General features: G+C 38.4%; 1 protein-coding gene and 1 pseudogene across 4 annotated transcripts; one reads left to right on the top strand and one right to left on the bottom strand.

Annotated features, from left to right (window-relative positions):
* The first annotated feature begins 15,985 nt into the window (after positions 1 to 15,985).
* LOC149262451 (elongation factor Tu, chloroplastic-like) lies at positions 15,986 to 16,756 on the top strand (annotated as a pseudogene).
* A 106,573-nt stretch (positions 16,757 to 123,329) lies between these two features.
* LOC149262450 (uncharacterized) lies at positions 123,330 to 265,381 on the bottom strand. 4 transcript variants are annotated; one of them, XM_089424648.1, is made up of 9 exons: positions 264,933 to 265,381; positions 261,531 to 261,592; positions 259,059 to 261,349; positions 258,557 to 258,795; positions 199,476 to 201,526; positions 198,207 to 199,273; positions 197,957 to 198,030; positions 126,165 to 126,292; positions 123,330 to 125,932 (listed from the first exon to the last, which is right to left on the bottom strand). In XM_089424648.1, exons 3-9 carry the CDS (start codon positions 261,325 to 261,327, stop codon positions 123,385 to 123,387), a joined length of 8,376 nt encoding a protein of 2,791 aa, XP_089280774.1. In that variant the 5' UTR covers positions 261,328 to 261,349; positions 261,531 to 261,592; positions 264,933 to 265,381; the 3' UTR covers positions 123,330 to 123,384. The 4 variants fall into 4 exon arrangements, with proteins under 4 accessions (XP_089280774.1, XP_089280764.1, XP_089280768.1 ...); XM_089424638.1 differs by having other exon boundaries at positions 197,957 to 198,087; positions 264,933 to 265,380; XM_089424642.1 differs by having other exon boundaries at positions 197,957 to 198,087; positions 258,557 to 258,792; positions 264,933 to 265,380.
* Between the last annotated feature and the right edge of the window lie 22,977 nt (positions 265,382 to 288,358).

Raw genomic sequence — 288,358 nt, 5'->3', positions numbered from 1 at the left:
CTCTATAATATTAATGAGTATCAAATATATTTTTAGTAACAATAACAATTTCTTCAAATTTAAAATTGCAATTTTGCTTAAAAGTTCCCTAAACCAGCGGAGGTCCATTTGAACTTTGAATTTACAAAGGACTATGAGGGATCAAACCTCTCTTTTGAAATGCAAACCTCTTTTAGAGTAAAAAGAGATTTGATACCTCAAAGGAGTTGGTAAATTTAAAATTAAGATGAATTTAATCTAATTTAATTATTAACCTTTAAATAGGTTATATTAAAGAAAAAACCATAAAAACAATGCACTTAAATTTTTTGTTTTTTATTATTTTACTATTTTTTTAATTTAATTTTATTTTAATTGAGCCGCTGTGTTAAACATTATATCAGCTCTAGCCCGAAGAACAAAAAATAATGAAATATATAAAAATATTTGTTGTTTATTAAAATTGCAGAAGCCATTACAACTTCGCGGACCCGGACTGCGAAAGGACGATGCAATCCCTCACCGCCCGTTGGGATTCCGTAAACCGTTGGAATAACTAACAAAGCAGTTATGAATTGAGAAGAATCCTACTTAACAACATTTCTGTCCACTTCTTCCCCGCTCGATCTCATCTAGTCGAGTCTGTTCGCGTCTCTGTCAGCCTTTTCCTTTTTCAACTTTCATCAAATTTTCCACAGCAGCCTTCAATATCCAACAGCAAAAATGTATGAATACAAAGTCCATCAACGACGTGAAGAAGAATCAGAGATTTGGCCAAACAGGGAAAGGAGCAGATTGGGCGGGGCGGGCAAGAGGGTCATCGGGAGCCGCTTTTCTGAGAAATACCCGCTTGCTGAGAGTCGCGTGATAAGGGAATTCGCCGCCATGAAGAAATGCCTTCCTTCCTTCGTGAACATCCTATTCCCGAGCGAGTTTCTGGACCCGAGGAGATTCGATGTGGTGATCAGCCTGGTGGGGGAGATAATAAGTAACGACTATTACGGCGGCAGGAATTACAGATTTGAGTTCAGAATTCCAGAGGATTATCCCTCGAGGCCGCCGCTGGTGGAGTGCGTGACGCCGATTTTTCATCCCAACATTGGTGAAGAGGGGAGCGTGGGGTTGAGGGTTCTGCGGCCTGAAGAGGGCATCTACTCTGCATCTTGGGGTTGGGTGCCCACAGATACAATTGAGGGCGTTATTTTCAAGCTTTACCGTCTTTTCTTCCATCCTTGTAATGAAGATACCTGCGTTCTCAATAAGTATGCTGCGTACCTTTACAAGCGCGAACCCGTGGAATTTAAATCCGCTGTGCGCAGGTTTGCCACCGCCGCAATATTCAATGCCAATCGGCAGCTGAAATTTCCTGCGCGGAATACTTATTATTCGGATTCGGAATCTCTTTCTTCGTCAGCTTCTTCCTCACACTCTGCAGATTAAAATCGTTAATTGACTCGCAAAAGTCTATGGGCTCGGGTTGCTTCCTTTCCTCGTTCTTGGGGATCTGCAAATGGTGTCACCCAAGATTGCCGGCGTGGGTAACCAGTTGCCGGTTTTAATAATTTTGGCTCCTGTTGTTGAGTTTATAGATTGTCCTTTATATATATTGTGTAAAACGTCTAACAGGTGAAACGCTTATGTAAGGACAATGGTTAATTGTTTTGATAGGATGTTGGGTCACGTAAGGACAATCCCTCGTTCCATTTCCATTCCCACTGCGATTTTGTTGGACGTTGTCGAAGATGTTGTTGAATGAGTCATCCTGTGTATTAATTTTGGATCATTTTCGTGAAGGGGCCATCTTACATGGTTTAAAATGGTCGTTTATTTGAACCGTGTTTTAAAGAACCTAGGGTTAACACTTTTTATTTTTATAATTTTAAATATTTTATTATTTTGATTATTTAAAAATACTTTAAATAGGTTTTTTTTGTTTTTTGTTGGTGAAAATCATAAATATTTTAGTAAGATTTTGATAAAATTTGGTAATTAAACTTCATCGTAAGATTTTCATAAAATTTGGTAATTAAACTTCAAGAGTTATCTATTTCCACTATGGTGTTCTACCATTAAATCCACTATTGAAAATATGTTCCACCATTGAAAATATGATTCAAACCACGATTGAAAATATGTTCCACTATTGAAAATATGATTCAAACATGGGCTACCCAAGATTTGGGTGTTCCACCATTGAAAACATTCAAACCATTGAAACATGATGCAAGATTTTTTGGATTTTTTTTTTTTGGACCATCATGGCAATTCTTCTTTTGTCTCAATATCATTTTTTATTAAAAAAAATTGCTTCTCAATATCATTCTTTATTAAAAAAATTTGCTTCTCAATAGCATCATTAAAAATAAATAACATTGTGAAGTATTGCAATAACAAAAAAATTTGCTTCTCAATCCTTTTTAGCATCATTGAGAATGAGTAATATTGTGTAGTGCAATATCCTTTTTAGGATCATTGAGAATGAGTTTGTGAAGTATTGCAATAACTTGGATGATAGATAAATTTTTAGGATCATTAAGAATGAGTTTGTGAAGTATTGCAATAATTTCGATGATAAAATTTAGATATAAACTGATTCTATTTTGGAAATTATATATATATATATATTTTTTTTTTCTTTAATTTTTTTTCTTTTAATAAATTTTTTATTTTTTTATTTTTTATGTTTATGAAATAAATCTATCGAAATCACTTTTTATCACTTTTTATTAGGATCATTGAAAATGAGTTTGCGAAGTATTGCAATAACTTCGATGATAGAATTAGATATAAATTGATTCTATCTTGGAAATTTATATATATATATATATATATATATATGTATCTATATCTATATATATATATATATATATATATATATATTTCTTTAATTTTTTTTCATTTAATAATTTTTATTTTTTTTATTTTTTATTTTTTATGTTTATGAAATAAATCTACCAAAATAACTTTTTATTAGGATCATTGAGAATGAGCTTGTGAAGTATTGCAATAACTTCGATGATAAAATTAAATATGAACTGATTCTATCTTGGAAACTTATTATATATATATATATATATATATATATATATATATATATATATATATATATATCTAAAAGAAATAAATCTACCGCTATCACTTTTAATTGGTTTTTAAGATTTAGTTTTATTCTTAATTTTTTAATCTAATAATGTTACTTCTCATTTTATAGCTTTCTTTACTTTGTTTAACCTATTTATTTTCTTCTCTCTTTCCTTTTTCTCTTAACCTTTCTCTTTTCCTTACCTTAACTTTCTTCCCTTAAAATCATTCTTCCTTGCCATGGTCACTTTCTTCCTTAAAATAATTCTTCCTTTGCCAATTTTTGGGTGCTCCACCATTGAAAACATGATTCAAACATGGCGGGTGTATCACTTTCTTACCATTGAAAACATGATTCAAACATGGCCATTGAATCCACCATTGAAGACATGATTCAAACACGGATTACTTTCTTCCTTAAAATAACTCTTCCTTTGCCAACATTTGGGTGTTCCACCATGAAAACATGATTCAAACAAGGTGGGTGTTCCGCCATTGAAAACATGCAAATTTTTTTATTCTTTTGTCTCTATCATTCTTTATTAAAAAAATTTGCATCTCAATCCTTTTTAGCATCATTGAAAATGAATAACATTGTGAAGTATTGCAATAATATTGCAATAACTTTGATCCTTTTTAGCATCATCCTTCTTCATTAAAAAAATTTGCTTCTCAATCCTTTCTAGCATCATTGAAAATGAGTAATATTGCAAAGTATTGCAATAACTTTGATGATAAAATTAGATATAAACTAATTCTATCTTGGAAACTTATATATATATATATATATATATATATATATATATGTTTGTTTTGTTATTTTTTTTTATATATATATATATATATATATATATTTAAATGAAATAAATCTACCAAAATCACTTTTTATTGGCTTTTAAGATTCAGTTTTATTCTTTTTCTTGACTTAATAATGTTACTTCTAATTTCGTAGCTTTATTTACTTTGTTTAACCTATTTCTTTTCTTCTCCCTTTCCTTTTTCTCTTAACCTTTCTCTTTACTTACTTCTCTTAAAATCATTCTTCCTTGCCATAGTCACTTTCTTCCTTAAAAAAAATTCTTCCTTTGCCATAGTTTAACGAGTCTGCAAATGTATCCTTTTTATGGCTTTTAGATCCCTCATGATAGGCATGGCATGTTCATGTATCTTTTTTTATGGCCTTTAGATCCCTCATGATGGGTATGGCACTTGTATCCTTTTTTATGGCCTTTACATCCCTCATGATGGGCATGGCATTTGTATCTTTTTTTTATGGTCTTTAGATCCCTTATGATGGGCATGGGATTTTCAAATTCAACCAACTTTTCAAACATTATAAATATACTCTTAAATTTGAATGAATTGATATTTAAATTATTTAAAATAAATTATGTAAATTTTATTATTATTTTTTAATAAATTATTTCATAAAAATAATATTTAAAAATAACCCCGGATGCGGGTGTAATTACTGCCTGTTAATCACATTGCATGCAAACGCGGCAGCTGTCCAAACACTTGGACGGATCCGATAGTCCACACATTTCGTTATGAGTCGACATGAAAGGAGAAGATTGTGGAATTAAGGCTCTGGTTATAGCATTTAATGTTCATCCGGTTCGAGATCCTCAGCCAAGCGATTATGGCGTGCTCTCTGGTGTTTGCAGCTGACATTTGCAATCCTGTCCTCCTCTGCTCGTTATGCTTTCCGCACCCATGCTCTGTTCAGGGGGTATGGAAGCCCCTCTGGTTTCTTAACTTGGTTTATTTCGCCTGTGTCTGGTTTCTTAACCTGGTTTATTCTGCCTGTGTCTGGTCTTAACGTGATTTATTCTGCTTGTGTCTGGTCGCCTTCCCTCTAGTTCCGGTCATCCTATTTACCTAAGCTGCCTGCGCACCCTGCAATGGCTTGACGTCGCGGCGTCCCCCGTCGTGGAAGCAATTCTGGTACTCGTGGCATTTCTCGGCGTCGTGGTGGCTCTGCCCCTCAGAGCATCACTCCTTTAGCCTCTGCCTCTCCATCCTCTCTGCCTTCTGATCATTCCCAGCCCTGTCTGAATAGTTCCTTTCAAACTACCCGGTTCAGGTTCAGAAGTAGGCTCAATAAGCCTTTAATCTCAGCCACTATCACTGTAATTTTCTCGGAGGAGGAAGATGAGCTTACGAGCTCGGATGACATCTCCAGGGTTCAGTCTCAGTCTCAGGATACGAGCGAATTTCAGGGTGACATGGCTGGAGTAGTCCTCAATGACAATTCCAAGCAGAATGAGGATGGACTTCAGGAAGCCCCTCAACCCCAGTGAGCTTCTCCACAAGAGCAAATTCTTGCTTGTGAACCAGTGCGCTTTTCTGGAAGCGTTCTGAATCTTGTTATTCCCCCAAAAGGCAGTATGATGGGAGCTGAAGATAATGAAATGGTGACCTGGATTGGCTCCCCCAACCAGGCAAACGTGGACGCGACAGGCTCTCCTCCGCAGGATTAAAGACTTCTGGCTTAAAATGCCATGACAACAGTCCCTCTTCTGATTTTTGGTACTCAAGTTATGTTTCCATGGTTCTTTTTTTGTCCTTTATGCATGTCTCAGGCTTCTTTTTGATATCAGCATGAATTGTTACAGTCTTCAGGTCAAGTCTGGTTTTGGATCTTTTTGTAATAGCAGCTTTAAAGGATAGTCTTTCTATAAGTGATCAACTACCTCTGATGCATAGATCAACTATAGGACAGTCTAGTTTTTTGTCTCTCAAGCTCACTTCAATTCTTGCTTCAAAAACTCTCAATTATGTAAAAGGACTGAAGTTTGCTATTTGCATAAGTCTCTTTGGTGAAGTTTGCTATTTGCATAAGTCTCTTTGGTGATGGGCAGGCTACGGCCCCCCCTCAGAGGTTTAATCCTCTCCCTCATAGGTTTAATCCTCTCTGTAAATATTTTTATCTTTTTTAATAGAATAGTCTTTATCCAAAAAAAAGAAAAAAACAACTATAATGATTACAATATATGAAATAATAATTTCAAGTTTTCTTTACTTTGTTTATCATATTTCTTTTCTTCTGGCTTTCTTTTCTCGCTTCTTTTCCTCACCTCAACTTTCTTCCTTAAAATCATTCTTCCTTAGTAATTTAGATGTATCTTTTTATGGCCTTTAGATCCCTCATGATGAGCATGGCATTTTCAAATTACCCTACAATGTATCTTTTTATGGCCTATCCTTACAACATATCTTTTTATGGCCTTATGGCCTTTAGATCCCTCATATTGAGCATGGCATCTTCAAATTACCCTACAATGTATCTTTTTATGGCCTTTAGATCCCTCATGAAGGTTTTCCTTTAGATCCCTCAGGTTGAGCATGTCATTTTCAAATTACCCTACAATGTATCTTTTTATGGCCTTTAGATCCCTCAGGATGGGCATGGTATTTTCAAATTACCCTACAATGTATCTTTTTATGGCCTTTAGATCCCTCATGATGGGCATGGCATTTTCAAATTATTTGGCACATTCTTTCTCAACCAACTTTTCAAACATTATAAATATACTCTTAAATTTGAAAGGAATTGATATTTAAAATAAATTATGTAAATTTTATTATTATTTTTCAATAAATTATTTCATTAAAATAATATTTAAAAACAAATATCTATTTAAAATAAAAATAACTATTATGATTACAATATATGAATAACAATTTCAATATATTTGCGTGATTATTTTATTTGAGTGGAAATTATGTTTTTATAAAATTGCAAATTGATATATGAAATGGAAAAATTAACTCCCAACTAATGGGCAAGGAGTTAAATAGATTTGCATAAATTTTAATACATTTGCATAAATTTTAGTAGGTAGAACCACTAGTATGCCTGCACTATAGTCACTTAGTTATATTTATTTACATTTGATTTCTTTCCATATTTTATGGAAATACCTTCTTAAATTATGGTAAATGTTATTTACATGAGTGTGCAAGATTACAATAAAACCTTAAAATTATGATAAATCAATTTTCTTTAATGAGAATTATATTTATTTACATTTGGTTTCTTTCCATATTTTATGGAAATACCTTCTTAAATTATGGTAATGCATGGTTACAATAAAACCTTCAAATTATCGTAAATCACTTAGTCACTCGTGGAAATTATATTTATTTACATTTGATTTCTTTCAATATTTTATGGAAATACCTTTTTAAATTATGGTAAATGTTATTTACATGAGTGTGCAAGGTTACAATAAAACCTTCAGATTATGATAAATCAATTTGCTTATATTTGATTTCTTTCAATATTTTATGGAAATACCTTCTTAAATTATGGTAAATGTTATTTACATGAGTGTGCAAGGTTACAATAAAACCTTCAAATTATGATAAATCAATTTGCCATAGTGAGAATTATATTATTTACATTTGGTTTCTTTCCATATTTTATGGAAATATCTTCTTAAATTGTGGTAAATGTTATTTACATGAGTGTGCATGGTTACGATAAAACCTTCAAATTGTGGTAAATCAATTTGCTAGTCTAAGATTTATATTTATTTGCATTTTATTTTTTTCCATATTTTATGGAAATACCTTCTTAAATTATGGTAAATGTTAAGTGTGCATGGTTACAATAAAACCTTCATATTATGGTAAATCAATTTGCTAGAGTCTTGTCTCTTAATTAGAAATCTAAGAAACTAGGAATTCTCTTACTTAGAAATCTAAGAAACTAGGAATTTGATGACTTTAGTTACATTGCTCATACATGATATTAACATATGGTTCATATGATTTTTAAGATTATTCTTAGTATGATTTCTAAGATTATATTAAATATTGGGAAACTAATAGATGAAATGGCTTATCAAAAATACCATGTCAACATGCTTATTAAAAATGTCCTTATAAGGTGAGTAAATTTATAAAATTGTTTTATTTTATTTTATTATTAGTAAAATGCAATGATGAAAATTATATATTTTATGTTTTTTTGAATTAAAGCTCTCAAAATTCATATAAACTTTGCTTAATATAAAAATTATACAAACACCATCTATATATAAGATTATGGTAAATCAGAAATATTATTTGAAAAAACATCTACTTAGTGTACATATATATTATTTTATTTTCTTCCTTTCTAAACATGAAAAATATTTTATTAATTATGAAGTAATATGTAAAGCATGAGATTCAAAGTTCAAAGTTCCATGGGTCAAGCCAACAAAAAAAAATTATTATTTCATTAGTTAAAGAATTCATGATTGAATCATTTCAATAAAAAATTTACATACACCAAGATGAATCTATATAGGCTTTTAAAATCTCACTCCTTGAACCAATTCCTTTAGCAATATATATTTGTATTCCATATTCCTTTAGCAATCTTTGTATTCCCTATTCCTTTAGCAATCTTTGTATTCCCTATATATCTTTGTATTCCCTATTCCTTTAGCAATCTTTGTATTCCCTATATATCTTTGTATTCCCTATTCCTTTAGCAATCTTTGTATTCCCTATTCCTCTAGCAATATATCTTTGTATTCCCTATAAAGAATCATAACCTCCAATAAATAACCAAGATTCTTGTCATGCCCTCTCTAGTGAATGGACAGTGTACCAATAAATGACATGATGGTTTCATCATCTTTCTCACATAAAACACATCTTAATTCTTGGTATGCTTCTTGGTATGCTCTCCTCTTGTATAGTTCTCAAATATTCTTGGGATGCCCACTCTAGTGAATGGATAATGTATCAATAAATGGTATGATGGTTTCATCATATTTCTTACATAAAACACATCTATTTATTTCTTGGTATGTTAAACCATCTATTTAGTTCTTGGTATGTTAAACCTTTATTGAGAGAGCTAACCATGAGAAAAAAATTACCCTAAATGGGATTCGACCAATCATAACCTCCAATAAATAACCAAGATTCTTGCCATGCCCTCTTAGTGAATGGACAGTGTACCAATAAATGACATGATGGTTTCATCATCTTAAGATCTTAAGTAAATTACTGATAAATGACATGATGGTTTCATCATCTTGCTTAAGTAAAACACATCTTAATTCTTTGTATGCTCTCCTCTTGCATAGTTCTCAAAGATTCTTGGGATGCCCTCTCGGACAATGTGTCAATAAATGGTATGATGGTTTCATCATATTTCTAACATCAAACACATCTATTTAGTTCTTGGTATGTTAAACCATCTATTTAGTTCATATTCTTGGTATGTTAAACCTTGATTGAGAGAGCTGACCATGAGAAAAAATTTACCCTAAATGGGATTCGACCAACCACCATGCTTTCATTCCATATTTATGCCATGAATATTCCCACAGATTTATTTTTGGACCAAGTTTACTCATCCACTAATTTTGGACCAAGTTGACCATCTTCCCCATTTTTTAGTCATTCCATATTTATGCCATGAATATTCCCAAGGAGTTGTTTTTGGACTAAGTTTACTCATTCACTATTTTTGGACCAAGCTGATCATCTTCCCCATTTTTTAGCCTTACTATACTACAATGAATATTCCCCAAAAGCTATTTTTGGACCAATTTTACTCAACACACTATTTTTTTTTTTTGGGACCAAATTGACTCATCTTCCCCATTTCTTAGCCTTATTATACATTGTTGGAGTTTTTGGATAATTATTTAAATTAACAACTTCCTCTCCACTCATCCCCTACATATTTATATTGACTCAGACTACCCAATCTATCCATACGTAATTCCCATCTATCCATACTTTATTCCCATTTCCTACTCTATTCCTACTATCCATACTTTATTCCCATTTCCTACTCTATTCCTACTCCTACTGGAAGGAATGGTTTTACTAAATCCTTCCAAAAATAAAAGGCATGATTATTTAAGAGTTTCCATAAACTCTTTGGTAAATAAAACCATTTTTAGACTCTTCTTAATACTTTACTACTTTCTCACACAACCACATCCAATCATATTGTATTCATTTTATCTCAACCTAAACCCTAAGTACTTTATACCATTCTCAAAACAAGATACATGAAAAGGTAAGACATAGATCAACACCTCCTTCGTTGATTTATGTAGGATATCCCTTTAAACAATATTGAAGATTCATTGGAATTCACTTCCATTACAATAGCTTTACCATAAAGATCCATAATTTCATTAGCCTTTCCATTTTTCCTTAATGTTGATACTTAAAAAATGGCATTATTCAAAAACAATTTATGAGACAATGTGATAGTCATCCCTATTTTGATCCTTTTCAAGTTGCTTCTCTTTTTTACTCTTGGTCCTACTTAAACTCTCTACTATTATAAAAACATGAATTGGAACATAAGACATCCTTGTATAAGATGAAGTAATGACATGGAAGTTGATACAATAACCAAAACTACAAATGAGATTGAAGATGAGAATTTTATGATCTAATTTAGTATTTAGAAATTCATACCAATGTGTATAATCATTCACCACAAATACAACCAACTCATCCTACCATATGTTTGGAGGGATCTAACTTTAGTAGCATTATTTCTATAGATTTAATCAAATGTAGGCCTTCCTAAGCACTCCACAATATCTAAAATATATTTTGCCATGTTAGAAGCCAAAGTATTCATGAGAAATAGATTCACAAAATACTCATCTTAATCTATTTTCTTTTGTTACTATTTTGTAAATGAAATTACATAAAGAGATTGACCTAAAATTTGCATGTCTCAAGATTATCAAGATTATCCTTAGACTTTAGAATGAGTTCATAAAGATAGATTTGATGGTGCCTAAAACCTTCCATGAATATCTATAATCCTTTACCACCCTTTTTAAACCTTCTATCATGTCACAAATTCCCAAGTGGAACCCCAATATCCACCCATATGCACCTGGACTTCTGGGTTTTTGAACAAATTCTAACATTATCTTAAGCTCTTCTGTGAATTTTTCAGTAACTCTTCATTTTCCTCTTGCTTAGTAAACACTAAGAGGTAATATGTTAACTTGATTATCATCTCTAAAAGTTTTTTTTATAAATCTTTTGAAAATAGATAACCTTATCTCTATTATTTATTTAAACTTTGTTACTTTAACTCCATTCCCCTTCCCGTTTCCAGATATATATATATATATATATATATATATATATATATATATATATTTTTTTTTTCACATAATTTTGTAAGAACTTAGTGTTTACACCATTAGCTTCATTCTCCACTTGGATTTCATATTTACTCTGAAAGTTTTTTTTATAAATCTTTTGAAAATAAGATAACCATATCTCCATTATTTACTTAAACTTTCTTACTTTCACTCCATCCCCCTTTCCCGTTTCCAATTTTTTTTTTTTTTTTTTCACATAATTTTGTAAGAACTTAGTGTTTACACCATTAGCCAACCAAATAACTATTTCATTCTCCAATTGGATTCCTCCCACACTTTTTCAAGATTGCGAATTTTGTCTTCTCTTTTGAAAATATCCCTTCCAAATTATGATAAACAACTCTTTGAAATTTTTTCTTTCACTCTATTAAATATTTATAAGAATTCCAAAAAAAATCCTCACCCATTTTATAATGAGATTCTTTACTCGTTTTTATATGCTCAATAGATTACAACACAGTTGAGATTCCATTTATAGACTTAAAATTCTTCCAATATATTTCAATTAGTTTATGAAATCCTCATCTTCAATTTGTTTTGGGTTGAATTTATAAGGACTTGGTAATTTGGTTTCATCTCTATCAATTTAAGTAAACATTCCCAGTCAAAACACGAATGGTTAACCACTCCTTAGTCAAAACATGAAAGGTTAGCATATAACCTAAAAAATCCTCCTTTTCCCATTAGTTTAGTGCCACCATGATGTTTTATGAAATGCATTTTCCATAAAACATCCCTATTAAATCTTTCCACTTAAAGGGTAGTACCTTCTCTATCAATATTTCCTCACTTAAGACTAATTTCACCTTCTCTTTCTAGAACTAAACACACTATCATTTTTCCTTTATTGATCTCTTATATTTACTTCAACCCCTCAAAATTGCATCACTACAACGTGTTTTTATGAAACCTCACAAAAAAATTATCACTTTTTTATTTATAGTAGAGGTGGGTAATGTAGAAATTTATAGGGTAAGTTCCTTAGATAGAACGCCAAAGGACACCACTCACAAATAGATCACAGATAAGTACACCAATATTCTTGACGTGGTTAAAACCCTAAAAGAGGGAAACAGTCCATGGCCTGAGCCAACGCGACCACTTCAGGAAATTTATTAATGTAAAAGAAAGAAAATTTACATAAGCTTCTAACAATCACTTAACAAATGACCCTCCATTCTCTTTAAATAGAGATCATGGACCAATTGGGTCTTAAGCCACGGTCAAGTGTCGGTAATACCGAGGAGAGAATGAACTGTCGAATCACTTCATGTCTAGAACATATCATGACCGTCAGATTGTAAGTTACAAAAAGTGCATACTAAAGAAACACACTTTACTTAACTATACACTAAACAAAGTTGTACTTAATTATTTCTTATGTGTCAAAATATCCTAACATCCCCCCTTAAGAACAACTTGGGATAGGATTGAAGGATGTACAAATATGACTCAATAGGAGAAGGAAGGAGGCAATAGAGCATATCCCCCCTTAGTGACAACTTCCTGAACTCCAACCATAAATCAAATTTTAGTAAAATTTGCCTCTATGAGAGCCTTTGTAAAGATGTCTGCAACTTGATCATCTGTTGAACAATATTGCACTTCAAGAACATGGTCATGAATGAGCTTTCTGATGAAGTGCATGTGTAGTTCAATGTCTTTGATGCGTTGGTGTTGGAATGGATTTTTGCATAGTTGAATGGCACTTTGATTATCACACCAAAGTATAGTCGGATGTTGTTGTTGAAAACCAAACTCTAACAGGATCTAGCGAAGCCACAGGGCTTCCTTAATAGCTTCAACAACGCCACGATACTCTACTTCCGAAGAATGAGAAATGGCACTTTGTTTCTTGCAAGCCCATGTAATATGTCCAAAAACAAGAGTGAAGACATAACCGACAGTAGATTTTCGATCATCAAGGTCACCAGCCCAATCAGAATCAGTGAAACCAACCAATAGAGGAGATGCTTCTGCATTGTAATTAATCCTAAATGAACTATACCTTGAACATAATGAACTATTCTTTTAGCTACTTTCCAATGAATTTCATGTGGGTTTTGCATAAATTGAGCAATAAGGCCAACAAAAAAGGAAAGGTCGGGATGGGTATGGGTCAAACGCAAAAGTTTTCCAACAAGCTCACGGTATAAGGTTGCATCAACTTCAGGGGAAGTACAAGTGACTGAAAGTTTGATTCCAGACTAAAAGGGAGAAGGGGTTGGCTTACAGTCTTCCATGTGAAAGTGGCATAGAAGATCACAGGCATACTTGGACTGGGAAAGGGAAATACCTTCTTTGGATTGCAAGACTTGAAGACCAAGAAAATAATGCAAGTGTTCTAAGTTTTTCATTTCAAACTACTTTTTAAGATTGGACTTCACATGGTTTATAAGGTTGGGATCACTACTAGTAATAATAAGATCATTAACATAAAGAATCAAGATTTCCGTTAGACCAAAACCCGCAGGTGTTAGTCAATGATTGCATCGCTAGAGATAAGGATCCATGAGAGGCGGTTAGCCCATGTCGCAAAACATACAGGGAGTGTTGGTTTATCCAATGTCCAACAATCTCCCCCCTAACACAAGCTGGGTGTGTATTGAACTCGTGACCTATGCTCTGATACCATGTAGGAATTGACAAGGTAAGTTCCTTAGATAGAACACAAAAGGACATCGCTCACAAACAGATCACATCAATACACCAATATTCTTGACATGGTTAAAACCCTCAAAGAGGGAAATAATCAACGACCTGAGCAAACACAGCCACTTCGGGAAATTTATTAATGTAAAAGAAATAAAATTTACATAAGCTTTTCTCATGAACGGTCACCTAACAAATGACCTTCCATGCTATTCAAATAGAGTTCATGGACCAATTGGGTGTTAAGCCACAGATGAAGTATCGATAATACCAAGGAGAGAATGAACCATCGTATCACTTCATTTCTAGAACATATCGTGACTGTCGGATTGTAACTTACAAAAAAAACATACTAAAGAAACACACTTTACCTAACTATACACTAGACAAAATTGTACTTAATTATTTCCAATGTGTCGGAATATCCTAGCAGGTAATATAATGCATTGGTGCTAATATACTAAAGAACCCTTATAATCATTCTTATTATAAAATATTAAATATCATTTTTTATTTAAAAATAAATAAAATGCATGTTGATGATCAACACTAAATTAAGGGCATTGATGTGCATATGAATGATTCACCGGATAAGTTAAAATATTTATATTTAGTTATTCATAGAAAAAAAAAGTTTTAAAAACTATAAATTATTCATATGAATGATGCACCAGATGAAGTTAAAATATTTAGCTATTCATAAAAAAAAGTTTTAAAAAACTAGATAAGTTAAAATATTTATATTTAGTTATTCATAGAAAAACAGGTTTTAAAAACTATAAATTATTTATATGAATGATGCACCAGATCAAGTTAAAATATTTGGTTATTCATTAAAAAAAAGTTTTAAAAGCTATATAATTTCACTGGTTCAATTAAAAACACTAAAGTGTATGCAAAATTCTCGAAAAGTAAAATGGTTGAGATATGAATATTACTAGGATATACATTATTGCACCACTTGCAAAAGGTTTTCAGGTGTAAAATAAAATTTTCATTAAAAAATAAATAAAATAGCATATAAAAATTTCATTAAAAATTAAATAAAATAGCATATCTATGAGTCTTGATGCCCAAGTGCATCTTAGTTTCTACAAAAAGGTTAAATTAAAATAAAATAAAATAAATTATCAAATCAAATTTTACTATTACATTTCCTTGTGTGCTTGCAACCACTCACACAAATCAAATTTTACTTTCACATTTCCTTGTGTGTTTGCAACCACTCACACGAGCACTGGTGCTCACCCTATTTTGATATCCATCTTTCAATAGCCACCTCATTTGCAATTACGATGTCGTTTTCTCAATTTGTTAACTTCACTGGTCAATTAAGTTCATTTTCAAATTTTGGAAAAGAATGCACATTTTTATTTTTTCTCTATTAAAGTAGCCCCTTGGGTGGGAAAAGAATAGGTAAATTGTTTGTTGCCTCATTTACAATTTACCAAATTAAAATTAAAAATGGACTTAAATTTTGTTTAAATTTTTTGTGGCACGCTTTAGAAGTTTGACTCCCACCAGAGTTAACGGTGTCTCTTGTGAATTTACAAATAACACCGCTCATGTTGCATCCATTGGTATGCCTCATTACCAGTGCATTATAAAATATAACATGCCAAAATGTCTAATAAGAATTAATTGTGTGTCACTTATTAGAAGACGCACTAGTGTGCATATCATGCATTTCATGACACTTTTAGCATCAAAGAGAAAAGTGAGACGCCTCAACATTGGTGTTCTTAAAAACTACATATGCACTGGTGTGGATACAATATTGGTGTGCTAAAAAATTATAGCCTCACATTTTTTAACATATTGTCAAATATCCAACCGATGAGTTATGGATATTACCATACCCTAGTGCATTATTATGTCGATAGGAATTTTATTGTGAGGTTCTTGTTGGTGACACTATTGAGATTCATCATCCTCAACAGGTGGCATGAATCTCAACAGTTCCCCCGTACAAGAGCTCTCTTTCACTAGGGATTATCATTTAATTTTTCTCGGACTACATCTGTTGGAATAAGGGATAATGGTTCTCCTTATATTCATATTTTTGTGGCAGCATATCAAGAAGGAACATAGAGAGCTCTTGAGAAATTTAGATGATGGAAATTGCGACAGGGTTATTCATGGGAACAATGATAGTTCCTTCATCTTCGTCATCACTGGTGAAACCCAAAGGGGAGCTTTCACAAGGTACATTCTTGGTCTCTCTAAAACCAAATTTCGTATACAAACACTTTCAGAGACCATTTCCCTTCCTCTTCCTTTGTGAATACCATTAAGTTGCTCCACTTCATAATTTGGGCAACTTGGGGAAAATTTGAGAGAAAAAAACCCCATGTGAATATTGGCACCATTGGCATGTTGATCATGGGAAAACTGCATTAACTATTTCCCTCACCATGGCCTTGGCCTCCATGGGCACTAGTGGCACTAAAAAATATGATGAAATCAATGCGACACTCGAAGAGAGGGCCAAAGGTATTACAATAAATATTGCTATTGTTGAATATGATACCGAGAATAGACATTATGCCCATGTGGATTTCCTTGATCATGTTGATTATGTGAAGAATATGATTACTGGGGCTACTCAAATGGATGGTGCAATCCTAGCTGTGTCAAGAGTGGACGACCCTATGCCACAAAAGAAGGAGAAAATCCTACTGGACAAGCAAGTGGGTGTGCCCAACGTGGTGGTGTTCTTAAACAAATAGGATCAGGTTGAGCTTGAGTTCAAGGAGCTCTTGAGTTCTTATGACTTTCTAGGGGATGATGTGTCGATTGTTTCGAGGACTACGCTCCTTGCTCTAGAGGCTCTGATGGAAAATCCAAACATCAAGCGACATGATAATAGGTGTCATCCAGGTTGATATTGGTGGCCACCCACCTATTCCACCTAGACCTCTAGTTGGTTTCCTATGTTTCCTTGTCTATTGCAACATTTACTATTTTTAGCAACTTTTTGGGTCATGAACTTCTGGAGCAGTTTTTACCCCCTAAATGGTGTTTTTTTGAGGTTCGCAGCAGACCGGTAACCATAGGCATGGGCTTGTTGCAAATCCTATAGTACTCGGAGAGATATTTCCAACAAGGTATCATACACGCCAAACGGAGATAGCATGACCAAGTTACGACCCCAGGAAGTTGGCTGCCCAAGTAACCCAAATGGGGCCCACAAACTCTTGGTGTTCCATCTCCTGGGGTTAGGGTTTTGGTTATTTATGGTTTTCACTTCTTGTTAAATAATAAATAGGCCCTTTAGCCTCATTATAACACAGTTCAAAGGCATGTAGTCACCACATCTCTTCTCAGAGATAAGCTACCATCGCCTGAGCTAGTTTATTTTTATTTATGTATGTAAGCATATTTCAGTTCTTTGATATTAATGAAATGAAGTTGTATTTTTGTTGCATCTTTGTGTATATGGGTATTTATGTATTTTGTCGCGTTCCTGCATAAGTCTAGATCAGTGGTATTAGAGGGGTCTTCTCTTTCTCTATATTTCTTTGCATGTCCCCAACGAGGTTAGGGTATAAGGAGTTAGGGCTCGAAGCTACAGTAAGGAAGGTACCAAGATGTGCCAGAGCTTACAAATCTTTTCCATACCCTTCGCACGAAGCTAGGTATCAAGGATTCTGAGTGGTTTGGTACTCAAGTATCGCGGTTGTCTACACTAGTACATCCAGGACGAGATGGAGTTCCTATACATCTCCTCACTCAACACGATGTACCGATACGCTGTCAATATTGAGCAGAAGTTTAAATAGAAGAATCAAGACTTTGGATCTGCGAATCTGAAGCAAGGAAAAGGTGCCCCCACACCACAGAGCAAAGGACAAAGACAAAGCGGGGCGACCCAGGAAAACCCGTCGAAGTCGTAAGCAAAGAACAACACCACGAAAACAAACAAGGACACGAGAAAATGGTTTGAGTTCCATAAGAGCTCCACTCACAACAAAAGTGGGTGTTGGGCCAAGCAGTCACTAGTGGTTGAGCTGAAGGCTTCCGAATCAGATGCATGTTTCGACTCTAATTCAGAAACTGACAAGGGGAATGACAAAGGGAAGAAGATCATTGACGCAGAGCCCAGTGCAACCATGACCACCACTAAGATATAGAAGAATGAGCCTAAAGATGCAAAGGAGGGGGAACGCCTCTTCCACTCACAGATGTGGGTGAAGGGTTCTCCACTACAGTTCATTATCAATAGCAGAAGCCAAAATAACATCATTTCAACAGAGGTCATGAAGTGACTATGCCTACTGACTAAAACACATCCACAGTCATACACCATTAGGTGGCTTCACCAAGGACGAGATCTCCACGTCGGCCAATAGTATTGTCTTCCCTATAACATCAATTCCTTCATGGATTAGGTACTGTGTGATGTTGCTCCTCTTAAATTTTGTGATGTATTATTAGGAAAACCATACTTGTGGAAGCGACATGTTTCATATGAGTCTAGACCTCGCTTTATGATTATTACTTTGGGCAATAAGTTGCAGTGTTGTTGGGTGATGGATGTTCTCATGGTGTGTCACAGGTTCACCTCCACATGGAAAAGTACATGGAGTATTCGATGGTCGTTGGCTTGCTTGATGTTGCATTCACACATTCCTCCTTGGTTGTATGTTTGTAAGCTTGACAGGTCCGTCCATTTGCGAAAGGTGCATGTTTGTCCATTTGTTCGTTCATGAACACATCTTGCTATTTGCTTGTCTGTTCATCCGTGAACACATCTTTTCATGATCATTCATTTGCGATCACATCTCTTTGAATGCATTGTTTGTTCGTCCATTGGTGAACATGTCTTTCAGCATGTGCTCCCTTTGTTCATCCCATCCATCGTTGCACCATGTTTGTTTGTATACCTGTGTCTGTAGTCACTCATGACAAGACGAGATCAAATCCATAAACCTCCTAGTCTGCCATGATGCATGATCATTTTAGATGCAGGTGACCAAGAGAGGTGAAAAGGTTGCGAGGCGGGATGGAGGCTCCGGGAACTGTTGTTGAAAACTGCGCAAGAGGCACTGGGTGATGAAGATGGGCAATTTGGATCGATAGTGACTATCCGCGAGGTTTGGCTCGGCTGGAGGACAAAATTGTGCAGTTTTTTGAGAGGAACAGTCTGGGATATAGAAAGGTTGGGCAAGAAAAATCTGTGCAATTTCTAGAACGAGCGGGTAGTGGGAGGTTGGTAGAAAAAACTACACAATTCCTTAGGGGAACTGGAAGTCAGATGTTGGGTCACTGGCAGCAAAAACTATGCAATTCCTCAGGGGAATTGGCAGTTAGCTGCTGGGTCACTGGCAGCAAAAATTGCATAATTCCTGAGGGGAACTGGTAGTTAGCTGCCAAGTCACTAGCAGCAAAAATTGTGCAATTCCTAGGGGGAACTGGTAGTCAGATGCCGAGAGCTTGGTAGAAAAAACTGAGCAATTCCCGGAGGGAACTAGTAGTCGGTTGCTAGAGCTTGGCAGCAAAAACTGTGCAATTCCTAGAGGGAATAGTCAGTCGGTTGTCGGGAGCTGTTGGTGAGAAAAATTACGCTGATGTTGGGAGGCTGGTCTATTGGTAACCTCTACACAATTTTTGAGTTGAGCAGACTGCTAAGCAGCAAAGGACCTGCTCATGAAAACTGCACAATTTTCTGGGTGAGAAACCGGTCCACTGTTGGGAGGGCTGGCTGGAAAAACTGCATAATTTTTTGAGGGAGACAAGGACGGGCACTGGGAGTTTTTTTGGCCTTTCTGCGCAAATTTTCTCAAGCAGCAGAGCGGGCAATATCTACAGCCTTTGTGCAACTTTTGAGGGGAGTCAGTCACAGGGTGGTTTTTGGGTCAAACTCTCTATTTGACCAGCATGAAGGTTGATTGATTTGCTTGCAGACAATGCAACTTGAAATGGATTGCTTGGTGCTTCTGCATTGTTCTGGGTGACAGTCAATCGAGTCGATGGCAAGGCGATGGTCCAACTACCAAAGGGGAATCTGGTCATCAGAACTAACATGGTACATGCTAAACAGGTGCTTCCTATTTTCATTTATGCATTCCACTAAAAGATCATCCACCTGCACCCAAACAAATTTATCCACATGCATCCAACAAGGTTAGCAACATTAGTGTAACATCACAACAATAAAAATAGGTCTTGTTTTTGCACCCTTAACCACTGGTTATGCCAAGTAATATGGATTCCATCAAATGTTTCTACCACGAAATTTAGAGATGTGAAATTGCTAATTTCCTTTAAGGTCATTTATGCTACGACAATGAAAGTTAAAAAAAACTCAGTTACTTTGCTACTCCTTATTTGTCGCAACCAATCACCTATCATATCAGGTAACATGCTATGTTGTTCTATCATAATTTTAAATATGCATTCATCATGCATAACTAGAGTGTAGGGAAACCTCTTATCTTTACCATTATTCACGGTCGTTATATTATTGTCAATTCTACGCCTAAAGTGGGCTTAGTCATGTCCCTCCTGTATGATTTTCCACTTGTTTCATACATGTTCACAATCACAAAAACTAACCACACAAAATTGTAAAATTCATAACACCAACACAGGTTATTCAAGTGTCTTAGTTAAAACAATTAAATGTAGCTTCACAAATCTGCAACATGCCTTTTTGCACTTCATCCACTATTTTCCATTAACTAACATTTTTTATTTTTTACTTTTGGGTTATAAAGCCTCTAGTTTGACTTGCATTGCAGGTTAATTATGAATATTGTGTGCATCTTACTTTGGGTATAACCATGGTGTCTTTTTCCTTTTCATTTCTATGTGCATCGCTTGTCTTCAGACACAACACATTAGTATAATTGTTTTCATCAATTCACATCTTCATACACACACATGTGTAAATATATATTAGAGCAATACATTAACTAGAAAAAGTTAAGTTTAGGGGTTTTCCTTCACAGTTATGGCTGCATCATCCAACCATATATATATATATATATATATATATATATATCACACTTTGTGCTCCCAGTATTTAGGGTATTCAAATAACTAAACTTAAAATTTCTAGTCCACAAGGGATTCAATTCCCATGATTTCTCAATTGAGGAGATCATTAATTTTTTTATCTATTTCCTTGGTACATATTATCAGTTCCTCCATAAATATTATTAGTAATACTAAACAAGCATGTCCAAGACATCCATGGTGATTTGATTCTTAGCCATAAGGGTATAACCGTTAGTGTCCTTGAGCTTTAGTTATGTTGTTAGAATATCTATTTTCTTGATATAAATGTTTATGTTGTGCCTAGTTTAATACTAAATAAGCTCAAGAAGACTCCTTTTTGAGCTATTGTATGGTGCTATGTTGAAAATGCAACAACAAAATCCTGATTTAATTTTCCCTTGAATTAAATTAGGATAAAAATTGTAATTCCACATCACAAGGCAACTTGTACTAGTTAACTAAGTTAATTTTACTTAGTTGGTTCAGTTAATTCGAGTTAAGGGTCTAACTTGAGTCATGTAGAGTGTATCCTACTTTATAGGAGCCCCGGTAGAGTTTATTTTGAGTTTTAATTAATTAATTGAGTTTAACTTAGTTAAATTGAGTTGAACTAGTTCCAACTAATGGAGGAACTAGTAGGAGGTCAGATAGTGGGGTGTTGCTTCATGTGTTCAACCAGTTAACTAATTATTCACTCATAAATAACTCATGAATGTCAGATCATAGAGTTACCCATTTGATATTGGAGTTCAAGGATAGTGTACTATTAGTTGTATAATCATCCAAATTGTACAAGTGGTGTATGCAGTCAGAGGAAGTCCTGTGATGGATTGCACAATTCCAATTGAGGAATTTCCCTAACTAATAGGGGTTAATTCCCAAGGAAACAATGCAAGGAAATAGGGACATGGGCAAGAAGAAAATTGGTTAAGTATTAGCCTAAACTTGTCTAGGAAGCAGTGAGACAGATAAAGATAGTGCATAGGTTGCTAGGGCTTGAGAAAAGCATTATAATCTTCGCATATTTTTTTACTAATGAAATATACAGATAGCAAGGGTTTTTAGTTGTGGCTTTCCCCAAGAAATCATTGTGTAATGTGTTTATTGAATTCTTTCTCTTGTATGCTTCATGATTTCTCTATCGATTAATTGTTTCCGTTGATGAGTAGAATAGATTCAAGATTTTTGTTTTAGCATATTACATAAGCAGTTCGAATCTACAAGGAATTTCTACATGGTATCAAAGATGAAATCACACTAGAAGAGATGAATATGAGTTTGTCCTTGCAGGTGAAATCAAATTTGTTGGATCATTCTTCAGAGCCAATAGGATGTCATTCTACAGATTGAGACTCAAATATTCCCTTGAGGATGGTTCGAATTATATTACTTGGAAGGACAAGATGGAGGCAGTGTTGGAAGAAAACGGGCTAAAGGAATTCATAGACAATGATATTCCTAAGCCTCCAACAACCAATGCTCAATATCTAGCAGAGTGGAATAAATGTGTGGAAAAGGTGAGAAGGATCATACTAGAAGGAGTTCGAGACTATATTGTCTCGGACCTCCATGGGAAGGATACACCATATGCTATGTGGTAAGCCTTGATAAACTTGTTTCAGAACAACAATGACCACAAGAAGTTAGCACTGAAGGACAAGCTTCGAAAGATTAAGATGGAGAAGGGTGACACAATACCTTAGTACTTGAGCAGGTTCACCCAATGTCGAGATGAGCTTGGGAGCGTTGGTATTACAATTGTTGAAGATGATCTGGTCAGCCTAGCACTTCTAGGCCTTCCCAAGAGCTGGTAAAGCTACCAAGATTTGGTAAATGGGAGGAAGCAACTACCAAAGTGGGAGCATTTGTGGTCTAACTTGGCGCAAGAAGAGATAACCAAGATGGGACCTCATCCAAAGAAATGTAAGAGGACTTTGCATTAGTCAACAAAGGAAATAAATCCAAGGGAAATAAGTCCCAAGGCGAGGAGGGAAAGAATAAATACTTGTCCAACATCAAGTGCTTTCACTGTCATGAATTTGGGCACTATGCCACAAAATGTCCATAGAAGAAGGCAAGCAAGAAGGAGCCTGCAGTAGCAGCAATAGGTGAAGCTCTAGCTTCACAATTCAAGCTTGATTTTACTCTCATTGCATGCATGGAAAGCACAGTAATGGGAAGCATGTGGTATCTTGACAATGGTGCCTCGTTCCATATGACAGGGAATAGAGATCTCTTCAGTGACTTGGAGGAGAAAGACCTCAAGCATAACATTGAGTTTGGAGAGGATAGAAGGTATAGCGCGACCGAAATTGGTACCATTAATTTTCAAGAGTTTTGCCCTCCTATTAGTCTCAAGGATGTGATGTATGTATCGAGTCTAAAGAAGAATCATTTTTCCGTTGAGGTACTGGAAAATTGTGGCTACGATGTGATATTTAGCAAAGGGAAGGTTTTCCTTAGACACATCTCCACGGGACAAGTGAATCAGATTGGTGTGCAAGTCAAGAACCTATATGCACTTGAGGTAGAATATGCATGAAAAGCCTTGAGGAGAAAGGAATAGGTTAGATATTTGATGGTTGAGAGAGATCATAATTTACCTCTCAAAATGGAACCTTGGCCTTAGCAAGTTGTGTAGCAACCACAATTGGAGAAGCAGAGAGGAGTCAGAGTGGATCCATCCACTCAAGCAGAGACTTCTAGTAGGGGGAATTTTTAGCTAAGTGGGAATAGAGAACACATGTAGCCAAACCTTCAGGTGTGAGGTGGGGCAATGTGAAGTAATAGTCCCAAGAGTTGCATAAATTTGGCCAGGGTCCATTGAGGTGTTTTTGTCTCATGGATCATTACCTTACTACGGGGGCCATAGTATTCAGTAGCAGGAGGATCAATGTCAGTTAGATACTGAGGAGTACATAGGAGTGTTGACAATAGAGTAGGAGGCTTAGTGGCAAAGTCAGCAGCATCACATTTTCCCAGTAGACAGTTGCAAACACAGTTGATTCAGTTTGATTTTTGGATTCTTTTTAGTTGCAGATGTTGCAGTAACAATAACAACAGTGATAAGTGTTTCATGAAATACACTACAAAGGTGTTGGTGTTGGAAATAATACTGAGAGGGGTGGGTGAATTAGTATTATCAAATCAATTTCTTTTCATTTCCATACTCAGATTCATATACGCTACTTCAGTGAAGGGAACCTATGTGTACACGGAACTGTGTCTAATGCAACTAGCGTATATCTAGTAAACTTATGATTCATTTAATCCATTAAATGTTGATCTTTAGTTAGTGCATTAGAACTTTTATTAACCATATGAACAGTAAACAGGTGCAGTAAAATAGAACGGATCATCACACACAAGAAGCACACATGAACACCATGATGTAAGGTGGAAACCCGATGTGGTTGAAAACCACCTGCTGCAAGTCGTCTCTATCTTATTTTAATAAGAAACTTCTTTTTACAATATTTTTGTGCTGGTGCAGTCTTATACCAGTACACAGGCTTCTACCTGCAGAAGGCTACAACCTTCTCTCGTTCTCCAGCTTCTCCTGGAAGGGAGCTGCAACCCCCTTAGCTCTTGTACTAGCCGATCCTTTTACTAGTACGTAGGTGCCGGCCTACTAAATGCTCCAACCTTCACTCGTTTTCCAGCTACTACTGGAAGGGAGCTACCACCCCCTTAGCTCATGTACTAGCTGGTGTACTAGTACGTAGGTGCTGACCTACAGAAGGCTACAACCTTCTCTTTCTTCCTCCAGGTACCACATTTCATAAATTTTCATACTGGATACTCATGGAACACATCATCATAATCTGAAGGCCACGTTTCATCCAATTTTCATACTGGACCCATCAATATCATTGAAGCACAAAATCAATCACCACTTGCATCATCAATCTCTGAATCACCCAATACTAAATCACTGAAACCCTGTCAACAAACTGCAATCACCAGAACACAGAGCAGAACACAGAACTCTGCAACAATTTTCAGATCTAACTGTATCATCAAAAATCATGCATCAGAGTGCATACGCTACTTGGAAGAGCCGAACCAACATGTATACGCAACTTCACCAAAGCGAACCAGCGTATATGTCATTAATTACTTACTTATGTCTTCGCTGCACTTCCTGACTTCAGACATAACCAGATCATTACATATACAAGGATAATATGTATGTTAGCAACCAGATCTAGTCCATCAGATCACATAAAGATAAGTCATTATGATCATGTTCCATTATAGATCTCATCCATCAACACTGAAGCTAAAAATAATCAACCAATCTGAATATGCAGAATACTGACACCAGTAAACAATCACCAGAAATCAGACTTTGCATCAACTACCAAAACCATCTGTAACTTCAAATATCATAGTGTATATGGTATACACTACTTAGATGTATATAACCTGCGTATGTACGCACTTTTATCAAATTCAACCAGCGTATACATCTGTAAATATTCATTCATGAGTTGCAGCTATTTCAAACTTAAGTTATACCCAGATCATAACATTACATGCGTCAGTATACAGATCTAGAATAAGCATAATCAAACCATATAGAGATGACTCATTCCAAACCATTTGATCCGATCTATCCTTAGATCTTGTTCTCCATCAACCGGTGAGATTCCTCCTTAGCTCAGATCAAGCAAAGCATCATGAACCCATAACCTGCATACTGGATCTCATACTTCATCAGATATTCAAGACTTTTGGAATGCCTTTGCCTAATGATCTTCTTCTCCTTTTATAGTCTTAAGCCTTACTCAATACCATCGTCCAAAACCATAGAGAATCAATACCATGGACCCAATTCCTGGGTTCAACACTTCGGACGAGATACCATGGTCCAAAACCATAGGTCCAAATACCAAGGACTAAATACAACGGACCCAAAACATAGTTTTCTGACATGTACGCGCCTTTCCTTGCGTGAAAGTGCGTGTGTACAATATACGCGCCTTTGTATATAGTGATCCTGCGTGTATACACTATTTGCTATATAGCGAACCTGCGTATATACGTGACTTGGTATATAGTGAACCTGTGTGTGTACACGACTTGGTATATAGTGAACCTGCGTATATATTTTTCTTTCTTGATTCTTTGTAGTCTGATCATCAATTCTTTGCTACTGACCTGGTGCACTATGATCTGTCATCTGTGCGAGTTGTCATCAAGGACAACACTTGTATCATAATACCAATGGTTGGATCGGGGTAGATGTGAATCCATTTCTTCTTGAGAGGGAGTGTTGAAAATGCAACAAGAAAATCATGATTTAATTTTCCCTTGTATTAAATTAGGAGAAAAATTGTAATTCCACAGCACAAGACAACTTGTATGAATTAACTAAGTTAATTTGGCTTAGTTTGTTCAGTTAATTTTAGTTGAGAGTCTAACTTGAGTCATGTAGAGTGTCTCCTACTTTATAGGAGCCCTAGTTGAGTTTATTTTGAGTTGTAATTAATTAATTCAGTTTAACTGAGTTAAAGTCAGTTAAAATAGTTCCAATTGATGGAGGAACTAGTCGGAGGTCAGACAATGGGGTGATCCTTCATGTGTTCAAGCATTTAACTGATGATTCACTCATAAATAACACATGCATTTCTGATATGAGAGTTACTCAGTTGAGATTGGAGTTCTAGGGCAGTGTATTATTAGTTGTATAATCATCCAAATTATATAGGTGGTGCATGCAATCAGAGTAAGGCCTATGATGTATTGCGGAATTCCAATTGAGGAATTTACCTAATTAATAAGGGTTAATTCCCAAGGAAACAATGCAAGGAAATAGGGACTTGGGAAAGAATAAGAATGGCCTAGGCTTGTCTAGGAAGTTGTGAGATAGATAGAGATAGTGCAAATGTTGATCGGGCTTGAGAAAAGCATTGTCATCTTCTCATACTTTTTTACTAATACAATATACATATAGCAAGGGTTTTTAGCTATGGATTTCACTAGAAAATCATTGTGTAATTTGTTGATTCAATTCTTTCTCTTGTATGCTTCGTGATTTCTATATCAATTAATTGTTTCCACTGATGAGTACAGTAGATTCAAGTCTTTTATTTTATCATATTACATAAGAATTTTGAATCTACAAGGAATTTCTACACGCTACACCATATTTGTAGGATATTGGTTCTTAATCCTTCTTATAATCCATTTTTTTTTGGTATTTATATACCTTACAACATATTGTCTTTCTATGTATGCACTACATGCTCATCATCCCTAGGGTCAAATCCTTTCATATCTTATCTCCATACTCACACCTATATATATTTATATATCCCTACTCATGGATATGTTCTTTTCACAATGTCTCAATTTGTACTAGAAGACTTTTCCTATTGTATACAGGATTTCTTTTGAACAATCTTTTTTTTATGGAACATTTTATTATAAGGTTCTTGTACCCCTTGCTCTGGATTATTAATCTATAAGACTTACCCAAGCCTTTTACAATGAGATGGTCTACATTTCCCTTCCATTGCATGTCTTTCTAAAATAGAATAGTAGTCCACTCCATGATCACATGCAGTTTTGCATCTTACTTTTCATACAATTTTAAATACATGGTTAGTTCTTCAGCTTATTTTTGGCATTCCTTCATCTTTATGTGCTTAATTCCATCCTTACGCAATTAAACACAATTTAAATTTAATGCTTGAATATTAATTACTTCATGTATTTTGTAACAACTAATTCTTCAATAATTATTTGATTCTTACTCTTCTAATATTACATTTTCCTACCTATATTCCATAATTCAAGGTTCATCACCAAGTAAATAATGAAAAAATCAATCTTTACATGTGCCTTATTTTATTTAATAAGTACTCGTTATCTCCAAGTGTTGCCTCATGTATAACATTCATAGTTAACAATTTGATGCATGTTTTTTGTTCACGGAAATTCATACCTCCCATCATTTTCTATGTAATATTCATAGCCAATTATTCTTGTGTTTCTTCCCATACCTCTCTCTATTCCAAACAATTTGTCCATGAGTTCTTTGTGTACAATAATAACTTATCGAATCGCATAAACTATTTTGTATAGAAAATTAGTCAAAAGATAAATTCTCACACTATACATATCTCCCTTTTCATAAGATGGAACAACCTCCTACAATAACAATTTGTATATAATAGTATGACTTAAAGCATGTCCAGCTTATACTCTAATAGATACTTTAGTTTGTAACAACTAATTTTATACCTTTATAATATTTCATTTATGATAGTTTCTTCTACCCTCTTGTTTGGAGTTTAGGTTTATTTGGTTCAGTAATCTATTATCATCCAACTTATATTACCTTCCTTGACTTATTGTAACAACCTTTATTTGATTGTCTTTGCAATATCTTTACATTTAAAACCAAGAATGGAATCACTTCTTCTTTTATTATACTTTATTCACTTCAGCTATAAACTCAAACTGGATGAAAGGAGGTTTTCTATCTTCTCTATCAAGTTGGTGTATGGAATAACATTATTGAATTTGTAGTACTTGACACTAACAACAAAACAACTATGCATAATTTTGGGACAATCTCAGTACACTCATTGCATCTCCCATCTATGTTATTTCATTATTTTAAGATATGAGTAGGTACATCTACATCAATAACTTGTTTTTATCTTTTCTTGGTATAACTGCTTTTTTTTCTTTCATAGCTATCACCAACACATGCCTTTTCCAATAGCCTCATCCCATTTCTTTAATCTATTTAATTGAGCAGTGTTTATTATTGTGCATTTTTTTCAATTTACTTTTCTTACTACATATCACCGTACTAAGGGTATTTTTGAATATACACTTGAAATATGAATGTGATTTTGTTTTAGCAATTAGACCATAACACAACTCTCACCTCTTAGCTATAGTGCTAGCAGTTATCAGATTATTGATATCTCTCTTCCTCAACCTTTACATGAATTGGTTTACTACTAGTTAGTTCAAGTTTTATAGTCTTTTACTCCTTCCAACAATTATATTATTGAAGGTGACACTTCATATTTTATTCACACCTAAGTTTGATTTAGCTGGTGTGCATTCTTATCTTCTCATTATGTGTTGACCCGTAGGCCTCAACATTGAACTTATAGCTCTAATACCATATGTAACATACCTCGTTTTACACCTAATAAATAAAAAATTCTTTGTAATTACTATAATTGTGCACACTTCAAAGTATTGTTCTCTTTATGGCTTCTTGATTACTCTATAGTATGTTATACAACGAGTACAGTTAAGAATATGAATATTATTCTTTAACATGCCAGATGACTTAATGTTCTTCTTATTGTCTTTCGAAATGTTTTGGGCATCATATTGCCATTTAATTATTTGTTTGGTATTCCTATACTGTATAGCTAACTTTACTTCCCCATCCTTTTCTTATTCATTCTTAGAATGATTAATGTCCTTCTGAACATTTCGATCGTTTAGAATACCTTACATTCAATTAACTTTTCTGAAAATTTTTCTTTTCCAGTTCTATTTATAACTAAATACTCATTGTTTCATCTACCATAACTATTGGAGAAATGTGTCATTCCCTAATATTATATTTTATACATTTTAGCAATGTTATACATTTCATATTATATATATATAAATATAGCTATAAATATAAATATTAATTATGAAGTCAACTACCATATGATTCTCATATATCGCATAGGATTTTTCCTTGTAACTCTTAAACTCCACCATATTAGTGATAATACATTTGTTTAAGACATGCTTTTCCTTAATTTGTATATTCACTATTTCATTTAGAATTGTTAATAGTTTAGTGGAATACGCTTTACTTATCTCCACTATATATCACGTATTGTGCACCATATATTATATCCACTTGAATAGGTGCAAAACCAAATGTAACACATACTATATAATTGTCATGGGTGTTCATTTATATTGGGGTTTTCTTATTAATGGTTCTAAACGTGGAATGGTTCTTACCATACATTTTGTTGATTTTACACATGACTTGTTAGCCATTTTCCACATCATATTTAACATGTGAATTTCACTTGAAGGTTTATCATACACACCTTCGATGGTCTTGCATCACTCTTGAAATCTGATGGTGAAAACGAATTAGGGTTGTTCAAATGACCCACCTTACTTCTCAAACTTACCAGACTTTGTTTCCATTTTGGGTCTCAACTAGTGGCCAGTGCGCTGCTCTGTCTACATGTGGTGACATCATGCATGCTCTCCTCAGTTCACCCTTGTTACACCAAGAGATTTCGACTTTCATTTGTGAACACCCTACACTAGAGGCTAAAGGTATTCTTTCCTATTTGGAATTTTGCAAGGTGGCTTTATTTAAATGCAATATTTCAGGAATTTCCTTGAGAAATTCTTACAGCTTATATGTTTATTTCCTACAAATAATTCCACTTGTGTGGGATTCTTATCAGAAAGGATTTACAGATCTGTGGTTCGCACGTGGTTCTCTTAAAATCTTAAGTCTGCGCGGAGGTAATTTGCGCTTTTTGTATGTGGTTCCATGTATTTAATTGATTTCCAATTTCTACTAGTCGATTTTTCATCTTTAAATCCTCCTTTCTTTCCCTTATCAAGGTACCCAAAGCGTATTTGGTGTGATAAATATGTTATAGAGTTTAACCATCTTGGTTGGGCATCTCTTTTTTGTTTATTATTATCGAGGTAATTTTTCCTTCTGATGAATTCATTTTTTTATTTTTATTGTTGTATTTCTTGGCTCGATACATACACTGGAGCTCTCTTTTTTTCCAGTTTAAAGGACGCCCCTTTTTTTCCAGTTTAAAGGACAGGTGTTGTGATCGGAACCTCTTATGCATTGTAACATTGTCTCCATCTCAATTGAGTTCTTTGTGGTAATTTCATTCTTATTCGCTACGACATTGTTTACTTATCTTTAACTATAACGCCATCATTAATTTGACTTGGATGAGCATAAGGTTTTTAGTTTCCTCTTCCCTATTTTACTTCATTCTCATATTAAATTTTCTATTGTTGTTATGCAGGTCTAGTAGTCATATCAATGCTTCGGTGTGTATATATATTCATTCTCATATTAAATTTTCTATTGTTGTTATGCAGGTCTAGTAGTCATATCAATGCTTCGGTGTGTATATATATATATATATATATACAACGCGTCATTCTAACATTTATTTCGGCTTGGTTGATTTGAGGTATGGTAATCATGCATAGCCGACATTGAGTGTTTGTGCATTGGGTTTCTTACAACGTTGGCGTAATTATTGTCTCGAATCCGTTACTCTACAAGTTGGCATCTTGCAACATGTTTACTTTTGTACGTTGGTGTGGCATCCAGCTATGGATTAAATGTGACAATTAACATTTTGTTAGAGCTCTTTTGTTTGTTTAATTATAACCATGAATAGATTTAATTGTAATTTGTTCTTGGCCTTTGCCATTACAATGCTTCCACTCGCCTAATTTTGGTTAGGCTATCATTTTGTGTGCACTCCTATTTTTATAGTTCATAATTTTTTATTTGTCTCAATATGAGACATGTATACTGTAAAATTTATTCATGTTTTGGTTTTATTAAAATTTGTATTTGGTAGAAAATTATATATTAGAGAGCAATGGTACACATAAAATATTGCAGAAACACAAACACAGGAAATGCATAAAACAAAAGAGACACAGATATACGTGGTTCATCCAATTTGGGCTACATCTACAAAGAAACAACTAGTCCTTTATTTATATTATCCAGCGAAACAAAGAGATACAACCTATAGCAAATATATTGTAATTTCCTCTTCGCTCTCACACAGTGTCCTCTCTCTTTCTCGCTCGGAGTAAACATATACACAACCGCAATACAATTCCCTCATATATAGTTATGGGTTTCCTTCTAAGGTAACAAACCATAAATTAAACATAACTTCTACCATCATATCATAAAATCGTCGTCGTCCCCCCTGAACCCCCATGATGATGATTAATGGGCGATGTTGCCACCCCATTAGAAACTGGGGTCCAATGCGGTGATACCTCTAAATAAAGAAGATAATCAGAGTCCACACCCAACAATATCCCACTTGGAAACTGATTATTGCAACTCCATGGCTGCTTAATTTGCTGGAAAATGCTTCCACTTTGGACCTGGTTGTTTCTCATATTCATCATCATACTTGAAGACCAATTGAAACTGAGCAGAATCTCATTTTCTCCTTGGTTACAACTTTTGCTAACATATCTGCAGGATTCTGGCTAGTGTGTATCTTTTTCAACTTCAACTGTCCATATTCCAACATTAACTATATGAAATGGTACTTGAGTTGTATATGTTTAGCCTTCGAATGAAATGTTAAGTTCTTTGCAAGATGAATGGTACTCTGGTTGTCACTGTATAACCTTCCCATCTCCTACTTCTTACCTAATTCATCCATAAACCTTTGCAACCAAATCATTTCTTTACTAGCCTTTGTAGCAGCAACATACTTTACTTCTATTATTGAAAGTGCAACAACACTCTACACTTTTGAAACCCAACTGACAGTTATTTCACCTACATGAAACACAGATATTGCGGTTCTCCTCCTTTTATCTCTATCATCTGCCATATTTGCATCAAAATATCATGTAGAGTAATGTTTGAACCACCAATGCATAATTTTTTATTTGTGGTACCTCTCAAATACCTAAGAATCCACTTCATTTCCATCCAATGTTGTTTTCCTAGATTGTTCATGTATCTTCGTACAACTCCCACTGCATGTGAAATATCAGGGCTTGTGTAGACCATTACATATATTAAGCTTCCAATTGTTGATGCATATGGAACTTTACACATATAATCCATCTCTTCCTAAGTCTTGGGACACATCTTCTTACTTAAAGTGAAATGGCTAGCTATAGGCGTACTAACTCGTTTTGCATTCTACATATTAAATATTTCCAACACTTTTTCTATGTACTCACTCTAAGACAATGTTAATTTGTGATTTTTCCTATCTCTAGTTATTCTCATACCAAGGATTTGTTTTGCAACAGCGAAACCCTTCATTGCAAATTAATTTGTCAATTTTTCCTTGAGAACATTTATTTCTTGCATGTTAGACCCTGTAACAAGTATGTCATCTACATACAATAACAATATAATATAATTGCCATCATTTTTCCTTTTGAGATAAACATAATGATCAGAGTGACATCTAGTATAACCTTGTTCAGACATAAACCTGTTAAATTTTAGATACCACTACCTTGGAGCCCGTTTTAGGCCATACAAGCTCTTTATCAACCCGCACACTAGTTTCTCCTTCCCTTTGACCTCATACCCTTGTGGTTGCTACATATAGATCTCTTCCTCCAAATCCCCATGGAGAAAGTTTGTCTTTACATCTAACTACTCAAGATGCAAATCTTCTTCTACTACTAGACTTAAAATGGTTTTGATTGAAGTCATTTTAACAACAAGAGAAAATATGTCATCAAAGTCTATACATTTCTCCTATGCAAACCCCTTCACCACAAGTCTAGCTTTATACCTTTTTATACCTTCATCTTCTTCCTTCAACATGTAAACCCATTTATTTTGCAATGTTGTTTTACCTGCAGGCAACTTGACTAAGTCCCAAGTCTAGTTATGTACCAAGGATTACATCTCTTCTTTCATGGCCAGCTCCCACTTCTTCCTATTTTCTACCTGCATTTCTTCTTCATAAAATTTTCGTTCACCAGATTCAATGAACAATACATAACATAATGGAGAGTAGTGTTTAGTGGGTTTACTTATCCTGTAAATCTTCCAACACCACTTTCAAGTGTTTGAGGTGCTTCTTGTTGTTGTGGTTGTTCTTGTTGTTGTGAATGTTGATCATTGTGATTTTTAGACACTTTTATTTTTTCTGTGATCTCATCAAGCACTGTGTATTCTCTATTTTCTTTTTTTTATTTATTTTCTTGCATTTGATCCTTATACAAGACCCTTTCATTGAATATTACATCTCTACTTCTAATGATTTTGTGATTTTCATAATCATATAAGCAATAACCAAAATCATTAACACCATATCCAATAAAGGTACATTTCTTTGATTTTGCCTCAAGCTTTGTTCAATTTTTTTTTTATTAATGTGGACAAAGGCTTCACAACCGAAATTCTTTAAAAATGAGTAGTTTACCTTTTTACTTATCCATGCCTCCTCTGGAATACCACCATCCAAGGAACTTGAAGGCCATTTGTTTATTAAATAAATAGCATTATCTACAATATCTATCTAAAATTGTAAAGGCAATCCTACATGGAATCTCATGCACCTTGCATGCTCCATGATTGTCATTTTCATCCTTTCTAACACACCATTTTCTTGTGGTGTTCCCATAACTTTCTTCTCTCTATGAATTCCATGCTCTAAATAGTACTTATCTAACTCTTTGCTGCAATATTCACCTCCATTGTTTGACACTTCAACTTTTTTCTTATCTCATTCTCAACCAAAGTTTTCCATTTCTTGAAAGTATCAAATACATCAGATTTATTTTGAATACAATAAATCCAGGTTTCCTTGGTTGCATTATCAATAAAAGTAACATAATAGCAAGAGCCACCGACAGATGATACCTAAGCAAGTCCCCATACATCTATATGCACAAGCTCTATTCTTTCTCTCTTCTTTTCTTTACCAACTTTGAAAAATCTGATTCTCTTATGTTTTCCATAAACACAATTCTCACGGAAAATTATCCAAATCAACATCCTTCAAACCTAACAACAAATTTCTTGAGTGAAGAATCTGCATCCCCTTCTCACTCACGTTCTCGAGCCTATGATGCCACAATGTTGTATCTGATCCAATGGAGATTAAAGCATTAACATAATTAGATATTCCTTTGCATAAATACAATGTACCAACCTTTTCTCATTTTGCATTACTAGGGATCCTTTAGTGACCTTCCAGGTTTTATCTGTAATAGTAATTACACATCCTTCACCTCCTAACTACCCTGTTGAAATTAGATTTTTCTTTAGATCTAGAACATGCCTTACCTCATTCAATAGCAATTGGTTTCCATTCTACTATTTTATGAAAACTTTACCCATTCCAATGATTTTACATGGTTTATCATGACCCAGACGAACTTGTCAAAAATCTCCTTGAACATAATCATGAAAATGTTTCCTATCAGGTGTATCATGGAATAAGGCCCCTGAATCTACCACCCAGGCATCGATAATATTTTCTAAAAAAAGAATCAAAGCATCTTGAAACACATCACATGTCACATTTGCTTCATGATTATTTTCCTGTTGTTCATCTTTTTCTTTTCCCTTCCGAGACTTATAGTATTTCTTCAGGTGTCTTTTCTTCCCACATTTCCAGCACAATATCCCTGATCTAGACTTGGATATACCTTTCCTTGACTTACTACGATATCCTAGGTTCTTTCCTCTTTCCATTGTTATTCCCCTAGTCTCCGCAATCAAATCATTACCTGATGTCTCACTAGAGCTTTTCCATCGCATTTCCTCGCTAAGGATAGCACCAACTACATCATCAAAATTCAAAGTACTAGATCTAGAGATAGAGTTACTAATGGCCATAACTAAGTCATTCCAACTTTCTGGCAATGACCATAGAAATAACAGATCCCTAACTTCATCGTCAAATTTACCCCTACAGAACTTCACTGACTGGTAATGATATTAAATTCATTTAAATTATCAGCAATAGATCCACCTTCTAACATATTCATATTAAATAAATGCTTCATAATAAATACTTTGTTTTAGGCCGAGGGTTTTTCATATAGTTTGGCCAATGTCATCATTAAATCCTTTGTTGTCATTTCCTTTGAAATATTAAAGACCACCGACGCTGCTAGGCACAACCATAATGTTCCAAGTGCCTTTTTGTTGAGAATCTCCCATTCTTCGTCTGTCATACTCGTCGGCTTCTTTGTTTTTCCGCTCAATGGTAAGTACAATTTTTTTTTATACAAATAATCTTCCATTTGCATCTTCCATAACTGGTAGTTTTGGCCATTAAATTTCTCGACACTAAACCTACCATCTTCCACCATTACTCCCACTTTAACCAGAAACCCTTCTCTCCTGCGAGTTTATTTCAGCTCTGATACCAATTGTTAGAAAATTATATATTACAGATCAATGGTACACATAAAATATTGCAGAAACACAAACACTAAAACAAGAGAGACATAGATATATGTGGTTCACCCAATTTGGGTTATGTCCACGGAGAAACATCCAGTCATTCCTTTATATTATCCAGCAAAATGAAGAGATACAACCTACAGTGGTTCCATTGCAATTTAATTTGGGCTCTCACACAATCTCCTCTCTCTTTCATGCTCTGAATACACATATACATAGCCGCAATGCAATTCCCTCATATATAGTGAGGGGTTTTCTTCTAGGGCAAAGAACCATAAATTAAACATAACTTCTACCGTCATATCATAAAATCGTCTTCTCCCCCCTTGGAACCCCCTAACGACGATTAAATGGGCAGCATTGTCACCCTGTTAAGAACTGGGGTCCAACACGGAAATACCTATGAATAAAGAAGATAATCAGGCTCCACACCCAATAGTGTTTATTGATAACATTGACTTAACTCAATCAATAGCTTAGTTCAAACATACATACTCAACCAAAATGAATTTATTTTACATTTAATGGATAATGGCTGATGATACATATTGTGAACATGTCATCTCATGTTATGAACTTTTGCCTTACTAACATAGATATTTAAGGACACTACACTCATAGATTCTCACTTTCTAACAATCCCGAAAATCATTGAAATATTTAGTCCTTAAAGACTTTATATTGTGGTTCTTTCTTATAATTTGGATATACTAGGTTATTGTTTAGGAATACTTCCATTCCTGGAATAGTGAACTACTCGAATATTTCTATGGGTGTATACACCTGAAGAGTTGCTTCCTCTGTATAATTTTACAAGTTCTTTTAGGTCCTAGTTGCTTGTAATTTATCTATGTATCAGACTACACCTTACATCTAGATTACTCGGCTAGACTCAACCCATATCTATATATATATATATATATATATATATATATATATATATATTTCATAGGAAGAATTTCTATTTCATGTTTCTTCATGTGTTTTTATTGGGGTTCTAATCAGTTTATATATATATATATATATATATATATATATATATATATATATATATATATATATATATATATATATATATGTCTTTTTCTCCCAATTCCTTCTATTCAATGTTATATCTCTCATGCAATTATTATTTTAAGTACAACTATAAATCTATTATATAGAGGGTGTAAGATTAATGATGGAATGAAAACAAAATCTTCTGTTATTTTGATATATAGTTTCCTTACAACTTCTCTACAATTACCTACTTCCCTCTCCTTCTATAACTATGGTAAAATCTTCTATGCTCTTGTCTTTATAATTACAATCTTAGTAACTAAAATACATTATTTCTTCTTCTTGACACATAATTACATGTAATAAATTGTAATTGAAGAATATACATATGGATGTGTCATATACTCTTTTATAATTCCCCTTCATGCGTGCAAAATATAATTTTCTTTTTAGTCTAATCTATGCAAACAGGCCTTGTCTTACACACCAACAATTCCCTTTATCCTATTCATGTACTCATTTCAGAACATCATTGAAATTGTAGATTTTCTTTAATGCAAGTTCATAAACAAAAGTTAGCATATGCATGCAACAAACTAATTATTAAAATTTATATACTTCCCACACTCATTTCTAAAATATCACTGTAATAAACACCACAAATTTTCAATATCAGCACATAAGATATAACCAGAATTGTATCTCGTTGTAATAATTCCTTGAAAATATTTAGGAACGGAGCATGTTCCGCCCATCCATGAACTGTCACCCGCAATTCCCCCTGAGCTAAGACCTTATTGCCTTCCCCAGAATTAACAACAACTTTGATTCCTAGGTGGTATGTTTTATAGGTTTTCTTCCCAGCATATTTTAGCAATGTATTGCTTTAAGGTTTGTCAACCTTTTGCCTATGCCTTCTTGTTTTATTTTTTTCTAAATATTCTGTTATTTTTTCTTAAAGCGTTTTTTTCTCTACCGAAGTACTTTATTCCACCCCACTTAGTATTTTTCTCCAACTAAGTGATTAACATAATCTTTCTCTCCCATTATGTTCATTTAATTTCTTTTTTTTTCTCCTAGGGATTTTTAAGAGACTTTTAAGAAAGGTGTGTCATGTTCACTTGACCACCAACAACTTTTTCTAATATGGAAAGAAGTATTCTAAACTCTTTTTCTCTTTCCTGAATATTTCCAAGTAATTTATTTATTAAATCAAATAATAATAAAATAATCACATCATCACATTAGTCTCATCATTGCTTCCATCGCCATTAAATCCAATAATAGTTCAATTTATAAAAGTAGTAAATGTTTAGAAAGCATAGCCATAGGGGTTTTACATGCAGCTACCACATCCCTCCCTTCCTTTTTGGCACCGCAAGGTTCAAGAGGAAATTAGAAACACTCTAGGTTCATTCAAAAAGATGGACCTCACAAGAACAAAGAAAGACCTATTTACCTTCATCAGAATCTATGTAGAAAGAGACCTTAGTAAAGGTCTATCTGGCCACATTTAATTGAAAAAAAAAAAATCATTCAGTGAACCCAATTTTTGGATTACAAAAATACGGCATTCAGATGTTGAATATGTTACTATTGAGACCCAGTTTTTCCTAATTTTGACAGCTTTCCTAGACTTTACCTCTCCCATTTTGAACTCTCCTTGACCCCTAATTATGCTTATTTTGATTATATCATCTAGGTTTTGGCCAAAAGGGTGTTATATGATTGAGGTATGCAAATTAACATAAAAAGTGTCATTTTACCTTAATCTTAAGCATTCCTTAAGCTAGTTGTTTCCTTATTGAATTATCATGCCAACTAATCTAGAAATCTTATGCAGATTTGCTTTGGTTCGAAACAGTCCCGTAATTTCCTATAGACAGCTCGTGCAGTCACATTTCCTACAAACACTCTGAAATTCCTGCAGACGCAGATTTCCTGCAACCGCCCAAATTTCCTGCAACAAAATCGGTAGTTAGCTATGTTCCACTCACTTCCAAATCAAATGAGAACATGGGTTTTGTGGTGAATTCATCATACATGGATGCTATCATATTAGTTGTTTCAAATCCACCATCAAAACTACCCAGATTTGCAGACCTCTTCTCATTGGCTGCATGAGGAGAAACTCCAACTATACGAATTTTTTCTAATCCATGCTTGTCAGTAGAGCTGATTTTGACAAGTCTGTACCAGTATTAATAGCTAATAGCTCACTTTAGTAGTTTTCCTCATTCGAGCCAAATATGGGCTTTCAAACTTGTATAAATTCGATTATGTTTCATATTGTAAGGGGTTGGGTTGGGTTTTGCTGATAGCACATATAAGATTTTACTCAGATGTAATATCTTCAAATTAATATAATACTTTATGTTATGTCCATTCTAATGAGCAAGCCCTTTTAATCTTGAAGGGGTTTGTGAGTGAGGGAGAGCCTCCTTTTCTCACAACTCCCTTAGTTGTAGTGTGTGTGCGTTTTAAATTCTTTTATGCAGTAATAATTTGTTTACACGGCTGATGTACTCTTTCTGACATTTCAACAGCAATTTTCCATTGATTGAATGATTAAATTTCCGTGTTAATGTGTTGATTTCATTTAATTAAAGATTTTATTTACATTGTTAAATTGATTTATTTATTGTTGTAAGTTTGATTTCTTATCTTTTCTAATCAACATCAGCAATACTAAGAGTTGTAGATGGATGTTTAAATCCACTCCATAGCCTTTTTCTGCCAAATATTGATGTAGAAAAGAGGCATTAGTTATATGTATGGTTGACTGGTTTGATTAGTAAGCACTCGAGGTCTTAAGCCTGCTGATCTGAAAATCACCCTATGAGTGATCTCAGTTAAAGATTTATTAAATGAAGGTATTACAGACTCATGTGTTGGTGTGTGTCTATGTTATTTAGGCAATGGATCGATCAGATTGCAAATACACAGACACTTGAAATGGAAAACAACAGAGAAATACAGTAAGCAAATATAAGAACACAAGAATTTAATAAGGAGTTCACCCTATCCTCCAGGGCTACATCTCCGGTCCAGCTCTCAGTGGTGGCCTTCTTTTATTGTGTCTTAAAGCAAAGAATTACAATGAAGGAGCTTAATATGAGTCTCCTGAAATAGAATTTGCTGGGCAAGGTGGTTCTTGGATTCCCCAAGCCACTAGAGTGCACAGACTCTTTTCCTCACCACCTCTTTAACCTCTCTAGTCTTTAATGGAAGGAGCCTAGTGTGGTGCTCAGTCCTGACAGATCCTCTCAGGGATGGCTTGAATCTCTCAAGCTCTCTGGTGCTCGACGCTGCCTTTGGTCAGCTCGGCCCTCTGTCTTCTTTCTGCTTCTTTTGCTTCACTGTCTTTCTTCATTTTCTCTGTCTTCTGTCTTCCCCATCTTCGGTGTCTTCTGCTTTGTCTGTTCATGGCTTTAAAGCCATTCAAGCTCATGGTTGTTTGATTCCCCTTCCAATTCCGTCGGATCGCCTGTTGTAGCTTCGCTTGGAGCTCCCTGCTTCGGCATCATCATCAGGCTCACAGGGAGTGGCCACTTGTCCTCCTGCGAACTGTGCCAGCGTTTTCCCTCGTTGGTTCAATTCTTCGATTACGTTGTGGAATGAGTCTTTTGCCACCTTGGCGGTCAAATCGGACCTCAAATTCTTATAAATTGTGGCTTATTCCCCTGTCAATTTTGATTTTCCCATCGGGCGTGATCTCATCCGTTAGATCTGGGGCCTCCAGATTCGACGTCATTCGCACATTTAGCGCGGTTGACTTGCTCGATTGTTAGCGCGCAATGAGTGGCAGTTTTCTCTCTCCTCCGCTTGCCAAGCGTCAGGCACTGAGTGGAATCACTCCGTTTTCGCCAAATCTGCTTACCGCCCAAGGGTGCCCCCGATAAATACTGTCGATTTTTGGAGCGTGGGTCTCGCCTTAGCCTTTAGCCTTTTCCCCATGGTTTCCCCGACTCCCGTGTGACTGAGCGCTCGGGGGCTCTCCTTCTCGAGGGGTTTTGCCCAGCGATGCGCAATTAGCGCTAAGGCGCATCAAAAACTGCCTCATTTTCCTGATCCAGGCTTCCCAGGGGCTAGTTTCGCCTCTTGCACAGTCTCCATGGGCCTCGGTCAGTGCGCTTTGACCGAAATCCTTGTCGTTCCACGTTGGCTGCTAACTACCACTATTTAGAGGTGTTTCTGATCGTTATTTTTAACTCTTTGAAGCCTGTCCTAACCTGATACAGTCATGATTCTCTGATAACTCTTCTTGGATCCAATTCAGATCACGGCCTTCCCACTGAAAAGATTTTGGACCACCAAAATTTGGTTTTCAAGCATTGACTAAGTGAGGGTATTGTTTTCTCACTTGTCCAATCTCAATCCACTTTGCACTGCTCGGCTTTGAACCTTCAAGCCCTACTCTGAGGTACTCGACATCTCCTCTGCACGTCGTCCTCGCCTTCCTATCCAGCACTGTATCTTCCTGCAATTCATTAAGATATTTAGGTAGCAGGTCATCAATAGAAGGCAACTGACTTTGCTCTTCAGGATCCTCAATCAGTGAGGGTTCAAACAATCTCAAGAAATCTGCATTTACGACTGAGTTGATGTGCATGTAAGTTGGTAGATCAAGGAGAAAAGCATTCTCACCAATCTTCTCAAGTATTTTGAAAGGTCCATACCTGATAGGTTTTAACTTCTTACCTTCACTTTGCATCCTGTCCTTGCTGATATATAGCTAGACCTGGTCACCAACTTGAAAGCTATGCTCCATCCGATGCTTGTCATGCCTAGCCTTATATTTTTCTTGGCTCTTTTCCAGCTGTTCCTGTACTGCCTGGTGGATCTCCAGGATTTGTTCAATGAACGTATTTGCCTTGTCTACATCACTGTGTCCATCAACTGTTGTATCTTTACCAAAGACAAAATCCAAAGGAGACCTTGGTGTGAAACCAAAACAGGTCTCAAAAGGAGATCTCTGTGTAGAATAATGTTTGGCTCTGTTGCAAGCATGCTACACATAACAAAAATGTTCATCCCAAAGCTTAGGATGTTTGCTGCAATATCCTCTAAGTAACTGGATCACCGTCCTGTTGACTACTTCTGTCTGGCCAACAGTTTGTGGATGAAAAGTTGTTCTTTTCTTTAGTTTGGTGTCCATCAATTCCCACAGACTTAACCAAAACTTCCCCACAAATCGGGTATCTCGATCAGATACAATAGAAGTGGGTAGTCCAAAATGAACCCATACATGTTCAAAGAACAGTTTTGCAGCTTGTTCAACTGTAATCTGTTTATTACGAGGTATCAAAATACACATTTTGTTGAACCTATCCACAACAACATATAGATAATCATGACCTTTTCTAGATTTAGGCAATCCTCCAACAAAATCCATGGAAACACTTTCCCAAGGGTGAGACGGTACTGGTAATGGGGTGTACAAGCCTAGTTTTCTGTTGCTGGGCTTGCTTTTAGCACATATAGTACACCCTCTTACATATCTATAAATTGTCTCATTCATTTTTGGCCAATAACAAAATATTTGCAGCTGTGCAAATGTTTTACTTACCCCAAAGTGACCTGATATCAAAGAAGTGTGTGCTTCCCTAATTATCTTTATTCTCTCAGTTTGTGGAATGCAGAGTTTTCCACAATGGTATAAGAGTCGGTCCCTCACATGGTAATCCAATTCTTCTACCCATTTGCCTTGACTCAAAGTTGCATATACATCTTTAAAGTCTATATCTTGAGCATATTGTTCAATGTAGCTTTCATGTAGCACAGAATTATGCTTAAGTATAGTAGATGCATTTATAATGGGTCTAGATAACATGTTTGCAACTTTGTTATGTATGCCCTTTTTATATCTGATGACTAAATGAAACTGTTGTAGAAAACCCATCCATCTGTAATGTCTTGATTGATGCAACTTAGTTTGGGAGTGGAGATATTGAAGTGGTTGATGATCAGTATGTATCACTGTCTCTTTGCCCATGAAGTAACGTTTCCACTTTTTCACACTCTGAACTAATGCATACAATTCTTTATCATATGTAGGATAGTTAGCTATTGTAGGATTAAAAGTCTTAGAATGATAACATATGGGTTTACCATGTTGTGTCAACACTGCTCCCATGGCATAGTCACTGGCATTAGTTTGGATCTCAAATGGTCTTTGTAGATCAGGCAGTGCTAGTACGGGTGTTGTACTAATCTTTTCTTTCAAGGTGTTGAAGGCTTTCTGATGTTTGCCTCCCCACTGAAACACCTTGTTCAATCCTGTTAAAGCATGTAAGGGAGCTTTAATTGAGGAAAAGTTAGAAATGAACTTCCTCCAATATTGTGCTACTCCTAAGAAGCTTCTCACTTCTATAGCAGACTTGGGTTTAGGCTAGTTTACAATGACTGCCACTTTAGAGGGATCTATCTTCAATTCACCACCCCCTACTATATGACCCAAATAATTTAGAGATGTTTTGCCAAATTCAAATTTTGAGAGTTTAACATAAAGTTTCTCTCTTTTCAAAACATCTAGTATCTGCGTAACATGCTTTAAGTGTTCTTCCCACGTTTTACTAAAAATCAGAATGTCATCCAGATACACAATGACAAAATCATCAAGAAAAGGTTTCAGTACATACATTCATTAATCTCATGAAAGTAGCAAGAGCATTAGTTAAGCCAAAAGGCATAACTAGCCACTCATACAATCCCTGCTTTGTTTTGAAAGCAGTCTTCCATGCATCTTGTTCTGCAACTCTGACCTGATGGTATCCACTGTGCAAGTCTAGCTTGGTGAAATAAACAACTTCCTTCAATTGATCTAAAAGATCATCTATGCGAGGAAGGGGATAACGATTTTTTATTGTTATCTTATTCAGTGCTCGGTAGTCAATGCACATTCTCCACGAGCCATCTTTCTTTCTCACCAAAACAATTGGTGACCCACATGGTGATGTGCTAGGCCTGATGAACCCCTTCTCGAGCAACTCCTGCACCTGCTTCTTGATTTCAGCATTCTCTAAAGCAGACAACCTGTACATTCCAATGTTAGGCAATGGAACATCTTGCTGCAAAATAATATCATGTACTATTCTCTTTTTGGGTGGTAGACCTTTAGGTTCTTGGAACAAGATATCATACTCTGAAACAACCTTTTCTATATCAACTTGTTGTTTAGCATTACAGCCCTCAAATACATTGGTTTTATCAAGTTTCTTTTCCTTTACAACCATCTGTAAGAATTGTTTGCATGAATTTATCATTCTTTTCATCTGCCCTGAGTTTATGAGAGTATAATTATTCTTGAGCTTATGAGCTCTCACAAAGTATTTGATTCCATCTTTAACAAGTAGATACTTGTTCTTAGCTCTATAGAAAATAGCCTTTCTATCATACAAGTAAGGACTTCCTAAAACAATTCCACATATATCCAAAGGAATTGTGTCTAACTCAACCTCATCTACAAATGCTGACCCAAAAGAAAACTTGAGTTTGCACTGTCTAGTCACTTGTAGTTGTGCTTTATCATTCAACCATCCTAATGGGTATGGTTTCTTGTGAGGTGTAGTTGTTAATCCCAATTTCTTTACAATTGCTTCAAAAATTAAATTTACTTGTGAGCCACTATCAAACAAGGTATCAATCTTTTGATATTTGATAAAAACTCGAATATGGAAAAGCTCATGCCTTTTTCTCTCATTCTCTTCATCAATAATAGATTGAGCAGAATTACTAGTAGATGCTTCAAAATTCTTACCTTTTATACCTATGGCTGCAATGTTTGTTTCATCTCCCGAGTCTGACCCCAAATATTTTTGAATAGTTGCAGTAGTCTTCTTCTTCTTGCCCTTGAACTTCTTAGGCCTTAGCTCTGGATGCAGAATCCAACAATGCTCATCATCATGCCCATCCTTTTTACAGTGAGTGCATGAAGCTTTGCTTTTCTATGCAGTGTTAGCCTTCCTTGCTTTCCACTTTTGCTTTCTTTTCTCCTTGCTCTTGCTTGCAGTGGGTTGGGATGGTCCCCCAACTTCTGGATTTCCATTATTTCCTCTAGTTTATATATGAGTAGCTTGTACAGATAACTCATCTATACTAGTGGGATTAAACATGAGGATGGTATACCTCATGTAGTTGTGTAGACCACCAATGTACTTCAACAGATTTTCTAGTGAGTCTACTGAGATTCCTAGAATCAATGCTCTCTTTCTAAATTCTTGAGTGTACCCTTGCACACTTTTCCCTTTCAACTACCGAAGAGTTTGCCAACTCATCATGGCTTGTTGCATGTAGGCAAATGGATAGAACTGCTTTTTGATTGCAGAAACAAATTCCTTCCAGATAGAGATAGTCTTACCATGTCTTTTCATACCAGCTTGGGTCCTGCCTTCACACCAAACCAAGGCAGTGCCCCCTAGGCGTAGGCTTGCCAGCTGAATCTTGCACTTGTCTGAGTCGATGTTTTGTACTCTGCAATAAACATCAATTTGTCTAATCCAATTGTCCAACTTTTCTGCATTTAACTCTCCATCATATATAGGCAAATCAAATTTAACATCTAGCTTGATTAAAGATACTTTCTTGTTATGCACAGGGCTATTAGGAGGTGTGAGGAAGCTTTCCTCTTTCCCTTTTCCTTTAGAGTGGTCATGGAAGTGAGATTCATCTTCTTCTTTGTCTTGTTTAGAGCTGGATGAGTCTTCATCCTTATGTTTTCTAAAGTCCCTATACATTTCTTCTACCATGGACTTTATAGCTAGGAAATTTTCTATGAATTGAGGGTCTGGCCCCACAAAACCTTCCTCTGACATTGTCTTCCAAGGATAGACTCTCCCAATTTCAGGATTAGTTTCGACCAACTCTCCTTCTCCTAATTTGAGCTTTGATCTAGTGAGCATTCAACAGCTAAACCAACACAAGCTTGTCTAACCTTTACAGCCTAAAGCTCTGATACCACTTGATCTAAAAATCACCCTATGAGTGATCTCAGTTAAAAATTTATTAAATGAAGGTATTACAGACTCATGTGCTAGTGTGTGTCTATGTTATTTAGGCAACGGATCGATCAGATTGCAAATACACAGACACTTGAAATGGAAAACAGCAGAGAAATACAGTAAGCAAATATAAGAACACAAGAATTTAATAAGGAGTTCACCCTATCCTCCAGGGCTACATCTCCGGTCCAGCTCTCAGTGGTGGCCTTCTTTTATTGTGTCTTAAAGCAGAGAATTACAATGAAGAAGCTCAATATGAGTCTCCTGAAACAGAATTTGCTGGGCAGGGTGGTTCTTAGATTCCCCAAGCCACTAGAGTGCAGAGACTCTTTTCCTCACCAGCTCTTGGACCTCTTTGGTCTTTAGTGGAAGGAGCCCAGTGTGGTGCTCAGTCCTGACAGATCCTCTCAGGGATGGCTTGAATCTCTCAAGCTCTCTGGTGCTCGACGCTACCTTTGGTCAGCTCGGTCCTTTGTCTTCTTTCTACTTCTTTTGCTTCACTATCTTTCTTCGTTTTCTCTATCTTCTGTCTTCCCCGTCTTCGGTGTCTTCTGCTTTGTATGTTCATGGCTTTATAGCCATTCGAGCTCATGGCTATTCGATTCTCCTTCCACTTTCGTCGGATCGCCTGCTACAGCTTCGCTTGGAGCTCCCTGCTTCGGCGTCATCATCAGGCTTGCAAGGAGTGGCCACTTTTCCTCTTGCAAACAGTGCCAGCTTTTTCCCTCGTCGGTTCAATTCTTCGGTTACGTAGTGGAATGAGTCTTCTGCCACCTTGGCGGTCAAATTGGACCTCAAATTCTTATAGATTGCGGCTTATTCCCCTGTCAATTCTGGTTTTCCCATCAGGCGTGATCTCAGTCGTTAGATCTGGGGCCTCCAAATCCAACGTCATTCACACATTTCGCGCAGTTGACTTGCTCGATTGTTAGCGCGCAATGAGCGGCGGTTTTCTCTCTCCTCCGCTTGCCACGCGTCGAGTGCTGAGTGGAATCGCTCTGTTTTTGCCAAATCTGCTTACTGCCCAAGGGTGCCCCTGATGAATACCGCTGGTTTTTGGAGCGTGGGTCCCACCTTAGCCTTTAGCCTTTTCCCCACAGTTTCCTTGGCTCCCATGTGATCGAGCACTCAGGGCCTTTCCTTCTCGAGGGGTTTTGCCCAACGATGCGTGTTTCCTTTTCCCAATCCGGGCTTCCCAGGGGCTAGTTTCGCCTCCTGCGCAGTCTCCATGGGCCTCGTTCAGCTTCTTGACCGAGGTCCTCGTCATTCCACGCTGGCTGCTAACTACCACTATTTAGAGGTATTTCTGATCGCTATTCTTAATTCTTTGAACCCTGTCCCGACCTGATATAGTCATGGTTCTCTGATAACTCTTCTTGAATCCAATTCGAATCATCTGCATATATTTTGCATAGCATCTCACAAGCTTACCTACCCTGGGTTGATGATTTATGTTGACAAATAATAAGTCTATAATTTGATTCAACATTTTGGTGCCATTCCCAGGGAGGTGTTAAGGGATAATACTGAAAGTGTTTTAGTATTATTTGTGATGTTTGAAATTTTCAGGATTGGGTAAGTCAAAGTGGTAAGACGAAGGGCAAATCTTACGCACCTGTAAAGGTCAGAAATTCGCTAAAGTTGTGTCCTGATTGCTTGGTAAGTAGTATTTCATTGAATTTGTTTGCATAGTAGATGATAGGGTCCAATATTTACAAATTTCTTTTGTGGTGGTGTGAGCACCACTTCATTTACTAATAAACTGGCAAGAGAAAAGTTATTCTGCAAGAAATAAGGCAACAAGGGAAGAAGAGTCTGAACATGAGGTCTATGGTCCTAAAAAGAGCTCAGAGCATATTCCTACTTCCACAGTAGAATCTTCTGCAGGAAAATCTTTTGTTGCTGCCCATTTAGAACCTCCCCTTGTTGGGTTGTGTTATTCTTTCCACGACTAACCCACGTAGTGAATCGGGGGGTTAGAGGGGGGGCAAAGCCCCCCCCTTCATTGCGCCGATTGCGTAGCGCGGGGGTCACGGGGGGGGGTGTGCGGCAGCCCCCCCCCCGGTCCGAGGGGTTTGAGGGGGGCGAGTATCCCCCCTCTACGGGGTCCGAGGCAGCGCCCTGGGGAAAAAAAGAAATTGGACCCTATATTAGGTTGGGCAGACCTACCTATGGTTTTGTGCATGATTTTCGCACATGGTTTTAGAAACGATGGTTTCGGTCCATGGTTTTGGACGCGATGGTTTTCGGTCCATGGTATTGGATGCTTTGGCATGTATAAATATGTCTTGTAACATTGAAAGGAACATAATGAAAAATCAAGCTGGTAGTCCAGGTTTTGGGATCCAGGGGAAATTCTCTGTCTATATGTGTTTTATGTGTTATGCTCTCACATTGTTTATTTTCTGTGTTTTAGAATTCATACACAGGTAATTTCTGTACGGGGTTAAAACCTACACCCCTTACAAGGAAGACAATATTTATGCTTAGTGGTTAGCCTAAAAAGGAATTCCTTATTAATCCTATTCAAGAACCAGAATTTCAAACCATTGATTTCAAAGAATTTGTAGTTTACAAAGGTCCTACTCCTTTTTGGTCCAATATGGCTCATGAAGAAGGAACTGGTAATACAGATGGAGGCTATGGTGAGAAGGAGGAGGAAATGGTCACATTTGAATTTCCTATCAGGGAGACTAGTGAAGCAACTCAGATGAAGAATATTCCTCCCTTAGCCTTGCCTAACTTTTGTGGAGTCTCTAGTGAAGATCCTGATGCCTTTTTGTTTGAGTTCGATGTATTATGCAAGAGTTATGACTATTATTCCAATGCTCAGAAGCTGAAATTGTTTGCCGCAACATTGAAGGATACAGCTCTCAGGTGGTTTATGGGGTTGGCTTCAAACTCCATTACAACCTGGGATGACATGAAAAATATATTCTTGAAGAAATATCAAAATTATTGCAAAACTAGGGACCTCAGGGAAGAAATATTTAACATGACTCAGAAGGAAGGGGAGAGTCTTGAGGATTTGGTGGAAAGATTTCAGTACAATCTGCAGAGATCCAAGATGAATCAACTAAGCAAGGACACCAAGAGAACAATTTTGCTTAGGGAAATCAGACTAGAATCTCTGGAGATTTTGAACTTAATGGGAGGAGGTGACATATCAAAGTCAAGTTATGATGATGTGTGTGAGTTGTGTCGACAATATTCAAGAGGAAATTCTGAAGTTGGAGGATGAAAAAGAGATACTTCTTCCAGGCTTTTCAAGTCAGTTGCTGGAGTTGGAGTAACCAGAGCTGAAATGGGTAATATATTTGAAAATTTTAAAACTAATATTCTTAGCACTTTATCTTCACAATTAGATATTTTGCAGGCTAAGAAGAAACAGGAGAAACATGAGGAACTGGAGAAAGCCTTGGCCGTGTTTTGCTCGAAATGAAGGAAGAAGCATGCCTTGAGGGAATGTCCTACAGATAGTATAGAGGTATGTTGAATCTATGAAGTTGAGCATTCCACTGATCAATGTCCTTCACTTCTTGGGATTAAAGCAGCATATCTAGCACCTCAAAGACCATGGCAACCACGTCCTCCAAGTATGTCTCAATCGCATTTTCAAGTTCCTTATACTCAGAATCATATGTGGAATATTCCAATTCCCTAGCAGCCTTGGCCTCCACAACAACCTTGGCAGGGGAAATTTTCTTACCCTACCGCACAGAATTTTCCCTCTCAGAACTTTTATCTACCGCAACAAATGATTCAACCTCAACAGCAGCAAATTTAGTTGCCTGCCCCACCAAATCAACCTCGTCCCACACAACTTCCTACTCAGCCAGTGTCTAACCCCAACAATAAAACCATCCAATATGCTCACAACATTGGATTGGTCACTTATCCCACTTTTCCTACCTACTATATTACACCACAGTCGCTGCAAGAAATTAAGCTTAGATCCGAAAAAGTGGTGACTTAGCTTAGAAAGATTGAAGAGATTGTAGAGGAAGATACTCTGGAAATTCCTGAAGTTGAAACCACACCTAAACCAGTAGAACAACCTACTTCAAGGCCACAAGAACCTTCCTCATCCCATATGGTCCATCTTCCTTTTCTAGAGAGGTTGGAAATGAAATTGAAACAGCTCGAGTTTGATCTTGTGTCTGAACTAAGAAATGTGTGCATTAAGATCCTATTACTACAAGAAATTAAGGATATCGTAATTTATGCCAAAAAAGTGAGGGAGCCATGTACCCAAAAACCAGGAAGACAAAAGAGAGAACTCTCTACAATTCAAGTAGGTGGAAAGCTTGCAAGTTTAATGTCCATCGGATTTTTTACTGAAAAATATGTAAACCTCAGAATCCTTGTGGTTACCACCTTTATCAATGAACATCCCATAAAGAACACTTTAATTGATTTAGGTGCAGCCACTAATGTGATGACTATGGAGACTTTATCTCATATAGGATCCTTTGGCTTATTACCTACTCCCACCATGTTAGAACTAGTAGACAGGTCTAAGGTAAAGCTAGAGGGGGTATTAGAAGACATTGTCATCTCATTAGATTCTTGGGAGTACCCTGCAGACTTTTATGTTCTTCAACCCAAAACCAAATTGGGAGGGCATCCTTTGATCTTGGGGAGGCCGTGGTTAGCCACGACAGATGCCTACATAGGGTGTAGGTCTAGAAACATGACCATCACTCATGGAGCTGAAACAAAGCACATTAATTTGTATCCCCTTGCTCAACCCCTCTTGAGATCAGAAAATACACATTGGGTTGAAGAAGAGGAGCATGATTCAGAATGTACCTGACCAGTTTTGACAATAGCCCAAGCCATGAGCCTTAAAGAAAATTCAGAAGAAAAATTGATAAATTGTTGTATTTCTAATCCCGATTTTCCGCAGCAATTAGAAGGGAAGTCTAGTCATAATTTGGATATCATTACTGATCTGTAAGATTTTCAAGAACATAGTATAGAAACCGAACTACATTCAGCCCTCTTATCTACATTTCCTGCATATTCCTTGACTAAATGGGGGAGTAAGGTAGTTGAATATTTTCCTGAAAAATCTTTAAACATTAATTTTGCCTTAACCCTTGAAAAAGAAAAACAGTTAATTCAAGCATTGAAAAAAATTTCAGACACATTTGTTTGGGAATATGTAGATATGAGAGGCATTCACCTAGACACATGCAGTCATCGTATCTATATAGAAGAAAATGTTAGGCCTGTGAGATAGCCACAAAGGAGGATGAACCCCGCTTTAAGGGAAATTGTGAAAGATGAATTACAGAAATTGTTAAATGTAGGGTTCATTTATCCTATCTCAGATAGCCAGTGGGTATCTCCACTGGTTATTGTCCCCAAAAAGAATGGTAAATGGCGAGTGTGTGTAGATTATAGGGAACTAAACAAAGCTACCTTAAAAGATCACTTTCCCTTGCCTTTTATAGATCAAGTGTTGGACACTTTAGCAGGGAAAAAGTATTTTTCCTTCCTAGATGGGTTCAGTGGATACAATCAGATTAGGATAGCTCCAGAGGACTAGGAGAAGACAACATTCACATGTCCCTGGGGTACCTATGCATATAGGGTATTACCATTTGGTCTATGCAATGCACCAGCCACATTCTAGTGGGCGGTCCTTGGTATTTTCTTTGACCTTTTGCATGATTGCGTAGAGGTCTATATGGATGATTTTATATTAATGGGTGATACTTTTGAAGAGGCTTTACATAATAATGAGAAATTTTGAAGAGATGTAGAGAAACTAATCTTTCATTAAGTAATGAAAAAAAAATTATGATTATGTCTGAAGGTATGGTTCTGGGTCATCATGTTTCTGCTGCATGAATTAAAGTTGATCCAACAAAGATTGAAGTTATTGTAAAGTTGCCCCCACCAACCAGTCAAACAAGAGTTCGAAGTTTCCTTAGACATTCAAGCTACTATAGAAGGTTTGTTCAAAATTTTACAAAGGTATCCTCTCCATTGTTCAAATTATTGACTAAAGAATTTGAATTTCATCGGAATGATGAGTGTCAAGCTACATTTGATACACTCAAGGAAAGCTTTCTTCAGTACCTGTCTTGAGAGGCCCAGATTGGAAATTTCCCTTTCATATTTCCACTGATGCCTCTGATTCAGCCATAGGAGCAGTATTGGGTCAAAAGGAGGATCCTGTAACCCATGTTATTTAATATGTTAGTAAAAATTTAACTCTTGCAGAACTAAATTACACGATAACTGAAAAAGAATTCCTCATTGTAATTTATGCTATTAATAAGTTTAGACATTACATCATGGGCTATGAAGTTTTTTTACACACTGATCATTCTTCCATTTGATATCTCATGAACAAACTAGTCACTAATGGCAGGATTACTAGGTGGCTTTTGTTCCTGTAGGAATTTGACATCATAGTATTGGATAGACCAGGAAAAGAAAATTAGGTAGTTGATTTCTTATCTAGGCTCAACCATGCAGGTGAGGACGTTCCTGTTAATGATAGCTTTCCTGATGAAAATTTGTTTGTTATTTCTGTCAAAACACCTTGGTTTGCAGACATGGCCAACTACCTTGCTATAGGAAATTTGCCACCTTACTTTTCATCTAATCAGAAAAAGAGAATTATTAGGAAAAGTGTTGATTACTCTTGGATTAGGGGAGATCTCTTTTTCACTGGACCTGATTTGATTATTCGCAGGTGTGTCAGGGAAGATGAGATCTATGACATCTTGAGAGCCTGTTAGGATAAACCTTATGGAGGACACTTTGCAGACAAGCGAACAGCCTATAATATCCTCCACTAAGGTTACTATTGGCCAATTCTTTTTAAAGATGCAAAAGAGTGTGTTCGGAAGTGTGATAGCTGCCAGAGAATGGGGTGGCCTGTACAATGAGACGAGATGCCTTTGCAACCACAAGTTCTCATAGAACCTTTCGAGAGGTGGGCTCTTGATTTTGCAGGTCCTATCAATCCAATGTCCAAAGGTAAGAAGTATAGTTTAGTTTGTACTAATTATGTTACGAAATGGGTGGAGGCAAGAGCACTACCTAGAGCAACAGAGAAAGCAGTGGTAGATTTTATTTTCTCTGATATTTTTGTAATATTTGGGGTACCTAGGGAGATAGTTATTGATCAAGGTACTCAGTTTGTATCAAATATTATGCAAGGAATTGTGCAGAAACATCAGATTACTCATCGGAAGGCCACCCCTTACCATCCACAGGCCAATGGGTAGGTGGAATAAAAAAATAAGATGTTTGAGACAATCCTTACCAAGAGGATGCAATTACATAAGAAGGATTGGTCTGGCCAACTTCCTGAAGCATTGTGGGCTTATAGGATCACATGGAGAAATACCATTGGCTTATCTCCATATGAATCGGTGTATGGAAAGCAAGTTTTATTTCCCATTGAATTTCATATCAGAACATTCAAGATGGCAGTAGATTTGGGTATAGACCTTGATGAAGCTCAACAGAAGAGAATCTTGAAGCTCAATGAGTTGGATGAGATTAGGTAGGATGCTTTTTAGCATACTGACTTGATCCAACAACAATGGATTAGGCATGACACATACATTAAAAAGAAGCAGTTCAAAGAGGGAGACTGGGCTTTGTTGTATGATTCAAAATTTAAGAACTTTAAAGGGAAATTCAACACACATTGGCTAGGCCCCTATGAAATTGAGAAAGTTTTTGATAATGGATATGTTTGGGTTAAAACCATTGATGATGGGAATGTTACCTTCTTGGTGAATGGGCACAGACTCAAGCTATATCAAAAACCCCAATCTAAGGAGGAATTTGTGGAAGAAATTGTGAAGAAAAAAGAGCTGGAAATGGTGGGAGAAGGAGTCATTCCTTCCACTATCTCTTCCTGATTTCCTGCTGATACAATGAGCTCACTTTGTTCCTCCTCATTCTCAATAAACCATGAGAGGAATGTATATTGGGTACAGGTTTATTCCCTTTTTCGGGCCTAATGGACTAGTTACGGAAAAGGAGCCCCCTTAGAGTCTTCTTTTCCAAGTATTTCAGACTCTAAAACTAAAATTTGGCGAGCATGGACTACCCTGGGCTCGTTAAAACTACAGGTCAGTAGATCCTCTGGGATCCTCTCAATAAATTTTGTTTTTCAGTTAATTTTTGGATTGTTGGTGTTGGACTGATGTGGGATTTCTTAAGGCCCTCCTTCCAACAATCTTGACCCATCGACATCAGCGAATTATCTGGGTGTGAGATCAGAGTCTTATGATGCCTTGAAGCTTATATGCCCTAATGACAAGCTATCTTGCCAACAACAATGGGGAATCAGTATGGATCCTTGACTGTTGGATCCTATAGGGGGGTCGACAACAGCTCATAAATTCACACCCAATAGGATGCATCAGGGTACCTTGGTCCTCACTCTCATTAATGGTGATGGGCCTCACATTGGTTAACAATTGACCTTAATGGCTGGTAATCCAATGAGATCATGACACATTCGACATCAGCACCTTCACTCATGTGCAAACAACTATATATAAACGAGGAGAAATGGTTTTTCCTGTAGAAGAAATTCCTGCAAAATGTTCAGCAGTCATGGTTCCATTTCCTGCAGCAATGCCCAGGGTTTCCTAAAGAACAAAAGTCATAGACAAAACATTAGTTTAAATTATTTGATAAAGTACTGACAGAAAGTGGGTTATCATTTCAAGAATCAAGCAAACGTCATCCAAGGACTGGATCGTTGGTACAGCCAGTGACAATACACTTAAGGTAAGAGGTAATTGATGTTTAATTTTAAAAATTTGTATGATTTAAGCTATGGTAACTCTTGCGGAAAAACACGCCTGTAAACATTGCATCATAAATTAAGCTCCATGCTCGATTATCATGACTCTAACATGACTGGTGGTTGTACTCTCGATATCATTCCGTAGGTTGGATCATGATGATAATCATGATCACAACCTGTTTCTCAAATATTCGTATTCTCCGATATTTCCAATTTAACCCTCCCTTGTCAAGTGATCCACTGCAAATCTTAGCACAGCACGTTTTTGAGTTGCATTCATCTTGTCTCTCCCTTCCATCATTATGTCAAAATTGTGTGCCCCTGTTCGATTCAAGTTTCAAGGCCCTACATTGTTGGAAGTTGATCCTCACAGTAAAACGAGACTGGAGAAAGTAGGGTGGTTACCATTGTTTCAAAAATTCAGTGGCCACAATTCAGAGGTTACAAAGTCCTTCGCCCTGAATTTGAATGGTGACAAAGCACAAGTTGGGAACGTACAGTTCAGATTAACAGAGGATTTGGTGGCTCGGGCATGCGAAATTCCACAGGAGGGGGAATGTTGGTTTAAGAATCAACGTTTCAATAAGGGAATGTGCGCGTCCTTTCTCTGGAAGGAGCATTCAAACCCTGACTAGAGCAAAGGGATTCCGCAAGAATTCCTATGAAGTATCGGCACCTATTATTTTTCATGCAGAAGTATATAACATGCGAAGGTCACTTTGGGCTCGCGTTTTTATTTCACTTTCGGCTTCGCACATTTTCAAGATAAGCCTTTGAATTTGTCATATTATTTGAATATGTCCTTGATGAAAATGTGTACGGTCGCTAAGGAAAGCCATTGGAGGAAAACCTCTACCACCATGGGCTGTTAAAAATCATCCTAATGGAGGTTCTAAAGGATAAGAAGAAGACGTGGGAGGATTTTATGGCAGAGAATTATTTCGTGGAGGATGAAGACTCTGACCCTTTAGAGCCCAAAGAGGAAACACCAACAGAAAATCCAAGGAAGAAGCCATGGACCCGTGGGTCACAGACAAAGGAGGACAAAAAAGATGAAGAAGTGGTGGTGACTGGGGATATTGCAGATAAAAATCCTAATTTCAAGGGCACTTCCACCACCGCTAAGAGATTCACAAGTACCCATGCTGTCAAGCTGGCTATAAAGGACACTATAGAAGGGGGGGTACTGCCCAAGAAATCTTATAAAAAGAATAAAAGCTTCATGGTCCGCCTAAAGGAAAAGAGAAGGTAGAGATAGTTGAGTTCATTTCCTTCCAGGATCCCCTGCTGCATGAAAGTGGAAATGAAACAGCAGAAGAATAGAGAAGACAAGAGGACCTTAGTATGTCCTAATCTTTCCAAGGACATAATGAAGGGGAAGTAACTCCCCAGAAAAAACGGTCTCTACAAGAATTAGAGGAGCTTATCACTGAGCTCGTTGTTTCAAAACGGGATTTGAGGAAGGAGAATGAGACTCTAAAAGAAAACAGCCTATGCATGCAGAAAGAACATGAGGAATGGCATCAAAAGGTGGCCTGAATCATGAAGAAGAAGTAGGATCAGATTGATCATCTAAAGAAGAAAAATGAGTTATATAGGGGTTAGATTTAGGAAAAATATAGTGGGAACCAATTGGATCAGTTGGTTGGTGTAGCTACAGCCCAGGGCAAGGACTAATTTCCTTTTTTTTTTGGAGGGTGCAACATTTTTGCTTGTATAAGGGACATGCAAGAAGCTAGGTGTGGGGGAGATGTTGAGACCCAGTTTTTCCTAATTTTGATAGCTTTCCTAGACTTTACCTCTCCCATTTTGAACTATCCTCAATCCCTAATTGTGCTTATTTCAGTTATATCATCTAAGTTTTGGCCAAAAGGGTGTTGTATGCTTGAGGTATGCAAATTAACATAAAAAGTGTCATTTTACCTTAATCTTAAGAATTCCTTAAGATATTTGCTTCCTTATTGAATTATCATGCCAACTAATCTAGAAATCTTATGCAGATTTGCTTTAGTTCCAAATAGTCCCACAATTTCATGTAGATAGCTCGTGCAGTCACATTTCCTACAGATGCGGATTCTTACAACTGCCCAAATTTTCTACAACAAAATCGGTGGTTAGCTATGTTCCACTCACTTCCAAATCAAATGCGAACATGGGTTTTGTGGGGAATTTGTCATACATGGATCCTGTCCTATTGATTGTTTCAAATCCACCTTCGAAACTACCCAGATTTTTAGACCTCTTCTCGTTGGCCGCATGAGGAGAAACTCCAGCTATCTAACAAATTTTGTCTAATCCATGCTTTCAATCATGGATTAGACTTAGCAGAGTTAATTTTGACAAGTTTATACCAATATTGATAGCTAATAGCTAAGATTAGTAGTTTTCCTCATTCGAGCCAAATATGGGCTTTCGAACTTGTATAAATTCGATTATGTTTCATATTGTAAGGGGTTGGGTTGGGTTTTGTTGATAACACATATCAGATTGTACTCGGTTGTAATATCTTCAGATTAATATAATACTTTATGTTTTGTCCATTCTACTGAGAAAGCCCTTTTAATCTTGAAGGCGTTATGAGTGAGGGAGGGCCCCCTTTTCTCATAACTCCCTTAGTTGTAATATGTGTGTGTTTTAAATTCCTTTATGTAGTAATAGTTTGTTTACACTACTAGTGTACTCTTTCTGACATTTCAGAAGCAATTTTCCATTGATTGAATGATTAATTTTCTGTGTTAATGTGTTGATTTCATTTAATCAAAGATTTGATTTACATTGTTAAATTGATTTATTTATTGTTGTAAGTTTGATTTCTTATCTTTTCTAATCAACATTAGAAATACTAAGAGCTGTAGAGGGATGTTTAAATCCACTCCATAGCCTTTTGCTACCAAATATTGATGCAGAAAAGAGGCATTAGTTATGTGTATGATTGACTGGTTTGATTAGTAAGCACTCGAGGTATTAAGCCTACATATATTTTGCACAGCATCCCACAAGCTTACCTGCCCTGGGTTGATGATTTATGTTGACAAATTATAAGTCTATAATTCAACTCAACAGTTACCAAACAAAACATTTTTAAAACACATACCTGCAGGCAAAAAGGATCACAAAAAAAAAAGGGACAGGCCCACAAAACAAAAGAATGGTGTCCTTATTATCCCTATTTCTTAGCAGAAGAAGAAGAAGAAGAAACCATGGAGAACCCTCCAAACCAATCAAAAGGGATTCCTTGGTCCATAATGTCACCCCTTTTGAAATTTTTATGCAATTACAAATAACTAATAGAAAGTCAAAATTGTTGGACCAAAAAGTAATTACAATATACATTTCCTTTCGACATGTATAATATATCAGGGTGTAACTCCAAACATTGTTGGTTTTCATTAGCTCGAATCATTCTTTCATACATTAGGAAGGTGGCTCTTTGCCTTCATATTCCATATGACAATTTAGATTCCTAATTACAATGTAATTACATTACAATTACATAAATCCCAAAGAATTATGTGTCCAACATTCCCCCTCTTAAGTGAAGGGGTGCTTAGAGAGTGAAGGGGTGCTTGTGAGTCTAAGCGCCATTCTAAATTTTTCAAACTTTTCTCTTCCAAGTGCTTTAGTAAATATGTCAATAATTTTCTCATTTGTACAAAAAAGTCTTAAATGAATAGTCTTTTCCTTTACATGATATTGAATTAGATGGTAATTCGTGTTGGTGTGCTTTCGATCATGAAATTTGAGATTCTTGACCGATTTGATTGTAGACATAATGTTAATCAAAAGAGGGTATATTTCACTTGTTGATCCGAACATAAATAGAAATGCAACAAATTACAGATATAACCATAAATATAGAGATGCAGCAGAAACAACACTTCATTTCATTAATATCAAAATATTGAAATATGCTTACAAACAAAATGGAAATAAACTAGCTCGGGCGATGGTAGCTTATCTCTGAGAAGAGATGTGGCGGCTACATGCCTCTAAAATATGTTACAGTGAGGCTCAAGGGCATATTTATTATTGAACAACAATGGAAAATCCCTAAACAACCAAAACCCTAACCCCAGGAGATGGAACGCCAAGAGTTTGTGGGCCCCGTTGGGGTTATTTGGGCAGCCAACTTCCCGGGGTCATAACTTGGTCATATTATCTTTGTTTGGCATGTACGATACCTTGTTGGAAAGGTCTATCTGAGAACTATAAGATTTGTAGTATGTCGGTGGTTGTGGACCTCGAAAAATGTCGTTTAGGGGGTCAAAACTTCTCAAGAAGTTTAGGACATAAAAAATTGCTAAAAATAGTAAATGTTGTAATAAATAGGAAACATATGAAACCCACTAGAGGTCTAGGTGGAATAGGCAGGTGGCCACCAATATCCACCTGGATTAGTCCTCCCTCCTTAGGAAGCAATGGTCTCCATTGCTTGCAAAGCATCCATGAGGTGAGGAAATTTTTGTTGAACCTAGTCCCTGGTGAACCACTTGCCCTAGTGAAGGAGTTGGTCTGCTTTGACAACTCAATATAGCTAGATCCTCCATTGGAAAGTGTTCTTCATCTACGTTTCCATGAGCTGATCAGTTGTGGCTTGTTCCATGCAGTCCGAGTTTAGCTCTATTAGTGTGAGTTGTTATGTAATGTCGGATGTGTCCAACAATGGTGGAAAGTATGGCCAAAGGCATTCTACATTGAACACTAGGTGAAGACCAAGGAATGGTGGGATGCTGAGCTCGAAGGCATTGTCCCCTACATCCTTGGTGATGGTGTATGGCCCATATCGGAGCAGGTGAAGGTTGTGGTGGGGTCCAATTTGGCGCTGCAAATGTCGCCAAACTTTGTCACCCACCTAGAACTGGTGTGGAACTCGATGTTTATCATGGCACTACTTGTACTTAGCATGTCCAATATATCATGGACCTGCTAGTAGATGTGTTGAATGTGCTCATTGAAGTTGTTATCCCTATCGGCTTCGGATTGGACGTGAGTTGAATTTGCTTGAGTAGCTGCAAATGGTATGGCCACATCAATGGGACATAATGGTTGAAATCGCAACCCTACCTGAAAGGGGCTATGACTCATTAATCTATGGAGAGCTCTATTACAATTGTGTTGGACATAGGGGAGGCTTTCATCCCATGTGTGTGGATGCTTCGAGTTATACATGCGTAGAATGTGTACGATCATATTCTTGTTGACATCTGTTTGGCCATTAGTTTGGGGGTGGAACGTCATGGACTTAGTATGTTTGGTATCCAACATCGACCAGAGACTTAACCAAAATGCACTTAGGAATTTGTTGTCCCAATCTAATATAATGGATTGTGGGATCCCAAAATGTACCCACACTCGCTCAAATAAGAGCTTAATAGTGGCCTCTGCTATTCTACTCTTCTTGTAGGCCACCATGATGGCCATCTTGGAGAATCTGTCAATGACCACGAAAACACAGTTGTTGTCTTGCTTCATAGAAGGAAGGCATGACATGTAATCCATGGATATGGATTCCCAAGGTCGAATAGGAGTAGGTAGAGGATTATATATGATTTTCTTCTTGATGGTTGGTTTTGCAATAGCACAGATGATGCAAGATCTAATGTACTTCCCAACATCATGAAAAAGTTTCGGCCAATAAAAATACTTTTGCAGTACTACTATTGTTTTCTTTTCTCTGAAATGTCCAGCGACCCGACTATAGTATGCCTCTCAAATCATCTTGCCACGCTCGCTTGAAGGAACACAAATGTTTCCCAGGTGGCATAACAGTGCATCTTGGAGGTGAAAATTTAGAACTTGTTTCCCTTCCAGGAGTGTCTGGTATGTACTGTCAAATTCTGGATTGCTCTTGTAAAGATGTGTTCACCCTGAAGTATCGTGCCCACAGGAGTCGAGCACAGTGATCAGCACCATGACTGGTGATCAGCTGAGGCAGTCTGCAACATTATTGGTGTTTTCCTTCTTTTACTTCATGTTCAAATGGCACTATTACAGGTATGTGGACCATTTTGTATGGCGATCGTTCTGCAACTTCCCTTGTGTCTGTATGAACTGCAGGGGTTGGTGGTATGTGTTGATGATTGTTTCCTTCCTCATAATGTAGTGCTTCCATTGATGGTAGGCCTACAATTGAAAACATTTCTTTGTCATAAGTGGTATACTTTCGGACTTTGTCTGTAACCGTCTCACTATAGTAGGCCACTGGATGCCCCTGTTGAGTGATAATTTCACCAATATCATAGTCGAAGGCATATGTCTTAATCTTGAATGGTTGTCACCGGTCTGGTAATGTGAGCACTAGTATAGAACAGAGGTGATGCTTCAACTCAGAAAATGTCTTTTGTTGGGTTTTAGACCAAAAACACTTTTCTTTCGCTCCACCCTTGGTGACTTGACTTAAAGGCCAAGTGATATAAGGGAACCCCAACACGAACCTGCAGTATAAATTGGTAAGATCCAGAAAAATGCGAAGCTGTGTTAGAGTGGTTGGGGTTGGCCAATCCCCAATGACTTGTATCCTGGTTGGGTCCACATGTACACGATGCTCATCAATGATGCACCCAGATATTGAACTTAGGTCATGCCAAAAGTGCATTTCTCCAAATTGGCACATGGATTGTGTTTTCGCAAGTTTTGAAGGACCTGTCGAATATGGTGGAGGTGCTCTTCCAAACTTTGGTTGAAGATCAAATTTCATCTAAGTGGAAAACCACGAATGCTTTGGTGAAGGGTCGCAAGATTTCATCCATCAATCTCATGAAGGTTTCAAGGGCATTCGTCAACCTGAAAGGCATTACCAACCATTCAAAAAGGCCCTCCTTGGATTTGAAAGCATTCTTCCACACATCAAAGGGTTCTATAGGCACTTGGTGATAATTGGACTTCAACTCAATCTTGTTGAAATATTTCCCCCCATTGAGCTGGTCCAGAAATTCATCAATCCATTGGATTGGGTACCTATTCCGAACAATGATCTTGTTCAGTGCCCGATAGTTAATACAGAGTCTCCAGGTCCCATCCTTCTTTTGTACCAATACAATCAGGCTCTCACAGTGTGATGAGCTTGGCCTGATGTGCTCTTTCTATGAAAACTCTTGAATCTGCCTCTTGATCTCATCGTTCTCCAAAACTTAGCATCGGTATATCGATCCATTGGGTAGCGGCATGCCTGGGATCAGATCGATGGAGTGCTTGACCTAATAGTATAGAGGTATCTCTGTAGGTGAGGCGAAAATTTCCATGTACTCCTCCACAACCTTGTCCATCTGTTGATGTTGTGCGAAGGATCCCTGTCTGGAATTCGTGGCCACAAACTTCTTCTTGCCCTGAGGGCGAATCATAAGGAAAAAAAATTTACTGGTCAGGGAAATTATCTTACTACATTTCTTTGCAGTGATCAAAGAGATAGTGGTAGGCGGGGCTACCCTGGTATCCTTTACAACTTATTGCCCAAAGTAATAGTCACAGAGAAAGGTCTAGACTCATATACAACATGTCACTTCCATAAGTATGGTTCTCCTAATAATACATCACAAAATTCAAGAGGAGAAACATCACACAATACCATATATGTCAAGGGTTTCATGTTGTAGGGAAAGCAACATTGTTGGCTGATGCAGAGATCTTGTCCTTGGTGAAGCCACCTGATGGTATGCAGTTCTGAATGTATTGTCATCGGTAGGCATGGCTGCTTCATGACCTTTGCTGAAATGAGGTTCTTTTGGCTCCACTGTCAACAATGAACTACAGCAGAGAACCCCTCACCCACATATGTGAGTGGAAGAGGTGTTGCCTCTCCTCTAGATCTTCAGGCTCATGCTTCTAGATCTTGGTGGTGGCCATGGTGGCTTTGGGCTTTCCATCAATGATATGCTTCCCTTTTCCGTTCCCCTTGTCAGGTTCTAACTAAGAGTCGGAATATGTATCTGATTCAAAAGCCTTCAGCTCAGCCACCAGTGACTTCTTGGCCTGACACTCATTTATGTTGTGAGTGGAGCTCTTATGGAACTCACACCATTTTCCCATGTCCTTGTTTTTCTTCGTGTTGTTTTTCTTCACTTGCAGCTTTGGTGTGTTGTCCTGGGTCACCCCACCTTGGATTTGGCCTTTGCTCTATGGTTTGGGGGCATCTTTTCCTTGCTTCAGATTCACAGATCCAAAGTCTCGCTTCTTCTGTTTAAACGTATGCTCAATGTTGATAGTGTATCGATATGATGTTCCGAGTGTGGATATGTCTAGGAACTCCATCTCCTCCTGGATGTACTTATGTAAACAGTTGCAGTACTTGAGTACCAAATTCCGCTCATAATCCTTGATACCCAACTTCGTGTGGAGGGTATGGAAAACATTTCGGCACATCTTGGTCCCTTCCCTACCATAGTGTGGTCCACTTTATGTATTTATCTTCATATCTCCCGAAAGGGTAATATTGTTCCTTAATGGTATCTCAAAAATAATCCCATGTGGGTGTAACTGAAAACAGTGAGGGTTCACTCTCGTCCTTTTGTTCATAGTAGGTTTCCCACCAGTCCTTGACGTGTGGGGTGGATTTGAGAAGTGAAAAAGTAATCTTTTCCGAATTTGAAAATTCATGAAATGAAAAATATCCTTCCAACAAATTCAACCATTTATCTATGGTGTCTGCATCTAGCTAACCCTAAAATATGGGAATATGGAAGTTAACTTGTACCTTAAAAGGTGTGGCGCCTCTAGAGTGGTTGTTAGATGAAGATGTGTCACCTGTGGGTAGCCTTCGAAGGACCTGCGAAAATTTATGTATCATCATGTTCCTCTGTTGCTTGAGGGCTTCCTCAATCAATCTTTTGAAAGGATCTCCTGCCCCCTCTTATTTCTTTTCTTCCTCCATGGGAGGTCTGTTGAGTCCCAAACCTGCACTTCCCTATATACCCTTTCATCCTTCTTTTTCCATTTACTTCATCCACAAAGCTGTCAAATCATTGCATATTAGTCTAAAAAGAGTTTATGAAATGGTTTCCTAACTATGTTTATGACTGTTGTTTGATTTAGATTTTTGTTCAAACAACTGCGGAAACTTGTCACTTTCCGCAGCCAGCTCAAGTTTCCACGGCCATTTTGTTAAAGGCTATGTTACAGGTGTCCAATGGAGAAACCAGCCACATGGGCAAGCTGCAAGTGACGTGTACATGGAGTGTGTCCCCTCAGTTCAGCCAAATCACTCATAAACAGTCATGGTCAACGAAGGTCAAAGGAAGGGCCAAACAAGGAGTTTTGCGGTGGCATGGCTCTGTTTTGCCCACATGAAGGTTTGCGTGGCACGATCCTTAGTTTCTGGAGGTACTGGCACACCTGTAGATCAGCCCGTGAACTGAATCGAGCAGCCACCACTCCATGGATTCAACTGTCATGATGACCATAACACTAGATCTCAGGCCGTATAGATTTACGTGTCTCTTGGCAGCATAAAATCTAGGAATTAGTTGCAGCATTTTCACTTATAAATAACGCGTTGATAAACGCTGGATAGTTAGCTTTGGAGATGTAATTTTGACTGTTGTTATCAGCCCACTGTACTGTGCTTTACTTTGTCTTATTACTGCACTTTAATATATGAGAAGACAGCATTCCTGAATTCAATTTGTGACTAAGTAATTGACTGGCTGAGGTTGCAAAGGGCCCCTGTACACCAAAGCTTTGTATAGTTTCTTACTTGCTTTCATTTACTGTTTTTATAATCATTGCTTGTATATATATTGCGTTGTTCTGATGTTCATTGTTGTCCATATTTCCTTTATGTTTTTTTTTATAACTGTTAGCTGATCAGTGCTTCTTTTACAGGTTTTTGTAGGCAGCCCGGGAAAATTTACATATTTTTGATAACTACTGACATGAGATCATCTTGTCCTTTCTGCTGATTTTCATTTACTGAGTTTAATTCCAGCATTGTCATTTCTTTCAAGTTTTGTTTTGCTTATTTACTTTTCTGCCACTTAGACATCATATTACTCATCTGTTTATGATTTCCTTTCTATAGCCAAGCGACTCAATTAGTAAGGAATCAGAATATTACTTGTTGTAGTATGATTTAGTTTGTTTTCCTGCAAGTTAGAGATTGAATTACTTATGTCATTTTCAAGAGTTGAAATATGAATGAGTAGTTAAATCTTAGTTTCCTTTTATGCAATTTAATTTCCTGCAATTTAGATATCATATTACTCAGCTTGTTTATGATTACTTCCTATAGCCGGAGCGAGTCGAAAGGTGAAGGGTCAGAATGTGGGTTGAAGTAGTGTGATTTAGTTTGCTTTGCTTTCAATCTTTGAGTTGCTTTAAGTTCAGTTTTTATTTTCTTTTTCATACAGCAGTAAGGATACTAGGCCATTGTCACTTGTTCACTGTTTTGGTACATTTACTTCCTTTTGAGAATTGATTTCATTACAGTCAATTTGAAACCTTCTTTTTGAGAACTTTTAAGTTTGGAAAATCATTGTAGAAATCACCATTACCATCCATACTTGACTTTCAATTTCGCCATCTCACACTAGGGAATCCACAGAAGATAAACCCAAAAACAAACTAAAAAACTCAAAAACGACAAAAGACTAAGAAAACGGTTATCTTGCACATACAGTGCACTTCACTTCATCAGTTTACGAATCCCGGATTGACATTTTAAATAGAAATTTAGGACATACTAAATTGACCAAACATTTTGGCACCGTTGCCGAGGAAGTGAAACTAGGTAGCCAATTTCTTAAAAAAAATAATAAAAAAAAATTCAAGGAAGGAAAATTGATAACTTCTCAGAGTATGCTCTCCTCTTGCACTTAGTGTGACCTGGAGGATCAAAAAAGAGAAAGTTATTGGTTTAATAATTTCTTGAGTATGCTCTCTTCTTGCACCTAGAGTGACCTGGAAGATCAGAAAGAGAATTATTAGCCCGACTTGAAGAAAAATAAAAAAAATGACATGCATAGAGCAAGAGATTCTACGGGAAGGTTTTTAGCTAGAGCCAAGAGTTCAATTTTCACAACTCCATCTACTTCAAGGAATAGACAAGAGACACCTCCATCATCTCCAACTCACACTCCTAGCCTTAGGATTCCTGGAATTCAAGAGGCAATAGTTGAATTAGGAGACTCTCCCACACCATCCATCGAATCTGAATTAGGAAAAGATCCTTTCTTTCCTTCTACAGGGAGACACATTGTAATTGAAGAAGTAGAATCACCTGAGGAAGAAGAGGGAGAAATTCCTCCTCATTCGCCATTAGTAGAGGAACCAGAAGACTCTGAAGTCTCTGAGGAAGCTATCATGACAGAGGAGGTAGTTAACGGATTTGGTAGAGGTAGAGGTAGAGGAGGGGGAGGAGGAAACAATGGAGGAGGTAGAGGTAACAATGGGGGAAATAGGGATGGAGATAACTCATTCGGATTTCCTATAGTCGATGAGGATTCTCGAGCAAAAATGAAAAATATTTCACCATCTGTCCTCCCAAACTTTCATGGGTTAAGAAATGAGGATCCTGAAACATTTCTATTTGAGTTTGAGGTCGTGTGTCGAACTTATGATTATCTGGAAGACTCTCAAAAACTCAAACTATTTCCTTCAACATTGAAAGGAGCTGCTTTGAAATGGTTCATGGGATTACTCACCCAATCCATTAGGACTTGGAATGATATGAAACAAACATTTTTTGATAGATACCTGGACTGTTGTATGCCCACCAATCACAAGGATGAAGTATTCAAAATGGTGCAAAGAGAGGATGAAAACTTGGAGGATTTACTTGAAATATTCGAATACAACCTGAAAAGAGCAAAAATGAGTAACTTAGATGAGGAAACCTTGAAATCCCTTCTATTAAAAGCCATTAGAGATGAATGGATAGATATTTTGAACATGATGGGAAAAGGAGATATATCTCAACTTCCACTTCATGATATAGCAGAGCTATGTGTCCATCTCTAAAGGGGAAAATCTAAAACTGGAAAAGGGCCTAGAGATCCTTCTCTCATCAGAGCAAACAAATCTGCAACTGGATCAGTAAGTAGGGCTGAGATTGACAATATGCTTGATGAATTCAAAACTGATATCTTAGGGAGTCTTAGTGAGCAACTAGACACCCTTAAGATACACAATAAGCAGAAAGCAGAAGCCGAAGCTTTGGCCATCTTTTTCCCAAAATGTAAAAAGAAACATGCTCTAAGGGAATGTCCCTTGGATGCCAAAGTTGTAGAAACATGTGTGATTTGTTCAGAGAATCATGAAACCAAGGATTGTCCTTCAATTCCTGGGCTCAAAGCTGTCTTTCAAGAAGATCCAAATACAATTGAGTCTCTCTGTTTTGTTGCAAGGAGACCTTGGCAGGGGCAACAAAACCAAGGGTTTAACAACTCTATGAACTTTCAAACCCCACCAAATTGGAATCCTTGGCAACAACCTTGGTCCCAACCTCAAAATCCTTTTCAATCATGGGTACAAGGCATGCAAAATCCTTATGGGAGATTTGCTCAATTTTATCAATATCCTCCATCTTTTCAAAACCAACAAGCTCCACAACTTCCAAATCAAAATCCACAACTATCATTTCCATTTCCACAGCAACAACAACCTTCTCAACAGAATCCAAATTCTCAACTATTGCTTCCATTCCAACCGAAGCCAAATCAACTTCCTTCCCAGCCATTGCCAAATCCCAACAATAAAAACTCTCAAAATGCTTACATGGTAGAAGGTCAACAATTTCCTACCTACATGATTGTTCCTCTCAATGATGTACAACTCAGATCTGGTAGAGTTTTAGATAAACCTTCTATAGATGCCCAAAAGCAAAGCATTTCTGAGGAAGATTCTCTTGAAGCCAATAAAGGTTCTGAAGCATCTCTTCAAAACCCAAGCACTCAAAAAGAAAAAGAAAAAGAGTTAACCCCCACAACTCCTATAGTTGAGCAACTTGCATCTTCATCCACACCTCCTTTTCCTGAAAGATTACAAATTGACAAAGGGGTGGAAAAACAAATCTTGTTGTCTGACTATGATTTTCTAGATGAATTGAAGAATGTCTGTATCAAGATTCCCTTGTTACAAGCCATTAGAGAGATTCCTATTCTAGCAAAAACAATAAAGGAGTTGAGTCTTAAAAGACCAGGAAGGAAACCAAGAGATACAAGAAGAATCCACCTGGTAGGAAAAATTGCAGATATCATGATGGGAAAAATTACTATGCAGAAGTATGTAGATCCTGGTAGTTCAATTGTCAAAACACATATCAATGGGGTAGAAATTCCAAATACTTTGATTGATTTAGGGGCTGCTATCAACATTATGAGTAGACAGACTATGGAACAGCTGAAACTTCCTAATCTTCTTTTTACACCTACTTTACTGCAACTTGCAGATCGATCAATTATCAAACCAGATGGTGTATTAGAAGACATTTCGGTCTCCTTAGACTCTTGGGAATATCCAGTAGATTTCATGATTTTAACTCCCAAGAGTAATTTAGGAGGACACCCTCTCATCTTAGGAAGACCTTGGCTAGCCACGGCTGATGCTTTTATCAGTTGTAGGTCTGGGGATATGTATATTTCTGATGGTAATTTGAAAAAGAAATTCAATCTGTATCCTCCAGCAAAAGCAATTACAGAAATATGAGATAATGAGTGGGTTGATGATGAGGATACTATACAACCTGTCTTTACCATTTCTGAAGTCAGTGAAGATAGTCAAATTCTGAACACATTAGAAAACTTTGAAACATCTTCAGAATATGACCACACACAATTTCAGTTAGATTCTGACATTGAGTATCTATCATCTAGACAAATGTCTCTTTTCTCTATGGAAGAGTTTGGTAGTTCCGCCATTGAGATCTTTCCAGGTAAAACATTGAATATCAACAAAAACTTGGAAAGATCACAATAGGGAGAGCTAACCAAAATCTTGCAAAAACATTCTACTGCATTTGCATGGGAGTATACTGATATGAAAGGTATTGACCCTAAGACTTGCATTCATCACATCTACATCGAGGAAAACAGTAGACCAATCAGACAACCTCAGAGAAGGATGAATCCAAACCTTAGGGAGATAGTGAAAGAAGAGCTCCAAAAACTACTCAATGTAAACTTCATTTATTAAATTTCAGATAGCCGATGGGTTTCTCCTTTGGTTATAGTACCTAAAAAGAATGGTAAATGGAGGGTATGCATTGATTACAAGGAATTGAACAAAGCAACTTTGAAGGATCACTTTCCTTTACCCTTTATCGATCAGGTATTAGATACTTTAGCAGGCAAAAAGTATTTTTCATTTTTGGATGGTTTCAGTGGCTATAATCAGATTCAGGTAGCACCTGAAGATCAGGATAAGACCACATTTACCTGTCCATGGGGAACTTTTTCTTACTGAGTACTTCCTTTTGGATTATGTAATGCACCCGCAACATTTCAAAGGGCAGTACTAGGAATCTTTTCTGATCTAATCCATGATTGTGTAGAGGTTTATATGGATGATTTTACAGTTTATGGTAATCCGTTTGAAGAGGCATTAGAGAATTTGGAAAAAGTCCTTATAAGGTGTAAAGAAATAAACCTATCGTTGAGTCATGAAAAATGCTTTATGATGTTTACTGAAGGGATTGTTTTAGGACATCATATTTCAGGGGATGGGATTAAAGTTGATAGATCAAAAGTTGAAGTCATCTCCAAGTTGCCTATTCCAAATTGTCAAAAAGATGTTAGAATTTTTCTTGGATTTACTGGATACTATAGAAGATTTATTGAAAACTTCACCAAAATAGCATCTCCACTCTTCAAATTACTTACAAAAGACTATGAATTCAAATGGAATCATGATTGTCAATCTGCATTTGAAACTTTGAAAACAAGAATATCTGAAGCACCCATTTTGAGAGGGCCAAATTGGAAACTTCCTTTCCATATTTTCACAGATGCTTCAGATACAACTGTAGGAGCTGTGTTGGGTCAAAAAGATTTAGTTCCTTATGCCATTTACTACACCAGTAAAAATTTGACTCCCACCGAGTTAAACTATACTGTGACTGAAAAAGAGTTCTTAGCTGTTGTTCATGCAATCAATAAGTTTAGACATTATATAACAGGCTATGAAACTTTTGTCCATACTGATCATTCTGCAATTAGATATCTAATGAACAAACCTGTTACTAATGGCAGAGTTACAAGATGGCTCTTACTTTTACAAGAATTCAATATTACTGTGTTGGATAGACCAGGGAAACAAAATACAGTAGCTGATTTCTTGTCTAGAATCCAAAATACTAATGAAGATTCTCTAGTAGAGGATAAGTTTCCAGATGAGTATTTATTTGCAGTAACTACTAAGACTCCTTGGTATGCAGATATTGTTGACTATTTGGTTATAGGAAAGCTACCTCCACATTTATTTTCTAGTGAAAAAAGAAGAATTATTCAGGAGAGTTTGAATTATTCATGGATTTCTAATGAATTGTTTAAAACAGGGCTAGATTGTGTGATCAGAAGATGTGTTCAGGAAGATGAAATGCCTGACATCCTCAAGGCATGTCATGATGAACCATGCGGTGGACACTTTGCTGACAAAAGGACGGCCTATAAAATCCTTTCTTTAGGATATTATTGGCCTTCCCTTTTCAAAGATGCAAAACAATATGTCAGAAGGTGTGACAGCTGCCAAAGAGTTTGGAGACCGACTCTTTCAAATGAAATGCCATTACAACCACAGGTACTCATCGAACCCTTTGAAAAATGGGCTTTAGATTTCATTGGACCAATTAATCCACCATCTAAATAGAAAAAGTATATATTGGTATGCACTGATTATGTCACTAAATGGGTAGAAACCAAAGCATTGCCTTCTGCCACTGAAAATTCAGTTGTTCAATTTCTTTTTGAGGATTTTTTACTCGTTTTGGTGTCCCAAGAGAAATTGTGACAGATCAGGGAAGTCAATTTACATCTAACTTGATGGAGAATCTGATGGAAGAATACAAAATCAAGCACAGAAAATCTACTCCTTACCATCCGCAAGCAAATGGCCAAGTGGAGTCTACAAACAAAGTTCTTGAGAGCATCATCACCAAAATTGTTCATCTACACAGAAGAGATTGGGCAGAAAGGCTTCCTGAAGCCTTATGGGCCTACAGAACTACATGGAGGAATACAACAGGACATTCTCCCTATGAACTTGTTTATGGGAAAGAAGTCCTGCTCCCCATTGAGTTTCAAGTCAAGACTTTCAAGATGGCAGTCCAGTTGGGGATGAATCTATCAGAAGCGCAAAAGCACAGAATGGAGAAGCTGAATGAGCTAGATGAGATCAGACAAGAAGCAATTTTAAGGACTGATCTAGTTCAACATCAAAGAGCTAAGTGGCATGACAGATACATCAAAGAGAAAAAGTTGCAAGAGGGAGATTGGGCGCTACTGTTTGATTCCAAGTTCAAAGACTTCAAAGGTAAATTTCAGACCCATTGGCTTGGGCCATATGAAATTGACAAAGTCTTTAACAATGGAGCGGTAAGAATCAAGACCATTGATGAATTTCAGACTCCTCTTACTGTGAATGGCCACCGATTGAAAATTTATCATAAGCCACTCTCAAAAGAGGAATTTGTCAAGATGTTCCAGGAGAATTCTGCAATAAGGCTGGTGGAGAAGAATCCTTCTTCCCCACCAGCCTAGCCTTTGTTTCTTTCAGTTGAAAAAAAAAAAAAAAAAAAAAAAAAATTGTATAAGCCTGAAAACCAATCATAGATTGGCAGTCTTATACAGAAAATATAGAGTGAAAATCAGGGACACCTGACACTATATTTTCCAAAAAAATCTATCCTCTCCTTCTTTTTCCATCTTCACTCCACCTCATTTGCCATTTCACTCCATCTCCATCTCATTCACATTTTCGCTTCACTTCACTCCACTTCACTTTCACTCCATTCCACTCATTTCATTTTCATTTCATCAATAAAAGTTCCTTTCAGGACTATTTTTCACTCAGTTAGTTCTTTTCTAACTATCTTTGTTCAGCTAAGTGGGTGCTATCCCAGTTTCCGCAACTGGAAGTAGTTTCCGCAGCCAGAAATAGTTTCCACAGCCATAAACGATTTCCGCAGCTACCACCACTCTGTTTTTCAAATTCACAGTCAAAATGTTAGTGCAATAATCATGAAAATGCAGGTGTAATTGTGCAAATGCCATGAAGACATGAAGCAACTCCAAGACATCAAGAAAGAACAGTTGGTTAAAAGCTATGAGCAAGAAATGACAAAGTTTCCAAAGGTATGAGCAAAATTTTTTATCAAATAACAATTAAAGTCATGATTATGCATAGTTATCAAACCATAAAAAGTTCTACTATGTGCAATGATTCGATATGATAGCTCCATTACCCACTCCTATTCCACGATATTACTCCACACACCATGCATTCATTTCTTAACGGTCTCATGATTGATTTTCGGGTTTAAACTCAAGTTGACTGCACTTTCATTTGCCACCTGCACTCATGAGATGTGACCAATCCCTTTACGGCTCCTCTCCACCACATTTCCCGCAGCCATCCATCAAAACATGTGATCTCCCGTACACAGTCGTTAATTCAAAAAAAAAAATATCTCGACTCCACTCCATTCACTTACCATTTCATTAAAGATCTTCCTTTTCATATACACGCATTTCAATTTGTGAACTTATTTGCGGCTGCTTATCCTCTGTTCCACCTATAATCTGAAGCATTCCCGTTACCTGCTACTGATTGCAGCCACTGCATTTTACCATAAACCTTGCAACCGAGCTACCTTCCCTCTGCTAAATCCTCATAGGCAATTTCATCCTCAGTTGAAATTCAAAATAGAGAAAGGAATGGGAAAACTACTAAGGGCAGAGCCAGAAGGACCAAAATATCTAGAAGGGTACCCTCAAGCAAAAGATTTGCTGAAGAAAGCCAAATGGTTACGCTTCATCCAAAAGTTTAAAGGCTATAACAAAGAGGTAACCAAGGCTTGTGCATGGTCTTTCGATGGTCAAATGGTGGAGATTGGAGATTTGAAGCTCACGGTGACCGAAACAACAGTAGCATCTGCCACAGGCTTACCCCAGGAAGGTGAGCGATGGTTCAAAAACAAAAGCGTGGATGAACAGGCATGGAGAATTATGCTAAGAAACTCAGATATGGACACCACTATGTTTACTAAAGGAATTCCTGTTCATGCATTGAAGGAAGAATGGGCCAGTCTGTTGTTCGTTATCCAAAAATTTGTCACTTGTGAAGGACGCTTTGGTTCAATGTACATGTACCATGCTAGACTGTTGATGAATTTCTTAGAAAATCAGACTCTTAATTTGCCTTATTTCTTGCTGTTGAGTTTGAAGAAGATGAGTATTACAATCCAAAAACACATAGGCAATATAGAACCTCATCTATATCATCATGGACTTATAAAAATTCTCATTGAGGACCAACTAAAGAAAAACAAAGATACCTAGGAACAATTCTTGATAAGAAACTACTTCCAAGAGCCATCTGAGGCCTCTGAAAGTAGTACACCAAAGACACCAAGAAAAGGTAGGAAAAGAGAAAAGAGTACCATAGTCCAAGACTCCCCTACTACAGAAACTCAAGAAGTTTGTCAAAAAGAAGAAGAAAACAAACCTAAAGACAAGAAACAGAGAAAAGAGAAAGGCAAAAGGACCATCCAAGAAGTCTACTAATCACCTGAGCCATCCATAGAGGAGGATTATCAACCACTGTCAGAAAGATTAGTACATCTTCAGGCTACTATAGCAAAGAAAAAAGAAAAAGCGAAACAGAGTATACAAGAAAAGAGTACTAGTCCACCATACTTAAGGAGAAGCACCAAGCTAAGAGGAAAGGGGAGTAAAACACAAATAAAACGGCCCCACTTCATCGACTTGGGTGGATAGATACCTGAGAAAACTCTAGCTGGCCGTATTCCACCTCGTCCTCAGCCAAGCATTGAAACTAGTCCTCCACATGATGAAAGCCCTTCTCGGCCAGAGCTAGAGAGCAATCCTCCTCCTCCACAAGATTTTGAACTCAGTCCAAGAAAGACACCTGAAGTAGATCCCAATCAACAGGAGGTATATGACTACTTGGAATCTTTAGAAAAATCAGCTGCAGGTCCGAGTACCACTCTGCCACTAGATGCACAAGTTCAATCCTTAAAGCAGGAGGTATTTGAATTAGAGGTCCTAAACAGGCATATCAAGCAAGAAAATGAAGCACTCAAGGAGCAGAGCAAAGTAGATAAAATTATTCATGATAACACTATGCTTCATTTGGGACTATGGCAAAATAAAAACAAGAAACTAAAGAAAAAGTGCAAAAAGTTGAGCAGAGCATTGATCAATCTCAAATTCAGATGTCTAATAAGGAAACCAAGGATGGTGGTAGCACCAAAGAAGAAGAAAAGAGGGCTAGATGTCCTAGCAGAAGCTTCAGAACATATGGATTAGAGGGGAATGACTAAATTTTGGTTGCATGAGGACATGCAACACCTTCACAGTGGGGGTATGTTGAGTCCCAAACCTGCACTTCCCTATATACCCTTTCAGCCTTCTTTTTCCATTTACTTCATCCACCAAGCTATCAAATCATTGCATATTAGTCTAAAAAGAGCTTATGAAATGGTTTCCTAACTATGTTTATGACTGTTGTTTGATTTAGATTTTTGTTCAAACAGCTGCGGAAACTTGTCACTTTCCGCAACCAGCTCAAGTTTCCGCAACCATTTTGTTAAAGGCTATGTTACAGGTGTCCAATGGAGAAACCGGCCACATGGGCAAGCTGCAAGTGACATGTACATGGAGTGTGTCCCCTCAGTTCAGCCAAATCACTCATAAACAGTCATGGTCAACGACGGTCAAAGGAAGGGCCAAACAAGGAGTTTTGCAGTGGCACGGCTCTATTTTGCCCACGTGAAGGTTTGCGTGGCATGATCCTTAGTTTCCGGAGGTACTGGCACACCTGTAGATCAGCCCGTGAACTGAATCGAGCAGCCACCACTCCATGGATTCAACTGTCATGATGACCATAACGCTAGATCTCAGGCCGTGGAGATTTACGTGTCTCTTGGCAGCATAAAATCTAGGAATTAGTTGCAGCATTTTCACTTATAAATAATGCGTTGATATACGCTGGATAGTTAGCTTTGGAGATGTAATTTTGATTGTTGTTATCAGCCCACTATACTGTGCTTTACTTTGTCTTATTACTGCACTTTAATATATGAGAAGACAGCATTCCTAAATTCGATTTGTGACTAAGTAATTGACTGGCTGAGGTTGCAGAGGGCCCCTGTACACCAAAGCTTTGTATAGTTTCTTACTTGCTTTCATTTACTGTTTTTATAATCATTGCTTGTATATATATTGCGTTTTTCTGATGTTCATTGCTGTCCATATTTCCTTTATGTTTTTTTTATAACTGTTAGCTGATCAGTGCTTCTTTTACAGGTTTTTGTAGGCAGCCCGGGCAAATTTACATATTTTTGATAACTACTGACATGAGATCATCTTGTCCTTTCTGCTGATTTTCATTTACTGAGTTTAATTCCAACATTGTCATTTCTTTCAAGTTTTTTTTTGCTTATTTACTTTTCTGCCACTTAGACATCATATTACTCATCTGTTTATGATTTCCTTTCTATAGCCAAGCGACTCAATTAGTAAGGAATAAGAATATTACTTGTTGTGGTATGATTTAGTTTGCTTTCCTGCAAGTTAGAGATTGAATTACTTATGTCATTTTCAAGAGTTGAAATATGAATGAGTAGTTAAATCTTAGTTTCCTTTTATGCAATTTAATTTCCTGCAATTTAGATATCATATTACTCAGCTTGTTTATGATTACTTCCTATAGCCGGAGCGAGTCGAAAGGTGAAGGGTCAGAATGTGGGTTGAAGTAGTGTGATTTAGTTTGCTTTGCTTTTAGTCTTTGAGTTGCTTTAAGTTCAGTTTTTATTTTCTTTTTCATACAGCAATAAGGATACTGGGCCATTGTCACTAGTTCACTGTTTTGGTACATTTACTTCCTTTTGAGAATTGATTTCATTACAGTCAGTTTGAAACCTTCTTTTTGAGAACTTTTAAGTTTGGAAAATCATTGTAAAAATCACCATTACCATCCATACTTAACTTTCAATTTCGCCATCTCACACTAGGGAATCCACAGAAGATAAACCCAAAAACAAACTAAAAACTCAAAAACGACAAAAGACTAAGAAAACGGTTATCTTGCACATACAGTGCACTTCACTTCATTAGTTTACGAATCCCGGATTGACATTTTAAATAGCAATTTAGGACATACTAAATTGACCAAACAAGGTCGGCAGTGTTTACGAGGCTGGTCTTGCAAAGGTTAAACTAGTTCGTTCCCTAACTCCTTATAGCCTGACCTCGTTGGGGACATGCAAAGAAAAACAGAGAAATAGTAGATCGCTTTAATACCACTAACCCAAACTTAAATAGGAAAGCAAAAAATTATAGATATAACCATAAATACATAGATGCAGTAGAAATAACACTTCATTTCATTAATATCAAAATATTGAAATATGCTTACAAACATAATGGAAATAAACTAGCTCGGGTGATGGTAGCTTATCTCTGAGAGGAGATGTGGTGACTACATGCCTCTAAAATATGTTACAATGAGGCTCAAGGGCCTATTTATTATTCAACAATAAGGGGAAAAACCTAAACAACCAAAACCCTAACCCTAGGAGATGGAACGCCAAAGAATTTGTGGGCCCCGTTGGGGTTAATTGGGCATCCAAATTCCCGGGGTCATAACTTGGTCATATTATATATGTTTGGTGCATACAATACCTTTTTGGAAAGGTCTCTCTGAGTACCACAGGATTTTCTGCAGTCCCATAGTTGCGGACGTCAAAAAAATGTCGTTTAGTGGTCAAAACTGCTCCAGACGTTCAAGACCCGAAAAACTAATAAAAATACTAAATGTTGAAATAAACAAGGAAACAAATGAAACTAACTGAAGGTCTAGGTGGAAAAGGTGGGTTGGCACCAATATCCACCTGGATCACTTATTTCTAAAAACGTTTGGGATCTAGAGAAATGAATTCATTCTCCACCTAATGTCCTCTCAACTCATCTTGCTTTCCAAGCAATCCAACCAATTTGTTCCAAACCCCATGAGGAGTTTTTTAACCCTCTACATGAAATAGCAAATCAAGGGTGATGGAAAAAGAGAGAATCACATAGGCTTCATCCATTCTATTGAAGTGCTTCAATTTCTCAATGGTTGATATAGGTTCAATTTCAATCCCCATTGTGATCCTATAGACTACCTTTCTCCATAGTAGTAGTTCGTTGTTTGGCTTCCAGTCAAAGTAATTAAAAGGAGTGAATATCATAGTAAGTTGGTCATTTTTGGGTTGTTCTAATCTTGTCAAATTTTCAACTAAATATCAGTGTTCTTCACAAAATCAATTATGATCTCATACCATGCTGTATTTTAATCACAAACACAAGATCTAAGTGTGAAAAGATATTGGACACTCATTGCAAATCATGAGAGAAGAGAGAGAAAAATTGCTAAGGAAATTGACTAAGTAACCAAAAAGACAATTTGCATTACTAATACAATATTATTTCTAAACATGAAAAAAGTAACTAGCCTCTCCAAAATATAAAATTAAATTGAACTAGGTTGGGCTTCCCTTGTGCATGCACTCGATTAACTAATTAGCATTCCTGTCCCAACTTCCATGTCCCATTCTTGATGATAGCACCATACCCCTGTTGCATTACTTCTTTCCACTTATCATGAGAAGAAGCTTCTTCAAAGGAATTTGGTTAAAAATTAGTAGATAAATTCAATTCACAATCATATAAAACATCCATATCATATGCATCACCTAAATTAGACTTATCTCAATCATGTCCATCTTGTTTGATGAAACCTATAGTTCTTGTTTTTCTGAGCTCATTAGAATGGACACTTTCAAGTGTTTTGATGAACCATTTTTGTGGACCTTTCTAAGATGGTATAGGTTGCTCTACTAATTGAGATGGTGATGCATAAATATTTAGCATTTAAATCCTCTCAATGATCATTAAAAATATCTTCTTGATCTGATTTCATGAAGGGGAGATGGTGCTTCAAAAAGAGACCCTAGAGATTGATCCAAGATAGGGATACCCCCTTCAAGATGTGGAATTTATTGTAGCTACTACAACTCCCTCCAAAATTTTACCCATATTAAAATTTTGGTTCATCCTAATGGTCTTGTGAATTGTCGTATTGATTTTTTAAAGTCATCCTTGGCCTTTTTTGCTAAGTGTCAAGTCTTATTCCAGTAATCTCAAGTGTCGCAACTTCTTGTTCTCCCATGCCTAGCTTATGTTGCCCTCAATTGTGCAATTTTCTCAAGAAGTTGTTGTGCACTTCATGATGACAGACACTCCTTGTCACCCACAATTGTGCAATTCCTAATGACAATGATTGTGCATGCGTTGACAATAGGGATTGTGCAATCCTCTGTGGCAGTTAACTACGCAACTCCTTCTAACAGAGAATTGTGCAATCTCTTGTGGCAGTTAACTGTGTAGTCACTTGTAAAAGTCAACTACATATTTCCTAGAGGTGGTTAACTGTGCACTTCTTAGTGACATATAGTGAACATCACTTGTTGATAGTGTGGGCACACTTTCCAAAGTTAGCGCTATCACAAGTAGCGGTTAGATAACCCTAGCTCCTAGATTTTCAACATGCATGCACAAACCCTAACCCTAGTTTTATGAGTGTTCACCTATATAAGAATCTAGCCCGAAGCTCATTCTCACACTTGTCTTTAGAGCTCTATGCATTCCTTTAGCACAAAGAGATTTTGGTTGCAAGTGCGCCACTATTCTGAGTAAGTTTTACAATTGTTGTTTTTATTCGCTTTTACTATTGCTTTTGTCATGTTTGCTTTCATAAGTCATTTTTTCCCACTTTTTACATTACAAATGTCTTTTTTTCTATATTTAGGTTTTGCACGTGTCATTTTTCTCTTGAATTCTTCGTTTCTAGTGTCATTTCATATTCCAAGTCCTTCGCATTCTAGTAATCATTGCAAGTAAATATATTTATGCATTTTAGTATTCTCATTCTCACAATTATCCTTGCTTGTTGTTGTTCAATAATTAGTTGAATTTTTAGCTGATCTACATCCCCGTCACTTCAATTATGCATTTCTCTCTTCCATGCAACAGATCTCAATTCTGGCTCTCTACTGATGTGGTATGCGTACCTCCCAAGACTTGCCTCTCTTCAACTACGCATTGTGCAATTCTAGTCAGCAGTAGTGCCATCATTTCCCACTGTTATTATCCACTATGTAGTACCTAGCCTCAATTTCACTCAGCTCACTTCCAACTAGCATTATGCATCCTCTTGTCCACTACTGACATGAACTACGTATTATGAGACCCTCTCTTTCTCACCAATTGCGCATTACGTAATCCTAAGGCTCAAATATTCAACGTTGCCTCTTGTTGACCCATCATGTGTAATCTCTCCTCATTTTAATTCGTAGTACGCACTTACAGTGATCAGTTAAGTCACCTTGCCTCAAGTTTACCCTCATGTGCTCTAAGCTTGCGTAATTTTTCCCTCACTGTGACTGCCTTTTAATTTGATAGCTTGATAAGATAGGTGATTTTTTGTGGAACTGACTTTGCATTTCCATGAGTCCATCTCCACTTCCAAGTGCTTCCACTCAAGAGCCTATTAGTCTTTCATTCTCCACTGACATGATGCCTTCAGTCAAAATACAAGCACCAACAAAGGAGGCCACAGAAAACAGTGTTGAAGGTGCTATGGAAAGTTCTAAATCAAGAGTACCTATTTTGGCGAATACCAGGTTTTTCACGGATAAGTATACAACTATAACATGGCATATTATAAGAGATTATTTCAATAAGAAAGAGTTCCCGAAGGATTTAGAAGACAGAGATATTTACATTAATGTCAACAGATCCAGGTTCCATAGGGTTTCATGCAAGTATCTGGTGCTACTATGTGCAGAAGCAATAGGATGGATATTGTAGGGTCTATAATCCAAGAACAGGATTCTCAGTAGTGTGAGCGGGCAAGAGCTCGCGACATATCAGCCACATGATCCCCATTCATACTACAAATTGTTGAAGCCTGAAGAATATCTAAACTCTAAGTATTATGTAGTTTGGTCTCATTTGAATACAAAGGATGTGATCAGATCATGGTGGCAGGAACCAGCTAAATTTCACCAAAAGTGTGAGGGAATTTACAAGACAAAATCATTGAAGAAATTCTACCAGTGCCTCATGGCTATGTACGGAAGACTGTATGGATGGGAAAGCACTGATTTTAGTAAAGAAGGATGGATTTACATGCTTTACCCGATGGTTACAGAAGGTAAAATATTCAACTGGTCAGATATCTTAGCCCGATTGTTGTAGATTAATGCGTCAAAGGTGAATAAGGATGCAAAAAGTGGGTAACCTTGGTTCATTATGTTTTCATTCCTGCCTGATGGAATTTACACTAGAAATTGGTTTCTGGGTCTAGAGTGGAAGTGGACTCGACAACAGTTCTCTATCAATATCTATTGCAAGCTACTTTCATAAATAAGTTACAAGATAATTTATGACAAAGTATCCAAGAACTTCTTTTTTATGCTTTACCAGATGATCTTTGAAGTTGAGGCTCCTTCCATGACAGAACAATCTAAAGAACCAATTGTCGAAGTAGAAGATAGGTTCATTTCTTCATAGGGCGCATACATCAAAGCTTTTGGTTCCCAAATACCTCCACATATCATGCCAAAGTATGTGAATGACAAGGTGGTCATGCAAGTGATTGGATATCATTTTTCTGAGGAATGTCGTAGGTCTTGCAGAAGAAGAACAAGTCACCATGGCCTCTTCTTCCTTTGCAAGTGGTGTCTTATGAGCTAAAGAGTTTAAAGGTAACAAAAGTAGCAGTTTTGGAACTTAGCCACCTCAGATTTGGTCAAATGAGTTTCCATCAATATGACCCTAGGGGAGTATGAAAACAACACTTTTCTAAGTTGCATTTCACCTGGACCTATATTTCTATATCTTAGGAAGATGGGGAAAAAATTAAGAACTGGTACAACACTTCCAAAACATCTAGGCCAAGTGATGGGGCAAACCCTTCTGACACGGACCATATACCATATATTGTTCAAGAAGGGAACAAACAGGAAGTAATTACTCCAATTAGTGTTTTCAAGCCAAAGAGGAATATCATGCATGATCCTGAAGAGGAGAGAAGCAAAAATTCAAAGCAAATCCAAACACCAAAGGCGCAATTGAAGCGGAGAGGAAAATAAAGGAATTAGAAGAAGCATGGAGGAAGCGGTAGGAAGAAGAGGAGAAACAAGAAGACGAAAACAAGTAGGAGGAAGAACATAAACTAAAGGAAGAATGAGACAGAAAGAAAAGAGAAGATATCTAGAAAATAAAGGAAGAGTTGTGAAAGAGAAAAGAAGACGAATCTAGGAAGAAAAGGAAACAAGAAGTTTTGCAGAAGCAAAGGGAAGAAGAAGAATGGAAAAAGAAGATAGAAGAAGAAAGCAGCGGGAAACAAGAGGAATATTTTTAAGCCTAGCATGTAGATGATTAACAAGAGGAGGATGACCAAGAATCATATATTATGTCAATTACATAACAATAAATTTATCGGCCCCCTCCTCCTCTTACTAGTGGCCATATCCCATTCAGTGAAATGGGAATAGTCCCTCCATCAGACGAAAGGGTCATGGATATTTAAAAATTCACCTTCAATGAGATAAATAGAAGAATAGTACAAGAAAGGAGAGGGTATTTTTCTAATAATCTTGTTCACCCTATTTCCATCAACACAAAAAGGGTGATTGTGTCGAATACCAGGAAGAATCCAAGAGAAGGTGTCGCAGGGAATACATCCTTTATAGAAGCCACGAAGGAGACTATTGACTTCTTGATGAAAGTAAATGAACAATTAGCAAAATAATTGGCTACTTCAAGGCAACAGATTGATCATCTCATGGCCGAGAATCAAAGATTGTATTCCACAAGTGCTAGTAGAAAGGAATTGAAGGCGGCAATACGCAAAGAAATGAAGTCGTTGGAAGACACCATGAAGTAGTTATATGATGATATGATCACTCTCCATGAAGTAGTGGTGCTCTTGCATGAAGTACAGAAAGGATCACAAAAGATGGTGAAGGTCCTGAAAATAGCTTACACAACCATAGATGTGATCCAAGACTGGGGCACCAAATATTTGAATATACATGTGGTGTTTGTTAGGAAAAGAAGGAAGGATGCTGAAAAACACATGGTGGAAATTAAGATTTTTATACATATTTATGAGCAACTCCATACTTTTGTAACCAGCACCATATTATCATATTCGTGACTATATCATGGATTGGATGCCTTGGTGAGGATGCACAGGATACCTTCTATTGGTATATTTACAGAATTAAAGGGAAAGAAAATTATCAGGCATGAGATAGAATATTTCTTGAACAGTATCAAACAAGTGACCGTTTGGGATGAGTTAGAGGCAACCAAATAATCTATTTTGCAATATGTGACCAAGCCAACTAAGATACACATGAAGTTAATCATGTTGTTGAGAAACATTCAAACAGATTCCAAGACCATATATCTTAATGTACTAGAGGGTAAAATTAGATATAATATAGATCTACCATTGAAGGTTGAGCACATAGCAGTAGAGTACAAAGCTTGGCACCAATATCTTACAACAAAGTTACATGTCACCATCATCGAGTTGCAATTTCCATAAGTTTAAGCATGATGTATTATTTTTTCTTATGGCTATAGCCACATTTTTGTCATATGTAATTTTTTATTTTGAAAATAATGAGAAAATGTAAAATGTGTAAGTGGAAGTCCAAGAGTCACATAGGGAATGTGAAGAGTCATTAGGAAGTTGAAAGGTTTAAGAGGAGCTCAAAAGTCATATGGAAGCTCAAGAGTCATAAGGGACCTCAAGAGTCACAAGGGGAGGTGAAAGATCACCTCACTTGTTATAAATGAACCCTCATAACTCAAAGAAAGGGCTTGGAATTTTGGAGAGTTAGCCTTGGCTTCTCTAGTTTAGCAGAGGAGAGAATATCATTCTTTGGAGAATCAAGTGTTAGATTCACGTTCCACTATTGGGGCTAGTGTTTCACCATTGTAATCGTGTACTTGGAACTTTCACTTAAATATCAGAATCTCTCAGAGCCAATGCACTTTTGTGCATGTATCGTGAATGCCATAAGACTATTCTTTTAATAGTTGCGGTATATGTTAATGTTCATGCATACTAAACAAAATGAACTATTTCATTGCCTTTGGTATATATCTTCTTGAATATGCGTTTTAATTTTCTTTCATGATCGTTGTTATCTTGTGAACTATTTTAGAGGTTAACTAACAAGCCTCTCCTTTCTCTTATGTGTCTCTTTTAGGATAGTACTCTTAATTTTCTTCTAGAGGCTCACTCTTTCATTACCTTTTGTGGAAGTGTCTTTTATGCTTAACAATTGGTGTCTCACAAAGCTTACTCACTTGCTAACCTCAAAGCTATATGCATGATCTCTTATGTTTTTTGCTGCAGCCAAGGCATATGCTTAAGATCATTGTAATGGAAGTTGGGCCCATATTCCAGATGGGGCTCCTATCCCAAATGGTGTGAGATATAATTGGAACTTGTTCACGGTGTTGGACCCACCAATATTCAAGGGGTATCCCCAATATTGTTAGAAAATTATATATTACAGAGCAATGGAACACATAAAATATTGCAGAAATATAAACACAGAAAACGCATAAAACAAGAGAGACACAGATATACGTGGTTCACCCAGTTTGGGCTACGTCTACCTCGAATAGCCAGTCCTTCCTTTCTATTATCTAGCAAAATGAAGAGACACAACCTACAGTAGATCCGCTGTAATATCCTCTGTTTTCTCTCACATTCTCACCTCTCTGTTTCTCGCTCACAGAATACACATCTATTACACAGCCTCAAATACAATGCCCTCATACAAAGAAAGGGGTTGCCTTCTAGGGAAAAAAACCCTAAACTAAACATAAGTTCTACCATCAGATCATCCACCTAATGAACGACCCATATTGACTAGAAATTACTATACTTTTACAAGGCAATTTTACATCTGTTTTTAGCTTCAAGGGCGCTACCCCCGAGCCCCCGCCGAGGGACCGCTGGCCCCCGGACCCCCTAGCTAGGGGGGGATCGGCCCCCCCGGACCCCCGCGAGGGGGACAAGTGCCCCCCGCACACCCCCGCGTGGAGGGGTGTACAAACTTCCTAGGGTATACATCCGACTGAAACAAAGACCTCTGAAAAATCATGCTCCACACACAACAATCTCCCACTTGGAGAATGATTGTAGCAACTCCACCGCTGCTTCATTTGCTGGACAATGACTCCTCTTTGGACCTGGTTGTTTCTCATCTTCATCGTCATCCTTGAAGACTATTTGAAACTGAGCATGTTCTCAGTTTCTCCCTAGTTTCAACTTTTGTTAGCATATCTGCAGGATTCTGGCTAGTGTGTATCTTTTCCAGCTTCAACTCTCCATCTTCCAACACTGATCGTATGAAATGGTACTTGAGCTATATGTGTTTAGTCCTGGAATGAAATGCTGAGTTCTTTGCAAGATGAATGGCACTTTGGCTATCACTGTATAACGTGCCCATATCATGCTCCTTACCCAGTTCACCCATAAACCTTTGTAACCAAATCATTTCTTTACTAGCCTCTGTAGCAGCAACATACTTTTCTTCTGTTGTTGAAAGTGCAACAACACTTTGGATTTTTGAAACCGAACTGACAGCTGTTCCACCAACGGTAAATACATATCCTGTAGTGCTCCTCCTGTTATCTCTGTCACCTGCCATATCTGCATCAACATATCCCTGTAGGGAAATGTTTTAACCACCAAAGCATAATGCTTGATTTGTGGTACCTTTCAAATATCTGAGAATCCATTTCACTTCCATCCAATGTTCCTTTCCTGGATTGTTCATGTACCTACTTACAACTCCCATTGCATGTGCAATATCAAGCCTTGTGCAAACCATTGCATACATTAAGCTTCCAACTGCTAATGCATATGGAACTTTAGACATATAATCCATGTCTTCTTGGGTCTTTGGGCACATTTCCTTACTAAGTTTGAAATGACTAGCAAAAGGTGTACTAACTAGTTTTGCATTGTGCATGTTAAATCTTTTCAACACCTTTTGTATGTACTCATTCTGAGACAATGTTAATTTGAGCTTTTTCTTGTCTCTAGTTATTCTCATACCAAGGATTTGTTTTGCAGCTCCCAAATCCTTCATTGCAAATGAATTTGCCAATTTTCTTTTGAGCACATTTATTTCCTGCATGTTAGATCCTGCAACAAGCATGTCATCTACATACAATAACAATATAATATAGCTTCCATCATTTTGCTTTTTTAGATAAACACAATGATCAGAGTGACATCTAGTATAACCTTGTTCAGACATAAACTTGTCAAATTTTAGATACCACTGCCTTGGAGCCTGTTTTAAGCCATACAAGCTCTTCTTCAACCTGCACACTAGTTTCTCCTTCCCTTTCACTTCATATCCTTGTGGCTGCTGCATATATATCTCTTCCTCCAAATCCCCATGGAGAAAGGCTGTCTTTACATCTAACTGCTCAAGATGCAAATCTTCAACTACCACTAGACTTAAAATAGTTCTGATTGAAGTCATTTTAACAACAGAAGAAAATATTTCATCAAAATCAATACCTTTCTTCTGTGCAAACCCCTTCACCACAAGTCTAGCTTTGTACCTATGTTTTCCTCCATCTTCTTCCTTCAGCCTGTAAACCCATTTATTCTGAAATGTAGTTTTACCTGCAGGCAACCTGAATAAGACCCAAGTCTACTTATGCATTAAGGAGTCCATCTCTTCTTCCATGGCTACCTCCCACTTCTTCCTACTTTCAACCTGCATTGCTTCTTCATAACATTCAGGTTCACCGGAATCAGTCAACAATAAATAATATAATGAAGGAGAGTATCGTTCAGGGGATCTACTTATCCTGGTAGATCTTCTAACACCACTTTCAGGTGTTTGGGCTGCCTGTTGTTGTTGTGGTGGTTGCTGCTGTTGTGGTTGTTGATTATTATTATTTTCAGGCACCTTTACTTTTTCAGTGATTTCATCAAGAAATGCGTATTCCTTGTTTTCTTTTTCCTGTTTCTTTTCCTACAACTGATTCTTATACTGGACCTTTTCATTGAATATTACATCTCTGCTCCTAATGATTTTGTGATTTTCATAATCATATAAGCGATAACCAAAATCATTAGCACCATATCCAATAAAGGTACATTTCTTTGACTTTGCCTCAAGCTTTGTTCTATTTTCTTTATCAGTATGGACAAAGGCCTCACAACCAAAAGGCTTTAAAAAAGAGTAGTTTACCTTTTTACCTGTCCATGCTTCCTCCGGAACACCACCATCCAAGGAACTTGAAGGCCCTCTGTTTATTAGATAAACAGCAGTATCTACAGCATTTGCCCAAAACTGTAAAGGCAATCCTGCATGCAATTTCATGCACCTTGCACACTCCATGATTGTTCTGTTCATCCTTTCTGACACACCATTTTCTTGTGGTTTTATTGGAACTATATTCTCTCTGCAAATTCCATGCTCTGAACATTACCTATCAAACTCTTTTCTGCAATATTCACCTCCATTGTCTGATCTAAGACACTTCAATTTCTTTCCTGTCTCAATCTCAACCAAAGCTTTCCATTTCTTGAAAGTATCAAATACATCAGATTTATTCTTAATACAATAAATCCAAGTTTTTCTAGTTGCATCATCAATAAAAGTAACATAATAACGAGAGCCACTGAGAGATGATACCTGAGTAGGTCCCCATACATCTGTATCCACAAGCTCTAAGTTTTCATTCTTATTTTCTTTCCCAACTCTGAGAAATCTGACTCTCTTTTGTTTTCCATAAATGCAATTCTCACAGAAATCCAAATCAACATTCTTCAAACCCGGCAACAAATTCCTTGAGTGAAGAACCTTCATCCCCTTTTCACTCATGTGTCCAAGCCTATGATGCCATAACGCTGCATCTGCTCCTTTGAAAGTTAAAGCATTAACAGAGTTAGAAATACCATTGCATAAATAAAATGTACCAACCTTTTCGCCTTTTGCTATTACTAAGGCTCCTTTGGTGACCTTCCAAGCTTTATCTGTGAAAGTTGTCACACAACCTTCACCGCCTAACTGCCCTGTTGAAATCAGATTTTTCTTTAAATCTGGAACATGCCTTACCTCCTTTAGTAGCCATTGGTTTCCATTCTGCCGTTTTACAAGAACCTTACCCATTCTAACAATTTTACAGGGTTTATCATCACCGAAACGAACTTGTCCAAAATCTCCTTGAACATAGTCATGAAAGTATTTCTTATCAGGTGTGGCATGGAATGAGGCCCCTGAATCTACCACCCACGAATCAGTAATATTTTCGAAAGAAAGAATCAAAGCATCTTGTAACACCTCACCTGTCACATTTGCTTCATGATTGTTTTCTTGTTGTGAATCTCCTTCTTTTCCCTTCCAATATCTACAGACTTTCTTTAGGTGTCCTTTCTTTCCGCATTTCCAGCACACTATCCCCGATCTGGACTTGGATCTGCCTTTCCTTGATTTACTGCAATATCCTGAGCTCTTTCCTCTTTCCATTTTTCTTCCCCTAGACTCTGCACTCAAAGCATTTCCCGATGTCTCACCAGACCTTTTCCGTTGCATTTCCTCGCTAAGGATAGCACCGACAACATCATCAAACTTTAAAGTACTAGATCCAGACACAGAGTTACTAATGGCCATTACTAAACCATTCCAACTTTCTGGCAATGAGCACAAGAATAACAGAGCTCTAACTTCATCATCAAAGTTTACCCCTACAGAACATAACTGACTTGTAACAGTATTAAAATCATTTAAATGATCTGCAACAGATCCACCTTCTGACATCTTCATATTAAATAACCGTTTCATAAGAAATACCTTGTTTGCAGCCGAGGGTTTTTCATATAGTTTCTCCAACGTCTTAATCAAACCCTTTATCGTTGTTTCCTTCGAAATGTTGAAGGCAACCAACGCTGCAAGCCACAACCGTATTGTTCTAAGTGCCTTTCTATCTAGAAGGTTCCATTCTTCATCTTTCATACCCGTCGGCATCTTTGATTTTCCGCCCAATGGTAGGTATAGGTCTTTCTGATACAGATAATCTTCCATCTGCATCTTCCACAGTGAGAAGTTTTGGCCGTTAAATTTCTCGACCCTAAACTTACCATCTTCCGCCATTGCTCCCACTCGAACAAGGAACTCTTCTTTCCTGCGAGTTTATCAGCCAAATAGACCTTCGGATCTGATACCAGTTGTTAGAAAATTATATATTACGGAGCAATGGAACACATAAAATATTGCAGAAATATAAACACAGAAAACGCATAAAACAAGAGAGACACAAATATACGTGGTTCACCCAGTTTGGGCTACGTCCACCCCGAACAGCCAATCCTTCCTTTCTATTATCCAGCAAAATGAAGAGACACAACCTACAGCAGATCCGCTGTAATATCCTTTGTTTTCTCTCACAGTCTCACCTCTCTATTTCTCGCTCACAGAATACACATCTATTACACAGCCTCAAATACAATGCCCTCATACAAAGAGAGGGGTTTCCTTCTAGGGCAAAAAAACCTAAACTAAACATAAGTTCTACCGTCAGATCATCTGCCTAATGAACGGCCCATATTGACTAGAAATTACTATACTTTTACAAGGCAATTTTACATCTGTTTTTAGCTTCGGGGGCGCTGCCCCCAAGCCCCCGCCGGGGGACCGCTGGCCCCCGGACCCCCCAGCCGGGGGGGATCGACCCCCCCATACCCCCACGGGGGGGACAAGTCCCCCCTGCGTGGAGGGGTGTACAAACTTCCTGGGGTATAGATCCGGCTGAAACAAAGACCTCTGAACAATCATGCTCCACACACAACAGATATGTGCTCCCAATTATACCCCACACCATTTGGGATAGGAGCCCCATCCGGAATATGGCCTGGTTGTCGGTTCCCTTAAATATATCCCTTGGCTCTAACTGGCAACAAGAGAGGAGTGAAAATGTCCCTTTGAAAAGCAAGGGGTGTGCCTGGTGAATGTCTAGTCGTATGTGTGTCAAAGTTATTTTACTTCGGAGGGGGAGGAGAAGTGAGCCTCTAAGAGAGAGATAATAGTACCACCCTAGTAGAGATACACATAAACAAGAAGAATTTGTACAACATCAAGCGGAATAGTCCACAGATATGTGACGCTAATTTCGACGAATGTAACAAGGAAGATATTTCTAATATCCAGTGGAATAGTCCATGAGGATGGGACAATGATAATAACAATTACATCACACTCTCAATATGATAAGTACCAAAATAACTAAAATATTTCAACTACTTTAGCACAGACGAAAGCAAACATGAATTACAAACATTCACATAATAGTCTTACGAATATCCATAATCCATGCATGAAGAACGTATTGGCCATAAGGCTTCTTATATTAAGTAAAAGTTCCAAGACACATGTATATAATGAACACCACTAGCTCCAATAGTGGAGTGTTGGAGCCAACCCTTGCTCCTCAAAAGAACTAACTTTCTTTAATTCTTTGTGGGAGGAACCAAGGTGAAAAGTAATTTTCTCATATAATGAGGGTGTATATATAACCAATGAGGTGATGCTTCACCTTCCTTGTGACTCTTTGACTACCCTCATCACCCTTTGACTTCCTATGAATTTTCGAATTTAAATGAATCTGCATATTTCAGTGTGTCCTTTGGACTTACACTTTATAATACATTTCAAATAGATAATTTACATCATCCACAATGTGGTGTGGCATGTGAAAACTCATGACATGACACTGCTGACATTGACTGCTTGACGATGAGGCAATGGCAAGCCACTCTTTTGGTTGTGTTGAGTGTCTACTTGAGAAATATCTTCTTTCCACCTCCACATGGATTAGTGATAAGAAATCTTCAATGATATCGAGTCTTGAGTTGTGATCACAAACTGGTGTCCCTTTGTTTTCTCTCGGTTGATCAGCTTGCATACTCAGCTACAAATATGTCCTTTAGCATGTTCCCTTATTCATCTCATTATTCATCATCTCACCATGGCATCATAAGGTACCTGTACTACAATTCTCTCATGGTGAGACGACATCATTCTAAAAAACTCTTAGTCTATGATAGTGCATATTGATCCATTGGTTGAGTCGAAACTAGGAGACAAGATAGTGTAGAAATTTTGAATAATTTAACACATATTCACAGAGATTATCTTGATCATACAATTATAAGCGGAACATGTATAATACATAATCTCCTCTACGTTGATCATCAATTTACAGAAGCAGAAACATTCACAGGCACACATAGAAGCATCAATCAAACTCATTAACACAGTATGTATCCCGGGGAAAGCATCTCGCTAAAAAACCCACACTATCTGTATATTATATTGATTGAATCATGTAACATTACAAAGTACAATGCTTATCACAAGCAATCCAGTACCAGCTCCACCTGTTACACACAATACAGCTCAGATCTGATCTCCAAATCTATTCCGCTGCTTGCCTGCCTCCACTTCTCAATACCTGCTCAAGAACTGATGAGAATGGCTTCCCAAACTCATATTTCACCTGCAAAATAGTCACTCACACTTTGTTGGACGTGAGCACAAGCTATAATGTGGGAAAATACGTGAGCAAACTCATTGGCATACTCAATCCCTTTATTGTGCAAGATCTGGTGCACAACTATAGTCACAACTAATAGCAATCTGATTCTCTACCACCTGTCCCTGTTGAACTGAACATGCACTGACGTGCAACTGAGTTAACTGATGTATTCATTAGTTGTATTATGAGTTAATAACTTGTGAATTAATTAATAACTAATTCACCCAACTCATCTCTAGTCTATTTGCCAGTTAGACTAAATACAACAAGTTTAACAAAGCTAAACTGAACACAACTCCATCAACTCCACCAAACTCAACTGATTGAGTTCTAACTGAAGTCATGCATGCAAATATTAGTCATCCCATAGGTAACCACATATTTCCCTCTGGGATCTACATGTACCACATCCGTAGCTCATCCTGAAGTGCTCCAAGAGAATAAGATTAAGTTTATAGTCCAAATATTATTGTGAGATAATAATATTTGACTTTTCTATTTTTGACTTTGATCACTCACACTTTCATCAAAAATAGAAGTCCATCTATTTTTTTCCCAACTTGATCAATCATCCATAAACAACAACCTGCAATCCATAGACATGATCCATATGTCTAAAAATAGACTTGCGCCAAAAATAGCCTGCGGGCCCACTTAGTGAAGGCGACTCTTTTCACTAAGCTCCATCATCTTGTTGCACTCTCAACAAGCATTTCTTGTTGCACACTTTTCAATAGATAGGAGAGGGGCTTAGTGATTGCACAGTTCAAGAAGTTAGGGGCGAACCTTGAGCCTTGAGACTAGGAAATGCACAGTCTAAGTTCGACTGAGGAAGAAAACTGTTAAATTATAGAGGTCAATGTGACAGGCTAAGGGGATGGCCAATGGATCAGCACATTGCAAAGTTCTAAGAGAGAAAGGAGGTTGGGCAATTGCGCAATTGCACAGATCAGGGGTTCAAGGGATGAGCTTGAGGCTAGAGATTGCACAATGCACAATTAAGGCTAGGATGGGAAGATGGATTGCGCAATTCTAGAAGGCAAGGTCAGGGCTTGAGCACTAGAACTGTGCAGTGTAGTAGTCCTAGAAGGCAGGAACTGTGCATTGCATAGTGTCAAGAGGAAAGGTCACAAATAGAGGGTTGATATTGTTTAATGCATATTTCAGGTGATCTGGGTGGATATTGATGGCCACCTGCCTATTCCACCTAGATCTCCAGTTGGTTTCATCTGCTTCCTTGTTTATTGCATCATTTACTATTTTTAGAAATTTTCCAGCTCTTGAACTTCCAGAGCAATTTTGACTGCCTAAACATTGTTTTTTGAGGTTTGCAGCGTTCCCAAAGCCACCGCAAATCTTTTAGTACTCAAAGATATATTTCCAACAAGGTATCGTATGCACCAAACAGAGATAATATGACCAAGTTACAACCACGGGAAGCTGGATGCCCAACTAACCCTAATGGGACCCACAAACTCTTGGCGTTCCATCTCCTGGGGTTAGGGTTTTTGTTGTTCATGGTTGTCCCTTGTTGTTCAATAATAAAAAATCCCTTGAGCCTCATTGTAATACAGTTCATAGTCATGTAGCCGCCACATCTCTTCTCAGAGATAAGCTACCATCGTCTGAGCTAGTTTATTTTTATTTTTGTATGTAAGCATATTTAAGTTATTTGATATTAATGAAACAAAGTTTTATTTCTACTGCATCTCTGTGTATATGGATATTTTTGTGTTGTGTTGTGTTCCTGCATAAGTCTGAATCAATGGTATTAGAGTTGTCTACTCTTTCTCTATTTTTCTTTGCATATCCCCAACGAGGTCAAGATATAAGGAGTTAGGGCTCTAACTGGTTGAAGCTTTGCAAGACCAGAAAAGAAAATAAAGATGATGGTGGAGGAGATCCTTTCAAAATATTGCTCGAGGAATCCCTCAAGCGACAAAGGAACGTGATGATGGTGATAACTTTGTCAATATCCTTCGACGGCTACCCACAGGCGACGCATCTTCATCCAGTAGCCACTATGGAAGCGCCACTCCTTTTAAGGTATAAGTTAACTTTGATATTCCCACATTTGAGGGCCATATAGATGCAGACATCATAGATAAATGGTTAAATCTGTTGGAAGGATATTTTTCAATTCATGAATTTCAGATCGGGAAAAGATTACTTTTTCACTTTTCAAAGTCGCCCCACACATAAAGGACTGGTGGAAAACCTACTGTGAACACAAGGATGAGAGGGATTCCTCATTGTTTTCATCCACACTCACTTGGAATTCTTTCCGAGCAGCCATCAAGGAGCAATATTACCCTGTTAGGAGCTATAAAGATAAATACATAAAATGGACCACCCTACGGATGGGAAGGAACTAAGATGTGTCAAAGTTTACAAATATTTTCCATTTCCTTTGCACGAAGTTGGGTATCAAGGATTCTAAAGCAGCATTTCGTTCTCAAGTACTGCAGTTATCTACAAAAGTACATCCAAGACGAGATGGAGTTCCTAGACATCTCCTTGCTCGACACGACATACTGATATGTTGTCAAGATTGAGCAGAAGTTTAAATAGAAGAAGCAAGACTTTGGATCTACAAATCCGAAGCAAGGAAAAGGTGCTCCCAAACCATAGAGCAAAGGAAAAAGCCAAGGCGGGGTGACCCAGGAGAACCCGTCGAAGCCACAAGCAAAGAACAACACCACGAAGACAAAGAAGGACATGGGAAAATGGTGTGAGTTCCATAAGAGCTCCACTCACAACACAAGTGAGTGTCAGGCCAAGAAGTCAATGATGCTCGATCTAAACGCTTCTAAATCATACACATGTTCTGACTCTGAGTCAGAACCCAAAAAGGGGAATGAAAAAGGGAAGCAAATCATTGACGTGGAGCCCAGTGCCACCATGGCCACCACCAAGATCCAGAAGAATGAGCCTGAAGATCCAGAGGAGGGGGAACACCTCTTCCACTCACAGATGTGGGTGAATGGTTCTCCGTTGCAGTTCATTGTTGACAGCGGGAGCCAAAAGAACTATTGAAAAATGTGTAACTAGGTTCAGTCTTCATAAGTCTGAAATGTATTCTTGTAAATATAAAATGAAAAAGAAATTATTATTATTATTGGAGCATGGGTTTCATGCTCAAGTTTTTTTATTTTATAGGTAAAGAACCCATTGAGTGCTTCTAGGATTTTTCCCAGGTATAAGAGTCATTATCATATATGGAAGACCCTATGGGCACATTGTAAATTGTAAATAAAATCTAATTTTGTCTTGAAAGTTTCAAAATACCTCCAAGATCAAGTCGGCCTAAGGAGTTGTCAAGCCGACCTACATGAAAAGCCAAGTCCACCCTTGAAGAAGCCTATATATAAGAGGAACTCGTCCTCCATTTGGATCACTCACTCTCTCATCTCTTATGTGAAGAAATAGAATAAGGAGAAGTCAAAGAAAGAAGTGTGAAGAAGATAAAATCGAAGAATTCAAAGTGTTTGGGTCTTATCTATTCTTTTGGGAAGATCGAAGTTAGGGTTTTTGCATTGGATCTTTTGGGGTTCTATTTTGGAAGCAGAAGAGAAGGGAAGACAAGAGAAGGTCTCTTAGGGAATCTTACTAGTCCTAGGACTTGATTCAAGGCAAGAGAATTCAAGAGGGAGAACGAAGTCTCCTAGAGAATCAGTAGCAGTTGCAGCAGTTACTAGGGAGCAGAATTTCGGATCTACTGGGAGGTCGAAGATATTGCAGTAGAAGGTCGTGGTAAACTTGATCTTGGAGGGAATATGTCTAAATCTAGGTCGTGGTATTTGTCAATTGAAATATCTAAAAGATAAGAAGATATTTACAATTTTTCCCCTCAAGAGGAAGGGTTTTGACCCTGGCTTGCAGCCTATATATTGTGTCACTTTTCTTATTATTTTGGTAGCTATTTAATGTATTGAACATTAGAATAATAGTGAACAAAGCTAATAAGTAAAAGGTAACACAAACAGTTATCAAGTTAAGAGAATTAACATATTCATTGCCCTATTTAATTCTCAACATGGTTTTAGAGCTTTGTTTCTCTAAGGGAATCATGAAGATCTCCTCTACAATAAAGAAGGTCATCAAGAAAATTGAAAGCCAGCTCAAGAAAAGTATCAAGGAAGCATGGAGTTTCTTAGTCTCTTCAAAGAAGGCATCAATCAATGAAATGGATGAAGGTCTCTTCTCGGCTCTCTCTGGCACATTCCAAGACAAAGACATCTAGGCAATTGATAGTGGTGCATCAACGCACGCACATGATTGGCCACTCCAACTGATTGAAGACATTATCAAAAGGAAAATCCGCTTACTCTGTAGAACTTGAAGACAACAAAAGCTATCATGTGGAGGGAATTGGATCAACTTCCATAAAACTCGAAGATGGAAGCAACATCCACCTCAACAACATTTTATTTGTTCAAGGTTTGCACAAAAATCTACTTTCTATTTCAATTTTAGAAGACAAAGAAGATAGAGTAGCCTTCATTGATGGAAAAGTAGTTGTTTGGGGAAAAGACTCAAGCATAGATCAAGATAAAAACAATGTAAACTTTGAAAAGGACACTGATACGATTACTTGTTTCGTAGAGGTAGGAAAAAAGTGACTCGATTTTGAAAAGTGGTGATGCAAAATACACTTTCTTTTTTTCGGAGCATATATTTGACACTTTAAATTTTCTTATCTATCAAATATAAATATTTGTTTTTAAATGTTAGTGATTTTCATGCTGAATTTTAAACGTTTTGATGCAGCGTCAACCCTTTTTTTTTACAGGGCTCATTTTTGACACTTTAAATTTTCTAATGTATTAAGTGTGGATATTTTTTTTAAATGTTACATTTTTTGACACTTTAAATTTTATTATGTCCAATTGTTTTTTAGATAGTGATTACTTAATAGAATTTCTATTTTTTTATTTCTCTTTTTTTAAATGTTGATATAAAAATATATATATACATAAAAAAAGGACAAAAAAAAAAATCAATAAAATTAAATAAATTAAAATTTAAAAACCATTGACAAAAACCTAAAAAAAAAAACAAAAAAAAATTAATAAACTAGATTTAAAAAAAAAAAAAAAAAAAAAAAAAAACCAAAAAATCAACAACAACAAAATATTAAATACTTAAAAAAAAGTAAACAAACAAACAAACAAAACTACTAAAATAAATAAAACATTTTAGAAAACACAAATATATATATATATATATATATATATATAAAACGAGGAAAAAAAAAACAAAAAACAATTTAAATTTAAAAAAAATCATAATAATAAATAAATGCGCCCCCATGGGCCCCTAGCGACTAAGGGTCGACTTTGAGAATCGGCCCTCAGCCGCCCGGGACCCATGGGGGTGTGGCCGTGGAGCTGCTGCGGCAGTAGCTCCATCGCCCATGGCTGCACGCCCATGGGTCCTGGGCAGCTGAGGGTCAACCGCCCGAGGCCTATGGGGGCACATTCTTTTTAATTCTGAATTTTTATTTTTTATTTTTTTAATTAAATTTTTTTCGTGTTTTTTTAAATATTTTTAATTTCCCCCAATCGAGGTGGCTGCCCAAGGAAATAGGCCAGATATGGTTGTCAGGCAAATACCAGGACGGGTACAGCCCACCGCAACCCACACGCTCATGGCGATGGGTGCGGTGGCGTCCCGCATGAGGAAGTACAGGATGGAAGGGAGAAGTGGTAGCCAATGCCAAGGTAGTGACAGAGGTGGGAAGGATAGGACAAGAGGATGGATGGGACAGAGGAGGAAGGAGGGGGAGTATGAAGGAATGAAGGGTGATGGGAAGAGTATTGTTGCGAAGGAGAGACAGAGGACTGACGAGGAAGATCAGCTCAACAACCTGCAACGACACCTTCAAAGCGGCACTGGGTATGTAATCTGGCCATATTCGTTAATTGAAATGTTGCCTGTGTGTTTACATGGAAGGGGAATGAGAGGTTCGAACAGAGAGGAGGGAAGGGATAAAGGAGGGAGAGATTTGGACATGCAGGGAGGGAAGGGGAGTGAGGTCGAACCTATAAATGGTATCGCAAGGGATCACTAGGGACCGGAATATGAGGGAGGCCAGGCCATTAATTTAGCCAACCAAACTCGTAAGGTGGAAGGAGAGAAGGGAGATAAGCAAGTGAGACGCGGGACAATTGCAAGGGACATAGAAGAGCGAAAGGCGCACAGGCTAGAGGGGAGGGAGAAGGGAAAGGAATTGAGGGTAATAATTGTATGGTTCAAAGAACGGGAGGGTGAGGCTATAAGCATCATGCGAATTGAGCACTAGAACTCTAACCCCGGGAACAAAGCAAAGAGAGGCAATTTCCAACAAGGCAAAGGGTATATTGCATGGCAGGGGAGTGGCGTTGTTAGCTTTGGCAGAGAGGCTATTGCATGGCAGGGGAGAGGTGATGTTACTTTGGACAAAAATGAGGCAAAAAAGCACTGGGCAGAGGGGCATCGGGGCAGAGACAGGGGTGGTAGGAGATGCAAGGAGAGGGGCAACGATAGAATGGTGGAAAGGCTGGAAAATGTAATACGTAAGCTAACTGGAATGTTTTGTGAACAGGTGAGCACAACAGGTGACATGGCTAGACCAACCCGTGGCAGAGGACGTGACAGAAGGGGAAGGGAGGAGCCTTGGGGTGCTGACCTAGGTACCTTGGAACCCAAACGTGGAAGAAAGCCAGTAGAAAGACTAATCCATGAAGCAGCGACAGCGTATAGAGTAGGGATGGATGTAGGCATCAGGAAGATCTTAGAAGACTAGGAGGAACAGATAAAAGAGGAGGCAGACTCAGAAGAGGAAATGGAGGCCTGGCGAGAGGTAATCCCAGACCCAAGAAATACGAGGGGAAGACTAACTCAATTTAAGTAGACTCTATACCTATATTGGCTCATGAAGAGCTTGATGGGGAAGGCCATGGAGCAACTATCAATGGGGATGGCAATGACCCTCCAGGACATGCCAAACTACAAGAAGGACCTGCAGACCATACAGTTTCAGTTGTGCAAGTAGGACATCCGCCTAGACCGAATCCAAAGGCATATCCCTTGTATCATCGAGCTGGCAGATGCACCAGGAGACTCAGCTGATGACCCAACCCCGGTCGACTCAACCTCAGAGGACCAAAAGGAATAGTCAGGTTCCTGACTGTTTTTTAGTTTTTAGCGGATAACATTTACTTTTATTATGTATGCTTATGATAGATAGAAACTCAAACTTGTATTATGATATAGATGTATATATAGCTTGGGTAGATCGCCTTAAACTATATGATTTTTGGATGGCATATAACGCGGATAGGTGGCCAACAGACTTGGTTTCCCACTAGGCAAGTTGAGGCCACCTATCTCATCTATGTGGTGTAAACTTGTTTTTCATAAATAGAAAATAGAAGGTCCTACCAAGCATTACAATATATATATATATATATATATATATAGTTTTTTATATTTTAATTTTTTTATTTTGTTTATAAATTATATAAGAAGTTTAAATCTTTTTTGATAATTTTTTAGTTTTTTCTTTTTTTTATTGTAGTTTATTTTTAATTTTTTTTTTATATTTCTAGTTTTTTGTTGATGGTTTATAACTTTTTTGTATTTTTATTTACTTAACTTTATAGGTTTTAAAAAAATAATAATAATAATAAAATCCAATTTTTTTATAGTTTACTAGATAATTTTATTTTTTGTTTACATTTTTTATGTTTTTTTTTAAATATGTTTTTGTTATTATTTATTTTTTTATATTTTTTTATTTGTTTTTAGTTTTTTAATTCTTATCTTTTATAGGTTAATGTTGTTTTTCTTTTTTAACATTTTTATGATTGATTTTTATTTTATTTTATTTTTTTGTTTGTTTTTTTTTGTCTTTTTATATGTTTGATTTTTTTCTCTCTTTTTTTAATTTTATGATTTGTTTTTAATACACATTTTTATTTACATTTTGTTCTTTGTTTTTAAATTTTTTTTTTGTTTTTTTCATTGTTTTAATTTTTGCTTTTATTTTTAAATTTATATTTTCATTATTCTTTTGAAATTTTAATGTTTTTCAGAGTCACGATAAAATCTCTTATGCCATTATTTCAAAATGCTGAAAATTTACCTTGAAGAAAAAAAAACAAAACAAAACAAAAACAAAAAAAAAAACAGACCTTATTTCCTCAACACAGGTTGAAAATTTACCCTAGAAAAAAATGTGTTATTCCAGCATCAACACTTTTCGTTTTCAGGGTACACATGTTGAAAATTTACCCTAGGAAAAAAAAGTGTTATTCTAGCATCAACACTTTTTGTTTTCAGGGCGTTTTTTGCACAATTTTTGCACAAAAAATTAGTTTTCACTGCCATTTTTAAAACATGTTGAAAATTTACCCTAGAAAAAAAAAAAAAAGTGTTATTCCAGCATCAACACTTTTCATTTTTAGCACTTTTTTTCATGGTTTTTTTGGGGTTTTTGGCTAGAGTTCCCGTTTTGAGTTTATAGTTCTTGTTCCAAAGTTTACATTGTTTAAAGTTATTGGTATCCAAGAAGGAAGGCTTTACAAATTAATATCTCATGTAAACCAAGCCCTAGTTCACACTGAGATTATTCCATGTGAACTTTGACATCAAAGGTTTGGTCATCTACATTTCAAAATACTTCCACTTTAAGTTCCATAGTAGATGGAATCTTGAATCTAAAGGAAGATCATGAAGGTGTATGCAAGGGATGTGCATTGGGCAAGAATACCAAGAGATCATTTGGAAGCAATGCTTCACAGTTGAAATAAATCTTGGATCTCATTCACTCTAATGTGTGTGGCCCTATGACTCCAAAATCACTTGGAGGCCATCTATATTATGTCACATTCATAGATGATCATTAAAGAAAGACTTGGGTTTACTTAATGAAAACCAAGGATGAAGTATTTACAAAATTTCAAGAATTCAAGGTTGAAGTGGAGAGCCTTACAGAAAGAAGAATCAAGATACTAAGATCTGATATTGGAGGAAAATATAAATCCAAAGAGATTATAGCATTCTGTAAGGAGCCTGGGATGAAGAGGGAGATGATAGTCCCATACAATCCTGAACAACATGGAGTCACAAATAGAAAGAATATATCTATTGAAGAAAGTGTAAAAGCAATGTTACACAATCAAGATCTACTAAGTTTTTGTGGGGAGAGGCAACAAAGACATCGGTCTACATTCAAAATCGATCTCCTCACAGATCTCTATATAACAAGACTCCAGAAGAAGTGTTCACCGGAAAAAAGTTGTCTGTAGATCATCTCTGGATCTTTGGGTGTCTTGTGTATATTCATATACCAAAGGACAAAAGAAAGAAGTTGGATCCTTCTGGTATGAAAGATATATTTATTGGGTGTAGTAACTCATCAAAAGGTTATAGAATATATATGAAAGATGGACAATACATTGAAGTTAGTCATGATTTCATATTTGATGAGAGTATAGCATTCAAGAAGTCAAAAGAACTTTCTATAGACTTTGATGATGAATAACTTCTGATATTTGAGGAGGAAGTTGACAAGGAAGGAAAAGAATCACACCATGAAGAAGAAGGGCCTAGTGAACCTATTCAACCCATGGTCATTCCACAAATAAGGAAAAGACCTAATTGGTTGAAATCCACACTACTTGAAGCAGAAGGTCATGGGGCATCACAAGGATCATTTAGAGAAAGTAAGAGACCCAAGAAATATTCTGGGTATGCTACATACGTGACAAAATTAATAGAAGCATAACCATCCACCTTTGAAGAGGTTGTAGAACATTGAGAATGGAAGGATGCCATGAATGAAGAGTATCAATCTATAATGAAGAATGGAGTCTTTGAAATCGTACCTAGACCGGAAGACAAATTTGTGGTTACTTCCAAGTGGATCTATAATATCAAGCATGCAGCTGATGGAAGTATAGTTAAGTATAAAGAAAGATTTGTGGCTAGAGGGTTCTCTCACCTTGAAGGCATCAACTATCAAGAGACATTTGCTCCAACGGCAATATATAGAACAATTTGATCATTAGTCTCTTTGTCAGCATTGATGGGATGGAACATCCACCAAATGGATGTCAAAACTGTGTTTCTGAATGGCACTATAGATGAAGAAGTCTATATAGAACAACCCTTGGGATTTTAAGTCAAAGATAGGAAGGCATATGTTTGCATATTGAAGAAAGCATTATATGGCCTCAATAAATCACCAAGGGCATGGTATGCTAGAATGGATGCATACTTACATAGAATAGGCTTCACAAAAAGTTCTACTAACTCAAACCTTTATATTAAGGTTGTAACAATGAACCTGTAATTATTCTTTTTTATGTAGATGATCTTCTCTTGACGGGTGCAGAAGGTTGAATTGAAGAATGTAAGAAGAAACTGGCAGCAGAATTTGACATGAAGGATCTTAAGCTAATGCATTACTATTTGGGACTAGAAGTCTGGCAAGGACCGAATGAAGTCTATTTATGTCAAGGAAAGTATGTGATTGAGATACTAAAGAAGTTCGACATGATGGATTGTAAACCTGTGACCACTCTAATGATTACAAACCTGAAGACACTAAGGAGTTCTGAATGAAGCCCTGTGGATCCTCCCAGGTATAAAAAACTCATTGGCTCATTGATGTACTTAGTGAATACTCAACAAGACATATGTTTTGTAGTAAATGTACTCAGTGAATTCCAAGTGGAGCCAAAGCATGATCATTGGATAGCAGCAAACCATATTCTAAGATATCTGCGAGGAACCATCAACTATTGTCTGAAATATGATAGAAGGAATGATGTCCAATTGATTGGATATATAGATTTTGACTGGGAAGGCAGTGAACCAGATGGAAGAAGCACTACGGGAGGATGTTTCACTTTAGGATCCTCTATGGTCTCATGGATGAGCAGAAAGCAAGACATTGTTTCTTTGAGTAGTGTTGAGGCTGAATATGTTGCAACGTGTGAAGTAAGCAGAGAAGAAGTATGGCTAAGGAAGATGCTATCCCACTTGTTTGAAGGACCGATGAAACCTACAATGATAATTTGTGATAACACTAGTTGTATTTGTTTGTCTGATAATCTAGTGTTTCATGGAAAGACAAAGCACATCAACAAGAAGTATCAATATATTCGATAAATAGTACAAAATGTTGTGTTGCAACTATGATATAACTCTACTGATGAACAGGTAGCTAACATATTGAAAAGATCACTTCCAAACAAGAAGCTTATATACTTAAGGGACAAGCTTGGTTTGGTGGATTTGTCCTCCCTAATTGAGAGGGAGAGATAGACACTACATTCTTGTCTTCACTTGGGAAGAAATAATGGAGGATTGGGTAACCATCTGGCATTTGATACTCTTTGAGAATGTGGTAGGGAATTCAAGGCAAGAGTAGTCGTGGACCGATATTCTTTGAGGATTAGCTACCCAAGATAAGAATAGTCCAATGGGAAGTCATACTCTATGAACACCTAAGTGGAGTATGTACCTTGGGAGACAATGATGATGGTGCCTATACATCATTAGTCTCGCAAACATTGTGCTCTAATCTTGTGGAGAGATAGAGTTGTTAGTCAATGCTTTTCTATGTGACAATGTTGGTTAATATGATGCTAGAAAGATGGGTTACCAATCTGACTCTTCTTATGAGATCTCTTCATATTGAGAATGACCATGTACCTCTTATGAATACCTCCCTAGTTAAGAGGGAGTATTGAAAAATGTGTAACTAGGTTCGATCTTCATAAGTATGAAATGTATTCTTGTAAATATAAAATGAAAAAGAAATTGTTATTATTATTGGAGCATGGGTTTCATGCTCAAGTTATTTTATTTTATAGGTCAAGCACCCATTGAGTGCTTCTTGGGTTTGTCCTAGGTATAAGAGTCATTATCATATATGGAAGACCCTATGGTCACATCGTAAACTGTATAGAAAATTTTATTGTCTTGAAAGTGTCAAAATATCTCCAATATCAAGTCAGCCTACATGAATAGCCACGTCCACCCTTGAAGAAGACTATATATAAGAGGAACTCTTCTTCCATTTGGATCACTCACTCTCTCATCTCTTATGCGAAGAAGTAGAAGAAGGAGAAGTCAAAGAAAGAAGTGCGAAGAAAATAAAATCAAAGAAGTCAAAGTGTTTGGGTCTTTTCTATTCTTCCCTTCTCTTCTGCTTCGAAAATCTAACCCCAGAAGATCCAGTGCAGAAACCCTAACTTTGATCTCTTAGGGCATCTTACTAGTCCTAACAAAATCAAGAGGAAGGCTATTAGAGGGAGATCGAAGTCTCCTAGAGAAGCAGTAGCAGTTGTAGTTGTTACAAGGGAGCAGAATTTTGGATCTACTGGGAGGTCAAAAATATCGCAGCAAAAGGTCGTGGTAAACTTGATCTTGGAGGGTATTTATCTAAGTCTAGGTCATGGTATTTGTTAATTGAAATATCTGAAAGATAAAAATATATTTATGGGTTTTCCCCTTAAGAGGAGGGGTTTTGGCCTTAGCTTGCAGCCTATATACTGTGTCATTGTTCTTATTGTTTTGGTAGTTGTTTGATGTATTGTACATTGGAATAATAACAATCAAAGTTAATAAGTAAAAGGTAACACAAACAATTTTCAAGTTAAAATAATTAACATATTCATTTCCCTCTTGAATTCTCAACAAGAACCTCATTTCAACAGAGGTCTTGAAGCGATTGCTCCTACCGACTATAGCACATCTGTAGTCGTACACCATCGAGCGGCTTCACCAAGGATGGGATCTCTGCATCATCTAGCAGTGTCTCCTTCCCTATAGCATCAAGCCCTTCACAGATGAGTTACAGTGTGATTTTTCTCCTCTTTAAGTTTGTGATGTATTATTAGGACAACCATACTTGTGGAAGCGGCATGTTATATATGAGTCTAGACCTCGCTCTGTGATTATTAATTCAGGCAATAAGTTGTAGAGGATACTGGAGGTAGCCCCATTGACTGCTATCTCGTTGATCATTGGAAAATAATGCAGTAAGATCATTTCCCAGACCAGGAGATTTTTTTTCCTTATGATTCGCCTTCAGGGCAAGAGAAAGGTTGTGGCCACGATTTCCATATAGGGCTCCTTTATGCAGCGGTAACAGATGGACAAGGTTGTGGAGGAGTACAGGGACATTTTTGCATCACATACAGGGGTACCTATGCACTTTCAAGTCAAGCACTCCATCGATCTAACCTCAAGCGCATCACTACCCAATGGACCGATCTATCGAGCTCTGTTCTGGAGAACAACGAGATCAAGAGGTGGATTCAAGAGTTGGTGCAGAAAATGCACATCAAGCCAATCTCATCACCCTGTGGGAGCCGGATTATATTGGTACAGAAGAAGAACGGGACCTGGAGACTCTATATTGACTATCAGGATTTGAACAAGATCACTGTTTGGAATAGGTACCCAATCCCACAGATTGATGACCTTCTAAACCAGCTCAAGGGGGCCTAATATTTCAGAAAGATTGACTTGAATTCCTGTCATCACCAGGTGCCTATAGAACCCTCCGATGTGTGGAATACTTCCTTCAAATCCAAGGATGGTCTTTTCAAATGGTTATTCATGCCTTTCGAGTTGACGAATGCCCTCGCAACCTTCATGAGATTGATGGAAAACATCTTGCGTCCCTTCACCAATTCATTTGTGGTGGTATATTTAGATGACATCTTGATCTTCATCCAGTTGGGAAGAGAACCTCTAGCATATTCGATAGGTCCTTCAAACCCTACGACAACACAAGTTGTGTGCCAATTTGGAGAAATGCACTTTTGGCATGACCCAAGTTCAATATCTGGAGTACATCATTGATGAGAAGGGTGTGGATGTGGACCCATCCAAGATACAAGTCATTCGGGATTGGTCAGCCCCAACCACTCTAACACATCTTCGCGGCTTTCTGGGTCTTGCCAATTTCTATCACAGGTTTGTGTTAGGGTTCTCTCATATCACTTGGCCTTTAAGTCAAGTCACCAAGGGTAGAGAGAAAGCAAAGTTTTTTGGTCTGAAACCCAACAGAAGGCATTTTCTGAGTTGAATCATCACCTCTACTCTACACTATTGCTCACATTACTAAACCTACAACAACCATTTGAGATTTAGACAAACGCCTCTGACTATGCTATTGGTACAATTCTTACTCAGCAGGGGAATCTAGTGGCTTACCATAGTGAGACACTTTCAGACACAGTCTGAAAGTATCCCACTTATGACAAATAAATGTATTCCATTTTGCAGGCCTACCTTCAATGGAAGCATTACATTCTAGGGAAGGAAATGGTTATCCACATAGACCACCGACCCCTGTAGTTCATATAGACACAAGGGAAGTTGCAGAATGATTTCCACCATAAATGGTCCACATACCTGGAATAGTTCCATTTGAACATTAAGTACAAGAAGGGAGGAACCAGTAATGTTGTAGACTGCCTTAGCTGACCACCATTCATGGCGTGGATCATTGTGCTCGACTCCTATGGGCACGAAACTTCGAGGTGGCTGCATATTTACAAGAGCGATCCACAATTCAGCAACACATACCAAACAATATTGGAAGGTAATCAAGTTCCAAATTTTCACCTCTAGGATGCACTATTATGCCACGTGGGACACATCTATGTTCCTTCAAGCGAGCATGCCAAGATGATTTGGGAGGCGCACTACATTTAGTTCGTTGAATATTTCGAAGTAGAGAAATCAGTTGCAGTATTGCAGAAGTCTTTTTATTGGTCGATCCTTCGTCAGGATGTTTGGAAGTACATTAGCTCTTGCACTGCATGCGTCATTACCAAAACAACCATCAAGAAGAAATTCCTATATATTCCTCTACCTGCTCCTAGTCGACCTTGGGAATCCATCTCCATGGATTACATGTCGGGTCTTCCTTCTACTAAGCATGGAAACAACTGTGTTTTCGTGGTCATTGACAGATTCTCTAATATGGCCATTATGGCGGGATATAAGAAGAGTATCACACCAGAAGCCACTCTAAGTTTTTCTTTGAGCGAGTGTGGGTACACTTTGGGATCCCACAGTCCATTATCTCAGATCAGGATAGCGGATTCCTAAGTGAATTTTGGTCAAGTCTCTGGTTGATGTTTTATACCAAACTTAACAAGTCTACGGCGTTCCACCCCCAAACAGATGGCCAAACAGAGGTCGTCAACAAGATGATCATACACATTCTGCACATGTACAACTTGAAGCATCCACGCACATGGGGTGAAAGCCTCCCCTATGTCTAGCTTAACTACAACATAGCTCTCCACAGCTCAACGGGCCATAGCCCCTTTCAGGTAGGGTTGGGATTTCAACCACTATGTCCCATTTATGTGCCCATACCATTTGCAGCTACTTAGGTAGATTTGGGTCACGTCCAGTCCAAAGCTGATAGGGTTAACAGCTTCATTTAGCACATTCAACACATCTTCCAGTATGTCCATGATATATTGGACAGAGCCAATGCTAAGTACAAGCAGTGCCATGATCAGCATCGAGGGTCGCAAAATTTCCAAGTGGGCGACGAACTTTGGCTGCATTTTCAGAAGGAGCGCCTTGCTGGACCCAACCGCAAGCTTCACCTGCTCCGATATGGACCATGCACAATCACCAAGGTTATAGGGGACAATGCCTTCGAGCTTAGTATTCCATTGTTCCTTGGCTTGCACCCAGTGTTCAATGTAGACTACCTTCGGTGATACTTTCCACCATTATTAGACACATCCGACATTGTATAACAACTCACACGAACATAGCTAAACCTGGACTGCATGGAAAAGGAAACAAATGATCAAATCATGGACACATGGATAAATAACACTCGCCAACAAAGGATCCATCTATATCGAGTTGTCAAAGCAGGCCAACTCCTTCACGAGGGCAAGTGGTTCACCATGGACCAAGTTCAACAAAAGTTTCCTCACCTAATGGAGGCTCTTCATGCAATGGGGGCCATTTCTTCCTAGGGAGGGAGGACTTATCCAGGTGGATATTGATGGCCACCCACCTATTCCACCTAGACCTCTAGTTGGTTTCATATGTTTCCTTGTTTATTGTAGCATTTACTATTTTTAGCAGTTTTTCAGGTCCTAGACTTCCAGAGCAATTTTGACCCCCTAAACGGCATTTTTTTCAGGTCTGAAGTAGGCCTATAAGCATATATAGGTTCAAATCCTGTAGTAATCGAAGATATATTTCCAACAAAGTATCATACATGCTCAACAAAGATAATATGAAAAAGTTACGACCCTGGGAAGTTGGCGACCAAACTAACCCCAACAGGGACCACAAACTCTTGGTGTTCCATCTCTTGGGGTTAGGATTTTAGTTGTTTAGGGTTTTCCTTGTTGTTTAATAATAAATAGTCCCTTGAGCCTGATTGTATCACATTTCAAAGGCATGTATCTGCCACATCTCTTCTCAGAGATAAGCTACCATCGCCCAAGCTAGTTTATTTTTATTTTTGTATGTAAGCATATTTCAGTTCTTTGATATTAATGAAATGAATTTTTATTTATGTTGAATCTATGTGTATATGGGTATTTCTATATATTTTTTTGTTCCTTCATAAGTCTGGATCATCAAGGAGGTCAGGTGAGGCTAAGTTTCTTAGTCAGGAAGCTTTTTGAAAATTGGCTAAGTGTCGGAGCGGTGAGGCTGATGTGAACAGTGACAAGTCTTCGACTGTGATCACACACTTAGAATACTTGATGACACAACAGCATAGATCATCCATTTCACATGAACAATGTATTTCCCTCAGTGTGACAGCTTTATGACAACTTACAACAAGTGCGACACTAAAGATACACTTTGTGGCGACTGTGACGACACTTACGCGATAGTGCTTGAAACTTTGGAAATGAGTCCGATGAGTGTTTACATGGTTATATTAACTCATTTACATAAATGTAGCTCCTTTAAACCACAAAAATAGGCTTATACACATCGTACGATAGTGAACATGCGAAAAGACAACATTTTTCCTTCCTTGCAAAAGGGGCCAAAATACTTCAAGAAAAGACATGGAATGAGTTTCAATGTTTGCGATGAGAATGTAAAATACCAAAGAAGGTTTTGAAATTGATCGTAGGCAAAAATTTTGGAGGGTGTTCTTGCAGCGACAACACTTGGCAACACACTAGTAGAATTCCAGCTTCTTTACCTTAGTTAACTCTTTTTTGTAGGGTCTTGGTTCTTCGAGGAGTTTTGATTCATAGTGGAGATTACTTTGGTCTCCCCACTTATTGTGTGGAAAACATGGTCCCATTTATACCTCCTCATTTTAACATAGAATGAGATTCAACAATATCACAATGTTTCGAATTGGGAAGGGTAGTGAAGTTTGCGAGCTTAAGATTTTCAGAGTATGATTTTTCATCTCTAGTGTTGCTCTGCTGCCAGCAGGCCTAGACTATACCCTAACCGAGTCACTATAGGAACACAAAAATTGCTCCGCTGCCAACAAGCCTGGTCAGCACCCCAGCGGAGTTGCTTGCCTCACCTCTCTGTGCAGGAAGCCTTTCTCTTCTTTCGCCTTTATTTATTTATTTATTTATAGGACTATGCATCAGCACTTATTCATTTTATGGGAAGATGAGGGATCCCAACTTATTGAGAGAAGGAGAGGTTGTTCCTTCAGAGAAGCATATAGAAACCTCTGATTTAGGTTTGCTTGTTTAGATTTTTCCCCTTCTCCTCTTATACTAATTGGATAAGCATGAATACTTCAGACATAAGAACCGAGTGTGGGAATAAAGTTTCTTGGATAGAGACAAGTTCATGGTTTAACCAAAACTCTCCTCACGGGCGGGTCATATTTTCCGTCAGAACTTCATCAACCAAAGATATAACCAACACAAGGAAGACAGATCGAAGGTCAGCCAAATGTTTGAAGTGTCACAAGACTCTCTTTAAATTTAGCCACACACAAAGAAGTCATAGAACACGTTCACATGAAACATTTATTTACATGATGAAAACAGAAAGAAAAATGAAGCAAACAAGAAAATAATATGTACATGGTGTGTGGAACAACCTGAAATCATTATTGAAAATAACGTTTTAAATCTTGGCCATTGACAGGGAGAGAGTTAACCTTCCCATCTAGTGATGGTAGCCGATATGTGTGTTGGCCAATATTTTCATGTATAATGAATGGTCCAGCCCACAGGGATTGAAACTTTGTGTGTTTTCCTTTGTACTCGTGGGATTTGTCCCACTTTAGGACTAAGTTGCCCACACTCAAGTTATTCTTCCCTGCAAACTTCTTGTCAAACCACCTCTTGATACAACTCTGATGAAGGGAAAATTTTTCTTTTGCTTTCAGCATTTCTTCATGTAGCTTGTGAAGAGTGTCCATCCTATGTTGAACCAATAAACAATGCTTGCCTTTGGATTTTTGTGAAAGCTTGAGAGCATGCAAGTAAATGTTAGGGGGAAGAATGGCTTCTTTTTCATACACTAGGAAGTAAGGGGATGTGTTCAAAGAGGGTTTTGGTGTGACTCGGTCAACGCATATGGCATAAATACCAAAGTGGAGTTCTAGTTCCTTTTTTAAAAGAAGATGGTCTTCTTGATGATGTGGACAAGTTTCTTATTGGTGGAATTAGCAAGACCATTTCCTTGAGGATAGTAGTTAGTTGAATGTTTCAATACAATTCCATTTTTTAATGCAAAGTAATATAGTTTTAATGATGAAAAATATGTTTCATTATTGAAAACAAGTGAAGTTGGAATATCAAACTTGGAAATGATATTATTCTTAAGGAATTTAATGACTTCCTGATCATTTCCATGTTTAAGCGGAATTGATTATGTCGACCACGTGAAATAGTTTGTAACAACGAGGATATAGAGGTGTTTCTTTGACAAATATGGAAAGATTTCTCCAATGACATTTAAGCCCCACTATTTAAATGGTTCTTCCACTACAATAGGCTGTAATGGGGTAGTTGATTTCCTATTTCGGTCAGCACACCTTTGACAGACCAAACACTTGTGGGTGTAGGTGTGAGCGTCTTTGAATAATGTCAGCCAATAGAAACCGGACTGCGTGACTTTATACATAGTTGTGTTTCCTGCAAAGTGTCCCTCGATTGGTCTGTCATGGAGATCACACAATACTTTCTCTGAATCATGCGCTTCTAGGTACCTGAGCAACACTCCATTATGGTACTTCCTGAAAGCACCCCATGCACTCACTGATAAGATAATGCTTTAAGTCTGAGTGCATTCTTATGTCGTTCAGATAAATGGGAGGGCACGATGTCATTCTCAAGGTATTGGCACACATTTGTGTACCAAGATTTCATAATGGTAGTGGGGGAAGCTCGCTCAACATTGTACATTTCGATTTCATGCTCCCAACCAAACAGATCTTCTTCTTTCACATCTACTACTTTTGTTGCTAGCCGAAAAAGATTGTAGCCCTTGATTGTGTGAACTGGTTTGAACTCCATATCGTACTCATGTAAACTGGTCATACAATTCTCTCTTCTCTCACCCATCTCCTGCTAAAAGAACATTGATCTGATTGTTGGGTACAGAACAAAGATGATGCAATGATTTTTCAAGATATAGGACAGGAAATGTTTCACCGCCTTCTAGACTGTGTATGCATGCTTATCAATGGCACAATAGTTGAGTTCGGGTCCCTGAAGGCTGGCACTGATGAAATATATCGGCCACTCATTATTTTTGTCATCCTTCTGAGTAAGCATTGCGGCAAGAGAAGTATGAGAAGCGAAGGTGTAGAGAAAAAAACATTTGTTGAAATCTGGGCTATACAAAGAAAGCGCTTCTGCAATTGCTTACTTAATATAGGAGAAAATTTCCTTTTCCCTTTTATCCCATTTGTATATTGTTTCCATCTTAATCATATCCTGTATGGGTTTAACAATCTAAGCATAATCGGAAACAAACTTGCGGAGGAAATTGATCTTCTCTAGGAAGGACTGCATGGCTTTCTTGTTCACTAGGAAGGGAATTTGCGTGATGGCTTTGAACCTCTCCGGGTCTACTTTAATCCCACTTTTTATGATAATATGGCCTAATAGATTACCCTCGGACACTACAAAAATGCTCTTTTTGGGATTAAGGGATACTCCATATTTGCGACATCGCTCGAAAATTCTCCTCAAGTGGCGTATGTGGTTGGATCTCTTCTTGGAAAATATGGTGAAATCATCGAGATAAACCATTACACTCTATTTGATTAGTCCGTGGAATGTGATGTCCATGGCACATTGAAATGTGGCACCGACATTGATCAACCCAAAAGACATTCTTTTAAATGTGAATGTACCCCACTTCGTGCGAAATGTTTTCTTTAGTCTATCATGCTCTCAGACTAAAACTTGGTTGTAACCAAAATATCCATCCAACCAATAAAACATCTCTGACCGTGATACTGTTTGCAGTAACTGTTCCATAGATGGAACAGGGTAATTATCCTTGTCCAAGGCATGGTTCAGGTTGCAGAAATCAACGCACAAGGGGATTTCCCGAGAATTTTTCCTCACCAAGACCAAGTTCGATACTGAGGTAGAATGTTGCACTTTCTATATGATCTGAGTATCCAACAGTTTCCTCAATTCCTTTTGGATCAAAGGCTCAAGCGTTGGATGCACCTTTTGCAGCTTTTGTTGAAACAGCTTGGCCCCTTCTTTGATTGGAATCACATGTTGGATTATTCATGTGTCATAAGTTTTGAGCTCATCACATGAATACATCTCAGTACTACTTGAATAAGCGGATGAAATATTGCCACTCCTATGGTGTGCAGCAAGCACCAAGATTAACAAACTTCATATATTTTATGTCTCAAGATTTATTTGCTCGTGGGATAACATCGAAATATGGGTTTCGCATTGACTGGCCCTCGGAAGTAGTTCCACAAGTCATATAGCTTTTGAAGTGATACCACTCCTTTCGACATGGAGTTCTCTTTGCTTGTGCAAGCTGCATCTTGCAACTCTTTCTCGTGATTACGTTCATTGATTGTTGCATCCTTGAATACATTAGCATTATCCATAAAGTGCAGTATATGTTGGTCATCGTCGAAAACGTGTAAATTAGTAATAATGTTAGGTATGAATGGTTTGTACAGAAGTTCTATAGAAAAAATGTCCCTGAGTAATGATAACCTAGCAGGATAATTTTCCAATGCATCTGCAGTTGCATTGCGTAATCTAGGAATAGAAATAATATTGAATGCTTGGAAATGTGAAATAAAATGCCATACATCTTGTTGGTAACTCTTGAGATGAGGTGACACATAGTGTATAGTATCACGTACTTGTCATACGACAATTTATGAGTCACCTACTTCTTTGAGAACTGAAACATTGAGGTCAATGGCTCTTTGCAAACCCAAGACGAGTGCTTCATATTCTATGGTGTTGTTTGTGCACTCGAATTTCAAGCGATTGGAGATCAGATGTTTCTCTGTCGTGGGTCTACTTAAACAGAACCAGTTCTAGATCCCTCCTGTGTTTTGGAACCATCAAAATACAATGTCCAAACATCATATGTACAAGGACTATGTGATATACTAGTACTACTATTACTACTACCATTCACTATACAAATTTCATTTTCACCAGTTGGACTAGAAAGGAGCTCCAATTGTGTGTCAGGCAGTACTGGGGATGGCTGAGAAATATAGCACCCCGGATCAATTTCAAGAAAGCAATTCCCAAATATAAGATCTACAAAATCCATTGGCTCATTTTCACCTTCTAAGGGAATTACCCTGTGTTTTATGTACCACTCTGAGTTAACCCGGATTTCATTGTTTTCCCCTTGTATGGAAGCCAAATGTGACTAGTCTATCGCAAAATACCCCTGTAACTTGTTGGACCAGTCTTTGCTCAACAATACACAATATGCTTCAGGAATGTCCACAATTACTATGTTTATACATTAATGAACTCGTTCATCAGATGATAAGTGTATCAGCACATTTATGAGTTCACCAATCACATGGACAAGAGTCATGTCCATTTGAATGATTTGTACATCAATTTTATCCCATTTTGCATTGATTTTATTTGTTACTAACAAAGGAATTACGTTTACAGATGCACCGGAATCAACGAAGCAATTGTGCACATTATAATTGAAAATTTTGAATGTTAAAAAAAATGGAGGGCATAGCGTGTTTGCATCTAATGTTAAAGCATTAAGTACATATTCGAGAGAACCAAAGGATGTACCAGATCCCTTCTGTGAATAAGCATCATTACTTGAGGTGGATTATTCAAGTGCATGGGCAAGCAATTTTCGTTGGCTCTCGATCTTAGTTAGTTCAAAAAATGAGATGTTCATGCGAGCTTTCTTCATATAGTCAACTATGTTATAATCTAGAGTGGGAAACATTGTCGAAGTGTCTGGGAGAGTTGGCTTATATGCTACTTCCAGAGTGATGGACTTACTTTTACTGTTTGTGGAAGTACCTTTTATTGTAGTCATGTTTCCAGACTTGCTGTGAGTGTTTTGAGATGAGTTTATGGGCGATGTGATCTTTCTCAACAAACGCTCTTTCAACTTGTGCTTCATCAACTCTTGTGTGGAGGCCATCCCTTGGCTTCTCAAGTTGTATCGATTTTTTTGCTTTTGGGTCGGGTCATCACTCAGTGGCTACTTTTCGGCAATGCTCTTTCCATATGTGATTTATGCAACTGAATGTGTTCATCGCATGCCCCATGCTTAGAGTTTCTTTGATCGCAACATCTTCTTCCTAATCTTTCGCAGGCTCGATCAGCGTGTTAGAAAGAACGGTATCAACAATGAGCAACAATAGTGTTAATGGTGTGGTGCCATTGTGGGCATGTCTTTTCTCAATGATTTTCTTGATGAAATGAATAGTATTGGTCCATGACCATACTCTCAAAATTCAACAAAACATTCAAGCTCTGCGCAGACTTGGTCGATTGATTGCTACTGCTACTGGAGTTGGTAGTCCTTCTTAGAAAGTTGAACTTGGGAGGCTTTCTTCTCACGGTGGTATCGCTTGACCTTTGTTTCAATTCTCCCAACTCAATGGATAGAGACTTGATAGTGTGGGTCAAGCTCTCAATATTAGTTGCTTCTTTCTCCTTGGCCTTGGTTATAGAGACCTGAGACCTTTTCCCTATTTCTTTGGATTCCTTTGTTGATTATTCATTTGAAATGACTCCAATCACACACAATTCCTTTTCAACTGTGAAGTCCTCCCCAAAATTCTCATCCAAAGTTGGCTTTGCACTTCTTTTCATGAACTGCGCAATGCTTGTTGGTAAGGCAGATGAGAAATAATCGATAATGATGGAGTCAAGAGGTTTTGTGTCTGCCGAAAATCTATTCAAGATATGGCTAAACCTCTAATTGAAATATTTCACTTTCTCTTTCTGCTCCATCTTGAGATTTCCAAACTCTCTTAAAAGCATGGTGGGGGTTTTATCATCAGCAAATTTCTAAAGAAACAGTTTCTTAAAACCCCTCCAATTTTGGATCGAGTTTGGAGGCAGGTTGTGATACCATACAGTTTTTATGCCATCTAAGGTACACAGAAAAAGTCTACATGCAACATTATTGTAATGTACCTCAAGTGTTTGCAAATGCAGGTAAAAGTTTTCAAGTGATCCTTTGCCTTCACTGCTTTGTCAGGGTCATACTTTGTTAACAACTTCTCCGGGCACCTCGGCATTTTTTGTAACACACCCGACAATGCAAGTGGGCCCTAATTCATCCAGTCCAGATCTTGGTTTGCCATGTCTTCATCACTATGTTCCCCTTCTTTGTTAGAATCTGATTGGTTTTCTTCTTATTCTTCTTCTTCTTCTTCTTCTTCACCGCCTAACCCGCGGAAATTATCGTCCAAGAGTACCACGTTATCACCATCACCACCATTGAAGGTTGGAAGTTGCTCAAGTTTTTCTGCATTCTCTTCAGATTCTGCTAACTCTTCAAGGGTGGCAAGAACCAAATATTCAATTGTTGAGACCATTATCCCAGTGGGGATGGTTTGGTTCTTCTTTGGAAAATATGGAAGATTATGTACCCTGGGTATCAATCCAATAGCTCTTGCAAACTTACCGGTGATAGGGTGAATGGACCGGATCTGGTTGTAAGAGATTTCACAAGTTTGTACAATCTCGGGCTGAGAAGGATTTCCAACCTCAAGAATATGCATAGGGGAGGTGTTGGGGATATTACTACCTTGACCAAAGGAAGTAATATTTGGGTGGGTGAAGTTATCAATGATAAAAATATGGTTGCCCTCCTTCTAGTGCCATAAATGTTGACGATGTTGGACCTACCAACATTCAAGGGGCATCCCTAATATGTGGTCTCAATTAGACCTCACATCATTTGGGATAGGAGATCCATCTGAAATATGGCCCGATTGGCAGTTGTCTTAAAGATAAGCCTTGGCTTCAACTGTCACCAAAAGAGAGGAGTCCAAATGTGCCTTTGAAAAGCAAGGGGGTGTGCCTGGTGAATGTTCATTCATATGTGTGTCAAAGTTCTTTTATGGCAGAGGGGGAGGAGAAATGAGCCTGTAAGAGAGAGGTAGTAGTACCACCCTAGTAGAGACACACATAAACAAGAAGAATTCATACAACATCAAGCGTGCATACTCGGCTACAAATATGTCTTTCAGCGTGTTTCACTTCATCATCTCACCATGGCATGAGAAGGTACTTGTATCTGAAATTCACTCATGACGAGATGACATCAATCCGAAAAACTTCTAGTCTAAGATAGTGCATATTGATCTATTGGTTGAGTCGAAACTAAGAGACAAGTTGGGAGAGGGGCTCAGTGACTGCACAATCGCACAGTTCACGCAGTCAGGGGTGAACCTTGAGCCTTGATATTGTGCAATGCGCAGTCCAGGCTGGACTGAGGAAGAAAATAGCGCAATTATGTAGGTCAATGTGACAGGATGAGGGGATGGGAAATGGATCAACACATTGCATAGTTGCGGGAGATAGAGGAGGCTAGGCCATTGCGCAATTGTATAGCTCATGGGTTCAAGGGATGAGCTTCAAGCTAGATATTGCGCAATGCTCAGTTAAGGCCAGACTGGGAAGATGGATTGCGTAATTTTGGGAGCCAAGGTCAGGGCTTGAGCACTGGAACTACGCAGTGCAGCAGTCCTAGAAGGCAAGAACTGCGCATTGCGCAATGTCAAGAGGCAAGGTCAAAGCTAGAGGGTTAAGATTGTGCAATGCATAGTTCAAGAAGGTCGAGCGAGGCTAGGTTGCTTGGTCAATACGCTTTTCAAAAATTGGTTGTGTGTGGGATCAGTGAGGCTTATGTGAACAGTGCTAAGACTTCGACTGTGACCACACACTTAGAATACTTGACAACACAACAACATAAATCATCTAGGACACATGAACAATGCATTTCCCTCAGTGTGATAGCTTTATGACAACTTACGACAAGTGTGACACTAAAGATACACTTTGCGACGACCATGATGACACTTGTGCGACAATGCTTGAAACTTTGGAAATGAGTGTGACGGGTGTTTACATGGTTAGATTAACTCATTTACACAAAGGTAACCCTTGAAACCACCAGAACAATCTTATACACGTCATGCGACAGCTAACATGCAAAAATACAACATTTTTCCTTCCTTGCAAAAGTGGCCAAAATACTTCAAGAAAATACATGGAATCAGTTTCAATGTTTGCGATGACAATGTACAAGACCAAAGAAGGCTCTGAAATTGAGAGTATGCCTAAATTTTGGAGGGTGTTTTTGTAGCGACAACAGAATGTCATACCAGGGAGACCCCCTTACTGTTGGTGGCTTCCAACACCATCAACAGAATCTCATCATCAAATTCATGATATGTATTTACATGAGTGAATCTATTAAGATAATCAAGGTGTCATTCAATAGAGTTGTCAATCTTGGAAGATTCAAGAAAATTTACATATATAGAAAGAACAAACTTCTTGTGGAACTCATCATAAGTAAAATATGTGTTTAGGATACTTGAATACACCAATAAGATACACGTCTAACTCCTTGCATCAAGATTGTTTCTTTTCTCCCTAGGAATCAAGGCATAGTAGGTGGAACAAAAGACCTTGAAATGCCTCACCAACGGAATGCAGCCATATCACATTTCATAAGGTGTTTTATTTCTAAGAGCATAAAATGGACACATGTTTTTCACATATACTACACAGAGAATTGCATCAACCCAAGACATCATAGAACGGACCATATTCAAGATAGTCTTCTTGATTCCTTTAGTTACATAATTTTGTTAAAGATTGTATGGAACTATGGTTTTATTTTGAATCCAATGTTGTCGAAGATAGTTTTCAAATTCACTATATGTATATTGTTTTCGATTATTAGTACGAAGAGAGAAAAAAAGTGATTGTGCTTCACTTTGAATCCATACATGAAAATTTTTAAAACTTTCAAAAGCTTGAGCTTTATCTTTCAACATGTACACCCAACACATCTTGGAGTAATCATCAATAAAAGTCCTCATATGTTTATTGTCATTTGCAAATGAACATGCATGGAGCCACACAAATTAGAATGTATCGATCCAAGTTTTCTACATGTTTTGGAAGTGGAAACATGGAAGGGTTGTTTGCAATGTTTTCCAAGGATAGAAACATTACATTGCCTTAGTTTCCCAGGAATATTAGGTAAACCACAAAAACCATTTTTTTTAATAAACAAAGGTCATTATAATTAATATACCCAAAACTAGCATGCCATAGAAGATAGATAGCAATGTAACTTCATTGCAATGAGAGAGTATGCAAAATTTTGTGCATGAGAAGATGTCCCTTTCAGCTTCAGTATCTTTTATCCTCCACTTCAATCATGACATGTATGTTGTCTGAGGCCTTCCTTATTTCTAATGTGCACAAAGAATAGTTATTTCCTTTGTGGCTCTAGAAGATAAAGTACATCATGCAAACAGAAACCAAAAATTCCAAGCAATTGAACCCTAATGGTGCCAAGTCTGGAAGGTTTCAGAGTTAATTTATTTGTAAAAGATACTCTGGCATCTACATTGTCATCTGTAAAAGACACTCTGGCATCTACATTGTCACTAAAATCTTCAAAGAAGTATCTCCAAAAGGTCATATGGCATGTTGCATCTCTGTCAAGCAATGATGCATCTCTCTCATAAGCAAATTAAGTATGAAACAAATCTTTAGTTATTCCAATATTTCAATGGGAAAAAATTTAATGAGCAAATCCAAGTGCTTTACTTTTCACTAGGTCTAGGGTTTTACCTCTATCCTCTTTCTGATCTTGTTTGTCTTTGATCTTCTCCCAAGGGATTATGCAATTTAATGCATCGTGTGCACTTAAGCCACAAAGGGCACAATGAAGATCGGGTCTCTCACCTTGATTATGTATTCCCCCCAACACCACCACCCCCCTACCCCACCCGCATCTAAAACTCTTTCTCCCGTGTCCTCTTTCATTGATTTCTCCTCTAGGATCATGTGGTTGATTCTTCCTTTTATAAGAAAGGGACACACTTTCTTTAGTGAGATGAGTTGACTTCTTCTTCTTTCCAAAGGATTTCTCACATTTTACAACTTTCTCCACCAAAGCGTCAAATGTCATGGATTTCATTTGCCCATTAGCTTGCAAGGACTCGAGATAGTAAGAGTATGTATTATAGAAGGGCATTGATAAAGGTTGTGAGAGGAAAATATATCTTTACTCTAGTGGCATCAATATTGTGCATTATGGATTTGACTTAAGAGGTTAAATCCATGGGATATTCATCCTTCAATTCAAGGTTGAAGAACTTACCAACAATTATATGGGTTCAAGTTCTAATAATCATTGATAGAGAAGTAGAACAGAACTTCAACTTCTTTAAAGCACCATAATATAATCAGTGATAGAGATAAATTGGTGGCTCACCTCCTCACTTAGAGTTGTGGTAATGAGAGCATATGCTTTCTTGTCTTTGTTCTTCCATATGGCCAGCTCCTTGGTAGATTTAAGTTTGGTAGGTTTATCATGCTTTCATTGTTCCTTAGATTCAATTACTTCTACAACCTCTTCTATGGTTTCTCCTTAGTAATTACCTCTTACAAATCAATGAAGATCAATGTGCTCTTGATCTTGTTGAACCATTCAAGGTCATATTATTTGCTAGTCAACACCACACCAAAAATGGAAATGAGAGAATGTGTTTTCCAGTTGAGCTTTGATATTTTCCTAAAATCCACCATACCCATCACTCCAACATACACAAATTTGAATCCCTTTTCACTTAGCAAACAAGTTTCGCTCGCTCTCCAAGGGCTACTTTCAATGTCCACATCACTTTGGGCACACCTTCTGCTAAATAGAGGATAATAGCATCAGTTTGATTTGGGCCAGTGTCAAGAGGTGCTAGAACCAAGGGAATATAGTTTGGTAGCAATAATATATTTGTACCTATAAATATATGCCTCGAGCCTTGACCTTTCACTGCCTCGAAACCCCAATAAAATTTTCACTGATAAGTACCACATAGGTGGCATTTCAATGGCCATGACTTTGCGCATTAATGGCATAAATTGGCACCATAGGTGTTCGATACAATCATAGATCAACAAAGAACTATGAATGATGGTGAAGCAAAGCTAGTTGCGATGAATTATGCTTTCCATTCTTCCAATTTTTGGCACATGACAATGCATCTTCAATACCCCTTAGAACTTAGAGATGATCCACATCAAATTGAGATGATACAAAGAAGTCCAAAAACCTAGTGTTTATGCACGGAGTGCGAAGGAAGTTCGTAGGAGAACAATAACGTGAAAAGAATGGAAGAGTTAGCAATGAGGGTGTAGGAATGAGCTTCCAAATGACATGGTAATGCCAAGACTTATTACTTCATCTATGAAAAATTCAAATGTAGACCCAAAGAAGAAGAGAACAAGAATGTCTCTTGTAGGCGAATGGCAAAGCTCAAGACATTGGAATGCACATGAGAATCATGGAGTTATTAGGGCTCTTATACTATTGTCAAGTCGTAACTGAAACTTGATTGATTTTCATTAGTTCATACCATTCTTTTATGCATTAGGAAGATGGCTCTTTACCTTCATCTTCCATATGACAATTTAAATTTATAATTACAACATATTTACAGTTATACAAAATCCCAAAGAATTATATGTCCAACATAATAACGTATAATGGATACATATTTGCCTAAATATTACATGCTCCATAAATTGAGGGGAGATGAGATAGTCATTGCAGAACATGTTAAACTCTCATACATTATTGATCATATTTTATATTTTTAATACATTTAACATATAGCGAATTACAAAGAACTATCTACCTAGTTACTTAACCATCCATAGTTAGTTTTCATCTTTCATGTGTAAGTATAATAATCAATTATAACTAACGATTAAGAATAGTTCACAAGTTCTCAACAAATAAAGCTCAATATTGTAAATATAATAAAGTTGAATCTAGTAGGGTAATTTACAACACTTTCCAAATAATTAAATTAGAATACTTTTTCACAAAGAACTCGATGATCTAAAGCCAACATATCAAACTTAAACCATGGCATTTCGTATACTACAGACTTAGCCCCATCATTGCTTTAATTATTCGACATTGAATAGATCCATGGTAACCTACCTATACTAGTCACCTCTGACCTCTATGCCTTTTCAACACTTTGGACTATATCCAAGTCAAGTAACCATTTCGCCAACCTATAAAAATAAACAAACTTACTAGTAGCTATAAATTTTTCCATCATAGTGAATTTAACAACCCACTTCTAAACCTTTTTTGGGATTCAAAACCAAAGGAATCTTTGATGACAGCTTGCATTAATACACTCGTTAAAATCAAAACATGACTCATAGGTGTAGAACGAGGAGATTTCACTAGTGGACAAGATTTAATCCCCATGAGGGTTTTTCTTCAAGCATGTGGTTACACCAATAGAGATTACATTAGGCGATCTTGTGACCTATGTACACATGTATCAAATCTCACCTCCATGTCCTTCAAATTTTTTGCAAGGTTCAATTCTTGTGACAGTTGTTCCTAGAGACATGGGGACACCTTGAGGTAGTTGCCAAGCATGTGACTGCACCGAGAGATTATATTAAATATCTCATGACTCGTGAACACATAAAAAGATCAAAACTCACCACAGAGTCCTTCAAATTGTGGCCTAACGGAATTGGATCCATTAATAATGCAAAAAGTTATTCACCAATGGTTAAGGTTCAACTCCCATAAGGGATTTCCCTATAGCCATTGGTGCATTTTGAGGGAATGGTTGAACTTCACCTAGAGAAATTAAATTAAGTGATGTTATGACCCATGCACACATAAGTGGATCAAAGCCCACCCCATGTACTTGAATATAAAATCCCAAAGGCATTGGATTCATTCGCGAGCGACGAGTTCTTGACTAGTGGGCATAATTGAATTCTCTTGAGGGTTACTCCTACAGTGATGGGGAAACCCTAAGGTAGTTATTGAACATGTGGTTCCAAACAAGAGATTATATTAAAGATCTTGTAACCCACACACACATAAGTGGATCAAAGCTCACCCCCATGTCCTTCAAATTTAAGCCTAAATGAGTTGAATGCTTTGAAGATGAGTGAGTTTTTGAGCAATAGGGAAGATTCAATTCTTGTGAGAGTCTTCCTTGGAGCCATGGGGTCACCTTGAAGTAGTGGTCAAATGTGTGGTTGCAACCAAAGAAATTATTTAAGTGATTTCATGACCATGCACACAAGGGATCAAATACCACCCATATGCCCTTTAATTTTTTATGCCAAAAGAGATTGCCAAATCTATTAGTGAGAAAAGAAGAGTTTTGGACGAGATTCAATTCCCATGAAGATTGTTCCTAAAACTATGAAATCGCCTTGAAGTAGTGGTTGAACATGTGGTTGCACCAAGAGAGATTATATTAAATGATTTCGTGATTTTATTTGCACCAATACTCACTCATATGTCCTTCAAATTTAAAAGTTACGTAGATTAAATGGTTGAATACTATGAATTAGATATCAAGTCTCCAAATTATCCATCTATAATACTCTATATCCAGATTAAATGGTTGAATACAGATAATAAGTCTTGATATCAAGTCTCCAAATTATCCATCTATAATACTCTATATCCATATCGACTCATACAGATTATAATCAACGATCTACCCGGATAACTATCTGTTGACGACAATTAACTTTACAATGATTTATTGTACATGCTTACATTTAATAAAAAAACAAATATTAAGAGAATGACGAAGAAATAAATTTTAGTTGGAATTTTGATAATATAATGCATATAAAGATAGTATAAAACCACTGCCACACTTTGTAATTAAAGTTTCATCAGAATTTAGTTGAGCAAATTTCTCCTCGTACATATTATAATTTATATCAACGGTCTACCCGGATAACTATCTGTTGACGACAATTAACTTTACAATGATTTATTGTACATGCTTACATTTAATAAAAAAACAAATATTAAGAGAATGACGAAGAAATAAATTTTAGTTGGAATTATGATAATATAATGCATATAAAGATAGTATAAAACCACTGCCACACTTTGTAATTAAAGTTTCATCAGAAGTTAGTTGAGCAAAGTTCTCCTCTTATAATTGTGGTCCTCGATTCAATCTTTGCTTGAGCAAATTTTGTCTATTATATACAAAGAGGTATAATATAGTCTCTTCTAAATACATTGAACGAAAACCACTGTGATTTCGGATAAGTTCAGTGTAAATGGTTTCTGTAACAAAATCATGTGAACCTCCATTAATTGAAAAAACACTGAACTTTTCAAGAATATCCTGAGACTATAATGGGCTAATCATCACAAATAACACGGTAGCCACAAGGACCCTCAAAATCACACAAGAACATAACTATGCATTAACCACACAGGTTTACTCTCGGACAAGAACTAACTAGATAAAGTTCACATTTGAAATTTGACTTGCTCAGTCACAAAACTTATATGAAATTAAAACCACCCCAAAAGAAACCATCTGTTTAAATTAGAAATTTCATATAGCGTTTGTACGTCATCATAAACATCATTGTCTCCCTCTGCCTTGCATTTGACAAGAGTTAAGACGGAAGCTAATACTTGCATAGCAATTCACCATGGCCAACTGAGCATCATTCACCAACCTTGTTGAATAAAATATGGCCAACAAGATACAGATCTAAACACCAAGATGGAAAGACTTGTATATAACCTTATTTAAGAGTTTTTTTGGATGATGCATTAATGTTATCACTTGTACAATTAGTAATTTGGCATTTATCAAAAACATGTGCTAATTTTGAAGTAAATGAAAATATTTAAGCAAAAATTATAGATTGCTGTGCCATAGTGTCCTACCAAATTATTTTGCGTGTAGAAATGCTTCCAAGATATATTTCCTGCTTTAGTAATAAAGGAACATCCATCATAGCAGAATAATGTAACTCCATCGAACTAAGATCTATGTATTCGTACAAGCAAATGAAGCCAGGTGAGGGGAGAGAGAGATCAAAACTTGGGCTTTACGGCCTGTTGAGACTTTGGGTCTGAACATATAAATATATCAATAAAGTGAATGAATTGCAGATATGAAACAGTTACATATTGGACAATGACAATTAATCAACTGTACATTGTCTGCGCAAACTTTACACATACAATGGCCACAGGGAACTAATACAGTATCTTTAGTTGTTTGCTGACAAACTGAACAAATTTCACCAATATAAGCATCATTTATGGCAACTCTGTGAAGCATTTTTGCTAACCTATCACATGCAGGCCCGGTAAGAGGTTCCCCTGGAGGTGGAGCTACAACCCGAGAAAATGAATATAAACCAGCAGTACTACCCCCAGAATTACTCTGCAACTGATCCTGAAAATGTAACCATGAGTGATCTGTGTGTTGTGAGAAAGGACCTCTTGATATATGATGATTATTGCATTTGAAATTATCATAGACATATCTTTCACTGTCTGTCTCTGGACATGGATGATTAATACTTCCAATCTGTTCTGCAGGGAACAAGAAAGAATAATTCTGAGCCTTCATATTTGGTGGATTCCAATAATGAAGGAATGAATCCAAAGGAGATGATACTTCATCTGGTGCATTATCCGAAGATCCCACAGATTGATTCTCTATAGTTGGCTGATGGAACAAACTTGGCAAACACATTGCAACTCCAACAACTGAAGCAATGGGAGGAAAAGGTTCTGGTTCATCAAAATCACTCACTTGAGGTTCCTGTTTGACATAATCAAAATAAGTATCAGCATGACAATTTGGAAAGGGGACTAACTCCGATGTGTCTGCCAAAGAACCTTTGCAACTTCTTAAGTTCTCAAAATATGTGTCCCTATTCCAAACATCCTGTTGTTTGACATGGGAGCCATAACCTAATGGAGCTCCACCTGAAGCTGGAAATAACTGTGAAGTAATTGGATAATGTTCTGCAGATTCCATGGTTAGGGGATCCTTTTGATGTGGAGGCTTGATGACAGATTGACACGTTCCATTAGAACGAGAAATGAGTGATGTCCCCAACAAGGGTGTTGCTTCATGTGAAGCATCCTGAACAGACTGAACATGTTCAAAAGAAAACATTTGACACTGTGGTACGGACATTCTTTGAAATTTGCCTTCAGATTCTGTTTTGAGAATTGATGAATGTTGTGGAATTGCATTCTGAACATTCCCCAGTTCGCTCAGAATTGTTCCATTCATGGAAATATTGTTAACCTCTTCATGCAAACTGCTCTCACTTCTGATTTGTGCAACCTTATTAACTGTTCCATTATTGCTAACAGCATTCTTGAAGCATGTATCCTGTTGCATGCTTGTATTAACTTCAGTCAAATCATTTTTCGCTTTGCTCTGTACATCTACAGTGCAGACAACATTTCTTTCAAGTTCTCTCTCTCCCCCCTGCACGACAACACTATGCACAATCTTGTCAGTAACACCTATATTACTCTGTTTTGTAACAGATGACAGTTTATCCATCTCACTGCTACATTCAGAAGTTATCTTAATATCTGTGACCATCATCCTTTCTCTCATTTTAACATTATTAAGCTCTTTCCTAGCAGCATTCAATTTTTCCTGCAAAGCAGCTGCAAACCTTGGCACAGACTCAATCTCAGAAATAGCCACATTAAGTTGAGACGTGTTCCCTTCTTTCATGGCAGAAAAAAGCTCATTTTCCAATGCAACACACTTTTCCATACGCCTCAACCTTTTCTGATAAGCAGCCTTCACCTTCTTCACCAAATCCTTGTCAGCGTTGCAGGCAACTGAAGTGCAAGTACTTAGAGCAACTTCTAGTTTTTCTATGTTTCCCGATGCCATAGCCTCACGAAGCATCAAGTTCATTTGCTCGGCATCCATTTCTGGTTCCAAGGAAGGGGACTCCTCTACTGTTATCATGTCATTTGCCCGCCCACTAGCATGATCTTCCACTGCATCAAGACTTTGCTTTTCAATAATTGCTTTATCATTCGATTCTTCTCTGTGATTCATATGAACCTTTTTATTCTTTTTACTGTTTTTCTGTTTTTTCAGAATGTTGATTGTATTTTTCATGGCAATTTCCTGTACTTCAGTGTTAACTTCACTTTTTATGAGATTTTCATCACAGAGAGACTCAGTAGCTGAAGCACTGGGTAGGTACTTTCCATTTTCACCTTTTTCATGGCTTGATCCTGTTTTCAACTCGGATTGTTCAGGATTCTTTGTGGATACATTGGATATAGAAGAGGCAGTGTTCAAAATATGTTCTTTTTGCAAACTTTCAATCTCTTCTAGTTGAGCATTTCCAATATCCCGATTCACAGAAGAATAATTTATTTTTTCATGCTGTTTTTCTTCCTGAATGCCATGCTTACATTTTGATATTGCCTTTCCCCTAGCTCTTTTCTTTCCATGAGAATGAGCATATGTCCTTAAATAATGCAAAATATGGGTGTGCCCAGATTTCTCAGCATACCATAATGCTGTTCGACCAGAATCATCTGTTACAGATATGTCTACACCTTTGCTCACAAGAGCCTCTAGACACACAATGTCACCTGCCTCTGATGCCTTGTGAGATAGAAGCTGATTGTTAATCCTGAATAAAGAATGCAGATCATGTCAAACACCACAAAAAAATAAGGCTATCTTTGGTCCTTTAGTGCGAAAAGGAAACCTTTTCTAAGTTGTACAGGCATTAAATGCAAAGGAAAACAATGAAGGTTAACCTAGCAGGAGAAAGAAATACTGTCATTAAAAAGAGCTATAGCATGGGAACATTCTGTCCAGTCTTCTGGGGAAAAATGAACAAAAGGTTAATGATCATGTACCTTGTAACACCAAGCCGTGCAAGGACTAGTCTGGCAGGTGTGCAAACTTCTGTATGTGATAAAACTGTGGATGAACCAAAAGTTTGATGAGCTAGCCCTCCAAATCTGCGGAGAGCAGCTGCAACTGCCTGTGTGAGAAATCACCACCAGTATTCCTTAGACATTCCAAAAGTCTCTACAAGAACAGGACTCAGAAATGACCTTAAGACACAAACTTATTTACAAAAAAGTAGGATGGTTATTAGAAGGGAAAAAAATGGAAACAGAAAATAGAAGGATTTGGAAGAGCAGGTACAATATAAAATTATGTAACTCTTCTGAAAAAACTTTAATGTATCCCAAAAGATTTCTTAAATGGAAACGTAGTAGTAAAAGAAAACGGAAGCTTTAAATCTCCATATTCTTAAATTTATTCACAACTTTAATAAAAATAAAAAATAAAATAAAAAAATTTAATAATTAATTTGAATAAAAAATAAAAATAAAAATCTTAATGAATTTGTCTAAATTTATGAATAATTTTCCACCTGAAGCTGGAAATAACTGTTAAGCCATTACATCTTAATAAAATTAACCACAGAGAAGGCATTACGTCAACAAATCATCAAAATATGCATCCATGGATCATCACAGCATCCCCCTTAATACTGATCTGGGGGTCATCAAAAGCCATACTACTCCTGAAGAAAACCTTTCAAATCTTTGTTGGCATTGATCAAATTGCAAAGAGTCTTCACAAAGCAAACTAGTATTAGTCAGGGGTAGGAAGGTCAGCTCAAATAAGAGCACGAGATGGAGGCAATTCTGAATGATATGCTGAAGGACCTGCAAGGAAATCAGTAGCATTTATAAGAGTGGAAACAACCTATTTAGGCAATGATGGGAACAATGAAGCATAAGGATCACCGTCATCACCAAACAGCTACGCATCACTACTCTGTACATCAATAGGCAAAGAAGCATCACTAGGCTGCACATCTAGTAAAGGGGTGCTGATGGTAATGACCTCATCTAATGATGGAACACTAGGAGAAGCATTTGGGTGGCAGGAGGGACCAGCAGATGAAAGTAATCCCATCAATCCCAGTAGAGTGTCTAGTAACTATAGATGAAGTACTTGACAGAGTATATGTGGGTGAACCAACATCGGACGGAGATAACAAACGGTCCACTACAACTAGCGAGGAATCATCAACAAGAGACCAAGAAAGAAAATAAGAGGCTTAATCCATGGATACATGTTGAGAACCATCACTGGCAAGGAGTGACAAAAGAGACTGTAGGGGACCATGAGAAAGAGGTTTAGTAAAGATACCAACATGATGATCAAACTCCTGGGGAGAGTTGGAGTCATAGAGACAGTACCCCTAAAAAGTCTCATTGTAACTGTTACCCACCAAAGTGGGTTACCCCTAGGGGAATTTTTTTCTCCTATTTGATTAGCCTTCCAGCCAACAGCCCTATAGATGATCCACGATAGCTATGCCTCAGAGTTCTCCACATATTGTCCGTTCAGTGCTATTTTTCCATCTCACATACTCCTTAAGGGAAGGTGGGTCATCTATTATAAGGTACACTAACCATTTCTGTAACCATGTGCTTTCATTTAATGTTAAGGGCATTCTAACATGAATCACAGGTTTACCAGGATGATTGAACGCTCTTGATTGTATCCTTGTTCCCACACTTCACCTGGGATGTTATCCCTCACCCCTAGCCCAATGTGACCTCGCCTGGGTCCTTTTCTTTCCACTGTTCAACAGGGACACAAATAGGAGGCGCTGATTGATATGACATGCCCAGGGTAATCCATACTTATCACTTTCCATCATTCCCTTGTATACACTTCCATTCTTTGGGTTGATGATCATTTGTCACTAAACTGGCACCCTTTATCCTCATCTTTGAGCAAGAGCCCAAAAACTTTGCCCTTAAGAGGTTGATGCAGCTGAAAGAAAGACAAAAGCATATGTAGCCACAAATGAAATAAGATGTAAAATGTGAAAGATAATTGGGACAATTAAAGTGTGTGGAAAAAAGCTTAGCCTGAGCTCTAACCCCCTCATTAGCCATCACCCAGTTACTAGCATACGATGCTCTATCTAAATAAAAGGAGTTTATGAATGTTCCAACCCTAATGAGCAATAAACCATTACATGTTTAAGGGGTATTTGATAGCATCAAGTAAGCCGATTACCCAAGCTCAACGAGAAAGGAAAAGAAAATCATTGAACTAAAAGGCGCACCAAAGGGGTAGTAAAAATAGGCTGAGAAAAGGCTAACTCAAGCCCCCACGATTGCTCCATTTTCACATCACTAGACTCAAGATGTTGGACCTCATTCAGTGGGTACCATGACAATGGCATCTTCCTTGAAGTCCTACCCATTCAATGCTCATCTTTATCACATGCATATCTCGATTGATGAGACATCCTAGGAACTATCCTTCCCCTCGGGGTTGGAAGCACCTAATAAGGCTAATTAGATTCTCATCCCAAACATAAGTGTAGTAACTTGTTTACAGATCACCAGCTAGAATGACATTTGAACGCAAGGATTATGTGAAGTATTTTGGTGCCATATGCATTAGATATGGTCCACTATAATGCTTTTATGGTTTCTTTACCTAATGATGTTGAACTCACTTGATCTTGAGGGCATGTCTCAAGTGTTTTCTCCTAGATGAATTGGATATCCCTTGATGGATGGCCTAACACCTCTACAACAACTTGAAGAGGATGTCTAGCCCAGCATGAGAGCACTTATGACCTTGAGGCATTAATGTTTCCCACACAAAGATGAGCATTGTGCCTTGAGAAGCCCTCGCATAGATGCATGACATCTCCTACACCTGTAGATGTTGACACGTTGAGCTAAGAAATCAATGCATTAGTAGGATTGATAATGTACCCCAGAGGATCTAGGACGCCCCCACATTGGCCTTGCACCCTCTTGATGGTTGTTGCCTTTATCCAAAGCCCAGATGAGGATGATGATGACTTCAAACACTTTGGGAAGGTTGCTACACATCTCGATGATAACATCATGCTCTAGGATCGCAACATCACCCATGCAAACCCTAGGATGATAACATATGGCCCCGGGAGTGGTGCCTAAGAGATGGACCCTTTCAAATTGTTGAGATGTGTTGGAAGGAGCACTCTTTGACCCTTGCATCAAGCACTCTAATCGAAATGCTTGACCTTAGATTTTGACCTTGCTTGATAGAAATGCTCACTTTATGAGGAAGATGTAATGTTGGAGATCTACTTTTCCACATGTGGAGAAATGAGAGTCATTTATTATGTATTATCATTATGTAAAGTTGCCTTTAGGTCGGATTGTGACCTATTAGCCTAATTGAACGCTTAAAGTCATATTTTAGGGCTTTTAGTGCAAATTAAGACATTTGATTTGGTTACCCTCAAATAAATTGAGGGAATTCGAAGTGGCTTGGATCATTGTCACACACTCAATTCATTCTCTTGCAAAGAGTGCACACAAGTTCTTTCTCTTTAACTTGGACGCAATGGCTAAATAAGGTATTTGAATTGTCTTGGGGAGGATATGTTTTGCATGGAGAGACTTTCTATGGATTGACGAAGTGATGCTTGCTTGAATGGTGTAAGTTTAATGCTATTTTTCTTCCATTTTGCATGAATTATTAAAATTAGGGTTTATCTCGTGCCATATTAAAAATTGCAATATCATTTATGAACTCTTGGTTCTTATTATGCAAAATTTGCCATCAAGTATCCATCAAAGGAACTAGATTGCATCCTTTGGCCTTAAATCTCCTAAATAAGAAAGTCACTAAGGTTTGGAGGTGAAGTGAACTCTCTCCTCCCTCTTTATCTAAGGTCCTCAACATTTTGGCCTCATCCTATTGACTCCATTGCCCATTTCATTGAAAGCACTAACAATTGTGTGTCGATCAACTCAAATTTTCTATTTTTCTTTATTTATGGTAAACTAGAGTTAGGGTTTAGTTAAATCTACATTTTATAGCATAATTGCACCTAAATGTTATTGTCTTTTAAATAGGTGTCACATCTATTAATGTTTAAAAGGAAAAATCCATCATTTTATGCATTTTTCACCCCCATTTTTATGACCAACGTCTAGGTCTAAGTTGACATCTAGGTCTTAGTTGTTGTTTTGTGAATTTCCAACCATTAAAATACATTGTTGACCTATTGCTCGTTTACCCCTTTCAATAGCATTAATCCATTTGTTGATCATACCTTGACTAGTCATTAGGCTATTTCCATTGTTGTTGTAATGTTTTTCATGCTATAAATCTACATACTCTTGAAATCCTAACTTATAACAGTGTTTTATAAGTTGATGGTGACTAGTGGAAAAGTTTACTCAAACACCCATAAACATTATCTTGACCTCCAAGACTTTGTCGATTCCTCCAATCCACCAACTCTTTTTCACCACAAGCATTCCTTAATTGAAGACCATTCTAGGTTGTACAGTTTGCAAGCTCCTTAGAGAGCCATCTGACTTAGGATCCCTAGTAATATAGCCTCTAAATCTTGCCAAGGATGTAACAGTAAAAAAAATATAAATTAATTTCTTGATAGAAAAATATGCTGACAAATAATTTTATATCTATGTTACCTGTGATCAAGGTTTGCCAGATGACAACAAGGTTGTGGGGACGACTCTCCACCCAACCGTAGGCTCAATTGTGCAAGGATTCTACTACAACTGGCCACCCCCGAGCCTCAATCAACGTACTACTGCCAGTGCTCCTAAGTCTTAGTATACCATTCTCCCAAGAGAATGAAAGATAGAATCTCGGAATGATAGAATGCCGGAAAAATTGCCTCTCATCTTCCTCGCCCTCTATTAAATAGAAGTCTCATGCAACTTTCTTTTGATTTCTTTCTTTTTGATAGTTTCCTTTTCTTGTTTTATTTCCTTCTTTTTGATAGTTTCCTTATTCTTATCTAGAGCTTTAATATGGTTATTACTATTTTTTTTATTTTTTTTTTTCTTTGTATATATTTTTAATCTTATTTATTATTTAACATTTATGATTTATTATTTTTATTATTATTAAGTGATTTATTTATTATTATTTATAATTTATTTTATTAATTATTATTTTTGTATTATTTATTATTTATTATTTTTATTTATTATTAAGGGGAGGGATATTACATACTCTCCCACTTTAAGGAACTTCGTCCCGAAGTTAAGTTGAATTATTTATTATTTATTATTTTTATTTATTATTCAATTTACTTCATGTTGCCAACACCCTCTGCTGAACTAGTATAACCAGCAGGCATCGAAAGTCCCCAACACCCCGGGAAATCTCAAGGAATCTCTGTCCTTTTTCCCACTTTCGGCACCAAGCTAAGCCTGACCCGGTCTGTATCCTAGTCCAAGGCTGGCCCCAAGGCTCGCGCCTGACTCAGACCTCATCTGCCCCAAGGCAGGCATCCAGTCCGGTACTCAATGACCCCGGGCATCTCGCAAGGCTGGCCCACTCCCTCCACAACTACTAAGGCGCACAGCCCCAGGCATCGAAGTCCTTTACATCCCTTCCAGACTTCGGCATCCCAATCCAATAACAGGCACCTAGCCTAGAACATCAGGCACTTGGCCTCCTCAAGATGATCCCATAGCTCTTCAAGAGCTATCCATCAAGAGCTATACACAAGACAAAGGAACCACTGGCATATGTAGTGTTGATTGAGTTTGTCCCCAGCCCATATGATGTTACTTATTCTCCCTCGTGCGTATGGGCTCGCACGAGATCATCAAATAAACCGGCCCTCTCGGCCCATTGTGGAGTCCTGTCAATCATCATACTTCAACATGCAACCAATGCATTAGATATACCATCATAGTATCATAGAAATTGCATTCATCATAGTTAATCGCAAATACATGCTTCATCTCAAGAAATACTATCATAAGTTATAACATCAACATCAAATACCTATTCATCATGTAGTAAATGAATATGTTAATATACTTCGACATAACATCATAATCATAAGGATACATCATCACTATAAGAACACATGTGCATCATTATTCCCTTACCATTATACTCAACATCTTAACAGTTCATTAAACTAAACGGAAATCATAGTGTATGTATCCTAAAGTTTAAACAATAAAACATGATTTAGATTCTCCATAAAAGTATCTGTCTTAGCTAAGGAGCACTATTCACCACACATTTTAATCAAGTAAATAAGGAAAGTCTTGAAAAATAACAGCTGCATCTTCCCAGGTAGCTGACCCTGGGCTATATTGGTCCCATTGGACCTTGACTTGCTCAAACTCACGGTTCCTGAGTCGACGAACCCGGCGGTCCAGTATACATAATGGTTTGACTTGAAGGGCTCCTTCCTCGGAAACCTGCAATTTTTCAAATTTCAAAACATGGGACGGGTCGGGTACATATTTTCTAAGCATAGAAACATGAAACACATTATGCATCCTTCTTAGATGGAAAGGCAGCTTGAGCTTGTAAGCAACTGGTCCAATCCTCTCTAGGATCGTGAATGGCCCAACAAATCTAGGCGATAGCTTTGTTCCCTTACCCATCCTAAAGGAACTTTTAAAGGGTTTGATTCTAATGAAAACTTGGCTTCCTTCTTCAAAGTTTCTATCGATTCTCTTTGCATCAGCATAACTTTTTTGGCGATCCCTGGCTTCTTTTAGTCTCTGCTTAATTGTGGCCATTTGTTCTTCCATTTCTTGGAGCATTTCAGGTCCCAACATGACTCGGTCCTCTAATCGATCCCAACTTAACGGAGTACGACATGGTCTTCCATACAAGATCTCGAAGGGAGCTGCCTGTATTGAACTGTGGTAACTATTGTTGTAGGCAAACTCTACTAAGGGGAGGTATTTCTCCCATTGGTTTTGTTGATCCATGACATACATTCTTAGCATGTCCTCCAACACTTGGTTTACTCTTTCTATTTGACCATCTGTCTCTGGGTGATATGTTGTACTAAAATTCAGTTGTGTTCCCATAGATTGTAATAGACTTTTCCAAAATCTGGAAGTAAAACGTGCGTCTCTATCAAATATTATCTTTCGTAGTACTCCATAAAGGCGAATTATTTCTTTCAGGAAAATTTGAGCGATAGCTAATGCTTCAAAGGTGGTCTTGACTGGAATGAAGTGAGCACTCTTAGTTAATTTATCAACCACAACCATAATACAGTCATGTCTCTGGGACGTCATAGGTAAGCCTCCAACAAAATCCATCGAAACAACTTCCCACTTAGTTTCTGGTATATCATGGGGTTGTAAAAGCCCTGCCGGGTGACGATGTTCAGCTTTAACCTGTTGACATTCTAAACATCGAGCCACAAACATTGTTATATCCTTTTTCATTCCTGTCCAGAAAAATAGTTGTTTTAAGTCTGCATACATTTTCTGGACTCCTGGATGTGCAGCGTATGGAGCTTGATGGGCTTCCTTGATTATTAAATTCCGAAGATCATCATCTTCTGGAACATAAATCCTACCCTTATATCGTAGCAATCCATCATTTTCTAAGGTGTATTCCTCCCACTTGGTTGCCACAGGTACCTCTTCTTGTAAGGCAAATTTTATTTGCTGGTAATGTGGGTCTCCTACTAGATGATTTAGAATCCGGCTCCTCAAGTCTATCTTTAATGCCGACATTGAATGAAGTCTAGGTCTCCTGCTTAAAGCATCTGCCACTTTGTTCTCTTTTCCCTTAATATAGGATATCTTGAAATCATAATCACTAAATAACTCACTCTAGCGTCGTTGTCGAGCATTAAGATCCTTTTGTGTGAAGATATACTCAAGACTTTTATGATTTGTTCTTAACTCAAATTGACGCCCCATTAGATAATGTCTCCACAATTTCAAGGCCATTACAACCGCTGCTAATTCCAGATCATGAGTTGCATAATTGATTTCATGGTTCTTAAGTTTTCGAGAAGCATAAGCGATAACCCTTTCATCTTGCATCAAGACTGCACCTAATCCTTCTTCTGATGCATCCGTGCATACAAGAAAGTCCTTGTCCATGTCAGGTACTTTTAATATTGGGGTCGTTGTTAGTCGATGCTTTAGCTCATTAAATGCTTTCTCACACTCACTTGTCCATTCAAACTTAACCCCTTTCCTTTGGAGGCAGGTGACGGGATTAGATATCTGCGAGAACCTTTCTACAAACCTTCTATAGTAGCCTGCCAATCCCATAAAGCTACGTACTTCCTTGACATTCCGGGGAGAGGGCCAAGTCATTATAGTTTCTATCTTACTGTAATCAACTGCAATGCCTTTGCCACTAATGGTATGGCCTAGATATTGAATTTCCTTCTCAAAGAAAGAACATTTAGAAAGTTTTCCATATAGCTTATGTTCCCTAAGGCATTGTAGTACCAACCTCAAGTGTTCTAGATGCTCTTTCTCATTACGAGAGTAAATGAGGATGTCATCCAAGAAAACTTGGACAAAGCGGTACAGATATTTTCGGAAGACACTATTCATCAAGTTCATGAAGGTTGTTGGGGCATTAGTCAAACCAAATGGCATAACAATAAACTCATAGTGCCCATAGCGCGTTCTGAATGTCGTTTTAGGTATGTCTTCCTCCTTGATTCTTAGCTGATGATAACCTGACCGTAAGTCTATCTTGGAGAATATTGAAGCTCCTTTTAGTTGGTCAAAGAGGTCATCGATTCGAGGCATGGGGTACCTATTTCGAATGGTGGCCTTGTTTAGATCTCGGTAATCAAAAAAAGACCTCGCCAAATCAGATCAGTAACGCAGCATCCAACGCGAAAACAATGATCGACATCAAATAAGTGACAAATCAAAATCTAATAGTTAAGATTCCATGCATTGGTAATAAATTTCAGCAAAATTGGATTCTCTTCAAACGTGATCAATCTCAGGAGACATGTTGCTGTGGCAATTTCCAAGTCAAAGTTCCGCAAAATGTGTTGCGAACTAGCTCTGGCATGCCCGCCCTAGCATATCGTTTGCGCATAGGAATCTTTCCATAACAAGGATTCGAAACTCAGATCTCACTTCTTTAGTACATGGCAATTAATTCAATCGCTAATCAGAGAGAATATAACATGTCACTGCAAACCAATTGATATTACAGTATTCTTTCTACTGCTGTATGGATACCCTTTTGGGTACCTGCAGAATTAATTTATTTTATTTGTCCATATACTCCACAGCAAATGATGAAAAATCATGATATTTTAAAAGGTGCGATCAACATGTTATAGTATTCTAAGTCATAAGAAAAGTAATCACCAAGGCCAATCAAAATATAACTATGCATTGAATAAAGAAAATTTACGGCATAGTGAAGGTTAGAAAAATATGCGGCTTCCTGGAAGTAATCCACCTGTAACTTTAAAACAAGTCAAGTTAAAATTTCAACAAAATAAATTTTTTGGATGCCCATAGGCCCTAAGGGTTAAACCATGCTCTGATACCATATGTAACAGTAAAAAAAATATAAATTAATTTCTTGATAGAAAAATATGCTGACAAATAATTTTATATCTATGTTACCTGTAATCAAGGTTTGCCAGATGACAACAAGGTTGTGGGGACAACTCTCCACCCAACCGTAGACTCAATTGTGCAAGGATTCTGCTACAACTGGCCACCCCCGAGCCTCAATCAACGTACTACTGCCAGTGCTCCTAAGTCTTAGTATACCATTCTCCCAAGAGAATGAAAGATAGAATCTTGGAATGATAGAATGCCGGAAAAATTACCTCTCATCTTCCTCGCCCTCTATTAAATAGAAGTCTCATGCAACTTTCTTTTGATTTCTTTCTTTTTGATAGTTTCATTTTCTTGTTTTATTTCCTTCTTTTTGATAGTTTCCTTTTCTTGTTTTATTTCCTTCTTTTTGATAGTTTCCTTATTCTTATCTAGAGCTTTAGTATGGTTATTACTATTTTTTTTTCTTTGTATATATTTTTAATCTTATTTATTATTTAACATTTATGATCTATTATTTTTATTATTATTAAGTGATTTATTTATTATTATTTATAATTTATTTTATTAATTATTATTTTTGTATTATTTATTATTTATTATTTTTACTTATTATTAAGGGGAGGGATATTACAAAGGAAGCCTCCTTTGTGGGGATAATATCTAAACACAAAACAACAGAGGAGAAACAACTAAGGTGACAGTGGTGGCTAATCTCATTGTTGCCCTAGACCTAGAGTTCCTAAAGAGGCTTTGAACTAGATATCTAGATTTTGCGGTAATAGTAACTAACCAAAGTCCTACGAGGAGTATAACCAAAGATCTAGAAATGTGAGATAATGCAAATGCTCATAAGGAGTCCTACACTAGTAGGTGTATAATAGATGATGTATGTTGCACAACAAATGATCTCTCCTCAAAAAATATGGTTTCATACTCTAAGAATGAAAGATACAATGAGTCATTTCAATGATTCCCCTATTCTTATGCCTAACCAATCCATTATGTTGGGTGTAAAGAACAATGTTTTGCCAAGAAATGCCTTGAGAAAGAAGAAACCACCTAAATCATTACCAATGCATTCAACTCCCCCCACCAGTGCAAAGACACTTTATCTTCTAATTGCATGGAGCTTATACAAGAGACTTGAATTTTCAAAATTTACCAAACACTTCATCCTTGGATTTATGGTGTAGATTTAGAGAAACCAAGAACCCACAAGTGGTGTTGACCATGGGACCACAAATGTTGTTGTAAGACAATTCAAGGGACTTGGACGCAGGCCTTGATTTGTCCTTCGAAAAGGATTCTATGATGTTTACCAATCACATATCCGTTGCAAACACCACTAGGTGGGTCGATATGTGGAACACAGTCACCAAGGTGAAGATGGCTCATGTGTCCCAAGGACCCATAATTGGTATGACCCAAATGATAATGCCATAGCACACTGATGCATTGGCAACCATTGCAATGAATTTGTTTTAAACACGAGGTAAAGAACTCTTTCCAAATTTGTACATATGTTTATATTCAACACAACATTGAAAAGTAACCACTTTGAAGTTTGAACCTATCACAAGCTATGTCACAAGGTTTGTCGAACTTTAACCTTGAGGTTCGAATTTTGGCGAACCTTAAAAAAAATTTGAGGTTTGACAAACCTCATTGAACCTCATAGTCATTGACCAAATCCATAGATCAAAACTCATAACTTCATGTCAAAACTCAAGCTTGTAATTTATCCTTGCAGTTTCCATGTCCATGATAGCATTTTTTATGTTTACTGATGTTCATTTCTTACTATTTTATCCTATAATTCATATAAAAATAATATATATATATATATATATATATATAACGAACCTAATGGCGAACCTCATCAAAAAATTCAAACTCAAACCGAACCTAATCATTATCGAACCCGAACTCGAACCTGAACCATGTGACATTGATCACAAGTATCCTTGACAACCCATCCATCCAACCAAGATTACACCTTTTTATTGGTGTGTAATGTAATTGATAGATAGAAGATTTGGTATAACACCAAGAGCATGGGGAACATCCCCAAACTTAGCATTGCCAACCAAAACAATGTCACAACCAAACATTGGGAGAGTTGAGCCATCACCAATGGTTTCCTTCTCCTTTTTATGTTGATCACTGTACTCAGAGAGAAGATGCTTATGTCTCACCATGTGTAGTAGCCCCATAATCTACAATCCATTCCTTGGAAGAAGAGGAATACCATGAAGCAAAGTACACATCCATATATGCAGGGTTAGAAGCAGTGTTCCATAGGGATGTGCCCCCCATGTTTCCCACACTCTCAAGTCGAAAGGGGGAGCCTAGGGAAATATTTCCCTCATCCCCCCTTTAAGGAAACATGGGGAAACGTTTCCTTGATGTGGGGGACATGTTTCCCCAAAAGGATGACTTTTAAGCATCCCCCAAGAAGGGGTACTCATGGGCATCCCCCTTGAAAGTGGTGCTTTTGGGCATCCCCCCAAGAATGGGTACTTCTAGGCAACATCCCCCCCAGAAAGAATCGCTTATGGGTGTCACCCCTAGATTTTTTCCTATAAAGGCTTAAAAATGAAAAAATAAAAAGAAAAAATTTAAATGAGAAAAAACAAAAAAACAAAAACAATATATAAAAAACCGGTACCTGACTTTCAATTTTATTTACTATTTATTCACTTTCATTCCTTGATGATCATTTTATTTGCAATGTTCATCGTCCATTGATGATTTTTAGTTTTAACTTTTGAGTCTTGACTTTAGATACCAATGACCTCAAACCAAGTCTTTGACTTGTTATTCTTTACTATTTTTTACTTTTTAGTAGTTACAATTTACTATGTCGAACTTCATATCTAATATTTTTCTTCGTACTAATTAGATAGAATGATGAATTCAAATCAATGTATCAATATTTTACTATTTCTATTTCATTTATGGTTTACGAATCCATGTATTTCAATATTGAATCCAATGTTTTTAAAACCGGAACCGGTGACCGGACCGGTCCACCTAATGAACCGGTTTACCGACCAGAACCGGTCTAACCGGGACTGGTTTGGTCTAAATGAACGGGTTTTAAAAAAATACATTAAATAATTAATTTTTAATGAAACAAAACTATTTTTAAGATGTAAAACCATGATTCCAAGCCAATAGAGACAAAATATGCAAAGTTTGCTCATTTATATACCATGTAAAGGTGAATATATCAAAATGGCACCGAGTACAATACATATCATCGACAAAATAGCAAAATACATAAGAAATGAGGTTCTAAATGGCCTATAAAGTCCAAAAACAATGCTGCAAGCTATGAGGCCATTGGCCTACTACAAGTCTACAGTGTACACATGATCAATCATCAAGTCCATCACCACTACTAGACACAGGATAATCATCAGGAGCTACATAGACATCATCTGGTTCAGAGTCTAAGGATGCCTCAGCCTGATCTACAACCTCAGTATCAATGCCACCAATGACAATAGAAGTGGACCTAATGGAAGCACGAGTTTGTCGACCTGCACGACTAGTGCCTTCCATTGGTTCCTTGCCTTCCCTTGATGCCGCTACTGATCCTGGTTCTGATGCCGCCACATAATCTGCCTCATCCCCCGCTAAAGCCATGTCGATATCAAAATCAGCCTCAAACACAGGATCTTCAGTCTCCTCCACCCATTCTGATGTTGGATCAATATCGTCCAACACAATGGGATCTAGACCAGGTGATTTGCTCATCATTTGGTTCCTCCTCAGTCGAAGGTTGTATTGCACAAAAACAAGATCATTTAACCGTTTTTGTTCCAAACGGTTTCTCTTCTTTGTGTGTATGCGCTCAAAAACAGACCAATTGCGCTCACAACCTGAAGCACTGCAAGTTTGACTGAGGACTCTAATTGCAAACCTTTGCAATTGAGGACACTGGCCACCAAATGACTCCCACCAATGTGCTGCAAAGAAAAAGACATTAATTAGTAACTTAGTTTGTAATTTGAATTGTAAAGAACGTAAACAATTTTAACTTGAAAAGAAAAACAAAATGGAAATTGGAATTGCTTACCTGGTTGGTCCACATCTGTTGCCATCTTTGCCAAGTTTTTGCCAAAAGTACCACTTGCCATATTGAAAATAGTAAGTTGTCTATGTATTTCCCACTGGTCTACATGGCTAGGGACCATGCACTCCAAGCAATCAATCAATCCAGCTCTGACCTCCCCATCATGCTGATCTCCTAGCCGATTTTTATAGTGATACCTTGGGTTCAAAAAATACCCAGCTGCATGTATAGGACGATGGAGTTGATTGTTCCATCTGTTATCAATGATCTCCCATATACGGCCATATTTAGCTAACTTGTCCTTGTAAGCTGTCGTATCTGTTCCTTTGCCTGATCCATAGCTTCATAAATGTAGCCCATGGCCAATCTTTCCCCATCCACCAACCTTAGCACCTTAACAAGGGGCTCGGTAATTTTCACAAGCTCTACAGACCTTTTCCAAAAATAAGTGTCTAACACTTTCTTTTTGGTGTCTTTTCCATCTGGTCTACGAGCCCACCGAGATTCAGACCATTCTTCAGAGGAAAACATTTTCTGCAAGTTTTTATGTTGACCATTGAGACATTGCAATGTGAGGAAGTGAGTTGCAAATCTCGTAATTGCAGGCCTAACAAGCTCTTTGCCTCCAGTGTGTTTCCTCATTAGGTTCAATACCCATGAGTGGTTGTAAATGTATTTTGTAATGCACTTGGCATGCTCTACAGTGTTTTTTACCCACTCCACTTTGCCTATATCCTCAAGCATGAGGTCTATGCAATGTGCAGCATATGGAGTCCAAAATATGGTCTTATATTTGGCCTCAACCATCTTTCCAGCAAGAACATAGTTTGAGGCATTATCAGTGATGACCTGCACAACATGCTGCTCCCCAACTTCCTGAATAACGTTATCCAAAAGCTCAAATAGAAGGATTGCATCCTTTACCTTATCAGATGCATCAACTGATTTCAAAAACATGGTTCCTTGAGGGCAAGAAACAAGGAAATTAATGATAGTGCGGTTCTTTCCATCGGACCATCCATCTGACATAATGGAACAACCTGTTTTGAGCCATGAATCTTTAAAATCAACCAAATACTCATCAATGGAAGATATCTCTTTTTGCAAAAGAGCTCCCCTCAAGTCATGCATACTAGGGCCTTTGAAGCCCTTTCCTGCAGCTATAACAGAGTCCCACATAGCTTGGTAATAAGGTGAGCAAGCAGCATTAAATGGGATATCTGAATCATACCACCATCTAGCAATGTATTGGTGAGAAGTTTCTTTGCATTGTCTTTTCCAATGTTGATCCAAAGTGGGTTGAGAACTTGGCTGGGAGGAAGTGGGATTAGAAGAGGCAATGTTGGCAGAAGATGAGAAATAACTTTGGATGTTTGTTCTCTTTGTTCCTTTTGATGGTTGGCCAACAGAAGGATGAACATAGTGAAAGGGGTCATTGGTGGAAGGGATAGAAGTGGAGTCTTGAATCTCATAATCATCATACCCACTCTCTTTCATGGCTTCTAATAATTCCCTCTTCCTTGCAATGTCATCTTGGATGGCCTTCTCCCTAGCCTTATCCTCATAAAAATTTTCAAGCTTGGAAATGTATTCTACCCTAATAGGACCTAACAGTGCATTTGGTACATCACATGGCTTTACTTGGCCTCTTATCCCAGCCAAGTGTTGTTTCAACCTAAGAATACCCCCACCTCCAATAGATTTATGGCATAATTACATCACAATGAGCCCATGCACTGTCCTTTCCTTTTGGAGCCATGTTTGCTTGAAATAATAACAATTTGCAAAGAAATCTGCCATTTAAAAAAAAATTGCAGCTAAGCAAAATGGAAAACCAAAGATAAATGTAGGAAAACAAATGCACATGCAAGGCTCAAGCTACAAAATTTGATAGCATAGAGCTAGATAGTTTATAGCATACATGATAGATCATAGAAGTGAGAAGTTTATAACACAAAAAAAAAAAAATTCATGGACAGCAGACTCAAATGAGGAATTATCAAGTGCAAATCCTTACCTGGAAATGCAAACTAGCTCCCTTAGCCTCCTCTTGAAGATGGCAACTCCACCGACAGCTACACACTATCTCCAAAATAGCTCCAACTCCAACTCCAAGATGACTACTTCAGCAAAAAATCCACACTCTCCATAGCTCACAAACAAACTCACAAACACTCCAAATCAGTTGTGTGAGAGAAATGAGAGTGAGAGGGGTCTCTTATAGCTTGGAGAGGGTGTTTTTGGAGGGAAAACACCTTTACCTCCCCCCCAAAACCCCTAAACCACAAACCAAATCCGCCTTTTTGCATGGTTCAGTGGGCATGCCAAAAACCGGCCGGTTTAGGGCCCAAAAAAGGCGAAATGCCATATAGAACCGGGTTTTTCGGCCGGTTCGGAGTCTCGGACCGGCCGCCTTGCTAACCGGTCGGTTTGACCGGTAACCGGTTTTTGAAAACGGTTTTTAAAACACTGATTGAATCTAAATCTAAATCATGTTTGTATCATTTAGAAATTGGAATTTAGTACCATTTGATTGTTTACTATTTTACATTACACAATGATGAATGTGCATGGGATGAATTGTTATTGTTGGGATTTTATCTATTTTTATTTTTATATTATTTTAGAGATGGGGACCCCTATGCCAGAGACCTCGACATCCCCTTGTTCCCCGTGAATTTCCCCAAAATTTTGAGAGTGCTTCTATTAGAATTCCTGCAAACCGAGCACCGACATTAAAATCTTGGCAAATTAACAATCTATTGATTAAATGCACTACTAGGTTCATCAACACAAAAAATCAACTAGGTTGAGAAAAATGGTACCAAGGAAGTGTTTCCTAGGCATTTATCCTTTTGGCCTAAGGGACACATTAATCATCCTTTTGTCTAGGGACATTATGTGTTTTATTAATGTTAAGGAGCTAAAGTACTTTTTATGAGTTTTGTACGTGTATTTTAATTTATTAAAGTCACATGTGTATTAAAGTGACTTTATGTGTAAAGTACTAAGCTGACTTTATGTTATTAAAGTGACTTTTATATTTTAAAAGTCACTTAGTTAGAGAACAAGTGACCATTGTACTAAAACATTAAAAGGTACTCAGAGTGTTTTAAGTGAGGGGGTCAAAATAAATAAGACCAAGGTCATGGGACACGTATTCCAAGTTGAATGTTGGGCAAAACATTATAGTGGGCATCACTTGAGGATTAATAATGGCTATGGAAATTGGAAAAGCATTGGCAATGGAAAAGGCAAAGAGGCAATAAATGGCATTTAATTAAGAAAATAATGAAAAATAGGAGAAAAGGAAGGTGAAGAGACAGATTTGCATGCAATGGAAATTAGAGGAAAATGAAGAAAACAAAGGCCTCGATGATAAAAAAAAAAGCTTCAAAGAAACATTTCAAGCTTTTGGCTCAGCTTTTGGCTCAGCTTTTGTCAATTAAGTTTTGCTTCTCTCCTTTCATTCTCTGATTCTCTCATACTCTTGAACACTTGGAGCATTCTTGGAGCATGCTTGGAGCACAATGGCATTCACTTGGATTGGAGAAAGAAAGCAAAGGAAAGCAAGGAAGTGCAAGGATATTGTTGGATCAGAGGCTATAGCTGGATTGCGTTGCAGGGAACAGGTTGCATGTGTGATTTCCTTGCTGATTTTTTTATGCATGGAATATGCATGAGATTCCTTGGTTGTGTTGTCATTGGCATAGAGAATTGTCTAGATTGACAGTGGTTTCAACCCTGCCTTGCCATTTCCTGGATAGCCATGGTGTTGTGGGTTTCCCACTTGTTTTTTTGATTGGTGCTCAAGTTCCCTGTGGCTGTGGGTTGGAACAGAAACTCTGGAAGCCCTGGAACATATTGGAATGAATTACTAATTCTTGGAGTCATAGGTTGGGACAAACAGTCTGGAGCCCTTGGTGGGTTAAGTTACTAGTTCCTGGAGCCGCGGTTCAAACAAACGCTTTGGAGCCTTGGAAGGTTGTGGATTGAGGTACTAGTTCCTGGAACCCTAGACAGCTTGGGTAGAAACTGATATGGTTGATGTTTGTTATTTCTAGACAGTATAGGTGAGATCACTGTGGTTGAGGGTTGAGGCAGTGTGGCCTCTAGAAGCCTAGTTGGTTTTGTTTTGGTTTATCCCATGAGAGCCCACATTCCATGCTTGGAATATGGCACGAGGGTGATTGGCTGAAAGAGAGATTTGGTTCAGCCCAACCTATGGTCAGGTGGTACATGGAAGTCCCTAAGGTGGTACATGGAAGTCCCTAACTTGGTTGGCACTTTCATATGTTAATAAGAGTTATTTTTCTATTGTGATCTATGAGCACTTGTATTGGTTATCATGTTGACATTATGAAGCATAAAACTTCTGATACGCAGAATTATATATATAAATATTTTATTAAAAAGATGAATAGACAGATGATGATTATTACAATGGGGTTTATGGCTTATATATCACCATGGGCATCCTTTGGGAAAGGGCATGATCTTATGATTGTGCCCTTTCATCTAACTAAGCCTAAAATTAAATAATAAACCTAACATTAACTAATTTTTTACACAACATTGCCTTCCTCTCAAAAGAATGCTTTGTCCTCAAAGCATACGCAACAACGGATGTTGTTGACAAAATGCTTCATTCTCCCAAGAAGCGTCTTCTTTGGTAAGTCCTTCCACTTGATCAGATATTCCAAGATGAACAAGGTCCCACATTTTAAAAGGCCTTGGATTAATCTTGCAATTTCCGTTTTTTGGTGATGTGAATATCGGTATGGCTTGATGTTGACAGGGTCTGATCTTGCCTTGACTTCTATTGTATGCTCAATTTCCTTATTAGGGGGCGTCTTCATAGGTAGGTCTTGAATTACTTTTTCATGATTCTGAATTATATCTTTTATCTCCAGTGACTCTTCACTGGTCATATTTGCAGATAACATTTCTAACTGGTGACATTGTACTACATAAGCGGGTGCTCATTTTCGACTCATCTTCATCATCTGAGATGATGATACAACTTGATTTTCTGGTGCTTGGAATCCGTGTAGTTTGTACTTCTGACCACCCCATTTGAATTTTATAAATTGTACTTGATGGTTGGCGGCATAAGTACCTAAAGTTCCTAGCCATTGGATACCTAAGACTACATCCACTCCTCCTAACGGTACCGTGAAGAACGGAGACTCTAGATTAAAGTCTTGAATCTGCAAATTGACCTTATGGCATTTCCCCACCTTTTCAATCTTCTTACCATTAGCTACCATCACTTTCATGTTTGGTAAGGGAAATGAAAAGATATTGAGTCTCTTTGCCACGGTTGCATCTAAAAAATTGTGTGTGCTTCCAGAGTCGATGAGAACCACTACGTTGTTCTTCTTTATGTGTCCTTTTAACTTTAAGGTCTGAGGTTGTGATATACCTGTCATGGCTGATAATGACACTTGCAGAATACTCCCGTCATCTAATTCTGGTGAGAATTCTGGGGCATCTTCTATTTCTTCTATGTCAGAACCTTCACTGTTTGAATCATTGGTTGCTTCACAATTATATAGGTTCTTTGGTTCTTTTCCTTTAGCACATCTATGTTTTGGGTCCCACTTCTCACCACAGCGTTTACATTTACCCTCTTTTATCCTTTGCATTTCCACATTAGATTTTTCATCTTCACGACGATGTGGTGGAACATCTCGTATTATTTGAGTCCACATATTGGGGTATCCTTCGTCTTGCATATGTTTTTTCCGTTTTTGACCAAAATATTGGTTCGGATTTCTTTTCAGTTGTTTTTGCTTTTCGTCTTGCTACTTCTATTGATGTAATGTCATGCATCTCAAGTTCTGCTTGTAAATGGGATTTGAGTCCCGAGATGTATGACTGAATTAGACAAGATTCTGATAACCCAGGTACTCGTGTTACTAAGGTCTCCCATTCTTGAGTGTATTCGTCCACACTTCCTTTTTGTCGTAATTTGATGAGTTTTGAAAAGAACTCTTCTTCCTTTACACCTTGGCATCTTTTAAAAAATGCATCTTTAAATTTCCTCCAGCTAATGACATGTGTTGTCTTTTTCCACCACATATACCAGTTATATGCTTCTCCTTCCATTTTCATGGATGCATGCCTGAGCTTTTCGTCATCGTCATTGATGTCATATATCTCAAAATATTCTTCTGCTTTATTTATCCATGCAACATTGTTTTTTTCGTTTCCATCGAATTTAGGCATCTCGACTTTTGCCCTTCGCTGGTATGTTGATAATGGTTGAGCGAAAAAAGGGCGTTGATTGGTAAAGTTATCCCAGAGTTGCTTGTTTGTAAACGCTGTGTTACTCACTTCTTGGTGGGGTGTCGCTGATTTTCTTGGGGATTCAACATTTTCATAAGAGTTTATTGACTTTGTTGAATCTGATGAGATGTGTTCTTGATTCTCTTCATTTTCTTTTAGTAGTTGTTCGGGTGCACAATTCGACCTTTTACACAGAAGTTTCAGCGTTGTTAAGGCATCTCTGATGTTTACTTCTGTTTGGACATGTTGATTTTCCATCTTTATTTCTATTCGATTTGTTGTATTGCGAAGATTTTTGATTTCGTCAGCTTGCTCCCCAAGCTTGATCTGGAATTCATTTAATCTTTTACTGACCTCATCGTGGTTGCTATTTATCTTATGCTCCGCGTCCAACAAATTTTTTTGGAAATCCGCCATTGTCATTGTCGACATTGAGCGGGTTTGCGGTGGCGTGTATTTATTTGCCAGCTAAAATATTTTTCCTCTTTTTTTTAGCAAAAATAAATTTTATATATATAACTTTTAATTAAAAGTAGATTTAATTAATTAATTAACTTATATATATATATATATATATATATATATATATAAAACTTTTAATTGATTAAAATAAATTTAATTAATTAAATTAACTTTTATATATATAAGTTTATAACTTTTTAATTAATTAAATTAACTTTTATATATTTATATATAACTTATAACTAAATTAAAGTTATATATCATATCACTTATAATTAAATTATACTATATATTATATATAACTTATATATATATATATATATATATATATATATATATATCGCATGAATAGTTACGTCTTTTGGTAGGCACCCTTCGTTTGACCTTCAAAAGTAAAACCCACACGCTGATACCACCGCAACAATTATTCAGACTAATCGCAGAGCTTGCCGCGGGAAAACGATGTCGGTCACCTGCAGCGATTATTCACAAGAACCGCAGGTTACGCAGAACTACCGTCGGTTCGATTTTAATGACGGCAGCAAAGAAAAACGACTGGCAGAAGGGCGGATGTGGACGGAATAAGCCTAGACAGTGCGGAAGATGGGGACGATATGCAGCAGACTGCGGCACGTGCAGAGGACTGTGGACGGGGTTTGTCGTGGATTGAAGGGTGATTCGTACAGTGAAGTATGGCAGAACAGCGGTGGTTTGACTGTGTATATGGACGTGGACAGGGCAGAATGAAGCTGGCAGTGAGCACAGACAACGGACTGTACGAGGAGCGAACAAAAGCTGCAACAGCGGCTGGCTCCGATACCAATGAAGCATAAAACTTCTAATACGCAGAATTATATATATAAATATTTTATTAAAAAGATGAATAGACAAATGATGATGATTACAATGGGGTTTTTGGCTTATATATCTCCATGGGCATCCTTTGGGAAAGGGCATGATCTTATGATTGTGCCCTTTTGTGTAACTAAGCCTAAAATTAAATAATAAACCTAAAATTAACTAATTTTTTACACAACACATTACAGTTGATTTGCCATGGTTTCTATTCTAGTTATATGTTGGTTAGTTGATGTATTCTATCTATGGCTCTTGACATGTTTTGATAAGTTATTGAATGGTTGATAAATGCATGGGCTAACAAGTGTTACTGCAACCAGCTAGAGAAACCTTGGAGCCTTCTTGGTAATTATTAGATGGAATTCAGAAGTTTATAATTAGATATGCATTCATGACCTGTAGCTCACATGTTTACCATATGTTTGACGAAATGTTTGATGTGTACTAGGCAGTCTAGGGCAAGTTCTTGCTTCAAGTTTGAATGTTTGGCATTGTTGTCATGTTAATTATGATTCTGAAAAGTTACAGGCAACTTTGGGCAATGGACTAGAGACTAGCCTGGAAAAGTGGCTCAGATCTTGGAACCGTTGGCACTGAACTGGCAAATTTAGGTCATAATTGCATGGAAGCAGGCTTATAAGTGCAGTTATAGCCTCATAATCACATGCATGCTATGTTGTGGGTGCGGTTAGGGGTTAAGCTTGTGAAAAAACAGTTACAACTCAAGATCTGGTCATTAGAGGTTGTGGACTGACTTCTAGGTGATCTAGTGCTCCTAAGGGATGTCTGTAAATTGTTAGTGTGGCAGCCCCACTTCCATAACTGGAACTTGGAGATCGGGTCATGTCATAGTGACACTCGTCTCATGTTTACCCTGGAGAGATTGTAAAAGTGGGTAAATATGGGAGGAGACGTTACAATGAGAAAGGGGTCAAGTGGGGGTTTGATCTCAACCATTGATCTCATGGGTTGAGATTTAATCTCAGCCCTTGATCTCTAGGTTTAGGTTTCCTTCACTTATGGAACGATAAAAGGAGAGGAAAAGGGTTTTTCCATTGATTATTTTTCTCAAAGGAAAGGAGGAGAGTGTAGGAGGCAGCTTGAGGGAGCTCGAGTCTGCAAGGAGAGCTCATGAAAGAGCTAGAGAGCTAAAGAGAGTAGGGAGGCAAGTTTGCAGCAAAAGGAAGAGGTTAAACAACAGGAGGCAGCTCGAGTTTTCAGGCGTGATTATAGGCTCAGATCCAAAAATTTTGGGCAGCAAAAATCTTGCAGGTTAGCAGAGGTTCCAAGCTAATCACTTCAAGGAAAAGAGCAGGTCGAGTATGCACATGGTTTTAGGCCGAGTTCAGACCAAATCTCAGTGAGAATCAACAGGACTATCAATTTGAATTATGAGTACTGTACAGGCCGAGTTTTGTGCTGAAGACTGGCAAAGACAAAGAAGAATAAGGAGCACAAGTTTTTTGGGTGTGTATGCCCAGAATAAATTAGCCTGTCAACATATTTTTCAGGACCTCCTTCAGCTCAAATTCAAGGTTGTTGACAGTTAAACAAGAGGCATGATTTCCTATGTGTGAAGTGTTGAAGTATTAGCCTGAGTTTTAAGGCAAGTACTGACAGTTGAGTGGTTTGAATTCCTGAGCACAGGGAGCAGTCTAGAGGATCGAAATTTATGCCTGAGGAGAGTTGGACATTTGTTGAAGACACAGTTAAGAACTCAGTTTGGAAAAATGACTTCAGAGACACTTCCTTAAGGGATGAGATAAATCCTAACTTCTTGTAAAAATTTCCTTTAAAAGCAAAAGAAAATCCTCCTTCAACATCGGTTTTCCCCTTGTTGGTTTTTCCAGGGTCAGTTGACCAAAAACAATTGTGTACTGTGTCTATTTATTGTGTGCGCTTGCATTTAATTTTTATATAAGCTGGAAAAATCAAATGGTAGAGGTAGTCCTGTGTTTCAAATAAATTGCATCATAAAAGTTTTATATCAGACCTAGGAGTTTGGGACTGTGGGTATCAAATTTAAGCAAATAATTTGAAACCTGTGAGGGCTGCCAGCTTATTAAAATTTTCTACATGATATCAGAGCTTTTCAAGCTCTAGATCTGAGAAAGCACACTTCAGATCTAAGGATATTTTTCAGATGATAAAAAGACCAGCAAGCACCTTCTGCTGTAACAGTGAAGGCAGTCACTAAACCTCATTCAAAGACCCAAAGGACTGTTGGTTGAGAAGGAGGAAGGTTGCCTAGTGACAGATCTGTGATAGATCTGAGTTTTAGTGTTGGTTTGGAGGGTCATGGGGACTGGTATAAGGGTGGAGGACAGATTGGTAGGGGAAGAAAATTTTGGCCCCTGGAAGGAGAGGATGACGCTTTTGTTTGAGTTGGAGGTATGGGACATTGTGGAGAATGCCATGCAACCTCCTACAGATCCTGTTCAGTTGACTGAGTTCAACAAGAAGAATGTAAAAGCGAAGAGAATCATTCTCGATGCCATCAGAGACCACCTATTTCCTCATGTGATCGGGATGAGATTTGCCTACAAGATGTGGGAGTCTCTTGTCACATTACACTAGAGTTCCAATGAGAATAGGAAAATGGTGTTGAGGCAGAAGCTAAGAAGCACCAAGATGACCAAGACTGACAGTGTGACTTCATACCTCACCAAGATCTCACAGGTCAAAAATCAGTTGGTTGTCATGGGAGTGGCTATTCCTGAAGACTAGTTGGTCAGGATTGCACTAGATGGTTTCACAGAAAAGTAGGATGGATTCATACATGGCATTGTTGCTAGAGAACACTTTCAGACTGCACGTTGTGGGATGATTTCATCTAGGAGGAGACCAGGAGGAGTGCCAAGGCGGGCAACTAGAGTGGTGGGGGAGGTGAGGAGGAGAATGTCGCCTTGTGACTAAGGGCAAGAAGAAGAAGAAGTAGGGGTCCACGAGTGGGGCCAAGCAGCAGAAGGAGGAAGAGAAGTCCGAGAAGGACATGAACAAAGTGAAAGGATTTGTTTGTGGAGAGATGGGTCACAATGCTTGTAAGTGTCCCGAGAATAAGGGGAAGAAGAAGAAGGATGTGGCAGCATCAACCGAGGTGTGGTAGTTTGCCTCGAAGTTTGATACTGAGTTTGCGTTGGTGGTGAGCTTAGCCACTAGTACTATATCCACGTGTTTGGCTTATAGACAGTGGAGTATCTAGCCATATGACTGGAGTGAAGGAGCACTTGAGCACTTTACAAGTCTTACAGAGGGCATAGAGTTGGAGGTGGTGCTTGGAGATGACACCAAGGCCAAAGCAGCTGGAGTGAGGATTGTATCCTTTCAGAAGGAGTCTTTGCCACCTTTGAATGTAATGAAGGTCCTTTATGTATCGGGGCTGAGGAGGAACCTGATATCGGTTTCCTATATTGAGGACAGGCGATATGTTGTGTTGTTCTAGGATGGACAGGTGTTGATGTATCACGTGGGATCTAGCATAGCATCTACTAGAGTGATTGGTGTCCGTGAGGGGAGACTTTACAGGTTTATGTTTCAGCCTTCCAGGACCGTGAGGAGGTCACAGGAGGGTGACCATGTAGAGTAGCAGGCTCTTGGTAAGGGGAGTGCACTACAAGTTTCAAGGTCCAATGGTACAAGTTCATAGAGGTCCGGAGGATTACTGACTTCTAGGATTACATGTTCACAAAGTGCAGGATCTCTGAGTGCAAGAAATCTGAGTACAGGATCACTACAGGCCACAGAGGCATCTTCATCATGGCCACAGGTGCAAGGGGATGGAGATGAGGCTCCCACACTTGTGCAGGAGACTTCTTTAGGGAGGAGGTAGTCGGGAAGGCGTTATGGTACCTTGAAGGAAGCACGAGTTAGTGAGGGGGAGAAGACCACTAGAGAAGTTGGGTGGTGATGTGGCGAAAGTAGCAAGTGACAGGATGGTACCAAGGGGTGAGCATATCCACTTCAGAGATAAAGATGGAGTGGTGGGAAACAACTTCCTCTGTAAGAGGGAGTATTGGGAAAAATGGTACCAAGGAAGTGTTTCCTAAGCATTTATCATTTTAGCCTAGGGAGCACATTAATCATCCTTTTGTCTAGGGACATTATGTATTTTATTAATGTCAAGGAGCTAAAGTACTTTTTATGAGTTGTGTACCTTGTATTTTAATTTATTAAAGTCGCATGTGTATTAAAGTGACTTTATCTATAAAATGTTAAGTTCACTTTATGTTATTAAAGTGACTTTTATATTTTAAAAGTCACTTTATGAGAGAAAAAGTGACCATGGTACTAAAACATTAAAAGGTACTAGAAGTGTTTTAAGTGAGGGGGTCAACATGAGAAAGGGGTCAAGTGGGGGCTTGATCTCAACCATTGATCTCATGGGATGAGATTTAATCTCAGCCCTTGATCTCTAGGTTTAGATTTCCTTCACTTATGGAAAGACAAAATGAAAGGAAAAGGGCTTTCCATTGATTATTCTTCTCAAAGTTAAGGAGGAGAGCATAGGAGGCAGCTTGAAAGGCACTCGAGTCTGCAAGAAGGAGACCTCGTGTAAGAGATAGAGAGCTAAGGAGAGTAGGGAGGCAAGTTTGTAGCAAAAGGAAGAGGTCAAACAGCAGAAGGAGGCAGCCTGAGTTTTCAGGTGTGTAGGCTCATATCCGAAAAATTCGGGTAGTAAAATCTTGCAGGTTAGCAGAGGTTCCAAGCTGAGCACTTCAAAAGAAAAGTGCAAGTCGAGTCTGCACGTGGTTTGAGGCCGAGTTCAAGCTAAATCTCAGTGAGAATCAGCAGGACTATCAGTCCGAATTCTGAGTATTGTACAGGCTGAGTTTTTTAGTGAAGACTGGCCGACACAAAGAAGAATAAGAAGCCCAATTTTTTTGGGTGTGTATGCCCAGAATAAAAGCCTGTCAACATATTTTTCAGGACCGCCTTCAGCTCAAACTCAACGTTGTTGGCAGTTAAACAAGAGACCTGATTTCCTGTGTGTGAAGTGTTGAAGTGCGAGCCCAAGTTTTAAGGCAAGTAGTGATAGTTCAGTGGTGTGAATTCTTGAGAATAAGGAGCAGTCCAGAGGATCAAAATTTTCTACCTGAGGAGAGCTGGACATTTGTTGAAGACACAGTTCAGAACTCAGTTTGGAAAAATGGCTTCAGAGACACTTCCTTAAGGGATGAGATAAGTCCTAACATGTTGTAAAAAATTCCTTTAGAAGCAAAATAAAATCCTCCTTCAGCACCCATTTTCCCCTCGTGGGATTTTTCCAGGCTCAGTTGACCAAAAACAAGTGTGTTCTGTGTCTATTTAATGTGTGTGTGCTTGCATTTAATTTTTAAGTCAGCTAGAAAAATCAAATGGTAGAGGTAGTCTTGTGTTTCAAGTAAATTGCATCATAAAAGTTTTATATCAAACCTGGGAGTTTGGGACTGTGGATATCAAATTTAATCAAATAATTTGAAGTATATGAGGGTTGCCAGCTTATTAAAATTTTCTGCAAACAGAAGCAAAATTTACCAATCTCCATCACAAAAAGACGACACAACAGATTCTACCCGATCAGAGTTCTTCATTAAAAATTTTCAAAACCTAGTGCCCAACTGAGGAAATAATTACAACAATTGGATTTGATCCAGATGAGCAAGCCCTCCTTGGCTGATTTGGATCTCCTTGTTGCCCCCTTCCTCACACCCAACACACCAACTGAGATGCTTCTCTCAATCTTGTGTTGTTGTATGGTGTGTCTTCTCCTACTCGTGAGCCTTGCTTTTATAATTTTACATTGAGTTAAATCCCTAACCCTAATCTCCAAAGTGATTGACAATTGAGATTAGATCTCTCCTCGCTTGAAATTAAGAGTGGATATTAAAACATATTCACTAAAGTAATTTACTTTACTCTTCCTAAATCTACTTTAGCTCAATAAGCCAACATTATAATAATGTGTTTACCTAATTCTAACTTAAGCTAAGTTACAAATGCAACTTATGCATACTAAAGCAAGTGTTCTAAGGAGATATTGGGTGCCTTTTGCACACCTAGATACTTCAGATTGTGCAAAAGTACTTGCCCAAGCTACAAACATCAACACTCCCTCTTAGCGAGGGAGGTGCTTCCGGCACCCAAAATTGACTTCAATCCTAGAAGTGCATCTGTTGCCTTGGCTACTCCCTTTGAACTAGAAGCCTTCCCACCATCTGGCCTAGAAACATCCTCAAAACCTTGATATCATTAGCCTGGTTCCTAGAGGCCTCCTTCTCCTGAACATCATGTAAGGTCATCTTGTACCAAGAGACCTTCTTGACAAATTTGGAGGAATCTATGGACTGCTCCTCCCCACCTAGACCTGAAGGTTGACTCCCTCCCTCTTAAGTTGCTCAACCTTCAGAGCTACCTACTTTTTGTTCCTTGTCACTTCTCTAATTCATGCCATTGCTCAAATACGTTGTTCCTTTAGCCAATACATGTTGCTCTCTAACTCCTATGACATGTCCATCAACAAAGCTAGATCCCCTAGGTCTAATCAGTACCTTCCCATGTTAGAAAGCAACACAAAACCCCTTCTTGTCCATCATAGAAATTGAACGCAAACTCCACCTGAGTTCTAGCACCCACAACATGTCCTTCACTTCCATCCTGCCTCTTGACTCGAGTTGGAATATCATTGTTCCAACCCCTTTTGCTACATGTTTGGCATCATCACCAAATTCCACATGCAGTTCTCAGTCCCACTTGGTCAGGCCAAGGTTGCTTGGGAGCGGGAGCAGATGCGGGAACGGAAGCAAGAGCGAAATCTTCAAAAGTTCTTGATTCTCGAGCGACTTTTTATATAATATATATTTTTATATATTTTGATGCATATATGTCAACAAAAGCATGTAAAATGATGAATTAGATATAAAAAGCACAAAAACACAGATTAAACCATATAGCATCAATCATCTAGAAGTTATAATCTTCATCAACCACATGTCCACAAGATACAAGTTCTCATTTATATAGCATGTAAGGATGCATCGAGTGCAATAGGCTCGAGATGGCCTCTAGCATCCAAAAAATCATGCTACAACAAATACCTACATATCATCAAAGTCATCGCCTATCTAGGGATCTTTGTCATTCATATCACCCTCTAAGCAATTAACATACAATAGAAAAATCGTAGCATGTCAAGTCAAGATTTTGTTTAAGTGATGGGTACAATTTTAGTAGGGTCGTGATAGAGGAGTTCAACAACCAATGTCACTAACATCAAGGTACTTAGAGGGCTTGGTGCTCTTGATTAAATACAACTTCCATACTCGAGTACATGACAAAATCCAATGGAAACATTGCAATCCCCCCAATCTTGAAATCCTGAAAAACTGATCAGTCTGCTGGATTTTGAGTGAGATCTAAAATTCTACTTTCTCTGCATGAAATCCAATGAGGTCGAAACCACTCTCAAACATCCTAAGTCATTTCATGGTAATGTTAAAAATTTAAGTAAAAGGATGAAAATGAAAGATAAAGGAGAATGTCACTTTTACTTTAAGAACTTAACATTACCATGAAGTGCATATCAATACTAAGGCCATAGGCTTGAATATTAGGTTGCCCTACTCAAAAAATCTTGTTTCTTCGAAAAACAAATTGTGTTTGGAACATCTTTGTGAAAAAAATTGCAAAAAAGCCAGGGTGCGAATTTTTTTTGTAGAAACACACTCCCAGGTCGCTCCCGCTCGAAGCGCGCTCCAAGAGCAGATTCAGGGGGGGGGGGGGGAACGCTCACCCACAACCCTGGGTCAAGCTATCAAATTGTTATCGTGCTCTTGTCATATGCCTTGTGGCTCCACTATTTAGCATCCACGCACCCACTACTAATGTGCCTAAGGGTAGGTAGGAAACAAGTATGAATTTTGTTTCGAACTTCCTAGTAAACTCCTCTTTAGCTTATGCCAACACAACTTATTGCATGCCCTTCGCCTTTTCTTCCTCTTTGGACACTATGAAGCAGTGTCCCATCTTATGATTGGCAAAACACTTGAGGTTAGTCAAGTCCTTCTTCTTTAGCTGTGAGCTTGACTCCTCACCCCTGCTACTCGAACCTTTGTTCCTCGTTGCCCGACTAACAAGAGCAAGGCTCTCATCATCCCCACTCTTTTGTTGTCCTCCAAACAAAGATTTCTCCCAATCTTTTGGGTGAATTCATCCCACAATGTGTTCCAATCTAGTAGCTTTTCTCTTGCTAGAATGCATGTCACAAAGGTAGCCCAAGGTTTTGAGAACCCCCTCAGGGTCTAGCTCATCATCTGGCAAAGGCTACCCCAACAGCTCCAAGCTCATCTCGAACTTGCTAGATCCTAGTGAGGTATGATGCCACAGTATCTGATTCAATCGTCTTCATGTTTCTAAGCTTATCCCTTGAAACCATTTTTCAATTCTAATTCTCACTTTGACATAGGCTCATTAGAGTGGTCCACATCTCATGGGCATTATCCTTCCCTGAGATATAAAGGATCACATGATCCTTCACCCCATCCATGATGATATGTTTGGCCTTCACGTCTTTCAATTTGTGGGCTTCCAGAGTTGTAGCATTTGAAGGAGTTGTAATCTAAGTGATTTCAAACTCCTATAAGTTGTTCTCCTTGAGAACTAGCATTATCCTCTCCTTTCATGGACTAAAGTTGTAGGCCCCATCCGACCTGTTCTTGAATCTCATACCAGTTGATGCCATCCCAAAAACAAAAAATCATTAAAAACTCTTGGTTTCAATACTTTGATTGGTATGGTCTCCCTCCCTCTAAGGGTTGACCTCTGCAAATCATGCTAGCAAATTCGATATTGTCCTTCGTGCCCTACTTTTACACCACGTTGCTACAACGGCTAGGTTACTCCCATGCAATTGTTGTGCATACCATGTCCCCATGCTTCAACAATGGCTACACTACGCCGCCCCTAGTGCTTCTACCAGATCTCAACAATTGTTTGCACATGCCCATCTCGTGTGTTGCGACTAATTCATAGTGCTTGCTAGCAAAAAGTTGTCATTTTGCCAACGACTACTAAGACATTATGCGAGCGATCAAGTAGTGTACTGTAGAAGTCGGCCCTTTTTCCTTGCCCCTGACAAAGCTTACCGTTGCAGATTGGTTTGCAACCCTACGGCTCCCTTTTCCTCCACAACTACATGCTTTGTTAAATATTGTAGCTCAAATAGGTGTTCTAGCCTTGAGAGGTGTCACTAACATTAGGAACATAGAGAACTGAATTATCTACAAGCCCATGTAATTTTTCCTAAGTTTCACCTACAGAAAATGTCTTCATTAAGTTAATTACTGATTTCTAAATATTTCCTAAGTTAAAACTTAGGAAAATAGATTAATTAATTGGCATTAGTTGAGATAAGGTCGATTTGCCTCTAGAAGCTTCTTGAAAGTTTCTAAGATGATCTTAGCCATTGATTGGGACAAGATAACTTCTAATCTTGGTCGTTCATTTGTGAGTGAAAGATTATAAAGGGTGACTTTTGTTGGGTGAGTTTTCAGTGTCACCAGAAGGATTTCAACAATCGTAATTGAAAAGGAATTTTCCGGGGTTTATTCTTCATCCAAGAGACTTCCAGGTTCTAAGTTTCAAAGGGAAGTTTTGCTGACCAAATTAATTTCTACAGAGTGAGGCTGAGATTTTCTCTAGGCCTTTAAGGGGTCATGCGATTTTGCAGAGGAGGTCGAGTTCTTCTAGGGCCGGATGTGTGGATCGAGAGTGAGGATCGTACAAGGGTCGAGTTGCTTCTAGAGGGCCATATGTTTTGCAAGAGGTTTGTAGCATTTTCCTAGCCAATTTGATCAGCAGAGGTGAAGATCAATTTTGTTAGAGCTTTGCCAATGTCAAACAAGCAGTAAATGTAATTTCCTATGTAGCATGGGTTCGCGAACCCAGGGGTAGGGTTCTCGAACCCGTCCCGGGTTCTCGTCCCCGAGAACCAAGAGTGGGTACGAGTGCTTCCAAAATGAACCCTAAAGCACTGGGTGCATCTGGTAAGAATCGGGTTGGCAACAACATAAATTTGGGTTTGTTTGTCCATTTGGGTGCGTTGTACCCCGATAACGGGTGCATGGAACCCCCAAAATCGGGTGCTTGAGGGTTCATGTGGAACAAAATAAAGTTTTTTAATTAAAATTTTAAAATAAAATCGTTGAAAGTCAAAACTTAAAACCTAAAAGAGGACATTGCAATTCATTTTGTTCACCCAACAGTTCGGCGCCGGCATTTGGTTTGAGACGACAAGGCATTCGTTGGTGTGTTTGACGCACAAACGTTGGTGTGTGTTGGTGTGCAGGAGCCTGGAGGTTACAACTTACCAATTTTTCCACAGAGAGGCCTTGTTCACTAGTGTGTTAGCTAGAGCATTGACGTTGGTGTGTGTTGGTGTGCAAGAGACACGGCCTTACCGAATTACCTTTTTTCCATTGAGACGCAACCTTCCAAACCGTTATCCTATGCTTGAAGCTTCATAGGTAGTTCGAAGTTCCTGCTACTAACTTCAACTTGCTCATTTGTTAGAACTTAATATTGATATACGAGTTTTAGATGTCGAAACATAGTACTGAGAGTAGATATGACGTAGGTGCCAAAACATTGTGCTGAAGGTGAATTTAGTTGTATGGATGCCAAGACATGGTCATGGAATTGCATTGGAGGTGGCTATGTGGTTAACCTATGTTACAATGTTGGTTAAGTCATTAAATTTATGATCAGAAGTCCATTGAATCAAAGTATTCTTAGTTTAGGGCTTCCCATAATAGATAAAAGCTTTACCTTTTTTATTTAAAAAGCAACAAAGAGAATACATTGTGGTCTAAAAGTAACTTACACTAAGCATGGCCATCCTCGGGTTTGAATATGATAAAATTTAAAAGTTGTTATAGAAACATCATGAACCTCATCGAAGGCATGTAGAAAACAAGTACCAATTCAATAGTAATATCCCTATTGAGAATATTTTGCATTGACTTTGCAGACCGAACTACATTAGCCAGATGATTCCCTGGCTACCCACTATTTCATAGACTTTAAACTTTATTTTCAATTTTTCATCATACCATTAGCCAGTGTAGCCCAAAATTTTATGTCATATATATAGAAAAGAGGTCTATAAATTCATGAAGTAGTGGACTATAGAAATTATTTTTTGAATTTTTCTTTGGAGATCTGTTTATTGTTTTTTTGAATTTTTCCTTAGAGATCTTTACTTGTAGCTTCTTGTTGTCAAAGTATCCATTAACTATTTAACCTCTATTAACAGAAATTTTTCTTTGAACTTTGTTAAACAGATTGTCTTCCAAAATTTGCAAAATCATAAATGTCTTCATAAAATTCACAATATCCACTTTCGAAATATGTGGATAGGCAAAAACTTCCAAAGGGTGTTGGGGGGACAACAACAATAAAATGTAATTTCTGTCAGCTTGAAAGGGAAGGGAGCTATACCAGAGTTAGAGCTCATTTTATGCAGATACCAAGGAAGGGTGTTGATGCTTGCACTGGAAACCCAGATGATCCCACTAAACTCCCTAGTGCACAAAGAGAGCAACAAAGGGTTGATGGTAAGGCAGGCAAGGCAATCTCCAAGCCATGTTGCAATGTTGATGAAAATGATGACTCCAATGAAGAAGAATTACCATCTAATAATGAAGTTCAAGTTGGTGATGAGCATGTGTCGTCTATAGCACCAAAAAGCACTACCATTCATGCACGCAAGAAGCCTAAACTTGGTGGCCTTTATGACATGTTTGATGTGAAAGGCAGGGAGAGTGTTGTTGAAAATGTAACTAGGTTTGGTCTTCATTTAATGCATTCGAGTCATCATGAAATGTACTTGTCAAAAGAATAAAGAAAAGAATTTTTATTATTGTAACAATGACTTATTAAAGCATGGGTTTCATGCTTGGGTCATCATTATATTAGTCAAAGTCCCCATTGTGGACTCCTAGGATTAATATTGAGTTTATAGAGTCATTGTATATTCAAAGAGACCCTTCTTGGGCTTTTGAATCATGTAAAAAGGTTTAGTATTGAGTCAAATATGATTTATGTATCCTCCACACCAAGTCGACCTAGAAGAGATCAAGTCGGCCTAAGGACACCTATTCGACCTCCCTTGAAGCCTATAAATAGAAGCAAGTCGAATTCATTTGGAGCATCTCATCTCAAGCTAATTCGATATCTCAAGAGAAGTTGGAGAAGTGCGAAGTAGGACGAAGTGGGTCTAAGGAAGCTAAAGGAAGTGTGAGTTGGGTGGAGTCTAAGGAGAAGAAGAAAATCGAACTTTTGGTGCCTCTCTCTCTCTTTGTTTCGTGCCCTAGTTTGGGAGATCAAAGTCTTCCAAGTTTCGCTGATGTCGGAAGCTACTACATAGTCGAAGTTGCTGGAAGAGAGGTCGAAGATCTAGGAGGCTAACTTAGTGTGGAGGGAAGGTTTGGTCTTTGTCTAGGGTCAAGAGTCTCAAAAAATACTATTGAAAGGAAGAGAATTTTGACTGGGATTTCCCCTCAAGGGGGGTTTTTCCCTGGCATAGTGCCTACATCTTCTGTCTCATGTTTTGTGATCTTCATACAAACATAATATGATAATTGCTTGATGAAAGATAAGATAATAAAGAAGTAGAAGAAGCCAACAACGCTTTCAAGTAATTATCAAGAAAGGACAATCAAACCCTAATTTATTTACATTGGTTTTCTAACAGGTGTTGACTAGCAATAGCAAGATTACCCTATTTTGTGCAAATGGTATGTGTTATTAATGATGGATCTCTAAGGTATAAAGCGCCCAGTTATGAGAAGCTCTAAATTGTATTGGTGAACAAGGAGAAAACTCGTCTTGAGAAAACAATGGCACCCTTCAAGGCATCTTGGAGTGTAGATTGATGCTCAATTGTCATGGATAGATGGACTAATTGTAGGAATCATCTATTGATAAACATCATTATCTCTTCCCTATCTGGTCCTTATTTTCTTAGGACCATTGATTGTTTTGATCAAGAAAAGAACATTATGTTCTTGAAAGACCAATTATGTGATGCCATTGCAGAGGTGAGGAAATCCAATGTTGTTCAAGTTATTACTGATGCAACTCTAGTGTGCAAAGCAGTGGGGGCAATGGTTCAAAAGGAATACAAATTAGTGAAATGTTTCAACTTTCAAGTTTGATTACATGAATTACATTTTTAAATTTGATTACAAGTTTGATTTGTTTTCTAACTTTTAATAATAAACATTTTGATTTATTAATATTTTAATTTTGTCCTTGATTACAAGTTTGATTTGTTTTCTAACTTTTAATAATAAACATTTTGATTTATTAATATTTTAATTTTGTCCTTGATGTACCCAAGCATATTTTTCGGACACCATGTGCAGTGCATTCTTTGAATAATGCATTGTTGGACATTGGGAAAATTGAATGGATTTGAGCATTAATTGAAAATCGCTGTAAAATTCAAATGTTTATATGCAACTATCATCAATCACAAGCCATTTACAGCAAGCATGCCAAAATGGAACTTCTTAAACTAGCAGATATCAGATTTGCAACTTACTACATTTTACTTAAGCAGTTTGTGGAGATGAAGGAGGCTTTATCTGCCACAATTGTCAATGACATGTGGGACCAGTGGAGGTTATCTACCTCAGATGCAACTTTGGAGGTGAAGGGTTGACTTTGGATGATCATTTTTGGGTTGATGCCAAATTTGTTGTGGAAATTATAGAACCAATTTGTGATATGATTCACCATGCAAATAGAGATGGTCCATGTTTAGGTGAGATTTATGAGAACATGGACTCCATGTGTGAGAGGATCCAAACCATCACAGATAGGAAGGATCCTACTTTATGGCCAAAACTAAAAGAGTTTATACATGGGCGATGGAATAAACTGAACACCCCTCCTCATATGGTAGCTTATGCAGTTAATCCAAAATGGTATGATCTCATAATAGGAAGGAGGCCTCCTTCCCAAAATAGAGAGGTGTTCAAGATTCTTGACCGTTGTTAAGAGAATTTATGGTTGTACATAAGAAACCTCTGACATACAATCTCAGTTTGCCCAGTTTTCACATGGTTGTGGTGTCTTTGGTTCACATGAAGCTTTGGCATATAGACGCAAGAAGAAGGATCCAACTGATTGGTGGAGGCTTCATGGTGTTGATGCTCCTGAGTCGCAGCAATTTGCCATACGGTTACTTGGATAGGTAGCTAGTTTGGAGTTCCACATCTTATTTCTCATTTTATGTATCAAATATTCATTTTAGTTTTTTTTTTAATTAATTTAATAGGCTTCCCCTAACATTCCAGGTAGCTAGTTCCTCATCTTATGAAAGGAATTGGAGTACTTGTGCATTTATCCATTCAGCAAAGAGAAATAGGTTGGGCTCAAAGAAGGAAGAGAACTTAGTGTACATTCATAGCCCACTTCATCTCATATCTCGAAAAGACCCTAGGTATAAGGAGGATCATTTCAAGAGATGGGACCAATACACAGATGATGTTATGTGTGTGGACGAGGAGATATAGATGGCCTTATTGAGCTACCTCCAGTTGCTATGGATGAGCAAGAGCCTCAAGATGAGAGTGATTCCTACTTAGAGAGCACGTTGACTGAAGACCTAAGTGATGTTGATGACATGGCTTGAGGAAGCCATTGTTCACTATTTTGAAATTTCCTAGTTCATGTTCGGAGATGCCTTACGGCAAATTTTGAATGTAGTATGACAATCAACATATATCATGATTCTTATCAATATGTAAACTCCAAATCGCACTTGATATCAAACTAGAAATTTGAAATTTCACTGTGAATTTTCAATGATGTGCATGTTTAAATCTTTAAAGTTTAAAATTTAAATCATAAATATTTTATTTTTCTTGTTTAAAGTTGGAAAATATACTAGTTCATATATACTATAATTTATATATATATATATATATATATTATAACATACCCCCGACAAACCCATGTACTCTGTTTCGAAAAGTGACGTACCCGTCCCTGTCCCCATCCCCATCCCTGAACCCACATTTCCTGGCAACATAGGGAATTTCTCGTTAGCAAATTTGTTGAAGATTTAATAATAAAACCCTCATCCTGAAAACCAGTTTTCCCCATTTTGGGATTTTTCTAGGGACATTTGTCAAAAATATTTGTGTTATTTGTGTGATTGGTTTCTCGTATATTCTATTGCCTTTTAATTTGGTGAATGGTGGTGTTCATGTTTTTATTAATTAATTTCAGCTGAAATTTTAATTTTGTTGTGTATAGGTAATCGAAATAATTTACTAGGTTAATAGCACCTTTTGGGTAGTGGAAATTTCACACACTTTGCAGTGTCTCGCAACTGTCCTACTTAGTCTTTGCTTGCTTGTGTCCTCTTGTTCAATTGTCAATTGGCTCTAGGGATGTTCAGTCCATTGTTGTTTCTCTTCCAGCCAACTCAGCCACCTACAACAACTTTCCACTTAACTCGGTTTGCATCATCTTTTCAGCTAGCAGCGGTCAAGCCTTGTCCCTCTTCCCCGTTGATGATTGTTGATTCAGCCACTTCTTTGCACATGTGACCACCAATCAAATTGTCAATCAATCTGAACACCTGCACCCCGATTCCTTGACTACTTGTTGTTGTAGTCGTCTTTGCCTCAAGCCTTGCTACAGCCAACACCTCCTACGCCATTGTGGCCCGAAAGCCTTGTCGACCACCACACCTGTAACACTTTTTTTTTGGTTTTTTCTTTCTAAATCTTTTCACTTGGCCAAAAAACTTTGTTGAATTCAGCCCCTAAAAAAGTTTCTCTTTAGCTAAACCATACAACGGATTTATTTAACCGGTCTTAAAAAAAAAATCCACTTGTACGATTGCAGCCAAACCTCAACCTAACAATCCTATAAGAACATGGCACCTATGATTCAAAGATCAATCTTCTTCAGAGTTTACGCTCTTATACCATGTTAGAATTTCTGCAAACCTAACACCCAACACTTAAATACTAGTAGATTAAGAGTCTACTGATTAAATGCACAGCTAGATTCATTAACACAAAAATTCAACGAAAGCAAAATTTACCAATCTCAATAAAAGGTGACAACAAATTCTACCCAATCAAAGTTCTTCATTAAAATTCTTCCGAACTTCTTTGGGCTCCCTTCCTACAAAAATGGCCCAACTGAAGAAATAATTACAACTAAATCTAATCCAGCTGATCAAGCCCTCCTTGGTTGATCTGGATCTCCTTGTTGCCCCCTTCCTTGAACCCAACAAACTCATTGAGATGTCTCTCCCAATCTTGTGTTGGTGTATGGTGTCCCTTCTCCTACTCCTTAGCCTTGCTTTTATAACTTTACATTGAGCTAAATCCCTAACCCTAATCTCAAAGTAATTGACGGTCGAGATTAGATCTCGCCTCATTTGAGATCAAGGGTTGAGATTATAACATATTCACTAAAGTAATTTTCTTTGTTTATCCTAAGTTTACTTCAGCTCAATAAGCCAATATAATAATTATGTGTTTTTCCTAAGTCTAACTCAGGCTAAGTTACAAATGCAATCTACTCACACTATAGCAAGTGTTCTAAGGAGATCTTGGACGACTTTTGCACGCATGGACACTTAGGCCTATTCAAAAGCACATGCCTAAGCAACAAACATCGACAATTTCCACATGTCCTATTGCCTGCATGTGCATCTCCCCACACCCACATTCTCCTATCCTAAAAACTTGGTGGAACATTGGTTAGAAGTGCTAGCGTTTTCTCCAAAGAGGTAATCGTCACTAGTTGTTTGTCTAGAAATACCTTCAACCCTATGAAGATAGTGAAGACAAGTTTTCAAGGAATGTTCCTCCTTATGTCAATAAGAGTACACTAGCATATCCATCTTGTAGGTGTTGCAAGTTTCCCCTATACACTCAAGCTTGCATGAGGATGTAGTTGTTGAATGGTGTTGTCATTGATGCCAACATCAGTGATTAAACATTCTTAATATTCATCTACTTTGCATTGATTAAAAGCTCCAAATGACAAGAAGCCTTGGGAAGCCATGATGCCCTGCATTTGATGAGGAATTTTGATGTGAGTCAGTAATTTTTGTAAGCAAGACCATCAGCATTTGATTCTTCTCGTCATGACGATTCCAACATGCTAAAATTAGCAACTAGGGTCGAACTCCATGTGGGTCATCTTATCCATGGCAGCTGATATTTTTCTTGGATCCCTCTCATCGAGAGGTTAGGATTGATCTAAACATCATCCAATTCCAATAAGTATTCATGGAGTTATGAATTTATTTGTGTTATAAGACAATTCGTCAAGGTCGGCCAGCAACCAAATAAACCCCACATGTGCTCAACGTTTTACTATAAAAGGAGGTGGCTTGCAGATCATTTGTCACTAAACTCATGTGATCTTTTCCTCTCCACTCGTTTGGGTTTTGGTGGAAGGAAAAGTCCCTAAGAATACACGTTGTTATGGAAGCCTAATCCTATATGTTGTCATGTTATGGAAGCCTATTCCTACATGCTGTTATGGAAGCCTAATCCTATACAATGTCATGTTATGGAAGCCTCTTCCTACACACTGTTATGGAAGCCTAATCCTATACATTGTCATGTTATGGAAGCCTATTCCTACACGCTGTTATGGAAGCCTAATCCTATATGTTGTCATGTTATGGAAGCCTATTCTTATATGCAGTTATGGAAGCCTAATCCTATACGCTATCATGTTAAGGAAGCCTAAATCCTATACGCTATCATGGAAGGGATGCCTAAACTATACGTTGTCCTAAACACAGTCTCCAAGCCGCAATCAATAAGGATTTATACGCTGTCATGAGATCGTGTTCTAGCAAGCCTTAAACACTGTCCTAAAAAGAGAGAGCCGTAGAAGGGTATTGACAGCACCAATGTCTTGGGTTTAGGTGCAGTCATGACCATGTGTAAGGACGCAGCTACAAGTTGATATTCTCAACATATCTATCTCAGTATAACAATGATCTAACAGTAGTCATGACATACGTTGATCATGGTGAAGACTAGACAGTGAACAGCAGACTATGTATATGTATATGTATTATAGCCTTGCCATAACTCTAAAGGTGTAATAGGTCTCGGAGATGTACAAGAGATCTTAGGCATACCTATGAATGGAAACAGACAGTCTCAAGAGGTATCATTCGGATCTAGTATGATGCAGTCTTGATGTACTTCCAAGAATAGTAAAACCTTAGCCTTAATACAATACATCGTCTTACTCTACAATAAGGCACAGGCACAAGATATGATCTTGGAGTTGAAGATCATGATCTCAATGAAGGTTACATCAACATGTTGCAGCATGGTGCAGCACAGTGATGCACAGTGCAACACAGTGATGATGGACATGTTGATGGTGCAACACAGTGATGCACAGTGATGCATAGTGCAACATGGTGCAGCGCAGTGATGATGGACATGGTGATGGTGCAGCATGGTGCAGCACAGTGATGGACATGGTGATGGTGCAGCATAGTGCACAGTGACGGTGGTGCAGCACAATGATGCATAGTGCAACATGGTGCAGCACAGTGATAGGTACAGCAAGGTGATGGAATCACCTAAGTCCAGATCAGCTACCTCATGTGATATCTTCTTAGAGAAGATCTCTACTCTTATTTTTGATAAGTCAAAATGTTGACTTCTGATGTATATGTACTATCTCTCTCTCTGCTGAATTATTGAAGAACACATAAGAAGAATTGATCAAGGGTTTCCCCACATTGGGGTTTGTCCCTGGCTGGCGCCACATCTTGTGTCCTCTTGTCTTAGCTTGTCTTCTGCGATTTATGTTTATGTTCTATCTACATTTTACTATCATGCTAAATGTGATTGCTAATCTGGAATTGATATTAAGCTAATATGTTAATTTTAAGTAAATTTGCTATCAGCATAGAACATACCTAAAATTATCATGGAATTAGAAATGAGGTGAAGACAAAGCCCAAGCAAGAGTGTAAGAGCAATCACCGAAGATAGTTGGAAAGGACAAAAGACTCAATGGGTTCCTCCTCATCACTCTTCAAATTCACCAAGGGTGAAGTCGAAGCAGAGAATAATATCTGAGTGGCGCAACGGAAGCATCTGATGGCCTACCTAAAGATCACTTCAATGGGAAGTTCGGATCTAAGGGTGGAATGAAAGGCAGATGCCTTGCTTGCAATAAGTTCGGCCATTATGCGAAGGAGTGTCCAAGGTAGGGGCACATCACTTGATGATGATAACAATCATTCCAGGGACATCTTCAATGATCGGAGGAATGATAGGTAATGCGGACATCAAGGAAATGGCCAACTCTTCAAAGAAAGCAAGGAACCCTAGGTATGAAGAATCAAATGTTGTTTTCGGTAAGATAAAGAAGGATTATCTTATATTGACCCTCTCCTCTAGACTCTTTGGGAATCTGGCTTATTGATTATAGTGCATCAAGGCACTTCTTCGGATAGAAGGGTGCTCTCTCTAATTTGGTAGAGATGGAAACAATCATGAGATTATACTTGGAGTCAATGCCACCTATCCAGAAAAGGGTGTAGGGAATGCTACCCTTCAATTGAATGAGGGTAACATGATTCATTTACAAGAAGTTCTTTGTGTACCCGATCTCAAGAAGAACCTAGTGTCCATTTCAATAATGGAAGTCAAAGGTTTCAAGGTGGGGTTCATTGATGGAAAGGTACGTGTTTGAAAATGGAATTTTCAAAGATGCTTTTATTCTTGAGTTCAGGATAGGAAATTTGTATCAAGTTGCAGGAAGTCCATTAGGGACCATGTCAGTTGACACATCTCTTCTATAGCACTGGAGGTCTGCTTATTATGGGGCCCTACCCGATGTGAGTCAGATGGTGACCAGGATCCCTGAATTCAAGAAGAGCATGAAGGTGCATGTACGAGATGTACCGAAGGAAAATATTACAAGGGGACCATTCCCCTCATGTAGCAAGTCCACAAGTTTGGAACAACCAGAGGGGTTTGAGATTCATGATCGAGAATCTCTTGTATGCAGGTGGAAGAAAGCCCTCTATGGCTTGAAGCAAAACACCCCGAGCTTGATATGAGAGGATTGATAGCTATCAAATGAAGCTGAGATTCACTAGGAGTGAAGTCGATCCAAACCATTGCTTGAAGGTTCTGGATGATAGACCTCTCATACTGGCACCTCATGAAGACGACCTCTTTCTGACGGGTGCAGACCCTCTCATTTGCAAAAGTAAGAGGGAGTTGGATACCGGATTTGGAATGGTGAACTGCAAGCCCGTGACTACCTCGATGGAAATTATGTGGTAGTGATGCGGGACCAGATTTGGGAAATGCCTCTGAGTTCCATAAACTCATTCGCATTGATGTTCTTGGTGAACTTCCGTCCAAATACAGGTTTTGCAGTTAGCATGTTGGGCTCATATTTTGGTTGAGCCTCACTAGATTGGTGCCAAGAATCTTCTCAAATATCTTCGGGGCACAATCTCTCATGGATTGAGATACACTGTCGGAGATATGAAGTTGCATGTTCGAATGCTGACTAGGCAAGCAATGTAGAGGATCTCAAGAGCACTTCTAAGTGTTGATTCTCTTTGGGTTCTGCTCGATATCCTGGATGAGCAGGAAGCAGAAGACAGTTGCTTTAAGCACCGCTGAGGCCGAATACATAGCTACGAGTATGACCTCGTGTGAAGCTTCCCGGTTGTGGAAGCTCCTCAGTGAGTTGTTTATACACATGATGGATACCACCGTGATCTTCTGTGTCAACCAGAGGGGGATTCGACTATTGATGAATCACGTATTCTATAATTGTTCCAGCATATATACATCAGATACTACCTTATCTAGGATATGTTACATCGATGAGCGAGAAGGCTCCATTGCATTGACACTAATGTACAGGTCGCAGACATTCTGTCGAAGCCTCAGGGAAAGGTCAAATTTGTGACTTTCTCGAACGACTTGGAGTCGTTGAGAGACCCTCTTATGAGGGTCTTGCATGATGCATGCATTGAGCTCTAGGAGCTTCGGGGGGCTTGGGGTACTTCTTGGAGCAACAAGCAACCATAGGGCAACTCACCCTCCCCTAATAGTGCGTTGTGTACAATGTGAATGGTTCAACCTTCCCCTGTGATACCCCGTGGCGACTTATGGACAGGATGAGTAGTTCTCTTGTTCAAGCATCCTACCCATGCAGTCTGAGACTCATGGGAAGTACCTCTCATCTGGCCAATGAGTAGGGAAACGAGGTTAGGGACCATAGTGGTACTATCGATGGACGCATCGTTGTATCTATCGTACTCCCTATGCTAGGATGACCTCCATTAATATGGGATCAATGAAACTGATCTAGGATCAGTATGAGTGGTTTGAGACACTCTTTTGATATTGATCTGGGATCAATTGGAACTGACTTCGGGTCAGTAAGAGTGATATGACTCACTCTCTTGGAACTGATCTGGGATCAGTAAGAGTGGTATGACACACTCTCTTCATATGGAACTGACTTCGGGTCAGTAGAGAATGGTATGAGACATTCTCAATTAATTCTTCTTCTTCATGGTTCAGCAGAGCAGAGCAGAGCAATGTAGGGCACTGATGGCAGAGATAGTACATTGTGTCAGATGGATCAGCGGATGGAATTATCCCTAGTTGAGAGGGAGCGTTAAAATTGGCAACCAGTGCCAAACTCCATGTGGGTCATCTTATCTATGGCAGCGGATATTTTTCTTGGATCCCTCTCATCGAGAGGTGTAGGATTGATCTAAAGATCATCTGATTCCGATAAGTATTCATGGAGTTATGAATTTATTTGTGTTATAAAACAATTCGTCACGGTTGGCCAGCAACCAAATAAACCCCACATGTGCTCAACGTTTTACTATAAAAGGAGGTGGCTTGCAAGTCCTTTGTCACTCAACTCATGTGATCTTTTCCTCTCCACTCGTTTGGGTTTTGGTGGAAGGAAAAGTCACTAAGAATATATGCTATTATGGAAGCCTAATCTTATGCGTTGTCATGTTATGGAAGCCTATTCCTACACGATGTTATGGAAGCTTAATCATATACGTTGTCATGTTATGGAAGCCTATTCCTACACGTTGTTATGGAAGCCTAATCCTACACATTGTCATGTTATGGAAGCCTATTCCTACACGCTGTTATGGAAGCCTAATCCTATACGTTGTCATGTTATGGAAGCCTATTCATATACGTTGTTATGGAAGCCTAATCCTATACGATGTCATGTTAAGGAAGCCTAAATCCTATACGTTGTCATGGAAGGGATGCCTAAACTATACATTGTCCTAAACACAGTCTCCAAGCCGCAGTCAATAAGGATTTATACGCTGTCATGAGATGGTGTTCTAGCAAGCCTTAAACGTTGTCCAAAAGAAGTCTATACATTGTCCTAAAAACAGAGAGCCGCAGAAGGGTATTGACAGCACCAATGTATTGGGTTTAGGTGCAGTCATGACCATGTGTAAGGACGCAGCTACAAGTTGATATTCTCGACATATCTATCTCAATATAACAATGATCTAATAGTGGTCATGACATACGTTGATCACGGTGAAGACTAGACAGTGAACAACAGACTATGTATATGTATATGTATTACAGCATTGCCATAACTCTAAAGGTCTAATAGGTCTCGAAGATGTACAAGAGATCTTAGGCATACCTATGAATGGAAACAGACAGTCTCAAGAGGTATCATTAGGATCTAGTATGATGCAGTTTTGTGTACTTCGAAGAATAGTAACAACCTTAGCCTTGATACAATACATCGTCTCACTCTACAGTAAGGCACAAGGACAAGATATGATCTTCGAGTTGAAGATCATGATCTCAATGAAGGTTACATCAGCATGTTGCAGCATGGTGCAGCACAGTGATGATGGACATGGTGATGGTGCAGCATGGTGCAGCACAGTGATGCATAGTGCAGTATGGTGCAGTACAGTGATGATGGACATGGTGATGGTGCAGCATGGTGCACAGTGACAGTGGTGCAGCACAGTGATGCACAGTGCAGCATGGTGCAGCACAGTGATGATGGACATGTTGATGGTGCAACATAGTGCACAATGACGGTGGTGCAGCACAATGATGCATAGTGCAGCACAGTGATAGGTACAACAAGGTGATGGAATCACCTAAGTCCAGATCAGCTACCTCATGTGACATCTTCTTAGAGAAGATCTCTGCTCGTATTTTTGATAAGTCAAAATGTTGACTTCTGATGTATATGTACTATCTCTCTCTCTGCTGAACTATTCAAGAACACATAAGAAGAATTGATCAAGAGTTTCCCCACATTGGGGTTTGTCCCTGGATGGTGCCACATCTTGTGTCCTCTTGTCTTGGCTTGTCTTCTGCGATTTATGTTTATGTTCTATCTGCATTTTACTATCATGCTAAATGTGATTACTAATCTGGAATTGATATTAAACTAATATGTTAATTTTAAGTAAATTTGCTATCAGCATAGAACATACCTAAAATTAACACAATGGTATGTGGCATGCTCCATAACTCCTCACGTTTGAGGAGATGTGTCTCATCAAAGTTTGTGCCCCAAAATTTGTTCAAAGTCCCCAAATCAAGATGATAAAGGCAGATTGTGATGGGCTTATTAATGACAGTTTTTATTTATTTATGTTGGGGAATATCCTAGAAATTTTGAAAATATATCAAATAATTAAATTGAGAAATTAAGTCAACCCTAAAGGGAAAGCGAATTTTGGCTCCAAAAACTATTCAAAATTCAAATTCAAATTTAAATTTTTTAAGGTCGACTCCCTTATTGGTGACCCTTCAACTACTATATATAGAGGCTCGAATCTTCCATAAGAGGCAAGTTCAATGCGTTATCTTTTGTGATACTTTCCATGCTCTACAGCCTTGAGTAGCCATGATTATCTGATGCAATGGGTCGTATTTGAAGAAAGGTTTTGGGTTTAAATATTATTTCTTGGCTATTGATTTTCGTAGGCTTTCTGAAGCATATCTGAGGAATTTTCTAAAGCATCCTCGGCCCTCATTCTGAGGCAGGTTTTTGGTATTGTCTGAGGCAAATTATGGGCATATTCGCTCCTCTTTGAGGTCACACTCCTACAACTAAACCACAAGTCATGAGGCCTTATTTTGGCCTTGAACCGGTGACAACGTGGTTTGGTTCCGTGGCATTTTTCAACCCTCTCAAGGCTCGCACCCGAGGCTAATGCTTGGAGTTGTTTACGGTCTGATTCATACGTAAGGCATAAAAATGTGGACCATTTTTTTATGCCTTTTCATGGAAGATTGAGGCACCTTTTTCTGATTGTTCTAGGGCAAATTGAAAGCATGTTTTGTTCCCTAATCACACATCTCTGAGGCTTCTTGCAAATTGGTTCAGGACTTATTCGAAGGTCAGATCAAAGCAAATGTTTAGGTCACTATGCTATGCTTTTCAAGGCTAATTCAGCTCTGCTTCAAAGGTATTTTTGGGATCTATCTGAAGTAAACTTCAAAGCCCTAATTTGAGCTATCTAACATATCCTTCAGTAATGTCTGATTCAGTGCAATATCACTCCAAGTCCAGGTCATTCAAAGAGTTCAAATAAATTATGTTGCACGGGAACCCATCCCCGCCAAAATTAATGGTGTTTCATTCGTCCAGACGATCTGGGTACTTTGGAACTCGTCAGAAACTTTCCTAGTTGGTTGGGAACTCCATTGGGTACTTGGGGACTTCTAGGCCATCCCTGAGTCGTCCCTCGAAAAATCGGGGACTTTAGGACGTCCCCCGATATCATGCACATTAAACTTACAAAAAAAAAATAAAGCCTAAGTTATAAACTTTAAAGTCACCAAAAATTAAAAAACAAATTTTGAAACCTAAACCTATCACATTCACACTAAACAAAACATATCGCATACTACACACTACACTACACGGCGGTGATGACGGTAAACATTGTTACAAAGACACGACGGCGAAGGCAAACACAGATTGCGAAGGTTGCAGGTAAACACTAAGCTCGAGAGATGGTTGCAGGTAAACACAAGTTATGAGGGTTGCAGGTAAGAGTCGAGAAGTCTGAGATGGCGAGCGAAGGTAAACATTGAACAAAGAACTTCATTCACGGCGGCAAAGGTAAACAAAGTTGAGAGAACTCGAGCAAAGGTTGTAGGTGAGGTAAGAGTCAAGCGACTGGGCGAAGTCCAAGACTCTTAATTTGGGATTTATAATTAATTTTTAATGACTTATTCATGTTTATAATCACTATACTCCATGAATTAATTTGGCTTCAATTTGAACTTGTCTCTTTCTCCATGTTTGTGACAAACCTTTTCTTGGCATGAATCTTTGAAATTTCCCTATGCCACAATCATCATGACTATAATACTATGTTTCATATATGCAAGAGACAAGCAAGAGAGACTAGATGATATATAGTGACTGAGGGTTCAAGGGTTCGTATAGTTCCCTCCTTCCATCATGCTTCTCAAAACAGAGGATCAGCCCATCCATCTTCCTTTGCTTCTTGTACCTGCAATATTTGTTGGCATTATGATGTATGTGTTGTACTTGATGGCAACCCACTTGTAGCAGAACAACTCACTTGTATATGGTAACTAGATAAATCTACAGAAGAGATATCAGATGTGAAAGAATGCATGACAGCAATGGTTATAGATGTGATGAAATGCAGGGCAGCTTCAAGGAATCAGTTCAGAAAGTATAGTAGGTAAACAACAAATAATTACAAAATGAAGAAAAGAGAGGTATACGCAGGTTCACCATTGACCAAGCTGCATATACACGCAGGTTCACTGTATACAAGTTGCATATACGTACACATGCACTTTCACGGACGGAAAAGCGCATATACCTTGGAAAACTAAATTTTTGGTCCGAAGTATTTGGTCCATGGTATTTTGATCCATGGTATTGGTCCAAGGTATCTGGTCCGAGATATTGACCCCAGGTATTGGGTCCAACGTATTGGTCCTAAATGGTTTTGGTCCATGGTGTTGAGAAAAGCCTAAAACTATAAAAGGAGGAGAAGATCATTAGGCCAAGGCGTGCAAGTATCGAATATTTGATGAAGTGTGAGATCTAATATGAAAGTTATTGGCTTATGGTGATGTGCTTGATCTGAACCAAGGATGAACCTTAGCATTTGATGAAAGATAAGAACTAATGATGTATCAGGATCTTAAGGTTTGAAGTGAATTATCTTTATATGGTTTGATCATATATCTGAATAACTGGCGCATGCTATAGTATGTAAATATGATGGTCTGGGTATGACTGAAGTCTAGAATAGTTGTAATGTTTAAATCATCATTTACAGATCTGTACGTGGGTTCAATTTAGAAAAGAAGCATATACATGTTGGTTCTGCATATCAAAGAAGCATATACATCATAAATTTGATTTGCAGATATGTACATTGGTTCGCTTTGAGGAAAGCGCGTATGCACGCAGGTTTGACACATGGAAGTAGCGTATACCTTTTAAAATATGTTTTAGTTGCTTCTGTTTGCTGTTGCAGTGTTCTGGGTTCTGGCTTGGGTTCTGGTTACTGTATTCTAGTGACAGCATTCTGAATGATTAGATTGATGGGTTGTCAAAGTGATTGATCGATTCGGTTGTGGTTGGTTCAAAAGGAGATTGGTTGATGCAGATATATTTGATGATTAAATGAAGTTGTTGATGGATCCAGTCTAAAAATTTATGAAACGTGGTCCCTGGAAGAAACGAGAAGGTTGTAGCCTTCTGTAGGTCGGCACCTACGTACTAATAAACATATCAGCTAGTACAAGAGCTAGGGGGTTGTAGCTCCCTTCCAATAGAAGTTGGAGAACGAGAGAAGGTTGTAGTCATCTGCAGGTAGAAGCCTGCGTACTGGTATAAGACTGCACTAGTACAAAAATTGTAAACAGAATTTTCTTATTATTAAAAGAAGACAAAGACGACAGCAGCAAATGGTTTTCACCCACATTGGATTTCCACCTTATATCTTGGTGTTCATGTGTGTTGCTTATGTGTGATGCTTTATTCTGCTTTTACTGCATTGTCTAATGAATTCCTGATATACTGATTAAAGTTTAATACATGATAATTTGGGTAAATCAAATGATCTCTGCATATACGCTGGTTTCATTAAGTATAGTTGCGTATACACGCTAGTTCACTGAGCTGAAATAGCATATACAAATCAGTTTTGAAAATTAAGTTATTGATCTGATAACACTGATTCACCCCCCCCCTCTCAGTTTTATTTCCAACAATTCGAATCAGAGCAGGTCCTTCAGAAGAAGCTTGATCGCTTGAAGGAAGATCCATCATCATGAGTAATCAAGAAAACGGGGGATCCATCAGACCGTCAATCTTTGATGGGAGCAACTTTGTTTACTGGAAGGTAAGAACCACAACCTATCTTCAATCTCTTGGAACAGATCACTGGGAAATCGTGGAAGGAGGATATACATTTCCATCAACAATTCCTATAGATACCACAGGTAAAAAGCAATATGAAACCAATGCCAAGGCTGTCAATACATTATTGAGAAGTCTGTCACAATCAGAGTTTGTCAAAGTTATGCAGCTCAAATCAGCGAAAGAAATATGGGACAAAATCGTTCTAAGCTACGAAGGAGATTCTCTGGTAAAACATGCTAAACTGCAAGCTCTCAGAATTCAATATGAAACTCTCAAGATGCACAGTGATGAAAGTATAGCTAATTACTTCTTACGTATAGATGAGGTTGTTAATTGCATGAAGAATCTGGGTGAAGAGATAAAGGAAGTTACCTTAGTTGAAAAAGTTTTAAGATCCTTATCTGTTAAATTTGAATCAAAAGTATATGCCATAGAAAAAAAGCAGGATCTACAAACTATTACTATGACACAGCTTCACGAAATCTTAATTGCCTTTAAGATGAGAAAAGGAGGTCCATTAGATATGAGAGAAGTCGCATTTAAAGCTTCAGCAAAAGGTAAAGAAGAACTCAATGAATCAGGACATATTTCAGAAGAAGAAGAGGAAGTAAACTTTGTCAAGAAGCTTCAACGGGGTTCCAGAAGATTCAGAGGTAAACTTCCTTTCAAATGTTTTGCCTGTGGTAGAGTCGGTCATTATGCTGCCAAATGTCCTCATAAATATAAATATGATAAAGGGAAGGAATCTACAAAATGGAATAGAAAACAAAGTTTAAGTAAAACGAGCTACTATACTCATGAAGATAGTGATGGTTTATCAAATAATGATGAAGATGAAAATAGTAATGACTATAGACTTCTGATGGCTTATGAAGATGATGACTTTTTGGATGCTTTAGATGAAGATGACCTTTATGAAGAAATCTCTAAACTCAAAATCTGTTTAGAAGAAAAGAATATGATTATAGATACCTTGACATTCCAACTTGCTGAAAGAGAAAAACTAGAATGTGAAATTGTGGGTCTAAGAAAGGATTTTGAGAAAACAAAAGCTCTCAATCTTAGATTTGCTAAAGGATCAGAAACCTTAAATGAAATTATCAAAGTGCAGTGTTCTCCTCTGATAAAGACAGGTCTTGGATATACTGAAGAAGCATCTCAATCACAGAAGTCGTCAACCTCCACTAAAAGCTATCTTGATGCAGCAAAGAGTAGTGAACAGTTTGACAATCGTCAGCAAAGGCATAAAGCAGATCACCAGGTAAATCAGGCTCAATTTACTTCAAGGATGAACAGAAGCCACAATCAACCTCAGGTAAATCGTACTCAATTTGCTTCAAAGACAAATATCAATAGAAACTACAATCACCAGGTCAGTAGATTCGATAATCGCAGGAACTTCTTTAATGGTCAATGTTTCTCATGTCATAATTTTGGACACAAAGTTGCTCAATGTGTTGCTTACAAAACCATCATGACTAGAGAAGCACGAAATTAAAGGAATGTGACAGGGATCAAAAAAAGTTCCTATAATAACTTTTCTCTTCTTGAAAATGAAATAGAATGCTCAATCTGTAACAACCTTGGCCATGAAGAATCTGAATGCAGGAGTAAATTTCAGCAAATATCTCCAAAGGAGCAAACTCCATTAAATCCCAAAATATGGAGAAAGAAAGAACCGCGAACAGAAAGATGTAGTATAGCCTTGTATGCAAAAGGACAAGAAAACCAGTGGTACATCGACAGTGGATGCTCAAAACACATGACAGGTGACAAAGAAAAACTACACTCATATAATGCCTTAGAAAAGGAAAAGAGTGTCTCATTTGGAAACGACACTCCTGCTGTCATAAAAGGTAAAGACTCTATTTTCTTGAAAGAAAAAGTTAAAGCTGGGAATGTTATGTATGTTGATGGCTTAAAGCATAACCTGTTGAGTGTGAGTCAAATGTGTGATCAAGGAAATGAAGTAGTGTTTTGATCAAATGGATGTGTTGTTCGTGAGCTTGATACAGGATAAACCGTAATCAAAGGTACAAGAACTCCAAACAACCTATACATACTCAAGGGAGGACAACAACAGTGCTATCTAAGCAAAAATTATGAAAATTGGCTATGTCACAGAAAATTGGGACATCTAATCTTTTCTCAAATTAGAAAAGCATGCAGATTCCAGGTTGTTCGTGATATTCCAGATATCAACATTCCTGAAAATACTATATGCAAATCATGTCAATTTGGTAAGCAAACCAGATCTCACTTCATTGAAAAGGAAGGGTCAGCTAGTAAACCTCTTGAACTTGTTCACACTGATTTATGTGGACCATCAAAGAAAAATTCACCTCGTGGAGAAGAATGCTTTATATTATTCATTGATGATTTTTCCAGAATGTGTTGGATAGGTCTTCTAAAGCATAAAGATGAAGCATTTGAAAAGTTCAAAGCCTTCAAAGCTTTGTTGAAAATGAATCAGATCGCAAAATCAAATGCTTCAGATCTGATCGAGGAGGGGAATTTACCTCGAATGAATTCTTTGATTCTTGTGAACAACATGGAATAAAAAGGCGGTTCTCCACCGCAAAGACTCCTCAGCAATATGGAGTGGTAGAAAGGATGAACAGAACTGTTCAACAAACGGCTCGTGCTATGCTAGATGAATCTGGAACTCCTGCAACCTTCTGGGGTGACGCTGCATTCGCTGTCGTCACTATTCTCAACAAGCAAATGTTCAGGTAATCCTACTGTAAAATACTTCAAAGTTTTTGGAAGCAAATGTTACATCAAAAGGACTGATGAGAAACTTGGTAAGTTTGAACCCAGAGCAGATGAAGGTATTCTTCTTGGCTACTCTTCCCAAAGTAAAGGATATAAATGTTATAATAAAAGACTTTAGAAAATTATTGAAAGTATTGATGTTGTGGTTGATGAAGCATGCAAAAATCCAAAACAGATAAAAACCGAAGGTTGTGACAATGAAGAAGATGAGGATCATTTGAAACGTTGGGATCCCTGTTGAGATTTGAAACGTTAACAGAAAAATGGTTTTTACTGTGGGTTCTCCGGTTACGAAGTTAGAAGATATTAACCACAGAAGTCTTAAATCCAAAAAGATGAGGATCATTTTCCCACATCAAATCACACTGATTCTGAAGAAGAAACCAATGAAACACCAGAAGAAGAGATAACGATAGAAGAAAAGACTCCGTCCAGGTATGTTCAGAAAAATCATCCAGAAACTCAAATTTTAGGGGAAAAGGGGGCAGGTGTGCAGACAAGAAGAACCATTGTCAAAGCCTCAAGCTATCTAGCATTACTATCTTCCATCGAACCTCAAAATGTAAATGAAGCATGCAAAGATGAATGTTGGGTCAAGGCCATGAATGAAGAACTTGAGCAAATTGAAAAGAATAATACTTGGGAATTAGTTCCTAGACCTCATGATAAGAATATCATAGGAACTAAATGGATATTCAAAAACAAGCTGAACGAAAATGGAGAAGTTATTAGAAACAAGGCCAGACTTGTTTGTAAAGGATATGCTCAACAAGAAGGTATAGATTTTGAAGAAACTTTTGCACCTGTTGCTAAACTCTAAGCCATAAGAATGTTTCTTGCCCTTTCTAGTTTTCAGAAATTCAAAGTATACCAAATGGATGTAAAATCTGCCTTTCTTAATGGAGACTTAGAAAAAGAAGTCTATATTGAACAACCAGAAGGATTCAAACTTAGAAATGATGCAAAACTTGTATGCAAACTCAGAAAAGCTCTCTATGGTCTAAAACAAGCTCCAAGGGCATGGTATTACCGTCTTGACAAATATCTCCACCGACAGGGTTTTTCAAAGGGATCAGCAGATAGCAATCTATATACAAAGATGGACACTGATAAATTGCTAATAATTGTTGTGTATGTTGATGATATCATTTTTGGTAGCAATGAAAAATCCATGAGTCAGAATTTTGCCTCAGTAATGCAGCAAGAATTTGAAATGTCCTTGCTTGGTGAGCTTACCTACTTTCTTGGTCTATAAGTTCAACAAAATAAAGATGGTATTTTTCTCTCACAAACCAAATATCTCAAACAGATCCTGAAAAAGTACGGCATGGAAGATTCTAAACCAGTATGTACCCCAATGGTAACAAGATGCAATCTAAGCTCAAATGATGAATCAGCAACAGTACATCAACCAACTTACAGATCCATGATTAGCAGTCTGCTTTATCCAACAGGTACCCGACCAGACATCATGCATGCAGTGGGAATAGTTGGAAGATTCCAAACAAATCCTAAGGAAACACACCTTCAGGCAGTCAAAAGGATTTTCAAATATCTTCAAGGAACACAGAACTTTGGTTTATGGTATCCTAAAGATACAGATCTTACACTTCATGCATATACAGATGCAGATTGGGCAGGAAGTGTTGATGACAGAAAAAGCACTAGTGGTGGTGCATTCTATATGGGTTCCAGATTAGTGTCTTGGTTCAGCAAGAAACAAAGTTCAATTGCATTATCTACAGCTGAAGCAAAATACGTGGCTGCTGCATCTTGCTGCACACAACTACTTTGGATGATGCAAACCTTGCAAGACATTCAGATCACATGTACTCCACCCATCTCCATTCTATGTGATAACACAAGTGCCATCAGTATTTCAAAAAATCCAGTCATGCACTCCAAGACCAAGCACATACCCATCAAATATCATTTTTTACATGAACAAGTGCTTGAACAAAAGGTCAAACTGGAGTATGTTCCCTCCAAAGAACAGGTTGCTGATATATTCACTAAACCACTGCCTAGAGAGACATTTGAATATCTCAGACAAAAGCTGGGAGTAGTTGTTGCATCATCCTGTTGTTAAATCCTATTTTCTTCAAAGAAAGGTGGTTATATGCGAGTTTCATAAAGCGTAGTCACGTACATACGCGGGTTTCTGTGGGCACAGTCGCATATATGTTGGTTTGAAGGAAAGCAGTGGGCCAGACTCAGGAAAAAGGGGTCTGCTATGGTTCTGTCAATTATCTGCTCTGTTTGATGATGGTTTCACTCTGTTGATAACATATGGAAATATATTGGTCCTCATAAAGTTGTTGATAACTTGATATATATATGATTGATGATGATGTTTTGATATCTCTTACTGACATATGCAATGATCAAATCTAACAATGAACAGGTGGAACAGATTCAGGGGGAGAACATGGTTGATGATAGTTTGGGAACTAACGATGGACATATACAGGTTGTTGGTCTGGATGCTGATTGACAAATGTTGCTGATGGTGCAGATCATATGATAGTTGCTGATGACTATCATGGTCTTGTTTAAGATATTTGGTCTCTGTTATATATATGTCATGCATATCTTTTAATGCAAAGGTCATGAAAAGACCTAATTTGTAACCCCACTATGCATGGGATGGATGATGTAACGTTTCTTGTTTTGACATGTATAAACAATTGGTATATCCCCACTTGGTTGGGTGGATGAGTCAAACATGGTATATCCCCACTTGGTTGGGAGATGGATGTATGTATGAGTCATTGGTGATAGGAAGGTCATTTATGATGTATGTTCTCCTTTTAGAACATCTTTTTGCAGACCTTGCTTATGCTCAAGGGGAGCATGGACTCCATCATGGGAGCTCAATCAGCACACTTCAGTTTATCAGAGAATTCAGCATGCACTTAGGAGGAGCATGACCCTTTGCCCTTGATGTCAAAGGGGGAGAATGACTTGGTTTGGTTGTTGCCATCAAGTCCAAAGGGGGAGATTGTTGGCAAAATGATGTATGTGTTGTACTTGATGGCAACCCACTTGTAGCAGAACAACTTACTTGTATATGGTAACTAGATAAATCTACAAAAGAGATATCAAATGTGAAAGAATTCATGACCGCAGTGGTTACAGATGTGATGAAATGCAGGGCAGCTTCAAGGAATCAGTTCAGAAAGTATAATAGGTCAACAGCAAAGAATTTCAAAATGAACAAAAGAGAGGTATACGCAGGTTCACCATTGACCAAGCTGTGTATACACACAGGTTCACTGTATACAAGTCGCGTATACGTACACACGCACTTTCACGGAAGGAAAAGCGTGTATACCTTGGAAAACTAAATTTTTGGTCCGAAGTATTTGGTCCATGGTATTTTGATCCATGGTATTGGTCCAAGGTATCTGGTCCAAGATGCTGACCCCGGGTATTGGTCCTAAATGGTTTTGGTACATGGTATTAAGAAAGGCCTAAAACTATAAAAGGAGGAGAAGATCATTAGGCCACGGTGTGCAAGTATCGAATATCTGATGAAGTGTGAGATCTAATATGCAGGTTATTGGCTTATGGTGTTGTGCTTGATCTGAACCATGGATGAACCTTAGCATTTGATGAAAGATAAGAACTAATGATGTATCAGGATCTTAAGGCTTGAAGTGAATTATCTTTATATGGTTTGATCATATATTTGAATAACTGGCGCATGTTGTAGTCTGTAAATATGATGATCTGGGTATGACTGAAGTCTGGAATAGTTGTAATGTTTAAATCACCATTTACAAATCTGTACAGAGGTTCACTTTAGAAAAGAAGCGTATACATGCTAGTTCTGCATATCAAAGAAGCGTATACATCATAAATTTGATTTGCAGATTTGTACGTTGGCTCGCTTTGAGGAAAGCGCGTATGCACGCAAGTTCAACACATGGAAGTAGTGTATACCTTTTAAAATATGTTTTAGTTGCTTCTATTTGTTGTTGCGGTGTTCTGGGCTCTGGCTTGGGTTCTCGTTACTGTATTCTGGTGATAGCATTCTGAATGATCAGATTGATGGGTTGTCAAAGTGATTGATCGATTCGGTTGTGGTTGGTTCAAAGGGAGATTGGTTGATGCAGATATATTTGATGATTGAATGAAGTTGTTGATGGATCCAGTCTGAAAATTTATGAAATGTGGTCCCTGGAAGAAACGAGAAGGTTGTAGCCTTCTGTAGGCCGGCACCTATGTACTAGTAAACATATCAGCTAGTACAAGAGCTAGGGGGTTGTAGCTCCCTTCCAGTAGAAGCTGGAGAACGAGAGAAGGTTGTAGTGTTCTGCAGGTAGAAGCCTGCGTACTGGTATAAGACTGCAACAGCACAAAAATTGTAAACAGAATTTTCTTATTATTAAAAGAAGACAGAGACAACAGCAGCAGGTGGTTTTCACCCACATTGGGTTTCCACCTTAATATCTTGGTGTTCATGTGTATTGCTTATGTGTGATGCTTTATTCCACTTTTACTGCACTGTCTAATGAATTCCTAATATACTGATTAAAGTTCAATACATGATAATTTGGGTAAATTAAAAGATATCTGCATATACGTTGGTTTCATTAAGTTAGCTGCGTATACACGCTAGTTCATTGAGCTGAAGTAATGTATACAAATTAGTTTTGAAAATTAAGTTATTGATCTGATAATACTGATTCACCCCCCTCTCAGTATCATTTCCAACAATATTAACTGACATGTATCCCCAAGCAAAGTATATAATAACAAGAGCATGATATCTATCTAACAATCTACAATTACCATGAGACTTTAAAGGTTGTACTTTTAAGGTCTTGGGAGTTAACCCTAGACCAAGGGTTCCAACCTTATCCATGCTCATGAGTACTAGATTGCTTATAAACCCTAAAAGACCTAGGGCTCAGTTTACCATGAGGGAACAGGATTATGGTTTTTGTATGACAAGGGTTTCACAAATCCTATCCAATCAATCAACCCTACTATATGTTGAACTCTTAACAAAATTATACATACCTCTTGGTTATATACTTGTAGTGACCTGTTATTACCGATGCCATGGTTTCTAAAGGTGTACATCAACTCAAGAAATCCTTTCTCTATTTTTGTCTTGGGAATGGTATATTGTTGCTCTTCTTCCTTCAAAGAGAGGATTGTCGCAACATCGTGACCCTCCTGTTGCTTCCAAACTGCTCTCCTTTTGATTCCACCTCAACTGTGGCTTCACCTTCCACCTGTAGCTTCTCTTCCTTCCCAATAGCCTTTTTCACTGGTGTCTATATCCTAAGACTAGGATTTCATAATAGGCCCATACTCACTAATGTTATTGCAAACAAAGGTGTTTTTCCAATGAGTTGGCTCCACTGACTTCAAACTGTATGAATATAATTCTCTTGTTACTCAAGAATGCATAGATGCTTCAGATTTCCAACGCCATTGCTCAGGACTGAGAGCAAGGTGAGGATCCTTCTCTTAGAAACATTGTATGAGATGATCAACTTAATGATCCTTTGATCTAGGTTCTTCTCTATGCATTGTAGCATAATAGAAGTCTTGGCTCCTTTTCCTTGATGCTCGAATTGAGTTCTTTTATGCTAATTGAGTAATTTTGACGTCGTAGTGAGATTATGCTTGAATATTATGTTCAAAATATCCCTTGGACTAACAGGACTCACAACTCAGTTCCCTCCATTAGATGACTAGAGTTTTCTTTAAACATTGGTCGTGCTCATAACTTCCTTCGAATGAATAAAGGTATAAATTTGATAATGAGAGTATGCTTCAGAGCTTCGGTTCTTCATAAAGGATTGAAGGTAAGATTTATGCTTAGGAATAGTCTTTCACTTCTCGGATCTTTTCAAGAGTATGGTGAGGATTTGTATCTTACACTTCTAAAAAATGCTACAGGAATAGAGACATCTTTTGATACTCTATCTATTTCTGCATAGAACTTAGGGTTAGAGAATTTGATTCCTTTCAAGAGTTTTGTAGATGCAGAGAATAGTCCTTTGGTACTTTGTAAAGGCTTGACTAATCCTTCCACAATCCTTTAGAGAAAAACGTTGATATACAATTGCATAGATTACATACTAGAGATATAAGGTTGGCTTTAAGTTTGGAGATTTTTGCAGACCTTGAAAAACCACCCTTTAATTTTCGCTTGTGTCAATGAGTGCGGCCTTGAGAGGTTGATCCCTTAATCATTCGGTCTTTTGAACCAAAGTTAAGGTGTTCTCCAGATACCTTTGTTATCTTTGAAAAGACCTATAGCCTAATCTCTACAATTAGAGTTTGAAAAATTGCCCAAAACTTCTTCTTTTTGTCTTCACAAATTCGGTTTGGAGAACTTGATCTTCTTGAGGTATAATTAGTATTAAACTGATCTTCTTTCTACCCATTGTTTCAAGCCCGAACTCTGAAACCATGTTGAGAAATCTAGGGCAATTAGTTAGGGTTATGATTAAATTGATTTCTCTGCAATTCTTGACATTTTCTTGTGAGCTTTATTAGAGCATTAGCATTATTAATTAGTTTTGTTCTTCATCAAGACAAATGCCAACTAGAAGATCACAATGCAAACAAAAGAACACCAGATGTAGGCAGTAAGCCAAGGCCAAAACCTCTCCTAGAGAGGAAAACCCAAAGAACTTATAGAATTTTCAATGAAGACTTCCAAGACCAAGACACTAGACCATCCACCAAGAGATCAAGTCGGTTGCCCAAACAAAGTTTGTTCCTCACTTCACAATTTCGGATTTGTTCTTCTTTAGAGAATTTGGTTGTCTAGGAGAGAGAAACCAAAACTTCAAGATCAAAATAATCTTCCAGATTTTGCTGCCTTTCTTCCTTCTATTCGTACTTCTATTTTGTCTCAAATATTCTCCTAAGAAAGTCGAAGTGCAAGTCAATATTTGGAGGACGAATTCCTCTCCAATATATATTTGATTAAGTGGGTCCTTACGCCTCTTCTAGGTCAACCCTTAGGGCTAGCCGACCTGATCTCTTGGGCAGTATCTAGATATTTTCATGACATAAAATATTTATCTTTACATTGATACAAGAACCCCTTAAGGGGTTTTACATTTTGACTTTGACCTTGACTCCCTAGAGCACTCAATGGGTGCACAACCTAGGACCATGGGCAAGAAACCCATAAATAATTTTTTCTTTTACAAAAATAGATATTTTTCTTTTCTTTCTTTTGACAAGTATAATGTTTATATCATAATTATGAACACTGACACTAGTTACATTTCAACGTCCTGAAAGCTTCACACAACTTTGAATATTGTAGTATATCATCGTCGATTCCAACTCTTAGTCGAACAATCTTGCAAACAACTTCTGAAGCCATATTGCTTTTGTACATGCTTCAATCGCTGCTATAGATTGTGTTTTTGTTGTACTGAGTGCGACAGATCTCCGCTTCCTACTCATCCAAGATATCATAACGAAGCCCAAGCTAAAGCATACCCTTGAAGTGCTCTTCTTGTCATCAGCACTCCTAGTCTAGTCAGCATTTGTATATCCCTGAAGTTGTACATCCTTGTTTGCAACATTCTCAATCCATAGTTCACAGTACAATGTAGATATCTCTAATGCTCATGCCTCGATTCAACCTGAAACTAGCTCAACTTGTTCACAGCAAAGAAAATGTTTGGTATGGTGTTAACCAAGTACATTAGTGAACCAATCAACCGTCGGTACATAGATGGATCAATCAAATTGGATTCAGAGCCTCTTAACTTCTTCAAGTTCATCACCATGGGAGTAGCCATGGATTTATAATCCATCATACCGAACTTCTGAAGGATCTCAATCACATACTTTCCTTGACCAAGGAAGACTTCGCCAAGTTTCTGACATACTTCCAGTCCCAAGTAGTAATGCATCAACCCAAGATCCTTCATATCAAACTCAAAAGCTAACTGCTTCTTACATTGAACAATAAGAGGCTCAACACTTGTCAGAAACAAATCATCAACATATAACAATAGGATCACAGGTGCATTCTTCACAACCTTAAAATAAAGGTTTGGATCAGCTTCACTCTTGGTAAATCCCAATCTCGTCAGATAGTTGTTGATACGAGCATACCAAGCTCTTGGAGCTTGCTTGAGTCCATACAAGGCCTTCTTCAACCTACAAACATGAGACTCCTTTCCATGCACCTCAAAGCCTTGAGGTTTCTCTATGTACACCTCTTCCTCAATCACACCATTGAGGAAAGCAGTGTTTACATCCATTTGATGTAAATTCCATCCCATTGAAGCAGCAAGAGAAATGATGGATCTAATGGAGGTGTACTTGGCAACTGGAGCAAAGGTCTCATCATAATCTTCTCCCTCTTTCTGGGAGAACCCTCTAGCCACGAACCGTACCTTGTACTTGTCAATGCTCCCATCTGGAGCATGCTTGATCTTATATATCCACTTGAAAGTTACCACCGACTTTCCTTCCGGCCTTGGCACAATCTCCCAGACATCATTCTTCATGATCGATTGATATTCTTCATTCATAGCTTCCTTCCACACTTGCTGGTTGGTTTCTTCTTCATAAGTGGAAGGTTTTGCATCAATCAGATTAGTCATGAGAGTTGCATAGCTAGAGAACCTCTTAAGACTTAGGTCTCTTGATTTCTCTGGATATGCCAACAGGAGCTGCATGTCCTTTTGATTCTTCCAATGTAGATTTAAGCCATGTTCGTTTTTTCTTATCTCTTGAACAACAATTGGTTCCACTGGTTCAAGAGGGCCTTTTGGCTCTACGGGACCTTCTGTATGTTGAAAATAATACTGAGAGGGGGGGTGAATCAGTATTATCAGATCAATAAAACCTTTTCAATTTCATACTCAGAAACATATACGCGACTTCAGTTAAGTGAATCCGTGTGTACACGCGACTGTGTCTAAAGCAACTAGCGTATATGCAGATATCTTATGATTCAGTTAATCTTATCTTCAGTAAATGCATCAGAACATTATTAAGCAATTTAACAGTAAACAGGTGCAGTATAACAGAACAGAACATCACACAAGAGCCACACACATGAACACCATGATATAAGGTGGAAACCCAATGTGGGTGAAAACCACCTGCTGCAATTCGTCTCTTTCTTCTTTAATGAGAAACTTCTTTTACAATATACTGGTGCAGTCCTTTACCAGTATGCAGGCTACAACCTGCAGAGGGCTACAACCCTCTCTTTCGTTTTCCAACTACTTCTGGAAGGGAGCTACAACTCCCTCAGCTCTTGTACTAGCTGATCCATTTACTAGTACGTAGGTGCTGACCCTACAACCTTCAGGGACCACGTTTCATCAATTTTCAGACTGGATCCAACAGTACAAAGCAAACATTACCGCAATACAATCATCAACTTATACTTGCATCATAATTCATTAAACAACCCAATACCGAATCACTGAAACCCTGTCATCAAGAACACAGAACCCAAACCAGAATCTAGAACTCTGCAACAACCACCAGAATCAGCAACAACCTGAAATATCAACCCTTATCATGCATACGCTACTTCACTGTACCAAAACCGCGTGTATACGCGCTTTCTCCAAAGGCAACCCGCGTGCAGATCTAGAAATGATTACTTCTGCCTTTGCTGTCAGATCCGACCCTTGCCAAGCGTCCCGAACAGATAACCAGCAATACCAGATCCTCTCACTGCGTCAGACACCCACACACATATCTTTGCCTAGTGATCTTCTCCTTATATAGCCTTAGGCCTTGTTCAATACCAAGAGCCAAAACCATAGAAACACAATACCATCAACTTCAAAACTAGGGATCGACACGCCCGTCGAGACACAATGGTCCGAAACCATAGGCACAACTTCCAAGGACTAACCGCCATGGACCAAAGGTACTTTTCCACATACACGCGCTTTTTCTGAAGCCAACCTGCGTGTACACGCGACTTGGGCTTAACAAACCGGCGTGTATGAACTTCCTTGGTAAGCTGTACTAGGATCTGTCTTCTGATTAAGTTGCCATTACCTGTACCAACTTCTGAGCATCTGTATCAACCTCTGAGTGAGTTGCCATCAAGGACAACACTTGAATCATAATGCCAACAATCTCCCCCTTTGGACTTGATGGCAACCACTACACCAAGTCACTCTCCCCCTTTGACATCAAGGGCAAAGGGCGGACCAAGATATTCTCTTCTTTGGTATACCTTCTGCTGTCCATACTCCCCCTGAGTACTTGCTGAAATCTCCAACTGTGCTCCCCCTTTGTGTATGCCAAAGTGTACCAATCTATCCATCCTGCTCTTGCTGAATTGTGCTGTTCATGCTCCCCTTGACTGTAGGCAAGATCTGCAAAAGATGTTCTTCAAGAAGAACAAGGACTTATACATCATAGAAGACCTTCCTATCACCAAAAGACTCAACATACATTCATCATTCATCCCAGGCATAGTGGGGAAACCAACATAGGCCGTTACATGACCTTGACACCATAAAAAGAGATATCACAAGAGATACATGACATAGAGACGAAATATCTAGACCAAGACTTATGAAAGCCACCAACAGCATCATGATCTGTACCATAAGCATCAGCCTGCAATCCCATTCCTAAACAGTAAGATGTATCATTTAGCTTCATAGACTTTATCAACAACTTCTAACCATAATGCCAACAATGCATTATTTGAAGAATATTCTCCCCCTGAGTGTGAGCCAACCATGTCTGAACCATTTCCTGAGTCTGTTCTGCTCCCCCTGAGCCTGAGCCAACCATGACTGAACCTGGGTCTGTTCTGCTGCCCTTTCTCCATATACGCGACTTTGCAGCCTGTAACTCGCGTATATACGCGACTTGTCTTCATTATTTCAGCGTATGCAGGATGGAATACTGAATCTCATCACTTTCAGATTCCCCTGTGTCTGTTATGTCAGCTGACTGAGTTGTCCCACACCTTTCTGTCTCTGTCTTCTTCAATTCCTGCAACTGCGATGATGTATGGTCCCCTTGTCTTGAATTTTGAAATCTGCTCCTGCATTCCCTTGCTTTATGCCCATAGTTGTTGCATGTATAACACCTTATATTTTTCATGTTCCTTCTATCACAATCAATTGCTTTGTGTCCATATGCATTGCAGGCAAAGCAATACCCTCTGAAATACTTGGGATGCGATGATCTTTCTTGAACCATTCTACTTCTGCATCTGGCTGCAATATGTCCAAGATTATGACACACATAACATTCAACATTATTCAGCGGAGGAAATAATCGTCTATCACGTCCATAGTTAGGAGTAAAGGATCTTCCTTGAGGAATTTCTTTCCTTGGTTGTTCCTTGAGCATTTCAGATTTCTCATTAGAGTTTCTTGCCTCACCTTGTGAACTAGATTCACCTTCACCATATTCATGAAAACTAAGACCAGTCTTGATAGCACGAGATCTTTGACTATTAAGAATATCATCCAAGACTTTAGAACTATCTTGAAATCGTAAGAGCTTATCCTTTTCTTCTAGTTTACCTTTCAAGATATTTACCTCAACCTGATGTTGTTCTTCCTTTTTCAGATACTGCTTCCTTAGGTCTTCTTCAACTTTTCTCCCTTCTTCCACTTGTCGCTTTAGTTTGATCACTTCATGTTCTTGATCTTCAAGATCTTCTTTTAGAGAGAGGATCTTTGATTCAAGTCTCTGAATAGTTGTGCTCTGATCTTTTGCTATATCCTGCAATCTCTCCCTTACCCTGGTTTCTGTTTCCAATAATTCTTTTAATTTGGCAGCTTCTTCAGTTTCTGCATTCTTCTCTTCATGTGCCATGAGACTTTTAATATCCTCGCTATTATTGGATGAAGCATTCTTCTTCTTGTGCGCCATGAGACTTCTAATATCTTCACTATCATTTAATGAACTTTTAATATGGGAATAATAGCTTCTACCATCTTCTTCATATATCCTTTCTTTGTTATGAGGACATCTAGCAGCATAGTGACCAACTCTACCACATAGAAAACATTTGAAAGGCAGCTTATCTTTGAACCGTCCAGTTCCCCGTTCAAGATTCTTGACAAAATTTACCTCATCTTCTTCCTCTGACACTTCGAATGCGGCCTCTGGTGGTACCTCTTGTCGCATTTCAAAAGCAGTTAAGATCCCGTGAAGCTGTGACAAGGTAATTTTCCGCACATTCTCCTTTTCTTCTATGGCAGATACTTTAGAATCAAATTTAGTAGACAGAGATCTCAAAACCTTTTGAACTAAGACAACTTCCTCAAATTCTTCACCCAGATCCCTCATACAATTCACAATCTCATCCATACGCAGGAAATAATTAGCTACGCTTTCATTACTTCGCATCTTAAGAGTTTCATACCGGATTCTGAGAGTTTGAAGCTTCGCTATTTTTACCTGATCATCTCCTTCGTAGCTTGTAACGATTTTGTCCCATATTTCCTTAGCTGATTTGAGATGCATGATCTTCATAAATTCTGATTGAGTCAAAGTACTCAATAGGACATTAACTACTTTGGCATTGAGCTCATATTGCTTTTTCTCTGCTGGATCTGTAGGAGTTGCTGATGGGAATTTGTATCCTCCTTCTACGAGTCCCCAAACTTCTGCTCCAAGAGACTGTAGATATGCAGTGGTTCTTATCTTCCAGTGAGTAAAATTGTTCCCGTCAAAGACTGGTGGCCTGATGTGTGCCTCTCTTTCTGGATTAGCCATTTTGATGGATCTTTTCCTTCAAGCGATCAAGCTTCCTCTGAAGGACCTGCTCCGATACCAATTGTTGAAAATAATACTGAGAGGGGGGGTGAATCAGTATTATCAGATCAATAAAACCTTTTCAATTTCATACTCAGAAACATATACGCGACTTCAGTTAAGTGAATCCGTGTGTACACGCGACTGTGTCTAAAGCAACTAGCGTATATGCAGATATCTTATGATTCAGTTAATCTTATCTTCAGTAAATGCATCAGAACATTATTAAGCAATTTAACAGTAAACAGGTGCAGTATAACAGAACAGAACATCACACAAGAGCCACACACATGAACACCATGATATAAGGTGGAAACCCAATGTGGGTGAAAACCACCTGCTGCAATTCGTCTCTTTCTTCTTTAATGAGAAACTTCTTTTACAATATACTGGTGCAGTCCTTTACCAGTATGCAGGCTACAACCTGCAGAGGGCTACAACCCTCTCTTTCGTTTTCCAACTACTTCTGGAAGGGAGCTACAACTCCCTCAGCTCTTGTACTAGCTGATCCATTTACTAGTACGTAGGTGCTGACCCTACAACCTTCAGGGACCACGTTTCATCAATTTTCAGACTGGATCCAACAGTACAAAGCAAACATTACCGCAATACAATCATCAACTTATACTTGCATCATAATTCATTAAACAACCCAATACCGAATCACTGAAACCCTGTCATCAAGAACACAGAACCCAAACCAGAATCTAGAACTCTGCAACAACCACCAGAATCAGCAACAACCTGAAATATCAACCCTTATCATGCATACGCTACTTCACTGTACCAAAACCGCGTGTATACGCGCTTTCTCCAAAGGCAACCCGCGTGCAGATCTAGAAATGATTACTTCTGCCTTTGCTGTCAGATCCGACCCTTGCCAAGCGTCCCGAACAGATAACCAGCAATACCAGATCCTCTCACTGCGTCAGACACCCACACACATATCTTTGCCTAGTGATCTTCTCCTTATATAGCCTTAGGCCTTGTTCAATACCAAGAGCCAAAACCATAGAAACACAATACCATCAACTTCAAAACTAGGGATCGACACGCCCGTCGAGACACAATGGTCCGAAACCATAGGCACAACTTCCAAGGACTAACCGCCATGGACCAAAGGTACTTTTCCACATACACGCGCTTTTTCTGAAGCCAACCTGCGTGTACACGCGACTTGGGCTTAACAAACCGGCGTGTATGAACTTCCTTGGTAAGCTGTACTAGGATCTGTCTTCTGATTAAGTTGCCATTACCTGTACCAACTTCTGAGCATCTGTATCAACCTCTGAGTGAGTTGCCATCAAGGACAACACTTGAATCATAATGCCAACACTGTAGAACTTGAATGTTCATCCTCGTGTTTTACCTCATCAAGGGAGTCCATTGAAACTTCTTTGGACTCCCAATATGCCACTTTCTCATCAAAAGTGACATCCCGACTGACCTTGATTCGTTGTTGTTCTGGAATGTAGACTCTATAGGCCTTAGATGATTCATTGTAACCAACAAATATGTCTTTCTTCCCTGAAGGCTCAAACTTGTTCCTCTTATCCTTAGGAACATGGATATAGACAAGACAACCAAAGATTTTCATGTGTCCAACTTCTAGCTTCCTTCTAGAGAATGCTTCTTTAGGAGTCATGCATTCCAGAATCCGATGAGGACTTTTGTTCTGAATATATATAGTTGTCAGTGATGCTTCTCCCCACAAGAAAAATGGCAAATATTGGCCATGCATCATGGCCTTGACAGATTCTTCAATGGACCTATTCTTTCGTTCTGCTACACTATTCTATTGTGGATTATAGGAAACAATCATCTCCCTCTTAATCCCAGCTTTCTTACAAAAACCAACAAGCTCTTTTGAGGTGTAGACTCCATTGTCAGATCTCAAAATCTTGATCTTCTTACCTATCAAGCTTTCCACTTCAGGTTTGAATTCCTAAAACCTTGTGAAAAAATCTTCCTTAGTCTTAAAAAGATAAATCCATGTCTTGTGATAGAAATCATCAATAAATGTCACATAATACAATGATCCTCCATGTGATCTCACGGACATCGGACCACACACATCGGAGTGTATCAAATCCAAGACTTCTTTAGATCTGTTGTCACTGTTTGGAAATGGTTTCTTGATATTCTTCCCAATATCACAACCTTTACAAACACCTTTATGATATATTTGATTCAATTCAATTAATGCTCTATAATAAAGATGCCCATACCTTCTATACCATAACTCACTTGGATTGATTTCTTCATGCACTAGGGCTTGAGTTGGTTGACTCGCAAGCCTATACAATCTTCCTTCATGAATCCCAATAACCCTAGCATCTTCTATAGTAGAGCCCTTGGACCAAGTAAGTACTTTCCCATCCACAAAAGCTACCATATCTCCTTTATCTTCCAAGCAAGAAATAGAGACAAGAATCTTTTTCAAACCCGATACATATAAAACATTGTTGAGATGTATGTTATTACCATATTCAAACTCTACGGATGCCTTTCCAACTCCTTTGACTGCAGAGTTGTGATTGTCTCCAACCTCCATACTTTGGGACAGCGTCCTTTCTGTTATACTAGAAAGATTTCCATGCTTTCCAATCGTATGCCTTGATGTGCCACTATCTACTAGCCACATATCATCATCGTCTGCAATAGAACTTGTTATAACAAAAAAGTAGAAGAAATTTTTGTCATCTTTTGGCTTCTTGGGGTGTTCCTCTTCAACATCAGCTACAGAAGCATGTTGTTTTCCTTTTCTCTTCTTGTTATTAGCCATCTCAAGACAATCCCTTTTGAAATGCCCAAATTTCTGACAACCATAGCATTGAATCTTTGACATGTCCTTCTTCTTTGACTTCTTGTGTTGAGAGCCACCCTTCTTTTATTCTTGAAGCGGGTTGCTAATGCTTGATAAGCTTCTTCCTTCCTATCTCTCGATATAATCCTTGATTCTTCTTGAACAAAAGAGGCCCGTAGTTCTTCAAATGTAGGAGTTTCTTTCTTGTTGCTTATATCTGTTGCAAATGCATCCCATGATCTAGGTAGACCATTGAGTGTTGTAGTCATGAGTTCATTTTCAGGAATAGTCTCTCCAATCATTTGCAATTTGGTCCTTTATTTGAGAAATCCTTACAAAATATGAAGCAACCATGTCATCATTCATCATTGTCACATCACGAAGTTCATTCTTTAAACTCATGGCTTGACCAACATTCTTGATAGTATAGAGATTTGTTAGGGCATCATACATCTTCTTAGAAGTATCCAACTTTGCAATGTAGAGGATGAGATGATCTCTAATGGAATCCACAATGATGTTCATGTGTTAAAATTGGCAACTAGGGCCAAACTCCACATGGGTCATCTTATTTATGCCAGCTGATATTTTTCTTAGACTCCCCTCTCCGAGAGGTGTAGGATTGATCTAAAGATCATCCAATTCTGACATGTACAAATGAAGTTATGAATTTATTTTGATTATGGTCAAATTGTCAAGGTCGGCCAGCAAACTTATGTAGGCTTAGAAGCCCAACAGTCACGTCTATTCATCCTCAACGTTGCATATAAATAGAAGGTGACTTAGCCTCATTTGGACACACTCATCTTCACACTTCTCTCTCTCTCCTCATTGATTGGGTATGGATTTATGGGCCTCTCTCTCTCCACATGTCCGAAATTTCAAGAGAGCGAAATTTCAGGAGAGCAAAATTTCAGGAAATCAAATTTCTGGACAGTTTGACCAAGCGTTGACCAACATGCGTTGACCTCCTTTGACCGTGTTTTTGTGAGGGCTATCTCTGTTTGGGCAGGCCGCATTTATGGGCACAAAAATCGAGGCTAAACGTTGATTGTTGACAAGTGTTGCCTGCAGCGAGCACTGACTGCAGGTGGGCTGTTTGACCAGACTTTGACTGGGCTGAATTTGACTGTTTCGAGGGTTGTTTTATCTTTCTGTTTGGAGGCCGAAGTTGACTGAAGCTGACTGAATTGTTGAGGGTCAAATCTGCCCTGTTGACTAGCGTTGACTTTTCTGGTTAGGTCTCTTTTGCTGCTGTTATAAATTATCAGATTTGTAAATTGTACTATCTCTCTCTGCTGAACTATTCAAGACTAAAAGAAGATTTGGTCAAGGGTTCCCCACATTGGGGTTTGTCCTTGGCTGGTGCCACATCTTGTGTCCTCTTGTCTTGGCTTGTCTTCTACTATTTATGTTTACGTTCTATCTGCGTTTTACTATCATGTTGATGTGATTGCTAATCTAAATATTGATACTAGGCTAATAAAGAAAATTAAGTAAAATTGCTCTAAAGCATAGAATATACCATTGTTGCCTAAAATTAGCATCATGGCATTGAGATCATCTTCCTTTAACTTCTCCTTCCCTATTGCATATGTTGATTCCATAACTTTTCCTGTTACAATATTCAATATCTTTTTCTTTGCAAGAATAATATCAACTCTAAGTTTCCAGGCCCTAAAGTTTGAGGCTCCCTCTAACTTGTTTTCAGATTTCATGGAGGAGGCCATGGATGCGAATCAAGAAGGACTTCAACAATGATGATCTCAAATTAGGGTTTCTTCAAAAGTGATCTCAAAGTTCCTTTCTTCACCAAAGCTCTAATACCATGTTGATTTTCTAAGTGCAATAGAAACTAACACAGTATTTCTGAAAAATTGATAATTACTTTTGATGTAGATCTTCTTTTACTTTTATTCCAATATATCATTCAGTAATTATACTTCAGAAATTCAACCATAAATAACAATAGAATAGTAGAGATCACAATGCACAAAGAAGAGACAAGATTTACCCTAGGAAAACCCACCAAGGGGAAAAACCCAACAACCTTTTCAATAGAGAAATTCTTCTGTTCAACAAGAGACACACCTAGACCTATGGTCAAACCTGGTCTTCCAAGTCAAGCCACCCAATCTGATCCAGAAATTCACTCTGCCTGATTTGACCCAGAAATTTCAGCCCTCTTGCAGCTGCCAATTGCCCCAGAATTTTGGCCCCTGCTGTTGCCTAGAATTTCAACCCCTGCAACAGAATGCCCAGAAAAACTGTGAACCGGGAGAGAGACTATATCCACACGTGCGAGTTGATGAGAGAGAGAAAGATTTTAGAGAAGGAAACATCACAAGTTTATGAAACTTGCAACAAAGGGTTTTTCACTTCTCGAAGGAGCACTCAATACTTGGCACCCAAACCAAAATGACGAAACCATATTCTCCCCCCCCCCCCCCCATTCCTTGGGCCCAACAAGATGATTTGTGAATTTCTTGACTTGAAATTCACATCAATTGCCAGATTTGACAGTTATCCCTTCAATATGAGGAAAGGAGACCCTTTCAGGTGGTAGTTCACCCTTCAGCAGAACATTGTACTTCATATGTCATTGTCTTTCCTCATAAGAATCACTTTGGTTTTGTCTCCTGCTCTATACTCCAACCCTGCCGCATCATCATTCCTTTCTCTGACAATTCCACCATGTTCCTACCATCCACTCCCAAGAGCACAAAATGCAGGTATCTCATCTCTCCTTGTAATTTCAATTCCTCCTTTTCATTAGCAACCCTCCATTATTTACTCCTTATTTTGTCCCACCTTTCCCTATCTCCTCATATTGTTTTTCAAGACTTTTTCTATTTAAATATGGGCGAGGGTGGGGGCCTAACACACCAGCCGGAGGAAAGGGAAAAGGAGAAAGCCAGGTTTAAAACTAAGTTCTTTTGTATGGAAATTGGCAACATTGCAGCAAATAGGAGGTTGAAGTTAAAAGCAGATATGGCACAAGAAATACACCGAGACCTTAAGACCATTGCAAGAAGGAATGAGGAGACAGTCCATGTTTCATAAAGAAAAATGAACAGCTCAGGCATACACATTCAGATTATTCAAGAAACTCATAGATTTCTGCTCTGCGACAGCAAGTTTCCGACTTGAATCAAACAATAAAGTTCATTGATAAGAGGCTAGAGCAAAGGATTAATCATCAATATGAGCCCTCTCAGATTACTCCGCAGGAAAAAGACGAACCAGCCCAAGGGGCCATCCCCTCCTCCACTGACAGTGTGCCAGCAGCCTGAAACGCAGGTATGAGGAGTTATCAAAGTAACATTGAAATCCCCAATGACACAGAATATAACTCTGTCTTTTGTCTTGACGAAATATCTTTAGATAATCAGCATTTTCCTCTTAAAATAAGTATATCTAAAGAGCCTCTGTAGTTTTGTCCATCATATCTGTCATTTTGCATATCAAGACACAAAAAATTCTACCGTCAAGAATAGATATGTCAATGCTCTTAGATCTGTTAAACTAAGGGAAATCTGCCAGTCGGCCATATAGCAAAGATGATTCATGTAAGTCTGTGTTTCAACATTCAAAGTCCATGAAAAGCTTGTGTTTGTAAAAAGAATGTGAAGGATAGCAGATAAGCAATTTGCAGTAAAGGTTGCCATTAATGATCAATCTGGCTGTCATTTAAGGAGAAATAAATGTTAATCTTGTTTTTGTATCAAATTCTTATACAGGGTTGTAACAGTCCTCACAATCCCATACCGGCCAGGGGGAGGGGGTGCTTCTAGAATTTGTCAATAGGAGCTGTTTCATAATTACATGCCCAGAGAAATTTACAATTTCATGGACTCTGCACATATACTGAAATTTTCTATGCATGGGGCTGTTGGAAAAAATTATAGAAGGTTTGGAACTGTCAGAATGATTCCCAGGAATCCAACTTTTACTCAAAAACACTAAAACTGCAGTGTGTGAAGCTATCCCACTTACAACAGCCACAGAAAGAACACTCCTAAACACTATGCTTATTCATGTTAAGATTGATTGTGTTCCTATGAGCAATGACCAACTTGCACATACCATATATCCTTCAAAAATGTAGCCTAGACCCCAAAATGGACCAAGCCCTAATATCGAGCTTTTAGCGTTTGGCCAAAATCACTGCAGCCATGCATTTGACATGTAATTAATCATATCCATTTTATTCAATTTTCATCATGACTCTCCATAAAATGATCCAACCAAAATTAAAAAATCAAATGACATAAGAGCAAAAATAGACCTAAATGTCAAGTGTAGCTTCCCTTGTTGGTGAAAGTGGGTTGCTAATGTCGCTCCAATCAGTGTTTAATTCATGCTAGGGATTCATGCTTGTGGATGCAAACCAGCACACACAACAGAAGTTGGGATCAGATGCATGTCCTGGGTGATTTTAACGGAATAGAGACTCACCCACCCCCCATTTGTGGCTGCTTTAGCCAAAGGGTAATCAAATTGAATTGTGCCAATAATCTCCTGTTATGCTAAATCTAGGCATGGTAGCCTCAATCATGATAAGACAAACCTTTTTCGATATTTGAAGTGTGTGTCTATGTATGTATGTGTGTGTGTACAAACTTACAAGCACTACAAAAGATATCCCCACATGATGGTTTAATATCTGTGATGTCTAATATTACACTATTCTGCAGCTCTAGAGTCTAGCATCATATACATGTATACCTGGCCCCTACCATACAACAAAATTTGCATTCAATAAAGAAAATGTGTATAACAAACCTGAATCATATTAAGTGATTCGGGAGAGAAGCAACTCCCATGATCCTTTGCCAAGTTCGCGAGAGCCCAACATGCTGCACATTGAATTGATGCATCTAGCAAAACCTTTTTCTTGCTAATTATTGCTTCATCTGAACAATCTTTCAAGAATCAGAACATTCTCTATTTGAAATCCTGAAAACAAATTATTAAAAGCAAAGACCAAGAAGGAATACAATATATGCAACATACTGATTCAAAAAATAATTACCAGAAGAGACCTGGTTTCCCTTATCCATAGAGACTAGCTCTGAAGCATTTTTTTGAATTTCTAGGCCAGGTTCCATTGTGATTTCCACTCCATCATGAATCATGTGAAAATTAGAAACCTCCTCCTTCCTCCACTCAAATGCAAATCCCATAGTGAGCAAAATAGACTCAATAGCTCCTTCATTAATGAGCTCCCTACGCCAATTTGAATCACTATCTGCCATGTAGCTAATTAATATGCAAATATGAGCTTGTGCCTCAGCAGCTATTAATCCCATTTGACTTTCCTCATTGAGACTCTTTAGCAACTCCACAGCAAATAGAGGACCCCCACAACCCGGACTTGCAATAAGCAATGTCTGTAAAACACTCATTTGTTCTTTTCCGTTACTAAAGAGTTTTTTTAACTGAGGTGACCATTTCTCTTTCTTATATCGCCCGCTTTCATTGCCATCCTTTGAGAAGTCAGATTTGCTAGGAAGCTTTGATGCCGAAGATGATCCAATAACAGTGGATTCCTTGAAAACATTTTTAATCCCTATCATACCATTGACTGCACTGGAGCCACTCTTTTTCCGCCTGCCAGATTTTCCACTGCTAGCTGCCATATTTCTTGAGACTGCAGCATTCAGTAATTTACAAAAATCAGGTTTCAACTGTGAATCAATACCAAGTGCTTGTAATCCACTTGCATATGTCTGTTCATCATCACCATAGCGAACCAAAGCTGCAATAACTAAATCTGCTCCACCACTTTTAGCAAAGGAAAATTGTGAACGAACATTATAGCTGCAAATAGCACTTAACACATAGCATGACAGTTGTATTAGCTTTCTCCTTTGTTGTATACTGACACTAGGACTTAAAGCTTTCTGCATAGCACCAAGGACAGCCTCCATACCACACTGCCAAAGCCCAAAAACATCCTCTATTTCATGGACTGTGGCTATAGAGTTACATGCACAGTAAATAGCATGAAGGGCAAAGATCATCACGTCCAGTCTGTTTTGTTCAGTCCAATGGCTGAGGAGATCAACTAGCTTTTTAAGGCCCACATCACCATCACCCCTGTATAAATAAAGGTCAATAACTTTAAATAACATTTAAGTATCATAAAATATATGTACTTCAAATAAGCCTTTCAATCTGCATTGAAGCTTCTTAAAGCAGCTAAACACTTACAACACAGAATTTACCCTCCTAATTGCAAGTAGTATAATTAACAATGCAATAAGTCTACAAATCAAGCTTTTTACCCTACAGAACCTACCATAAGGTCTTCTTAATTTCCTGATGATTTTCCGCTCCTGATATACATATACACACAGTCCCCCATGCAGTAAAGAGATTGGGAAGAGCTTGAAGAGCCCAAATAACAGTGTCAACGTCTTCAATTTTGGATAAAGCACTTAAAACAGCTATTATAGCAGTCTTCAGCAATAAAGGAAGACCTGTGCAGTGTTTTTCTGATGACAAAGCCTCCCACCTAGGTTTATTGTGCACTTCTTCATGAGTGTCTAATTCACCTTTTGATATAAAGCGACTTCCCAAATCCAGATGCTTATTCAACATTTTGAAACTGTTTTCACTTGTTTTTCGTAGCTGCCCACATTCAGCAAAATTTTCTAGATGCTTTCCAAGTTCACAAAATACATCTCCAAGTACCCCAAGAGCTGCAAACCAACTGTGTCTGATTGAGACAATTAACTTGGTTGAACCACCTCCACACTGAAATTTCACACCAGAGAACTTGTTTCCAAAGAGCCTAGATGAAGCCTTAGAGTGTTGATTGGAAACAGTAATGCATGTTTCATCATTAGCTTGTGTATCATTAATATATAATGCAACAGCTTCAGATATTAGAGATATGGCTGATGTAGCCTGTGACAAAACAATATCAACAAAAGCATGGAAATGTTGTTGTCTGGGATGCATGGCCTCTTCAACCTTGGAGACTAAAGCCTCCTCTTGACAAGAAAAAGATGACATGTGAATGCTGTGTGAATTCTTAGAACTTTTAAATTGGCAGCTTTCTGCTGTAATACACTGACTACAAGTATTATCAGCATGGTTATCAACAGCTTCTCCTGCAACAGCACCACAAGGCAGTTCATCACTACATTTTGATATTGACACCATTGAACTTTTTTTTTCAGTGGAACTGAATTTAGAGGATGCTTTTATGCAACTTTCCTTGGGAAAGACGTGAGGATGATCAGTTGCTGAGATACCCAACACAAGTTGCTTTGCCTTCTGGTCATTCTCAAATAAGTCACAGACCTGCGATTGTAGAAAGCATAGGGAAGCATTATTAGAGTCATGACCAACATCTAAGACGCTATCCTCCTTATCGTTTGAACAATGGAACATGCGATGTGCTAGTTGGATATATGCAGGAAATGCTTGCTGGAGTACAGCACAGCCCCAGATCTGTATGGTCTCAATCTTTGGAAATTCCCGCATTGCCGCCATTACAATTTCAACAACTGTATGCAATTCTCCAATGCCATCAAGAACATCACCGGTGAAATCCATATCTATTCCATTTAGCACTGAAAGGTCCTTTTTGGCAGTCTGTCGTCCCAATTGTGCTGTTCTTGAGTCAAACAAGGATTTTATATCCCCACTGTTACAAATGAAATCTGATGAAGATAAGGGATCAAAAGATGAGCCTGAAGGAACAGCTTCTGTGAACACCTTGAGCATGCAACCAAGTGCATATGTTCCATAACTTTGAACAGATTCTGAGTTTCTGAAAGCCTTCATTGCTCCTACCACTGCCCATAGGGCTGCCCACCAGTCATCAACTGTGGCTGATGCTTTCATTTCATCATGTTGCACACCAACTTTCATATTGTCCTTGTAAACATTTAGACCATTCACAGTGCCACATTGACCCACAACCTCACTGGCAGTAGTATCAACGACCAATGTAGGCCTGCTTATATGGTCAAACTTGAAACCATTTTCAGCCAATGTCTTGGCCATAGTCCCAAGCACATTGCATCCTTCATGTTGCACTACTTCATTTGTTCTGCAAACAGCCATTGCACCAACAACTGCCACGACAGCACCATAATTCACCATGGCTAAAACACTCTTTATTCCAGCACAATGAACAAGATTCCACATAGTGCTACAAGCATACCACTGGATTCTCACATCTTGAGGGAACACAAACATTGCTGAAATAAGTGCACGTGCACCTCCCTCCCTATCTGAATCTTTGGAAGCCCTTAGTGGTCGTTTGTTGTTACTCCATTCTGAATGACCAATTGTGGTCTTTGCACAAAGCATTTGAAGAGTGCTGCATCCTGCCCTCTGCCACAAGATATACACATCAAGATGTCCCATCAATACACATAGTACATGTTATTAGTAATTACAATAAAAATTGGCAAATGTATTTTCTAGTCCTATATCCAAAACATTTTCTATTTTATTTCATATTTAATAATGAATTGAATGTTAGCCCCGAGGCTTAGCTCAATCGGTTGAATTGTCCACCCAAGGCATGTTACCAACAGGCAGGCCATAGGTCACATGTTCAAATCCAGTCAAGTCCCGTGGAGCTACCAGTCATTACTATAGATGGCAGTAGAACCACCCTCATCTGAATATTCTGGGGAAGAAAGGGAGGATCCCACAAGGTTTTCCTTGGAAAAAAAATAATAAAATAACAAATTAAGTGTTGAGATGAATCAATGATATAAAAATTGTCTTTAGCATATTTTACTAAATAGTGATAAAATCAGATCATATAGTTAGGAGGTTATAACTTATGCTACAGCCATAGTTTTAAAAACCGGAACTGGGTTTTGAACTGACTGCCTATCTAACCGGAACCGGATCAAACAGGACCGAACCACATTTAATAAACCAGAATTTAAAAAAATACAAAAATAATTAATTTTAATGAAAAAAAATCACTACCGCCATGTAAGGCCGCCTTCATTCACTCCTATGGACAAAACTCAATCAGGATCAGGGTTGCATTTTCTAATGTTCACTCACTCATCATCAAACTTAGCCATGCACTATAGATATGTCATGCAAGAAATTGAAAGATAATTCTTTGTTAAACCAATAACATATGAAACATCATTCAACTCTAGAACATCACTTGAGGGAATGCAGAAAGAGGTAAAGCCCACTATGTTAAATGAATAAGTGTCATCATTGCCCAACTCCACCTGCATGCCATCCTCTTGTTCTTGAAGCTTGCAAAAAGCCTTCTTGTGGAAGGTCATCTGTCTGGATGCTCCATTCTCCATACAATCTTACACAAGAAATGATGTCAGTGGAAAGGCACAATACTATGGTCTCAAGTCTGAATACTAACTCATCTGTTTTGACTGAAGCTTCTGCACTCCTGAGTCCTTACAAATTGCTTCTGTGGTTTCTTGGCTTTCTTTCTCTTAGGACACTGAGATGCATAGTGGTGCATTTAGTGGCACTTGAAACAGTTAATGTGGCTCAAGCTTTTCTTCCCTTGGCTCAAAGAACTTGATCCTTCCTCTTTGTCCTTTTGACCCCTCCCAGATCCTCCTTTCTTACCTGCTCTCCTCACCTTCCTGATGAGGGATAGGTTATGGATCTTTTCCACTCTAGCTGAAACTGTCTCTGGCCTGGTTTCCTCTTGGATGAAATCAACCCAATGCTTCTCAAAGTAGGGAAGCTTGTCATAAGCCCAAGGCCCCAAACACCCCAAACAAACAAGTCTAACGATGAAGAGAACCCATTTAGTGCTAAGGGCACCAAATCCTCACCCGTGATCTTCAATCCTATGGCAGCAAGCTGATCTCCCAACATAGTGATCTTTATCAAGTAGTTACCCAAAATATTTGTGTTACTCAAGCTTGTTCTTCATAAGCATCTTGTGGTAACCTTCATAATCTGGGACCTGGGTACAAAGTGATCAAGGCATCATGCATCTCCTTTGCCATCATCTTCTCTGATGTGAGGGATCAAATGGCTCTTCACAGAATCAAGGATGATTTTCTTAGTTTTGGCTGCCTTTTTGTTGTGTTTGGCCAATTGTGCAAGATTGGGAGGCACTGTGACCTTCCCCTCAACAAAACACCAAAAGATCAACCCCCTCCAACAGCATCTATCTTCTGCACTTCCAAGGAGCAAAGTTTGTAGTGTCTTCTATCAGTCCAACTCTCTGAGACCTAGACTGGCCATCCCTGCAACTCTTAGGACATACCTTAACCAAATAGATTATTCGCAAATCATTTCAGATCAGCAACCTATCACAGGTGCAGATCAAGTCTCTCAGGCATAAACAACACTCCAATCCCTGGAGCAACTAGTGCATCAAACACAACAACCTATCACATGTCCCAATGCCTATCTTAGGCATAGATCAGCGTCAATCATTGAAGCTAGGGCATCACACCCAATAAAATCTTCTAACAGCATCCTCTCAAAGGGAACAACCTACTCTATACATGGATCTTGGAAATTCAGAAAACTTGTTCTGATACTATGTTAAATTTTGAGCACATGGTGCACAGATATGTACTTAGAAACTAAACTGTAACAATCAGTAAAATGAAAACTATTAACTCCTCTCAAAACACCAATGTCTGACCAATAAATTTGTATACATAGACAATCTAAAAATACAAACCGGTTTTTTACGGTCCCAACCAGTTAGGACAGGTTAGGTAGCAAACCAGATGATTTGGCACCTAACCGGTCCTTAGATCAAATTTTTAGGTCCGGTTAACAGGCAAGGATATCTGACTGGCCAGTTTGACCGGTTTGGCCCATTTCCGATTCAACCCGGCCAGTTTTTAAAACTATGGGTACAGCCCAACTAATTGAGCATTCAACGAACAACCAATAAGAGAAATATGGAAGCAAACAATTTGAACCTTCATAAGGTTTTGTAGCCCAAAACATGTATGTGTAGACTTGCAAGTCTGAGAATTATGACATTTTTAGGATATGACCCTTTCATCATTGGCTATGAAAACCTACTATGAAATTGCTTAGATGATGGCAAGTTAAATGCCAGAGAAACATGCTTAAACCTTTTCATTGCAGGATCCTCTTCATCCAATCATTCCTCTCTGTTGTAGCATACCCTATGGTTGAATTTTCAAAAAAGAAAAGGCAAGCCCATTGATACCCTTAAGAACAATAAGATATCACCTTAGTAGATTTTTCTACTTCCCCATCATTGGCAATATTTGATCCTATATACAAATTGATCCAAAGCCAGCATTACAAAGATTTGTTATAATCAGTTAATAGTACTACTATAAACAAAATTATAGTTGAAATGCGATGAACCCTAAAAAGGTTGCACCAAAATCAAGCTATGTCGAATACAGCCTACAGGTAACTGCTAATTCTTTATCATTTGCCATCAACCTATCCCCCAACAATCATCATTGGTTATTCCCTATATCATCCAAATGAAAATTTAACATGTAGGAGCAAGCTAGTGGCCTAAGTCACCTAACACGTGGATTCGGGACTTGATGGATACAGGGATTCAAGTGTCGGATACAGACACGTTGACCCCCCGAAACAGGACACATTCGGATACATTATATATTATTTTATTAAAATAAAAAAAATAAAAAATATATATATATATATATATATTAAGAATTAGACATTTCTTACACAAATTCTCATTCATGATACAAATTCATTGATTTCAAACATAGATCTTCATCTAGATGTAAGTTTTACTGTTTACAAAGTAACATTATGCATAATACATACAAATACAAATGTGACATAAATGATAAATCATAATACATATTCAATTCATCAATGATCCAATAGGAGAAAGACAAGATAATAAGATAAAGATACTAACAATTGTAGTTTTCTCATTAAGTCATCATAATCAAAATGTGTTACATAGGTAGTGCAATCCCAATGGCAAATAGAAATAGCAAATACGAAAAAACTACAAGTATACAAGCCTCAAGGCAGTAGGTAGCTCATGACTCATGAGTCATCAATCCTAATAGGCATCACCAAAATCAGCATCATTGTCCTGATCATCATGGTCACCACTGCTCTCCACTTCTACATCCTCCTCCTTTGTATCCAAAGTCATCTCTGCATCTGCTGGTGTGGAGGATGACCCTTCTATAGTATCACCGTCATCAAATCTAACAAGCTCTAGCACTGGATCATTGAGATCAAAGTTGGCCAATGCCAACTCAACACTGTTGTTCATACCCATATCATCAAGAAAGACATCCCACATCTTTGTCTTTCCCTTCAACCACTCATCCTTTGCCTATAAATAAGACAAAGGTTGGTGTGCACATACACCATTGTCTCTGCCCTTGACTGCTCAAGCCTACTCTTCTTGACACTATACAAATTCCGATATGTGCTCCAATTCCTCTCGCAACAAGAAGATGAAGTCACCTGAGAGAGGAGCCTCATGGCTAACTGTTGTAGAGGAGGGTTTGTTGCCCCATGATTTGCCCACCAAGAATAGGGCTTCTTAGTCCCCCTATCTCTAATCAGATCATATCCTGCAAATCGACCAGTGCTAATGGAAAACTCTGCAAAGGCATCCTCCACCTCATAGAGGGATGCTCGATCTTGAAAAACCCGCCTAAATGCATCTTTCCTCCCCTGTGAGATTTCACCATCATGCGAGGAGGGAATCTGCGGGAAGGTCAAACATACAGCCACTCATGGTTGTAGTTTTTTGGGTTCAATGAGTGAGCCAAACAATGTAAAGGTGTGCAATTCTTGTCCCATCTACTGACAGGAATATCCTATATAGTGGTGAAGAAGGCCTTTGATGATGTCTCATACTTGGGGCACTCACTCTATAAAATAATGCTCCTCACAGACTCAATCATGGAATCCCATCCCTCATAAACCTCTCCTAGGATGGGTGGGTTTGTATCTGCAAATCGAAGCAAGGAAAGAGAGGGTCCATGATCTAAATAACTAGATCTACCCTCTCCCACCAAGCATCATCTAACATTGTGTCCTTCACTCTTTTAGAGGCTACTTGATATGTCTTTCTCCAAAAAGACCAAAACTCTGAAATAACCATGGCCCCAAGAGTGGTCTTGACCTCCCTCAACCTCTCCAACATGATGAATGAAGAAGCAAACCGTGTATCCGCAATCTTTAACAATGATAGATTGTTGTACTCCTTGTAGATAGTGAGGGCATTTGTATGATTTTGTACAAATTTATGGATATGTCGTGCATCCTCAATAATGTTACCAATCTAAAGCACATTAGAAGCAATAGATTTCAGTGCTAAGTTCAATGAATGGACAATGTAAGGTGTCCAAACACTTGTGGATATTTAGCTTCCACAATCATGCCAGCAGCCTTACAAACAAGTGCATTATCTGTAATGATTTGCACACAAGAATCAACACTGACATCTTCAATAACTTTAATAAACAACTCACCCATATATTGTGCATCCTTGTATTGTCCAAGTGCATCCACTGCGTTCAAGAAAACTGGACCATTCAAGAAAGACACCATGAAGTTGATGAGTGGGTGTGGTGTTGGATCTATCCATCCATCAAAAACAATGCTAACCCTAGATGTTGACCATGATGCTTTAATAGGCTCAAGCATTTTTTCCACTTCTTTTTTTGCCTTCGTCAACAATGTAGTTCTACACTTCTCTGACCCAAGAGGCACATACCCTGATAGAGCCCTTTGAGTTAGAGCTCGGCACATCTCAATAAATAGAGGTGAGCGTGCCACATTAAAGGATATGAAGTTTTGATAGAAAAAAAAAGGCAATGGTGAGATCAAGCTCTTCCTGTTTCTCCTTCTGAAAAATCTTGTCCATTGGACCAAGGAAATTGCCTTTCTTTTTATTGCTTGTCCCCCGCTAGAACTCTCAAATGGGAATTTGTTGTTGCCTTTCCTCAAGAATGGAAGGGGGTCATCATTCTTGGCTTTTTTTTATTTTGCAGCCACATTTTCCATACCAACATTGGACTCTCTTTCCATTTCTTTCCTGTATGATAAGGGCACCTTTTTACAAGCTCCAATTCCACAACCTGGTAAAGCCAATAAATGACCTTTCACACAGAAATATGTGCTCATGAAAGTATTGTGGCAATAGTTGCATTTCCAACTCACATTGCCTCATCCCTTCACCTTGTTGGGTGGCCCTTGCTCTCTTGTGACATATTTCCACAAGGGATATTTGTCAATGTTACATTGAGGAGGAAGTCTTCCCTCAACATTACTTGCAGACTCTGATGAAATTGGGAAAGGAGGGGCATCTCCAATGGGGACAATATTCCCCTTCCCTACTGCCCTTGATTGAGCCATGAATGTTGTAAAAAATAAACCAAAAATGCACAAATTTGTAAAAGAAATGCATATGCACAATGCTGTAATAAAAATGCAAAAATATTAGAGAGAACATGCACTTACATGTTGCTTGAATCTCCTTGAAAATGCTTCCACACCCTTTGCTCCTTGCTCTCAAACACCCACAGCAATTCCACAACAAAGTAAACAAGTGAATGTGAAAAAAAAAGTGAGGAAAGGCTCTTTAAAAGGCGCGTGGGTCGCTATTTTTTCTGATTCATGTCCGGAAATCGTGACACGTCGTGTCCGATCGGGACACGATCCGGATTCGATCGTGTCCTGATTGGACACGACGTGTCACGATTTCCGGACACGAATCGGCACGAATCATGTCGGATTCGCCAGATTCGCAACATGTAGACCTTGGGGGACGAATCCGGTTTCTTAGCAAGTGGCTAAACTCAGATCAAGTAATAAATTAATTCCATCCAAGACTATGTCAGTACCATACACAAATTCCATGATGGGCACACTATCACAACTTCACGCCATTTCGCTATATATCAACATTAATATTGGATTCAATTATGCCTTCTAATTGAGATTTCACAGCTTTGAATCCATAACAATTGACCAATAATTGTATAATCATTACAACATATACAAAAGCATATAACACAATCATAAAGTATCATGCAAAACATAAACAAAGCAATCAAATATGCTACCTACAGTGCAATAACATCCCCTTTAACATACTACTATGCTACCAAAACCTAGACACCCTAGCTTCCTTACTAGACCACCTTTCTGATACATAAACCGGTATGAAAACCTAGGGAGTGCTCTCAAGATGTTTCCTGGCTGCTCAGTCACCAGGCTCATGTTCATGTTCAAATTCAGGGAACAATGAAGTTATAAAAAAGTCCATCACTGCAAAGAAATATGATTAAGAATTAATTTATTATTTTTCATGCTTTTAACATTATAATCTAACCGTTGGGAATTAATCTTCTCTACATCGCTCCATTATTTGTTTGCATGCTAAGATCAGACTCTCCATCAGTCCTGACAATGAACCACACTAGGTGGTTAGAAACGTGTTGACCCAATATTTTGGATGTGTTTTTTTACCGAAAGATTTTCAAATATAAAATATGATCAAATTCACCATTAAGTTCAATAGATATAATTAATTGAATTCCATTATCACTTCATATATTCAACATCAAATTTAACCCAAAAAGATGTCAAATTAAATGTAAGACTGGATACATACATGCATGCATACATAAATAAATTGTTTTGTTTTTACATTTTTTAAGTTAAACAAAAGAATGAATCTTAACATTTATTTTTGAAACTTATAAAAAATTATGCATGGACGAACAAATTAGCCAGTGTGAGATTCAACAAAATTAGAGATTTTTGAAAAATTATGCCATATGCTGTGACTAACTCTGGTTGTTTCTGGACAAAGAAAAGATCACAAAAGCCAAAGGGATGGCAATTTCTATATCTGCCTTCTTCATATGACGAAGACGGAGAATTGGACGAGATTCATCAACAACCAGAAGAACAGAATCAACAAGGCTCCCAAGTGGAAGAGGGAGAAAAAGAGCAAAAGGATCCTGCCAATCATGCCGAGAAAGCCAACAAATTAGCAATGATTCAGACTCCCGAAAAACAGCATGAGGAAATCGGCAACAGCCAAGGAGCAGTCAGAATAAAGCGAACACATGCATCTGAGAGTTCAAACTCAGATAAAGAAGTGCCAGTAAAATTAAGGAGAAGAAATGGCACTTGTAATGGCCACTCCAAATTCTGGGGTTTGGCAAAAAGTCCGACGGAAAAAGGGTAAAAAAGAGAAACTCAGTTTATTTGGTAGCTAGGCTACGATGGGTGCTTTAGGCACATAGAAATGGCCTTTCGGAACAGTAGACGAATGCACTTGTGCATATACTGATGTAACTTTTTATTTTTATTAATAGAAAGTTGCAATTTTTTCCTCAGATTAAAACAAAAAGTCTGGCTGTTTTTTATACCAAAAAAAAATGACACTTTTATGTTGATTTTTTGGCAATATTTTGTACAAATGAGATCTTAGAGAACCCACATACAAAACATTCATCATAAACATGGCATCCATTTTTAGTTTTTAGTAGACACAGATTTAAAGTTTAAAGCTGCACGTAAGGTACCATCTAAAAGTCACATGTCTAATTTTAGCAAACATGGATTAAGATCCTCATACAACTGACCACTCTGAAAGCCAAAATAATTATTGTATATGCCATCAATGCAAGAATAAAATACTATCAATGATAAAGCTGTAAGATGTATCATTCAACTTTGAAATCTATTTTCACTAGGGCTTCTTTTGACATGAAAGTTGAAAGATATAGCTATATGCAGTGACATCTACTAAACATTAAATCTTCTATCAAGTATATTATACATATGGAATCAAACAATAAGGAAAGACTAACATGCTTCCAAATTTCTAGAATAAAACGACACTCTGGAAGGTAGACATTTTGTGTATCAAATTCTTATGTAACACAATAATACATACACGTAAAATTTAAAAAATAACTAAAATGGCTCAATAATATTTCAGGTTCGCTAATTTCCCAACTAAATACCTAGGCTTCCCTATTTCTTTCCCAACTCATCAAGCAGGGGAATGGACTCTGATTATTGACAATGTTCAATAGAGGCTGGATGAATGGGCAAACAGAAGCCTATACACAGCAGGAAGACTAATCTTTATTCAATCAATCTTATCAGCAATTCTCTTGTTCCAGAGCTCAGCAACACTGGCTACTAGGTACCCTGGCTGAAATGGAGGGTATCCTGCGAAATTTTCGTTAGAGAGGTGCCAAAGATGAATAATGGCATCTATTATCTTGAAGAAAAAATGGCAAACCAAAATAGGCAATAAGGTGGTTAGTGTTCCTTATGGCATGGTTAGGATGGACTTTCAGAGTTGGGGGCAGACAAGTCACAGGTGCAAGTTGGTGTCATCAGCAGGCCCAGAGGCTTTTGGAGGGGTTTTGAGGAGTTCTATGAAGTCCGATGGCATTCGTTTGGTATATTCCATCATCCACACAGTTTGTCTTTCGGTCCGGTGCATTCCGAAAAATTTAAAAAAAACAAAGTTATTAATGGGCCTGACTCAATTAATTAAGCTTAAGGTGGCATTCCAGGAGGAATACTTGACAAAACACCTTATGTAATAGCTCGTTGGAACCAGAACGAGAAGATCTACAGGATGGGATGGTTAGAAGGGAGTTTCAGTGGCCTAAGGAGGCATGGTGGCTAATTTACCAATTTCCCACATTAAAATGATATTTTAATTGAGGGAAATGTGCTCAATGATTAATATAATGATAAAATAGGAGCTTCTAGAGGGGTCCATCACATCTATAAAATAGGAGGAGGCCATTAGAGGACATCTTGGATTTGATATTTCTTCTTGTATGAGAGTTTGAGAACCCGATTCTCTACTTCATTGGTAGCCCCAAGACGGGCAAGTACCATCTCCCCTTGGTGAGTTCATCCAGAATTCACAGGAGAGCTTAGCAGTGGCATTTCAATTCAGTTAGGCAGCATTGGAGAATATTCTTGAGGTCAGTTCTATCTTAGTTATATCAGTTGTTTTGGCATGTAAAACCCCAGTTTATATATTATACATAAAGTTGAGATTTCCTTCTTCTCATTATTGTTATTTGTGGTTCTATGTTGTAAAATTTTACATGGAAATCCTCTGTTTATGAATGGAAATTTTATCTGAATTATTTTTGAAGTAAAATTTCAAGAAAACCCCAATTTTTTGCATTTGGAACATTACATTCGAAGTGAACTACCACCTATAAGGAGTATCAGTTATCATATTGATATGATACCAAGGGCAAGTTTGCCCAATAAAGTTGCTTATCGCATGACACCTAGAGAGAATGAAGAAGTTAGGAAACAAGTGCAGGAGTTGTTGGATAAAGGATTGATCCGAGAAAGTCTTAGTCCATGTGCAATGCCCATAGTATTGAGCCCAAAAAAGGATGGTGGATGGCGCATGTGTACTAGACTCCAAAGTTTTGAATAAGATCACAATCAGGCATCATTTTCCCTTGCCACGCATTGATGACTTACTGGATTGTTTAAGTGGTGCCAATTTGTTTTCAAAAATTGATTTGAAAAGTGGATACCATCATATTAGAATAAAAGAGGGAGGCGAGTGGAAAATTGCCTTTAAAACTAATGAAGGATTGTATGAATGGATGGTTATGCCATTTGGATTGTCCAATGCACCTAGTACATTCATGATGCAGATAAATGAGGTACTGAAAGAGTTCATAAAAAAGTTTGTAATTGTTTACCTGGATGACATCTTAGTTTACAGTCAGTCAAAGGAGGAACATCTACGACACTTTAGGTAGGCATTGGAGAAATTACAGCAGGAAAAGTTACTTATAAATTTGAAGAAATGTTCATTTTTAATGTCCACAAGAATTATGAGTTTACATAATTCTTGATGCAAGCATAGCTTTGTGTGGTATTTGAGTAACACAAGAATTATGCACTTCTAAATCCTTGCATCAAGCTTGTTCCTTTGCACCTTAGCAATCAAGACATAGCAAGTGGAACCAAAAACCCTAAGATTCCTCAACAAAGGAATGTGGCCATACCACATATCATATGGAATCTTATTTCCAAGAGCATGAGATGGGTACCTGATTTTCACATATATTGCATATAGAGTTGCATCAACCCAAAACATCAACTTTACATTCTTGAAAAATAGCATTGAATATACCATGTTCAAAAGTGTCATGTTCATTCTTTCTGCTACACCATTATGTTAAGGAATGTATGGCACAAATTCACAATGGTTTGATGCTTGATCCCAAGTTAATGAAGAAAGTTTTCAATTTCATTTGAAGTGTGTTCTCGTCCATTATCAATACAAAAAGTGTCAATATGAGATCGTGCTCCATTTTGGATCCATGCATGAAAAATTTTGAAGGTTTCAAAAGCTTGTGATTTATCTTTCAACAAGTACACCCAACACATCCTGGTGTAATCATCAATGAAAGATATGATATATTTATTGCCATTAGGAGATGGAGCAGACACAAGGCCACACAAATCATAGTGTATCAATCTAAGTTTTCTACAAGCTTTGGAAATTGCATCAATGGAAGGGTTGTTTGCTATGTTTTCCAAGGATACAAGCATCAAATTGCTTCAATTTCCTAGGAATGCTAGGGATACTAGAAACACCATTCTTTTCATCACAGAAGGTTGTCAAAATTAATATGTCCAAATTTAACATGCCATAAGTGATTAGATGCCAATGCACTTTCATTGTGGTGAGAGAGGTATGCAGAATTTTGTGCAAAAGCAGATGTCCCTTTCAACTTCCAACAATATTTCATCCTCCACTCATGTCAAAACAACCATATTGTCGGAGGCATTCCTTATTTCAACTTTGCCATCACAGATATGAATGGAGTGGCCTTACTGTCGAATGTGCAAAAAAGACAACAAGTTCCTTCACAACTCGGGAAGATAGAGCACATAATGCAAAAGAAAATCCAAGAATCCAAGCAATTTAAGTCTAACAATGCCAATTCTTGAAGGTTTCAAAGTTGATTTATCTACAAAATAGACTAAGCCATCTACATTGTCATTGAAATATTGAAAGATATCTCTCCAAAAGGTCATGTGACATGTTGCACCTATGTCAAGAAACCAAGCATCTTTCCAAGAAGTAAATGAAGTGTTAAATAAGTCTTCATTTACTCCAATATTGCAACAGGCAACAATATAATGAGAAGATTCAAGTGCTTCACCTTTTGCTAGGTTTGATACGCTACCTTTGTCTTCTTTATGATCTTACTTGTCTTCGTTCTTCTCCCACAATGGACAAAATAAAAAATAGATTTATCAGCGACTAAATCTAAGGACCCAGCTTCATATGTCTTGACTATATTTTCCCTTTCCACCTACATTAGAGGCACTTCTTCTTGATTCGTAGAATCACACATAAGAAGATTTCTTAGCTATATATTTCCAAATCACCAATGTGCTCTTAAGCAACCTTGGGGTACCAAAACCATTAGTTATCCTATCACTCTCCTCCACATGCCTTTGCTTTGGTTGTGATTCGACGTCACACAAGTAGTGATACTTCTCCCTCCTCTTGTTCCTTTTGTCAATAATCTTTGAAAAGCTCTCATTATCCTCACCAGTGTGGCACTTCAAAAACAAATCTAGGGACATGGAGGTGTCGACCGACGACTTCTTGTCTAAATCACCAATGGGGTCCAGGCCTAAAGGCTATTGGCTAGAAGGCTTCATTGTGCTCACTGATGACGATGTGGGATAAGGGGCAACAAGAGATGCAAAATCTCCCAAGGTATCCACAAACGACGATGTTGGCATGACAAGGGCTCGATCATGACCTACCCTTCCTTGCCTCCTCTCAATACTCCTTAATTGGGCATCATGGATTTGTTATGGATCATTGTTGCAAACAACATTGAGCCAATCTAGGTGATCATGAAGCATGGGCAAATCAAGGAAGAAAACCCTCTTAATGACATTCTCAAGAGTTACAACGTACATGTCTTCATCTAATATAATTTTAAGATTTTTCTTTTCTTGGGAGTCGAAGGCCCCATGAGAAAACCCCTTGCTCCGTCATCAAAGGGTTTTAGTAATATTATTTCTGGATGTATTTAGTATTTACTATGTGTGTGGTATGAGGATTGTATCCTTAGAATTATAGCTCGAATTAATTGATGTATTGAGGATCTCAGGGTTTGAATTTATCATCGACAAGGGACCAGATTTGGAATGATTTTGAACTGAGCACATAATCAGCTCATGATTGAGATGAGCTCCTTACGTGCTCAGTTCAAAATCAACCCAACTCTGATCCCTCGTAAATGATAAATTCGAACACTTAGACCCTCGATACATTGATTAATTCGAACTATAATTCTAAGGACACAATCCTCGTACCACACACACAGTAAATACATCTAGAAATAATATTACTATGATTATGGAGTGGAAGCCTACATGCTATCAAAGGGTTTGTTAAGGCTTGAGGGTGTAGAGGCAAGTGAGGGTAAGGGTGAAGGCAAGAGCAATGTGTCAAGGGGAATTTCCTAGAGATGATAACATTTTGTCATTGCAAAGATTCTAACCAATGGGGAATTTTACAATAGAGATTCGAAATACAACAAAAATGCACCAAAATTAATGCCCAATTGGGTTTCCCATGTGTCTTACAAAGGAGAATGACAAAGAGAGAAAATACCTCAAATATATTTGCAATAGGAGAGCTAATACTAGTCGTGGTAGCAAATGGTTCTGACACATTGGCAAAAAAACGCACAAAATGGCAATTTAACATCATGCACAAAGTGGACAAGGTCCGAGAGAGGAGCAGGAAGGGGAATTTCTATATAGGAGAGGGAGAATCATGGAGTTAGATGGGCCAACTCTTATATGACTGTCAAGATGATGAATAATTCCACGCTTAGATGATTTCATTTCACCAAGGTGAGCCATACATTAATATAAAGAGACGTGACCATTGGTTTCATCTTCCAAGAGGTCCAAATGACTCTTTTAACCACCTATGACTCTTCATATTCCTCCTAAGTTAATATTTACAAGATTATTTACACTTTACCATAATCACAAGGATGAGGTATTTAATATTTTAAAGAGAAAATGAGAGGAAGGGCAGCCTTGACATACCTTCACAAGCCTTTGAATTATTGAGAAGAAAAGTAGTTCCTAACAACAAATAAAACAACTCTCAAACAGCCCTCAAAAATCTGGAAATGAACCCTTCAATCACCTCCATAAACAAATGAAAAATAGGCCAAACTATTTGAAAAAAAAAATCCCTTTGGGAAACTCCAAATCTACCTAAGAAAATCAGCCCAAATCTCTGCAACTCAACCCTTCAACCAACTCTCCAAATCCACCCAAGAACTTCTTTAAAACAACCCTACAAATATATCTCCAAAACCACTCAAAACTTTCAATTAGCTCAAATGAGTAGTGTGAGTGAAATTGTGGGGGGGCGGGGGGGGCGGCAGGGGAGTGTTCATAATAGTAGCATCAAACAAGTACTTTACACAAGTCTAATTGTCTAGACATGTGGAAGTCATCCAAAGGACCCTTAACCTTAGCAAATTACTTCAATTAAATAAATTATTCAATTAGTTTTCCTTTTATCAGAAAAAGTGAGTTAATCTAATGAAATGCAAAGGCTATTTGCATCAATGTTATCAAAATTGGACCAGTCATCGAATCAGTAGACCCCCCAGACTGGGAACTGGTCAAAACCAGACCGGAATCAGTAAAAATACTGGATCATAAATCCAATCAACCAAAAGCACATAAAATATTCAAATTTTAAAGCAAAATATATATATTCATGTGCATCCATATGAATCCAAGCCATTTGTACACAAATAAGCAAAAGTTCTCCTTTATATAGCATGTAAGGGTGCACATAACCAAAATAACATCGAGTGCAATCCATCTCTGAATTGAAAATACATCAAAAAAACAGGCCCTAGATGGCCTCTAGCGTCCAAAATAAATCACGCTACAACAATTACCTACATATCATCAAAATCTTTGCCTATATTGGGATCTTCATCATCAATATCACCCTCTAAGCATTAAAATAAGATAGAAAATGCTTAGCATGCCAATTCAATATTTTGTTTGAGTGATGGGTACAGTTTTAGTAGGATCATGATAAAGGAGTTTGATAACCAATGCCACTATCATCAAGGTACGTAGAGGGCTTGGTGCTCTTGGTTAAATACTAGTTCCATACCATCGTACATGACAAAATCCAATGGAAACGTTGCAATCCCCCCAATTCTGAAATCCTGAAAAACTGTCAAGTCTGTTGGATTTTGAGTGGGATCTAAAATTATACTTTCTCCATATGAAATCCAATGAGTTTGAAACCACTCTCAAACATCTTGAGCCATTGCATGGTAATGATAAAAGTTTAAGTAAAAGGATGAAAATGAAAGATAACAGAGAATGTCATTTTAAGAATTTAACATTACCATGAATTGCATAGCAATAGTAGGGCCATAGGCTTGAATATTAGACACCTACTATGGGCCAATAGCCAACTAAGAGAAAATTTTATAATAAAAATAACAAACAAAATAGGCCCCACATGTTGCGTTGTACGCATCTTTACCGAACCAGCCGGTTCAGTGAAAATGCTATGTGTTGCGTTGTACGCAGCGTTACCGAACCAGCCAAAAACGATTCAGGAGGCCAGTCCGAACCAATTTTTTCCCTCCAACTGGTTCAAGCTGGTTCGGTCTAGTTCTGATAACACTGATTTGCATTAGTGAATTAGATGAATCTCAACCATTGATCTCAAGTGAAGTTGAGATCTAATCTCAACCATCAATCACCTTGGAGATTATGGTTGCAGATTTAGTCAATAACTCAAATTTATAAAAGGCTTGGCTACAGGGAAAGACACATCCAGTGAGCACAAGATAGTAAGATAGTGAGATCTCAATGATTGGGTAAAAAAGAACATTCATCCAAGAGTGTAGAGTCCAAGGAAGAGTGTTAGGGGAAACAAGGGAGAAGGATCCATATTAGCCAACAAGATTGAAGGACATATTCGCAGAGGGTTTGATGAGCTATAATATCTCCAGGTTTTGTTGTATTTGCATTTTTCCTCACAGAGCCATTGTCCTAGGACAAGAGCCCTTATATGCTAAAATTATTATTAATGAATCAATAGATTTGAAGGGAAGAAATTAAGGTGCGCATGAGTTTGATAGTGGTGTATTATTTTGCTTCCATTTTGATCTTTTATTTACATGTTAAAATCTCCACAGTGTTTTTTATTCAATACATCTACAATAATAAATTAATTTACAAGGCATCTACTAAGTAAATTGTGAGTGGCTAGGATTAGAGAAAATTAAAAGCGGGACCTCTTTAAATAGGTTTTAGGAGGCCCTAGGGTCAAGCATTAGGCAACCCCACTCTAGATATTAAACAATAAAAAATAAAAAAATAAAAAATAAAAAATCAAACCCATGGATCTATGTTGCAGGAACATGGGCCAAGGGGCATTTTGTCTCAGTTTAGGGCCTGAAACGTTGAAACGTGTTCCATATGGGCATGAAACGTGTTTCAGGTTGTACGGGCGTGTTTCCCAAGGCCATAACTCAACTTGTACGGCCTGAAACGTGTTTCAGGCTCAAATGGGCACATTTCCGCTCAAAAAAGAGTGTTTTTTCGGCTTTTTTCTTTTTCTCTTCTAACTTTTTTGTTTTACGATTAAATTAATTTGTGGATGTTTCTAGATGTCCCTCGCAAGTTATAAAAAGACTCACATCATTCCCTCTAGGGCAAAAAACTCTAAATTAAGATAACTTCCACCGTCAGATCTTTTGCCTAATGAACAGCCCAAATTGACTATGAAATTACAATATTTTACAAGGCAATTTTTATCTAATTTTTTGCTTCAGGGGCATTGTCGCCCCCCTTGACGGCGCTAGTGGGGGCGCAAGCCCCCCCACACCCAGCCATCAGGAACTGAGATCCAAATGTTGTTAAAACAAGACATCTTAATCAAAAAGATAATTAGGCTCCACATCCAACAATATATATCTATATATATCATGTTTCCTCGTTTCCAAAATTTGGGGGGGTCATGTTTCGTACCTGTAGTCGTTTCCCCGTATTGTCCAACTTAGCCATGGGTTTATGTCATGCCATATGACGTTATGCGAAACCAACCGGTTTGGTGTTTTAGGCTAGTCTGATGGTCTAAAATTATCCAAAACTATGGACCGAACATATTTTGACTCCAAACCAATTGGACCACCTGATTCTGGTAAAATTGGTTCAAATGAGATTTCAAAAGCTTACAAATTCTATATTCCAAAGAAGAGGAAGACAATAGTGAGTCAAGGTGTAAAGTTTGAGGAAGACTTTGCAACAAGGACGTCCCATGAGCCTATTCCAATGATAGAGGATGAGCAACACGAAGCTCTGAAGGTTGAGTCAAGTCACCGATGATTTCTAGGATAGTACAACAACCTTCAAGTGAAGAGGGAGAAATAAATGCCCCCTTGACTTCTATCAAAAGACCTCAATGGTTCAGTTGGACATTGAGGAATGCTCAAGAGCATGTTGAGACCCCTAGGAGAACATTTAAGGAAAGCAAACCTCCGAAGAAGTTCCAAACTATATGGTATTAATGAGAAGCATTCTAGATTCCAAGCCTTCCAATTTTCAAGAGGCAGCAAGCCAGCAGGTATGGTGGGATATCGTGGTGGAAGCATACACCCCCATCATGAGGAATGATATTGGGACATAGTGCCAAGATCGGAGGAAAACTCAGTTGTGAGTTCCAAGTGGTTCTACAAGATCAAGCATGTTATAGATGGTAACATTAAGAAGTTCAAAGTGAAATTTGCGGCAAGAGGGTACTCCTAAATGGGGTAAATGGGAAGAAGTCGCATGTGTGCAGGCTTAAGAAAGCCTTGTATGGACTCAAGTAAGCACTAAGAGCATGGTGTTACAAGATTAATGGATATTTGCAAAGTATGGCTTTCACCAAAAAAGAAACAAATTCTAACTAATATTATATATTTGTTTAGAGTCTAGACTACTCTGCTTGTTTTGGTGTTGTATGTGGTAGATTTGTTTTTGACAAGTGTAGAGAAGCTTATTGCAAGGTGTAAAGCGAACATGGCAGCGAAGTTTGAGATGAAGGGCAACGACATGGTATATTACTTCTTCGGATTGGAGGCTTGGCAAAGACTAGGGGAGATTTTCCTTGGGTAGGGTAAGTATGTAGTTCAAATCCTAAAAAGCCTTGAATGGAGGATTGCAAACCCATCACCATAACCATGATCACCAATCTGAAAAAGTTGATAGCTTCAGATTCAAAGTTGGTTGATACCATGATATAATGGCAATTAATAGGTTTTTTAATCTATCTGGTCAACACCTTGAGTCAGTTCATGGTGGGGCTTGTTATAGCAAAATATCGTACTTCTCAAGATAAAGTCCTAAAGCTCAAGTGTTATGCCCTGTATAATTAAGAGGGAGCCAATTATCGCCATGCCAACCCTCTACTCACTTCTAGCCAACTCTCCCTCAACTCAAGTGGGGTTATCACTAAGATAGGGTTACTAGGGTTTTGAAGGTAATTTCAAGATTTGAGTTCAAAAGGTCCAATCGCTAATTCGAAGGCCTAGATCAACTAAAATAAGCTTTAAAACGGTCCCCGAACGCACATAATCAATAAATTACAGGGTGATTTTGAAAAGGAAAGCCCAACAAAATGGTTTAAACGATTTTAAAAGAACAAATGCAATGGAAGATAGAAGATCAATGCCTTAGCTTGCCAATATATTTTTTGGGGCCTATGGAGTCAAGGATCAACACACTTGAGAAGGAAATGGAATGGATGTAGATTCGAAGACTAAGGGAGACTCACTCATGTCCCTTAGATATTTGAACCAGGGGTCTCAAAAATAAATAAGGGAGGGAGCTCGACTTAGGTCACCTCAAAAGGACTTGATTAAAATCTTGTCCAAGGAAGATAATGAGATAGAAATACTAACAATTATTTTGGTGAATACTTAATAAACATTATCCATCGACTTAAACAAGATAAAGAAAGACATCTTACTCAATTTAGCATGCATCCATCAAAGTTCACCAATAATCATCCAAGAAAAGAGAACCATCCATACTAACAAGGCCTCTCTACTAGTTCACTCAGCGCATCCATCTATAGCCAATTTATAAGAAGATAAAAATTGGAAATATTGGAAACTTGCTAAGGTATTTCTCCCCCAATCCAACCATGATAAAATGAGAGGAAGTGGGTTTCTATTTATAGGAAGAAAGGCTCAACTTCCTCTTACAATAAAACATTGATTTCCTAAGAGAGCCCCCAATCTAGACTATGGAAGGGGTGAAAGCCATCTTCACCAATTAAGTAATCTAAAAAAAATAGAAAGTAAGGGCTTTTCAGACCACATGTACAAAATCGAAGGGGCATGAGCCCTCAAAGGTGAGACACCTCATCAAAAAGGTCTTCCACTCATAGAATCCAACCTATAAAGGCCCTTCCACCATTTAGTCTTCTACAAGTAACCTTAAAGGATAGGAACATGGCAATTCAAAGTGACAACTCAACCCCAAAACCCCCTCAAGGTAGATATCTCCTCCACCATTCACAAGAAATACCTCCAAATCATAAACATGTGGATACGTGAGCTATTCAAGCCACTTATGCAATAATTAAATGAGGAAAAGTCCCAGATGCAAGATATTCCTTGATGAGGGAAAATTGACCATTAAAGTTACCACATTGGCCTCAAAAAGTCTCCTAAGGGAGAATACAAAGGCTCTAATAATGAGACGTCTCCATCAACAAGGGTTGGCCCCTCAAAATCAGCTTCATTCTTAGAATTCTTAGCCTTCAAATCATTACTTTTAGGACTGTTGCCACAAAACATAGCAGGTCCAAAGAAAGGACTCACAAGGTGAGGGACTCACAAGGTGAGGGGCCAGACCTTATGGAAACAATGAGGAAGGGTTGCCACTATCACCTTAGCAACCTTCCTCCTGTTTAGTGGGATTTCAACCACAAGGGAGGCTTCCTTATGCCACCTATATGATATTCTAGCACTAGTACTCAAGGTGACTTATTTTGAAGGTCTAATAATCAACATAAGGCTTGGTAAGGCCAAAGATGACCAAGGTATTCAAAGCTAGGGTTCAAGCTCTCTAAGGTTAGACTAATGACAAGGCTACTATAAGTTAGGGTTTGAATGATATTCAATATTAGGGCATGCAATGGCATATAACAGCCTAAGAAAACCCTACAAATGTTATTCAACGAGAAAGAAACATGGGTTCCTAATAGAGACTAGGGTTGATTAAGTAAATAGCTTCTAGGGTTGTTAGATGTATATAAACAACAATAAATGGATGTGATGTCAGCCCTTCTAGGGCATGCAAGGCAACCTATAATGTTATATTTTGCTCTTACAAGGTTTATATAGAAGACCTACAACTTAGAGCCACTTTCTAGCAATAAAACAACACTTTGCACAAAAATCTACACCTAAAACCCTAATGATTGCCCTAGCCATGTAGGAGAGAGAAATTTAAGGAAATTTTGTTTAATTTTAAGGTGACCAACCTACAAGGGAAAATGGAGTCTTAATGTAGAAAATTACCAAGAAAGGACTATGATGAAGTAAGGGGGATGCTCTAAGGCATCCACTTCTAAAACCCTAGTTACTGTTCTTGTAAGAGGAGAAATTAATTATAAGGTCTACACATTAGGAGTCTCCCTATAGGCTATGAAGAAGACAATTTTTAAAGCGATTATGAAACAAAGTTTCACCAATGATAAGCATTTAGACATCAAACTAGAGAAACCCTACTTTAAACATGAAAACATGCAAAATATCAATAATAAGCAATAGAACTTACAAAATCGTCCATAATAGCACTTCTTTCAATCCCATAATAGTATCTCCAAGCACTTCTTTCAATCACATCCCATAGCAAGTCGTGTCCATAGAAGACCACATTATGCCCATGTAGTGAAAAAGGAAGCTAGTTCGCACTCGTTCTAGAGAGGTCAAATTACATGTGTGTGAAGATGAAAAGACAAGTGAGGGGAGGCTCTATCTACATGAGACTTCTCCCACTCATTCTACCCAAAAAAAAAATTAACTAAGAAGCCCTAAAGACAAGTTTGTTTTGAGTGTTCCATAAAAAAAGAGGTTACAAGCCAACCTCATAGCTTAAAAACCAAACAAATATGCCATAAAATCCCACATGTGGGAATAAATGCTCCAAAAGTATGACGTCACCCTCCAAGTGAGCTTAATAAGCCATCACAATGTGAGATAAGGGCTAATGAGTGCTCCATACTCCAAGAAGTGCCCCAAGGATCACGTGCAAGCCATCAAAAGTCTCTTCATGCCAACATGTCATGCCCAAAATGCCCCATGTCACCCTCAACAGAGGAGAAGAAGTGATGTGGCACTAAATATCACAAGCGTTAGGGCTCCAAGGTGATGTACAAACCATATCTTGTCATCTCAAGGATGGCCATCATCACCTAGGCTCTGGATCAAGTGATGCCCATCAAACAATGTCAATGCCAACATGGGGGCTTCATGGGTCCACTAGGAACATCATCAATATCTCCAACATTAAGCAACATGGGCTCAGCATTATAGCATCGGGGGTCCCTTGTGGTGTCAAGCATCAAGTGAAGTCCTCAAAAAGCCCAACGCTCTGCCCTGGGTATGCAACGTTGCACCATCAAAGTCAATCTCTCTATTTGCACTGGATAGCATGGCCATTGTTGCACGAAGCGGGGACAAAGCAAGTGCGTTTTTTTAGAAGTGAAGCATCATTTTCCAAAATATCTTTGGAAGCAAAGCATCTTGAAAGCATCTATTTTATATATATATATAGAGAGAGAGAGAGAGAGAGATTCAAAAAAACTTCTAGAATGCAAATTAGTTGCAGATTATTTGAAAACATGCATATTTATACATAAATCAAGATAGAGTAGCATTTATAATACATTAAAGCGGCATCTATATATTATAAACTTATGCCTATTTTCCGTTATTTCACTTGCCCACCATGAGAACTTGGGAAGAGTTAACTCACATAGACACTGAGTAGAGGCTATGATTATTTGAAAACATGCATATTTATACATAAATCAAGATAGAGTAGCATTTATAATACATTAAAGCGGCATCTATATATTATAAACTTATGCCTATTTTCCATTATTTCACTTGCCCACCATGAGAACTTGGGAAGAGTTAACTCACATAAACACTGAGAAGAGGCTATGTGATGCTGGGAGAGCCTTTTCAACCTTGCCAAGTGTTATTGGTCAATGGATAGTAGAGTAATTGACCTTATTGGGTGTTGGTGGACAATGGATAGTGGACATTGGGCACTACTTGACCATAGATAGTGGACATTGGACCTTGTTGGGTGCTACTATGACAGTAATAAAGTTTGTCGAGTGCTCTTGTGACTTGTGGTATTACTACCATTCACCAGAGCTTTAGTTTTGAACCTTGCTTGGTTTTTATTTGCCATTTGGAGGAGCTAAAACAACTGTAGACCTGAATTGTGTGCAATTGTAGCATATTATTTAACTGAAATAGTGGAGAAGTTCATTGGTTTTGAATTTTGGAAGTGTCATGTAGATAGTAGTTTTCAAATTTGAGCTAAATTTGAGAAAGCGTGGTAGGAACTGTGCAAAATTGGAGGAACCGCGGTTCCGAAATCTAGGGGCATGGTTCGAACACAAATCCACACAATGAACAGTACCGGCCTTCAAACCTTGGGGGAGGGTTCCTACAACACTAAGTACGACCTTTGTTGCTTTGTTGAGGAGGTGATTAGGGAGGGACAATATGAGAAAATAAGAGGGAGATGATCCATCTATCTATATTGATAGGGGTGTCTCCGTAGAAGCCTCTACTAATGTGATATGAACCACCTTACAAAACCTTAGGATCACGAGTAAATCAACAATCATTAGGAAAATAAAACCATGGAGGTGTCACAATGGACCATTGTTAATGTTAGGGGCGCAACCAATACTTCACACAAAGATCACCTTCAAGTATCTAACTAGACCAAGTCTTGTATAAGTTTTCCCTCTCTTATGTTTGGGATGGGTCTAATCTTGTATAGGTGTTCCCTCTCTTATGTTTGGGATGACTATATGGATAACCCTATTCAATGTTTCCAACCCCCAACGGGAAGTGACAGGTCCCAAGTTAACCCATCAATCCATAGGTGTAAATGAAGATGGGGGAATGGAGTGGGCATGACTTCAAGACAAAGTGCCATAGCTAAGTGACCAGCTAATGGTAGTCCAACACCTTGCGTATAGAATCTAGATGTAAGGAGGGAGCAATTGTGGAGGCATGAGTTACCCCTTTTCTCGACCAGCTTTTTCCACCCCTCTAGTGCGCATTTTACTTCTTTATGATAATGTTTTAATATGGGTGCATAACTCAGGTGCCCAAGCTTGCATTTGAGAGATTTTAGCATTTATTACCCCTTAATGATGAAGCAGTTTATCGCCCATCAGGGTTGGGACAATACAAGGGTTTTTATGAATTAGGCCTCAAGTGCTCTAGGAATTGGGTGATGGCTAATGAGGGGGGTAGAGTTCATGCTAGGCTTTTGCCCATGCGCTAAGTTTTGTCTCAACCACCTTTTGCATTTTATCTTTTTCAGTCATTGTAATTTCTTTACTTTTTTATAATTCTTTTAGCTACATCAACCTCCGAACAATGTTTTTCAACCCAGACCCAAGGATGAGAATGATAAAGTGCCAATCCCATGACCAATGACCACAAGCCCAAAGAATGGATATGGAATAGCAAGAATTATGGAATGTGGTAAGTATGGAATATCATGGGCACACTACTTCAATCAGAGCCTCCCCAGTAGTGTCCTTCCTATAACTCTAAGGCCTCAGAGGAGGTCCCATTAGACTAGGATCAAAGACTAACCTCCCAAGTGAAGTGAGGGAACAAGAATACAATCCAAATCGATCAATCATTTTATTCACCCCTCGATTCATATTAGTATGCCCCAAAACAATAAGAAAAAGCACATGATTACAAAATGGTTAAAGTACCTGTTGATGGATGACCCACCTTCCTTCAAGAAGGAATGTTGAATGGGAAAAAGAAATATGACTGAAACATATATGTGGAGGGTCCATGGCATCATGTCATGTGTTGATCAATAGGGTTGTAGACTGGTTGGTTAGTTGTCCAAGGAGGAGAAAAATTTCTCTTATGGGTTACCAACGTTTTAGTGGGTAACAAGGACTACAAAGATCAATCTTGTTTGCTATGGATAATTTTAGGTCAGCTCCAATACTTTAAAGAATCATCACACACCTATATATCATAACCTCATTCTATCATATTTTAACTTTGGCCTACTGAGAAACATAGTTTGCTACCTATTTAACTTTGCTCTAGGCCTCCACATTAATGTAGGTCTCTCTCCTCTAGTATCATCTTACAGACTTCTATTTCCAGTGAGAAGGAGGTAGAACTACTCTCTTTGCCCTCAATATTGCACTGCTATACACTAAGGATTATGTCCTATAGTGCTTCCATTCAGTGCCTTCTTTTTCTATTTTCCTTTTCCTCTATAGATCTATCAATAGGCCTTTCTATCCCATAGACAAGACAAAGTGAGCTGCCTAGTGTCATTTTCAATTTTCCATTCAATAAACATTGATAATTTAGTTCCTTTGCATCCACTCCCCGATTAGGCTTAAGTTGCCATCAAAACCAAACTAATCATGAACATTTCATTTGTTGAATTCTCTTATATGTGTAGAATATCAAGTCCATCTTCCTCACACAACAAGGTTTCACTTCAGACATCAATACTCTCCTCAATCTTGAATGATTCAAGGACATATATATCAAAAACACTAATTCCAAATATACTAAATCATGTTCCAACTTTAGAAAAGTGATATATGAATGAGTGTTGTCTTGCAATTGTACATTTATGTACAACTAAAGAGTTGATGATCTTCCCTATACCTCTAAAGTAAATATAGTACTTGGACCAAAGTTTGTCGCAAGTCTTGTGCCATGTCAATGTTGATTTTGTAGCTTTGAAAGATCTTTTGCATAGGTTGGTATCTTGCATGCAGGACAAAAAGTCCTATTTAGATGGTTGTTTGAGAGGAGCAAATAATATGATCTCCTTCCTAAGTTTTAACTTAATAAAAATGCATTCGTTAATTATTTGACTAATGTAGACTTTGGATTGTAGCAAAATTCCTTCCTCACTAGGAGGGAGTGTTGGGAATTGTAGCTCAAACAAAAATTTCCCCACATGTTCAATGTGAACCAATGTTGCAAACATCAACATCGAGATAAAATTGGCAAGAGTCCGGAAATTCAAAATATTGTAAAAATCAGAAAAATATCTGTAAAAACCGGCAAACATCAACAAAATTAAGATACCACCAAAATATCGGTAAAAATCAGCAAACATCGGCCAGGCCAAAAAATCACGATTTCAGGATATTATCGCAATAAAATCGGGACATTCGCAACGCTGATGTGAACATGTGATTAGCATGAGATATTTTCATTAAAAAATCTATTTTTGGAGAAGTAATTTGTTTTGTAATTCACTTTGGTTATAACATAATAAAAAATTAAAAAAAGTGTATCTCATGCATGACTTAGATTTCGAGTAATCTTAAAAATAGATTATCCGCAAAAATTATAAGTACAGGGCAAGGTAGAGGCTTTCAACATACATGAGTTTTTAAGCAGTTTAGCAACTGAGAGAGAGAGAGAGAGCAAGGGTTCGTGCAAACACGAACTTGGACAGCAAGCAGTAGTTGGTGCAGGAACTGAACAATTTCATACAAGTGTACAAAGCTGTTCCATACACAGTCATACAGGCAAGCCATACATGCTATCCTGCTGGCCGTACAGCTGTTTTCTGTTGTTGCTGGTTTTTGCCAGCAGGCTGTACAAGCTTAGTTTAGCGTGTTTTTTTTGGTATCCCAGCAGCATTGTTTTATTGGGCAATGTGTGCAGGTTTCCCTGTAAGATTTTTTGAAGGAAAGAAAAGTCGATTTGAAGGAGTAATTACCTGTGTATGTGTGAAATTAATTTTTATGCTTTCACTATTTAATTTCTAGCTATTGAGCAATTGATCCTATGGTATGAAATTTAATTTCAGCATTAATTAAATTCAGCAATCTACTTGTTTGATTGAGATCACAAGGACATTAATCACCTCGGGACTGAAATTTTCACAATGTGTTGATTCAACCCTTTCCACTAACACATAATGCCCAAGAATGTTGCAAGACATGTTAAACTTCCTTACTTTCATAGACAACGAAACCCTTCGAAAAAATCTTCAGTCTTACAAATTGTATCAATTGGTCTAAACAGAGCCATATAAAACCTAGACATGAGATGTTTTCACCTCACCTACAAACTTGTCAAATGATGATTGCCAACATTGCATGAACCTTAAGGTTGTTATTTATTGAAATAAATCTCACACTTAGATACAATCAATGTTTTCAGAAGTGTTGAGGTACCAACACTTGTTATTGAAAATAATTTTTTATGTAAGTCAAACCGTGAATACACCTTGCCTTGTGCATTCCCATTTTCATGAATGCATTTTTTCTTGTTTATTCCTGGAGTTGTCGTTAACCTACCACACAATCCTCAGTTAAAAATTTTATATAGCATAATCTCTATGAGAGCCCAACCATTCTACAATATAGGTGGTTATTGCTGGCAATCACATACTAGTATAGCTCTTATTTCAAGGAACACACTATCTTCTAAATTTTGTCCTAAATATGTAATTAGCAACAACCTTACACTGTCAATCTTAAATACTTCTACAATGCCAATAACTGATCTGTTGGACACTTACACGCCTGGAATATAGCCAAGCTTTTATGATGCTTCCAAATTCAAACTTCAATTGTTTGCATTAAAACTACAAATGTATCGTTTATTTCAAGGACATACTGAATGTGATCCTTTTATGCACCAACCAAAACATATATAGAAAAATTTAAACATGTATTATGCAATAGAAACTATGAAACATAAAATATAAACAGTGAGGAAAATATAAAATGGCATCAAATAAGTACAACTTTAGAAAGCACACATTGAGGATCAGAAAAGGGAATGCCTTGAATTTATAATAAGGATTTGGTAATAGGTACAAATGCATAGCAAAATCCAAAATTTTAGTTGGTGGCATGGTTTATATGACTTACGAAATATACAAGTCACCTCAGCATTGTGATCTTGTGCCTGGAATTATCCCATTCCAGATCGGGCAGTCAAGTGCCCATCACTAGATTTCTCTCCAGTCTCTGATGTTAGGGGAGGTCCTGTTGGTAGCACCCAGGTTTCCCTCAGTATTATCCAGCCTGGTCCACTCAGTGCCAGCCATTCCCAAGAGAATATTCTTAGACTCTGCATTGGGACCTTCATTGTGATTCATGATGATGATGATGATGATGATGATAGCCCCTCCACTTCTACTTCCAGTGCAAAACAGTGGCTTCCTCTTATAATTATCTTACTCTTGCATAACGATATATTTATCTTTGGTCCTCATTGGTATTACCTTCTAAGTTTACCCTTTTATAGTCTCTATTTTTAATTTTATTTCTTTCCACGTCCAGGAGTTGCCTTTGGCACTCCCACATTGCTATTTTGACTTGTGTACTTAAAGTCTCATTGACCCCTTTTTGTCACTCGCAAACATTGAAAAAAAAAATCTATTTCTAATATCTTTTACGTGTTTAACATTAACTTGTCAGAACCTTCACAGTATAGCTACATATTCATAATAAATTCCAACATGCTTATTACAGCAAAAAGTTGGCATTATGATGCATGTGTTGTCCTTGATGGCAACTCACTTGTAACAGAACAAGTATATGGTAACTAGATGAATCTACCAGTCAGATCAGAGGTGACAGAATGATGGAACATAGATGAATCTAGAGGTCAGAACAGAGGTGTTGGTATTATGAATTAGGTGTTGTCCTTGATAGCAACCTACCTGATGAGTTGTCTTTGATGACAATCTATTTGATGAATGGACTACTTGATAAAGGTATAAACAAGATGTGACAGAATGCATGGCAGTTGTGTTTACAGATGTGACAAAATGCAGGGCAGTTCAAAGGAATCAGTTCAGAAGTGATTTTTGATAGCAACTCACATTGTAACAGGTCAATTCAGAGGTAACAGAGTGATGGCACAGAGGAACAGGATGATGGGACAAAGGATTTCAGATCATAATCAAGAAATTGAGGAAAGAGAATGTTTTAAGTTGTATACGTTGTTTAACTTAGTCCAAGTAGCGTATACACGCGAGTACATAGAATAAAAGGAGCATATATGTATGCATGCAGTTTCAGAGAAGGAAAAGTGTGTATGGGATGGAAAATTAAGGCTAAAGTATACTAGGGGCTCCTACCATGGTATTGGCCCATAGTAATGAGTGTGGCAAAGTGTATTGATCTCGTCAAAGAATACCATCGGCATAACTATGGTTTTGACCCGAGGTATTGAAAAAGGCTAAAACTATATAAGGAGGTGAAGATCAAAGTGTGAGTGTGTGCAAGTGATGAAAATCTTATGAAGAGTTAGATCAAAATAAAATATGCATGTTATGGGTTATTGATGCTTTGCTTGATCTGAACTAAGTATGCACCTGAGTGTTTGATGATGGATGAGATCTAATAGATCTGAAATAATTATGCACTAATGATGGATCAAGATTATGAGACCTGAAATGACTTATCAGAGTATGATCTAATAATGGATAGGCTAGATCTGAATGCTAGCGCAGGTTTTATCCTTTAAATGCTATGATCTGGGTATATCTGAAGTCTTGAAAAGTTGCAAAGTTATAAGGGATTATTTGCAGATCTATACACAGGTTCACCTCGGTGAAGGCGCGTATACATGCGGATTCAGCACTTCCAAGTAGCGTATGCAGAGGAAGGGTTTGTTGTTCAGAAAACACTAATCTATCTAATCAGTGCTATTGTTTGTCAATGATGTCTTCATTAGATCTGAGGTAAAACTGATTGTATAAGGCGATTGATTCTGGATGATTGATTGATCGAGTAAGATGGGGGATCTTTGCTGCTATCTATTTAGAACTCTGTAATATGACAGTAGATCTTCAAAATGTTTTTGGTTGGTACAGTTTTTGGTTCGGAAGTTTTATGATTCAGTATCTTTAGAGGTATACACAGGTTGGGTTACAGAAAGTAGCGTATACACGCAGGTTGTCCTCATTGAAGGAGCGTATACATTCTGACATATGATTTTTGATATCGTGTTATGGGTTTAGCTTTGTGTACTGGTTATAGTGATCTAACTATTCCATTTGATTGGTTGAATTTTGATTAAGTGTCGATTGATTGAGTTTTGAGTGAATTGTTGATTCAGTTGTATCAGAAATTGATGATTGGGTGATTTAGTTGTGTCAGAGGTTTCAATAATTGTTTGATTCAGTTGTGTCAGAAGTTTCAATGATTGGTTGATTCAGAAAGTGATGATTGGGTTTCAGTTATGTCAGAGATTGATGATTGGGTTTCAGTGATTGATTGATTCAGATGTATAAATGATGGATGAATGTGTTACAGCGATGAGTTACAATTTGATTTTTGATATTTTAAGCTTATGTGTTGATAATGGGTCCAATCTAAAAATTTGATGAAACATGGCCTACATATTGTGTTGATGTGTACCAAGAGTATCCAGTCTAAAAATTTATGAAACATGGTCCCTGGAGAAAGAATAAAGGTGGTAGCTTTCTGTAGGTCGACGCCTACGTACTGGTAAACATATCAGCCAGTACAAGAGCTAAGGGGTTGTAGCTCCCTTCCAGTAGAAGCTGGAGCACGAGAGAAGGTTGTAGCCTTCTGCAGGTGGGTACCTGCATACTGGTATGAGTCTGTGCCAGTACAAGATTGCAAACAGCTTTTTCTTTATATTCAAAAGAAGACAGAGACGACAGTAGCAAGTGGTTTTCTCCCACATTGGGTTTCCACCTTAAATCCCGGTGTTCATGTGTGTTGCTTCTGTGTGATGATTTATTTTGTTATTACAACACATGGTTACTGTTAATGTTTAATAAAGTACTAATGCACTGGCTCAACACAAACATATGATGGATTAACTAAATCATAAGTTCACTGGATATACACTAATTGTCTTAAGAACATTCACGTACACACGCAGGTTCCATTCAGTAAAATCGCGTATAGAAATTTGAATATGAAATGTAAAAACTTATTGATTTGTAAATACTGATTCACCCACCCCCCCCCCGTATTTTTCCCAACACAAAAAACTATTCATACAAGAAGCACTCTCTTTTCAAGTTCACCCCATTTTCCCCCAATGCCGCAAGAATCCTCCAACGAGTACTTCAAGAATTGATGGAGGACAATGTTACAACCTGAGTCTCTCGACACCCTACATCCCTTGGAAGGAAAACGTGAAAACCAACACTTGCAAAGCCAGAGAAATAAATATGCTTTAGGAGAGGAGCTCCTTTGCTAGAGAAGAACATCAACTTCTATTTTTGAAAATGAAGACCAAATATTTATGAGATTTAAGAATAGGAAAAATTTTGTCAAGAGTAGCTTGCCAAGTCAGTGAAAGTGGGGTGCTGTTAATACCCCCACCAAGGTTTAAGTCTGTCCAATGAGATGCTTGTACTTGTGCTTGTGCTCATGCTAGTTGTACACCAGTACTTGCAATAGCGGTTGGGGGCAGGTGCAAGTCCTGCGCATATTTGGTAGAATATATACCCCTCACCCTAGACCTCTTTGCTAGAAGATTCCAGCTGGAATGTTGTTGGTTGCATTCACTCCTAGATGGAGTTAGGCTCGCTAGATGCATTGTGATAAGTGGAAGCCCGTTAACAACCAAAAAAAAGTTGTTGAGTCCCTTTCATTTTGTTGAAAATAGTAGCAAGAAAGGTTCCTTGATTTGTGCCTTAATCAAAGGGACCTCAATGAGTTCTTACTTAGCATGCTCGAGTTCCTATAAGTTAGGAATCAATTCCTATAAGTTGGGAGCTAACTCCTATAAGTTAGGACGAATTCCTAAGATTTAGGATGAGTCCCTACAAATTAGGACGAGTTCTTATAATTTAGGATGAGTTCCTACAAGTTAGGACGAGTTATGAGTTATGAAGTAGTTAACTAATGTACAAAAGTGGAAGGCCGAGTTTCTTGTTTTCTAGTGTGAGTTAAATTGGGAAAAGGACGAGTGATTGAATCTCAAGTTCTAGAATTGAGATGAGATGAGTTGCATGAGTTAGTTCAACCCAGTTAACTCATCAATCACAAAATCAATTCCTAAAATATAATTTGCCAAATTTAGCCATTCAAAAAGCTTATGAGGAATGAAGACACAATTATATTCATTCTTGAGCACGAGTTTACAAGCTTGTGAAGGAAAGAATGTGCAAGAGGAGCTTATGCGAGTATTGAAGAAGGAAGAATTGCCTTGGGAATGCACTAGGAAATAGGGGTTTATTTCCTAGGATTTGCGCAAGGATTTCAGAGCTCATCTAGGCAAGGTAAGCAGGGATAAGGATCAAGGGTCTTACAGCGGTTTCAAGCTTAGTTCAAGCAGGGAGATCATTGTATTTTCTATTGAAACAAGAGTGTTTTGTAAGAGATCTATTGCTGATTCTTCTTCAATAAGATTCTCAATCAAGCAGAGGGTTTTCCCAGTTGGGTTCCCTAGAAAAATTGTGTTGTTGGATCGTGTGATTGTGTATTTATTTCTATTTCTATTCCACTACAAAATAAGTAGAGAAATTTTGTGTCAATATGAAAAGAAACTAGTTTTTCAAATTGTTCATATTAGCAATTGCATGATTTCGTGGATTTTCTGCACGGTATCAAAGCTATAGAACAGAACAAATACCAGCACATCCAAGGAGCAAGAACATCAAAAGAAGATACCTTTGAGGCAACTGCAGATCAGGAGCCCTGGCGTAAGAGAGATATTGGATTGTTCTGGGTCCAATAATCTTGTGACAGCAGACTGAGTTTGTGGAGTTACAGCCAGCATAGAGGAGACATCTTCTAAGGCAGTTCTGTGCCAAATTAGAGGGCTAAATCCTCAAGAACCGTTCCATATATTTCTGTGTCTTTGGGATGACATTTGCACTGTTGTAGGTGTCCTTTTGGGAGGCCAAAAGGCTAGGACAGTGGGCAGAAAAGTGTCCTAAAGGCCAGCGAAGAAAAGGAGTTGTAGAGGAAGGCAAGCCACAGGTTTTGGGTGGAGAGTTTCTCTAGAAACAGGTCCAAATATATTCTGAGTATGCCCTCGTGTGTCTCAGTCTTGTAGGTGGTCTCTTTGAGTACTAAAAAGGCCAAACAGTGGACTATACAAAGGCAAGAAGGGCAGCGAATAAGGGAGGATTGTTGGGGAAGCTAATCGCAGTATTTGGAGACGTAGAGGGCCAAGCTTGTGGGGTTATAACTATAGTTACAGTCAGCCATAACAGAGGGCCGAGAATTGCAGAGAAGGGCACGGAAGCAGAGGTCAAGAGGAGCAGCAGTAGGCTAAGAAAACAAGGTATGTTTTGTCCTCTTGAATTTGATGTTTGCTAGTGGATGAGGTGCCAATTTCAATGTTGCACGAAGCGGGGACGTTTTTAGGAAGCAAGGATGCAGAAGTGTCATTTCCCAAAAATCTAGGAAGCGAAACGTCTCGGAAGCGTCTACTATATATGTGTGTGTGCGTGTGTGTATGTGTGTGTGTGTGAAAATTCCTCATCCTCAAGGAACCCCTACTGCAGCAAATCTAAATCTACTTCACCTAGTTGATTTTAATATACATTATCAAGTTATTCTCTGAATACTGAAGCAAATTACTTCTACAACCTACACTACTTTAATATTTGATTACATGAAACAGAAAATTGAGCAAAGAACAAGATACATAGGACACACTTATTTTTGGACAAAATAGTCCTCGAAAAAGCCCAATACGGAAAAACCGGTGCAACAGCTCTGAGGGCTTTCTATTATTAAGCAGTAATTTTGAATATAGATGTTGGATGCCCTCCCGGCAATCCAGTGACAGAGAAATACAATGGCGGAAAAACTGAATGAGTTTTACCTCACTTCACCCTGCAGATTCCGACTGATTCGGTAGCAAAACTAGCTAGCCCTAGCTACCTTTGCACTGGCCCTACGTAGGCCCTGCGTCAGCTCTACGCTGTCTCTTCTGCCCACTGCATCAACCTTCCCGGCAATTCTAGCTTTCTGCGTGAAAGCAACTACTGCTTTTGCGCTGGCCATTCTGGCTTTGTGTCAAGCTTGCATGGGCCCAGATTGACCCAGCGTCAATCCTCCTAGCTGCTGCACTACCTCCACTGGCTTCTCTTCGCCTCTCTGTCAGTACTCCCGAATGCTGGCCTTGCGTAGGCCCTGCGTCAGCCTTACAGGCTCTGCGTCAGCTCTACGTTGTCTCTTCTTCCCATTGCATCAACCTTCCTAGTAGTTCCGACTTTTTGCGTGAAGGCAGCTACTGCTTCTGCGCTAGCCCTTCTGGCTCTGCGTCAAGCCTGCGTGGGCCCAAATTGGCCCAGCGTCAATCCTCTTAGCTGTTGCACTGCCTCCACTGGCTTCTCTCCGCCTCTCTGTCAGTATTCCCGAACTATCCCTGCCCCTCTGCTGCAACTGATCACTCAATTCGAATTCTCAGCTTCCTAGCCCTAGAAATCGAACTCTAGATCAATTCGTTCTCTGTGTGTGTTTCTAAATGATCCCAAGCCTCCTTATACTTTTCTCACTAAGACTTCAACGGTCGAGATTAAGTCTCTAATCAATGGCTAAGATTAAAACATGACTCGATCCGCCTTCTAGATCATTCTCACCCATATTTTGATTAATACCCATTAATATTTTACTTTTCCTAAGTTTAGACTTAGGAACCCCATTAAAAATATTAATTATTTTAATAAAATACAATCTGGGTGGAATTTCACCAAACAATTTCTGGGTTCTTTAGAACTCATGTGCCTTAGCCTCTCCACCAATTTTCATGGCTAGAGCACATCTGATGCTACCAAAAACTAACACTCCCTCTTAGCGAGGAAAGTGCTCTACAAACAATGTCCAACCGCATGTTGCTCTGTTTCTGAAGCACCTCCTTTCTGCACTGTTGTTGCCACCAACACTGTGTTGATGCTGCTACTGTACTGCCACCCATGACACTGCCACTGTTGCATCTATACTACAGCTTCCTCTCAAATGTTGCTAGCATTGCCACTACTAACACTACATTCGTACTGCAACTCAGTTGCTAAGAGAAGCAACTGAAAAACATCCAAAATTATTGAACTTAACTGTGTTCATCATAATACCATGAATGTTGGAATCTTACTGCTACTAGTCTCTGACCCTCTGAATCTTTTGCACTGCTGCTGACTTTTGCACTGCTGCCAACCTTGCCCTGCGTTGATCAGTCTTTGGTCTCAGGCTACTGCATCTGTCTCTCCAACCAACCCGTTGCATCATCTGACACTAAGTCCATCTCGCTACTGTTGAATCTCAGGCTCCCGTAGCAAGGAATTGATCCAAGAGGTTGACTCCTCAAGGATCAAGTGGACCCCTCAAGGGTCCTGCCCACATGTAGTCCTCCCGACTACAGCTCAATATCGCCCCATTTCCCTCCTCGAGATGCGTGGGCACTCATGGCAAACTCCTCTTCGTCAATCTTTGTTGGAGCAGCCTTAGGATCATGTTTCTCATCCTTATGTTTTTGCTTCAAAGGACATTGGGATGCAAAGTGGCCTATCTCGCCACATCTGAAACATTTCACCTTCGAAATGTCCTTCTTCCGCTTCTGCTTTTGTTGTCCCTTTGCTGCTAGAGTTGCATTCTCCTCCTCCTCCTTGGTCTTCGTGCCACTTCCACTGCTGCCATTTAGGTTGACCTTTACCAGGTCCCTCCTTAATTCCTCTTGTTGAAGCGCTGCCCACATCTCCTCCCATGAAGGTAGTCTTTCCCTGCCCAATTTGCTTTGGACGAAGACTAGCCATTCATCCTAGACTCCATTCAACGCCGTCCTTACCATCGCGGTAGACTAAGGAGTAGACCCCACTGCAGCAAGCTTGTCTCTGGTGTCCTGAAGATGTTGAAGATAGGAGTTAACTCCTTCTCCCTTCTGCATCAATGTCTGCTGCAACTTTTGTTCTTGGTACATCTTCCATTGTTCGGAAAAACCTTCATACAGTGAAGACAAAGCTTCCCACATCTCTCGGGCTATATCTTTGCCCTACAAGTGTGAGACCACATGATCTCGAACTCCATCAAGTATGAACCTCTTCACCTTCCCCTGCTCGGCCTTGTACTTCTTCTTTTGACACTCTTGACATAGGCTTTCAGATCATATTCCTCTAGAACAGCTAAGATTTTGATCTTCCATATGACATAGTTGGAAGCTCCTTCCAATCTGTCCTGATCTCTGAGCCCAAGTGATGCCATCTCACCCAACTATCAAACTGACTCCTCTAGTCACTACTAAACACTACTGCCCGACAAGTGAGAAATTTGAACCTTTGGCGAGAAAAGTTCTCTGAGGAGAAAATTCCCCTTCTATGTGTCTTCGCTCTTTTCTGACGGATTTCTGCCCCGGTAGAAACTCCACCCTTCAAACACTGCGCTGAGGCTCTGTGTCACTCCCTTTGCATCTACAAGCTCATGATTCGGAAATCATACCTCTCTATCAACTCTCTTAGAGAGAGATTTCCTCAGAATCTCTTCTTTCCTGGCAAGGACTACGCAATCCCTTCAAGGGGATTCGAATTACTGTCAAATGCAGCTATTGGCCTCTCTGCTCAGCGTTGGATCTGCTCTTCCTGTTTCAAAATCAATGCTCTGATACCATGTGAAAATTCCTAATCCTCAAGGAACCCCTACTGCAGCAAATCTGAATCTACTTCACCTACTTGATTTTAATATACATTATCAAGTTATTCTCTGAATATTAAAGAAAATTACTTCTGTAGCCTACACTACTTTAATATTTGATTACATGAAACAGAAAACTGAGCAAAGAACAAGATACATAGGACACAGTTATTTTTGGACAAAATAGTCCCCAGAAAAACCCAATACGGGAAAACCAATGCAACAACTCTGAGGGTTTTCTATTATTAAGCAGTAATTCTGAATACAAATGTTGGATGCCCCCCCGGCAATCCAGTGACAAAGAAATACAATGGCCGAAAAGCTGAGTGAGTTTTACCTCACTTCACCCAGCAGATTCCCACTGATCCGGCAGCAAAACTAGCTAACCCCGACTACCTCTGCGTTGGCCCTGCGTAGGCCCTATGTCAGCCTTACAAGCTCTGCGTCAGCTCTGCATTATCTCTTCTGCCCACTGCATCAACCTTTTGCATGAGGGCAACCACTGCTTCTACGTTGGCCCTTCTGGCTCTGCGTCAAGCCTGCATGGGCCCAGATTGGCCCAGTGTCAGTCCCCCTGGTTGTTGTGTTGCTTCCACTGGCTTCTCTTCGCCTCTCTGTTAGTACTCCCGAACTATCCCTGCCCCTCTGCTACAATTGATCACTCAGTTCGAATTCTCAGATTCCTAGCCCCAGAAATCGAACTCCAGATCAATTCGTTCTCTCCGTGTGTGTTTCTAAATGAACCCCAAGCCTCCTTCTTATCCTTTTCTCGTTGAGACTTCAACAGCCAAGATTATGTCTCTAATCAACAGCTAAGATTAAAACATGACTTAATCCGCCTTCTAGATCATTCTCACACATATTTTGATTAATACCCATTAATATTTTACTTTTCCTCAGTTTAGACTTAAGAACCCCATTAAAAATATTAATTATTATAATAAAATACAATCCGTGTGGAATTTCACCAAACGTTTTTTGGGTTCTTTAGAACTCATGTGCCTTAGCTTCTCCACCAATTTTCATGGCTAGAGCACATCCGATGCTACCAAAAACTAACAATATATATATATATATATATATATATATATATATGCATTTATATTAAAAAAAAATCCAAAATACCAAATTAGTTGTAGAAGATATGAAAGCATGCATATTTGTACATAAATCAAGATAGATATGGCATCCATTGTACATTAATGATTAATTATTTGAGCATTAACCATTTAGATGCATCAACCATCTAAAATCTAGATTCTTCTCCTCTTGTCTTTTGCCTCTACCTCGATTGCCTAGGGATATTAGTCAACATTACCCAATTTGGAACAAACTCCCTAATCCAAGCCTTAAAATATGGTAGAAAAGCTTAACACGCTTGGTCAATGATTTAGAATTGATTGAAAGGTAATTCTTTGCTAGGGGCATGACAAAGGAGTTCAACAATTAACACCACCAACACTAGGGTACATATAGGGCTTGGTGCTCTTGATTAAATGCTAATCACATACCCTCATACATGATATAATCTAATGAAATGTCACAATCCCATTGATCCTGGATTCCTGAAAACTGTTCAAGTTTGTTGAATTTTGAATGGGATATGAAATTCTATTTTCTCCATATGAAGTCGAATGAGGTTAGAACCACTCTCAAACATCCTGAGTCATTTCATGGTAATGTTAAAAATTTAAGTAAAAGGATGAAAATGAAAAATAAAGGAGAACGTCACCTTTACTTTAAGAATTTAACATTACCATGAGGAAGCATTTAGGAAGCATCTAATGAGCATCAAGGGAGCACCTTGGGAGTGTCTGAGAAGCCCAAGTCCAAAAAAAAAAAAATATATATATATATATATATAACCCTGTGGAACCACCCGTTTCCCTTCGGATCAGTGCTCGATCCGTCGCGGATCCGAAGAGGATCCGTCATCAAATCCATGATTCGGAAATCTGAAACTACGAATCAGACTGGCACAGTTCCAAATTTCCAAGAACCGTCTTCGTCTGCCCAATCCGCAGTTCCAAAAATCGAACTGTAGATCTGTACAGGACACGATTCCTGGTTTGGATCCCTGGGGGGCAGGCGCTATTTCATGCAACACTAGTCCAATTTGGACAAAAAAAATTAGCATCTTAAGGATTGTTAAGAGGGTTGTAGTAAGTGCCAAAAGAGCCCTAAGAACCAATGTTTTAAAAAACGAACTTGGGTTCCGAAACGACCGAGGGTCGACTCCAACTCCGACTCTGCCTCGGTATCGACTCGAGCGGTTTGATTTCAATGATTCGGTCTTTGTAAAAAATACATTAAAAACAATTTTTTAATGAAAAACATAATTTTAAAGATATTCATTCATGTTTCCAAACACAAAGCATTAGAACATAGAGAGAAGACAACATATGATCAAAGTAGGCTCATGAATATATCCATTACATCAAAATGGCACCCAATGCACTGTCCAATACATACATGATGTAGAGATCAAAACAAAATCACTAACCAATGAGGCTCTAAATGGCCTCTACAACAAAAGTAAACTCTAAAACATCACTCTAGTCACTAGTACTACTGGCTACTGCTAAAGAAGCCAACATCATCTGGCTCAGGCTCTGAATTAGAGTCAAACAAGGAAACCCATGGCTCCTCCTCCTCCTCATCACCATCTCCAATTGCAACTGTAGAAGTAGTAGCACTAGCAAGCGCAGCAGCTGCACAATGAGATAGACGAGATACACGCTTCCGCCGTGGCTTAGTAGAGGAAGTGCCTACAACTGGAGGACTCAGGGTTGTGCCTGGTACAAGTGGATCTACATTCAACTGAACATTATGTTCAACTAATGCCTCCATATGTAAATCCAAATCAAGACCAATATCCTCATCAGAATCAAACTCTGTTGGATGACTCTCCACTACCCAATATGATGCTAGATCAATATCTTCCAACACAATGGGATCCATATCAGGTCTTTTGTTCAGCAATTGGTTGCATCTTAGTCGGAGGTTGTATTGGACATAGACTAGATCATTTAACCGTTTTTGTTCCAAACGGTTTCTCTTCTTTGTGTGAATCCTCTCAAAGATAGACCAATTGCGCTCACACCTAGTAGCACTGCAAGTTTGACTCAAAATACGGATTGCAAACTTCTGCAAGTGAGGACAATGGCTACCAAAAGCCTCCCACCATTGGGTTGTAAAAAGCATAGTAGTGTAATGAGTTAGCTCAACAAATTATATCCAACCTTCAAATTATAAACAATTTAATAAAATAAGAATTTAAAAATTGAAATTTTTGTTTACCTGGCCCATCTGCTTACCTTGCAATCTTTACTAGGTTATTGCCAAAGGTACATGTGGCTCTGCTGAAACAAGTGATCTGTCGATGTATCTCCAGTTGATCACTCTCCTTAAGGATCATGCGATAAATGCAGTAAATCAATCCATCTCTAACCTCCCCAGTCAAAGCGTCTACCACCAGAGCTTTATAATGATACCTTGGGTTCAGAAAATACCCAGCTACATGTATAGGGCGATGGAGTTGATTGTTCCATATTTCATCAATGATTGCCCAAATGGGCCCATAGTTAGCCACTCTATCCTTGTATACTGCCTTTATTTGCGCCTTTGCTTGATCCATAGCCTCATAAATGAAGCCCATTGCCAATCTTTCCCCATCCACCAATCGGAACACCTTAACCAGTGGCTCAGCAACCTTCACAATCTATGTTGCCTTTTTCCAAAATATTTCTTCATTAACTTTCTTTTTCACATCTTTGCCATCCTATTTGCGAGACCATTGGCATTCATTCCATTCATCACTGGAAAACACCCTTTGCAAGTTTCTATGTTAGGAAAGCATAGATTGCAATGTCAAAAAATTAGTTGCAAATCTAGTGATGTCAGGCCTAATAATATCCCTGCCCCCTGTGTGTTTCCTCATCACGCTCAAAATCCATGAGTGATTGTAGATATATTTTGGTTATGCTTTTGCCATACTCTACAGTGTTCTTGACCCAATCTATTTTTCCAATATCCTCAAGCATGAGGTCTATGCAATGTGCAGCACATGGGGTCCAAAAGATGGTTTTGTGTTTTTACTACATTTACCAGCAAGAACACAGTTAGAGGCATTATCTGTGATTATTTGAACAACATTAGCCACCCCCACCTCTTCAACAACCTCATCCAAAAGTTGAAACAACAAGTGTGCATCTTTCACCCTATCAGATGCATCAGCTGATTTTAGAAACATGGTTCCCTATGGCAAAAGATAAGAAAGTTTATGATGATACGATTCCTTTGATCAGTCCATCCATCTGACATGATGGTACATCCTACTTTTTGCCCATGAGCTTTTGAAATCTTTCAAATATCCGTCAATGGAGGAAATTTCTTTTTGCAAAAGAGATCCCCTTAACTCATGCAAAGTAGGGACTTTGAAGCCCTTTCCAGCAGCAAATATGGCATCAAACATAGGTTCATAATATGGTGAACGAGAAGCATTGAAGGGGATATCAGAATCATACCACAATCTAGCTATGTAATCACAGGCAATCTCTCTCAATTCTTTCTTCCAATGGTCATCTAAAGCGGGTTGGATATGACATCTACTAATTTGAGGACCATGTGCATCTGATGGAGAGCGGGGTGTGAAATAACTTTTGATATCACCCCTTTTTTATTTTATCCTTACACTTTTCTTGCATAGACCCCAAAGAGGGAGGAACATAGCGAAAGGACGCATCAGTACAAGGGATAAATGAAGAGCCCTCATAATCAAAATTGGGGTTGGTACCCATCATTTGTTGTATACTCCTCTTCCTCCCAATTTCAACCTCTATTTCTTTATTCCTAGCTTTTTCTTGCTCAAACTTCTCAAAGTTTCCTAGCAACTCCTTCCTAATCTCCCTAATTTGTTTTGATGGTGCTTCACATGGAGTAATTTGGCCTCTAATACCAACCAAGTGTTGTTTGAGCCTATGAATGCCCCCTCCACCCTCCTTAATTTTTCTATGACAAAATTTGCAATGCATTTGATTATCAATCATTTCAGCATATGCCCAAGCAGCATCTTTCACTCTAGAAGCCATTTTTGGACTTGGAAATGAAAAGAAAAAATCTGAAAATTGAAAACGAAAAAATAGCATTGCTTCAATGTCCATTTCTTTTACAAAAAAAACTATTTTCAATTTCCAGATTTGCACAAAAAAAAACAAGCAAAACGAGATTTTAGAAGTGGAAAAAAAATACTTCTAGGCACAAACCGCCTCCTCAATGTTGCTCCAACAAACCAACTCCTCAATGCTACTCCAATGGCTGCCGAAGAAGCTCCTCACTACTGCTCCAATGATTGCCCAACACTCCTCACTGTTGCTCCAAAAACAAACTCCACAACTCAACACAAACTCCTCACAAATTCTCATACAAATGCAACGAGATAGTTGTGAGGAAATGTGAGGGTTGGGTTGCTTTCATAGGATTGGGAGAGGTAAATGGACCTCAAACATACCTAAAACCAAATTAGATTGAAGTAAGGGGTCCATTTCCCCCCCAAAAGCCAAACAGGATGTGCGTCGATGTAACTGGCTAAACCCGCCGAGTTTTCACGGGCTCGGCCGAGTTGTTACAAAACCGGTCGAGTCGGTGACCAGCTTAGCCAGTTCAGTAACAACCCAACCTCGGGACTGTTTTCTTCACCGAGCTAAACTAGCCGAGGGTTGTCTTAGACTGGCTCGCCCTTTTTTTAAAACAGAGCTAAGAACAGTCACTTATAAAGAAATTTGAGGACCGTTAGAAGGGAAGAATCAAAGAAGCCCTAAGGGCTAGTTCTTAAAGTAATAAGGACCTGCCAAGTAGGCTTATGAACAAGCCCTAAATTGACTGTTGGAGAAGGACTTTTGACAATGATAAAGGGTAGCCTCTATGTCCTAAGTTTGTCTTCATTGGAGCAGCACAGGAAAGCAGCAATGGGAAGAATGTGAAGTCCCAAAGTGTTGTGTTCTTGAAGGACTAAGGAGCAGCAAATGGGCAGTTGATGACGACCCTATGTGTTGACTCATTGATGGACTAATGATCAGCTAGAGGACAGAGAACTTGAGTAGCCTATGTTCAATCTTCTTGGCGCAGCCAAGAGAGATTGATAGTGGCAGATTTGACGACTGGATATGCAAACATTATGAAGTAGCAGAAGTTGCAGTGATCAGCAAAAGAGGAGGCAAAGTACCTACCAGATGTGTTCAAGGAGCATCCTTCCACATGACCGGGAACAAGAAGTATTTCAGCCATCTGAAGGAGAAGGACATGCAGTTTCAAACATAGTTTTTAAAACCGTTTTGAAAAACCGGTAACCGGTCAAACCGGCCGGTTAGCTAGCTGGCCGGTCCGAACCGGCCAAAAAACCCGGTTGGAAGGCCCCCTTCGCCCAGTTTTTGCCCTAACCGGTGAAAAACCGGCCGGTTTAGGACGGAACCGGCCGGTTTGTATCAAACCGGCCGGTTCTGTCCTAAACCGGCCGGTTTTAGGCATGCTGTTCAAACGAAACAGTTTTAACTTACAATACATCTCTGCTATACAAACCCTAAGCAAAAATCTTCTTTGATCAATAGCACACAATCTAACAAAACATTCTTGGAGCTCTGGGCATCAACAACATATTATCAGCATCCTATTCAACATCATACTCAGCAGATCAACAATTTATGAGTCAACAATAGTATACTGCAGCAATGAACAAATCAACCAGCAAGTACTTTACAGCCTCGGAAATACTTCTCCAAGTTAATCCATATGATGTCTCTGTCAACAGGTAGCAGCAGACTTCAAATTATAATTATTTCCTTAGAGGTTCACCATTCAACACACCAAGCATTATACAATAGCAAGGGCCAAGAAAGACTATAGAAGATCTATAGCAACCTTTGTAACATTGAGAGTCTTTTATAACAGCCCTGATCTCATTCCAAACATCATGCAATAGTAAAAACAAACATAGTGTAGCTTCTAAATATCAATTATGAGCATACAACAGCATAATCAGACAGTATACCTAATGCAAACCTCTGTTTCCGCTTCAGGAACAATGACTTAACTGATCTTAGCTTCAAAATGCAGATATGACATACAAGTTTTGGACCTTAGAGCGATTTCACCTTACCCAGTACCAGATTGCAGACCATTGTATCAGTGTGAATCGACTTCATCAGTCATAAGTTTTAAATCAACAGATCACCTGTGTAACCACACTGCAAAGGAACCTCACCATCACTCAAATCAAGAACTGAGTCAAACTCCCACAACCAAATAAAGATGATGCTACCAAGAAAGCATGCTCAGCAAGAGAAAATCTCATTTACTATGCTTTGAGAACAAAACATTCTTAAGAGGGTGGCAATGTAGTAGGAACAGTACTAATTATGCCAATGAAAGGTCAAAGGCCACACACCTCGTGACCAATCACTGTATATCTATACACAGTCAAGAGGCCCAATGTTGATATCATTCTTAATAAATTCTTATCAATCAATCATTATCCAGTATTTTAATTTACAATTGCAGATATACTCTATCAATCTTAGTAATAAACAAGGACTATTTATTCCAGTCTCCATCCATGAGGTGGTTATGGGACCCCACATCAGTGCTTACAGCAACCTTAGTCACCTAAACTAATTTAAAATAATGGTCAGCGCTTAAACCATAGCAATACAAGTAATGACGGTGCAAAAAGGCGGATTTTGACTGTGGTTTAGGGGTTTTGGGGGGGAAGTAAAGGTGTTATGATATATTCACCTTTACATGGTATATAAATGAGCAAACTTTGCATATTTTGTCTCTATTGGCTTGGAATCATGGTTTTACATCTTAAAAATAGTTTTGTTTCATTAAAAATTAATTATTTAATGTATTTTTTAAAAACCGGTTCATTTAGACCAAACCAGTGCCGGTTAGACCGGTTCCGGTCGGTAAACCGGTTCATTAGGTGGACCGGTCCGGTCGCCGGTTCCGGTTTTAAAAACACTGGTTTCAAATTAAGATAGGAGATGATGGCATGTAAGCAACTAGAGGAGTTGGTACTGTCAGCCTTCAAAGGGAGTCAGGTAATCCTTTTTATCTCAGAGATGTCCTCTATGTTCTAGGATTAAAGCAGAATCTTGTTTCACTAACTACCCTTGAAGACAAGGGTTAAGATGTCATCTTCAGTAGAAGTAAGGCTTACCTCCAACACTTAGCTTCTAGATATAAGAAGCAAGTGTGAGGGTGAAGAATCTCTACAAGTTGCGGGTAGAGACAAGCACAACCTTGAGTAGAAAGGCAAGAAGTTCTCAGAAGAGAAAAGCGATAGTTGAGCGAGAGCAGGACAGAGCTCTCAAGATGGAGCCTTAGCCAGTATCTCAATTTTAGTTAAGCTAGTTGGTAGTTGGGAAGAATGTGAAGTCCCAAAGTGTTGTGTTCTTGAAGAACTAAGGAGCAGCAAATGGGCAGTTGATGACGACCCTATGTGTTGACTCATTGATGGCCTAATGATCAGCTAGAGGACAGAGAGCTTGAGTAGCCTATGTTCAATCTTCTTGGCGCAGCCAAGAGAGATTGATAGTGGCAGATTTGACGACTGGATATGCAAACATTATGAAGTAGCAGAAGTTGCAGTGATCAGCAAAAGAGGAGGCAAAGTACCTACCAGATGTGTTCAAGGAGCATCCTTCCACATGACCGGGAACAAGAAGTATTTCAGCCATCTGAAGGAGAAGGACATGCAGTTTCAAATTAAGATAGGAGATGATGGCATGTAAGCAACTAGAGGAGTTGGTACTGTCAGCCTTCAAAGGGAGTCAGGTAATCCTTTTTATCTCAGAGATGTCCTCTATGTTCTAGGATTAAAGCAGAATCTTGTTTCACTAACTACCCTTGAAGACAAGGGTTAAGATGTCATCTTTAGTAGAAGTAAGGCTTACCTCCAACACTTAGCTTCTAGATATAAGAAGCAAGTGTGAGGGTGAAGAATCTCTACAAGTTGCGGGTAGAGACAAGCACAACCTTGAGTAGAAAGGCAAGAAGTTCTCAGAAGAGAAAAGCGATAGTTGAGCAAGAGCAGGACAGAGCTCTCAAGATGGAGCCTTAGCCAGTATCTCAATTTTAGTTAAGCTAGTTGGTAGTTGGGCCGACCAACGGGATGATGAGGAGCATAACTCAGGGTCAGTGGTAGCAGCCACTCAATAAGTGACTAGGGAGAGTTCGAGCCAAGTGGGCAAAGGATTTGGTTAAGGGAGATCAAAAGAGAGTTGAATCTTTCAATATCAGTTCCAACCAGAGGAAGCAGCCACAACAGTACACAGGGTACATGGCACTTATGACTAAAGTGATGGACTCGCAAAACATGGTGGGAAAGAATAGGTCTTCAGATCAAGTTTCGCAAAGGAAAGCCGAGAAATCTTCTAGTTCAGAGGGAGCAGTTGCAACAACGGTGAATGTAGTAGTGTTGGGCACAAATCCATGTGGACAAGATTCTTCCAGTAGCACCTTCCTTGCTAAGAGGGAATGTTGAAAATAGTAGCGAGAAAGTTATTTGATTTGTGCCTTAATCAAAGGGACCTCAACAAGTTCTTCCTTAGCATGCTCGAGTCCCTAAAGTTAGGAATCAATTCATATAACTTAGGAGCTAATTCCTATAAGTTAGGACAAATTCCTAAGATTTAGGATGAGTCCTTACAAATTAGGACAAGTTCCTATAATTTAGGATGAGTTCCTAAAAGTTAGGACAAGTTATGAAGCAGTTAACTAATGTGCAAAAGTGGAAGGCCAAGTTTCTTGTCTTCTAGTGCGAGTTAAATTGGGAAAAGGACGAGTGATTGAATCTCATGTTCTAGAATTGAGATGAGACGAGTTGCATGAGTTAGTTCAACTCACTTAACTCATCAATCACAAAATCAATTCCTAAAATATAATTTGCCAGATTTAGCCATTCGAAATGCTTATAAGGAGGAACAAAGGCACAATTGTATTCATTCTTGAGCACGAGTTTATGAGCTTGTGAGCTTGTGAAGGAAAGAACGTGCAAGAGGAGCTTGTGCGAGTATTGAAGAAGGAAGAATTGCCTTGGGAATGCACTAGGAAATAGGAGGAATTTCCTAAGAAATAGGAGCTCCTCATGCGCTAGGAAATAGGGGCTTATTTCCTAGGATTTGCATAAGGATTTCGGAGCTCATCTAAGCAAGGCAAGTAGGCATAAGGATCAGGGGTCTTACAGGGGTTTCAAGCTTAGTTCAAGCAAGGAGATCATTGTATTCTCTATTGAAACAAGCGTGTTTTGTAAGATATATATTGCTCATTCTTCTTTAATAAGATTCTCAATCAAGCAGAGGGTTTTCCCAGTTGGGTTCCCTAGAAAATTTGTTAAATTTTAGGTATGTTCTATGCTTATCGCAATTTACTTCAATTTTTCATATTAGCTCAACATCAATTCCAGATTAGCAATCACATCAGCATGATAGTAAAGTGCAGATAGAACATAGACATAAACATCATAAGACAAGCCAAGACAAGAGGGCACAAGATGTGGCATCAACCATGGACAAACCCCAATGTGGAGAAACCCTTGATCAATTCTTCTTATATTCTTCAATAATTCAGCAGAGAGAGAGATAGTACAAATATACAAATCTAAGATTTTTATGACAGCAACAGTAAGTCCATCATTCTGCTAATGATGACTAATCTAAAATGCAGCCCTGACAACATTCAATAAGAGTGATGTTGCATATCCCCTTTTGGTAGAGCATCAATCCAGTAGTCCTCCTTACAGCTGCAACATTCCACTGATGGCTTGCAGCACCTACAGACTTCAAACACTCATGAAGAGTAGATCATCAATGCTGCTGCAATGTTCCTCTAATTGCATGATCCTGCAATTATAGTTAGGGCACAAGGAGAAGCCCTTTAATCTTCCAAGTTGTTAGACAACTAAGCCCTTCAAGGGCTACAGTCCACCTAGGAGAGTCTCTCCTAACCCACGCTGCCACCTGAACTCAATGCATACCACAATACTGCCTTGGAATAGCCTTAGCTGCTTGCTATGGCTTGCAGCCTAGCAAAGCCGCTGGCTGTAGCTATAGATTCTTCCAACAGGCCTAAATAAACCCTTAATTCATGCCCAGTCATAACCTTGTTACAACGATGTCACCCACAGCAATTCAAGTTGCATTAGGACTCCTTTTAGAAGTGGTTGTAGGCATCCTTACGCTGTGGATTAGGGCCTCACATTGTGGCTAGGTGAGCTGTGTATGACAGCAATTTGGAGCCTCTCAAAACCTGCGAATGAGTCTTCTCTTGACAGCGGATTAGGGCAGTTGTTGTTGCGGAATTTGACCTGCGTTTAGGGCAGAATTAGTCCCTCTTTTCTCTGTGGCTAGGGCATGGCTTGACCCTCCTTTCTCTGCGGCTAGATTACTCCTTGATTGGACTGTGGATGAGGGCTCTTCAAGAGCAACAGATCAGGCCTGCGGTTAGAGCACTTAGGACTGCGGATATGAACCTCTTTTTAGGCCTCCTTCAATGCGGTTAGGACAGTGGTTAGATGCTCCCCTTGGCTGCGAATTAAGGCCTCCCCTTTACTGCGTATAAGTGCCTCCTCTTGCAGCATAAAACCCTCATTGACTGCAGCCTAGGGCACCCTTAAATGCTATGAATAGAAGCCTCCTCTAGGTGCATATAGAACCCTCCTTGGCTGCGGCTTTGGACAGCATATGAGTCTCCTTAGACAGCGTATAGAAGTGTCTCCTAGGACTGCGTAAAGCCTTCTCCTTTTGACTGCGTCTAGGGCTAGGGCATCTCCTCTAGGGCAGTGTATTCTCCTTTAGATATCTCCTACCACCAAGGTCCAAAACCCAAACAAGTGGAGGGAGATCACAAGAGATGTGTGTCTCAAATGACTTGCAAGCCACCTCTATTTATAGTGCAACGTTGAGATAAGTTGGGGTTAATTTGGTTGCTGGCCGACTTTGACATTTGTCAAGTAATACAAAAAAATTCATATCTCCATGAATACATATCGGAATCGGATGATCTTTAGATCAATCCTACACCTCTCAACGAGAGGAATCCAAGAAAAATATCAGCTGCCATAAATAAGATGACCCACATGGAGTTTGGCCCTAGTTGCCAATTTCAACACTCCCTCTCAACTAAGGAGAACTCCATCTGCTAATCCATCTACCAATTTGTACTATCTCTAGCATCAATGTAGTGCCCCAACTCTACTCCGCTAAACTATGAAGAAGAAGTGATCGAGAATGTATCATACCATTCTCTACTGACCCGAAGTTAGTCCCATATAAAGAGAGTGTCTCATACCATTCTTACTAATCCGAAATCAATTCCAAAAAGAGAGTGTCTCATACCACTCTTACTGATCCGAAATCAGTTCCAAAAAGAGAGTGTCTCATACCACTCTTACAGACCCAAAGTCAGTTCCAAAAAGAGAGTGTCTGATACCACTCTTACTAACCCGAAGTTAGTTCCAATTGATCCCAAATCAATATCATCCTAGCATAGGGAGTACAGAAGTACACGATGCGTCCATCGATAGTACTATGGTCCCTATCCTCATTTCCCTACTCATTGGCCAAATGAGAGATACTTCCCATGAGTCCCAAACTGCATGGGTAGGATGTCTCAACAGGAGAAGGATGAACCACTCATCCTGCCTACATGTCGCCATGGGGTATCCCAGGGGAAGGCTGAACCACTCACCCTGTACACAACAAATCACTAGGGGAAGGCTGAACCACTCACCCTATGATTGTGTCTCAACAGGAGAAGGATGAACCACTCATCCTGCCTACATAGCAGACCACTAGGGGAAGGCTAAACCACTCACCCTATGGTTGCTCATCGCTCCAAGAAGTACCCCATGCCCCCCGGAGCTCCCAGAGCTCAATATCCATAGCATACAGGACCCTTAGGAGAGGGTCTCTCCACGACTCCTAGTTGTTCTCATAAAGTCACGAATTTGATCTTTCCCAAGGGTTTTGTCAGAATATCAGCGACCTCCACATCAGTCCCAATGCGAAGGAGCCTTCTTGCTCCTTGTTGTACCATATCCCAGATAAAGTGGTACCTGATGTTTATATTCTTGGAGCGATCATAGAACACGGGATCAGGCAACAATCGAATCCCACTCTGGTTGTCACAGAAGATCATGGTGGTATCCAGCACGTCCAAATAGCTCATTAAAGAGCTTCCACAACCAAACAGCTTCACAGGAAGCCATACTCTCAGCTATGCGTTCGGCCTCAGCGGTGCTCAAAGTAACTGATTTATGCTTCTTGCTCATCCAAGATATCGAAGCAGAACCCACGAAGAACTAGCACCCAGAGGTGCTCTTGCGATCCTCCACACTGCCTGCCCAATCAGCATCAGAGTAACTATGCAGCCTCACATTTCCAGCAGTGTATCTCAATCCATGAGAGATTGTGCCCTGAAGATATCTCAAAAGATTCTTGGCACCAATTCAGTGAGGCTCAAGCATGTATGAGCTCAACATGCTAACTACAACACATATCCAAACGAGAGTTCACCAAGAACATCAATGTTATTATGAGTTTATGAAACTCAAAGGCATTTCCCAAATTAGGTCCGGCAGCACTACCGCATAACTTCTTAAAGTTAAGCTCCATCGGGGTAGTCACGGGCTTGCAGTCCACCATTCCAAATTTGGAATCCAACTCCCTCTTACTTTTGCAAATGAGAGGGTTTGTACCTGCTAGAAAGAGGTCATCCATATAAAGTACCATTATGAGAGGTCTATCATCCACAACCTTAAAGCAAAGGTTTGGATCGGCTTCACTCCTAGTATCAATCCTCTTATACCAAGCCCGGGGTGCTTGCTTTAAATCATAGAGAGCTTTCTTCAACCTGCATACATGAGATTCCCGATCATGAATCTCAAACCCCTCGTGTTGTTCCATATCTGTGGTCTTGCTATTACATGAGGGGAAAGGTCCCCTTGTAAGTTTTCCTTCAGTACATCTCGGACATGTACCTTCATGCTCTTCTTTGAATTCAGGAACCCCTGACACCATCTGTTTCTCATTGGGTAGGGCCTTACAATGAAGATGGGCAAACCTCCAGTGCCATTGAAGAGATGAGTCACCCATCATGGTCCCCAATGGACTTCCTGCAACTTGATACAAATTGTTAATCTTGAACCCAAAAGTAAAAGCATCTTGAAAATTCCTTTTCTAAACACGTACCTTTCCATCGATGAACGCTACCTTGTAACCTTTGTCTTCCATTGTCAAAATGGACACCAGGTTCTTCTTGAGATCAGGTACATAAAGAAATTCTTGCATATGAATTGAGTTACCGTGATCCAGTTGAAGAGTAACATTCCCTACACCGTTTACATGATAGGTGACATCGTCTCCAAGAATAATCTCCAAGTTTGTTTCCTTCTCTATCAAAACAGAGAGAGCTTCCTTGTATCCGGTGAAGTGCCTTGAAGCACCACTATCAATAAGCCAATTTCCCAAAGTGTCTAGAGGAGAGGTAGTGAAGAGGGCTAATATAAGATAATACTCCTCTTGCTTATTAGAAACAACATTTGATTCTTCATACCTGGAGTTCCTTGCTTTCTTGGAGGGATGACCATTTCCTTGGTATCTCACATTCCTTTTTCCTTTGCCATTGTACCTATCATTCCTTCGATCATTGTTGTTGCCCCTGGAATGATTGTGATCATCATCGTGTGATGTGTCCCTTATATTCGAACAGTCCCTTGTATAATGGCCTAATTTGTTGCAAGCAAGGCATCTACCCTTCCTTCCACCCTTAGATCCGGACTTTCAATTGAAGTGACTTTTAGGTAGGCCACCAAACGCTTGTCAGAGGAATCTCTGATAATCTTTTTCGCTTTGACTTCACCCTTAGTGTACTTGTTCTTTGGAGCAGCTGGTGCATTTGATGGAGGCTCGGGGATTTTACCCTTCACACTATCCAACACTTCTTGCTCTTCCAATTCAATCGGGAAGTGGGATGAAGAACCCATTGAGCCTTTGACCTTTTTTCAGTGATTGCTCTTTCACTCTTGCTTGGGCTTTGTCTTCACCTCACCTCTGATACCATGTTAAATTTTAGGTACGTTTTATGCTTAGAGCAATTTACTTCAATTTTTCATATTAGCTCAACATCAATTCCAGATTAGCAATCACATCAACATGATAGTAAAATGCAGATAGAACATAAACATGAACATCAGAAGACAAGCCAAGACAAAAGGGCACAAGATGTGGCATCAACCAGGGACAAACCCCAATGTGGGGAATCCCTTGATCAATTCTTCTTATATTCTTCAATAGTTCAGCAGAGAGAGAGATAGTACAAATCATAGTTTTAAAATTCGGCCGTTTCGAAACCGAAACGGCCGAGTTGATCCGTTTCGTTGCCCTCAGAAGTGACTCGGTAGAAGAAACAGTTCGTTTGGCCGAGTCAGCCATGACTCGGCCGAGTCATGGCTGACTCGGCCAACTCGGCCGAGTCACAAACAGCGGCCCTTAACCCCAGTAAAACAGCGATTTAACAATTTTTTAATGATTTTTTAAGGTGTTTGCTGATTGGTTTGGACTCCAATGTGTTTTATGAATTAGTTAAATGTTATTTGGGGTCCATTTCCCCCTCCCAAACCCTATTTAACACACTCAAATGCTCTGTACTATTGATATGCTATTCAAATTTCATGGTAATGTTAAATTCTTAAAGTAAAAGTGACATTCTCCTTAATCTTCATTTTCATCATTTTACTTAAATTTTTAACATTACCATGAAATGACTCAGGATGTTTGAGAGTGGTTTCAGCCTCATTGGATTTCATATGGAGAAAGTAGAATTTTAGATTTCATTCAAAATCCAGCAGACTTATCAGTTTTTCAGGATTTCAGGATTGGAGGATTGCAATGTTTCCATTGAATTTTGTCATGTATTAGGGTATGGAACTCTTATTTAATCAAGAGCACCAATCCCTCTATGTACCTTGATGTTAGTGACATTAGTTGTCGAACTCCTCTGGGATTCGCTCCCAAACCAAGAGCTTCTGAAAATGTCGCTCCCGCTCTCGTTTTCGTTCTCGCTCCCCACTTTCGCTCCTACTCCCAAGTAACACTGAGCCAGATGATGTTGGCAACTCTAGCAGTAGCCACTAGCCAGTAGTACTGGTCACAGACTTTTGTTGTAGAGGCCATTTATAGCCTCCTTGGTTATGTGTTTTTGTTTTGATCTCTATATCATCATCGTGTATGTATTGGACAATGCACTGGGTGCCATTTTGATATAATGGATATATTCATGAGCCTACTTTGATCATATGTTGTCTTCTATCTATATTCTAATGCTGTGTGTTTGGAAACATGAATGAAAATCTTTAAAATTATGTGTTTTTATAAAAATAAATATTTAATGTATTTTTTACAACGACCGAGTCATTGAAATCGAGCCAGCCGAGTCGATACCGAGTCGGAGTCGGAGTCGGAGTCGACCCTTGGCCGAGTCGGAGTCGGAGTCGGAGTTTTAAAACTATGGTACAAATATACAAATCTGAGATTTTTATGACAGCAGCAGTAAGTCCAACATTCTGCTAATGATGACTAATCTAAAATGCAGCCCTGACAACATTCAATAAGAGTGATGTTGCATATCCCCTTTTGGTAGAGCATCAATCCAGTAGTCCTCCTTACAGCTGCAACATTCCACTGATGGCTTGCAGCACATACAGACTTCAAACACTCATGAAGAGTAGATCATCAATGCTGCTACAATGTTCCTCTAATTGCATGATCCTGCAATTATAGTTAGGGCACAAGGAGAAGCCCTTTAATCTTCCAAGTTGTTAGACAACTAAGCCCTTTAACCTTCCAAAGTCCACCTAGGAGAGTCTCTCCTAACCCACGCTGCCAACTGAACTCAATGCATACTACAATACTGCCTTGGAATAGCCTTAGCTGCTTGCTATGGCTTGCAGCCTAGCAAAGCAGCTGGCTGTAGCTATAGATTCTTCCAACAGGCCTAAATAAACCCTTAATTCATGCCCAGTCATAACCTTATTACAACGTTGTCACCTACAGCAATTCAAGCTGCTTAGGACTCCTTTTAGCAGTGGTTGTAGGCCTCCTTACGATGTGGATTAGGGCCTCACAAATTGCGGCTAGGTGAGCTGTGTATGACAGCAATTTGGAGCCTCTCAAAACCTGCGAATGAGTCTTCTCTTGACAGCAGATTAGGGCAGTTGTTGCTGCGGAATTCGACATGCGTTTAAACTTTAGGGCAGTATTAGTCCCTCTTTTCTCTGCAGCTAGGGCATGGCTTGACCCTCCTTTCACTGCGACCAGATTACTCCTTGATTGGACTGCGGATGAGGGCTCTTCAAAAGCAGCAGATCAGGCCTGCAGATAGGGCACTTAGGGCTGCGGATATGAACCTCTTTATAGGCCTCCTTCATTACGGTTAGGACAGTGGCTAGATGCTCCCCTTGACTGCAGATTAAGGCCTCCTCTTGCTGCATAAAAACCCTCATTGACTGCGGCCTAGGGCACCCTTAAATGCTGCAGCTAGGGCACCCTTAAATGTTGTGGATAGAAGCCTCCTCTAAGTGCATATAGAACCCTCCTTGACTGCGCTTTCGACAGCGTATGAGTCTCCTTAGACAGCGTATAGAAGTGTCTCCTAGGACTGCGTAGAGCCTTCTCCTTTTGACTGTGTCTAGGGCTAGGGCATCTCCTCTAGGGCAGCATATTCTCCTTTAGATCTCTCCTACCACCAAAACCCAAACAAGTGGAGAGAGATCACAAAAGATGTGTGTCTCAAATGACTTGCAAGCCACCTCTATTTATAGTGCAACGTTGAGATAAGTTGGGGTTAATTTGGTTGCTGGCCGACCTTGACAATTTGTCAAGTAATACAAATAAATTCATATCTCCATGAATAGATATCGGAATCGGATGATCTTTAGATCAATCCTATACCTCTCGACGAGAGGAATCCAAGAAAAATATCAGTTGCCATAAATAAGATGACCCACATGGAGTTTGGCCCTAGTTGCCAATTTTAACAAAAATTGTGTTGTTGAATTGTGTCATTGTGTATTTATTTTTGTTTCTATTCCGCTACAAAATAAGTACAGATATTCTATGTCTATATGAAAAGAAACCAGTTTTTCAAATTGTTCATATTCGCCATTGCAAACTTTCGTGGATTTTCTACATGGTAACAAAGTTATAGAACAGAATAAATACCAGCACATCCAAGGAGCAAGAACATCAAAAGAAGATACCTCTGAGGCAGCTACAGATCAGGAGCCCTAGCGAAGGAGAGATATTGGACTGTTCTGGGTCCAATAATCTTGTGACAGCAGGCCGAGTTTGTGGAGTTACAGCCAGCATAGAGGAGACATCTTCTAAGGCAGTTATGTGCCAAATTAGAGGGCTAAATCCTCAAGACTAGGTCCGTATATTTCTGTGTCTTTGGGATGACATTTGCACTGTTGTAGGTGTCCTTTTGGGAGGCCAAAAGGCTAGGACAGTGGGTAGAAACATGTCCCAAAGACCAGAGAAGAAAAGAAGTTGTATAGGAAGGGCAGCCACAGGTTTTGGGTGGAGAATTTCACTAGAAACAGGTCTGAATATATTCTGAGTATGCCCTCGTGTGTCTCAGTCCTGTAGGTGGTCTCTTTGAGTACCAAAAAGGCCAAACAGTGGACTGTACAAAGGCAAGAAGGACAACGAATAAGGGAGGATTGTTGGGGAAGCTAATCTGCAGTATTTGGAGGCATAGAGGGCCGAGTTTGTTGGATTGTAACTATAGTTACAGTCAGCCGTAACAAAGGGCCGAGAACTGCAGAGAAGGGCACAGAAGTCGAGGTCAAGAGGAGCAGCAGTAGGATAAGAAAACAAGGTATGTTTTGTCCTCTTGAATTTGATGTTTGCTAGTGGATGAGGTGTCCAGTTTGGACAGTTTTGTTTGGCATCTTAAGGACTGTTAGGAGGGTTGTAGTAGGTGCCAAAAGAGCCCTAAGAACAGTCACTTATAAAGGAATTTGAGGACTGTTAGAAGGGCAGAATCAGAGAAGCCCTAAGGGCTAGTTCTTGAAGGAATAAGGACCAGCCAAGTGGGCTTATGAACAAGCCCTAAGTTGACTGTTGGAGAAGGACTTTTGACAGTGATAGAGGGCAACCTCCATGCCCTAAGTTTGTCTTCATTGGAGCAGCACAGGAAGGCAGAAGTGGGAAGAGTGTGAAGTCCCAAAGTGTTGTGTTCTTGAAGGACTAAGGAGCAGCAAGTGGGCAGTTGATGAAGACCCTATGTGTTGACTCATTGATGGACTAATGATCAGCTAGAGGGCAGACAGTTTGAGTAGCCTATGTTCAGTCTTCTTGGAGCAGCCAAGAGAGATTGATAGTGGCAGATTTGACAGCTAGAGATGCAAGCATTCTGAAGTAGCAGAAGTTGTAGTGATCAGCAAAAGAGGAGGCAAAGTACCTGCCAAATGTGTTCAAGGAACATCCTTCCACATGACCAGGAACGTGAAGTATTTCAGCCACCTGAAGGAGAAGGCCATGCAGTTTCAAATTGAGAGAGGAGATGATGGCATGTATGCAGCTAGAGGAGTTGGTGCTGTCAGCTTTCAAAGGGATTCGGGTAATCCTCTTCATCTCAGAGATGTCCTTTGTTCTAGGATTAAAGCAGAATCTTGTTTTGGTAGCTACCTTTGAGAACAAGGGTTATGATGTCATTTTCAGCAGAGGTAAGGCTTACCTCCAGCACTTAGATTCTGGATGTAAGAAGCAGGTGTGAGGGTGAAGAATCTCTACATGTTGCGGGTAGAGACAGGCACAGCGTTGAGCAGAAAGGCAGGAAGTTCTCAGAAGAGAAAAGTGATAGTTGAGCGAGAGCAGGACAAAGCTCTCAAGGTGGAGAGCCTCAGCCAGTATCTCAGTTTTAGTCTAAGCTAGTTTGGCAGTTGGGCCGACCAGCAGGATGATGAGGAGCATAGCCCAGGGTGAGTGGAAGCAGCCACTTAGTTAGTGACTCCCAATATAGGGAGAGCTCAAGCCAAGTGGGCAGAGGATTTGGTTAAGGGAAAGTTGGGAAGTCTCGTCACGAAGGTTTCACACTCAGAGGGAGTTCAGAGGGAGCAGCTGCAACAATGGTGAATGTGGTAGTGTTGGACACAAATCCAAGTGGACGAGATTCTTCCAGTAGCACCTTCCTCGCTAAGAGGGAATTTGAAAATAGTAGCGAGAAAGGTTTCTTGATTTGTGCCTTATTCAAAGGGGCCTCAACAAGTTCTTCCTTAGCATGCTCAAGTTCCTATAAGTTAGGAACCAATTCCTATTAGTTGGGAGCTAATTCCTATAAGTTAGAACAAATTCCTAAGATTTAGGATGAGTCCCTACAAATTAGGACAAGTTCCTATAATTTATGATGAGTTCCTAAAAGTTAGGACAAGTTATGAAGCAGTTAACTAATGTGCAAAAGTGGAAGGTCGGGTTCCTTGTCTTCTAGTGCCAGTTGAATTGGGAAAAGGACGAGTGATTGAATCTCATGTTCTAGAATTGAGATGAGAAGAGTTGCATGAGTTAGTTCAACTCAGTTAACTCATGAATCACAAAATCAATTCCTAAAATATAATTTGCCAGATTTAGCCATTCGAAAAGCTTATAAGGAGGAACAAAGGCACAATTGTATTCATTCTTGAGCACAAGTTTATGAGTTTGTGAGCTTGTGAAGGAAAGAACATGTAAGAGGAGCTTGTGCGAGTATTGAAGAAGGAAGAATTGCCTTGAGAATGCACTAGGAAATAGGAGGAATTTCCTAAGAAATAGGAGCTCCTCATGCGCTAGGAAATAGGGGCTTATTTCCTAGGATTTGCACAAGGATTTAGGAGCTCATCCAGGCAAGGCAAGAAGGCATAAGGATCAGGGGTCTTACAGGGGTTTCAAGCTTAGTTCAAGCAAGGAGATCATTGTATTCTCTATTGAAACAAGAGTGTTTTGTAAGAGATCTATTGCTCATTCTTCTTCAATAAGGTTCTCAATCAAGCAGAGGGTTTTCCTAGTTGGGTTCCCTAGAAAAATTTGTGTTCTTGAATTGTGTGGTTGTGTATTTATTTCTGTTTCTATTCGGCTGCAAAATAAGTAGAGAAATTTTGTGTCTATATGAAAAGAAACTAGTTTTTCAGATTGTTCATATTAGCAGTTGCAGAATTTCGTGGATTTTCTACACATTCAACCAGATTATAATTCGAATATGAATTATCAGTGACCTCCTAGTTCTCCACCTCCAGGTGGATCATCATACAAGCTAATCATTTGAATGATGTTAAATAGCACATTAATGAAGCATACACTGCAAAAAAACAATAAATATTGTTCCATTAAAAAGCAAAAGAATACCTGTACTAGAAGATTGGTTCGATGATGCTCCATAGAAACAGTAACAGCAACCCATGCAGTATGTCCCATATTAGAATTCAAGGCCCTGACAAGAGAGCCAATAGCTGTAAAACCCTGAATCTGCACCTCAGAACTGCTAAGAAATTCTTTCATGGCAGCAATTATGAATGCAAAAGCATCATCACATAGAGATTTCGAGGTCACCAAAGACAGATGAGCTGAGAGTGCACGCAATGCTGCTGAAAGAAAAAGTAACATGTTTGTCAGGTAAATCTAAACCCATTAATCAACTCCGTCCTTGCACAAACAGAATCCTAATGAATATCACAAGACTGGATCAATTCTACCTTATCCCAAAATCTGTGCAGATTAAAATATGTAGCAATGTTAATATGCAATACAAATCATTGTCAAACAGATGAGACCATAATATCATGAACAAAAAGCAAAAGCAGTATCTCACTATATTTGATAATCTGCATAAATTTTAAAAGCTACTGACCTGCGATTGTAGACTCCGAGTCAATGTTCCGTGGATGAAGAACCTGTAATATACCCTTGACTGCCTTCTCCGCAAGCATGGGTACAGTTGCAGAGTAAGCAACGGCTGCAAGAGCAGAGATTGAGCTAGCAGCTGACTCAGCCCCAATTTCATTGTATTGCTGATTACTCAAACTGATACCACCAGCCTGAGACTTACCAGTTCCATTGTTAACAGCATCAGAGAAAGACAAGATTCTAGATTTCGGGGCAACCATTCCCTGATCTTTTGGGATAGACTGAGTCCCAGATTTTGAGGCTGTTTGAAGTTGAACCTTATACTCTTCACCCTCTGTCAGAGGTTTCCGAAGTTCCTTGTTCAGGCATGAAGCAACTGCATTTTGAACTGAAGAGTAGCCCATGCATGTCTCACTGGTGCAAGGAGGCAATATATAAGCCAAACAGTCCAAGCACCACATAAGCATGGAAAAAATATCTTGCAATGGCTGCAGAATCTCAACAAATGCTTCTGTTAATGCAACATACATTTCTGCTCGGAGTGATTTTCCCCGCCGTTCACTTCCTGCAATAATAGAACTCCGAGTTCTTGAACACCCTTTCCCTTGCAAAACAACATTAAGCAATCTCTCAAGCACAAAGCAGCCCGCAGATACTACATCAGTAAGACCTGCATCTTTGCTGAATGACAAGACACTAGGCCCCTGAGTTACCTTCTCATCAGCATTAATCCTTCTTTGTTTCCCTCTGCAATGCTCTCTGGTCATATCCTTAAAAGCTTTGCCATCAAAGTTCAATTTAGTCAAACAATTTTCCTCTGCCTCATCCTGATGTTCACTCTGTTCACAATATTTCTGGCACTCGTTATTCGCCCTTAATCCTCCTATATGGCAACTATCGCCTTGAGATGCTTCAGTCAATCTTGCATTGGATTCTGATATCTGTTCCTGTGACTTTGTGTTTATAGTGACTGTTGGGCAAGGTGCACAAAAGACATCAGTTGCAAACTTCTTGCTTGATAAGGATGCCTCTGTATTTTCCATGACTAGTTTTGAGCCATCCATTCCAGACACCAATGATCCATGCACAGAAAGATCACTGTGATGTTTCCCTAAAACTGGATTGCCTCCACTGGCAAGCTCAAAGGAATTACTTGATTGGAGTTCTGCAACACTGCTTGCCTTGTTACTGTCCAACTTTATCATGGCAGATGGCTCTGAATCTCTAGTACATCTAGCATCTAAAGTGCCAGTAAGGGGAATATCATTTTGTAATGTCCCACCTTGCTCTGCTATCTTCAAATGTCCCTCTCCTGATGTTCTAGCACACATAGCCCAAGTCCTCTCCTTATCAGTATCCATCATCTTTTGAATTTCACAAGATGAGCTTAGAAAGCTCTCAGTTGATATACAGAGATCACAATCACTTGTGTTGGAAATCATCTCTTCACCTTCTGATAGATCCTCCTCATCAAGACCTTCTACAGTCCTTTGCCGCTTTCTTCCTACCTCAGAAGCAACACTGCTTGGTATGGGAACAAACTCAGGGTTTTTAACCAAAAAAGTGGTATCTTTCAATTGCACACATTTATTGCTATTACAAGGGGTCTCTGCCGGCAAATCCAGAGGAAGAGATGGGTTCCTTTCTCCTCCTGATATTGAATTGGCTATCCCTGCATCTGATTTGATTCTGGATATTCCAGACTTGGCATCTTCGCTTGTATCCATGAAGGGCTTTTGAAGAGAATGATATCTGAATAGCTTCAAAGTGGAAGCAACTGCACGTGCTCCACCAGCAGAAACCACAGTAGAGGCTGAAGACAAAGAATTAAGACATTCACCAAGTTCTTGGAGCAATCTCTCCGCGGTATCAGCATCTCTAGACTTGTTTGCATCTTGTAAGCCTTTCACATACTCCAAGAGAATGTACTGGGGCACAGAATCTTGTGTTTGGGCAATGCAATTTTTGCCACAGTTTGAATTGCTATGTTGATCCAAGGATGGAGGTGAATGAGAAACAAAGGCCTTTGCAGCACTGTGAGAAGTTGAACTGGATTCAATGGAGGCCTCCAAGAGAGGATAACAACAAGAAGGGCAGCATGACATACAGGAACCTTGCTTGGGCAAAAGGTGGTCTAATATGAAAGATGAGGATGGGGAAGGGCAATCCTCTACCACAGATTCATCCATGAAATCAGACAGATCTGAAATGGCAGTCTCAATTTTGCACCTGGATCTTCTAGACAACCTACCTAATGATGTACGTTTTGGCATGCTTCAGAACATTCATAAAGACCTAATTTTAAGAAGAATTATACAATTTGTATCAAACATGTGACAATTGGATCTGTAAAACATGTAGTTTACATAATAAATACTGTAAAACCTTGCTATAAAACAAGAAATTTTCCAGTCTTGTACAGACCCAAAGGCAAATAAAAGAAACTCAGTAAAGACAAAGTGGGCAAGAAAGGTACCTTACGAAACTGTAAATAGCAAAAAGACCACTAGCATGAGTCATGCTGTCTCACTTCCATAACTGTATCACAAAATCAATCAAATGTAAATTTCTCTAACTTGGCAGAAAGACTACAAATTACAATACGTAACCAAGAAGACAGGAAGAAGAGACATGAATAAAGGACATAATATAATACTAAGCCAAATATATTTGGTCAGCCTCCATCTCAAATTTTGTCATTAAAAATATAAAAGGAGCTAGTTTTCTTCCAAAAAAAGGAAGACAGAAAGCATAAAGACATGCTATCTTTCAGTTTCAGTGTTTGGCATTGTTCTATGTAAGTATAGAGTTGTTTTTTCCTTATGGGCCAGCCAAGGAAATAAGTGAAACCCACACATGTGAAAAGTGTCAAGGTCAGCCACACCATCATGTAGGCTCATGAAGCCCAATGGACATGTCTTTTGACCCTCAACGACTTGTATAAATAAGAGAGACCTCCAACCTCATTTGGCACCTCATCAACTCAACTCGTTCTTCTCTCTCCTCATCTGATTGGTTTGTACAGCTTAATGGGCAGCTCTTCTTCTCACACGTGTGGTTGAAAGAGGACGAATTTCAGGAGGACGAATTTCAGATCTGATGCAAGGTTTGACCAGCATTGACCAAGAACAGTTTAACTGATTTTGACTGTGATTTTTGTGGGAAACTTTCTGTTTGGGCAGGCCACATTCATTGGCACAAATACCGATATTTTCTGGGCTGCTTGACCTGCGTTGACCACAAGCCTGTTTGACCATGGGGTTGACTTATATTTGACTGGGTTTGACTGCTCCAAAGTTGAATGCACTTTGACCAAGCTGCTAAGGGGCCATTTTGACCCTTGACTGTTGACTGGTTAGGGCACACACTGCTGCTGATTTGACTGCTGTTGACCAGGGACAGAATTGCAGATTTGACAGAGTGATTTGACAAGTCAATTTTGACTTTGACTCTATTATTGTACTCTCTCTCTCTCTGCTGAGCATTTGATATTTATAATAAGAAGAATTGATCAAAGGGTTTTTCCCTGGCATTTGCCAAATCTGGTGTTCTCTTGTCTTGGATTGTCTTCTGCATTTTTGTTCATGTTCTATCTACAATTACTATCAATGTGCTGATTAATGTGATTGCTATTGGAAATTGTCATTGGGCTATCTAAAGGACATTGAAGTAATTGTTGCAAGCTTAGAACATACCATTGTTAACTAAAATTAACATAAGGGCATCAACAACACCTATATTCTGCTTTTTTCTTCAGATTAAATCTGTTCAGATGCCCAAAAAAAATGATTTACAAAGGAAAACATTGCATTAAAAAAATGTGCAACAACAAAAACATAAACTACGTTTTCCTATAAAGATATTATATACAACAACCCAATCCAAAATTATATCACAAAATTCCCTCCACTCAAAGAAAATAATGAAGAGAGACTCAAAACAAAGTGTAAAACAAGAGATATTTTTCAAGAGTCAAAATTCAAGACAGACAATAAGTTATTGCCTACGGTGCATTAAAAAACAATCAAGGCCTATTGCAGCTCCAAATAAGGCAACCCAAAGAAGCATTTCAACTTTATTTTGCAGACAACGCAATATTCCCTCCAAGCCGAAAATTAGAATTCAAAATATTACAGACAGAAACTGCACCAAAAAAGCAGTCTTACAGGGGAATGCAGTCCCCACCCACGGCAGGGACATGCCCCCCCTTCCCCCCCCCCGCATTCCTCGCACCACCAAGACAGGGAATCCCGTGTGAGAGGTTCCCCAACGCTCCCCTGCTTTGTGGAGGGAACATGAAAAAATGTTTCACCCAAGCAGGGAAATACTTGCCCTTTTTGTTGGATGCCTGGGTGCTCACCCCAGCCCCCCTTGAAACTCTCCCAAAAAAACATAAAAACCCTAAACCCTAATACGCCTACCCATAAGACTTAATAAAGCCCCTGAATCATGATTGTTACAACTAACATGCCAATTTGAATATTTATTTCATGATTTTATCATTCATGTTTGTGATTGATTCAAATTTGAACATTTGAATCAATCACGAACATGAATGATAAAATCATGAAATACAAATTTGTTTTTCATAAAAAAAAATCATTTTAATATTTGTAAGATGTCAGACAGCATCCCCATGCCAGGGACCCCGACATTCCCTAAAATTTGGGGATGTTTCGACATGTCTTCTAAAAGCACTTCCTCGTTCCCGCATTCCCACATCCCAGAAACTTGGTGTAACATTGCCAAAAAGTTATAAGGTGAGCACTGCTCGTTTTAAAGTAGCATCTACAGGATGACAACCTAGACAAACAACACTTAAACAATCCTGACAATGTACCACTTGCTTGTACCTGATGGGAAAAGATCAGCACTGCAGAAGCAAAGAACAAATCTATTGTGAGATAAATGGACCTTTCTGAAAAGGACAAAATGCAAGCGGTATGGACCAGAAGATTTTGCCAAGTTAAAATAGCTAGAATTATAAGATACTGCAGTAAAAAAACAGTACACAGATGAACCAGATCGTTTTCGAAAATCATATGGCTAGAACTGCACAACAATCCCGTTCAAACACACAGCTACTGTACCGAATGAAATACTTCTAGTGAAAGTAACTTTTAATGTGGTACATTCGTAGGCCAGGGATATGTTGAACAAATCTGGGGAGGATAATTGCAAGTTGCTATCATGATTAAAATTGGAATCCCAGCATACAGTTTTGTGCATTCTGCGCATGCCATAGCCGACTCCATGCCTAGATTGGATGATGAGATGAGTCGCATACTGAGTTTATGGGTAAGTGGCATGAGGGGAAGTACCGAGTTGTGTAAACCAGAGGACTTGTCACAATCAAGATGACCATCGTTTTCTTCCAAAAGGGATAAGTAGTTTCAATGCGCGGCACTACCGAGCTGACAGGAAAGCAAAGCAAAGCGCACATATACTGTGGCCCAAAATACAGCAAGGCGACATCTGAAACCTAAAATTCTGTCCGAAACGCAAGTGCAAAAAATAGTATGTGAAAACACAGCGCTTTACTAGCGACATGGAAGAGAAAATACGCACATTCTACCCCGAATCAACGCAGCTCAAAATTCGAAAACCTAATGCAACATCACACGCAACTGGCATAGCACTACAATAATAAAAGTACAGAACTTGCAAACTAACAGGAGCGTCCACCCACACGATGTTTGGCATGTGCAATGCAGAAAAGGCATTGCAACATGCCTCCAAACCCAAGACAATACAGTTCAAATTAAGGCAACAGTCCCAACCCTCAAGCTCCTCTGTTTTTATCTAAATCTAGGAAAGTGTATGATTACAGAAAATGCAATGCCAGAAAAAAATTGTGTAGGGAGAAAGAGAAGGAGACCTTGCTGTGAGTGCAGCAGTCCACCAGAGGAGCACCCAAGTGAGCCAGTGTCTGCCATACGCCTTTGGTCATGAAATGATGCATTGAAATTGGCATTATAGAACGTTGTCGGTGTCCTGCAGATTTTGAGAGTTTTGGATTGAGGACGAGAGGAGGCGGGAGAAGCTGTTTGTCGCGACCATGGGAAATATAGCCTTCACTCGTTCATTGATCCTATCAAACCCAACACACAAGGGGATTTAATAGAGCTCTAATGTATATTTGATATATTCCCATAGGTTGGTCCTATCAAACCCAACCGCAGAAGGGGATTCAATAAAACACTATTGTATATTTGGATCTATTGCCAAATATACTGGGCTTTAACTTATTTTGAAAGCTCAAGATTAATATATTTTGGTGATATATTCCAAAAAATTAAAAACCATCATGTGCGATTTTTGGAGAGCGGTTGTCAAGTTGGATCTTCCTTAAATTAAAAATAAAAAGATATCATTCGCAATTATTCTGGGCTTGAGGAAACTTGAAGTCAAATGGTGCAAGGGGAAAAAGGATCGCAACTTTTTGTTCATTTCTCCTGACTTTATGATTTGAATACGTGGCAGAGAGAGCGGAATTAACTTGTTATTCTCGAGGTGTTTGTCATGTGTGAAGAGGATACCTAGTTTATACGGGTGGCCCTTTTGACCTTATCCTATCTAGCCACGGGAACGTGAATATCACATGGCCATAAGTTATGTATAATTTTTTTATTGATAAATGTTGATTTTCTTTATTACTAAAGAGCTATAAATACATGTTTTTTTCATGAGAGAGGTCATTAATTTTAACGTTGTACCTTGTTTTATTAATTTTCTTCCGAGAGTTATATATGGGAGATGAAAGAGAGTTGGAAGGACTCTCTTGCAATATAACTATGAGAGATGAAAGAGAATGGGAAGGACTCTCCCAGGTTTATTTTAGTGGTTATTATATAATTTTTTATAGTTTTATGAATTTATGAGATTTTTTTCTTTATCCAGGAAAAAAAATTGTTATTTTTTTAAATAAAAAAAGTATAGAGTTTTTTCTCTTTTTATTTGTGATTATCAAAAAAAGCAACGGTACTGTGAACTGATGTTGTTTGGAAAATAGAGATTTTAAACTAAATACATATTTCAACTATCTAATTGTTGATTAAAAAAAAAATACATCTTTTTCTAGAAAATGTTCTATGAAAAAATGCTCATGGACTCTAAAGCTAACTTTGAAATTGGTTTATAGGAATAGTAGTCTCTAATTTGAAGTAAAATCTAACTTTTGTTGAGAAAAATAAAAGTTGTAGAATGAAAGAAAGGTTGTCTCCCAATGGCTGAAGATATAATTGAGCATTCTTCTGGCTTATGGGCACCCATTGTGTATTTTGAACTGTGTTTGCAACACACTCTTCATAATAGATGTAACCCAGCTCCATATTGATGGCTTCTTTTGATAGCAAGTCTACAAATGAGTTTAGCTCCCTGTAGATGTAGAAGAAACTAATCTTCATAAATTGTTTCCTTATTTCCTCAATTTTGTTTTTCCAATCAGCAAGATTTAGAACTCCCACTTGAGCTTTGTCATCTAACCAACCAATAATACATTTGGAATCTCCCAAAATTTGAATGCAATTTATATTTTTTAGAGAGGCTAGAAACAATAGAGCCCAAACAACAATAAGTTCTGCTTTTGTATTTGTTTTGAATCCTAAGCCAATTTTGAAGTGAACCAATTTGCTCCCCGACAAATTAATTTGTCCACCCCCTCCACATTTGTATTCTTGTGCAGCTTTGTCAAAGAAGCCTACCGAAATATCTTGAGAGATGTAAGTGAAAGGGATCCTTCAAAGTTTTTTCTTGCTTTGATTCAGAGGATATTCCCTGAAATGAGACATTATCTTGGAGGAATGTAGGAGCACATTAATGTTTGAATTTTTGAAAATGACGCAATTTATGAGATTTCAGATGCCCCAAACCACAAAAATAGGTAAGGTGCAAAGAGATTTATGATTTTCCGCACAAAATAAAAGGGTGTCCTTAAAAGAGGTCTGGTGAATGTTCTCTTTAATGTTCATTAACAGGGGTAGATTTTGCTAGATTTCCTTAGAGATGCAGTAGCTTATAAAGAGATGATCCACTGTTTCTTCCTGCAACTTGTAAAGACAACATTGATTTGGCCCTATGAATCCTCTTCTCTAAAGGTTTTCCCAGGTTAAAATTTTGTTTTGAAGGGCTAACCAAGAGAAGCATTTCAGCGTATTTGGAACATTCCATTTCCAAATATAGTTTTGCCACCAACTGGAATCGATATTTACAATAGAATAGGAAATAGCTTCATAAGCTAGGCTTGCTTTCACCCTTCTCATACAGGCATCACAACTCCAGACCAGCAAGTCCTTTGAAGTTTTTGTGTAGACTTCATTGATGTTTAGCGCCTTTATGAAAGAGTTTCACTCGTCAACCAAAGGACCAATTAGTCATAAATCGGTTGAGGTCAACCAGTGGCTATTTGAAGAGGCCACATTTTTTACTTGATTTAGATATATGTAGCCTTTAGAGTTTAAAAAAGAAATCAAATCTCAAGAAAGTTTATAAACTCAGGCTCCACCGATGAAAGGGTCTTTTCCAAGAATCACTTGCTTGCCATCTCCAACTTTCCAAGAAAGTCAGTTATAGAGGAAGGAAAGTAATCCATGGTTGCCTTCCAAATGATGGATCCCCTTTGTGTAAGATTTTTTGGAGCTTGTCTAAGACATTCCACCACCATCATTCTTTTTAGATACTTTTCTTTATTAACTTGGCTCCAAAGCCCCTCACTAAATAATGACCTCCGCATATTTTTTAGAGCAAGGGATTTTCCAAACCAGGCCATATTCTTGAAACCCCAATCACCCAATTTTTTTGGCCTTGATAGGGATTCTCAGCTGGCTAGGTGGAACCCCTCCTTGCTTTTTTTACTAGTCCACAGGAAGTTGAACATATTTTGCCTAATATGGTTTAGAATAGATTTTGGGATCTTTGAAATGGACAACCAAACGACTGTTATGTTTTCCAATATAGATTTGACTAAGACTATTCTTTCCCCAAGACTCAACCAGTAGTATCACCACAAGTTTATTTTGGTTTCTACGTTTCGAAGGAGCCACGTCTAGTCCTCTTTGTGGTATCCATTTGGTTTAGGAAGAAACACATGTATTTCAAACCTTTTTCAATGGGTTCCATCTAGAAGGTCACAAAAGCATTAATGGATGAGAGGGTCTCTGAGTTGATTGCATTATGGTGAAAGGTAGATTTAGAAGCACTAATATCCATCCTTATAGCTCGACAACAAATATTGATAACTCTATGGAAAGCTTGTCATTCTATGATCAAACCAATCCATGTCAACATAACATCATCCACAAAGAGCAGGTGGGTGATGTATTGATTGAAAGTGATTTTTAGACCTTTGATCTTTCCCTCTTGTTTTTCTTTAAGCGTTATGAGACTCAAACCTTCCATCACAAGCAAAAAAAAAAGGGAGACAATGGGCACCCCTACCTAAGACCTTTGGAAATGGAAAAGGATATTGAAGGAGAGTCATTGATTAAGATGGAAAAAGTTGCAGAGGAAACACATCCCATGATCCAATTAGTGACCTCCAAGCCCAAACTAGTATGTAATAAGACTGATATGAGAAAGGACCATTTTACTCTATCAAAGGCCTTGTTCACGTCCATCTTAAGAACCATTGATTTTAGATTTTTTTTTCTTTTATGGAATGCAAGACTTCCTGGGTGATGTTAATAGCATCGTGAATTTGTCTATCAGCTACGAAGCCAAATTGGTTGTGTGACATTTTCTCATCAAGGGTTCTCTTGATCCTGTTAGAAATCACTTTTGATATGATTTTATAAACTAAGTTACACAAAGATATGGGACTGAAATCAAGTAGCGTCATAGGTCTGGAGCTTTTTGGGACCAGAGCTCTGTAAGTTTCATTTATGGCTTTGAAAACTCTTCTCATCCTTCTAGATTCATCCACAACTTTACATAGATCAGGCCCCACAAGGTCAAAAAAGGAAAGGAAAAGTTCAACCATATAGCCATCAAGGGGTGGATTTTTGTCTTTGGCAAAAATATTCATAACCCATTTTATCTCCTTAAAGGATACAAGACTGTCAATCATATCAGAATCCTCCTAAATAAAAATTTTGGATAATTTCAAATAATTTGGGAGATAATGTTGGTTGCGCCTGCATCTTTAAAGAGAGAAGAAAAGTGAGACACAACAACAACCTTTAAATCTACTAGAGATAGTCTTACCATCATCCATCTCAAACTCCCAAATAGAGTTTATGTTCCTTCTGTAGTTTGCATAATTATGAAGAAAAAAATTGTGTTTTTGTCTCCCTACTTTATCCAAGTAAGATCTGCATTTTTATGGTTTCCAAGGGACTTTATTTTTGGGTTATTTCTACAGGACAAAGAGAATTTGAAAAGGTTTGGGAGTAGTGATTATATTCAAATTCTAAAGCCAGCAAATCCCCTTTAAGCTTAGTCTTCCCTTTTCCCCAAGTCTACACCTCCTTTTTTAGCTCCCTCAGTTTTTTGACAAGGGAGTCCATGGCGAAGGAGCAATTTAAAACCACATTGTTTTTCCAACATCCTTTTACCATAGATCTAAAGGAATCATCTTGCATCCAAGTGTGGTTAAATTTAAAGGGATAATAATTCTTCTAGTTTTCAAAGTCCAATTCTAAGAGAAATGGCAGATGATCTGATATTTTTTCTTGACCTATTCAGGATTTGTGTCTTCCCATATTCTTCGCTAGCTGCCATGCCATTAAAAATATATCGAGGCACTTTGTGAGACCTTCTGCACCCAACCTGCCATTTCTCCACTTAGGAGCTCGTGGAAAGGGAGCAAAGTTTTCTACTATCATGAATATGACGCAGAGCCGAAAGTTACGATATTAATTTGTAGTGTTGTTTGTTACAAAGTTGTGATCACTCAAATTCAAGAATCATCATCATGATTAATGAATTAACATAGATATATGGAAGCAATAATGGAAGACTTTTCTCATTCCAAGATGAAAGCATTCAAGTCCCTAATTAACTCACTAAATATGGCCATTTTTCTCATTCTAAGATGGAAGCATTTAGGTCCTTAGTTAGCTCATTGAATATGGTCGAGGGAACTTAGACTTTGGAGAGAATATTGCATTGGAGTGTTAATTTTCCTGTGAACTTAGCACCTGGTAATTCATTAACCTAGCAAATTATAGATCTACTATATGAAAGCATAGTTAGATTATTAACACAATTAGAGGAAGCAAATTTCCCATTAGTCAACCTCAATCACAATGACACAAACATGTCATTACCCAAACAATAGCTCTTCATTAACATCTAGAACTTACTTGGCCTCCCATCTTGGGATAATGGCCCAACTAAGAAAATTATAGACTATAATGCTTTGAATCTAATCCAACAAACCGGTCCTTAGATCAGTCCTCAATCTCCTTGGTTGATTTGGATCTCTAATTATCCCCTTTTGTACTTCATCAAACCCGACACATTACAGTATTACACTCCTCATTGAGATGCCTCTCTCGATGTCTTATGCTATTGTATAGTGTGTCTCATCCCTCTCCTTAGCCTTGCTTTTATAACTTTACATTGAGTTAAATCCCTAACCCTAATATCCAAAGTGATTGATGGTTGAATTTAGATCTCGCCACACTTGAGATCAAGGGTTGAGATTAAAACACAATCATTAAAGTAATTATTTCACTTTTGTTAACTTTACTTTAGCTTAGTCAGCTAAGATAATAATTATGTGCCCTCCTAAGTTAAAACTTGGACTAAGTTACAAAAGCAAATTGTTCACAATAGAGCAAGTGTCCTACAAAGATATGTGGGTGTCTTTTGCATGCCTAAACACTTAGGCATGTGCAAAGGCCTACCCAAGCTACAAACATTAACATAGATTTGGTCGCCTAGTTGGAACTAATGTCCCCAAAGAAAAGGAAAAAAATCTCATTTTAATATATATTGCATTAATTAGAACGTTTACAAGTCTCTATCCCAACACAAGAACTATGGAGACATGGGCAACAAAGCACTAGGCACCCAAGATTTGTTATCAAGTATTTTTGTTTCACAAGTGGCTCAATATAATTTATATTCCTATTTCAAACCAAGGAGGATAAAGACCTAAATTTTCACTCTAGACCTTGTTTCATGGGACTATGAGTGTCATGTTCCTTAACCCTAAGACTTTAAACACAACCAAATGTGCAAATAATATAATTTCATAAAACCAAATACAAGAGACAAATGAGATGAAATATGTATAATATACCCTTGTATTGTGATAATCTAAAGATAGAAAAAGATGTTCACTTGCCTTTTAAGGTAGGGCGACCTTTCACTTAGTAAAGTTCCAAATACAACAAATAGAGTACAAAACATTACATAGCCTCTTATTCTCTTTTAATATAATTCAATAGCAAAACCCTTAACTACTTATGGTCCCATTATTGATGGGTGTCAACTACTTGTTGAGCCTTATAAAGTGGACCATATTAGGCTAAATAACTATCCATTGTTATCCAATGGGCCTTATTCAAAGAGGATGGCCACATACATTAATTGACTAACTCCTAGGTAGCCTAAAGTATGGAGGCTAGTGTAGGATCCTAACGTGCTCTACCCCATCAAAAGCAACATTATCCTTGATGTTCGAGATTAGGGAATTGCTACAAAATGTTGTCAGTTCCCATGTTGCATCTTCGAGCGACATATATTTCAATTGAATCAACACTTCTCAGATTGTACACTAGTGGAATTAATGCTCTTTGGTATCCAATATTGCTTCTAATTAGAGCAAAGTAGAGACTATTTTTAATCAAGTTATCATAAGTTGGTTTGCACTTTGCACTTCAATCCCATGAACTTCTTCAAATAAGGCACATGGAATTCTAAATGAGTCTTGGAGTTGGTTGGAAAAACCAACTTGTAAGCCACTTGTCCATCGAATTGAATGATCTTAAAGGTTCCATAGACCTTTGGAGTTGATTCCTAAGGTATGTTGTCTTTTAGTGATGTATGTTTACAAGTTTGAAGGGAAGAAACATTTAATCTCCATCTGTAAAACAACGTTTGGAGCATTGTTGGTCTACTTATTGTTTCATTATATTTTGAGCCATAACAAAATTATTCTTGAGTGTGCAGAATGGCTTCTCCAATGTGAAGTGTGTGATCCATTTCCTAAAACTTGGAGGTGCCAAGTAAATAGGAATCCACAAACCAAGGTTAAACAACCTCATATCGTGTCATTTTGGTATCTCCATGATAAGTGGTATTGTACCACCATTTTACGAGGGGAAGCAATTGCACTCAGTAGTGTGGTTTTTGGAAATGAATCATTGCAAATATGTTTATAAGCACTTGTTGACCACTTTGGTTTACCACATATCTAGGGATTACACACAACGTTCATGTTCAACTAAGTATCTTAAAATTTGAACAACTCTCCCAAAAGTTTAATGTTGAAGGTAAGATCCCAATCCAAGACAATGGAAGTGGGCATGCCATGTAACATGAGAATTTGATTCATGAGGACTTGGGCAACTAAGGAGGGGGTAAATGGGGGTAATAAGTCACAAGAATGGGCATCTTTGGAAATATGGTTGGCAACCACCTTGGTCATTTATTTATTACCCATTCTTGAGAGCCATATTATAAAATCTATAAAGATGTTGGTCCATACATGGGATCGGCAAATGATTTAGTGCTTTTGGTGTCTTCATATCTCAACCTTGTTTTGTTGGCAAGTGTTATGGGTTTCTACAAAATCATGAATGTCTATTTTCATGCCTTCCTAAAAGAATGAGTACTTAGCTCTTTCATAGGTTTCATGAAAGCCAAAGTGACCCATTATAAATGATTACTCAATTCCTCTAAGATCAATTCTTCAAGTAGAACTATTTACCAAAACAATGTGCCTGTTGTATCTCAATGTATCTTGTTTCTATGTACATCCTTTAACAGGGTTGTAATGTTCCTAAAGACCTTGAATGACTCGATCTATAGTGGCATTTGCTAATCATTCTTGATGGGCTTTCTCGAGCCAACCTAGGATGGGTAAAGATGAGGCAAACAAAGATCCATCCTCTTTAAATTGCTTGGATAAACATCATCCAACACATTCTCATTGCACATCTTATAGATAATATCGTAATCATATCCCAACGTCATGTTGACCCACTTATGCTACATTGGTGACGTTAACCTTTGTTCCAGAGAATACTTCAAACTATGATGGTCTATCTTGATGTGGAAATGTTGCCCTGTAGATAGGGGTGCTAGGTCTCCACTACATGGGGGATGTCCATCATCTCTTTCTAGTATCTATATTTATCCAAATTGCAATCACACAACTATTTGCTAATGAATGTTAAAAGACACCCTTCTTGCGCCAAAACTTCTCCAAGGCCTCTATTTGAGGCACCACGTTCAACAACAAAATTCTCATTAAAATCTAGCATTACTAATATTGGAGCAATGCACATGACATCCTTTAAAGTTAAGAAGGTTTTCTCATATGCCATACTCCATACCAAGGCATTCTTTTTTAGTGGTGATGTTAAGGGACTAATAATGTTTCCATAATTTTTTATAAACTTCCTTTAGAGCTAGTAAGTCCTCATAACCCGCAAAGGCTCTTCAACATTTTGGGACAAGGCCAATATTGCTTGGGATCTACTCATACCCTATCTTAACTAATAATGAGACCTGGGAATCCGACCTCTAAAACTACAAAAGAACATTTGGGACATTTTAAGAATAATTGGTTGTAATCGCATCCTCCCACATTTACCCACTTTTACAAGCTCTCCAAGGTAAACATAACCTGAGTGTCACTATGATATGACCCAGCCTCCAAGTTCCAATTATGGAAGTGGGGCTAAAAAAATGACAACAAATTGACATCCCTCATGAACAACAGACCACTCAAGAGCTTGCAAACCACCCCAGGTGTTTAATCCTTGAGTTGGAACTCATTTTTCTTATGAGAAACTCCCCAACTGCAACAATGGAACACATAAAATATTGTAGAAATATAAACACAGAAAACACATAAAACAAGAGAGACACAGATATACGTGGTTCACCCAATTTGGGCTACGTCCACGAAGAAACAACCAGTCCTTCCTTTTATGTTATCCAACAAACTAAAGAGATACAACCTACAATAGATCCTCTGTAATTCCCTCTTTGCTCTTACACAATCTCCACTCTCATTCTTGCTCAGAATATAGATCTACATAGCCGCAATAAAATTCCATCATATATAGCGAGGGGTTTCCTTCTAGGGCAAAAAATCCTAAATTAAACACAATTTCTACCGTCAGATTTCTGCCTAATGAACGACTCAGATTGACTACGAAAGTACAACATTTTACAAGGCAATTTTACATCTATTTTTAGCTTCGGGGGCGTTGCCGTCGCCCCCCTCACCCCCAAGACCCCCCTGGCAGCACACATTTACGAGCGGCATTGCTGCCACATTACGAAATGGGGTCCAATGTGGCGATACCTCTGAATAAAGAAGATAATCAGGCTCCACACCCAACAAGCCAGAGGGTAGAATTGTCTTTTGATTGTAGAAATGAAATCATTCTAAGAAATAGAGATCTTACTGTGTTATTTAATCTCCTCTTGGGTCTTTTATTCCCACCATACTAGTGTTGCACCCTCCATTCTCAAGGAAGCTAATTGAATCTCTATGTCATCCTCTTGAAGGTTTTGAATGCTGCAATAGACCTCCAACTGACAAATCCAATTATCAAGCTTCTATGCATTCACTTCACCATTATACGTAGGTAGCTAGAATTTAACATCAAGTTTAAAAAAAGGTGATTTACCAATTCCTTTTGAAGAGTGATGATGAGTATGAGTAAGCGTTGTATTAACAAAATGCTTTCATTGTGCTTAAGGATTCATCAATTTTTTAAATTGAAATGAAGAGTTTTTATGTTAATTTTATGAGCAATTTAACATAAACCAGAAATTGAACAACAACATAAACATGTACAGAACATCATCAAAAATGCATTACAACAAGCACATGATAAAGGAGTTCACCCCTCCTGGGCTACGTCTCCTTGGTACAGCTTCCAATGGCTTGGGCCTCTCTATTATGCTCAAAAGTGTAAAAACATTTGTTTACAATGCTCAAATGCTTCAGAAACCTGCTCCAATCAATCTAGAATGTTAAAAAATGGCTATCTAGACTCTTTTTGCATCCAATTTGGTGGAAAACTGAAGAAGTTATGACGTCTCCTAGTTCTCCCAATATTTTCTCCACATCCGATAGGAACCCACATTTTTCGCTTCAAAAATCCGCTAATTGAGCAAGAATTTTTTTTCGCATGGCGGGCCATAATCCGTTGGCACCAATTGTCAATCGCAAATCGTAATCGGCGGAGTCCTGCAGTCTTATGGGCTGTGAACCAGGCGAGTGATATGCAATTTTACAAACCTAATGGAACTCTTAACTGGAGCTTATAAATGTATCACATCCGGGATCCTTTCGTAATCGGCGAAGTACCGAGGTCTTGTATATGCAGGACTTTGCACTGTGTTGTGATTTGCGATTGCGATATCGCATCGCAACCCAAACTTTTCGGGGCTGATTCTGTAGTGTCGTGAGAGATGTGTGATTACATCGCAACCCGGTACTTGTTGGGGGCCGATTCTGTAACACCTCCCTTCGCTAATGTGTGATTGCAATCCATCGCATCTTGCCTTCCACTGATTCTTGAATGCCTTCCCACTTGCGTTATAGCATCACAACCCTTCCCTGCTTAGGATCAACTTTTAACACCGACTTGCCTGCGATTGCAATTTGCGACATACGGGGGCCAATGACGCCTTGCCACTTGGCACCTCCTCATTCGCTGAAGGACCTTGCCACATCATCTAATCCTGCCATGTGAGTAAGTCAAACCTGAACTTTGAATTGCTATAACTTATGCATACAAGCTCAGATTTGAGTGTTGTTCGCACTGTTGGAATCAGAATGATGAGCTCTTCGATTTGAAGCTAGTTTTATCAAGATTCTGACACTTTGATTTTTGAGCCTAATTTTGAGCACCTGATCAGAAACTGTGCCAAAATCCAGGTCAAATATACCAGTCAAACCAGGTCAAAATATTAGCCAGTCAATGTTGGTCAACCCTTAAAATCATCACTTCTTGTCAACTTTCTACCCAATAAAACAATCTCCTGTGGTTAACTTTGGGTTTGTGGTTGATCCTTGTGGTCAACTTGGACATGCAGTTAACTTCTTGCATTCAAACTCGCTGTTAACCCTGCGATCAAAGCTCCTTCTTCCTTCCGTCAAACTATCCAAAATATTCGGTCAAACAAAGGCATGATTTTTGGTCTGAAAAAAGAAAATTGAATTTGGTCAATTACAACGTCAATGGCTGGTCAGACATTAGATATCTTTCTCTCTCCTTTACACATGCGAATGAAAACATAAGATGCGATGTGTTGATCGAATTAGTCAAGGTCGAGGAGTCACGCATGTATTTATATTGGTAAAAATGGGGTGAAATTTTACCAAAAGTCACACCCCTTCACTTGTAGAGTTGACCTGACACTTGGTGATGAGCCTCATTATTGAGTAATTATATGGACCTTAATTGGCCTTAATTCACCTCCTAGATTTGTTAAACCAACTATTCTCACAACTTATTGCATACTTTTGATTATATTTTGTTTATGAAATGAGTTAGAGTTGGATATTTGGCTTTGTGGTCTAATGTGCATATAATGTAGGAATAAAGGATAAAAGCAAGGAGAAATGCAGGTATAAATGATAAAAGCAAAGAACTATAGCAAAGACCTTGGTCAAGACTTGAATGGGACAAGGTAGAGGAATTATAGGAGGTTAATCCTCCTCATTTACTACCCTTCCATTCGAATATTCCTCCATCATCTTAGAGTGAAAACAGCCACATCATGAGGACTAAAGAAGACAGCCAAGCAAGTGAAAGGGACAACAAGCAGTTTTTTGTCATTAGAGGCCAAGCCTCCCTAATGGGAAGGAAGTTGTTAGAGATTTCAAAATGTATAAATAGAAAGGTTTAGGACCTCACTAGGATTCAGACTTCATTTGTAAAACTCTGTTTTATTTCTAAACTGCAAAGACTTGTGAACTTGCTCTGTAATCCATGGTTTCTGTAATAAAGATGAGTTATGTTTAAGCAGCTCGGAGTTAAACTTCGAGGGCTGAAGCTCTTGGGTTAGGGCCCGACCCAAGCAGCCACAACTCCTCTTTACTGTTCTATTATTATAGCATAGAATTATGTTCTATTTATTTGTTAAGTAGTTTCATGGTTTGCTGATGCATTTTCTCAAGAAGTTTTGGTTCTTATTCATTTGGTTAAGCAACTTTATGCTTCTGTTCATTTATTTGGATAGCTTCCTGTTTCTGTTCATCTATTCCAGTAGTTGCATTTGCTGTAGTCTACTGTCATTTATGGTTTTTTAATTCACAGGTCAGACTAGAGGAAAAGATTACTATTAGGTTGTACGCAAGTGTCTCGGCCTCATCTCATCCCTCTCGGACCATGACTTGAGGCAGAGACCTGCCAGTAACCCCAAAAACATAGTTTCTGGTTCTCCCATAGGCTATGGAGTTCGTTGTTTGAATGTAGTTAGTTGTATACCCTCATTGGTTTTCTCTGTCATTTTTCTTTGAAACCACCTCCAGCACGTTCTCCCTCCATCGCTTCCTTGTCGTCCGATCACCAAAAAACCTTCACAATCACCATCTGATTCACTATTTTCTTCAACTGTTGCCTCACATGGAGTCCACTATTCACTTTATGAACTTTAAGTCCCCACTGTCGATCTACCTTGCTTGATCCAACAACTGTCGCTTCACCCGATCACCAACTAGCTTGGCCGATCTCCACCATTGATCAACCCCACCTAATCCAACGGTTATCACGCCATTCACGTGGATTTTTGTTCAACCGTTATCCCCCCGAGAGCACGCAAAATGGACGGTTTCCCCGTGTGTTGAAGCCCCGAAAATCGGGTCTACAACAAGGAGGATACCCGCCCGGTTCGGACCTTGGTTGGCAACTCCTTTTCCGTTTGGTATAGCGGGTCCGACTGGGGATATGGGACCAGTTTCCCAATTTGTGTGTGTGTGAGAAAGATGGATATTTCTGTTTCTAACAGTTTGTAAATTGAATACTTCTACTCTAATTTTAATCTAACAATAAGGAAATTATATTCTAATCAACAGAAATATGTAAATCTACACTAACCCGGGGTGTAATTTTTCCTTTATGTGATCTAAAATGATTTCAAACAACAACTGGTAATAAATATCATTCAGCTGTTATGAGAACAGAATTCAATAAATATGAACCACTTCGTATAAAAAGTTAGACGAAACAGTTATGAAAAACATATCGCATAATGAGCTATTCATACAATAAGCATAAATAAATAGCTATCACCGTACAAAAGTGTCAAATGATAACTCAGGCATTCATACATTAATATATAAATAACTGAACTGAAAATCACTCTAACACAAGGCAGAAATAGTTAAGAGATAGAAATACCATTTATAACTAGTCCTACTCATGAGCTTCAAGTGATCACGATTTATCACTTCTTGATCAAATATCCACTAAGAGTACAAAAGTACAACATCAGTAGCAGATATCAAATGCAAACATCAATAAATCCTGTTCCATTCATTCATCAAAACCTCCTCAGAGGGTACAAAAGTGCATGTTCTGGGGATAAGTTTTTGATAAATTTCAGGACCCTTCTCTAAATGCATGAGAAGGGTTTAAATACTACTAACTAAATCTAAAAATAAATTATTACAAAAATATAGGATGCGGTTTAAATTACCGTCCTCTTTTCAGGAAAATAAAACAAAATAAAACTAAAATTGAATCTAAAATTAAACTACTTCTCTATTTGGTCCTTGAAATCGCACGCATGCAACATCTGTTTGAGAAGAGTCGATTGGCCGACTTCCGCTTTTAATTGAGCTGAGAAAACAGAATCAAGGAGAGCTGGCGCTATCTTTTCGGCTGAATTGATGATACACTTAACAATCATCCATTGGCTATGTGGCTTTACTAAGTAAGCCCAGTAATAATCCCAATTCAACCTGGTTAACATTTGAATTGCTTGTGCCTTTTCTTGGGCCTTCTGTTTCCAATCTGCCTGTAGTTTTGTTTTCTTGCAATTTTCGAAGTTTGCAGGTGACTGGGCAATTAGCAGCTTGCCTTTTTGAAAAAAATTCTAGGCGCTAATCGCGCATCGGAAACTGCCTCCGTTTCTGGATCCGGGTTTCCTTGATGCGTTTTTCGCCTTTTGTGCTTTTTCCTTCCAACAGATATAAAGTTCAAAATTTGTAAAAATAATACTTCTGTGAACTCTTGACTTTGAGTCTTAAACTGTTTGTTTCTGATATCAACTCTATCCAGTATCCATTTCACCTTGTCCGTGTATGGGAGAATTTTGGGCCTTGCTGCTATCCGGTGCAAGAATGAGCAGGCTAGCTTTGTAAGGGATGCTTCAGAAGAACCATTTGAGCCTGCAGTAGCAACTGCTTCCATTACTATGGGATTCTCTTCTTCGAGCAGATTATACATGCCTTCCCACGTAGCAATTCTCGCGTCTCTGTTACATGCCGTGTCTGTATACAGGGGCGCCATTTCCTTTTCTTCTGAGCTCGGGGCTTTGCTTTTCTTTCCCATTTTACCCTGCGTATTGCTTTGTATTGGCTTCTGTTCTCCGTTCCTGCAATTCACAAGTGAAGCGAAAATGAATGACAAGGAAGGGTGATAGGAAAGTTTTAAATGCCGCAGACACATCAAGTATACCACCTTATGTGAGATGATTTTTTCGATAAGCACGCACCCATATTCCATTAATAACTGACAACTACCTTATTTATTAGCATTAAGGCGCATAACCAAGTGTCAGCTTAAGGAAAATACTTTTCTTGAATAACGTGCCCGAAAGATCTGCGATGAAACAATTTTGGGATTTGCTTCGCAATATCGCAGATCGCAACATCGCGAAATGATAACATCGCAAAGTTGACTGCTCGTTACATCGCATTGTCGCTGATATCGCGAGATCGCATAAATATTATGTATGACAATCTTTGTTAACCTACTTTCTGCGAAATGCGATCCTGCGATCGGCGCCATCGCATATCGGCAAATTAACGAGTTTCGTTGTAAGTTGTGTTGTATGCGATGCAATATTTTATTATCGCACATCGCATTCTTGCAATGTTTAAAATTCAGCTCATAATGTGGTATCCCGTTTTCTTTTTCCGATGCGATTTTCCTAAGGAAAGGTTTTATGTCTTACCTTATCATCAAACTTAGATTTTTTATGAATTTTAGAAGGGGGGCTTCCTAAGTTTATGATGGTAAGTTTATTCAAAAAAGGAAATTTAAACACTACTTTGATTTTTTAAAATTTTTTGCTAAGGGTCCCCACTTATTTAGTATTAGGAATAACACTAAATAAGAAGGGGGGTTGTTACTGGCCACAACAATTGGCGATTCACTTGGAAGAACCAGTTATCTCTGCTACTTTTTGAATTTTCAAAACTTCCAAAACAGAAAATTTTCCAGAAAGTTATACTTTATTATAGAAAGATAAAGTACATTATGCTTTAACCTGTTAATGACATTTTGTTTCAACTATTTTCAACCTTGATTATTTGTTGCCTCAAGCTAGTCCTTGTATTTACATCAGTCATTACTTGGTTTGTAAAGATAAAACAAAGTCTTTTTTGTAAACCAGTTTTAAATATGCTCATTTGTCGTAGGTAGAGCCTCTGCTGCCAGCAGGTGTTTATAGCCTCGACAGGGTTACCTGTTACCCAACAATGATCCTGTATCATACTTAAAGAAACCTACAATTCCCAAAGAAGAATCCATATCCACACTTTCTGCTTTCATTTTCTTTTTATTCTTAAAGAGAAATGTCTTGGTTTGGTAGCCAATTCATGACACAGTCTTTCACTGATTTATAACTTTGCTGAACAAGCTGGCTCATGATGAGACCCCTTGTCTTTTGATTTTAACAATCTTGAGTCATTGCCCTGTTGTGGTATGCAGTATTGGCAAAGTCAGCAAGTTATAACATCTATGATCATGATAAGTCAGCTCGTGATGAGACCTCTTACTCTTTAAGATCGAATGTATCCTTGGATTGTTCCTTTGAAAGTTGTGATTTCCTTAGTAGGGAGGAAGTCATTGTTTCCTTAAGATAGCTCTGGACGACAATGATAGAGTTTTTGGAAATAGCTGTTCTACAGAGAATCTTTATTTTGTTATTGATACCTTTCATTGCACTGATATAAAACAATTTCTCACTCAAGGTTGTTTTCATCAAATTTTATGAAGTTGAAACTAGTATCATATCTAGGCTAGAGTTTTTAACTGTATCTTTCAATAATAAAGATCAATTTTCCAAAAGATTTGCTATTTATACAAGTGAAAGATCAAAATTTGAAAGAGAATTGGTGTCTTTTCCGTAAATGCCTATTGTAACCATTCACAACTGGTTTTATGAAAAGAAAAACAACTACTCTACAAAAATAGAAGAATGTTCTTCTAAGAAAAATATTTTTTAAGAATTTGACCATTAACAGGTAAAGAGTCCCTCTTCCCTGCTAAATCTTGTAACATGAAGGTCGATGGTCCTATGACTTCTATGATTTGGAAAGGACCAAGCCACATTCTTTGAAATTTTGTATGTTTTCCCTTTTCCTCATGAGCCTTGTCCCATTTTAAAACTAGATCTCCCATTTGAAATTTTTTTTTGGATATCATATTAGAATCAAAAGAGGATTTCACTAATGCTTGATGATGAGCGTGAGTAATCTTAGCCCGTTCTCGTTGTTCTTCTAATTTAATTAATTCCAGTTGCCTAAGTTGTAAAGAAGAAGTTGGTGCTTCATCAATATATTGAACCAAGGCTAAAGAGGGAATTGCCAGATGTGTTGGAAGAACCACTTCTTTCCCATAAACTAAATTAAAGGGAGAAGTGCCGATAGAGGCTTTCTGTGTTATTCGATCTGCCCATAAAGCATATATTAAAGACTTATGCCAATTTTTATGATTTTGGTCAATGGTTCGCTTAATGATTCTAATTAAGTTCTTATTTGTGGATTCAGCTAACCCATTCCCTTGTGGATAATAATTGGTCGAGTATTTAAGCTTGAAACCCCTTTTGAGTGCGAATTCAGTCATTGTATTACCAGAAAAGTATGATGCATTATCAAACATTAAAGTGGAAGGCAATCCAAACCTGGTGATTATGAACTGATTTATGAATTCAATGATATTTTTAGCATTAGCCGTCTTGAGTGGAACTGCTTCTACCCATTTTGTAAAGTAATTTGTCGCTGTGAGGATGTATCTATGCTGTTTAGAAGAGTGAGGAACGATCTCACCTATTATGTCCAATCCCCACTAATCGAAAGGTTGTTCGATGGTAACTGGTTGCAGTGGCAAGGATGGTTTCTTTTGTCTCCCAGCAGCGGTTTGACAGACTTGGCATTTCCTTACGTAGTTGTGTGCGTCCTTGAATAATGTGGGCCAGTAATAGCCTGCGCGTAAGATCTTATGAGCAGTGGTGTCTCCAGCGTAGTGTCCACCTGTTGGCCCATCATGGAGTTCCTACAAGACTTTTTCAGCTTCAATTTTCTCAAGACATCTAAGAAGAACAGAATCATAATTTATTCTAAAAAGAATGTCATTTACAAGTTGATATTGTTTGGCTTTTAATCTTAGGGCTCTTTTCTTGGTATGATCGAGGTTTGAAGGGGCATATCCATTCTTCAGATAATAGATAATATCAGCATATAATGACTCAGCATCGTTTAGGCTTACCTCGTACACTTGTACCTCTTCAGATGGATTTTCGGGCATTAGCGATGCTCCTGCCAGTAGTTTGCAAAAGCCTTGACCTTTTACAATATTTGTTGGTTTGATTTCTACATCATATTCTTGTAAGGCAGTAACCCAATTTACCCTTTTCTCACCCACGTCCTTCTGTACTAGAAGATTTCTTACCGCTAGAAATGGTACTATGATCTTGGTATGTGTCTTGAGTAAGAAAGGTCTGAAATATTTAATTGCTTTAAAAACAACATAAGCTTGTTTTTCCACATCTGAATAATTTAGTTCAGCACCTTGTAAATTAGAACTGAAAAAAGCAATTGGGGCTTCCGCCTTTTCTTGATTTGCTTGAGTGAGTATCGCAGCATATGATTTATCTGAGGCAAATGTGTACAAAATAAAAGGATCGGAAAAATTTGGAGTTGCTAACGATGGAGCATTAATAATAGCTTGTTTGATCAGATTGAATGCCTCATGTTCGTCTTGGCCCCATTTAAATTTTGCGTTCTTTTTAATCATGGCTTATAAAGGAGACACGATTCTAGTAAAATCTGGAATGAATCTCTTTACAAAGTTAATTTGGCCAAGGAAAGATTGCATGGATTTCTTGTTGTGAGGTGGGGGAACTGCGGAAATTTCCTTGATTCTATCAGGATCTATGTGAATTCCAGATTTTGACACTATGAATCCTAGAAGCTTTCCTTCACTTAATGCGAAAAAATATTTTTTCGGTTTAAGCGAAATTCCATACCTTAAACAACGTTGGAAGATTTGTTTTAAATCCCTAAGATGGTTGTTTCATTTCTTGGAATAAACAGTAATATCATCCAAATAAATTACCACTGATTTATTAACTAATCCTTTGAATGCGATGTCCATGGCTCTTTGAAAAGTGGCACCCGTTTTAATCAAACCAAATGGCATCTTTTGGTATGCGTATGTGCCCCACTTAGTTCTGAATGTCGTTTTTAATTGATCATCGGGATGTACCAGCACTTGGTTGTATCATGAGAATCCATCCAAGAATGACATTAATTTTGAGCCCGCAACGGCCTGCAGTATTTGTTCCATAGGAGGTAAAGGAAAATTATCCTTTTGGCAGGCCTTGTTAAGGTTTCGAAAGTCAATGCAGATTCTGATATCTCCGTTTTTCTTTCTAACAGGTACCATATTGGAAACCCATTTAGAATGTCTAATGGGAAAGATTATTTTGGCTTTCAATAACTTGTTGAGTTCAGTTTTGATCTGATTTTCTAAATTAGGATGGATCTTTCTCAACTTTTGTTGGACAGGTTTTTCATTATCGATCATTGGGATAGTATGTTGGATGATACAACAACGGACCCAAGGACTTCCGCACGCCATACACATTGATCTCTACGTCAAGATCTTATCGAAGCACATGAGAATTCCACTTCAATAAATATTCCACTACCTTTTCCTTTGTCTTTGCTGTCTCTCCCGCTGCGGGGTAAACTGAAACTCCTACCGATGGGGGCTCCGCTTCTGAAGCTATAGGATCTGATTCCAAGTCAACAAGGTCCACGGAACCCTCATCCATATGATGGATGAGCGATAAATCCCTCACCCTGCCGGACCTCTCCTTATCAGTCGAGCCCCGTTGCCGGTCCTTAACAGTCGAGCATGCTTACGCATCCTGCCGGTCCTCTCCTTATCAGTCGAGCCTCCTTACGCATCCTTTCAGACGATATTCCACTCTTGATGCATGCCTCTGGAAAACTACCGCAACATAGGTTGGCTTATGAGCTCGCTATCGAGTCTTGTAAGCCCGAAGCAAGGACCGGTAGGGGCTCGACTGATAAGGATGCGTAAGCAAGCTCAACCAACGCCCCCCCACCCAATAAGTAAATTGAACCTTTAGGGTGCGTACCCCCCCTACTCCTATACGGACGGGGAATTGGAATGATAAAATGAGATACAAACAACCGGGACCGCTGGTCGTAATAGATCAACTTGAATGCCAGTTCTTGCTCCAGCATGAGAGTTCCATTTTAGGGAAGGACGGCGTACTACGATATCTTCCGTTTCGTCGAGCCCTGCTTTGGTCTCTGGTTTGATAAAGTGTCGTATGTTTTGAGTTCATCGTAATTTCAAGCAAAGACACTTTTGTATTGTTTCAAGAGACGGATATATGCTAATTTCTCTTCAGGGGCTAGGCGAAGGCCTAGGTTGATATTCTGTGGTTTGGCATCAGTTCCTAGATTTACTAATTCATAATTCAACGTTGAACTTTGGAGTTTTGAATTGGTAGATCTTTTAAATCGGTCTTTCAAATCATAAAGGTCTTCTAATTTGACTACTGATTTAGGTATAGCATTGTTAGTACTATCCTGTTGCAATTGTTGGTCATGTTGGTCTTCGTCAATTATTTGATTGGTGTAGGATCCTTCAGATGTGAGAAAACTCACGATATCAGGATCGTCATTGAAAATCCTCCAATTGGTAATGTTATTAGGGATAGATGGTCTAAAAATTAACTCAATTGAAAATCGGTCAGGGCTAAAATCTTTTGAAGGAATGAGCTTGGAAGCTACGTTGGCTAAGAGGTCTGCGCTAGCATTCTGGAGTCTGGGAATTGATGAAATATTGAATGCTATAAAATGTTCAGTCAGATCTTGAACTAAAGATTGGTAATGCTTTAAATGACCTGATAAACATGTATAGTATTACGTACCTGTCTTATTATAATTTCATAATCTCCGAAAACTTGCAGGTATTTGACGTCTAATCCGATTGCCTTGTACAAGCCTTGGACTAGAGCTTCGTATTCTGCGGTATTGTTGGTGCACTTGAATTCGAGTCTGCAAGTTAACATGGTTTTATCTCCCTTTGGGCTTACTAACACACATCCTGCTCCCGCTCCTTCGTTAGACTTAGAGCCATCAAAAAATAATTTCCAAAACAAATATTTATTTACAGGACTATCTATAAAATTAATGCATTTAGAACTATCTGTTTGAGAAAAAAATTCTGCTTGAGACAAAACAGAATGTTTTAAGTAAGGTGATGTATGAGCATTAAAATTTCCTAGGAAAGAATCTACTGAATAGTTGCCAATAATGTTAGAATTGTATGCTAATGGTTCGTTTTCTCCCTCAAGTTCCGTTACTATGTATTTCTGATGTCGCTCACGTTCAACTTTTATTTGATTTGGTTTACCATTATAAGGCAGCCACATATGTGACCAGTTAATTGCAAAATATCCATGAAGTTTTTCTGACCAGTCTCTGCTGAGAATTAAGCCATAAAATTCAGGAATATCAGCAACTAAAATGTCAATAACTTGACATACCTTTGGGTTGGATGACAGCCTTATGGTAACCTGATTTAATTCGCCAATCACTTCGACTTGTGATCGATCTAATTGGACTATGCGTACAACGGATTTCTGTGGTTGAACGTTCAATTTTGCGCAAATTGATCTTGGCAAAATATTTGATGAAGCTCTATAATCAACTAAGCAATTATGCACATTTTTATTGAAAATTTCATAGGTAAGGAGAAATGGGGGAGTATGCGATCTCGATCTTCCTCCAATTAATGCGATATCGTTTGGATCAACTTTATTTATCGTATTAGTTGGAGGTCTTCCCATATCATGGGAAGCTTGAGAGATTACAACAGCTGGTAAAGGTGTAATTGGCACAACATGTAATTCTTTCAAAAGTACTTTCTGCTAGTGTTTTAACTTGCTCAATTCAAAAAGAGTAATATTGGCCCTAGTCTTTTTCATATCTTCTACAATGTTATACTCCATTTCATCCGAAACAATTAGCGTTTTAGATGGAGTAGATGTGTCTGTTTGGACTGGGCTGGTTTGAGTCGCTTTAGATGATGTTTTCTTGGCTGCGACTTTATCCTTTGTCACCGAGCTTGCGCTCTTTGGCTTAGGTGTAGGCTGAGGAGGATCAAGTTGATTTCTACTGTGAGTGCTAACCGAGAATACCTCTTGATCTTCTTCATTTGGGAGGATGAAATCCCACATACCTTGTAATTCTACAACTTCTTCTTCATCGGTATGTTCTTCATTAGTGTTTTCCTCTTCTTCTTCTTCTGACTCAGCATTTGATATAATGTTAGGGGGTTTGGAATCAGTTGAAGGATTTCTTTTAAAAGGCCTGTATGGCTTTTTAGAAGAAGTTTCTGCCACTTGTTTCTTGATGTTGACCATTTCGTTAGACATGGTCTTTAAAAAATTTTGTAATCCTTCTAAATCGAATGGATCTTTGGGTTGTTTTTTCTTGGGATCTTCTTTGAAAGAGACCTTCTTAGATTTTCGTTCTTCCATCGCATTTTTCTTTTCTAGGGCCGTAATACGTTTCTCTACTGCTATCGCTTCTTTCATGTTTTCAACTAAGGTTGTTTTATTAGCCCTATCAACAAAGATTGCTAAGTTTGATGGTAAAGCGGTAATGTACCATTCACTTCGCACTTCTTCACTAGGCTAAGAAGTAGTAGGAATTTTGTTTAAAATTTTATTGAAACGTAAATTGAAATCTTTGATAGGTTCTCTTGACTCGGCCCTAAGATTAGACAAGTCATTGATCAGTGTCACTGTAGACCTGTCATCACCAAACTTGGTCAGAAATTATTCTTGGAAGATGTCCCAACTAGTAATATATCTAGAAGGTAACGAGAAATACCATGATCCGGCTGTTCCTTGTAGAGTATAAGGAAAAAGTCGAACAATAGCATCCTCATTAACAACTCCATTAAGATTTATAGATAACATAAAGTTATTTATATGTTCTTCCGCTAGCATGCCTGCCTCAGGATTAAACTTAGGCAGCCATTTTTCAGGATGGGCTGGTATTTGACTCAAGGGTGCAGGCATTAAGACTGCCCCTGGGTTATTCCATGGAGATTGGGCCATTGCTGAATTACTAACAGAGGAAAGTGCAGAAGATGATCCTTGTGGTTGAGAAGATGAGGATATTATGACTCCATATGGTTGAGAAGGAGTTGAGGAAGTTGCAATAGGCTGATGGATGATGATCTGAAGTGGAGGAGTGGATGGTTTACTTCGCGGTGAAGAGGTTGAGATGGATGATGAGGATGAAAGAGTCTCGTTATCGGATCCTTTAGGAGACTTCCTTGCTCTCTTCCTAGAAGGTAGAGGTAATTCCGTTGGTTGAACACCAAACTTTTTGCTCTTTAACCTGGTAAGGGGATGAGCAGGGTTATATTGCGAAGTCACGTTGCCTTGAGATTTATCAGACTTTTGAGGAGATATTGAAAATCGCTGAAGTTTGTGAATCAAAGATTCAACTTCAGGAGGTTCAATAGTAGATTGTTCTGAAATATCAGGGTTTGTAGCAGCGGCTGTTGCTCCAGCGACTTCTAACTCTGGATTTAAGGTTTCTGAATGCAATGGGGAAGTCGGAGGAGATGGTGAGGGCGATTTACTCTCAGAATGGTA

The sequence above is a fragment of the Pinus tabuliformis genome, chromosome 6 (assembly GCF_031772625.1).
Source record: "Pinus tabuliformis cultivar Carrire ecotype Pingquan chromosome 6, CPIR1, whole genome shotgun sequence".
In the NCBI taxonomy this organism is placed as follows: Eukaryota; Viridiplantae; Streptophyta; class Pinopsida; order Pinales; family Pinaceae; genus Pinus; species Pinus tabuliformis.
This window is presented reverse-complemented; position numbering and strand designations above follow the sequence as displayed.

Excerpts from the sequence above, each read along its gene's own strand:
- LOC149262450 (XM_089424638.1), bottom strand. The coding sequence starts at position 261,327 with ATGCCAAAACGTACATCATTAGGTAGGTTGTCTAGAAGATCCAGGTGC. Across the intron at positions 198,088-198,206 it reads GGGAAACCAGGTCTCTTCTG|ATGAAGCAATAATTAGCAAG; the intron begins GTAATTATTTTT and ends AAGATTGTTCAG. Across the intron at positions 126,293-197,956 it reads AATCACTTAATATGATTCAG|GCAGTTGCAGCTGCTCTCCG; the intron begins GTTTGTTATACA and ends TTTCTCACACAG.